A 270738-nucleotide genomic window follows, 5' to 3' on the forward strand; every position below is an offset into this window, starting at 1 on the left:
TCCAGAACTGGAAGTGGGGCTCCAGGTGGATCTCTCATAGCGGAACAGAGGGGCAGAATCCCCTCCCTCCCTGCTGGTCCCACTGCTCTGGATGCAGCCCAGGACACGGGTGGTTTCTGGGCTGGGAGCACACATTGTTGGCTCACGTTGAACTTCTCCCCCAGCAATCCAAGCCCTTCTCCTCGGGGCTGCTCCCAATCCATTCTCCTCTCAGCCTCTGTTTGTGCTTGGGAATGCCCCGACCCAGGTGCAGGACCTTGTGCTTGGCCTTGAACTTCATGAGGTTTGTACAGGCCCACTTGTCCAGCTGGTCCAGGTCCCTCTGGATGTCATCCCTTCCCTCCCTGATGAGGCACAGCAACACATGCCCCGGGCATCTGGCTTTGCATAGCTCCAACCACCACCTCCCACTGCCCACACCAGCTCCTGTGGACCTCCTAATGCATCACGTACCCCAGCATGGAGAACGTGGCAAGCCTGGCAGCTCCTGAGCTGCCTCCTTGGACGAAGCCCTGGCTCTCAGTCCTTGGAGGGCAAATGGGTGTGAAGGTGGGAGCTCTCACAGCTCTCCAAACTTCCTCCCATGAGTGCTGCCAAGTTCTGCAGAGGTAGAGCATTTGCCTCCCACCACTGCCAAGGTGCAAGGGAGCTTCCAAAGGGCTCCCAGCATGAGGTGATCAAGCAAATCTCAGCTCTGAAACCGTCTTCTTTAGGAGCGGGATTTGCAGAAGCTCGAGGAGTTCACCATGAGCCCTTGTGCCAGATGGTGAAACTCTGTGCAGTGGTGAAAGTCGCTGGGTGCTGTGGCGAAGAGGGCTTTTCCCACCAGGTACAGCAGTTTCCCTGCGTGCAGACACCCAGCGTGCTGGGGCAAAGATGCCATCTAAGAGCCCTTTGGAGCAGTCCCAGTGCAGCTTCTACAAGTAAAGGTTTTCCACGTGTAGCGCTGCAAGGACGTGTTTGCAGCCAACCTGTTCTTTCCTTCAGCTTCTTATCAGCACAAGGCGCTGTGATGGAGGCCAGGTCAGCTGGTGCAGCACCAGGCGCCTCTGACGCAGCCCCGAGCGGGCGACCTTGGTGTCATTCAACCAGTGGCATCCCAAGCTGGTCATTCCCTCAGCTGGTCCCAGTTCCACAAGCAGCACTGGGGTAGATGGAGATGGGTGAAGCCCCATCACAAGAGGGGCTACAAGTAAGCTGGGGAAGGGTTCTGTCAGAGAATATCAGGATACGATGAGGTAGAATGGATATAAGCTTAGATTTAGGTGAGATCTTAGAAAGAAATTCTTCACGATGAGGGCAGAGAGAGCCTGGCACGGGGTGCCCAGAGAAGTCATGGTTGCCCCATCTCTGGAGGTGTTCAAGACCAGGTTGGATGGGTCTTGGAGACCCTAATCCAGTAGGAGATGTCCCTGCCCATGGCAGGGACTTGCACTAGATGGTATCTAATGTGCCTTCCAAACCAAACCCTTCTAAGATCCGTGATTTTAAGCCAGATCCCAGCAGTGCCACCTCCACCATGCTCTGCCCAGGCTGACCCCAGGCTCCCGGAGTACGGCATGCTGGCTCCTACTCGGCTCATCCACAGTGGAGGACGGGGGCTTCCATCCTTGATGCTCCAGGGCAGGCGGACAGGGCCACGTGGTGTTGAACTCAGAGGAGCTGGCATCAGGAATGGAAAAAGCCGGTGACGAATGTCTGTGTTTGCCTGTTGGATGGAGGTGTGAAATTAAGCAAACTTACCCCGGCGTTGCCCCCGAGGCCCTGGCGCTGGCATTTGGTGGAGCCTCGTGTGCAAAGCCAGGCATGTGATGAAGCCGGGGCTCGACTGGGACCCATGGGTGGGCGCCCCTAGGCCACCCAGGTGGTGCTGCAGGAGAGTCACAACCCCTCCTAGAAACAGAGAATTACTTGGTTGGAAGAGAACTTTGAGATCATTAAGTCCAGCCATACCTGTCCACTACTAAAGCACATCCCTGAGCACCTCATCCACTCAGGTTTTGAACCCCTCCAGGGCTGAGGAATCCACCACCTCCCTGGGCAGACCAGGGGACGAAGGGAACCAAAGGACCAATGTTCCCATGCCAGCCGCACACCTCCATGCTGGCTCCACCCCGAGGAACCCTTGCAGGTAGGGATTCTGCTCTTCATAGGATGGTCCAAAGCAGCACCAGGACCCTACATACCACAGCTCCTTAGGGTTCCAACTGGAAAATCAGTGCCCATATCTACTGGTGCAGGATTTGGCTGTGTTTCCTTGGCCACGGTGTTGTTGTTGGCTTGTGTGACGCATGGGTAGTCAATGAGGGAAGGGACATGCCCATAAACAGCCTCAACAAGCCCCATGTTCCCCTTTTCCAACTTCCATTGCCTCCCCATCAGGATACAGACCAACTGGAGGATGCATCCCTACTTCCTGGCTGTGGTTGTTGACCCCAGTGAAGATGGAGAGGTCTCAGTTTGACATTCTCCTGCCGGTATCCCTTAAGGACATTGTGATAACTGCCCCTGGGTCGTTTGCTTTTCCTATCGGTGCCGCCAGCCAAACAACCACGGCTGGGATATAATGAGCTCGGCTGGAGCGGGTGACAGACTCAGTGTGCCACTGCACCTTGAGTGCTCAACTCCAAGCCACGATGAAGCTGCTCCTGCTTCTCAGCTTGGTAGCCCTGGCCCAGTGCCATGGCCCTAGGTAAGTTCTGGGCTCTTGGGGTGACCACCACAATCCTGAGGGCTCCCAGCAGGGATATGGGACAACCTGAACCCCTCGGTGGCCACGGCGAGGATGGGGCTGTGGGATGAGGTGGAGGTTGGAGGTCCCTGCGCAGATCTCACTGATGGGTGAGTTCCCGTCTCCCCGCATGCCAGGATCTCTCTGCGGCGAGGGAAGTCCATGCGGCAGGTCCTGGAGGAGAAGGGCTTGCTGGACCACTACCTGAAGGAGCACCCCTACAACCCGGCCGCCAAGTTCCTGGCCGCTGGCACCTCCACTGAGCCCCTGCAGAACTACCTGAATGTGAGCATGGCAGGCAAGCGGCTGACACCTGTGGGGCAGCCACGGGCCACTGAGCCAACCTGCTAGCCCCTTTCCCAGCCCACTAGCCCCTTTGCGATCTGGCTAGCCCCTTTCCCGACCTGCTAGCCCCTTACTCGTTCCCTTTACCCCTCACCTAACCCACTAGCCACTCACACATCCCCCTAGCCCCCAAGCTGACCTGCTAGCCTCTTACCCATCCCTGTAGCCCTTTACTTGACTCACTAGCCCCTTACCTCGCCCACTACCCCCTCACTCATTCCTGTAACTCATTATCCATCCTTCTAGTCCTTTATCCATGCCATTAGCCTCTTACTCATCCTACTAGCCCCTTACCCATACTATTAGCCCCATACCCATTCCTCTAACCCATTACCCATCCTGTTAGCCCCCTTACCTGACCCACTAAACCCTTACCTATCCTGCTAGCCCTTTATCCCTCCTGCTAGACACTTACCTGACCCACCAGCCCCTTACTTGTCCCCCTAGCCCCTTGCTCTTTCTTCTAACCTGTTACCCATCTCAGCAGACCCTTACCCATCCCGCTAACGCCTTACCCATCCCGCTAACCCCTTACCCATCCCGCTAACTCCTTACCCATCCCGCTATGACAGAATGAGTACTATGGCACCATCTCCATCGGTACCCCAGCCCAGGAATTTACCGTCATCTTCGACACCGGCTCCTCCAACCTGTGGGTGCCCTCCGTGTACTGCTCCAGCCAGGCTTGCAGTAGGTGTCCAGTAGCCATGTGGCAATGGGGGAAGGCAGGGGAAGCCCTGGGCTCATCCAAGCTGGCTCCAGGTGTACCTGTGGGAGTCTTAGAGACGAGGATGGCTCTGTCCTGTCTCTCCTGAGGGACATCAGGCAATCAGTACCACGTACTGGAGGGTCATCCTTGGTCCTTGAGGACAGGACAGACCGTGACCACTTCCCGTAGGCAACCACAACCGCTTCAACCCATCGGCTTCCTCCACCTACGTTGGCACCAATGAGACCGTTGAGATCGCCTATGGCACTGGCAGCATGACCGGCATCCTGGGCTATGACACCGTCGGCGTAAGATGGGGCACACCAACCTCCCCATCCCACGGGAACAGGGACACCGGGACACCACCTGCCCAAACCAACCTTCTTTCTCCATCTCCTCAACCAGGTTGCAGGCATCAACGTTGTCAACCAGATCTTCGGTCTGGCTGAGACCGAGCCAGGCGATTTCTTCTACTACAGCCCCTTCGATGGCATCCTGGGTCTGGCTTACCCAAGCATCTCCTCCTCTGGAGCCACTCCCGTCTTTGACAACATGATGTCAGAAGGTCTTGTGGCTGAGGACCTCTTCTCCGTCTACCTGAGCAAGTAAGCCCTGCCCAGAGCCACCCAGTCCTTGCTGGGGGTTCCCTCCTGTTTGCATCGCACGGGGGTTGGCTCCGGCACTGTTCCCCTGTGGTGTAATGTCCCATGGCTCCTGAGGGACATCTTTCACCACTGCCAGCATCGGAGGATGGCAGCAAGCACCCCTCAGTGCTATGGGTGCTATGGGGTGGTATGGGAAGGAACCTCAACTTAACGGACATCCCCTTGCAGCAACGACCAGAGCGGCAGCTTCGTCCTCTTTGGTGGCATCGATTCCGACTACACCACAAACGGCATCACCTGGATCCCCCTCTCTTCTGAATCCTACTGGCAGGTCACCATGGACAGGTAGTCCCTGAGCAGCCCACAGGCTTGGTGGCTCCCCTTGCCCCCTGGTAGGTGGTTGTTGGGGTGTGACTCCTCATCCCACACCCAAGAAGCTCACCCACACCCTTCTCCCTCAGCGTCACCGCCAGCGGCCAGGCAATCGCCTGTGCTTCCGGTTGCCAGGCCATCGTGGACACGGGCACCTCGCTCCTGGCTGTGCCCAACAACGCCCTGAACAACATCATCGCCAGCCTTGGTGCCAGCTCCAACGGCCAGGTGAGGCCCCAGGGGAGCAGTGGAGGGTCTGTGGGGTTCCCCATCGCTCCCCAGGCTGTGGGCTCCCTCTTGGGGTAGACACTGACCACCACCGTCCACGTGTCCCCTGCAGATCAGCTGTGATGCCATCAGCACATTGCCCACCATCTACTTCAACCTCAATGGCAACGGGTTCCCAGTGCCACCCAGTGCCTACGTGATAGAGGTGAGCATCCTGCCAGGAATGGGATTGGAAGCGGGAGAGGGATTGGAGTTGTAAATGGGATTGGAAGGGGTCCAGGACCTGGTAACCTCCATGTGTTTGGTTGCAGAGCGATGGATACTGCAGCCTCGCCTTCGAAGGCTTGGACATCCCCACCGAGTCTGGCGAGCTCTGGATCCTCGGAGACGTCTTCATCCGCGAGTACTATGTGATCTTCAACAGGGGCAACAACATGGTGGGACTGTCCCCGCTGTCCTAAGCGCTCCGCCATGCCGGGGACAGGCAGCGCATCCCACTGCCACTGCGTCCCCAGCTTGGTGGCTGGCCCTTGCCCAGCACTGCCTTCCCCTCCTGCCACAGCCACCGAGCACAATAAAGCCGTGGAGAAGCATCTCTGTGTTGTGCCTCTCTGGGAAGGGCTGGCTGGGTCGCTCTGGGGCAGAGAATCATGGAATGTCTCGGGCTGGAAAAGACCTCAAAGCCCATCTAGTTGGACCCCTTCCATGGGCAGGGACACCTGCGACAGGATCAGGGCCTCCAAGCCCCATCCAACATGGCCTTCAACACCTCCAGGGATGGAGCAGCCAACACTGCTCTGGGCAACCTGGGACAGGGTCTCCTCACCCTCACAGGAAAGCATTTCTGCCTAAGATCTCATCTCCATCTCCCCTCTTCCAGCTTCAACCCTTTCCCTCATCCTGTCCCTGCACCCCCCGATCCAGAGCCTCTCCTCAGCTCTCCTGGAGCCCTTTCAGTCCTGGAAGCTGCTCTAAGGTCTCCCCTCAGCTTTCTCTTCCCCAGGCTGAACAACCCCAACTCTCTCAGACTGGCCTTGGTCAAGAGGTGCTCCAGCCCTCGTAACATCTTTGTAGCCGCCTCTGCACTCGCTCCAACAGCTCCATGTCCTCCCTGATCTGAGGACTCCAGAACTGGATGCAGGCTCCAGGTTGGAATTTCAGAGAGTGGAGCAGAGGGTCATAATCCCCTCCCTCCCTGCTGGTCCCACTGCTCTGGATGCAGCCCAGGACGCAGGCGGTTTCTGGGCTGGGAGCAAACGTTGCCGGCTCATGTTGACCTTCTTGTCTCCCAGCACCCCAAGTCCTTCTCCTCGGGGCTGCTCCCACTCACAGCATCCCCCATCCTGGATTGAAGCCATAGACTGCCTCAACCAAGATGTAGAACTTTGCTCTTGGCCTTGTTGAACCTCATGGGTTCATGGGTTCAAGTTATAGAATCATAGAGTCATTAGGTTGGAAAAGATCTTTTGAGGTCATCAACCCCAACCGTAAATTTGGGGATGAACCATCCCTACCATCCATTCCCCAGTCCCACAGACACCCCACAGATACCCCACTGCTCACCTGGCAGGTACAGCGCGTGCAGGGCTGTCCCTCAGGGATGAAGGTCTGCCCGTTCACCACCTTCCTCCCCTGGTAGTTGCAGTCTATGCAAAGGAGCACGTGTTGAGGGGCTCAAGAGGTTCTAGGGGTCCCTTAATCCCCCTAAAACCTCATCTCCATCTCCTACCGTTACAGACGGGGCAGCACTCGCCCTCGGGGTGGAAGGGGTAGGTGCAGAAGATGGCACAGTCCACAGGCGAACAGGCCACCGAGCCCAGCTGCGAGAGACGGGAGAGACGCGCGAGGGCCGGGCGTTAGCGCCTGCCAGGATGGGCTGGGGAAAAAAAAGGGGGCAACCCTCAAACACCCAGGAGCTTTTTCCTTCAACGGTGGGAAAAACTGGGGCTCTGCTCTTGGGGTAGAAGCCGAAGGCATCTCGGGGTGCCCAGCGCAGCCCTCACCAAGCAGATGCAGCTGAGACAGGGGTCCAGGACAGAGGGGAAGGTCTCGTTGTTGTAGAAGATCCTTCCCATGTAGGTGCAGCCTACGAAGAGGAAGGAAAGGGGATCTTGGGGTCCTCGTGTGGCTCAAGAACCCCTTGGAGATCCCTCTGCTTAAGGCCAGGCTTCTTGGGTCTGGTCAGGGATGCAGTGGAACCATCGTCCATCACCTGCTGAGCAGTTGGGGCAGCACTGCCCGGGGATGAGGATGGGGAAGGGACAGGTCTTCACACAGTCCGTCCTCTTGCAGCTCAGCCGTCTGCCTGCAGAGGAGAAGACCTTGAGAGAGACCACAAGCTGCCCAAAACCACAGGGTTTAAAGCCAAGAGCTGCCAGGGACCATGGCCACGAGCAGCCCGGCATCCCGAGGGAAAGGGGGAGGAGGGCCAGGAGCCGTGCGCTGAGGCAGGGGCAGGGAGGAGACCTGAAGTTCCACTAGAACTCAGTGCTAGTTCCACTAGTCTTAGTTCCACTAGACTGGAGGCTGGCTGATTAGTGCCCATATACAAGAAGGGTTGCAGAGAGGATCCGGGGAACTACAGGCCTGTCAGTCTCACCTCAGTGCCAGGGAAAATCATGGAACAGGTAATCTTGAGTGCTATCCTGAAGCACATGCAAGAGAACCGGGTGATCAGGCCCAGTCAACATGGGTTTGCAAAAGGCAGATCTTGCCAAACTAACCTGATCACCTTCTATGACAAAATCACTCAACTACTGGATGGGGGAAAGGCTGTGGATGTAGTCTTCTTGGACTTCAGTAAAGCCTTTGACACAGTTTCTCACAGCATTCTGCTTATGAAACTGTCAGCCTCTGGCCTGGACAGGCGCACACTCTCCTGGGTTGAAAACTGGTTGGATGGCCGGGCCCAGAGAGTGGTGGTTAATGGAGTTCACTCCAGCTGGAGGCCAGTCACAAGTGGGGTTCCTCAGGGCTCGGTACTGGGTCCAGCCCTGTTCAATGTCTTTATCAATGACCTGGATGAAGGCATTGAGTGCACCCTCAGCAAGTTTGCAGATGACACTAAGCTGGGAGGAAGTGTTGATCTGCTGGAGGGTAGGGAGGCTCTGCAAAGGGATCTGAACAGGCTGGACCACTGGGCCGAGACCAATGGGATGAGGTTTAACAAGGCCAAATGCCGGGTCCTGCACTTGGGGCACAACAACCCTATGCAGCGCTACAGACTGGGGGAAGAGTGGCTGGAGAGCTGCACGGAAGAGAAGGACCTGGGGGTGTTGGTTGACAGCCGACTGAACATGAGCCAGCAGTGTGCCCAGGTGGCCAAGAAGGCCAACGGCATCTTGGCTTGTATCAGAAATGGGGTCACCAGCAGGTCCAGGGAGGTTATTCTCCCTCTGTACTCAGCACTGGTGAGACCGCACCTCGAATACTGTGTTCAGTTCTGGACCCCTCACCACAAGAAGGATGTTGAGGCTCTGGAGCGTGTCCAGAGAAGAGCAACAAAGCTGGTGAGGGGGCTGGAGAACAAGTCTTACGAGGAGCGGCTGAGAGAGCTGGGGTTGTTTAGCCTGGAGAAGAGGAGGCTGAGGGGAGACCTTATTGCTCTCTACAACTACCTGAAAGGAGGTTGTGGAGAGGAGGGAGCTGGCCTCTTCTCCCAAGTGACAGGGGACAGGACTAGAGGGAATGGCCTCAAGCTCCGTCAGGGGAGGTTCAGGTTGGATATCAGAAAAAAATTCTTCACAGTAAGAGTCATTGGGCAGTGGCAGAGGCTGCCCAGGGAGGTGGTGGAGTCGCCTTCCCTGGAGGTGTTTAAGGAACGGGTGGATGAAGTACTTAGGGACATGGTTTAGGGAGTGTTAGGAATGGTTGGACTCGATGATCCAATGGGTCCTTTCCAACCTTGTGATTCTGTGATTCTGTGATTCTGTGATTCTGTGATTCTGTGAAGCAGAGCAGGTTCTCATTCACCTGGCAGATGCATAACTCACAGGGATCACCTGGAGACCAGATCTGTCTGATGGGAAACTCCACGCTATTGTCATCCATGAAGCAACCTGGGGGATATGGGGTGGGGGGGAACAGGGGCACCCGGAGCCCATCACCCTCCTCTGTGCACAGCTGGACCTGGTTGTAGTTCCCATTCTGTGCTCTCTCTCTCCCTCAAATGCTGTGCAGCCCCCAGTGCCAGGCCAATCCCTAAACACCCCCACATCCTACTCTCCTCTTTCGCCTGCCCTCCCCATCCCAGGTGGCCCTGACATCCATCATCCTTGTCCCCTGCTGTCCCACAGATCCCACTCTCCTTGTGCCCAGGTATTCCCCACATCCAACCCCTCCGTCTCCAAAGGTCCCAAACATCCCACGCTGCCTATCGCAGATGTCCCCTACATCCTGTCCTTGTCCCCAGCACTTCCCCCCATCCCACTCTCCATCCTCCACATCCCACTCTCCCCAGCCCCAAGTGTCCCCACATCCCATCCTCCCTGTCCCCAGGTATCTTCCATATCCCAAGTGCCCCCACATCCTGTTCCCGCTCTCCCCTACATCCCACTCTCCCTATCCCAGCTGTCCCCGTCATCTCACTCTCCCCATATCCAAGTGTCCCCGGATCCCATCCTCCCTGTCTCCCCCATCCCACTCTCCCTGTCCCAAGCTGTCCCCCCCCCCATTTCAACCTCCCTGTCCACAAGTGTCCCTACAACCTGCCCCACTGTCCCCTACATCCTGCTCTCCATGTCCCCAGGCATCTCCCACATCCCGCTCTCCCTATCCCCTATATCCCAGTCTCCCTGTCCCCAACTGTCCTCCCCATCCCACCATACCCAACCCCAAGCATTTCCCACTCATTATCAGGATGAGCATCACTGGAGGACACCATGGAGGCAGCTCACCCTGAGGAGTTGTGTTCTGCTCAATCAGTGTGCCAGCTAACAACTTTCCCTTAAACAGACGGAAATCCACCCGGCATCGCCAGCACCTCCAAACCTGCCCTAGAAGAGAGGACACCGACCATTCCGCTCCCCTGCTGAATTGCTTCTCGTCCACAGCCACCAGTTGCCTCCCATTCCCTGCAGTGGGGCTGGACTATGGAACATTTCCACCTTCCAGTAGGACCTTCCACTCCATCATAGGCTTTCTGATCATAGAGTCATGGAATGATTTGGCTTAGAAGAGACCTCAAAGTCCATCCGGTTCCAACCCCACTTCCATGTCTGGGGAAACCTCCCACTGGATCAGGGTCCCCAATCCCCATCCAACCTGGCCTTCAACACCTCCAGGGATGCCCTCCTGGGCAACCTGGGCCAGGGCCTCCCCACGCTCACAGGAAAACAACTCTCCCTAAGATCTCATCTCAATCTCCCCTCTTGCAGGTTCAAACCCTTCCCCTTGTCCTGTCCCTGCACGCCATGATCAATAACTCCAATAGCTCCATGTCCTCCCTTTGCTGAGGACTCCAGAACTGGAAGTGGGGCTCCAGGTGGATCTCTCATAGCGGAACAGAGGGGCAGAATCCCCTCCCTCCCTGCTGGTCCCACTGCTCTGGATGCAGCCCAGGACACGGGTGGTTTCTGGGCTGGGAGCACACATTGTCGGCTCACGTTGAGCTTCTCCTCCCCCAGCACTCCAAGCCCTTCTCCTTGGGGCTGCTCCCAATCCATTCTCCTCTCAGCCTCTGTTTGTGCTTGGGAATGCCCCGACCCAGGTGCAGGACCTTGTGCTTGGCCTTGAACTTCATGAGGTTTGTACAGGCCCACTTGTCCAGCCGGTCCAGGTCCCTCTGGATGTCATCCCTTCCCTCCCTGATGAGGCACAGCAACACATGCCCCGGGCATCTGGCTTTGCATAGCTCCAACCACTACCTCCCACTGCCCACACCAGCTCCTGTGGACCTCCTACTGCATCACATAACCCAGCATGGAGAACATGGCAAGCCTGGCAACTCCTGAGCTGCCTCCTTGGACGAAGCCCTGGCTCTCAGTCCTTGGAGGGCAAATGGGTGTGAAGGTGGGAGCTCTCACAGCTCTCCAAACTTCCTCCCATGAGTGCTGCCATGTTCTGCAGAGGTAGAGCCTCCCACCACTGCCAAGGTGCAAGGGAGCTTCCAAAGGGCTCCCAGCATGAGGTGATCAAGCAAACCTCAGCTCTGAAACCGTCTTCTTTAGGAACGGGATTTGCAGAAGCTCGAGGAGTTCACCATGAGCCCTTGTGCCAGATGGTGAAACTCTGTGCAGTGGTGAAAGTCGCTGGGTGCTGTGGAGAAGAGGGCTTTTCCCACCAGGTACAGCATCTTCCCTGCGTGCAGACACCCAGCGTGCTGGGGCAAAGATGCCATCTAAGAGCCCTTTGGAGCAGTCCCAGTGCAGCTTCATAGAATGATAGAATAGTTTGGGTTGGAATGGACCTTAAAGATCATCTGAAGATCATCCAGTTTTCTTCCCAAGGGATGTGTCCTCAAGTGCTCTGCTCCGATAACCTTCTACAAGTAAAGGTTTTCCACGTGTAGCGCCGCAAGGACGTGTTTGCAGCCAACCTGATCTTTCCTTCAGCTTCTTATCAGCACAAGGCGCTGTGATGGAGGCCAGGTCAGCTGGTGCAGCACCAGGCGCCTCTGACGCAGCCCCGAGCGGGCGACCTTGGTATCATTCAACCAGTGGTATCCCAAGCTGGTCATTCCCTCAGCTGGTCCCAGTTCCACAAGCAGCGCTGGGGTAAATGGAGATGGGTGAAGCCCCATCACAAGAGGGGCTACAAGTAAGCTGGGGAAGGGTTCTGTCAGAGAATATCAGGATACGATGAGGGAGAATGGATATAAGCTTAGATTTAGTTGAGATCTTAGAAAGAAATTCTTCACGATGAGGGCAGAGAGAGCCTGGCACGGGGTGCCCATAGAAGTCATGGTTGCCCCATCTCTGGAGGTGTTCAAGACCAGGTTGGATGGGTCTTGGAGCCCCCTAATCCAGTAGGAGATGTCCCTGCCCATGGCAGGGACTTGCACTAGATGATATCTAATATGCCTTCCAAACCAAACCCTTCTAAGATCCGTGATCCTAAGCCGGATGCCAGCAGTGCCACCTCCACCATGCTCTGCCCAGGCTGACCCCAGGCTCCTGGAGTACGGCATGCTGGCTCCTGCTCGGCTCATCCACAGTGGAGGACGGGGGCTTCCAACCTTGGTGCTCCAGGGCAGGCGGACAGAGCCGCGTGGTGTTGAACTCAGAGGAGCTGGCATCAGGAATGGAAAAAGCCGGTGACGAATGTCTGTGTTTGCCTGTTGGATGGAGGTGTGAAATTAAGCAAACTTACCCCAGCGTTGCCCCCGAGCCCCTGGCGCTGGCGTTTGGTGGAGCCTCGTGTGCAAAGCCAGGCATGTGATGAAGCTGGGGCTCGGCTGGGACCCATGGGTGGGCGCCCCAAGGACACCCAGGTGGTGCTGCAGGAGAGTCACAACCCCTCCTAGAAACAGAGAATTACTTGGTTGGAAGAGAACTGCGAGAACATTAAGTCCAATCATACCTGTCCACTACTAAAGCAGATACCTGAGCACCTCATCCACTCAGGTTTTGAACCCCTCCAGGGCTGAGGAATCCACCACCTCCCTGGGCAGACCAGGGGACCAAGGGACCCCAAAGGACCAATGTTCCCATGCCAGCCGCACACCTCCATGCTGGCTCCACCCCGAGGAACCCTTGCAGGCAGGGATTCTGCTCTTCATAGGATGGTCCAGAGCAGTGCCAGGGCCCTCCATACCACAGCTCCTTAGGGTTCCAACTGGAAAATCAGTGCCCATATCTACTGGTGCAGGATTTGGCTGTGGTTCCTTGGCCACGGTGGTGTTGTTGGTTTGTGTGACACATGAGTAGTCAACGAGGGAAGGGACATGCCCAGAAACGGCCTCAACAAGCCCCACGTTCCCCTTGTCCAACTTCCAATGCCTCCCCATCAGGATACAGACCAACTGAAGGATGCATCCCTACGTCCTGGCTGTGGTTGTTGACCCCAGTGAAGATGGAGAGCTCTCAGTTTGACATTCTCCTGCCGGTATCCCCTAAGGACATTGCGATAACTGCCCCTGGGTCGTTTGCTTTTCCTATCGGTGCCGCCAGCCAAACAACCACGGTTGGGATATAAGGAGCTCGGCTGGAGCGGGTGACAGACTCAGTGTGCCACTGCACTTTGAGGCTCAACTCGAAGCCACCATGAAGCTGCTCCTGCTTCTCAGCTTGGTAGCCCTGGCCCAGTGCCATGGCCATAGGTAAGTTCTGGGCTCTTGGGGTGACCACCACAATCCTGAGGGCTCCCAGCAGGGATATGGGGACAGCCTGAACCCCTCGGTGGCCACGGCGAGGATGGGGCTGTGGGATGAGGTGGAGGGTGGAGGTCCCTGCACAGATCTCACTGATGGGTGAGTTCCCGTCTCCCCGCACGCCAGGATCTCTCTGCGGCGAGGGAAGTCCATGCGGCAGGTCCTGGAGGAGAAGGGCTTGCTGGACCACTACCTGAAGGAGCACCCCTACAACCCGGCCGCCAAGTTCCTGGCTGCTGGCACCTCCACTGAGCCCCTGCAGAACTACATGAATGTGAGCATGGCGGGCAAGTGGCTGACACCTGTGGGGCAGCCATGGGGCCACTGAGCGATCCTGCTAGCCCCTTTCCCAGCCCACTAGCCCCTTTGCGATCTGGCTAGCCCCTTTCCCGACCTGCTAGCCCCTTACTCGTTCCCTTTACCCCTCACCTAACCCACTAGCCACTCACACATCCCCCTAGCCCCCAAGCTGACCTGCTAGCCTCTTACCCATCCCTGTAGCCTCTCTCTTGACTCACTAGCTCCTTGCTAGCCCACTACCCCCTCATTCATTCCTGTAACTCATTATCCATCCTTCTAGCCCTTTATCCATGCCATTAGCCTCTTACTCATCCTACTAGACCCTTACCCATACTATTAGCCCCATACCCATTCCTCTAACCCATTACCCATCCTGTTAGCCCCCTTACCTGACCCACTAAACCCTTACCTATCCTGCTAGCCCTTTATCCCTCCTGCTAGACACTTACCTGACCCACCAGCCCCTTACTTGTCCCCCTAGCCCTTGCTCTTTCTTCTAACCTGTTACCCATCTCAGCAGACCCTTACCCATCCCGCTAACTCCTTACCCATCCCGCTAACCCCTTACCTGTCCCGCTAATCCCTTACCCATCCCGCTAACACCTTACCCATCCTGCTTTGACAGAATGAGTACTATGGCACCATCTCCATTGGTACCCCAGCCCAGGAATTCACCGTCCTCTTCGACACCGGCTCCTCCAACCTGTGGGTGCCCTCCGTGTACTGCTCCAGCCAGGCTTGCAGTAGGTGTCCGGTAGCCATGTGGCAATGGGGGAAGGCAGGGGAAGCCCTGGGCTCATCCAACCTGGTTCCAGGTGTACCTGTGGCAGTCTTAGAGACAAGGATGACTCTATCCTGTCTCTCCTGAGGGACATCAGGCAATCAGTACCACGTACTGGAGGGTCATCCTTGGTCCTTGAGGACAGGACAGACCGTGACCACTTCCCACAGGCAACCACAACCGCTTCAACCCATCGGCTTCCTCCACCTACGTTGGCACCAGTGAGACCGTTGAGATCGCCTACGGCACTGGCAGCATGACTGGCATCCTGGGCTACGACACCGTCGGCGTAAGATGGGGCACACCAACCTCCCCATCCCACAGGAACAGGGACACCGGGACACCACCTGCCCAAACCAACCTCCTTTCTCCATCTCCTCAACCAGGTTGCAGGCATCAACGTTGTCAACCAGATCTTTGGTCTGGCTGAGACTGAGCCAGGCGATTTCTTCTACTACACCCCCTTCGATGGCATCCTGGGTCTGGCTTACCCAAGCATCTCCTCCTCTGGAGCCACTCCCGTCTTTGACAACATGATGTCAGAAGGTCTTGTGACTGAGGACCTCTTCTCCGTCTACCTGAGCAAGTAAGCCCTGCCCAGAGCCACCCAGTCCTTGCTGAGGGTTCCCTCCTGTTTCCACCACACGGGGGTTGGCTCCGGCACTGTTCCCTTGTGGTGTAATGTCCCATGGCTCCTGAGGGACATCTTTCACCACTGCCAGCATTGGAGGATGGCAGCAAGCACCCCTCAGTGCTACGAGTTCTACAGGGTGGTATGGGAAGGGACCTCAACTTAATGGACGTCCCCTTGCAGCAACGAGCAGAGCGGCAGCTTCGTCCTCTTTGGTGGCATCGATTCCGACTACACCACCAATGGCATCACCTGGATCCCCCTCTCTTCTGAATCCTACTGGCAGGTCACCATGGACAGGTAGTCCCTGAGCAGCCCACAGGCTTGGTGGCTCCCCTTGCCCCCTGGTAGGTGGTTGTTGGGGTGCGACCCCTCATCCCACACCCAAGAAGCTCACCCACACCCTTCTCCCTCAGCGTCACCGCCAGCGGCCAGGCCATCGCCTGCGCTTCCGGTTGCCAGGCCATCGTGGACACGGGCACCTCGCTCCTGGCTGTGCCCAACAACGCCCTGAACAACATCATCGCCAGCCTTGGTGCCAGCTCCAACGGCCAGGTGAGGCCCCATGGGAGCAGCGGAGGGTCTGTGGGGTTCCCCATCGCTCCCCAGGCTGTGGGCTCCCTCTTGGGGTAGACACTGACCACCACCTTCCATGTGTCCCCTGCAGATCAGCTGTGATGACATCAGCACATTGCCCACCATCTACTTCAACCTCAATGGCAACGGGTTCCCAGTGCCACCCAGTGCCTACGTGATACAGGTGAGCATCCTGCCAGGAATGGGATTGGAAGCGGGATGGGGATTGGAGTTGTAATTGGGATTGGAAGGGGTCCAGGACCTGGTAACCTCCATGTGTTTGGTTGCAGAGCGATGGATACTGCAGCCTCGCCTTCGAAGGCTTGGACATCCCCACCGAGTCTGGCGAGCTCTGGATCCTCGGAGACGTCTTCATCCGCGAGTACTATGTGATCTTCAACAGGGGCAACAACATGGTGGGACTGTCCCCGCTGTCCTAAGCGCTCCGCCATGCCGGGGACAGGCAGCGCATCCCACTGCCACCGCGTGCCCAGCTTGGTGGCTGGCCCTTGACCAGCACTGCCTTCCCCTCCTGCCACAGCCACCGAGCACAATAAAGCCATGGAGAAGCATCTCTGTGTTGTGTCTCTCTGGGAAGGGCTGGCTGGGTCGCTCTGGGGCAGAGAATCATGGAATGTCTCGGGCTGGAAAAGACCTCAAAGCCCATCTAGTTAGACCCCTTCCATGGGCAGGGACACCTGCGACAGGATCAGGGCCTCCAAGCCCCATCCAAACTGGCCTTCAACACCTCCAGGGATGGAGCAGCCAACACTGCTCTGGGCAACCTGGGACAGGGTCTCCTCACCCTCACAGGAAAGCATTTCTGCCTAAGATCTCATCTCCATCTCCCCTCTTCCAGCTTCAACCCTTTCCCTCATCCTGTCCCTGCACCCCCCGATCCAGAGCCTCTCCTCAGCTCTCCTGGAGCCCTTTCAGTCCTGGAAGCTGCTCTAAGGTCTCCCCTCAGCTTTCTCTTCCCCAGGCTCAACAACCCCAACTCTCCCAGCCTGGCCTTGGTCAAGAGGTGCTCCAGCCCTCACATCATCTTTGTGGCCGCCTCTGCACTCGCTCCAACAGCTCCATGTAATCCCTGATCTGAGGACTCCAGAACTGGATGCAGGGCTCCAGGTGGGTCTCAGAGAGCGGAGTAGAGGGTCAGAATCCCCTCCCTCCCTGCTGGTCCCACTGCTCTGGATGCAGCCCAGGACGCAGGCGGTTTCTGGGCTGGGAGTGCACGTTGTCGGCTCATGTTGACCTTCTTGTCTCCCAGCACCCCAAGTCCTTCTCCTTGGGGCTGCTCCCACTCACAGCATCCCCCATTCTGGATTGAAGCCATAGACTGCCTCAACCAAGATGTAGAACTTTGCCCTTGGCCTTGTTGAACCTCATGGGCTCATGGGTTCAAGTTATAGAATCATAGAGTCATTAGGTTGGAAAAGATCTTTTGAGGTCATCAACCCCAACGTAAATTTGGGGATAAACCATCCCTACCACCCATTCCCCAGTCCCACAGACACCCCACAGATACCCCACTGCTCACCTGGCAGGTACAGTGCATGCAGGGCTGTCCCTCAGGGATGAAGGTCTGCCCGTTCACCACGTTCCTCCCCTGGTAGTTGCAGTCTATGCAAAGGAGCACGTGTTGAGGGGCTCAAGAGGTTCTAGGGGTCCCTTAATCCCCCTAAAACCTCATCTCCATCTCCTACTGTTGGGCAGCACTCACCCTCGGGGTGGAAGGGGTAGGTGCAGAAGATGGCACAGTCCACGGGCGAACAGGCCACCGAGCCCAGCTGCGAGAGACGGGAGAGACGCGCGAGGGCCGGGCGTTAGCGCCTGCCAGGATGGGCTGGGGAAAAAAAAGGGGGCAACCCTCAGACACCCAGGAGCTTTTTTCCTTCAACGGAGGAAAAACTGGGGCTCTGCTCTTGGGGTAGAAGCCAAAGGCATCTCGAGGTGCCCAGCGCAGCCCTCACCAAGCAGATGCAGCTGAGAGAGGGGTCCAGGACAGAGCGGAAGGTCTCACTGTTGTAGAAAATCCTTCCCATGTAGGTGCAGCCTACGAGGAGGAAGGAAAGGGGATCTTGGAGTCCTCGTGTGGCTCAAGAACCCCTTGGAGATCCCTCTGCTTAAGGCCAGGCTTCTTGGGTCTGGTCAGGGATGCAGTGGAACCATCGTCCATCACCTGCCGAGCAGTCGGGGCAGCAGTGCCCAGGGATGAGGATGGGGTAGGGACAGGTCTTCACGCAGTCCGTCCTCTTGCAGCTCACCGAGGGTTTAAAGCCAAGGAGCTGCCAGGGACCATGGCCACGAGCAGCCCGGCATCCCGAGGGAAAGGAGGAGGGGGCCAGGAGCTGTGCGCTGGGGCAGAGGCGGGGAGGAGAGCTGAAGCAGAGCAGGTTCTCATTCACCTGGCAGATGCATAACTCACAGGGATCACCTGGAGACCAGATCTGTTCGGTGGGAAACTCCACGCTGTTGTCATACATGAAGTAACCTGCAGGATACGGGGTGGAAGGGAACATGGGCACCCGGAGCACATCACCCTCCTCTGTGCACGGCTGGACGTGGGTGTAGTTCCCATTCTGTGCTCTCTCCACCTCAAATGCTGTGCATCCCCCCAGTGCCAGGCCAATCCCTCCACACCCCCACATCCTGCTCTCCTCTTTTCCCTGCCCTCCCTATCCCAGGTGGCCCTGACATCCATCATCCTTGTCCCCAGCTCTCCCACAGATCCCACCCTCCTTGTGCCCAGGTATTCCCCATTCACCCCTCCGTCTCCAAAGGTCCCAAACATCACACCCTGCCTATCGCAGATGTCCCCTACGTCTTGTCCTTGTCCCCAGCACTTCCCCCCATCCCACTCTCCATCCTCCACATCCCACTCTCCCCTGCCCCAAGTGTTCCCACATCCCATCATCCCTGCCCTCAGGTGTCTTCCATATCCCAAGTGCCCCCACATTCTGTTCCAACTGTTCCCTACATCCCACTCTCCCTATCCTAGCTGTCCCAGTCATCTCACTCTCCCTATATCCAAATGTCCCCGGATCCCATCCTTCCTGTCTCCCTCATCCCACTCTCCCTGTCCCAAGCTGTCCCACCCATTTCAACCTCCCTGTCCACAAGTGTCCCTACAACCTGCCCCACTGTCCCCTACATCCTGCTCTCCATGTCCCCAGGCATCTCCCACATCCCGCTCTCCCTATCCCCTATATCCCAGTCTCCCTGTCCCCAACTGTCCTCCCCATCCCACCATACCCAACCCCAAGCATTTCCCACTCATTATCAGGATGAGCATCACTGGAGGACACCATGGAGGCAGCTCACCCCGAGGAGTTGTGTTCTGCTCAATCAGTGTGCCAGCTAACAACTTTCCCTTAAACAGGCGGAAATCCACCCGGCATCGCCAGCACCTCCAAACCTGCCCTAGAAGAGAGGACACCGACCATTCCGCTCCCCTGCTGAATTGCTTCTCGTCCACAGCCACCAGTTGCCTCCCATTCCCTGCAGTGGGGCTGGACTATGGAACATTTCCACCTTCCAGTAGGACCTTCCACTCCATCATAGGCTTTCTGATCATAGAGTCATGGAATGATTTGGCTTAGAAGAGACCTCAAAGTCCATCCGGTTCCAACCCCACTTCCATGTCTGGGGAAATCTCCCACTGGATCCAGGTCTCCAAACCCCATCCAACCTGGCCTTCAACACCTCCAGGGATGCCCTCCTGGGCAACCTGGGCCAGGGCCTCCCCACGCTCACAGAAAAACAACTCTCCCTAAGATCTCATCTCCATCTCCCCTCTTGCAGGTTCAAACCCTTCCCCTTGTCCTGTCCCTGCACGCCATGATCAATAACTCCAATAGCTCCATGTCCTCCCTTTGCTGAGGACTCCAGAACTGGAAGTGGGGCTCCAGGTGGATCTCTCATAGCGGAACAGAGGGGCAGAATCCCCTCCCTCCCTGCTGGTCCCACTGCTCTGGATGCAGCCCAGGACACGGGTGGTTTCTGGGCTGGGAGCACACATTGCCGGCTCACGTTGAGCTTCTCCTCCCCCAGCACTCCAAGCCCTTCTCCTCGGGGCTGCTCCCAATCCGTTCTCCTCTCAGCCTCTGTTTGTGCTTGGGAATACCCCGACCCAGGTGCAGGACCTTGTGCTTGGCCTTGAACTTTGTGAGGTTTATACAGGCCCACTTCTCCAGCCGGTCCAGGTCCCTCTGGATGTCATCCCTTCCCTCCCTGATGAGGCACAGCAACACATGCCCCGGGCATCTGGCTTTGCATAGCTCCAACCACCACCTCCCACTGCCCACACCAGCTCCTGTGGACCTCCTATGCATCACGTACCCCAGCATGGAGAACATGGCAAGCCTGGCAGCTCCTGAGCTGCCTCCTTGGACGAAGCCCTGGCTCTCAGTCCTTGGAGGGCAAATGGGTGTGAAGGTGGGAGCTCTCACAGCTCTCCAAACTTCCTCCCATGAGTGCTGCCATGTTCTGCAGAGGTAGAGCCTCCCACCACTGCCAAGGTGCAAGGGAGCTTCCAAAGGGCTCCCAGCATGAGGTGATCAAGCAAACCTCAGCTCTGAAACCCTCTTCCTTAGGAGCGGGATTTGCAGAAGCTCGAGGAGTTCACCATGAGCCCTTGTGCCAGATGGTGAAACTCTGTGCAGTGGTGAAAGTCGCTGGGTGCTGTGGAGAAGAGGGCTTTTCCCACCAGGTACAGCAGTTTCCCTGCGTGCAGACACCCAGCGTGCTGGGGCAAAGATGCCATCTAAGAGCCCTTTGGAGCAGTCCCAGTGCAGCTTCATAGAATGATAGAATAGTTTGGGTTGGAATGGACCTTAAAGATCATCTGAAGATCATCCAGTTTTCTTCCCAAGGGATGTGTCCTCAAGTGCTCTGCTCCGATAACCTTCTACAAGTAAAGGTTTTCCACGTGTAGCGCCGCAAGGACGTGTTTGCAGCCAACCTGATCTTTCCTTCAGCTTCTTATCAGCACAAGGCGCTGTGATGGAGGCCAGGTCAGCTGGTGCAGCACCAGGCGCCTCTGACGCAGCCCCGAGCGGGCGACCTTGGTATCATTCAACCAGTGGTATCCCAAGCTGGTCATTCCCTCAGCTGGTCCCAGTTCCACAAGCAGCGCTGGGATAGGTGGAAATGGGTGAAGCCCCATCACAAGAGGGGCTACAAGTAAGCTGGGGAAGGGTTCTGTCAGTGAATATCGGGATACGATGAGGGAGAATGGGTTTAAGCTTAGATTTAGTTGAGATCTTAGAAAGAAACTCTTCATGATGAGGGCAGAGAGAGCCTGGCACGGGGGGCCAGAGAAGTGATGGTTGCCCCATCTCTGGAGGTGTTCAAGACCAGGTTGGATGGGTCTTGGAGACCCTAATCCAGTAGGAGATGTCCCTTCCCATGGCAGGGACTTGCACTAGATGATATCTAATATGCCTTCCAAACCAAATCCTTCTAAGATCCGTGATCCTAAGCCGGATGCCAGCAGTGCCACCTCCACCATGCTCTGCCCAGGCTGACCCCAGGCTCCCGGAGTACGGCATGCTGGCTCCTGCTCGGCTCATCCACAGTGGAGGACGGGGGCTTCCAACCTTGGTGCTTCAGGGCAGGCGGACAGAGCCGCGTGGTGTTGAACTCAGAGGAGCTGGCATCAGGAATGGAAAAAGCCGGTGACGAATGTCTGTGTTTGCCTGTTGGATGGAGGTGTGAAATTAAGCAAACTTACCCCGGCGTTGCCCCCGACCCCCTGGCGCTGGCGTTTGGTGGAGCCTCGTGTGCAAAGCCAGGCACGTGATGAAGCTGGGGCTCGGCTGCCACCCATGGGTGGGCGCCCCAAGGACACCCAGGTGGTGCTGCAGGAGGGGCACAAACCCTCCTAGAAACAGAGAATTGATTGGTTGGAAGAGAACCTTGAGAACACTAATTCCAACAGTAACTGTCCACTACTAAAGCAGGTCCCTGAGCATCTCCTCTACTCAGGTTTTGAACCCCTCCAGGGCTGAGGACTCCACCACCTCCCTGGGCAGACCAGGGGACCAAGGGACCCCAAAGGACCAATGTTCCCATGCCAGCCGCACACCTCCATGCTGGCTCCACCCCAAGGAACCCTTGCAGGCAGGGATTCTGCTCTTCATAGGATGGTCCAGAGCAGCGCCAGGACCCTCCATACCACAGCTCCTTAGAGTTCCAACTGGAAAATCAGTGCCCATATCTACTGGTGCAGGATTTGGCTGTGGTTCCTTGGCCACGGTGGTGTTGTTGGTTTGTGTGACGCATGAGTAGTCAATGAGGGAAGGGACATGCCCAGAAACGGCCTCAACAAGCCCCATGTTCCCCTTGTCCAACTTCCATTGCCTCCCCCTCAGGATACAGACCAACTGGAGGATGCATCCCTACGTCCTGGCTGTGGTTGTTGACCCCAGTGAAGATGGAGAGCTCTCAGTTTGACATTCTCCTGCCGGTATCCCCTAAGGACATTGCGATAACTGCCCCTGGGTCGTTTGCTTTTCCTATCGGTGCCGCCAGCCAAACAACCACGGCTGGGATATAAGGAGCTCGGCTGGAGCGGGTGACAGACTCAGTGTGCCACTGCACTTTGAGTGCTCAACTCGAAGCCACCATGAAGCTGCTCCTGCTTCTCAGCTTGGTAGCCCTGGCCCAGTGCCATGGCCATAGGTAAGTTCTGGGCTCTTGGGGTGACCACCACAATCCTGAGGGCTCCCAGCAGGGATATGGGGACAACCTGAACCCCTCGGTGGCCACAGCGAGGATGGGGTTGTGGGATGAGGTGGAGGGTGGAGGTCCCTGCGCAGATCTCGCTGATGGCTGGGTTCCCGTCTCCCCGCACGCCAGGATCTCTCTGCGGCGAGGGAAGTCCATGCGGCAGGTCCTGGAGGAGAAGGGCTTGCTGGACCACTACCTGAAGGAGCACCCCTACAACCCGGCCGCCAAGTTCCTGGCCGCTGGCACCTCCACTGAGCCCCTGCAGAACTACATGAATGTGAGCATGGCGGGCAAGCGGCTGACACCTGTGGGGCAGCCATGGGGCCACTGAGCCAACCTGCTAGCTGCTTTCCTAGCCCACTAGCCCCTTTGCTATCTGGCTAGCCTTTTTCCCGACCTGCTAGCCCCTTACTCGTTCCCCTTAGTGGGTTCACCTAACCCACTAGCCACTCACACATCCCCCTAGCCCCCAAGCTGACCTGCTAGCCTCTTACCCATCCCTGTAGCCCTTTACTTGACTCACTAGCCCCTTACCTCGCCCACTACCCCCTCACTCATTCCTGTAACTCGTTATCCATCCCTCTAGCCCTTTATCCATGCCATTAGCCTCTTACTCATCCTACTAGCCCCTTACCCATACTATTAGCCCCATACCCATTCCTCTAACCCATTACCCATCCTGTTAGCCCCCTTACCTGACCCACTAAACCCTTACCTATCCTGCTAGCCCTTTATCCCTCCTGCTAGACACTTACCTGACCCACCAGCCCCTTACTTGTCCCCCTAGCCCTTGCTCTTTCTTCTAACCTGTTACCCATCTCAGCAGACCCTTACCCATCCCGCTAACCCCTTACCCATCCCGCTAACCCCTTACCTGTCCCGCTAATCCCTTACCCATTCCGCTTTGACAGGTTGAGTACTTTGGCACCATCTCCATCGGTACCCCAGCCCAGGAATTCACCGTCCTCTTCGACACCGGCTCCTCCAACCTGTGGGTGCCCTCCGTGTACTGCTCCAGCCAGGCTTGCAGTAGGTGTCGGGAGACATGTGGCAATGGGGAAAGGCAGGGGAAGCCCTGGGCTCATCCAACCTGGCTCCAGGTGTCCCAGTGGCAGTCTTAGAGATGAGGATGGCTCTGTCCTGTCTCTCCCGAGGGACATCAGGCAGTCAGTACCAGGTACTGGAGGGTCATACTTGGTCCTTGAGGACAGAACAGACCGTGACCGCTTCCCACAGGCAACCACAACCGCTTCAACCCATCGGCTTCCTCCACCTACGTTGGCACCAATGAGACCGTTGAGATCGCCTACGGCACTGGCAGCATGACTGGCATCCTGGGCTACGACACCGTTGGTGTAAGATGGGGCACACCAACCTCCCCATCCCACGGGAACAGGGACACCGGGACACCACCTGCCCAAACCAACCTTCTTTCTCCATCTCCTTAACTAGGTTGCAGGCATCAACGTTGTCAACCAGATCTTTGGTCTGGCTGAGACCGAGCCAGGCGATTTCTTCTACTACACCCCCTTCGATGGCATCCTGGGTCTGGCTTACCCAAGCATCTCCTCCTCTGGAGCCACTCCCGTCTTTGACAACATGATGTCAGAAGGTCTTGTGACTGAGGACCTCTTCTCCGTCTACCTGAGCAAGTAAGCCCTGCCCAGAGCCACCCAGTCCTTGCTGAGGGTTCCCTCCTGTTTCCACCGCACGGGGGTTGGCTCTGGCACTGTTCCCTTGTGGTGTAATGTCCCATGGCTCCTGAGGGACATCTTTCACCACTGCCAGCATCGGAGGATGGCAGCAAGCACCCCTCAGTGCTATGGGTCCCACGGGGTGGTATGGGAAGGGACCTCAACTTAATGGACGTCCCCTTGCAGCAACGACCAGAGCGGCAGCTTCGTCCTCTTTGGTGGCATTGATTCCGACTACACCACAAACGGCATCACCTGGATCCCCCTCTCTTCTGAATCCTACTGGCAGGTCACCATGGACAGGTAGTCCCTGAGCAGCCCACAGGCTTGGTGGCTCCCCTTGCCCCCTGGTAGGTGGTTGTTGGGGTGTGACTCCTCATCCCACACCCAAGAAGCTCACCCACACCCTTCTCCCTCAGCGTCACCGCCAGCGGCCAGGCCATCGCCTGCGCTTCCGGTTGCCAGGCCATCGTGGACACGGGCACCTCGCTCCTGGCTGTGCCCAACAATGCCCTGAACAACATCATCTACAGCCTTGGTGCCAGCTCCAACGGTCAGGTGAGGCCCCATGGGAGCAGTGGGGGATCTGTGGGGTGCCCCATCGCTCCCCAGGCTGTGGGCTCCCTCCTGCGGTAGCCACTGACCGCCACCTTCCACGTGTCCCCTGCAGATCAGCTGTGATGCCATCAGCACATTGCCCACCATCTACTTCAACCTCAACGGCAACGGGTTCCCAGTGCCACCCAGTGCCTACGTGATAGAGGTGAGCATCCTGCCAGGAATGGGATTGGAAGTGGGATGGGGATTGGAGTTGGAATTGGGATTGGAAGGGGTTCAGGACCTGGTAACCTCCATGTGTTTGGTTGCAGAGCGATGGATACTGCAGCCTCGCCTTCGAAGGCTTGGACATCCCCACCGAGTCTGGCGAGCTCTGGATCCTCGGAGATGTCTTCATCCGCGAGTACTACGTGATCTTCAACAGGGGCAACAACATGGTGGGATTGTCCCCGCTGTCCTAAGTGCTCCGCCATGCCGGGGACAGGCAGCGCATCCCACTGCCACCGCGTGCCCAGCTTGGTGGCTGGCCCTTGCCCAGCACTGCCTTCCCCTCCTGCCACAGCCACCGAGCACAATAAAGCCGTGGAGAAGCATCTCTGTGTTGTGTCTCTCTGGGAAGGGCTGGCTGGGTCACTCTGGGGCAGAGAATCATGGAATGGCTCGGGCTGGAAGGGCCCTCAAAGCCCATCCAATTCCACTCCCTGCCATGGGCAGGGACACCTGCCACAGGACCAGGGGCCTCCAAGCCCCATCCAACCTGGCCTTCAACACCTCCAGGGATGGGGCAGCCACTGCTGCTCTGGGCAGCTGATCTCCAGGAGCCTCTTCACAAGGGCAACACCAAGCTCAGCACCTTGTGAATGCTTCCCAGGACAAGGAACTTTGCTCTGGTCAAGCCCTTGGAAAATTCTCCACTGGGACCAGCTGAAATCGGGTGTTGGCCCCCAGAAACCTTTTGTGCCCCACTCAGCTCCATTCCCTCAGGATCAACCAGCAGCCACGGGGACCATCCTGTCCCCAAACCATGCTTGGAGGGGCTGAGCACCTCCAGCACCGCCCTCCTCATCCCAGGGGAATCCCAAAGTTCCCCAAGGGCTGATCCTGCCCCCCAGTTCTGCCTTAGTGGGGCAGTGAGGGGTTGGAGGACCTCAGCACCCTGAGGTAGATGGGATCCACACAGCCTCTGCCTGAGAGAGGCAGTGCCCGAGCACCCATGGGAATGGGGATGGAGCCCTGGGAGTGGGGATGGAGACCTGGGAGTGGGGATGGAGTCTTGGGAGTCAGGATGCACCCATGGGAGTGGGGATGCACTCCAGGGAGTGAGGATGGACCCCTGGGAGTCAGGATACCCCCATGGGAGCTGGGTGGATGCATTGGAGTGGGGACACGACCTCTGTTCGCAGCTGTCGTCGTCGAGCTGGCAGCAACGGGGAGAGGTCATAGAATCATGGAATGGGTTGGGCAGGAAAGGAGATAAACCCATCCAGTTCCAACCCCAGGAACACCTGCCACTGGGTCAAGGGCTCCAAGCCCCATCCAACATGGCCTTCAACACCTCCAGGGATGGGGCAGCCACCACTGCTCTGGGTAACCTGGGACAGGGCCTCCCCACCCTCACAGCAAAGCATTTCTGCCTAAGATCTCATCGCCACCTCCCCTCTTCCAGCTTCAACCCTTTCCCTTGTCCTGTCCCTGCAACCCCCGATCCAGAGCTTCTCCTCAGCTCTCCTGGACCCCTTTCAGTCCTGGAAGCGGCTCTAAGGTCTCCCCTCAGCTTTCTCTTCCCCAGGCTCAACAACCCCAACTCTCCCAGCCTGGCCTCAGACAGGAGGTGCTCCAGCCCTCGCATCATCTTTGTGGCCGCCTCTGCACTCGCTCCAACAGCTCCATGTCCTCCCTGTGCTGAGGACTCCAGAACTGGATGCAGGCCTCCAGATGGGTCTCAGAGAGCGGAGCAGAGGGTCAGAATCCCCTCCCTCCCTGCTGGTCCCACTGCTCTGGATGCAGCCCAGGACATGGGTGGTTTCTGGGATGGCAGCACACGTTGCCAGCTCATGTTGAGCCTCTCCTCCCCCAGCACCCCAAGTCCTTCTCCTCGGGGCTGCTCCCACTCACAGCATCCCCCATCCTGGATTGAAGCCATAGACTGCCTCAACCAAGATGTAGAACTTTGCTCTTGGCCTTGTTGAACCTCATGGGTTCATGGGTTCAAGTTATAGAATCATAGAGTCATTAGGTTGGAAAAGATCTTTTGAGGTCATCAACCCCAACCGTAAAGTTGGGGGTGAACCATTCCCCAGTCCCACAGACACCCCACAGATACCCCACTGCTCACCTGGCAGGTACAGCGCGTGCAGGGCTGTCCCTCAGGGATGAAGGTCTGCCCGTTCACCACCTTCCTCCCCTGGTAGTTGCAGTCTATGCAAAGGAGCACATGTTGAGGGGCTCAAGAGGTTCTAGGGGTCCCTTAATCCCCCTAAAACCTCATCTCCGTCTCCTACCGTTACAGACGGGGCAGCACTCGTCCTCGGGGTGGAAGGGGTAGGTGCAGAAGATGGCACAGTCCACGGGCGAACAGGCCACCGAGCCCAGCTGCGAGAGACGGGAGAGACGCGCGAGGGCCGGGCGTTAGCGCCTGCCAGGATGGGCTGGGGAAAAAAAAGGGGGCAACCCTCAAACACCCAGGAGCGTTTTTCCTTCAACGGTGGGAAAAACTGGGGCTCTGCTCTTGGGGTAGAAGCCGAAGGCATCTCGGGGTGCCCAGCGCAGCCCTCACCAAGCAGATGCAGCTGAGACAGGGGTCCAGGACAGAGGGGAAGGTCTCGTTGTTGTAGAAGATCCTTCCCATGTAGTTGCAGCTTACGAGGAGGAAGGAAAGGGGATCTTGGGGTCCTCAGGTGACTCAAGAACCCCTTGGAGATCCCTCTGCTTAAGGCCAGGCTTCTTGGGTCTGGTCTGGGATGCAGTGGAACCATCGTCCATCACCTGCCGAGCAGTCGGGGCAGCACTGCCCAGGGATGAGGATGGGGTAGGGACAGGTCTTCACACAGTCCGTCCTCTTGCAGCTCAGCCATCTGCCTGCAGAGGAGAAGACCTTGAGAGAGACCACAAGCTGCCCAAAACCACAGGGTTTAAAGCCAAGGAGCTGCCAGGGACCATGGCTACGAGCAGCCCGGCATCCCGAGGGAAAGGAGGAGGGGGCCAGGGGCCGTGCGCTGGGGAAGGGGCGGGGAGGAGAGCTGAAGCAGAGCAGGTTCTCATTCACCTGGCAGATGCATAACTCACAGGGATCACCTGGAGACCAGATCTGTTCGGTGGGAAACTCCACGCTGTTGTCATACATGAAGTAACCTGCAGGATACGGGGTGGGGGGGAACAGGGACACCCGGAGCCCATCACCCTCCTCTGTGCACGGCTGGACGTGGGTGTAGTTCCCATTCTGTGCTCTCTCCACCTCAAATGCTGTGCAGTCCCCCAGTGCCAGGCCAATCCCTCCACACCCCCACATCCTGCTCCCCTCTTTCCCCTGCCCTCCCCATCCCAGGTGGCCCTGACATCCATCATCCTTGTCCCCTGCTGTCCCACAGATCCCACCCTCCTTGTGCCCAGGTATTCCCCATTCACCCCTCCGTCTCCAAAGCTCCCAAACATCACACCCTGCCTATCGCAGATGTCCCCTACGTCTTGTCCTTGTCCCCAGCACTTCCCCCCATCCCACTCTCCATCCTCCACATCCCACTCTCCCCAGCCCCAAGTGTCCCCACATCCCATCCTCCCTGTCCCCAGGTGTCTTCCCAAGTGCCCCCACATTCTGTTCCAACTGTTCCCTACATCCCACTCTCCCTATCCTAGCTGTCCCAGTCATCTCACTCTCCCTATATCCAAATGTCCCCGGATCCCATCCTTCCTGTCTCCCTCATCCCACTCTCCCTGTCCCAAGCTGTCCCACCCATTTCAACCTCCCTGTCCACAAGTGTCCCTACAACCTGCCCCACTGTCCCCTACATCCTGCTCTCCATGTCCCCAGGCATCTCCCACATCCCACTCTCCCTATCCCCTATATCCCAGTCTCCCTGTCCCCAACTGTCCTCCCCATCCCACCATACCCAACCCCAAGCATTTCCCACTCATTATCAGGATGAGCATCACTGGAGGACACCATGGAGGCAGCTCACCCCGAGGAGTTGTGTTCTGCTCAATCAGTGTGCCAGCTAACAACTTTCCCTTAAACAGGCGGAAATCCACCCGGCATCGCCAGCACCTCCAAACCTGCCCTAGAAGAGAGGACACCGACCATTCCGCTCCCCTGCTGAATTGCTTCTCGTCCACAGCCACCAGTTGCCTCCCATTCCCTGCAGTGGGGCTGGACTATGGAACATTTCCACCTTCCAGTAGGACCTTCCACTCCATCATAGGCTTTCTGATCATAGAGTCATGGAATGATTTGGCTTAGAAGAGACCTCAAAGTCCATCCGGTTCCAACCCCACTTCCATGTCTGGGGAAATCTCCCACTGGATCCAGGTCTCCAAACCCCATCCAACCTGGCCTTCAACACCTCCAGGGATGCCCTCCTGGGCAACCTGGGCCAGGGCCTCCCCACGCTCACAGAAAAACAACTCTCCCTAAGATCTCATCTCCATCTCCCCTCTTGCAGGTTCAAACCCTTCCCCTTGTCCTGTCCCTGCACGCCATGATCAATAACTCCAATAGCTCCATGTCCTCCCTTTGCTGAGGACTCCAGAACTGGAAGTGGGGCTCCAGGTGGATCTCTCATAGCGGAACAGAGGGGCAGAATCCCCTCCCTCCCTGCTGGTCCCACTGCTCTGGATGCAGCCCAGGACACGGGTGGTTTCTGGGCTGGGAGCACACATTGCCGGCTCACGTTGAGCTTCTCCTCCCCCAGCACTCCAAGCCCTTCTCCTCGGGGCTGCTCCCAATCCGTTCTCCTCTCAGCCTCTGTTTGTGCTTGGGAATACTCCGACCCAGGTGCAGGACCTTGTGCTTGGCCTTGAACTTTGTGAGGTTTATACAGGCCCACTTCTCCAGCCGGTCCAGGTCCCTCTGGATGTCATCCCTTCCCTCCCTGATGAGGCACAGCAACACACGCCCCAGGCATCTGGCTTTGCATAGCTCCAACCACCACCTCCCACTGCCCACACCAGCTCCTGTGGACCTCCTATGCATCACGTACCCCAGCATGGAGAACATGGCAAGCCTGGCAGCTCCTGAGCTGCCTCCTTGGACGAAGCCCTGGCTCTCAGTCCTTGGAGGGCAAATGGGTGTGAAGGTGGGAGCTCTCACAGCTCTCCAAACTTCCTCCCATGAGTGCTGCCAAGTTCTGCAGACGTAGAGCCTCCCACCACTGCCAAGGTGCAAGGGAGCTTCCAAAGGGCTCCCAGCATGAGGTGATCAAGCAAACCTCAGCTCTGAAACCCTCTTCTTTAGGAGCGGGATTTGCAGAAGCTCGAGGAGTTCACCATGAGCCCTTGTGCCAGATGGTGAAACTCTGTGCAGTGGTGAAAGTCGCTGGGTGCTGTGGAGAAGAGGGCTTTTCCCACCAGGTACAGCAGTTTCCCTGCGTGCAGACACCCAGCGTGCTGGGGCAAAGATGCCATCTAAGAGCCCTTTGGAGCAGTCCCAGTGCAGCTTCATAGAATGATAGAATAGTTTGGGTTGGAATGGACCTTAAAGATCATCTGAAGATCATCCAGTTTTCTTCCCAAGGGATGTGTCCTCAAGTGCTCTGCTCCGATAACCTTCTACAAGTAAAGGTTTTCCACGTGTAGCGCTGCAAGGACGTGTTTGCAGCCAACCTGATCTTTCCTTCAGCTTCTTATCAGCACAAGGCGCTGTGATGGAGGCCAGGTCAGCTGGTGCAGCACCAGGCGCCTCTGACGCAGCCCCGAGCGGGCGACCTTGGTATCATTCAACCAGTGGTATCCCAAGCTGGTCATTCCCTCAGCTGGTCCCAGTTCCACAAGCAGCGCTGGGGTAAATGGAGATGGGTGAAGCCCCATCACAAGAGGGGCTACAAGTAAGCTGGGGAAGGGTTCTGTCAGTGAATATCGGGATACGATGAGGGAGAATGGGTTTAAGCTTAGATTTAGTTGAGATCTTAGAAAGAAACTCTTCATGATGAGGGCAGAGAGAGCCTGACACGGGGGGCCAGAGAAGTGATGGTTGCCCCATCTCTGGAGGTGTTCAAGACCAGGTTGGATGGGTCTTGGAGACCCTAATCCAGTAGGAGATGTCCCTTCCCATGGCAGGGACTTGCACTAGATGATATCTAATATGCCTTCCAAACCAAATCCTTCTAAGATCCGTGATCCTAAGCCGGATGCCAGCAGTGCCACCTCCACCATGCTCTGCCCAGGCTGACCCCAGGCTCCCGGAGTACGGCATGCTGGCTCCTGCTCGGCTCATCCACAGTGGAGGACGGGGGCTTCCAACCTTGGTGCTTCAGGGCAGGCGGACAGAGCCGCGTGGTGTTGAACTCAGAGGAGCTGGCATCAGGAATGGAAAAAGCCGGTGACGAATGTCTGTGTTTGCCTGTTGGATGGAGGTGTGAAATTAAGCAAACTTACCCCGGCGTTGCCCCCGACCCCCTGGCGCTGGCGTTTGGTGGAGCCTCGTGTGCAAAGCCAGGCACGTGATGAAGCTGGGGCTCGGCTGCCACCCATGGGTGGGCGCCCCAAGGACACCCAGGTGGTGCTGCAGGAGAGTCACAACCCCTCCTAGAAACAGAGAATTACTTGGTTGGAAGAGAACTGCGAGAACATTAAGTCCAACCGTACCTGTCCACTAATAAAGCACATCCCTGAGCACCTCATCCACTCAGGTTTTGAACCCCTCCAGGGCTGAGGACTCCACCACCTCCCTGGGCAGACCAGGGGACCAAGGGACCCCAAAGGACCAATGTTGCCATGCCAGCCGCACACCTCCATGCTGGCTCCACCCCAAGGAACCCTTGCAGGCAGGGATTCTGCTCTTCATAGGATGGTCCAGAGCAGTGCCAGGGCCCTCCATACCACAGCTCCTTAGGGTTCCAACTGGAAAATCAGTGCCCATATCTACTGGTGCAGGATTTGGCTGTGGTTCCTTGGCCACGGTGGTGTTGTTGGCTTGTGTGACGCATAAGTAGTCAACGAGGGAAGGGACATGCCCAGAAACGGCCTCAACAAGCCCCACATTCCCCTTTTCCAACTTCCATTGCCTCCCCCTCAGGATACAGACCAACTGAAGGATGCATCCCTACGTCCTGGCCGTGGTTGTTGACCCCAGTGAAGATGGAGAGCTCTCAGTTTGACATTCTCCTGCCGGTATCCCCTAAGGACATTGCGATAACTGCCCCTGGGTCGTTTGCTTTTCCTATCGGTGCCGCCAGCCAAACAACCACGGTTGGGATATAAGGAGCTCGGCTGGAGCGGGTGACAGACTCAGTGTGCCACTGCACTTTGAGGCTCAACTCGAAGCCACCATGAAGCTGCTCCTGCTTCTCAGCTTGGTAGCCCTGGCCCAGTGCCATGGCCATAGGTAAGTTCTGGGCTCTTGGGGTGACCACCACAATCCTGAGGGCTCCCAGCAGGGATATGGGGACAGCCTGAACCCCTCGGTGGCCACAGCGAGGATGGGGTTGTGGGATGAGGTGGAGGGTGGAGGTCCCTGCGCAGATCTCACTGATGGCTGGGTTCCCGTCTCCCCGCACGCCAGGATCTCTCTGCGGCGAGGGAAGTCCATGCGGCAGGTCCTGGAGGAGAAGGGCTTGCTGGACCACTACCTGAAGGAGCACCCCTACAACCCGGCCGCCAAGTTCCTGGCCGCTGGCACCTCCACTGAGCCCCTGCAGAACTACATGAATGTGAGCATGGCGGGCAAGCGGCTGACACCTGTGGGGCAGCCATGGGGCCACTGAGCCAACCTGCTAGCCCCTTTCCCAGCCCACTAGCCCCCTTGCTATCTGGCTAGCCCCTTTCCCGACATGCTAGCCCCTTATTCGTTCCCCTTAGTGGGTTCACCTAACCCACTAGCCACTCACACATCCCCCTAGCCCCCAAGCTGACCTGCTAGCCTCTTACCCATCCCTGTAGCCCTTTACTTGACTCACTAGCCCCTTACCTCGCCCACTACCCCCTCACTCATTCCTGTAACTCGTTATCCATCCTTCTAGCCCTTTATCCATGCCATTAGCCTCTTACTCATCCTACTAGACCCTTACCCATACTATTAGCCCCATACCCATTCCTCTAACCCATTACCCATCCTGTTAGCCCCCTTACCTGACCCACTAAACCCTTACCTATCCTGCTAGCCCTTTATCCCTCCTGCTAGACACTTACCTGACCCACCAGCCCCTTACTTGTCCCCCTAGCCCTTGCTCTTTCTTCTAACCTGTTACCCATCTCAGCAGACCCTTACCCATCCCGCTAACCCCTTACCCATCCCGCTAACCCCTTACCTGTCCCGCTAATCCCTTACCCATTCCGCTTTGAAAGGTTGAGTACTTTGGCACCATCTCCATCGGTACCCCAGCCCAGGAATTCACCGTCCTCTTCGACACCGGCTCCTCCAACCTGTGGGTGCCCTCCGTGTACTGCTCCAGCCAGGCTTGCAGTAGGTGTCGGGAGACATGTGGCAATGGGGAAAGGCAGGGGAAGCCCTGGGCTCATCCAACCTGGCTCCAGGTGTACCTGTGGCAGTCTTAGAGATGAGGATGGCTCTGTCCTGTCTCTCCCGAGGGACATCAGGCAGTCAGTACCAGGTACTGGAGGGTCATACTTGGTCCTTGAGGACAGAACAGACCGTGACCGCTTCCCACAGGCAACCACAACCGCTTCAACCCATCGGCTTCCTCCACCTACGTTGGCACCAATGAGACCGTTGAGATCGCCTACGGCACTGGCAGCATGACCGGCATCCTGGGCTACGACACCGTTGGTGTAAGATGGGGCACACCAACCTCCCCATCCCACGGGAACAGGGACACCGGGACACCACCTGCCCAAACCAACCTTCTTTCTCCATCTCCTTAACTAGGTTGCAGGCATCAACGTTGTCAACCAGATCTTTGGTCTGGCTGAGACCGAGCCAGGCGATTTCTTCTACTACACCCCCTTCGATGGCATCCTGGGTCTGGCTTACCCAAGCATCTCCTCCTCTGGAGCCACTCCCGTCTTTGACAACATGATGTCAGAAGGTCTTGTGACTGAGGACCTCTTCTCCGTCTACCTGAGCAAGTAAGCCCTGCCCAGAGCCACCCAGTCCTTGCTGAGGGTTCCCTCCTGTTTCCACCGCACGGGGGTTGGCTCTGGCACTGTTCCCTTGTGGTGTAATGTCCCATGGCTCCTGAGGGACATCTTTCACCACTGCCAGCATCGGAGGATGGCAGCAAGCACCCCTCAGTGCTATGGGTCCCACGGGGTGGTATGGGAAGGGACCTCAACTTAATGGACGTCCCCTTGCAGCAACGACCAGAGCGGCAGCTTCGTCCTCTTTGGTGGCATTGATTCCGACTACACCACAAACGGCATCACCTGGATCCCCCTCTCTTCTGAATCCTACTGGCAGGTCAACATGGACAGGTAGTCCCTGAGCAGCCCACAGGCTTGGTGGCTCCCCTTGCCCCCTGGTAGGTGGTTGTTGGGGTGTGACTCCTCATCCCACACCCAAGAAGCTCACCCACACCCTTCTCCCTCAGCGTCACCGCCAGCGGCCAGGCCATCGCCTGCGCTTCCGGTTGCCAGGCCATCGTGGACACCGGCACCTCGCTCCTGGCTGTGCCCAACAATGCCCTGAACAACATCATCTACAGCCTTGGTGCCAGCTCCAACGGTCAGGTGAGGCCCCATGGGAGCAGTGGGGGATCTGTGGGGTGCCCCATCGCTCCCCAGGCTGTGGGCTCCCTCCTGCGGTAGCCACTGACCGCCACCTTCCACGTGTCCCCTGCAGATCAGCTGTGATGCCATCAGCACATTGCCCACCATCTACTTCAACCTCAACGGCAACGGGTTCCCAGTGCCACCCAGTGCCTACGTGATACAGGTGAGCATCCTGCCAGGAATGGGATTGGAATGGGGATGGGGATTGGAGTTGGAATTGGGATTGGAAGGGGTTCAGGACCTGGTAACCTCCATGTGTTTGGTTGCAGAGCGATGGATACTGCAGCCTCGCCTTCGAAGGCTTGGACATCCCCACCGAGTCTGGCGAGCTCTGGATCCTTGGAGATGTCTTCATCCGCGAGTACTACGTGATCTTCAACAGGGGCAACAACATGGTGGGATTGTCCCCGCTGTCCTAAGTGCTCCGCCATGCCGGGAACAGGCAGCGCATCCCACTGCCACCGCGTGCCCAGCTTGGAGGCTGGCCCTTGCCCAGCACTGCCTTCCCCTCCTGCCACAGCCACCGAGCACAATAAAGCCATGGAGAAGCATCTCTGTGTTGTGTCTCTCTGGGAAGGGCTGGCTGGGTCACTCTGGGCCAGAGAATCATGGAATGGCTCGGGCTGGAAGGGCCCTCAAAGCCCATCCAATTCCACTCCCTGCCATGGGCAGGGACACCTCCCACAGGACCAGGGGCTCCAAGCCCCATCCAACCTGGCCTTCAACACCTCCAGGGATGGGGCAGCCACTGCTGCTCTGGGCAGCTGATCTCCAGGAGCCTCTTCACAAGGGCAACACCAAGCTCAGCACCTTGTGAATGCTTCCCAGGACAAGGAACTTTGCTCTGGTCAAGCCCTTGGAAAATTCTCCACTGGGACCAGCTGAAATCGGGTGTTGGCCCCCAGAAACCTTTTGTGCCCCACTCAGCTCCATTCCCTCAGGATCAACCAGCAGCCACGGGGACCATCCTGTCCCCAAACCATGCTTGGAGGGGCTGAGCACCTCCAGCACCGCCCTCCTCATCCCAGGGGAACCCCAAAGTTCCCCAAGGGCTGATCCTGCCCCCCAGTTCTGCCTTAGTGGGGCAGTGAGGGGTTGGAGGACCTCAGCACCCTGAGGTAGATGGGATCCACACAGCCTCTGCCTGAGAGAGGCAGTGCCCGAGCACCCATGGGAATGGGGATGGAGCCCTGGGAGTGGGGATGGAGACCTGGGAGTGGGGATGGAGTCTTGGGAGTCAGGATGCACCCATGGGAGTGGGGATGCACTCCAGGGAGTGAGGATGGACCCCTGGGAGTCAGGATACCCCCATGGGAGCTGGGTGGATGCATTGGAGTGGGGACACGACCTCTGTTCGCAGCTGTCGTCGTCGAGCTGGCAGCAACGGGGAGAGGTCATAGAACCATGGAATGGGTTGGGCAGGAAAGGAGATAAACCCATCCAGTTCCAACCCCAGGAACACCTGCCACTGGGTCAAGGGCTCCAAGCCCCATCCAACATGGCCTTCAACACCTCCAGGGATGGGGCAGCCACCACTGCTCTGGGTAACCTGGGACAGGGCCTCCCCACCCTCACAGCAAAGCATTTCTGCCTAAGATCTCATCGCCACCTCCCCTCTTCCAGCTTCAACCCTTTCCCTTGTCCTGTCCCTGCAACCCCCGATCCAGAGCTTCTCCTCAGCTCTCCTGGACCCCTTTCAGTCCTGGAAGCGGCTCTAAGGTCTCCCCTCAGCTTTCTCTTCCCCAGGCTCAACAACCCCAACTCTCCCAGCCTGGCCTCAGACAGGAGGTGCTCCAGCCCTCGCATCATCTTTGTGGCCGCCTCTGCACTCGCTCCAACAGCTCCATGTCCTCCCTGTGCTGAGGACTCCAGAACTGGATGCAGGCCTCCAGATGGGTCTCAGAGAGCGGAGCAGAGGGTCAGAATCCCCTCCCTCCCTGCTGGTCCCACTGCTCTGGATGCAGCCCAGGACATGGGTGGTTTCTGGGATGGCAGCACACGTTGCCAGCTCATGTTGAGCCTCTCCTCCCCCAGCACCCCAAGTCCTTCTCCTCGGGGCTGCTCCCACTCACAGCATCCCCCATCCTGGATTGAAGCCATAGACTGCTTCAACCAAGATGTAGAACTTTGCTCTTGGCCTTGTTGAACCTCATGGGTTCATGGGTTCAAGTTATAGAATCATAGAGTCATTAGGTTGGAAAAGATCTTTTGAGGTCATCAACCCCAACCGTAAAGTTGGGGGTGAACCATTCCCCAGTCCCACAGACACCCCACAGATACCCCACTGCTCACCTGGCCGGTACAGCGCGTGCAGGGCTGTCCCTCAGGGATGAAGGTCTGCCCGTTCACCACCTTCCTCCCCTGGTAGTTGCAGTCTATGCAAAGGAGCACATGTTGAGGGGCTCAAGAGGTTCTAGGGGTCCCTTAATCCCCCTAAAACCTCATCTCCGTCTCCTACCGTTACAGACGGGGCAGCACTCGTCCTCGGGGTGGAAGGGGTAGGTGCAGAAGATGGCACAGTCCACGGGCGAACAGGCCACCGAGCCCAGCTGCGAGAGACGGGAGAGACGCGCGAGGGCCGGGCGTTAGCGCCTGCCAGGATGGGCTGGGGAAAAAAAAGGGGGCAACCCTCAAACACCCAGGAGCGTTTTTCCTTCAACGGTGGGAAAAACTGGGGCTCTGCTCTTGGGGTAGAAGCCGAAGGCATCTCGGGGTGCCCAGCGCAGCCCTCACCAAGCAGATGCAGCTGAGACAGGGGTCCAGGACAGAGGGGAAGGTCTCGTTGTTGTAGAAGATCCTTCCCATGTAGTTGCAGCTTACGAGGAGGAAGGAAAGGGGATCTTGGGGTCCTCAGGTGACTCAAGAACCCCTTGGAGATCCCTCTGCTTAAGGCCAGGCTTCTTGGGTCTGGTCTGGGATGCAGTGGAACCATCGTCCATCACCTGCCGAGCAGTCGGGGCAGCACTGCCCAGGGATGAGGATGGGGTAGGGACAGGTCTTCACACAGTCCGTCCTCTTGCAGCTCAGCCATCTGCCTGCAGAGGAGAAGACCTTGAGAGAGACCACAAGCTGCCCAAAACCACAGGGTTTAAAGCCAAGGAGCTGCCAGGGACCATGGCTACGAGCAGCCCGGCATCCCGAGGGAAAGGAGGAGGGGGCCAGGAGCCGTGCGCTGGGGCAGAGGCGGGGAGGAGAGCTGAAGCAGAGCAGGTTCTCATTCACCTGGCAGATGCATAACTCACAGGGATCACCTGGAGACCAGATCTGTTCGGTGGGAAACTCCACGCTGTTGTCATACATGAAGTAACCTGCAGGATACGGGGTGGGGGGGAACAGGGACACCCGGAGCCCATCACCCTCCTCTGTGCACGGCTGGACGTGGGTGTAGTTCCCATTCTGTGCTCTCTCCACCTCAAATGCTGTGCAGTCCCCCAGTGCCAGGCCAATCCCTCCACACCCCCACATGCTGCTCCCCTCTTTCCCCTGCCCTCCCCATCCCAGGTGGCCCTGACATCCATCATCCTTGTCCCCTGCTGTCCCACAGATCCCACCCTCCTTGTGCCCAGGTATTCCCCATTCACCCCTCCGTCTCCAAAGCTCCCAAACATCACACCCTGCCTATCGCAGATGTCCCCTACGTCTTGTCCTTGTCCCCAGCGCTTCCCCCCATCCCACTCTCCATCCTCCACATCCCACTCTCCCCAGCCCCAAGTGTCCCCACATCCCATCCTCCCTGTCCCCAGGTATCTTCCATATCCCAAGTGCCCCCACATCCTGTTCCCGCTGTCCCCTACATCCCACTCTCCCTATCCTAGCTGTCCCAGCCATCTCACTCTCCCCATATCCAAGTGTCCCCGGATCCCATCCTCCCTGTCTCCTCCATCCCACTCTCTCTGTCCCAAGCTGTCCCACCCATTTCAACCTCCCCGTCCACAAGTGTCCCTACAACCTGCCCCCCTGTCCCCTACATCCTGCTCTCCATGTCCCCAGGCATCTCCCACATCCCGCTCTCCCTATCCCCTATATCCCAGTCTCCCTGTCCCCAACTGTCCTCCCCATCCCACCATACCCAACCCCAAGCATTTCCCACTCATTATCAGGATGAGCATCACTGGAGGACACCATGGAGGCAGCTCACCCCGAGGAGTTGTGTTCTGCTCAATCAGTGTGCCAGCTAACAACTTTCCCTTAAACAGGCGGAAATCCACCCGGCATCGCCAGCACCTCCAAACCTGCCCTAGAAGAGAGGACACCGACCATTCCGCTCCCCTGCTGAATTGCTTCTCGTCCACAGCCACCAGTTGCCTCCCATTCCCTGCAGTGGGGCTGGACTATGGAACATTTCTACCTTCCAGTAGGACCTTCCACTCCATCATAGGCTTTCTGATCATAGAGTCATGGATTGATTTGGCTTAGAAGAGACCTCAAAGTCCATCCGGTTCCAACCCCACTTCCATGTCTGTGGAAACCTCCCACTGGATCAGGGTCCCCAATCCCCATCCAACCTGGCCTTCAACACCTCCAGGGATGCCCTCCTGGGCAACCTGGGCCAGGGCCTCCCCACGCTCACAGGAAAACAACTCTCCCTAAGATCTCATCTCAATCTCCCCTCTTGCAGGTTCAAACCCTTCCCCTTGTCCTGTCCCTGCACGCCATGATCAATAACTCCAATAGCTCCATGTCCTCCCTTTGCTGAGGACTCCAGAACTGGAAGTGGGGCTCCAGGTGGATCTCTCATAGCGGAACAGAGGGGCAGAATCCCCTCCCTCCCTGCTGGTCCCACTGCTCTGGATGCAGCCCAGGACACGGGTGGTTTCTGGGCTGGGAGCACACATTGTCGGCTCACGTTGAGCTTCTCCTCCCCCAGCACTCCAAGCCCTTCTCCTCGGGGCTGCTCCCAATCCATTCTCCTCTCAGCCTCTGTTTGTGCTTGGGAATGCCCCGACCCAGGTGCAGGACCTTGTGCTTGGCCTTGAACTTCATGAGGTTTGTACAGGCCCACTTGTCCAGCCGGTCCAGGTCCCTCTGGATGTCATCCCTTCCCTCCCTGATGAGGCACAGCAACACACGCCCCAGGCATCTGGCTTTGCATAGCTCCAACCACCACCTCCCACTGCCCACACCAGCTCCTGTGGACCTCCTATGCATCATGTACCCCAGCATGGAGAACGTGGCAAGCCTGGCAGCTCCTGAGCTGCCTCCTTGGACGAAGCCCTGGCTCTCAGTCCTTGGAGGGCAAATGGGTGTGAAGGTGGGAGCTCTCACAGCTCTCCAAACTTCCTCCCATGAGTGCTGCCAAGTTCTGCAGAGGTAGAGCCTCCCACCACTGCCAAGGTGCAAGGGAGCTTCCAAAGGGCTCCCAGCATGAGGTGATCAAGCAAACCTCAGCTCTGAAACCGTCTTCTTTAGGAACGGGATTTGCAGAAGCTCGAGGAGTTCACCATGAGCCCTTGTGCCAGATGGTGAAACTCTGTGCAGTGGTGAAAGTCGCTGGGTGCTGTGGAGAAGAGGGCTTTTCCCACCAGGTACAGCATCTTCCCTGCGTGCAGACACCCAGCGTGCTGGGGCAAAGATGCCATCTAAGAGCCCTTTGGAGCAGTCCCAGTGCAGCTTCATAGAATGATAGAATAGTTTGGGTTGGAATGGACCTTAAAGATCATCTGAAGATCATCCAGTTTTCTTGCCAAGGGATGTGTCCTCGAGTGCTCTGCTCCGATAACCTTCTACAAGTAAAGGTTTTCCACGTGTAGCGCCGCAAGGACGTGTTTGCAGCCAACCTGATCTTTCCTTCAGCTTCTTATCAGCACAAGGCGCTGTGATGGAGGCCAGGTCAGCTGGTGCAGCACCAGGTGCCTCTGACGCAGCCCCGAGCGGGCGACCTTGGTATCATTCAACCAGTGGCATCCCAAGCTGGTCATTCCCTCAGCTGGTCCCAGTTCCACAAGCAGCGCTGGGGTAAATGGAGATGGGTGAAGCCCCATCACAAGAGGGGCTACAAGTAAGCTGGGGAAGGGTTCTGTCAGGGAATATCAGGATACGATGAGGGAGAATGGATATAAGCTTAGATTTAGTTGAGATCTTAGAAAGAAACTCTTCACGATGAGGGCAGAGAGAGCCTGGCACGGGGTGCCCAGAGAAGTCATGGTTGCCCCATCTCTGGAGGTGTTCAAGACCAGGTTGGATGGGTCTTGGAGCCCCCTAATCCAGTAGGAGATGTCCCTTCCCATGGCAGGGGCTTGCACTAGATGATATCTAATGTGCCTTCCAAACCAAATCCTTCTAAGATCCGTGATCCTAAGCCGGATGCCAGCAGTGCCACCTCCACCATGCTCTGCCCAGGCTGACCCCAGGCTCCCGGAGTACGGCATGCTGGCTCCTGCTCGGCTCATCCACAGTGGAGGACGGGGGCTTCCAGCCTTGGTGCTTCAGGGCAGGCGGACAGAGCCGCGTGGTGTTGAACTCAGAGGAGCTGGCATCAGGAATGGAAAAAGCCGGTGACGAATGTCTGTGTTTGCCTGTTGGATGGAGGTGTGAAATTAAGCAAACTTACCCCGGCGTTGCCCCCGAGCCCCTGGCGCTGGCGTTTGGTGGAGCCTTGTGTGCAAAGCCAGGCATGTGATGAAGCCGGGGCTCGGCTGCCACCCATGGGTGGGCGCCCCAAGGACACCCAGGTGGTGCTGCAGGAGAGACACAACCCCTCCTAGAAACAGAGAATTACTTGGTTGGAAGAGAACTGCGAGAACATTAAGTCCAACCGTACCTGTCCACTACTAAAGCACATCCCTGAGCACCTCATCCACTCAGGTTTTGAACCCCTCCAGGGCTGAGGAATCCACCACCTCCCTGGGCAGACCAGGGGACCAAGGGACCCCAAAGGACCAATGTTGCCATGCCAGCCGCACACCTCCATGCTGGCTCCACCCCAAGGAACCCTTGCAGGCAGGGATTCTGCTCTTCATAGGATGGTCCAGAGCAGTGCCAGGGCCCTCCATACCACAGCTCCTTAGGGTTCCAACTGGAAAATCAGTGCCCATATCTACTGGTGCAGGATTTGGCTGTTGTTCCTTGGCCACGGTGGTGTTGTTGGTTTGTGTGACGCATAAGTAGTCAACGAGGGAAGGGACATGCCCAGAAATGGCCTCAACAAGCCCCACGTTCCCCTTTTCCAACTTCCATTGCCTCCCCCTCAGGATACAGACCAACTGAAGGATGCATCCCTACGTCCTGGCCGTGGTTGTTGACCTCAGTGAAGATGGAGAGCTCTCAGTTTGACATTCTCCTCCCGCATCCCCTAAGGACATTGCGATAACTGCCCCTGGGTCGTTTGCTTTTCCTATCGGTGCCGCCAGCCAAACAACCACGGTTGGGATATAAGGAGCTCGGCTGGAGCGGGTGACACACTCAGTGTGCCACTGCACTTTGAGGCTCAACTCGAAGCCACCATGAAGCTGCTCCTGCTTCTCAGCTTGGTAGCCCTGGCCCAGTGCCATGGCCATAGGTAAGTTCTGGGCTCTTGGGGTGACCACCACAATCCTGAGGGCTCCCAGCAGGGATATGGGGACAGCCTGAACCCCTCGGTGGCCACAGCGAGGATGGGGTTGTGGGATGAGGTGGAGGGTGGAGGTCCCTGCGCAGATCTCACTGATGGCTGGGTTCCCGTCTCCCCGCACGCCAGGATCTCTCTGCGGCGAGGGAAGTCCATGCGGCAGGTCCTGGAGGAGAAGGGCTTGCTGGACCACTACCTGAAGGAGCACCCCTACAACCCGGCCGCCAAGTTCCTGGCCGCTGGCACCTCCACTGAGCCCCTGCAGAACTACATGAATGTGAGCATGGCGGGCAAGCGGCTGACACCTGTGGGGCAGCCATGGGGCCACTGAGCCAACCTGCTAGCCCCTTTCCCAGCCCACTAGCCCCCTTGCTATCTGGCTAGCCCCTTTCCCGACATGCTAGCCCCTTACTTCGTTCCCCTTAGTGGGTTCACCTAACCCACTAGCCACTCACACATCCCCCTAGCCCCCAAGCTGACCTGCTAGCCTCTTACCCATCCCTGTAGCCCTTTACTTGACTCACTAGCCCCTTACCTCATCCCACAACCCCCTCACTCATTCCTGTAACTCGTTATCCATCCTTCTAGCCCTTTATCCATGCCATTAGCCTCTTACTCATCCTACTAGACCCTTACCCATACTATTAGCCCCATACCCATTCCTCTAACCCATTACCCATCCTGTTAGCCCCCTTACCTGACCCACTAAACCCTTACCTATCCTGCTAGCCCTTTATCCCTCCTGCTAGACACTTACCTGACCCACCAGCCCCTTACTTGTCCCCCTAGCCCCTTGCTCTTTCTTCTAACCTGTTACCCATCTCAGCAGACCCTTACCCATCCCGCTAACCCCTTACCCATCCCGCTAACCCCTTACCTGTCCCGCTAATCCCTTACCCATCTCGCTTTGAAAGGTTGAGTACTTTGGCACCATCTCCATCGGTACCCCAGCCCAGGAATTCACCGTCCTCTTCGACACCGGCTCCTCCAACCTGTGGGTGCCCTCCGTGTACTGCTCCAGCCAGGCTTGCAGTAGGTGTCGGGAGACATGTGGCAATGGGGAAAGGCAGGGGAAGCCCTGGGCTCATCCAACCTGGCTCCAGGTGTACCTGTGGCAGTCTTAGAGACAAGGATGGCTCTGTCCTGTCTCTCCTGAGGGACATCAGGCAATCAGTACCACGTACTGGAGGGTCATCCTTGGTCCTTGAGGACAGGACAGACCGTGACCACTTCCCGCAGGCAACCACAACCGCTTCAACCCATCGGCTTCCTCCACCTACGTTGGCACCAATGAGACCGTTGAGATCGCCTACGGCACTGGCAGCATGACTGGCATCCTGGGCTACGACACCGTCGGCGTAAGATGGGGCACACCAACCTCCCCATCCCACGGGAACAGGGACACCGGGACACCACCTGCCCAAACCAACCTCCTTTCTCCATCTCCTCAACCAGGTTGCAGGCATCAACGTTGTCAACCAGATCTTTGGTCTGGCTGAGACCGAGCCAGGCGATTTCTTCTACTACACCCCCTTCGATGGCATCCTGGGTCTGGCTTACCCAAGCATCTCCTCCTCTAATGCCACTCCCGTCTTTGACAACATGATGTCAGAAGGTCTTGTGACTGAGGACCTCTTCTCCGTCTACCTGAGCAAGTAAGCCCTGCCCAGAGCCACCCAGTCCTTGCTGAGGGTTCCCTCCTGTTTCCACCGCACGGGGGTTGGCTCTGGCACTGTTCCCTTGTGGTGTAACGTCCCATGGCTCCTGAGGGACATCTTTCACCACTGCCAGCATCGGAGGATGGCAGCAAGCACCCCTCAGTGCTATGGGTCCTACGGGGTGGTATGGGAAGGGACCTCAACTTAATGGACGTCCCCTTGCAGCAACGACCAGAGCGGCAGCTTCGTCCTCTTTGGTGGCATTGATTCCGACTACACCACAAACGGCATCACCTGGATCCCCCTCTCTTCTGAATCCTACTGGCAGGTCACCATGGACAGGTAGTCCCTGAGCAGCCCACAGGCTTGGTGGCTCCCCTTGCCCCCTGGTAGGTGGTTGTTGGGGTGTGACCGCTCATCCCACACCCAAGAAGCTCACCCACACCCTTCTCCCTCAGCGTCACCGCCAGCGGCCAGGCCATCGCCTGCGCTTCCGGTTGCCAGGCCATCGTGGACACCGGCACCTCGCTCCTGGCTGTGCCCAACAACGCCCTGAACAACATCATCGCCAGCCTTGGTGCCAACTCCAGTCAGGTGAGGCCCCATGGGAGCAGTGGGGGATCTGTGGGGTGCCCCATCGCTCCCCAGGCTGTGGGCTCCCTCCTGCGGTAGCCACTGACCGCCACCTTCCACGTGTCCCCTGCAGATCAGCTGTGATGCCATCAGCACATTGCCCACCATCTACTTCAACCTCAATGGCAACGGGTTCCCAGTGCCACCCAGTGCCTACGTGATACAGGTGAGCATCCTGCCAGGAATGGGATTGGAAGTGGGATGGGGATTGGAGTTGGAATTGGGATTGGAAGGGGTTCAGGACCTGGTAACCTCCATGTGTTTGGTTGCAGAGTGATGGATACTGCAGCCTCGCCTTCGAAGGCTTGGACATCCCCACCGAGTCTGGCGAGCTCTGGATCCTCGGAGACGTCTTCATCCGCGAGTACTACGTGATCTTCAACAGGGGCAACAACATGGTGGGACTGTCCCCGCTGTCCTAAGCGCTCCGCCATGCCGGGGACAGGCAGCGCATCCCACTGCCACCGCGTGCCCAGCTTGGTGGCTGGCCCTTGACCAGCACTGCCTTCCCCTCCTGCCACAGCCACCGAGCACAATAAAGCCGTGGAGAAGTATCTCTGTGTTGTGTCTCTCTGGGAAGGGCTGGCTGGGTCGCTCTGGGGCAGAGAATCATGGAATGTCTCGGGCTGGAAAAGACCTCAAAGCCCATCTAGTTGGACCCCTTCCATGGGCAGGGACACCTGCGACAGGATCAGGGCCTCCAAGCCCCATCCAAACTGGCCTTCAACACCTCCAGGGATGGAGCAGCCAACACTGCTCTGGGCAACCTGGGACAGGGTCTCCTCACCCTCACAGGAAAGCATTTCTGCCTAAGATCTCATCTCCATCTCCCCCCCTTCCAGCTTCAACCCTTTCCCTCGTCCTGTCCCTGCACCCCCCGATCCAGCCTTCTCTTCTCCAGGCTGAACAACCCCAACTCTCCCAGCCTGGCCTTGGTCAAGAGGTGCTCCAGCCCTCGCATCATCTTTGTGGCCGCCTCTGCACTCGCTCCAACAGCTCCATGTAATCCCTGTGCTGAGGACTCCAGAACTGGATGCAGGGCTCCAGGTGGGTCTCAGAGAGCGGAGCAGAGGGTCAGAATCCCCTCCCTCCCTGCTGGTCCCACTGCTCTGGATGCAGCCCAGGACGCAGGCGGTTTCTGGGATGGCAGCACACTTTGCCAGCTCATGTTGAGCCTCTCCTCCCCCAGCACCCCAAGTCCTTCTCCTCGGGGCTGCTCCCACTCACAGCATCCCCCATCCTGGATTGAAGCCACAGACTGCCTCAATCAAGATGTAGAACTTTGCCCTTGGCCTTGATGAACCTCATGGGTTCATGGGTTCAAGTTATAGAATCAGAGAGTCATTAGGTTGGAAAAGATCTTTTGAGGTCATCAACCCCAACCGTAAATTTGGGGATGAACCATCCCTACCATCCATTCCCCAGTCCCACAGACACCCCACAGATACCCCACTGCTCACCTGGCAGGTACAGCGCGTGCAGGGCTGTCCCTCAGGGATGAAGGTCTGCCCATTCACCACCTTCCTCCCCTGGTAGTTGCAGTCTATGCAAAGGAGCACGTGTTGAGGGGCTCAAGAGGTTCTAGGGGTCCCTTAATCCCCCTAAAACCTCATCTCCGTCTCCTACCGTTACAGACAGGGCAGCACTCGCCCTCGGGGTGGAAGGGGTAGGTGCAGAAGATGGCACAGTCCACGGGCGAACAGGCCACCGAGCCCAGCTGCGAGAGACGGGAGAGACGCGCGAGGGCCGGGCGTTAGCGCCTGCCAGGATGGGCTGGGGAAAAAAAAGGGGGCAACCCTCGGACACCCAGGAGCTTTTTTCCTTCAACGGAGGAAAAACTGGGACTCCACCCATGGAGCAGAAGCCAAAAGCATCTCGGGGTGCCCAGTGCAGCCCTCACCAAGCAGATGCAGCTGAGACAGGGGTCCAGGACAGAGGGGAAGGTCTCGTTGTTGTAGAAAATCCTTCCCACGTAGTTGCAGCCTGCGAGGAAGGGTAAGGAAAGGGGATCTTGGGGTCCTCAGGTGACTCAAGAACCCCTTGGAGATCCCTCTGCTTAAGGCCAGGCTTCTTGGGTCTGGTCTGGGATGCAGTGGAACCATCATCCATCACCTGCTGAGCAGTTGGGGCAGCACTGCCCAGGGATGAGGATGGGGTAGGGACAGGTCTTCACACAGTCCGTCCTCTTGCAGCTCAGCCGTCTGCCTGCAGAGGAGAAGACCTTGAGAGAGACCACAAGCTGCCCAAAACCACAGGGTTTAAAGCCAAGGAGCTGCCAGGGACCATGGCCACGAGCATCCCGGCATCCCAAGGGAAAGGAGGAGGGGGCCAGGAGCCGTGCGCTGGGGCAGAGGCGGGGAGGAGAGCTGAAGCAGAGCAGGTTCTCATTCACCTGGCAGATGCATAACTCACAGGGATCACCTGGAGACCAGATCTGTTCGGTGGGAAACTCCACGCTGTTGTCATACATGAAGTAACCTGCAGGATACGGGGTGGGGGGGAACAGGGGCACCCGGAGCCCATCACCCTCCTCTGTGCACGGCTGGACGTGGGTGTAGTTCCCATTCTGTGCTCTCTCCACCTCAAATGCTGTGCAGTCCCCCAGTGCCAGGCCAATCCCTCCACACCCCCACATGCTGCTCCCCTCTTTCCCCTGCCCTCCCCATCCCAGGTGGCCCTGACATCCATCATCCTTGTCCCCTGCTGTCCCACAGATCCCACCCTCCTTGTGCCCAGGTATTCCCCATTCACCCCTCCGTCTCCAAAGCTCCCAAACATCACACCCTGCCTATCGCAGATGTCCCCTACGTCTTGTCCTTGTCCCCAGCACTTCCCCCCATCCCACTCTCCATCCTCCACATCCCACTCTCCCCTGCCCCAAGTGTCCCCACATCCCATCCTCCCTGCCCCCAGGTATCTTCCATATCCCAAGTGCCCCCACATCCTGTTCCCGCTGTCCCCTACATCCCACTCTCCCTATCCTAGCTGTCCCAGTCATCTCACTCTCCCCATATCCAAGTGTCCCCGGATCCCATCCTCCCTGTCTCCCCCATCCCACTCTCTCTGTCCCAAGCTATCCCACCCATTTCAACCTCCCCGTCCACAAGTGTCCCTACAACCTGCCCCCCTGTCCCCTACATCCTGCTCTCCATGTCCCCAGGCATCTCCCACATCCCGCTCTCCCTATCCCCTATATCCCAGTCTCCCTGTCCCCAACTGTCCTCCCCATCCCACCATACCCAACCCCAAGCATTTCCCACTCATTATCAGGATGAGCATCACTGGAGGACACCATGGAGGCAGCTCACCCCGAGGAGTTGTGTTCTGCTCAATCAGTGTGCCAGCTAACAACTTTCCCTTAAACAGGCGGAAATCCACCCGGCATCGCCAGCACCTCCAAACCTGCCCTAGAAGAGAGGACACCGACCATTCCGCTCCCCTGCTGAATTGCTTCTCGTCCACAGCCACCAGTTGCCTCCCATTCCCTGCAGTGGGGCTGGACTATGGAACATTTCCACCTTCCAGTAGGACCTTCCACTCCATCATAGGCTTTCTGATCATAGAGTCATGGATTGATTTGGCTTAGAAGAGACCTCAAAGTCCATCCGGTTCCAACCCCACTTCCATGTCTGGGGAAACCTCCCACTGGATCAGGGTCCCCAATCCCCATCCAACCTGGCCTTCAACACCTCCAGGGATGCCCTCCTGGGCAACCTGGGCCAGGGCCTCCCCACGCTCACAGGAAAACAACTCTCCCTAAGATCTCATCTCAATCTCCCCTCTTGCAGGTTCAAACCCTTCCCCTTGTCCTGTCCCTGCACGCCATGATCAATAACTCCAATAGCTCCATGTCCTCCCTTTGCTGAGGACTCCAGAACTGGAAGTGGGGCTCCAGGTGGATCTCTCATAGCGGAACAGAGGGGCAGAATCCCCTCCCTCCCTGCTGGTCCCACTGCTCTGGATGCAGCCCAGGACACGGGTGGTTTCTGGGCTGGGAGCACACATTGTCGGCTCACGTTGAGCTTCTCCTCCCCCAGCACTCCAAGCCCTTCTCCTCGGGGCTGCTCCCAATCCATTCTCCTCTCAGCCTCTGTTTGTGCTTGGGAATGCCCCGACCCAGGTGCAGGACCTTGTGCTTGGCCTTGAACTTCATGAGGTTTGTACAGGCCCACTTGTCCAGCCGGTCCAGGTCCCTCTGGATGTCATCCCTTCCCTCCCTGATGAGGCACAGCAACACATGCCCCGGGCATCTGGCTTTGCATAGCTCCAACCACCACCTCCCACTGCCCACACCAGCTCCTGTGGACCTCCTATGCATCACGTACCCCAGCATGGAGAACGTGGCAAGCCTGGCAGCTCCTGAGCTGCCTCCTTGGACGAAGCCCTGGCTCTCAGTCCTTGGAGGGCAAATGGGTGTGAAGGTGGGAGCTCTCACAGCTCTCCAAACTTCCTCCCATGAGTGCTGCCAAGTTCTGCAGAGGTAGAGCCTCCCACCACTGCCAAGGTGCAAGGGAGCTTCCAAAGGGCTCCCAGCATGAGGTGATCAAGCAAACCTCAGCTCTGAAACCCTCTTCTTTAGGAACGGGATTTGCAGAAGCTCGAGGAGTTCACCATGAGCCCTTGTGCCAGATGGTGAAACTCTGTGCAGTGGTGAAAGTCGCTGGGTGCTGTGGAGAAGAGGGCTTTTCCCACCAGGTACAGCATCTTCCCTGCGTGCAGACACCCAGCGTGCTGGGGCAAAGATGCCATCTAAGAGCCCTTTGGAGCAGTCCCAGTGCAGCTTCATAGAATGATAGAATAGTTTGGGTTGGAATGGACCTTAAAGATCATCTGAAGATCATCCAGTTTTCTTGCCAAGGGATGTGTCCTCGAGTGCTCTGCTCCGATAACCTTCTACAAGTAAAGGTTTTCCACGTGTAGCGCCGCAAGGACGTGTTTGCAGCCAACCTGATCTTTCCTTCAGCTTCTTATCAGCACAAGGCGCTGTGATGGAGGCCAGGTCAGCTGGTGCAGCACCAGGCGCCTCTGACGCAGCCCCGAGCGGGCGACCTTGGTATCATTCAACCAGTGGCATCCCAAGCTGGTCATTCCCTCAGCTGGTCCCAGTTCCACAAGCAGCGCTGGGGTAAATGGAGATGGGTGAAGCCCCATCACAAGAGGGGCTACAAGTAAGCTGGGGAAGGGTTCTGTCAGGGAATATCAGGATACGATGAGGGAGAATGGATATAAGCTTAGATTTAGTTGAGATCTTAGAAAGAAACTCTTCACGATGAGGGCAGAGAGAGCCTGGCACGGGGTGCCCAGAGAAGTCATGGTTGCCCCATCTCTGGAGGTGTTCAAGACCAGGTTGGATGGGTCTTGGAGCCCCCTAATCCAGTAGGAGATGTCTCTGCCCATGGCAGGGACTTGCACTAGATGATATCTAATGTGCCTTCCAAACCAAACCCTTCTAAGATCCGTGATCCTAAGCCGGATGCCAGCAGTGCCACCTCCACCATGCTCTGCCCAGGCTGACCCCAGGCTCCCGGAGTACGGCATGCTGGCTCCTGCTCGGCTCATCCACAGTGGAGGACGGGGGCTTCCAGCCTTGGTGCTCCAGGGCAGGCGGACAGAGCCGCGTGGTGTTGAACTCAGAGGAGCTGGCATCAGGAATGGAAAAAGCCGGTGACGAATGTCTGTGTTTGCCTGTTGGATGGAGGTGTGAAATTAAGCAAACTTACCCCGGCGTTGCCCCCGAGCCCCTGGCGCTGGCGTTTGGTGGAGCCTCGTGTGCAAAGCCAGGCATGTGATGAAGCCGGGGCTCGGCTGCCACCCATGGGTGGGCGCCCCAAGGACACCCAGGTGGTGCTGCAGGAGAGACACAACCCCTCCTAGAAACAGAGAATTACTTGGTTGGAAGAGAACTGCCAGAACATTAAGTCCAACCGTACCTGTCCACTACTAAAGCACATCCCTGAGCACCTCATCCACTCAGGTTTTGAACCCCTCCAGGGCTGAGGAATCCACCACCTCCCTGGGCAGACCAGGGGACCAAGGGACCCCAAAGGACCAATGTTGCCATGCCAGCCGCACACCTCCATGCTGGCTCCACCCCAAGGAACCCTTGCAGGCAGGGATTCTGCTCTTCATAGGATGGTCCAGAGCAGTGCCAGGACCCTCCATACCACAGCTCCTTAGGGTTCCAACTGGAAAATCAGTGCCCATATCTACTGGTGCAGGATTTGGCTGTGGTTCCTTGGCCACGGTGGTGTTGTTGGCTTGTGTGACGCATAAGTAGTCAACGAGGGAAGGGACATGCCCAGAAATGGCCTCAACAAGCCCCATGTTCCCCTTTTCCAACTTCCATTGCCTCCCCCTCAGGATACAGACCAACTGAAGGATGCATCCCTACGTCCTGGCCGTGGTTGTTGACCTCAGTGAAGATGGAGAGCTCTCAGTTTGACATTCTCCTCCCACATCCCCTAAGGACATTGCGATAACTGCCCCTGGGTCGTTTGCTTTTCCTATCGGTGCCGCCAGCCAAACAACCACGGTTGGGATATAAGGAGCTCGGCTGGAGCGGGTGACAGACTCAGTGTGCCACTGCACTTTGAGGCTCAACTCGAAGCCACCATGAAGCTGCTCCTGCTTCTCAGCTTGGTAGCCCTGGCCCAGTGCCATGGCCATAGGTAAGTTCTGGGCTCTTGGGGTGACCACCACAATCCTGAGGGCTCCCAGCAGGGATATGGGGACAGCCTGAACCCCTCGGTGGCCACAGCGAGGATGGGGTTGTGGGATGAGGTGGAGGGTGGAGGTCCCTGCACAGATCTCACTGATGGGTGGGTTCCCGTCTCCCCGCACGCCAGGATCTCTCTGCGGCGAGGGAAGTCCATGCGGCAGGTCCTGGAGGAGAAGGGCTTGCTGGACCACTACCTGAAGGAGCACCCCTACAACCCGGCCGCCAAGTTCCTGGCCGCTGGCACCTCCACTGAGCCCCTGCAGAACTACATGAATGTGAGCATGGCGGGCAAGCGGCTGACACCTGTGGGGCAGCCATGGGGCCACTGAGCCAACCTGCTAGCCCCTTTCCCAGCCCACTAGCCCCCTTGCTATCTGGCTAGCCCCTTTCCCGACATGCTAGCCCCTTACTCGTTCCCCTTAGTGGGTTCACCTAACCCACTAGCCACTCACACATCCCCCTAGCCCCCAAGCTGACCTGCTAGCCTCTTACCCATCCCTGTAGCCCTTTACTTGACTCACTAGCCCCTTACCTCGCCCACTACCCCCTCACTCATTCCTGTAACTCGTTATCCATCCTTCTAGCCCTTTATCCATGCCATTAGCCTCTTACTCATCCTACTAGACCCTTACCCATACTATTAGCCCCATACCCATTCCTCTAACCCATTACCCATCCTGTTAGCCCCCTTACCTGACCCACTAAACCCTTACCTATCCTGCTAGCCCTTTATCCCTCCTGCTAGACACTTACCTGACCCACCAGCCCCTTACTTGTCCCCCTAGCCCCTTGCTCTTTCTTCTAACCTGTTACCCATCTCAGCAGACCCTTACCCATCCCGCTAACCCCTTACCCATCCCGCTAACCCCTTACCTGTCCCGCTAATCCCTTACCCATCTCGCTTTGAAAGGTTGAGTACTTTGGCACCATCTCCATCGGTACCCCAGCCCAGGAATTCACCGTCCTCTTCGACACCGGCTCCTCCAACCTGTGGGTGCCCTCCGTGTACTGCTCCAGCCAGGCTTGCAGTAGGTGTCGGGAGACATGTGGCAATGGGGAAAGGCAGGGGAAGCCCTGGGCTCATCCAACCTGGCTCCAGGTGTACCTGTGGCAGTCTTAGAGACAAGGATGGCTCTGTCCTGTCTCTCCTGAGGGACATCAGGCAATCAGTACCACGTACTGGAGGGTCATCCTTGGTCCTTGAGGACAGGACAGACCGTGACCACTTCCCGCAGGCAACCACAACCGCTTCAACCCATCGGCTTCCTCCACCTACGTTGGCACCAATGAGACCGTTGAGATCGCCTACGGCACTGGCAGCATGACTGGCATCCTGGGCTACGACACCGTCGGCGTAAGATGGGGCACACCAACCTCCCCATCCCACGGGAACAGGGACACCGGGACACCACCTGCCCAAACCAACCTCCTTTCTCCATCTCCTCAACCAGGTTGCAGGCATCAACGTTGTCAACCAGATCTTTGGTCTGGCTGAGACCGAGCCAGGCGATTTCTTCTACTACACCCCCTTCGATGGCATCCTGGGTCTGGCTTACCCAAGCATCTCCTCCTCTAATGCCACTCCCGTCTTTGACAACATGATGTCAGAAGGTCTTGTGACTGAGGACCTCTTCTCCGTCTACCTGAGCAAGTAAGCCCTGCCCAGAGCCACCCAGTCCTTGCTGAGGGTTCCCTCCTGTTTCCACCGCACGGGGGTTGGCTCTGGCACTGTTCCCTTGTGGTGTAACGTCCCATGGCTCCTGAGGGACATCTTTCACCACTGCCAGCATCGGAGGATGGCAGCAAGCACCCCTCAGTGCTATGGGTCCTACGGGGTGGTATGGGAAGGGACCTCAACTTAATGGACGTCCCCTTGCAGCAACGACCAGAGCGGCAGCTTCGTCCTCTTTGGTGGCATTGATTCCGACTACACCACAAACGGCATCACCTGGATCCCCCTCTCTTCTGAATCCTACTGGCAGGTCACCATGGACAGGTAGTCCCTGAGCAGCCCACAGGCTTGGTGGCTCCCCTTGCCCCCTGGTAGGTGGTTGTTGGGGTGTGACCGCTCATCCCACACCCAAGAAGCTCACCCACACCCTTCTCCCTCAGCGTCACCGCCAGCGGCCAGGCCATCGCCTGCTGCTTCCGGTTGCCAGGCCATCGTGGACACCGGCACCTCGCTCCTGGCTGTGCCCAACAACGCCCTGAACAACATCATCGCCAGCCTTGGTGCCAACTCCAGTCAGGTGAGGCCCCATGGGAGCAGTGGGGGATCTGTGGGGTGCCCCATCGCTCCCCAGGCTGTGGGCTCCCTCCTGCGGTAGCCACTGACCGCCACCTTCCACGTGTCCCCTGCAGATCAGCTGTGATGCCATCAGCACATTGCCCACCATCTACTTCAACCTCAATGGCAACGGGTTCCCAGTGCCACCCAGTGCCTACGTGATACAGGTGAGCATCCTGCCAGGAATGGGATTGGAAGTGGGATGGGGATTGGAGTTGGAATTGGGATTGGAAGGGGTTCAGGACCTGGTAACCTCCATGTGTTTGGTTGCAGAGCGATGGATACTGCAGCCTCGCCTTCGAAGGCTTGGACATCCCCACCGAGTCTGGCGAGCTCTGGATCCTCGGAGACGTCTTCATCCGCGAGTACTACGTGATCTTCAACAGGGGCAACAACATGGTGGGACTGTCCCCGCTGTCCTAAGTGCTCCGCCATGCCGGGGACAGGCAGCGCATCCCACTGCCACCGCGTCCCCAGCTTGGTGGCTGGCCCTTGCCCAGCACTGCCTTCCCCTCCTGCCACAGCCACCGAGCACAATAAAGCCGTGGAGAAGTATCTCTGTGTTGTGTCTCTCTGGGAAGGGCTGGCTGGGTCGCTCTGGGGCAGAGAATCATGGAATGTCTCGGGCTGGAAAAGACCTCAAAGCCCATCTAGTTGGACCCCTTCCATGGGCAGGGACACCTCCTATGGGATCAGGGGCTCCAAGCCCCATCCAACCTGGCCTTCTACACCTCCAGGGATGGGGCAGCCACCGCTGCTCTGCGCAACCTGGGCAGGGCCTCCCCAGCCTCATGGTGAAGAATTTCCTCCTGACGCGCGCAGGGTCACTGCTTTCCATACCCATGCCATGAGGTGGCTGTGGCTGTTGGTGGTTACGTGGGACGGAGGAGGTTAGAGGACTCACATCGGAGCAGGACAGGAGCACGTCTCTGCCCCTGCCAGCATCCCATGCCCGTGTTTGGGTCTGGAGGACCCAGAGCTGGGTCCCATCTTGGGGCTGTGGGTGCTTTTTGCTGCTCATCATCACCTCTCCTTGCTGGACACCACTTAGATAAAGCCCTAGGAAGCTCTTAGGGGCCATGGACGTGGCTCTTCACACCTCCCTGTGTAGAGCTGACCTCCGGGAGCCTCTTCACAAGGACAACACCAAGCTCAGCACCTCATGAACGCTTCCCAGGACCAGGAACTTTGCTCAGGTCAAGCCCTTGGAAAAGTCTCCACTGGGAGCAGCTGAAATCGGGTGTTGGCCCCCAGAAACCCTTTGTGCCCCACTCAGCTCCATTTTCTCAGGATCAACGAGCAGCCATGGGGACCATCCTGTCCCCAAACCATACTCGGGGGAACTGAGCACCTCCAGCACCACCCTCCTCATCCCAGGGGAAACCCAAAGGTCCTCCGAGTTGGGATCAGTGGGTTCAAGCAGGAACAGGACGGGGATAAATACCAGGGTGACTTTATTGGTGGCCAGGAGGGCACCTCGTCCCCTCCCCAGGGGTGCCTGCACAATGGGGGGCGGCTCAGGGCACCCCAGGAACATCTCCCAGCCCCACATCGTGCACCTGGAGAGCTGGGAAGGTGGTGATGGGGCTGATCCTGCCTCCCAGTCCTGCCTCAGTGGGGCGGTGAGGGGCTGGAGGACCTCAGAACCTTGAGGTAGATGGGATCCACACAGCCTCTGCCTGAGGGAGGCAGTGCCCGAGCACCCATGGGAGTGGGGATGGAGCCCTGGGAGTGGGGATGGACCCATGGGAGCGAGGATGCATCCCTGGGAGTAGGAATGAACCCCTGGGAGTCAGGATGCGCTTGTGGGAATGGGGATGGACCCCTGGGAGTCAGAATGCACCCATGGGAGCTGGGTGGACGCATTGGAGTGGGGACACGACCTCTGTTCACAGCTCACGTCCTCAAGCTGGCAGCGATGGGGAGAGGTCATAGAGTCAAGGAATGGGTTGGGTGGGAAAGGAGATAAACCCATCCAGTTCCAATACCAGGAATTCCTCCCACTGGATCAGGGGCTCCAAGCTCCATCCAACCTGGCCTTCAACACCTCCAAGGATGGGGCAGCCACCGCTGCTCTGGGCAACCTGGGACAGGGCCTCCCCACGCTCACAGCAAAGCGTGAAGATCTCATCTCCATCTCCCCTCTTCTAGCTACAAACCCTTCCACTTGTCCCTGCACTCCCTGATCCAGAGCATCTCCTCAGCTGTCCTGGAGCCCCTTTCAGTCCTGGAAGCTGCTCTAAGCTCTCCCTGCAGCCTTCTCTTCTCCAGGCTGAACAACCCCAACTCTCTCAGCCTGGCCTTGGACAGAAGGTACTCCAGCCCTCGCATCATCTCTGTGGGGATGGATCCATGGGAGCGGGGATGCACCCCTAGGAGTGGGGATGGATCCCTGGGAGAGGGGATGCACCCATGGGAGTTGGGATGGACCCCTGGGATTGGGGATGGATCCCTGGGAGCAGGGGTGGACCCATGGGAGAGGGGATGCACCCATGGGAGTTGGGATGGACCCGTTGGAGAGCAGATGGACCCCTGGAAGCGGGGATGGACTCCTGAGAGCTGGGATGCAGCAATGGGAGTGTGGATAGACCCCTGGGAGTGGGGATGCACCCCTGGGAATCAGGATGAACTTGTGAGAGTGAGGATGGACCCGTGGGAGTCAGGATGTACCCATGGGAACGGGGATGGACCCATGGGAGTAGGGATGCTGTTTGCCCACTGTGTCTTCTCATTGGCACCCCATCCCCAGCCACCCACCATCCCAAGGGCCTGGTGAGCCAGACCTGATGGTCCTGCACACCCCTCCTCCTCTCCTCCTCATCCCCATCCTCCTCTTCATTCCCCTCCTCCTCCTCCTCACTCCTCACCAGGCACACATGGCACCAGGGCCTTAGGGAACCATGTGCCCCCCGGGGCTCTCCCCACTGGCCGGTGGCATGGTGGAGGGATCCACATTCTCATGGGGGTCCTGAGCCTCAGGGCTCAAACTGGGGGGTACTGGTGGAACTGGGGGCTCTGGGGGCTCAGAGGTGGGATGACCAGCTGCCGATGGATGCCCGGAGGGGTTCTGTGTGCTCGGAGGGGGCTCCTCATCCTCTTTGCTACCCGGAGAGCGGTCAGGAGGGGCTGTTCTGGGGAGCAGGAGCTGGACCAGGCGGTGAAGAGGTGGACGGGTTGATCTTGGGGTGCTGGGATGCCAGGTGACAGCGAGTGAGTCCTCGTGGGGTGGGGACAGGGATGGGGACCGGTGGCTGATCTGCAGCAGGAGCTGAGCATCTGTGGCTGATGGAGAGATGCTCTGGGTCAGCACCCTGAGGACCCCTCACCCTGGCTGGGGGACACCCGATTGCCCAGGGGTGCTGCAGGGTATGGGGTCCCGGCTGCCCAGGCATCACCGTTACCTTGGCAGGGAGGGCAGCAGGCGGGGGGCAGCGCGGTGGGCTCTGCGCAGGAGTGGGGACACGACCTCTGCTCGCAGTTCACCTCCCCGAGCTGGCAGCAACGGGGACAGGTCATAGAATCATGGAATGGGTTGGGTGGGAAAGGAGATAAACGCATCCAGTTCCAATCCCAGGAACACCTCCCACTGGATCAGGGGCTCCGAGACCCATCCAACGTGGCCTTCAACACCTCCACGGATGGGGCAGCCAACACTGCTCTGGGCAACCTGGGACAGGGCCTCCCCAATTTCACAGAGAAACATTTCTCTCCAAGATGTCATCTCAATCTCCTCTCTTTGAGTTCCAAACCCTTCCCCTCGTCCTGTCCCTGCACCTCCTGGTCCAGAGCCTCTCCCCAGCTTTCCTGGAGCCCCTTTCAGTCCTGGAAGCTGCTCTAAGGTCTCCCCACAGCCTTCTCTTCTCCAGGCTCAACAATCCCAACTCTCCCAGCCTGGCCTCGGACAGGAGGTGCTCCAGCCCTCGCATCATCTCCGTGGCCTCCTCTGCACTCGCTCCAACAGCTCCATGTCCTCCCTGTGCTGAGGACTCCAGAACTGGATGCAGGGCTCCAGGTGGGTCTCAGAGAGCGGAGCAGAGGGTCAGAATCCCCTCCCTCCCTGCTGGTCCCACTGCTCTGGATGCAGCCCAGGACGCAGGCGGTTTCTGGGATGGCAGCACACTTTGCCAGCTCATGTTGAGCCTCTCCTCCCCCAGCACCCCAAGTCCTTCTCCTCGGGGCTGCTCCCACTCACAGCATCCCCCATCCTGGATTGAAGCCACAGACTGCCTCAATCAAGATGTAGAACTTTGCTCTTGGCCTTGATGAACCTCATGGGTTCATGGGTTCAAGTTATAGAATCAGAGAGTCATTAGGTTGGAAAAGATCTTTTGAGGTCATCAACCCCAACCGTAAATTTGGGGATGAACCATCCCTACCATCCATTCCCCAGTCCCACAGACACCCCACAGATACCCCACTGCTCACCTGGCAGGTACAGCGCGTGCAGGGCTGTCCCTCAGGGATGAAGGTCTGCCCGTTCACCACCTTCCTCCCCTGGTAGTTGCAGTCTATGCAAAGGAGCACGTGTTGAGGGGCTCAAGAGGTTCTAGGGGTCCCTTAATCTCCCTAAAACCTCATCTTCGTCTCCTACCGTTACAGACAGGGCAGCACTCGCCCTCGGGGTGGAAGGGGTAGGTGCAGAAGATGGCACAGTCCACGGGCGAACAGGCCACCGAGCCCAGCTGCGAGAGACGGGAGAGACGCGCGAGGGCCGGGCGTTAGCGCCTGCCAGGATGGGCTGGGGAAAAAAAAGGGGGCAACCCTCAAACACCCAGGAGGTTTTTTCCTTCAACGGAAGAAAAAACTGGGGCTCTGCTCTTGGGGTAGAAGCCGAAGGCATCTCGAGGTGCCCAGCGCAGCCCTCACCAAGCAGATGCAGCTGAGACAGGGGTCCAGGACAGAGGGGAAGGTCTCGTTGTTGTAGAAGATCCTTCCCATGTAGTTGCAGCCTGTGAGGAGGAAGGAAAGGGGATCTTGGGGTCCTCAGGTGACTCAAGAACCCCTTGGAGATCCCTCTGCTTAAGGCCAGGCTTCTTGGGTCTGGTCTGGGATGCAGTGGAACCATCGTCCATCACCTGCTGAGCAGTCGGGGCAGCACTGCCCAGGGATGAGGATGGGGTAGGGACAGGTCTCCACGCAGTCTGTCCGCTTGCAGCTCACCGAGCCGTCTGCCTGCAGAGGAGAAGACCTTGAGAGAGACCACAAGCTGCCCAAAACCACAGGGTTTAAAGCCAAGAGCTGCCAGGGACCATGGACACGAGCAGCCCGGCATCCCGAGGGAAAGGGGGAGGGGGGCAGGAGCCGTGCGCTGGGGCAGGGGCGGGGAGGAGAGCTGAAGCAGAGCAGGTTCTCATTCACCTGGCAGATGCATAACTCACAGGGATCACCTGGAGACCAGATCTGTCCGACCGGAAACTCCACACCATTGTCATCCATGAAGCAACCTGGGGGATACAGGGGAGGACAGGGGCACCCGGAGCCCATCACCCTCCTCTGTGCACATCTGGACATGGATGTAGCTCCCATTCTGTGCCCTCTCTCCACCTCCAAACGCTATGCAGCCCCCCAGTGCCTTGCCAATCCCTCTGCAGTCTCACATCCTGCTCCCGTCTTTCCCCTGCCCTTCCTATTCCAGGTGGCCGTAACATCCATCATCCTCGTCCCCAGCTCTCCCTCAGATCCCACCCTGTACATCCCCAAAGGTACCCCACATCCCACCCCACCTGTCCCCAAAGGTCCCAAACATCACACCCTGCCTATCGCAGATGTCCCCTACATCCTGTCCTTGTCCTCACCCTCCCCCCCCGACACCCTCCATCCTCCACATTCCACTCTCCCCAGCCCCAAATGCCCCCACATCCTGTTCCCGCTGTCCTCTACATCCCACTCTCCCTATCGCAGCCGTCCCACTCATCTCACTCTCCCCGTCTTCAAGTGTCCCCGGATCCCATCCTCCCTGTCTCCCCCATCCCACTCTCCCTGTCCCAAGCTGTGCCCCCTTATTTCAACCTTCCCGTGCACAAGTGTCCCTACATGCTGCCTCCGTCCCCAACATCCTGCTCTCTGTGTCCCCAGGCATCTCCCACATCCCACTCTCCCTGTCCCCTAAATCCCACTCTTCCTGTCCCCAGCTGTCTCCCCATTCCACTCTCCCCGTCCCTCCTGTCCCGCCATCCCACTATCCTGGTCCCCCCATCCCACTCTCCCTATCCCAACTGTCCCTCCATCCCATTCTCTCTATCCCAACTGTCTCCCCCATCCCACTCTCTCAACATACCACCATCCCCAACCCCAAGCATCTCCAACTTCCCACCCTCCCCATCCTCAAGTGTCCCCACATCCCATCCTCCTTGTCCACTACATCCCACCCTCCCTGTCCCCAGCTTCCCTCTCCCCTCCATCCCATCCCATTCCCCCCAGTCTGGACTCACCAGTCGGGGCTGGGGGCTCCCGGCAGGTGACGCAGCACTGCCCGGGGCTCAGGTGCCGCTGGTGCTGGGGGCAGTCGAGCACAGGGCAGGGGGCAAAGGAGCACTCCACCTCACCGCCCTGGGGACACAGGGACGTGTCACCCACTGTCCCTGCAGCCAGACCCAGTCCTGCACCCAGCAAATACTCGATCCCCCTCCAGTAGGATGGAGCAGGGAAGCCTTGGAGCATCCCAGCTCTTCTGGGCTCACCCTGCAGACACAGGTGGTGCAGTCGTCCCCATCCAGGCTGAAGCGGGCACCGTGCCCGTACGTGCGGCCCCGAAAACTGCACTTTGCTGGTGAGGAGAGAGGCAGTGGGGATGGGGATGGAGATGGAGATAGGGATGGGGAGCAAAATCCCATCCCAAGCCAAACCCTAGGCTCTCCCCACCTCATCGATGGGGTTCCTGGGGACCCACCTGGCTGGCAGGAGCAGCAATCGGGTGGTGAGGAGCTGGGGCAGGAGCCCAGGGGGCACTCGGGGGAGATGCAGGAGACGTTGCCGGACTGGGGAGGAGAGTGTGGGGCTGTCACAGGGCACCCAAAGGGGAATGAGCCCCTTCCTCATCACACAGCGGTGCTGGGATGTCATCCATCCCAGTGCATCCCCCTCCACCGAGCTGAGCAGGGATACAGGGGGATGCTCCCATCCCACCTAGGGATGCTCCCAGCCCAGGGATGCTCCCATCCTGCCCAGGGATGTTCCCACCCTCAAGGGATGCTGCCCCCTAGGGATACACCCATCCCGCCTAGGGATGCTCCCACCTCACCTAGGGATGCTCCCATCCCACTTAGGGATGCACCCATTGGCCTAAGGATGCACCCATCCCGCACAGGTATGCTCCCACCCCCCTAGGGATGCACCCATCCCGCTCAGGGATGCTCCCACCTAAGGATGTTCCCAGCCTAAAGATGCTCCCATCCTGCCTGGGGATGCTCCCATCCTGCCCAGGGATGCTCCCATACCACCCAAGGATGCTCCCAGCCTGCCCAGTGACGCTCCCACCCCAGGGATGTTCCCATCCCGCCCAGGGAGGTGTAGGCTCACCAGGCAGATGCAGACAGTGCAGTTCCCATCGGATGGAGAGAAGACGTCGCCCTCAGCCCGCGCCACCCCTTGGTGCAGGCAGCCTGCAAGGCAGAGGGCTCAAGGGAGGGCGGCCATGGGGCAGCGGGGCTGCGAGGGTCGGGGCTCACCTGTGCAGCTGGGGCAGCAGCCGCCGGCCGGGGCGGGCAGCGGGTGGGAGCAGGGCACCGAGCAGCTCACAGCCTCACACAGCACTTGTCCCCCCTGCCAGGGCGCACGCCAGCTCAGCCCAAGGTCACGCTGGGGTGGTGGGGAGGATGGGATGGGGTATTTGCTTACCTGGCAGGTACAATGCAGGCATCCCGGCTCCATCCAGAGAGTGCCAGGCTCTCGGGGGGCCCCTCGGTACCAGCAAGAAGGGGCTGATGGGGTGGAGGTACCAGGGGTTCCGACAGCTGTCGGGGACGGCTCGGTGGCCGGGGATGCCACGGCGGGAGGAGAAGAAGGGAGTTGGGTACCAGGAGCTGCAGCAGGGAACTGGGGCGAGGGGGAGCCCCTGGGGACCAGGAGGGGTCCCCCAGAGCCAGGAGGAAGCAGGACGAGGGTGGGTGGATGCTGCAGGGACTGCAGGATGGGCGATGGGGCCAGGATGGACTTGGGGTAACCTAGGAGAGAAGGAAGAGATGTCACTTAGAATCATGGAATGGGTTGGGCTGGGTTGGAAGGGGACCTCAAAGCCCAACCAGTTCCAACCCTAGGGACACCTTCCACTGGATCAGGGGCTCTAAACCCCATCTAAACCCCCATCAACCTGGTCTTGAACACCTCCAGGATGGGGCAGCCACCACTGCTCTGGGCAACCTGGGCCTCCCCACCCTCATTATGAAGAATTTCTTCCTAACGTCTCATCTAAACCTTCCGCCTCCCAATTTAAAGCCTTTTGGATCAGTCAGGGGGCTGAGGGCATTCTGCTCCATTCCCCTGGCCTTGGGAAGGAACTGGGTTACCTTCACAGGAGACCCTGTCACTGCTGAGCCGGTACCCAGGGCGGCAGGAGCAGAGGAAGCTGCCCGGCGTGTTGTGGCAGGTGTGCTGGCAGGCTCGGCGCTCTCCTGGCCACCGGCATTCGTTGACATCTGGGAGACAAAGGGATTTGTCACTGCCGGGACAGAAGGTCCTGCATCTCACAAAGCAGCTCAGCAGGAGCCTGGTGGACTAAGCCGTCCCCTCCAGCACAACCCATGCAAGGCTGAGGGCAAGGTGACAGCCATGGCCACTTCCATCCTGCAGGCTTTGTAGTGTGGGATCATAGAATCATAGAATGGTTTGGGTTAGAATGGACCACAGACCCCATCCAGTTCCAACCGCAGGCACACTTCCCACTGGATCAGGGGTTCCAAGCCCTATTCAACCTGTCCTTCGAGACTTCCAGGAGTGGGGCAGCCACCACTGCTCTGGGCAGCCTCATCATGAAGAATTTCTTCCTAATGTCTCATCTAAATCCTTCCCCCTACAATTCAAAGCCATTCCCCCTCGTCCTGTCCCTGCACTCCCCGATCAAGAGCCTCTCCTCAGCTTTCTTGGAGCCCCTTTCAGTCCTGGAAGCTGCTCTAAGGTCTCCCCGCAGCCTTCTCTTCTGCAGCCTGAAAAAACCCAACTCTCCCAGCCTGGCCTCAGACAGGAGGTGCTCCAGCCCTCGCATCATCTCCGTGGCCTCCTCTGCACTCACTCCAACAGCTCCATGTCCTCCCTGTGCTGAGGACTCCAGAACTGGACACAGGCTCCATGTGGGTCTCACAGAGCGGAGCAGAGAGTCAGAATCCCCTCTCTCCCTGCTGATCCCACTGCTCTGGATGCAGCCCAGGACACGGGTGGTTTCTGGGCTGTGAGCATACGTTCCCAGCTCACGTTGAGCTTCTCCTCCCCCAGCACCCCAAGTCCTTCTCCTCAGGGCTGCTCTCACTCGCAGCATCCCCCAGCCTGGATTGAAACCGTGGATGAAGGACAGGGAGGAGGGAGCCGTTGGGCAGCGCTCACCCACGCAGGAATGCCGGTTCCCGTGTAGGTGGTAGCCAGGCTGGCAGGAGCAGCGGTAGCTGCCGATGCTGTTCTTGCAGCGATGCTGGCACGGCGTGGCCAGGCACTCATCTGTATCTGGGAGGCAAAGGCTGAAGGTTGGTAGCCCTGGCTTAGATCCCGCTTGCCCCCTGCCAGCCCTCCTGGCCCCCCGCACCCTGGCAGCTGTGGCGGTCAGCGGAGAGCTGCATGCCGGGGCCGCACTCGCAGACGAAGCCGCCTTCAGTGTTGACGCAGAGACCTTCACAGGCAGCGCTCAGGCACTCGTCGATGTCTGAGGGTGAGAAGGGGGAGCTGGAGATGGAGAGCCAGCAGGATCCCTCCCCATCCCACTGAGGCCTCCCCAGCCCAGCTCACCGGTGCAGCGGATGCCATTGGCCGTCTCCACCATGGAGAAGCCGAGGGGGCAGACGCGAGCCACCTCCTGGCACCCACCATGGTTACAGGAGAGGTCACAGCCGTACTCCCCACATGTTCCTGCGGACTCTGAAAGGCAGACGGGGGGGGTCTGCGGTCACTGATATCACCCCAGCACCCACCTTCCCTTTCCTTCCCATCCCATGCCATTCCATGCCATCCCATCCCAGTTCTGCCCTGCAACCACCCCCTGGCTCTCCCAGTTCCTGCAGCCTCTACTGGGAGCGTCCCTACCCCTTCAGGGACCGGGATGCTGCAGGAAGAGGGTAAAGGGAGCCACGTATCCTGCCAGGAAAGCTTAGGGGACCTGGATTTTGGCACAACAGGGAGTGGGAGCGGGTGGGTACCTGGGCAGGTGATGCCTTGCTCTCCATCTGGGCACGAGCACAGGTTGGGAGCGATGCAGAAGCCACTGCCGCAGCCGAAGGAGCAGAGGGCTGTGAGGACGGGGGCTGTGAGGAGGACAGGGACCCCCATCCGTCCCCAAGCTCCCCAGGAGCCCTGTACTCACGCAGGGTGCACTGCCCACTGCCTGGGGACAGCATCCACCCGGGACAACATCCGCTGCCGAAGCCCGAGAAGCAGACGTGGGGCCCCACACGGCGCCTGTGACGGATGAGAGGATGAGGCCACCTTGTCCCAAGCCTCCAGGGCAGAGAGCAAAGGTCCTGAGGAGGCTCCTCAAGCCCGGGAACGCAAGGAGATACAGGACTGGTCGCGATGTGCCCATAGCCACCCCATCCCAGGTGGCAGAGCACAGGGTGAACCGGGGCACGGTGTGACCCCAAAACAAGGTGGGATAGAGAGAGAGGAGCATGGCCCAAGGAGCTTGGACCCCACAGCATGTGGAAACAAAGGAGGAACATCCCCCAGCAGGACATGGGGAAACAGGACAGGGATGGGGACTCCTGCAAGGGTCATGCTCCCCTGGTCCAAAGCAGGTCACAGGGAACAGGACAGGGATATGGGGAACAGGACAGGGATGCAGGGAGCAGGACAGGGATGGGGACTCCTGTTAGGGTCATGCTCCCTGGGTCTAAAGCAGGACATGAGGAGCAGGACAGGGATATGGGGAGCAGGACAGGGGTGCAGGGAGCAGGATAGGGATGGGGACTCCTGCAAGAGTCACTCTCCTCTGGTCCAAAGTAGGACATGGGGAGCAGGACCTGGATTTGGGGAGCAGGACAGGGATAGGGACTCCTGCAAAGGTCACACTCCCCTGGTCTCTGCCACCCTCGGATAGCCAGAGGGATGCACGGGGTGTCAGCCCCTCTGACTGGGATGGGAGACATGGCCGGAGCACCGAAGGCAGCCAAGCAGATGGACAACCGGAGCTCGGCACGGCACACCACCATCCCCAGGTGTAGCTGGGAAGAAGGAGAAGGAAAGAGGGGGAACCCGGCTACCTCTCTACAGCAAAGCTGGCCGGCTTCTTCCTCCCGGGATACACTCTGCCCTGGCAACTCGGGAAGAACAGGGACACACAGGCAGCTTGGAAGAGCAGCTCGACCAACATGACAGGCGGCTCCAGCCAGCGGGATGCTTCCCAGCGCCTGCCTTCCTGCCTGCCTTCCCGCCTGCCTCGCGGCACGGGGCGCCTACCGCATGCTGGCCCTTGGCCCTGCTCCTCCTCCCATCCGCAAGGGCTGGGAACAATGCGGGGGGTGGAGGGAGGCGAGAGCGGGGAGTGCTGTGGGGGGAAAAAAAAGCCATCGGCACCCAGCTCTCCACCCACTCCAGGATGGGGGGACGCGCTGGGTTGGGAATGCTCCAACCAAGGTTGGCTCGCTTGGCCAAAGTGACTCCATCATGGTCATGAGCGTGGCAGCTCTAGGACACGGATTGGGGTCGCCAAGGCAGTGGGAAGCAGCAGTGAAAGCGTCCCCCCTTCTCTCCTTTCCCACATCTGGGAAAGCTCCGGCGTGGCCTCTCCCCACCCCTCCTCCTCCTGGCACTGGGCCGCCTTCCCAGCCCTGCACGGGGACCCACCAAAGAGGAGCCGGCAGCAGAGAAAGGGGCCAAAGTGGAGCTGGGATGGTGGGGTGCACAGCAGGGCGAAGGGGGCGGGATGCTGCAGTGGCACCCTGCTCCGAGGCATGGAATCACCCCATTCCATGGCAGGGAATCATCACCCGCTCCATCCAACCTCCCTTTGGCCCCTCAGCCCTTCCCAGGCGGGGGGCTGAAGCCAAGGTCGCAGGCAGGTAAATGATTTATACCAGGGAGCAAAGGGCTGGCGCTGTGGCCCCCTGGTCAGCACAGAGCAGGGTCAAATCCTGCCTCCTCGCTCCAAGGAACCCACCCGCAGCTTTCCAGCTCCTCATCCAAAGCAGATTTCCCCCAAAACCACCATCAGAGTCACCCAGCACCAAGCTTTCCCCTGCAGCACCACCTGCTTGGAAATGAGTTGGGGTCCCACGGCAGCTCTAGGGGTGCAAGACAGTGAGGAAGGTCCTGCTCTAGGGGCAAGGATGTGACCCCAGGCATCAGATTCAGGGAATCGGCTGGAGCAAGGCTAGGGGCATGGGAGAAACAGCATTTCTAACCCACCGCGGGAGGCCATTGGCACAAAAAGAGAGGAGACTGCCAGCATTACGGCAGCATTGGCATCCTTGGTGTTGCCAAGGAAGCACCTTGCACACCATGCAACCTGATGCACACCACAAGGTGTCTTCCAGATTTCAGTGAGAAGCCAAGGAAGCAAGTGGCTCCAGGCAGGCAAACGCAGAGCCCAAACACACAAGGTAATAAAACCAGCATCTGCTTGCAGCTCACAGAGTCCAGGCTCACTGCAAAGGGTCACAGTCCACTTCCCTCAGTCCTGAACAGCCGCGCCAGGCAGACGTGTCCAAATATAGAGCTCCTCTGGGCCAGAGGAGGCCACAGAGATGATCTGAGGGCTGGAGAACCTCCCGTACAAGGACAGGCTGAGAGCTGGGGTTGTTCAGCCTGGAGAAGGCTGCGGGGAGACCTTAAAGCAGCTTCCAGGACTGAAAGGGGCTCCAGAAAAGCTGGGGAGGGGCTCTTGATCAGGGAGTGCAGGGACAGGATGAGGGGAATGGATTTCAGCTGAAAGAGGGGAGATGGAGATGAGATCTTAGAAAGAAATGTTTTGCTGTGAGGGTGGGGAGGCCCTGGCCCAGGTTGCCCAGAGCAGTGGTGGTTGCCCCACCCCTGGAGGTGTTGAAGGCCAGGTTGGATGGGGCTTGGAGCCCCTGATCCAGTGGGAGGTGTCCCTGCACATGGCAGGAGGTTGGAACTGGATAGGCTTTGAAGTTCCTTCCAATCCAAACCATTCCATGATTCTAGGAGATGTCAGCAGGGGTTTGAGGATGCTCGGCAGCACGAGCTTATCTTTGAGGACGCTGCCACCTCTCGCTGCTGCTGCAGGGAGGATGGATTTGAGGAAAACCTGCCCGAAGTGGGACTCACAAGCTCTTACTGTGATGGGTTACAGGTGAGATGCAGGCTGGCTTGGGTCAGGAGAGCAGACACGGGCACGGGGAGGCAGAAGAGGGCAGCACCAAGGGTGGCTCTCCCACCTTCACATGCATTTTGGCCATAAGTCACAGGGGCAGCCTGGGCAGCCGCAGACTGGGCCAATTTCCAGCATAATTAGACAAATGGAGACCAGAAGGATCATTACTTCTCTGTATGTGATGAACAGCAGGGAGTTGCTCCTCTGGGCACCCACGCTGCGCTCATGGTCTACAGAAAGCCAAGGTTCCCTCAATGGGATCCCCCACGCAGGAAGCAGCAACCCAGGCCCCCAACCTGCAAGTCACCAGCAGGAGAATCCAGCATAGTTCACACTAATCGACCCTTGAGGAGGACCAGCCTGAGACCCCACATCCAACATTTGCTTCTTAACAGTCATAGAATCATGGAATCATTGAGGTTGGAAAAGCCCTCTAAGCTCATCCAGTCCAACTGTCAGCCCAATCCCACCATGCTGACTAAACCATGTCCCCAAGTGCCCCATCTACAGTTTTTGAACCTTTCCAGGGATGGAGACTCCACCGCCACCCTGGGCAGCTTCTTCCAATGCTTCACCACTCTCGCAGTAAAGGAATTGTTCCTAAATCTCCAATCTAAACCTCCCCTGGTGCAACTTAAGGCCATTTCCTCTCATCCTATCACTTGTTGCTTGGGAGAAGAGCCCAGCACCTGCTTCACCAAAACCTCCTTTCAGCAGCTGCAGAGAGCAACGAGGTCTCTCCTCAGCCTCCTCTTCTCCAGGTGTCTCAGCCACTCCTAGAACCCCTGTTCTCCAGCCCTTTCCGAGCTCTGTTCCCTTCTCCGGATGTGCTCCAGCCCCTCAATGTCCTTCTTGGAGTGAGGGGCCCAAAACTGAACCCAGGATTCAAGGTGTGGCTCACCAACACCCAGTCCAGGGGCACAATCCCTGCCCTACTCCTGTTTGCCACACCACGGCTGATCCAAGCCAAGATGCTCTCGGCTTTCTTCGCCACGCTACTGGTCCCAGTGCAGGCAGAAGACCCTGCAGAGCTGCATCTGCAGGAACCTCCTGTGCTCAGCCCTCCACTAGGAGCCGCAGACCATGGTCTGGTCCTACTCTTCCCTACAGTGGAGAAGGTGGTGGAGCAGAGGATGCATCTCTCTGTCTCTCCCACAGCCCGGCTCAGCAAGAACACCAACAACAAGCAGGCAGAGCAGGACAATGCGGCGATAACATCAAGTCCTGATCCCCCAGCTCCACAGGGACCACTGCAGCGGAGCTGAAGCTCACAAGGAAAACCCAGGGCTGCTCAAGAAGAGCCTCTGGCTTCCTTCTGCTCCACTGCCAACATCAGCATGGCTACACTATCTCCTGTCCCACCACACAATCCAGGCCCAGGAACTGCAGAGAAGCAATGCAGGCAAGAGGCAAGCTGCTGAGATGTTTCTCCCAAAGCGATGTACAGGGTCCAGGTCTCCTCAAAAACCCCACAAAGGATGTGCCTCCACTCAGCAACCCCATCACCAACTTGTCTGAGTCAGGCGGGGAAACAAAGATCTCCTGAAGTCAAACATGTGCCATAAAAATGGATCTGGAAACCAGACGCACTCCCAGAAACTACAGCCTGATCCACTGAGCCTGTTCTCACTGCCACTGAGCATAGAACCACTTTTCAACACAGGGAATGCCTCCAGAAACCACCTTGGCTTGGGAAAGGGGTTCCTCCAGCCAAGGACATGGCTCTGCAGAGTGGGGAGTCACACTGCAGAGATCAGCACCAGGAGACAAACCCTTCCTCTTGGACTACTTTATTTGGTAAAACTCAGAAACCAACAACTGATGGAGCTTCCCAGAACTTCCCTCCCTGAGCGAGCCACAGAGCCTGTGGAGAGAGAGAGAGGAAGGTGCTGTCCTGCTCGGCTTTGTTACCCAGATGCGGAGGAATCCTCCCCCTTCACGCCCGTGTCCAACTCCTCCAACCCTCGCCTTAGAGGCAGCTTTGCTTCCTCTTCCAAAAACCACGAGGCAGAAAGAATTAAAAACAAAACCAAAAGCAAAAAAATAAAGATACTAAAGACAAGAGCAAGGGCGCCGCAGCCAAGCAGTTGGTGCCCAACGAGAGCAACTGGTGAAGCCCAGCTCCGGGTCAGCAGCCGAGTCTGCAGGATTTGTGAATCCAAGCAGGTGACAAGGCGACGCCTGACCAACAGCCCCCCCCAAATCCCTAGCAAGTTGGCTCCCCCACGGAGACTCCTTCCCCCATGTCCCCTGGGGCGAGGGCCATCGCTGCCGGTGCTGGGTCGCCAAGCTGCAGGTGGGAAAGAGATTCCCTTGCTGGTCGTGGAGGAAGGCGCTAGGGAATGGCCCCAAATCCTGCTAATGGATCCGGGTCAGCTCCTCCACGATCTTTATCAGGTCGTCCACGGTGGCTTCCCTCTTCATGCCGCTGCCATCATCGATCTGCAAGGAGAGAAAAAAGGCATCAGAGCATGGATCAAAGAACACTCCCAGATCAAAACTTGTAGGAATTCAAGCATTTAGGATTCCCTGATTCCCTGCAGCCTGGATTCCCAAGCAGGATCCCTGCTACCCATTTGGGAAGACTCAAGCTCGCATCACCCCGCCTCACCTGTAAGTTTGCCACCACCTCCTGCATCTTGGGCCTGCTGATGTCCAGGAAGCTTTCGATCAGGTCACCATCGATGAATCCTGTTGCTGGTTCTGTCTTGCGTTCAGTGTGAAAGGATCTCCAGGTGCTAGTGTTAAGGAGCTGAATCCATATGGAGCAACACCAGCCCCGGACTATGGGCACACAGAGCAGGTGCCCCAGACTGGCAATGTGGTGTCAGGAGGACCATGGGATTGGGGTTGCATTTTTAGGGCTACCACAAAGCCAGATTCACCCTCAAACCCTGCAGGATAACCACTATCTTCCCTATGGCACATGGCAAACACACTCCCACCAGAGTGTCCCAATGGAGATAAAGCTCCAGAATGGAGATAAACCAACAGCCACTCCACGCCTGGCTCAGGCCGAATTCCTAAGACAGCCCCTAGCAAGTGATGGGCAGAGGTTCCTGAATGAGCTCCAAAAGGATATAAGGAATGCTCGATCTTCCCCACGCTCTTGATGACTTTATTCAGCCTGTTCTGCACGTCCAGCAAGAGGTTGTACCAGCTCTCTGACAGTGAGGTCACCAGTCCTGCCAAGGGCAAAATGGAGACAAAGGTTCAGGACTCCCGCCAGGACATCCTGGCAGCTTCCAGCAGTGGCCCAGGTGGCCAACAGCATCCTGGCTTGGATCAGCCATAGTGTGGCAAACAGGAGCAGGGCAGGGATTGTGCCCCTGGACTGGGTGTTGGTGAGGCCACACCTTGAATCCTGGGTTCAGTTTTGGGCCCCTCACTTCAAGAAGGACATGGAGAACCTGGAGCGTGTCTGGAGATGGGAAGGGAGCTGGGGAAGGGGCCAGAGAACAGGGGTTCTGGGAGCGGCTGAGAGACCTGGGGCTGTTTAGCCTGAAGAGGAGGAGGCTGAGGGGAGACCTCATCACTCTCTGCAGCTTCTGGAAAGGAGGTTTTGGTGAGGTGGGTGCTTGGCTCTTCTCCCAAAGTAACAACTGATAAGATGAGAGGAAATGGCCTCAAGTTGTGCCAGGGGAGGTTTAGATTGGATATTAGGAACCATTTCTTTACTGAAAGAGTGAAGAAGCACTGGCAAGAGACTGCCCAGGGCAGTGGTGGAGTCTCCATCTCTGGAGGGGGTCAAAAGCTGTGTGGCTGTGGCACTTGGGGACATGGTTTAGCAGGCACAGTGGGGTTGGGCTGATGTTTGGACTGGATGAGCTTAGAGGGCTTCTCCAACCTCAGTGTTTTCATGATTCTATGAGTGGAGTTGCACTGGAAGCTGATGCCCAAGAGGGCTGAGACAAAGAAGGAGTTTGAAAGAAAGCCAGAGAACTTTCCCCTCCTAGAAGCAATCCAGAGAGAAAAGAAAGTTTCTGAGGGGAGGATGGCATCGAGCACCACTCAATGGGGGAACAGGAAAGAGAGACCTGAGGAGACCCCACTGGAAGCTCGGCAGCAAGGAAGAGGACCTGTTACTGGAAGCCCAGCCCTTACCGATCATGCCATTGACGGTGCCGAAGAGAACCGAGCCCTGTGTTGGTGTAGAGGTCTCACCCAGGTTCTGCATGACCAGAGACCCGTGGCAGAAGACGTTAACGAACTCTCCCAGGTGGGACAATCCCACCTCCTGCAAGTGCTGGCGCTCCTCGTCAGTAGTGGCCGCACTGAAATCCAAAGCACCTTGTTCACTCTGTGCTGGGGTCATAGGAAAGCCCCCCTGCTCCCACCTTGCTGCTCCTCAGAGCTGGACATGCTCCTGACACGCATGCTTCTGTAGCTGTAATGTGGAGGAGACCAGAAGGTCCCATCATCCTATACCTCCCCATCTGTCACGCACCGCCACGTTCCCCTTGCAACCAACTCACCTGTCCTTCTGGCACACAAACAAATTGAAAGCATTCTCTGCTCCCAGGAAGTTGTCATCGTCCAAGATCTCCACAGCACTCATCCAATTTGGATTGAAGTCTCGGGCAATCTGGAGGGGGCCAGGAGAAGACTCGGTGTGTCCAGATGGCCTGTCCTGTCACTCAGCATCTTCCTTCCACCCAACACCAACATCCAGGAGCAAGGTGGGATCCAGTCTGTCCCTCTCTTCTAAATGAAGCAGCTGGAGATGGCTCTGGCCGGAGCGGCACTTGGGACAATGCCAGGACACTCCACAAGACCAGCCTATGCCAAAGCCACTCCAATATTTTCAGTGCACAGACTGCCTCAGTGCCCAGTTAGTGCTCTGGCTACGCTGCATTTGTTGATATGAAACCATTCCAACTGGACAACAGGCAGCCCAGATGGCAGCTCCCCACCGTGGCAGGCGGCAAGAACGCACTCAGAGCCTGCTTCTTCTCAAGGCTGCCTACAGCAAAGCTGGGGAGGGCCTCTTGATCGGGGAGTGCAGGGACAGGACGAGGGGAAGGGATTTGGAGTTGAAAGAGGGGAGATTGAGATACAACATCAGGAGGAAATGTTCTGCTGCGGGGGGGGCAGGCCCTGGCCTAGGTTGCCCAGAGCAGTGGTGGCTGCCCCATCCCTGGAGGTGCTGAAGGCCAGGTTGGATGGGGCTTGGAGCAACCTGATCCAGTGGAAGGTGTCCCTGCCCACGGCAGCAGGTGGAACTGGGCGGGCTTTGAGGTCTCTTCCAACCCAACCATCCTATGATTCCTTTCCCAGTTCCCTAGAAGTCCAGAGATCCATCCCTCCTAAAACCACAGGGGTCCATCTAAAAGCACGTCCAGGAGACGCTGTTTTAATTGCACAGCCTTGTCTTCAAAGGGCTGGCAGGGTAAGGCAAGCCAAGCTCCTTCTTTTAGCACCTTCAACACTGTTTGCTGTGCCCGGACCCAACTGGAACAGGCATCACAGGCTCCCAACAACCCTTGAACCAAGACTATTCAACAACATTGATACCTCCTCAAAGTTTCCTTCCATGGGCTTGTACGCAAGGAGGAGGACAGACCGCATCAGATCTCCCACAAGGATGAAGTCTCCCTTTGTCTTCAAGTAGAGCGCCATGATGTTATTGTAATGGTTGCACTCCGTGCGCAGCTCCTTCTCTGCTGTCCACTCATACAGGCGCACCTGGAGGAAGGGACATGGCTCGGAGTCAACAAGGACACCCACCAGGACACGCTTCCCAAGGGAGACTGGTGACATGGCTGACGTCTGCACAGCTTCCAGATGTGAAACACGCTCCTCAAACAAGTCAGGGTGTTGTGAGAGCCCTACCGTGCTGTTGATGCTGGCTAACAGTTTCCCGTTGAACTCCACCATGGAATACACGGCCCCCTTAACTTCCTTCTCAGCCAGGCTCTGCAGCTTCCCTGGAATAAATCCATGCAACACCCGGTTATTTGCTCCCAAGGGAGCTGGTCTAAACAACATTGCTCTCCCTAAAAAACTATCTCAGAGGACCTGTGGGCAAGGAGCTCAAGCGGGATGTCACCACAGGGGCAGACAGAAAGCAAGTCCCAGAATCCAAATCTGGTGATGGATTCTTGGTCTTCACCAGGAGATGGAGGGAAAGAGAACACGCTGTGATAGCCTGTGGCAGAGTGACAGCACTTCCAGGTCCTGTCTGGGGGCAGCCAACAGGAAGACCCTCAGGAAAAACCTCTGTCTGCTACAACGTGGGCGTGAGGAGCTCATCTCTGATGTCCCTCAAGCAGCTGGATTTGGTGAGGTGAGAAGACCTTGCTCTTACCATCGGAGTAGTGGAAGACAACAATTCGGCCCTGTTTAGGCTCTGCCTCCTCAGGATAGACCATGGCAGTGCCCACGATGAAGTAGGTGTTGGGATCCTTGCCAAGCTTGCAGGAGACCAGGCTGAGGGCATACTCGTTTTGCAGAAACTGGTGAGCATGAAGCACTGTGCAGAGAGGGGAGAAGAAAAACAACTGGATCCTGGTAGGAAGCAGCTCCACGCGTGGGCAGAGCAGTTGAAAGCTTCAGATGTGTCCAAGGGGGGCTGCCTGGAGATCCCTTCTCCTATTCCTCACTACCACTTTGTCATCAGGAAAACACTCTGCCTTAAACCTACACTCTACGGGTGACACTCCCTTAGGAGAACACTTTGATGGCAGGAAACGTGCAAAAAGGAAGATCTTCAAGATCACAAGTCTCGGTTATGGGCTGATGGGCTTGTCCTGCAGGAGGAAATGGGACTGGGACATGACCAGCATTTGAACTAGTGTGGCTGGAAAGCTGCCCAACAGAAAAGTATCTGGGTTGGTGGTCAACAGTGGCTGAATGTGAGCCAGCAGTGGCTCAGGTGGCCAAGAACGCCACCAGCATCCTGGCTTGCATCAGCCATGGGGTGGCCAGCAGGAGCAGGGAAAGGATTGTCCCCTTGGACTCAGCACTGGTGAGGCCGCACCTCGAATCCTGGCTTCAGTTCTGGGTCCTTCACTCCAAGAAGGATGTGGAGAAGCTGGAGCACGTCCGGAGAAGGGAACAGAGCTGAGGAAGGGGCTGGAGAACAGTGGCTATGAGAGGTGGCTGAGGGACCTGGGGTTAGTCTGGAGAAGAGGAGGCTGAGGAGAGGCCTCATTGCTCTCTGCAGCTCCTGGAAAGGAGGTTGTGGTGAGGTGGGTGTTGGTATCTTCTTCCAATTAACAAGTGATAGGATGAGAAGAAATGGACTCAAGTTGTGCCAGGGGAGGGTTAGACTGGACATTTGGAACAATTTCTTTATGGAAAGGGTTGTCAAGCCCTGGCAGAGGCTGCCCAAGGCAGTGGTGGAATCCCTGTCCCTGAGGCGTACAAAAACCCGTGGCCACGGCACTTGGGGACAGGGCACGGTGGGGTTGGGCTGACAGTTGGACTGGATGTGCTTAGAGAGCTTTTCCAATCACAATGATTCCATGATTCTATGAGTGGTACCTTCAAAGGTGTGCTGATCTATGATGAGCAGGTTGTGCACCTCCACCTCCTCTCCAAAGGATGTCTCATGTGGCGCTGTGCTGCTGGAGAACAGCTTGCTGGTGCTCACACTGCTGGACAAGGCCTAGGGCACAGGAATATCAGTCACATATTTGTGCTCTGCATGTCCTCACATCGCTCCACACCAGCTGAGGTAACCGCAGACCAGAAGAGTGAATTGAAGAGAAGGTGAAACAAGATGCTCCCTGGACCTGAGTGAAGGGACACGCTCCCTGCACCAGCAGACCTGTGACACGTGTGTCCAAGGTCACGCTGCTGAGCAACAGCATTAATGGAGGAGCATATGCAGTGTTGTGGTTGCCACCAGAGCTACTTCCCACAGGGAACTTGTGCCCACATCCCTAGAAGGAAACCACTTGAGAGGGAACAGAAACCTCTATGGGAGACTGAAGGAGCAGCACCCAAACTCAAAGGTCATCTGATGGAACTGTGATTGTCACCAGGCTGCCAAGGAGCAGTGCTGAGAGTCCTTGTCACCACCATGGAGAAATCTTGGCACCCCATCTCCTCCCAGGCAGCCAAAGGGAGAGTTTGAACTCAGAACTTCAGAAGAGATGGTTCTCAAGGAAAATCTGCATGACGGTTTGGCCTGAGGAATTATGACACCCACAGCCCAGAGCTCCCAGACGATCGAGCAGCTGCCTCTCACCTGGGTGCTGGCACTGGGTCTGAGTGCCGTGGTGCCACCACTGGCATCCTGCACCTCGATACGACTCGAGAGCACGCCAAAACACTGTGATACCTCCTGGTAGCAGATCTTCCTGTGGGACAAACAGAGCTGTGTGGGCAGGAGAGCCAGAACAGGCCACACTAAGGAGAGCACAGAGGCTCTGAAAACAAAAGGAAGAGCTCCTCACTTGCTCTCAGCAAAGCCACCAGTTCAGTCTGTGTGCTGAACCCACCACAGGAAATCAGAGGTCTCCCCAAAACCTTGTCACATGCAGCAGAGCTTAGACCCTCAAGCCAGACTCCCTCCAGCTCACCTGGGTGATTCGTAGAGGGGAACTGTGCGGATGTGCAGCTTCTGGATCTCATCAATGGTGCCAATTGTCAAGGTGCTGTTATTGGCCAACGCCAAGCTGCATGGGGAGATAAAAAATCATGAGTAATGGCGCTTATAAGGTGGATGGCACAAGAACCTCCTTCTCCTCCATCAGTGATCCTGGGGATCCTGTTTGCTGATTCCAGGATCCCACTGCAGCATTCAAACCTCCTCCACCGCGTGTCACGCAAAGCAAGGTGCAGACTGACCTATCAGGATACCCATCTGAGTTGAGGGGACACATGTAGTTCACTTCCTTCAGGTTGACATTGGAGAAGACCAGCTTGTGGTTGCTGCTGTAGATGACAGTGGGGCGGTCAGAGCAGGCAAATACGTTGGTGGTGGACAGAGAGCGGAATGTCCTCAGGACGGTGGGCTGGGTGCCAAGGGTCACCTTCTTGCGGTCACTGAGCAGGCCTGCAGAAAAGGAGCACCAGTGTTGGGAGCTGCCACAACAGAGCTCGTAAGAGTAGGAGAGCAGAGTGCAACATCTACAACACCTTGAGAAGAAGGGAATGTGGGTAAAAGCATCCCACTGTCAGCAGAGGGTGGCAAAAGAAGGGATGTAAACATCTTCTCCAGTGGACTCTGGAGAAATCCACCAAATCCCAGTGCCCACAGCCAGTCCCACCTGAGCAGGACCTTGTCAATGTGAGAAAGCAAGGCATCATGGAATGGTTTGGGATGGATGGGACCTTACAATCCATCCAGTTCCAATTGGGAACCTTTTAGGGACACTTCCCACTGGATCAGGTTGCTCCAAGCCCCGTCCAACCTGGCCTTCAACACCTCCAGAGACAGAGCAGCCATGACTTCTCTGGACAACCTGGGCCAGGGCCTCTCCAACCTCACAGGAGAACATTTCTCCCTAAGATCTCATTTCAGTCTTCCCTTTTTCAGCTGAAAACCGTTCCCCTCATACTATCCCTGCACTCCATCTCTCCAAGAGGATGAAAAGTGTGTTAAGTATGAAGGCACAAGTCCAGCCACCCCACTTGATGGTCACGCTGTGGTCACCTGTCTCGAGGCTGAGCCCAAAGTAGAAGAGTGCTCCGTCCCCCAAGGCGCAGAGAAGGTAATGGCTGCTCTCAAAGGTTGTCATCAGGATGGAGCGAGGGATGATTTCTGCAGGGAGCACAAGAAGAAAAAGCTGATGTCACTCACGGCTCAACCAGGTTGGCAAGGGCTGCCCACCCCGAGCAGAGCTCTACCTCCTCCCAGCATCTCTTTGTGCAGCAGCTCGAAGGACGGCAGCTTTAGGATGCGGGCAGAGATGTCAGTCCAGAGCCCGATGGCACACAGCGGGGACATCCCATTCGTGTCCCCCAGAGGGGTGATGTCCAGGCAGGCAACTTCATGCTCCATCTCTGTGCAGCTGGCAGGAAAGAGAAAGCAGGCAGAGGTGTCAGGTTTGAGCCCAAAACACAGACAGCAAAGGTGGAGAGGCCTCAGGCCAAGAGATGCACACCCACCTGATCTGTCTGAGCTCCTGTGGTCGGATCTCCAGGTAGTACAGGGCCCGTCCCACAGCCACCACGACCTGGTTACTGTTACAGGAAGCCACGCTGATGTTCTTTCCGTTGGGCTCTTTCCACTCACTCACCAGGGCTTTGGGCTCCTGGCTCACCAGTCTCACAGAGGCAGAGGTGATCTGGAAAGAGAAGAACACCTCTTGCTCACAGCCAGAACATGACCTCCCTTCCAATATCAGCCTGGGGAAGCACTGCAAGCCCTGCTCCTGAGGAGCAGCATGGATCTAGGTCAGCTCCACAACCAATAAGGGCTGTACGGTGGTGACCCTACAGATTAGGATGACCCATAGACTTCTCGAGAAGAGTGGGATGACCCAATCTGTAGTGGTGACCCAGGAGAGACATATCTGCATTTCCCAAGCCCCAGCATTACCTGGATCAATTGCTGATGCGCCACATTGCCGCAGAAGAACGTCTGCTGATCATCCACAAACCCCGTGAGCTCCGTCTCTTCTACTTCTTCTCCATTTAACATCAGGACCCTGAGGAGGAAAGGAAGCTCCTGTTAAACCACGCTCCAACATGCAGCTGAGGGCTTGGCTCAGCATGAACACTGCTTTACCTGGTCTGGCCAACAAAAGACAACACCAACATATTGTCCGTCTCACGGTGAGAATCCGACCTCAGGGGCCACAATCCTGAAACAAAGACAGGCCATGTGAATATTCCAAGAGCTGGTGGGTGCAAGCCCCATGCTCCACACCCAACCTCAGCCTGCACACATGACGGGTCCCAACCAGGCCCTCTCAGGACCTGGGTTGTGTCTGACAGCACCAAACATCTCGCGTACCTTTGATCCCTGGCAGGTCAATGCTGGCATGCTCGTGAATCCCAATGCCATTCCGGATGATCCTCAGGGAACCCTCTTTGAATGCACCCGAGCATGTGACCAGCTGGAAGAAAAGCAGATGATCTTGATGAACGGCTGCCAGGAAGCTCGCCCACTTGTCCTCGTGGCGATGGGTTCAGGGGAAGTTCTGAGAGGAAGTTTTTTGGTAGCTGATCCTTCCGCACTGCATGAAGGCAATGCCTTCCTCACAAACAGGGGTATCCAAGGATTCACAGAATCATGGAATCATGAAGGATGAGAAAGACCTTTAAGCTCACCCTATCCAACTGTCAGCCTGTGCCTACTAAACCACGTCCCCAAGTGCCCTGGCCACATGTTTTTTTAACCCCTCCAGGGATGGAGACTCCACCACTGCCCTGGGCAGCCTCTTCCAATGCTTCACCACCGATTCAGTGAAGAAATTGCGCCTAATATCCAATCTAATCCTCTCCTGGCACAACTTGAGGCCATTCCTTCTCATCCTATCACTGTTACTTGGGAGAAGAGCCCAGCACCCACCTCACCACAACCTCCTTTCCAGGAGCTGCAGAGAGCAATGAGGTCTCCCCTCAGCCTCTTCTCCAGGCTAAACAGCCCCAGCTCCCTCAGCTGCTCCCAGAACCCCTGTTCTCCAGCCTCTTCCCAGCTCTGTCCCCTTCTCCAGACACACTCCAGCTCCTCAATGGCCTCCTTGGAGTGAGGGGCCCAAAACTGAACCCAGGATTCGAGGTGCAGCCTCACCAGCACCGAGTCCAGGGGCATAATCCCTGCCCTGCTCCTGCTGGCAACACCACAGATGATCCAAGCCAGGATGCTGTTGGCGTTCTTGGCCACCTGGGCCACTGCTGGCTCATGTTCAGCTGCTGTTGACCAACACTGCCCAGGTCCTTCCCTGCTGGGCAGATTTCCAGCCACTCTTCCCTATGCCTAACCCAAGTGCTGGCACTGGTAACCCCATGGGGCCCACGTCTGACCTCAAGTGACTGCTGGGTGGTCCCCAGAGAAGGTCTCTGACCTCAAGTAATCCTGAGTCTTGAGGAACCACATCCCATTGTCCTCAGCCCATGGATCCAGCCTGTCTACGTCCCTCTGCAGAGCTTCCTGCCCTTAAGCAGATCAACACTCCAACCCAACTTGGCGTCACCTACAAAGTGACTGAGAGAGCACTCAATCCCCAGATCATGGATAAAGAGACTAAACATGAGTAGCCTCAACAGGAAGCCCTGGGAACACTGCCTCCACTCCTCAGTGCAAGATCTCACCACCATCCCTGCACCTCCATAAGACTCTGAGATCCTCCAGGAAATGCTTTGCAGCCTTTTCCTTCCATGGACAACCTGGGCAGCCATCTGGACAGCCCAGACAACCCTAGCACCGAGAAAAGCAAACCAAGACCAGTGTTACCTGTCCTTGGCCTTGTCTTTCCAGGTCCACTACACACATGTCGACGATGGGACCGAGGTTGGTGAAGGTCTCCATAGCCACCACGTAGGAGCCCTGCTCGTTGCTGTCCACATTGAGCTAGGAATAAACACAACTATCAGCTTTCAACCAAGACCAAGCAAGTGGAAAGGGTGTAGGCAGGACAAAGAGAAGAACGTTTATCCACGCCCACCCCTCAAGGTCATGAGGAAATAAATGTGAACAAAATCCCACCAGAAAAGTTGCCACCTACCTTCACAAGCTGTGAATCTCCAAGACGAGAACCCACAAACACAACTCCATTGTCCAGGTAGGTCAAGCACTCTGCAATGGATGTCTGGGAATGAGAAGAAGCAGATGAATCATCATGAGCATGAAAAGCACCCTGAACCACACCAAAAGCACCACAACTTATCTGCAGCCCAATGGGAAGACCCTAGGCACAGGAAGGGAATTTGATCCCTTTATAGAATCACTAGAATCAACAAATCACTAGGCTGGAAAAGACCTTTCAGCTCATCAAGCCCAGCCGTAAATCCACAGAGTCCAAGCTTCTCCCTGGGACAGAGAACAAGCACCAGACAAAAGCACTGGAAAAAGGTGTGAGCTTCCCAGTGCCCAGACAGGGAATTTCATAAAATCATGGGCTGGTTTGGGATAGAAGGGACCTCAAAGCCCAGCCAGTTCCACCCCCTGCCAGGGGCAGGGACACCTCCCACTGGAACAGGGCCTCCAAGCCCCATCCAACCTGGCCTTCAACAACTCCAGGGATGGGGCAGCCACTACTGCTCTGGGCAACCTGGGACAGGGCCTCCCCACCCTCACAGCAAAATATTTCTCCCCAAGATCTCATCTCAGTCTCCCGTACTTCAGCTCCAAACCCTTCCCCTCATTTTGTCCTTGCACTCCCTGATCAAGAGCTCTTCCCCAGCTTTCCTGGAACCCCTTTCAGTCCTGGAAGCTGCTCTAAGGTCTCCCCGCAGCCTTCTCTTCTCCAGGCTGAACAATCCCAACTCTCCCAGCCTGGCCTTGGACAGGAGGTGCTCCAGCCCTCAGATCATCTCCGTGGCCTCCTCTACGCTCGCTCCAACAGCTCCATGTCCTCCCTGTGCTGAGGACTCCAGAGCTGGATGCAGGGCTCCAGGGGGGTCTCACAGAGCGGAGCAGAGGGTCAGAATCCCCTCCCTCCCTGCTGGTCCCACTGCTCTGGATGGAGCCCAGGACATGGAATTTCAGAGCTGTGTCTACTGTGAAACTTCACTCCATCCTGGGCTTGAAAAGAGACACCGTTCCTGCCACTGGGTCCTCAGCAGAGCATTCCAAGCGCTGTGGTGGGAAGTGACAGGGAGAGCTGAGCCCTACCTCGCCGAGCAGTTCCACGCGCAGGTCCTTCAGGGTGACAGTGCCATCCATCTGTTCCTCCTTCTCCAGTAGCAGCATGAAGAGGCGGCCTTCCATGTCCCCAAGCAAGTAACGGGACCCATTGGGATCCACGCGGTTGTGGCACACAATCGTACTTTGCTGCAGGGAGAGGAAGGAATTCTTAGGAACCCAAAAGGGCATCTAGAAAGGGACAGCTGCATCCAGAGAGCATGACCTGTAGCAGAATCCCACACTGGAGTCCAGCAGAGTCCATGCCACCCTAGCATAGTCCACGCTCCTCCTGTGCGGAAGGTGATTCGCCGTTCTATAAACTGCATCAGCAAAACCAACCAGAATCTGTGGTGAAATGGTCTCATCTTTCGGTCACTAGGGACCACCTCATGCTCCTAAATGAAACCCATTGCTCACTTGCTCACAACCCAGGACAGACGTCATTGGAAAGCCTGTTTTCCCAACACTGAGCTTCCATGGATGCTATTTGGGCACTGTGGAGCTCTGCGCCTGCTCTATCTCCGAGCGTTTTGCTTCGTGGGGCAGATGCTGCCTACCCTCCTGACAACATATCTGGTTTGGGCTTAAAAATCGAAGAATCATGGAATGGTTTGGGTTAGAAGGAACCTCAAAGCCCAGCCAGTTCCACCCTCTGCCACCCGCAGGGACACCTCCCACTGGATCAGGTTGCTCCAAGTCCCATCCAACCTGGCCTTGAACACCTCCAGGGATGGGGCAGCCACCACTGCTCTGGGCAACCTCTGGGCCTCCCCACCCTCACAGTGAAGAATTTCTTCTCAATGTCTCATCTAAATCTTCCCCCTTCCAATTTAAAGCCATTCTCCCTTGTCCTGTCACTTCAGGCCTTTGTAAAAAGTCCCTCCCCAGCTCTCCTGGAGCCCCTTTCAGTCCTAGAAGCTGCTCTAAGGTCTCCCCATAGCCTTCTCTTCTCTAGGCTGAGCAAGCCCAACTTTCTCAGCCTGTCCTCATAGCAGAGGTGCTCCAACCCTTCGATCGTCTCCATGGCCTCCTCTGGACCCATTCCAACAGTTCCATATTCTTCTTCTGTTGAGGACTCCAGAACTGGACACGGAACTCCAGGTGGGGTCTCACTACAGAGGAGCAGAATTCTCTCCCCCGCCCTGCTGGCCATGTTCTGATCTTGATCTTGCAGTTCATTATTGCATGCAAACGTATCACCAGCCTCGGGTACAGACGTGTCAGCGCTCTGCTTGCAGAATAAAACCCAGATCTGCCCACCAGCAGAGCACAGCCTCCATCCCAGAGCCCCAGCAGGGATCTGAGATCTTGCAGGCATTCAGGCAACGATATTGGTGTTTCTTTACTGAAGATTTATGGCTTTTTTCTAGCTCATCATTATTTCTAGCTTCAAAGGAGCTTTTGATCACAGCTCAAGCCCTCTTTCATTGCCATTTGTGCTTCCTGCACCATTTAAACATGGGAACCAGGACACTCCTCAGATAAAAACCACAAAAACTATTTGGTCACAAACTCCGTGAGTCTTTTTTCCTCTGAACAAGTGTCCCAATCACACAATGATGGCCCTGGATCTCCAAGGGGCTCATCCCTATCTTTTGGAGCTCCAGCCCGGAGTTATGCCCAAACTGTTCCTAATTAATCCTTTTCTCACGGATCAAACGAGATTTCAGCTTTACTGCCGTTTCCAAGCTCTCCACCAAGCAGAGTCACACGTTGCCACCAGTAAAAGGATCACGTACGTTCCTCAGTCCCCCAAAACAGAGACTGGGGAACGTACAGAACTTGCCCAACCACTGGAAGCAGTGGCCCTCTTAGACAACATCTGGAGACAAGTACAGTTTAAATTCCCAACTACAAGCAGCCCAAACCCCACCTTGCACTCTCAGAGATTCTTAGAAAGAGAAGAATTATATGGGATGCACTTCTAGATCTCAGCAGTTACTCACCTTGATGATAGGAGGAGCGATAGCCAAGTATTTATCTCCATTGTGATAGGTGATGGACTCCTGCCCGATGATGATGGCGCCTCCAAAAGGCTCTGGAACTGCACAGGGAGCAGACAATCATCTCGTTAGAGACCCCAAGCAGCACAACTGAGGCATCCGGCCTTGAGGAAGAAACAGGAGAGGAGATCTTTTCCCAAGAAGGACCAACCTGCGATGACCATGGAGGCTTCAGCCTCTACGTTCTCCTGTTTCCAAGGACCTTTGTTAAACTCCTTCTCGCGCAAGGACACCTCATAGGTCTTGACATGGCGACCCTGGGGGTCCTGAAAGAGAAGCCACAAATGATGCTGTAAAACAACAGCAGCCTCAGAGACAAGGAAACAGATACCAGACGCAGAGCTGCTAAGCAGGGAGATTCCACCTCGTCTCCTGCAAGAGCACAGACACTGGTACATCGCTGGGGCTTTCCTCCTGCTCACCTCCTCTCCAGCTCCCTCAAACTGCATCTGTCTCTGAATGTACAGGCAGTAATCATCCCCCTAATCTGTACGTAGAACCACCTTTCAATAAATCACAGAATCAGGGATTGGATTAGGATGGAAGGGAACTCAAAGCCCATCCAATTCCAACCCCTGCTATGGGCAGGGACACCTCCCACTGGGTCAGGAAAACACCACCTCACAGCAAAACATTTCTCCCCAAGATCTCATCTCACTCTACCTTCTTTCAGCTCCAAACCCTTCCCCTCATCCTGTCCCTGCACTCCCTGATCCAGAGCCCCTCCCCAGCTTTCCTGGAGCCCCTTTCAGTCCTGGAAGCTGCTCTAAGGTCTCCCCAAAGCCTTCTCTTCTCCAGGCTCAACAACCCCAACTCTCTCAGCCTGGCCTCGGACAGGAGGTGCTCTAGCCCTCGCATCATCTCCGTGGCCTCCTCTGCACTTGCTCCAACAGCTCCATGTCCTCTGCACTTGTCTCCAACAGCTCCAGGTGGGTCTCACAGAGCAGAGCAGAGGGGCAGCATCCCCTCCCTCCCTGCTGGTCCCACTGCTCTGGATAAATTCCGGGACATGGGTGGTTTCTGGGCTGCAAGTGCACATTGCCGGCTCCTGTTGAGCCTCTCCCCCGGCATTCCAAGTCCTTCTCAGCGCTGTTCCCAATGCATTCTCCTTCAGCTTGGATTTGTGCTTGCGATTGCCCTGATCCAGGTGCAGAACCTTGCCCTTGACTTTGTTGAACTTCACAAGGTTCACACATGCCCACATCTTAAGCACATAATCATAATGGTCCTAATCAAACCCATGAGGATGCTCGGCACTTCCCAGAGCAGCGTGGTGCCACTGCTGGGCTTCCCAGCTTTGGGGAAGTCACAAAGCAACAACTAAAAAGCAGAAATAAACAATCCACCAACCCTGACTGTTTTTTTCTAAGAGCTTCCCTTCCAACACCAGGTTTCAAGGCCGCATGGGGTAGAAACGTGGCCCTCACACGCTTCCCAGTCACGCAGAAAAGAGTCAGTTGCGTGTTGTGGAAGTGTGGGCAACACAGTCCTCAAGGCCCATCTCCTCTGTTGTACAATGGATCATAAAATCAATAATAGAATGATTTGGGTTGGAAGTGACCTTTACAGCTCATCCTGCAGAGGCAGGGACGTCTCTAACTGGAACAGCTTGATCAGAACCCCATCCATCCTGACCTTGAATGTTTCCAGTGACGGACCCTTCACTGCCTCCATGGACAACCTGAGCCAGTGTCTAACCACCCTTGCAGGAAAAGATTTTTTTTCTTTATATCCAATCTAAATCTCCCTTTCTTTACTTTAAAGCCATTACTCACAGCTCCCCTAAAGAGGAGGGGAACAGCAGCGCTGTTTGTAGTTAAACAGTGCTTGTTCCCGCACACTAGCCAGAGCTGGGAACTCATTGCTTTTTCAGGCGAAGCTTCTTAATCAGCCCCCTCTCTGCTTTCTGCTTGGTTTGTGCCCAGCATTAAATCATCACACAAGTGTCTGCAACACAGGATATGTGACTGCAGGAGATGCTTCCCAGCAATGCTCCCAGCAGTGGCCCTGGTGGCCAAGGGCACCTCGAGTCCTGGGTTCAGTTTTGAGCCGCTCACACCAAGAAGGACATAGAGGGGCTGGAGTGCATCTGGAGAGGGGAACACAGCTGGGAAGGGGCTGGAGAACAGAGGTTCTGGGAGCAGTTGAGGGACCTGAGGCTGTTTAGCCTAGAGAAAGGGAGGCTGAGGGGCCTCATTGCTCTCTGCAACTCCTGGAAAAGAGGTTGTGGTGAGGTAGGTGGTGGGCTCTTCTCCCAAGTAAGAAGGGATAGGATGAGAGAAAGCAGCCTCAAGTTGTGCCAGGAGAGGTTTAGATTGGATATTAGCAACAATTGCTTTACTGAGTGGTGAAGCATTGGAAAAAGCTGCCCAGAGCAGCGGTGGAGTCTCCATCCCTGGAGAGGTTAAAAAACTATGTAGATGTGGCACTTGGGGACATGGTTTAGTCAGCATGGGAGTGTTGGGCTGATGGCTGGACTGGATGAGCTTAGAGGGCTTTTCCAACCTCAACGATTCCATGATTTTATCAGCCACATGAGGCAGAGGACGGGCACTGTCCTGACAGAGGAGAACCCGGGCTGCTATCCCAAACCCTGAATTACCTGGAGACGAAGAGCATTCCCCCCCTGTGTCTTTATTCAGTAGCTGTCAAGGAGTTCAACAGCTTCCACCCCTCTGGAAAACAACAGTGATTTCTGCAAACAGATAGGGAACACCTAACGTGCTTAGGAGCTCTCACAGGACGAGTTCGTCACCAGGAACTATGCTGAAATTGATCTAAATTCACAGCAGATCCAATGCTGTCATCCCAGGAAGTTTTATCCAGTGCTAGGCTGGCTCCGACTTGGACAAAGGAAGGATAATCCCTTGCCCAGTCAGCACAGCAAAGACTTCACAACAAGAGAGGGGCCTGCAAACGCTGCCTTGGCAAGGATCCAGGTGACAGGAGAGGTTACGACCCCTCTTTCCATCCCTGGAGCAGCCTGCCATACACCAAATGGGACACGTTGCCATGTTTTCCATAGGAAGGCCCCAGTCTCCCAGCAGTGTTTGTAGGAAACAACCAACTCCGGCTCTAATCCACCTGCTTGGCGCTCGCAGGACAGCTCTGAGCTCCTCCTGAGCGTTTAACGAGGCCAACAGGTTGCTCTGAAGCATCAGCTCTGCCCTCCCCTGGGAAAGCATTGCTTCCTCACCCCCTCAAAAGCAAAAAGAGCAGTGCAGAGGAGCAGGGCCTTTCCTCGGCTGCACCCCAAGCCCGAGGGAGCCACAGCCAACCAAAGCGTCACTTTCCCTTGGCTCCAGAACACTGCTGCTGCTCCAAACCCTTTGGAAGAACTTTAGAGACTCTACAAGGTACCTGGTAGACGAAGCAGATGGTGGGAGCCTGGCAGCCGTAAAGGAACTTCACATCGATGACTTGGAGCTCTTCCAGGCGGATATTGAAAGCTTTTAACTCCTTGTTCTCCCGGTCCAATGGAATGACCTTGAAGAGGCCATCATAGAGCCGCAGGCCGATCATGCGGCACTCGGGGTCGATGATGCCAATGATGCCGGTCTCCGAGGGACGGCCGATGCGATCCTGAGTGAGAGATTCATGAGGACAGGACAACTAGGGACAGAAAAAGATCTCCACGTGGGATGTGGGAGCTCAGCTGAGGAAGGATGCCCTGCACACCTCCCAAAAGACTCTAAAACACTGACAGAAAAGCCAAAGGCAACCCAGGCACTTGGCCTTGTTGAACCTCATGAGGTTCACAAAGCCCCACTTCTCCACCCTGTCCAGGTCCCTCTGGAGGCCATCCCAGCCTTCTGGTGTGACAAGCACACCACTCAGCTTGGTCAGACTAATATTCACTTTACTATTCTGCAAACTACCCTGAGGACAAAGTTGTAGCCCTCTCCTCTGTTCCCGAGCCTGAAACTGTAGGCAAAACCCTCTGGAAATAGCAGTGGCAGGTGTTGAACTGTGCTGGAAGACAGTGGTAGGCAAAGAACCACCAAGACAAAGAAGAAACCCGTCATCTCTGCCTACCCTCAGCACTGCCAACCAGAAAAACCATCCCTAAGAACGGGAATTCACCCTTCCAGGGGCTGCAGCATCACTCACCTGCACGTTGCCATGAGCACGGGTTATGATATCAATGTTGTCTCCGTTCTGCTTGTACTCAAGGATGCAAGCGTTGTACTTGGCTGTCAGGATGAACAACAAATCCTTGCTCTCCCCCTGAAAAGCAGAGCGGCACCATGATGGAGAGCACGATCCCAGCATGCTGGTGCCCGCCCTTCTCAGCCTGCTCCTGGCAATGCACGCACCTTGGGGCGGAAGAGCTCCATGACAGCGGTTTTGCCGTACATCCCCACCTCCTTGACAGGTCGAAGCCCCTCGGCTGTCACCACGTAGATCTCTAGTCGTGTGTTCTTGGCAATCAGCAGGTTCAAATCTTCCGCTGAGGTGAAGTGGCCTGTGAAACAGAGAGGAGGAGACGCTGCTGAGCCACAACGAAGCAACAGGGTGGGACTTTGGGGTGCTCTCACTGAACAGCAGGGAGGAATCTGCTCTGCACCCCCACAGCAGAGTACAGATCGGGCCCCAGCCTCCCCGTGGCACCCTCAAATCCCTTTGTGATGGCCTTCCCTGAGCTCCTTCTCCAGGGCATCTAATTTCCAGAGGCCTTTTCCACCCCTTCCCCTCTCTAGAGTATAATGGGACGCCCCAAAATACCTTGCAATAACATAAGATGTGGAGAGAGATGTCACAACCACCTTGTCCGCAGTATGCCAACTTTCTGCTGTTTTGTAACCACCCAGCAACCCCCCGGCATCCCCACAACCCTCCTTGAGCTGTCAGAGACTACAAAACTGGCCCAGATGCCCCCAGAACCCCACATTTCATCTCCATAAACCTAAGTGTGCCCCCTGTGCCACTCAGATTCTCTGAGGAACTCAAAATCTCCCTCACATCTCATCCCCCCTGCTGCCCCCCAAGAACTCCAATGACCCTCCAGCCTTCCCCCTGCCCTCCAAGAACCTCAACATCCCTCCAGCCCCCCCCCAGGAACACCAATGACCCGTCAGCCTTTCTCCAGCCCCTTCTCTGTCACCTAGAATCCCCAATGTTCCTCCAGCCCCTGGTCTACCCCCCAGGATCCCAAATGTTCCTCCAGCCCCTGGTCTGCCTCCCAGGATCCACAATGTCTCTCCAGCCCCTGCTCTGCCCCCCAGGATCCACAATGTCCCTCCAGCCCCTGCTCTGCCCCCCAGGATCCACAACGCTCCTCCAGCCCCTACTCTGCCCCCCTGGAACTCCAACACCCCTCCATCCCCCTCCTCTATCCACAGAAACACCAACGCCCCTCCAGCCCCCAGGAACCCCAGCGCCCCTCCACCCCCCCGCTGCCCCTCCAGACCCCCGGTTCCCCGCTCCCGCCGCCTCCAGGCTCGCTCCCCCAGCCCCGCCTCCTCCTCCCGCCGGTACCGGTGACGCAGGCGTTCACGGCCGTCGGCTTCTGCGCCGTCACGACGTAGTTGTAGGACATGATGGCGGCGGCGGGCGGGGACTGGCAGGACCCGGTAGGAACGTACAAGGGCCGGGGAAAGAGCCGGGTTGGACGCGGCGCGCACGGGGAGCGCGGCCTCACCGCCCGCCGCCGCCACCGCACCTTCCTTCCGCCCGCCCGCACTGACGTCACCGGAAGTGGCCGCACGAGGCCTCTCTAGGCAGCTTGGAGGACCGCTCTAAGGCAGCTTGGAGAATCGCTGGGAGCAGACAAGGCGCGAGGTGGGGATGGGGGAGATGCTGGGGGTGGGCCCTGATGGGGGGAAAAAGAGGGGCCCATTCCGATTGAGGGTGCAAACCCTCGTCCCCCCCACCCTGGGGAATCCGCCACAGGGAGGGGGGGGAGGATCCCTCTCCCCCAAAAAGGGGTCCCTGCTGGGAGGAGGCATCCACCCCAGTCCCCTCTACCCCAAAATGAGTTTCCCCCTGAAAATAGGGTCCCTACTTGGGGTGCATCCACGTCTGTCACCCCCAACCCCCAAAAGGGGGGTCCTGATGGGGGGGGGGCACCCATCCTGGTTCCCCTCTCCCCCCCAAAAGGGGACTACCCCATCCCAAAAAGTGGTCCCTGATGAGGGAGTGTACCCGTAGTGGTCCTCCCACCCTAAAAGGAAATTGTCCCCCACCCAAAAAGTGGGGGGGGGGGGTCTCCCCAAAGGGTTCCCTGCTTGGGGATGCACTCACCCTGGTCTTCCCCCGACCTCAAAATGGGGTCTGACCCTGGTCCCCCTTCTCACAGCAAAAGGCGATTCTCCCCAAAAAAAGGGGGTCCCTGGAGGGTTGCACCCAACCGAGACCCCCGTCACCCCCAAAGGGGTCTCCCCTCTCCAAAAAGGAGTTCCAGATGGTGAGGGTGCACCCACCCTGCTCCCCCCACCCCAAAAGGGGGGTCTCCCCAAAGAGGGGATCCCTGCTGGGGGGTTCTCCCACCCCAGAAGGTGGTTCCCGTTTGGGCCAACCCTGAGCCCAGCTCCCCACACCCCAGACACCCTACTTCCTGCCCCGTCCCCCTCCTGCCGTCCCCGTGCCGGGCCAGGCCACCTGTGTGGACCTTGCCCTTGCCACCTCCCAGCAGAATTTGGCCTCAGAGCTGAAGGCTTTGTGGGATCCTCCACCATCTCCACCACACCGGCTGCATGGAGGTGAGCCCAGGGCGGTGAGGACCTCCCCAGATCCCCCCCAACCCTGTGCCCTCCCACCACCACCTGTCTGTGCTGCTAGGTCCCCAAGAAGCTGGTGAACTCGGTGACGGGCTGCGCTGATGATGCTCTGGCGGGGCTGGTGGCCTGCAACGCCAACCTCCGGCTCCTGCAGGGCCACCGGGTGGTCCTGCGTGCTGATCTGGTGGCCATCAAGGGCCGAGTGGCTTTGCTTTCCGGAGGGGGCTCCGGCCACGAGCCAGCGCATGCAGGTGAGACCCCACCTCCACAGGAGGACATGGAGCTGTTGGAGCTAGTGCAGAGGAGGCCACAGAGATGATGCGAGGGCTGGAGCACCTCCCATCTGAGGCCAGCTGGAAGAGTTGGGGTTGTTCAGCCTGGAGAAGAGAAGGCTGCGTGGAGACCTTAGAGCAGCTTCCAGGACTGAAAGGGGTTCCAGGAAAGCTGGGGAGGGGCTCTTGATCAGGGAGTGCAGGGACAGGATGAGGGGAAGGGTTTGGAGCTGAAGTACGGGAGACTGAGATGAGATCTTGGGGAGAAGTATTTTGCTGTGAAGGTGGGGAGGCCCTGGCCCAGGTTGCCCAGAGCAGTGGTGGCTGCCCCATTCCTGGAGGTGTTGAAGGCCAGGTTGGATGGGGCTTGGAGCCCCTGATCCAGTGGGAGGTGTCCCTGCCCATGGGACACTGGATGTTCCATGGTTGAAACTGGATGAGCTTTGAGGTCTCTTCCAACCCAAACCATTCTGTGACAAGAAGGTGAAGCTGGATGAGCTTTAAGGTCGCTTTAAACTGAAACCGTTCCATGATTCTATGATTCCATGACCTCTTGAGGCAGCTGCTCCCAGCACAGCCTCGAGCACCCCATCCTGTTCCTCAGGGTACATCGGGAAGGGGATGCTGACCGGTGTGGTGGCCGGTGCCGTCTTCACCTCTCCAGCCGTGGGCAGCATCTTGGCGGCCATCCGAGCAGTGACAGAGGCTGGCGCAGGTAGGGTGACACGGTGGTGTGTGGATTGGGGCGTCCCTTTCCTCCATGGCTTCATTCCCCACCAATCTTTCTGTCCCCCCACAGCTGGGACGCTCCTCATTGTGAAGAATTACACTGGAGATCGCCTCAACTTCGGGCTGGCGTTGGAGCGGGCACGGGCAGAGGGGGCCGACGTGCAGATGGTGGTGGTGGGGGATGACAGCGCCTTCACTGCGCCAAAGAAAGCTGGGCGGCGCGGGTTGTGTGGCACCATCCTCGTCCATAAGGTCCAAAACATGTCCAGGACCTGCAGGGGTGGAGGGATTTGGGGGAACAGAGATTTTGGAGAGATGGGATCTGGAGGTCCCTCACCCATTGATGTCTTTGCAGGTCGCTGGGGCTCTGGCTGAGAAGGGAGCAAGCTTGGATGAGATCGTGAAGAAGGTGTCAGCAGTCATCAAAGCCATGGGTGGGTGCATGGGTATTGGTGCTCCCGGGGACAACGTTGTGTCATGTCCCCTCTCCTCCCCATCCCTTCTGGCAGTTCACAGCCCCAGGGCAAGCGCAGGGTCCTGCACCTGGGTCGGGGCAAACCCAAGCACAGATCCAGGTTGAGTGGAGAATGGATTGGGAGCAGCCCTGAGGAGAAAGTCCTCAGGGTACCTGGGGGAGAAGCTCAACAGGAGCTGGCAACGTGTGCTCACAACCCAGAAACCACCCGTGTCGTGGGCTGCATCCAGAGCAGTGGGACCAGCAGGGAGGGAGGGGATTCTGACCCTCTGCTCCACTCTGTGAGACCCACCTGGAGCCCTGCGTCCAGTTCTAGAGTCTCAGCACAGGGAGGACATGGAGCTGTTGGAGCGAGTGCAGAGGAGGCCACGGAGATGATGCGAGGGCTGGAGCACCTCCTGCCCAAGGCCAGCCTGGGAGAGTTTGGGTTGTTGAGCCTGGAGAAGAGAAGGCTGAGGGGAGACATTAGAGCAGTTTCCAGGACTGAAAGGGGCTCCAGGAAAGCTGGGGAGGGGCTCTGGATCAGGGAGTGCACGGACAGGATGAGGGAAAGGGTTTGGAACTGGAAGGGGTGAGATTGAGATGAGATCTTGGGGAGAAATGTTTTGCTGTGAGGGTGGGGAGGCCCTGTCCCAGGTTGCCCAGAGCAGTGTTGGCTGCCCCATCCCTGGAGGTGTTGAAGGCCAGGTTGGATGGGTCTTGGAGCCCCTGATCCAGTGGGAGGTGTCCTTGCCCCTGGCAGGGGGTGGAACTGGCTGGGCTTTGAAGTCCCTTCCAACCCATTCCATGATTCCATGAAATCAGATCCCCTCCTGTGACACCACCCCGCCAAACTGCCCACCTTAACCCGGTCTCCCCTCCCCTTGCAGGTACCCTGGGTCTCAGCCTGTCACCCTGCAGCGTTCCAGGATCCAAGCCCACCTTCCAGCTGGCTGACGATGAGATGGAGCTGGGGCTGGGTGAGGAGCTGCCCCCTTGTATCTCCCCACTGGGGGCTCAGTGTCCCTTGTCCCCCCAGCGCAGCCCTTGCCCGGTGCAGGAGGTGCCCGTGGCGTGGGGTGATGCCTCCTCCTCTCCGCAGGGATCCATGGTGAGGCAGGCGTGCACAGGATGAAGGTGAGTGCTCCAACCTCTATCCTTGCTCCCCAAACTGCCCGGCTCCACCATCACGGCTGCCCTGTCCCCCCCAGCTGCTGCCAGCGGACGAGGCAGTAGAGACAATGCTGGCACACATGACGGACCCCTCCAACGTCTCCTGCCTCCCCGTGAGCTCCGGTGAGCCCCCTCACCCTCCGCCACTCCCCAAACCCTTGTGTGGGGGTCTCATCCTGCCCCTTCCCTCCAGGAGCCTCCGTGGTACTGGTGGTGAACAACCTGGGAGGGTTGTCCTGCCTGGAGCTGGGCATCGTGGCCGGCGCGGCCGTGCGCCGCTTGGGTGAGTGTAGGGGGGGATTTTGGGGTTCTATTTCCTGCCTCTGTCCCTTGTGCGCCTGGAGACCCTTCGTCTAGCCCCGTCCTCACTCCCGGACCTCCCCCACCTTGCCCGCAGAGAGCCGAGGTGTCCACATCGCCCGGGTCTTGGTGGGCTCCTTCATGACGGCGCTGGAGATGGCTGGGGTCTCCCTCACCCTCATGCTGGTGGATGAGGAACTCGTGGGGCTGCTTGGTGAGTGCCGGATGGCCAGAATGTGGCATGGGATGGGGACACGGACGTCCACAGCTGTTGGGTGATGGGATGGCGAGGTGTCCCAAGGTGTCCTGGACACACTGACAAAGATTCAGTGGAGTCTTGGAAGCCATGACTCGCCTTTCTCTCACCTCTGGCTCCTCCAGATGCCAAAACCACGGCCATGGCTTGGCCCAACCTCCCTGCGGCGCCTGCAGCGAGCAAGAGGCAGGAGATACCAGCACCAAAAGAGGGACCAAGGACCACACAGCAGGAGACCAGCACGGGTATGGGCCCCCCTGGGGAGCTGGAGTCCCCAAGGACATCACTGCCTCGTGCCTCAGTTTCCCCCTCCCTCACAGGGATGGACAGGGATGACATCTCTTCCCTGCAGGGCCCAGCGCAGCACGGGTGCAGCTGGTCCTGGAGCGGGTTTGCAGCACCTTGCTCGAGATGCAGGAGAAGCTCAATGAGCTGGACCGTGCGGCCGGTGATGGTGACTGTGGCCACACGCACGCTCGGGCTGCCCGAGGTGGGTGCTGGGGCGGAGCAGACAGGGATTTGTGGTGAGGGGGCACCCCACCAGGCCCTCCCAGGGGCGGGGTCTTCTCTGGGACCTCCCTCTGTGGGAAGTGGGGAACCCTCAGCTCTGCTCTCAACATGAGGAGCAGGATCTGCCCCCAAGCTGCCCCTTCCTGGGGGACAGGAGGACCCCCCGCAGGCCATAGCTTCCTGGGGACAGGATCCGCCCCCCATTATCCCTTCCTAGGGGACAGGGTCTCCCTCCAGCTGTCCCTTCCTGGGGAACAGGCTCCACCTAAACCATCCCCTCCTGGGAGACAGAATTCCTCCCAGCCATCCCTTCCTCGGAGACAGGGTCCCTCCCAGCCGTCCCTTCCTTGGGGACAGGGTCCCCCTCAGCTGTTCCACCCTGGCAGCCCCAGCCCTGAAATGCCTCTGCTCCCAGCAGCATGGGGCGATTTGTGGAAATCCCTGCTTGTCCCCAAGGGACGGGAATCCCCAGGTGTCCCTGGGACATTTAGGAGTCCCCAGCTGACCCCAGGGCTGAGGGAGGTCCCCAGGGCCCTGTGGGGCAGCCAAGGGCAGCGCCCCAGCCTCTTCTCGCCTCCGTCCCTGCAGCGATCCAGGAGTGGGTGCGCTCTGAGCCCCTGCCAGCAGCCCCGGCTCAGCTCCTCTCAGCCCTGGCTGATCTCCTGCTGGAGAAGATGGGGGGCTCCTCCGGCGTGGTGAGTGTGGGGCAAGCAGAGGGGCTGTGGGGCGAGCAGAGAGGATGTGGGGCTGAGTGTGGGACCCTGGCTGTGCCACAGCTCTACGGGCTGTTCCTGACGGCAGCCGCTCGGGCCCTGCTTGGCCGCAATGACCTCCCCGCGTGGGCTGACGCCATGGACGCCGGCACCGAAGCCATGGGGCGGTGAGTGCCGCTGGACCCCCATGATCCCAAATCCCGGTGCGGGACCCTGGCAACCCCCTGCATCCCATGCAGGTATGGTGGAGCCGCGCCGGGGGACAGGACGATGGTGAGTGCCGGCATTCTGAGGGATGTGGGGCAGAGCTGCCCCACTGACCACAAGCTCCGGGGGCTGCTGCAGCTCTGGTGCTCAGCCCCATTCCTGGTGTCTCCCAGCTGGATTCCATGTGTGCTGCGGCGCAGGCTCTGGCTGCCCTGCGCAGCCCCAGTGCAGAGCTGCTGCCGGTGCTCAGTGCCGCTGTGCAGGTATGGACACTGGAGATAGGGTGGGAATCGCTGCACTGGGCTGCCCCACAGATGTGCCGGCTGCCCTACATGTGTGCTGATCACCCTATATGTGTGCCGGCTGCCCCACGGATGCACCAGCTGTCCCACATGCATGCTGGCTGCCCCAGCTGCATCCCTTACACCCCCTGTTTTCCCTGGCAGAGCGCAGAGGCCGCAGCGGAGGCCACGAGGCACATGGAAGCTGGGGCGGGCAGGGCCAGCTACATCAGCTCAGCCGAGCTGCGGCAGCCAGATCCCGGCGCGGTGGCTGTGGCAGCCGTGCTGCGAGCTGTGCTGGAAGGGCTGCAGAGCTGAAGCATTCTCAGCCCTGTGCCACCTCTTCAGGGTGGACATCCTCAGGACGAGGACGTGTCAGCACACCCCATTTCTCCCAGTAAACCTTTGTGTTGATCCCATTAAACCTTTTTGGTCCCCACAGCCTGGCCCAGAGCATCCATCCCTGTGTCAGGGATGGGAAATTGGGGATTGGGGCTGGCAGGGACACAGCCAGCTCCTCCAGAACATTCCGACATGAAAGGGGACAGAGGCAGGGTTCCTGTGCGAGAGCGCCCGGGAGGAAGGAAGCCACTGCGCTGGCCACAAGCCCTCCCAGGGCTCACATGGCCCTAGGCACATGGCCTGGAGGAGGCTGTGGGCAAAGGACAAGGAAGAACTGTTGGCAGAGCCCACCTGGTCACATGGAGTGGCTCCAAAAATGGGAAAGGACCTGGAATGAGCAGGGGAAACAACCAGAATGAGCCCAGGTGCCAGGGAAGCCCTGCCTACCAGCAGCAGAAGGGAAAGTAGGAGGCAGCGAGGACAAGCAGGGCACCGGGATTCACTCCCTGGGCACCCACCTGTTCTATCCCAGCTTCTCAGGTTTCCCTTGTCCCCAGGGATGCAAGTGTGGGAACGCTGCAGGAGCCAGCAGTTTATTACATGTCCATGAAGGCTGCTCAGTTGGTCCTGAGGGAAAGGCATGGCCTGAGGGTCTCTTCCATCCTGGAATATCTGGCACAGGAGATGGTCCCAGGATTGGCAGTGCTGACAGGCACATGGATGCTGCTCCAGTGGCTTCTGACTTGATGAGGCTCTGAATGCTCCACTGAGGAATGGTCAGAGAGCAGCTAGTTCGGCACGGACCAAGGTCTAGGATGGCACTGTGGGGTCAGAGGGCTGGAGAGCAGCCAGTTCGGCGTGCATCGAGGTGTATGATGGCACTGTGGGGTCAGAGAGGGCTGGAGAGCAGCCACGTGGTCATAAATCAAGGTCCAGGCATGAGAGGCCAGCTTGACCCAGCAGGAACTGGCAAGCAGAAGCCCAAGGATGCAGGCAGGAGCATCCCGCTGCAGCTGCCGTCATCCCACAGCAGGCAGGAGGCCAATGCCAGGCCACAGAAGAGGTGGAGAGATGTCCTCACCGCAGCTGTACGGGAACTGAGCCCGTTCCTGGCAGACCAGGAGATCTGGTGAGGGCAAGCAATGCGCAGAGAGCAGGACCGGCAGAGCAGTGATGGCATTGGAGAGCTCAGGGCTGGTACCTCAGGAAGGCAGGGAGAGACCTCGGCAGGAATCAGCGCTCAGCGGTGAGCAGGGGCTGCGGGGAGAGCAGGAGTGAGCCAGGTGGTGGTGGGAAGCAGCTCTGCCAGCTCAGCTTCCCAAAGCCACCCTGCGATCCATCATGCTCCGAGTACGGAGCTGGTACCTGGCAAGAGTCGGGGGAATCGGCATCGGGGCGCTTCCAGCTTGGCTTGGCGAGGGCACCCACCACCAGCACCCCAAAAAGGATGATCAGGAGCCCCAGCGTGTTGGCAAATACAGCCTCGGCAGGCAAGTGCTTGTAGTCCATCGTCCCATTCTTCCTTGGGAGAAGAGAAGCCAAGAGCTTTCCTGGCTGATCCCAGCCTTCCCCTAAGCCCACGCAGCCCCGTTGCCACCCAGCAGCAGGGAGCTGTGCAGGTTAACCACACACCTGAGGGGGAAATCGCTCACTTCCCTTCACCACCCTGAGCTCAGTTTCACTACCAGTCACTTCTGGCCCCAACAACCCACTCAAATCCCCAACTCTGAGCCTTTTTTCCCTGCGAGGCCTCTCCCCGCGCCTGCTGTGATGCTTACAGGCTGAAGAAGAGCTTCTCGTTGATGCCCGACACGCACGAAGCCACAGAAAGCAGAAGGATGATGGAGCCAAAGAAGACGTGGACGGGTTTGTAGAGGGCACGGAGCCAGGCAGGAGCCCAGGGAAGCAGGAACGCGCTGAAACCAGCCAGCCACTGCGAAGAGAGGAGGAGAGGATGAGGGATAGGGGGCAAACAAGGATACTTGGAGCTAGGGGCAGCACCCACCTGGCAGGAGTAGAGCAGGACGGTGGCCAGTCCCAGCCAGCTGTGCAGCGAGTACATATTGGGCGTCCCTTGCTCATTGTGGAAGCGAAAGACAGCCGCCAGCCCCAAAACAGCCAGGATGAAAGCTGCCAACGCCAGGGCACCATGCAGAACCTTCCAGGGAAGCTTGGGGCCACTCCATGCCGGTGGCAAGCGGTAAACCAGAGCCGCTGTTGGATAAGAGGGGTTAGAAAAGAGCCGTGCCGCTGCTGCGCCACCCCGCATGCCCACTCACCTGCGCCGTACAGCACCACCATGCCCGTCACCATCAGCACCGGGTGCCAGTTGAATGTCTGGATGCTGCCATCCAAGGAGAAGCCGCCGCGCCAATGCTGGCACCAAGCACTCACGAAGGCCACGCAGATGAAGCCCAAGCCACCCAGGAAGGCACAAAAGGGTAGGAAAGGCAGATCCAACATCTCCGCAATGGGATGGCGGTGCCTGGGGAAGAAAGAGGAGAGCTCTCAGCTTCTCTGACGGTGCCGGCTGTTGTCTCTGAGCAGAAACCTCCAGGGAGGAACTAGAAAGGGGAACCAGGCGCCCCGAGGAGGGACAGCCCTGGCCCAGCTGCTGCCCGGCCGGGAAAGGATGCCAGGGATGAAGCCATCTAGGGTCAAAACACTCCCCTGCAGCGCCAGCTCCGTTGGGAGTACCCCAGCACTGGGCCCCACAGAGTGTCCAGGTGTCTCCTATAACCCGGCATTTCCCCCTCCCAGTGCCTTACATTGTCCCCAGAAACTCCCAATCCATCCCCCTTCCTCCCTCACACCCACAAATCCTCTTTCCACCCCCTCTCAGCACCCACAGCACAGGGTTCACCCCAGCTAGGTGCAAAGAGGCACAACTGTACTGCCCAACCCTGGCACCCCCGGCACCTCCGCTTGCCCCACTGGAATTTGGGGGGGACCCACTGGAAACAGCCCCACAGTCGCCCTTGAGCAGGAGTGGGGCTGTGCTCATTTGCCTGCTGATTTGCATCTGCCCCAGAAATAGCTATTTCTGTCTCCTCTAGGGAGGGGGACAGCCTCGTGCCCCCACCATCGCGTATCAGCTGCCCCACGGGACTACGAGGCACGAGGTGGGTGGGACATGACCTCCCTGAGGGACACGAGCTCAGCCACCCACTTGCTCTGAGGCTTTGCAACACTCTCTACAGTGATAAGTGGCCCCAAGGGTCCCCCAGGGCTCTGCCCCACAGCTTCCGAAAACCCTATGGACGTGGGGCCTGGTCCGATGGCTCCCCCAAATCCTATGGACATGGAGCCTGGCCCCATGGTGCCCCTAAAACCTGAGGACATGGGACTCAGTCCCACATCTCCCCTAAATCCTGGGGACGCAAGTCCCAGCCCCATAGCTCCCTAAAGCCCTATGGATGTGGCTATGGACGCAGGGCCCAGCCCCACAGCTTCCCCAGAGCCCAGGGACCTGGGGTCTTTTCCCCCAGACACTGCGGACGCGGGGTCAGGCCCCACGGCTCACTCAGAACCTGAGGATGCAGGGCCTGGCCGCACGGCCTCCCCTGACCTTGGGGACGTGGGGTCTGGCCCCACAGCTCCTCTAAAACCTGGGGACATGGGGCTCGGCCCCACAGCTCCCTCTGACCTTGGGGAAGTGGGGTCTGGCCCCACAGCTCACCTAAAACCTGAGAACATGGGGCTCCCCCAAACCTTGTGGGCATGGGATCTGGCCCCACAGCTCCCCTAGACCCTGGGAATACGGCTCTCCCAGGTCCCGGGCACACAAGGCCTTCCTCACGGCGCCCCCAGACGGTGAGGACGCGAGTCCCGGCCCCACGGCTCCCCGTGGCCGCCCCTCACCCCCGCCCGTCGGACTCCTCCGCCTCCCCCGCCTCGGCACCGCCGGGCGCCTCCATATTGGCCGGTGCCGCTCTGCCCGCTCGTCTCAATGGTGTCTCCCGCTCAACGCCTGAAGGGGCCCCAGTGACCAACGAGAGTGGCGGCTAGAGCGGACCCCCCCCCCCCCCGCCCGCCCGCGCAGAGTACTCCAACCGCTCGCTTCCGCTTCTGGCCCCGCCTGGCGGGCTACGGCGTTGCCTTGGGGACGGGTGATGGCGGCCGCGGGTCAGCGAGGGGCCAAGCCCGGGGGAAGGGGAGTCAGGGAGAATTTGCGGGACCCGTGGGAAAAGAGGGGCATAGAGGGGTCAGAGAGGTGTGAGGGCCCTGTGGGAAGGAGGGGGGGCAGGGAGAATTGGGGAGGGTGTGGGAAAGGGAGGACACAGGGAGAATTGGGGGGATCCATGTAAAGGGGGGATACAGGGAGAACTGGGGGGGCATGGGAGTTGGGGTCGGAGGATGTTTGAAAGGCGGGGCACGGGGAGGGGTTAGGGAGAACTGGGGGGGCGTCTTGTGGGGGGAGGCCATGTGAATGGGCGGTCAGAGACACTTACAGGGACCTGTGGGAAAGGGGGGGCACGGGGGGATCAGGGAGAATTGAGGGGGCCCTTGTGAATGGGGTGGGTCTGAGAGACTTGGGAGGATCTGTGTGAAGGGGGGGGACAGGGAGAATTGGGAGGGAGGTCAGGAGGGGCTATGGGAAGGAAGGGTGTGGGGAGGGGTCAGGGAGAACTAGGAGAATCTGGGGCGAGGGGCGTCATGGAGAATTGGGGGGGGGCTCTGTGAATGGGGGGGGTCAGAGAGACTTGCAGGGACCTGTGGGGAAGGGGGGCACAGGGGGGTCAGGGAAATAAGGGGGCAACCTTGGGCATGAGGGACACAGGGAGAATTGGGGGACCAGGATACGGGGGATCCCCCCTTTTCCTGTCCCCCAATCCCTCCAAGCCTCCCCTTACCTCCCTCTGCGTCCCTTCCTGGAGGAGCTACTGGCAGGGGAGACGCTGGCTCTGCCTGTCTGCTTCTCCCCAGCTCCCAAACTGCAGTGGCGTTCCCTCTCGGAGCAGCTGCTCCAGGCGGGATGCACGGGGCTGAGGTGGGGCAAAGGCGCAGGAGAGAATACAGCGTGTCCAAACCTGTGCCCGTAGCGTGGCCAGCTCAGCACTTTGGGGTTTGTCCAGCCAGAGAGGTAGCAAGGACCTGCCTGGATAATGATCCCAGGAATTGCGTGTCTCCCTTATCCTAAAATTCATTCCTGTTTGTTTCCTGAGGTCAGGGTGGGAGGGCAATGCCAAACCAGAGCCCGCTGCCTGGTGGGAAGAGTGGGGAGATAGCTCATTCCTGAGAGCCCGGGGTTGGAATTGGTGGGATTGGCTCTTGGATTCACCCTGCTTTGGATTTCCCATCGGAGAAGGTTTGCGAGGTGCAGGGGGTTCATCCCAAACCCAATCACTGCTCCCTTTCCAGGTCCTGACTGCAGGGAGAGGCGCCACTGAGCCCCTCTGGCTCCCACCATGAACTGGCTGCTCCATTCCTGGGGCTGCTGGAGCTGAGGGCTCCAAATCTCAGGACAAGAAGATGCTGCAGACCAGCAACTACAGCCTGGTGCTGTTCCTGCAGTTCCTCCTGCTTTTCTACGACCTCTTTGTCAATTCCTTCTCGGAGCTGCTCCGCACAGCCCCTGCCGTCCAGCTCGTCCTCTTCATGTGTGTGTGCCAGTGGGAGAGGTGAATGGTGCGGCGGAGCGGGAAAGCTGGGATTTCATTCCCTCTTTCCCTCTTTCTCTCCTCCCACAGCACCCAGGACATTGCCATTCTCTTCAACGTCATCATCATCTTCCTCATGTTCTTCAACACCTTCATCTTCCAGGCTGGGCTCATGAATCTTCTCTTCCACAAGTTTAAGGGAACGATCCTGCTCTCGGCGGCCTACCTGGGGCTTAGCATCTCCTTCCACGTCTGGATTATGGTAAGACTGCTGGATTCTCTTGAGGGAAGGCAGCAGAGGCAGAGCTTTGTTTCCCACAGCTACCTGCTCCCTCCCATCCTTCTCCTGGGAGAGGAAGGCTGTGATCCGCCACCGGATCGGTGTCCCCCTGCGATTCCCTCCCTGCAGACATCAGGCTGGCAGGGAGCTCCCCCATCCCAACCCCATCCCATCCCATTCCCTAAGGCAAAATTCCTCCCTGTAGGCTTGCAGGGAGCTTCCCAATCTCAACCCTTTTCCCTAAGGGAAAATCCCTCTGTGCAGGCATTGGGCTGGCAGGGAGCTCCCCCATCCCAGCTCTTTTTCCCTAAGGACCATGACCTGCTGGAAAATCCTCTTTCCCTGAGGAAGTCCAGCAGCTCCAGCTCAGTGCTGGCACAGGAGCTGGATAATCCCTGTGGAATTCTGTGACAGCAGCTGCTGCTTTTCCTGGGGTTAATCCCCGGCAAATGCCAGTGCTCCAAGCCTGAAGCAGTCCCTTTTCCCACTGGCACCGATGGCTGTTGGTGTCCTGGCTGGGTCCAGGCATCCCCTTCCCCTTCTCTCTGTGACTGAATTCCCTCCTGTTCCCAAAGGAGCAGCTCCTACGCCATTCCCAGCCCCTGGACACCCCATTCCATTGGGATTGGCCTCTGGCTGAGGGTTCTGAGCTGAGGCTCCAGATGCCCGCGCGATGCCCCCAGGGCACGGATTGACAGGGATTTGCAGGGATCAGGAGTCTGAAGCCGAAATAGGGCCCAGCTCGCTGCCTAAATCCCCTGAGCCGCTTAACCTTTGGGATGGGAGCTGCTCCGGAGCCAGCATTGTCATTCCAGGCCTCTGGAATTGCCGCAGGCTCATTCTCATCTCCTGTCTCTCCTAGAACCTGCGTTGGCGTGACTCCAGCCGCTTCGTCTGGACCGAAGGTCTGCAGACCCTCTTTGTTTTCCAGCGGCTGGGTAAGGACACATGATTCCCGGCATTCCCAGCTGGAATCCAGCTCCATGAGGGGAGCCAGGAGTAGCATGAGGGTCCCCCTCATCCCGTTCCCTCCGCAGTGGCCGTGCTCTACTGCTACTTCTACAAGCGGACAGCGGTGCACCTGGGAGACCCCCTCTTCTACCAGGACTCGCTCTGGCTCCGCAAGGAGTTTGCCCAGTTCCGTGGATGATAGCTCCTTGGGAGGAGCTCCCAAGGGAATCTGGAATCAGCACACGGAGTCACTGGGAAGTAGGCGGTGCGTTGGGATCGTCCATCCCAGCACCTGGTGGGACTCAAGTGGTTTTGTAAATAGGGAAGGAATAAAGTGGGTTTTCTAGCTGTTTCCTGGTGTCTGTGACCAGCCTGGCTCTTCCCTTGCCCCCAGCTCCCATCCTTATGGATTTATCCCAGCTCAGCAGCTGCCAAGCAGGGCACTTCCCACCTCGCAGCATGGGATGCTGCTGCGCCTGAGGAAGCAGAAGGGATGTGGGAAGAGCCGGGGGCAGCCAGGGCTCCACAAAACCGATGTCACCACAACCTGTGTCCCCAGAACCCTCACAACTGGCGTCCCTGAACCAGAGGACCCCACACAAACCAGGGGATGCCACAAGCCAGGGTTACCGACAACTGAGGTTCCCATAATCCAGAGGTCCCCACAACCTGGGGATCGCCCAAACCCAAGAGTTCCCACAACCAGGGGTCCCCTCAGCCTGAGGGTTGCTGTAACCTGGGGATCCTCACAATAGAGGTACCTGCAGCCTGGGGCTCCCCATAACCTGTGGTTCCCCACAACCTGTGGGAGCCCACAACTAGGGTTTCTTATAGCCCAGAGGTCCCCACAACCAGGCTCCTCATAACCTAAGTCCCCAGAACTGTGAGTCCCCACAACCTGTGGCCTCCCACAACCCGGAGGACCACACAACTGGGGCTTCAACCATCCCAGGGCTCCCTACAACCTTGTCAGCCCGCCGCGGGACTCGAACCTGCAGTTAGGCTCTTGCCCCCACCGCTGCCCTCCCCAGTCCTCCCAAACCATAGAGAGGGACGAAGAGAGCGGCAGCGGCGCCTTCCCATCCAGTGTTACCGGAAGTCGCGAGGTGGCGGCGGCGCTTTCACCATGGAGACGGAAGATGGCGCCTAGGGGTGGGCCCGGGGATGCGGCGGGGTCGTTGCGGCCGGGACCGAGGGGGCAGCGGGGCCGCGACTCGGGGAGGCGGCGAGGCGGGAGTGGGAGCGACGCGTGGCGCGGCGGGGCCGGGAACGGGGCTGGGACCGGTCCTCCCCTTCATGGCCGCCCCCGCCCCCAGGCCGCCCGCGGCCCTCGGCGCCGCTGCAGGTGCTGCTCTTCCTCAACGGCTGGTACAGCGCCACCTTCTTCTTCCTGGAGGCCTTCGTCTTCGTCTACAAGGGTGAGAAACCCCGGGGCCCGGGGCTGGGGGGCTGGCCCTGGGGCAGCCATGTGTGCAGATCCTCAGGTCCAGGGCACTGGCCGCAAGGCAGCTGCGGGTGCCAGCCCTGAGGTGCCTGTGGGTGCTGGCTGGACCCAGAGTGCCCATGGGTGGTGGCCCAGGGTAGCTGCGGGTGCAGGTCCTGAGGTCCAGGGTGGGTGCTGGTCCCGGGGTGCCGGCCTCGAGACCCAGCAGGACCTTGGGCGCTGCCCCAGTGACCCAGGGTGGATGCTGGACCCGAGGCCCAGGATGCCCATGGGTGCCAGCCTTGGGCCCCAGGGTGGGTGCTGGCCTCAGGTGGCAGTGGTGCCTGTGTCCGCAGCGCTGCTGCTGCCATACCCAGTCTCCAACCTGGCGCTGGACCTGCTCCTGCTCTTCCTCTACCTCGGCACCGAAGCCATCCGCATCTTCTTCGGTAAGGCCAAGCAAGGGGACACTGGGCTCCGAAGCCCCTCAGGAGGTGCTGGGATGGCAGCGGTACCGTTTTCCGTCTCCCTGCAGGCTCCAAGGGCAACCTGTGCCGGCGGAAGTTGCCGCTCTCCATCGGGCTGGCCCTCACTGTCCCGGCAGCTGTGATGGCAATTTATTACCTGCTGCTGCAGACGTATGCACTTCGCCTGGAAGCCATCCTCAGCGCCATCCTCCTCCTCTTCTACACCCTGGAGCTGCTCCTGGGCAGCCTGGCGCTGGTCTCCTTCTCCAGGTACTGCTTCCTGGGAAGCTGGGGAATGCTGGGGCACAGCTGGAGCCGGCACAGTGGAGCTGGAACCCATGCGTCATCCTCTTTCCTCCTTTGCAGCAGGAATTCTTACTGAGATCCTCTGCAGCACAGGAACGCGAGGAGACGGGGATCCAGGAGTGCCGGCCTGGAGTCCCATTCCAGATGGGAATCTTGTGCTAGGGTGGGGGTTCTCCACCAAGATGCAGCCCCCGGGGCTTGTGACATGCAGGTCAGTTTGAGGGACAGAAAATGATTTGGTTTTTTACTGCCTTCTTGGGATAATTCACTATTTTCTAATAAACATTTATTTTTATCCAGTGCCTGGGATTCCCCTGGGCAGGAAGCACTTGAGAGCTTCCAGTACCTTGGGAGCTTCCAGCACAACAGCTCCGAGCTGGCTTGGGGGGGACAGGAGCCCCTCAGAGGTGTTGGAGGGCAGCGAGGATCCCCTTGAATTGCCAACCCTCTGCTCCAAGCTGGCTCTGAGGGCACAGGAGCCCCTCAGAGGTGTCAGAAGGCAGCAAAGGGGACACAGAGGCACTCCAAGTCCCCTGGAATTCCCATCCTGCTGCTCAAAGCTGGTTCTGGGGACACAGAAACCCTCAGAGGTGTTGGAGGGTGGCAAGGGGCACCCAGAGGGCCCTGGAATTCCCATCCCACTGTTCCAAGCTGGCTCTGAGGGCACAGGAGCCCCTCATAGGTGTCATCAAAGGGGACATAGAGGCACTTAGAGGTGTCCTGGAATTTCCATCCTGCTGCTCCATGCTGGTTCTGGGGGCACAGAAACCCTCAGAGGTTTTGGAGGGCAACGAGGGGCACCCAGAGGGACCTGGAATTCCCATCCCACTGCTCTGAGCCAGCTTGGGGGGGGGGGCAGCAAAGGACACACAGGGGCTCCTTAAGTCCCCTGGAATTCCCATCTCACTGTTGTAAGCTGGATCTGGGGGCATAGGAGCCCCTCGGAGGTGTCGGAGGGCAGCAAAGGGGACACAGAGGTACTCAAAGTCCCCTGGAATTCCCATCCTGTTGCTCCAAGCTGGCTCAGGCAGCACAGGAGCCCCTCAGAGGTGGCAGAGGGCAGCAAGGGTCCCCCAGAGGCTGCCCCTCCCTCCCACACCGTGCCCTTAAACCACTCCCCGCTTCACTAAAAGCCTGACCCAGGATGGGAAGGCAACGGAAAAGCCCTCCAGCTCCATATAAAAGATTGACAGCGTCATCGTTTATTACACAATTTCCAACCTATCTGTAAGACAAACAAACCACCGGGAGCAGGAGGGGGCAGCGCCTCGCCGGGGGGGGCGGGAACGGGGCTTTGCCCCCCACTGTTTGGAAATGAAACTAAAAATTTTGTGTCGTTAAGTAAAAAAAACAGAACTCTCCTGCCCAGTGTTCCCCCCCAGCACTCACCCGCTGAGCTGGCGCCTCGGGATTTGTTACAAGACGGGGCAGGTTATTTCAACCTAAAAAGGCCTCCAGAGCCATTTTTTTTCCTGTTCAGCGGGTGATGCCGCTCAGCCAGGCTTTGGAAGTCACCTTGGGTCTTCTCAGCTCATCCTGACCCTTGCAGGCTTTCTTGCTGTGGCCAGAAGGACGCATGTGGGACACTGTGTGTCTCCTTGGCTCATCCCAACCCTCCCAGGCTCTCCCATTCCAGCCAGAGGGACGCATGTGGGACACCCTGTGTCCCCTTGGCTCATCCTGACCCTTCTGAGCTCTCCCACTACAACCCAAGGGATGCGTGTGGGACACCTTGTGTCTTCTTGGCTCATCCCAATACTCCTGGGTTCTCCTGCTTGACCCAGAGGGATGCGTGTGGGACACTCAGTCTCCTCAGCTCATCCCCACCGTCCTGGGTTCTCCCACTGCACCTGGAGGGATGCATGTGGGACGCTCTGGGTCTCCTCGACTCATCCCAACACTCCCAGGCTCTCCCGCTCCAGCCAGAGAGGTGCGTGTGGGACACCCTGTGGCTTCTTGGTTCATCCTGACCCTCGCGAGCTATCCCCGCTCCAGCCGGAGGGACGTGTATGGGACACCTTGTGTCTCCTCAGCTCATGCCAACTCTCCCAGGCTCTCCTGCTGCGGCTGGAAGGACGCATGAGGGACCTGGGAGAGGCACAGGGATGGGGAGCTCAATCCTGGCCTGCGTGACACAACCAGGCTTCCTCTAAAACAAGGAAAGCGCTGTGGGAGAGGCCGGCTCCATGCAGGGTCCTGCTGGCGCTTGGAAGTGGTTTGAGAAGTGGGAATGCCGGGGCGGAGAGAGGGGAGGACCCCCAGCCCAGCTCCAGGCCCCCTTTCCCAGCAGAGCCGCAGAGGGGACCAGATTGGGAAAACCAGGAGCTTGGCGCAGTATCCCACCAGACAGGGGTTACGGCGCTGGGGACAGGAGTGTCCCCAGAGCGTGGTACGTGGCAGAAGAGCGCATCCCGCTTCCAGCAAAGACAGGGCTGGGATTGGGAGCCATGCGCCGCCAGGGCCCGGTGCTCCACAGGGACGGCTCCATCCCCTCTGGAAAGGGCTCCCACCCTTCCCTCCATGGAATAAAAGCACCATTTCTCTTTGGGTCCGAGTGTCCACAGAGTGGAGCAGGGCGGCCAGGGCCTTCCCACCTCTCCCTGGGAAGCAACAGGAGCGGAGAGTGCGGGCGAGGGCCCCAAGGCCACGAGGTGTCGGTGGGAATCCCGCCGGGGCACAGCTTTCCTTGGGCACCCGGAGAGAGCTGGGAATGGCAGGGAAGGGGCAGGGGGGTGCGAAGCGGCCTCAGTCACGGAGTCCTGGTCGAGGTGAGGAGATACGAGTCCGTTAAAAACCACTTACTGCCAAATTCCTGCGGGGAGAGACGAGAGGAGCGGTTGGAGTGGTGTCAAACAGTCTTCCCACCCTCAACCCTGGTTCCTGGCAGGAGATCCCGACACCCTGCATGGTCTCACCTGTCTCAGTGGTGCCGGTCCCTCTCTCTGTCCCTGTCCCGATGTCGCTCGTGCTCCCGGTTCCGCTCCTGAAAATAGTCCTCGTGCCGATCCTCACTGTGGAGCAGGTCCCGGTGCCGCCGGCTGCTCTCACGGGACCGGCTGGGAGAACGTTCCCGAGACCGGTGTCTTTTCCTGGAGAAGAGAAGCTTTTGATCACCTCTGGTGGGGGTAATTCCAAGCTGGGATTGAGCCGGTGGGCAAAGGTCCCAAACGGGTGCAGGGAATCCCACCCGTATTCCATACCTGGAGGAGCTGCTGCTGCCGCCAGAGCTGTAGGACTTGGCTTCGATGCCATGCAGGCAGTCCTTGAGGGAGGAGAGGAGGACACGGCAGCGCTCGTCATTGGCAACACGGGATTGCTTGATGACGGCGATGGCTGTGAGAAGCGTCTCGATGGCGTCGCTGTAATCGCCTGTGGGGAGCAGAGGGAAGTGGTGAAAGAAGAGATCATAAGTTACTAACCTATTATAAGTTTAAACATAAGGAATTTTAACGGGGTGGTGACTGTATCTGGTTGAAGCCAGATAACAAGGACTGGTACAATGGTCAGAGGAAGGACCACCAGCTGGGCCAGATATGGTCCAAAGGCGGCCTAAGCTCTCCAAGAGCATGCGCAAGGAGGAAAGGTGAAAAGTTCATCTCGAGGAAGAGTGCCTGCTTTCATCCCCAAAGACCCTATTGACCATGAGAAAACGCACAAGCGCTATGTGCAGGAGTCCTGTGATAATGAGTTCTGGTAATTAATCTTACTATGATGATGAGTTCATGGGACTAATCTTACTAGCCCTACCCACTTCTCAGAACAGTCATGACTATGTATATTAACCCAATGCATATGTATAACATAGCACAATATAAATGTGTTGGCTTTGACGCTTGGCATGCAAGCTTGGAGGACAGATCCCCCTTGCACCCCAGGCACAGCCGCATACCTGCGCCTAACTCTGCGTTTGGTGTCGTTATTCCATGAGTCAGTGGAGCTGGCACCGGATGGGGCCACCAGAGGGACATGGGGACAGAGAACACGGATGGATGGAGGGACAGGAGAATGCACAGGGACACAGATAGACATGGAGTGACACATGAGACATGAACAGAGGGACAGACAGAGACATGGGTGGACAGAGACATAGGGACAGGGATGGACAGAGGGACACACAGGGACACAGAGGGATGCATGGACAGAAGGACACATAAGGACACAGAGGGGTGCATGGGGACAGGGACACGGATGCACAGGGACATGGACAGAGGGACACAGAGGGATGCATGGACTGAGAGAGGAACAGAGAGAGGGACACACAGGGACAGGGCAGAGAGGGACATGGGGACGCACAGGGACGGACAGAGAGACATGGATGGACACAGTCACCATTACCTGCACTGGCACCAGACACCGCCTTGGAGATGGCGCTGCTGGAGATGGCGCGGTTGCGGTTCATGATCTCCTCAAACTCCACCTCACTCACGGGTGGTGGCGGCGGGCCGAGCTCCCGGCTGCGCATGAGACACAAACGAAGCTGTCAGCATCATCTCCCAAATTCGGTCCCCCCCGCCTCCCCCTCGGCCCCACCTCACCTGCTATGGTTGTAGGGAGCCATGACTTTGCCGTAGGTGTCTGGTGGAGGGCCCAGAGCCGCGTTGGGAGGGGGGAAGAAGGCAGGGTTGAGGTGCAGGGCAGGGGGAACGGCCCCCGGGGGCGGCACAGTGAGGTGCGGCGGAAGTCGGGGCGGCGGGGGCATGAGGTGCTGGTAATGGATGCCAGGCGGAGGCGGGGGAACACCAAACGTGGAGGAGAGGGGTGGTGGGGGCGGCATGGGCGGTGGAGGGAGCCCCATGAGGGGCAGGGCGGCAGGGGGGCGGTTGAAAAAAGGCAGGACGGAAGGGGGTTTCTCCACGCGGGCGGGCGGCAAAGCGTTCTCCGTCGGCGTGGCACGGCCATCCACCAAGTCCATGGAATCCCGAGAGTGAGCTCTTGGCGGTACACCTGGAATGGGATAGGAAAGAGCCATGAGTTGCAGCCAGAGGGCCTCCAGGTCTTGGAGACCTCCTCCTCCTCTTTCTCTTGCCCCAAAGCGCAAGGACCTCCAGGTCTTGAAGACCTCCTCCTCTTCCTCCCCACCCACAGTGCAAGGACCTCCAGGTCTTGGAGACTTTTTCCTCCTCATCCTCCCCACCCACAGCACTAAGGACCATCCACTCCCACAGCCCCAGGAGAGCTCAAGATGCCCAGGGAAAGATTCAGCCAACCAAACATAGCCTTCACTTCCACGTGCCTCCAAGAGGGAACCAGCTCACACAGAGCCCCAGGAACACTTGCTCTCAGCCAGCATGGCTCTACAGAAGCTGCCAAGCAAGCAGCTTAGAGGGAGAGAAGTGAAAAGGCCCAAGAAATGGCAAGAGGTCCCCAGCAGAGAGGTCACCGAGACCCCGAAGATGTTAAATGACCCAGAGAGCCTGCAATCCACACGCAGACTCCAAAAGACCCGAGGAATATGAGGGGGCAGAACCCAAGTGTTAAGTGCAACAAAGCAGGAGGAAGGAAAATTCTACCCTCAAAGAGATAGACAAGAACCCCTGCTGCGTCCAAAGAGGCTTTGAGGATGAGAGAGGAGAGGTGGCACACAGGACACTGCCTTTTCGAGGGCTGTGGGGCAGCTATGGCTCCCCGACAGGCCCTGACACTCCAACAACCACCAAAAGGAGCACAGTGCTGACAGCAAGGCTCCATGTGAGAACCCCTTGGGAAGAAGCTGAAACTCAGCCTCTCCGTGCCCAGAAAGGCAAGGGGCAGAAGTGATCACGCCCTGCTCCACCGAAACACACGGGCAGGTCAGGACGCGATCTAACAGCGCACAGCGCCACCAAGAAGCGGATCACAGCGGATACGGGAGCTGAGGAGAGGGGGCAAAGGTCACAGCTACCCCTTCACAACTCGGCCAGGGTGCTTAAAAAGAAAGGTTTTTCCTTGCATGAAACGAGCCACAGGATCTACAATGACCACAGCTGGCCAAGATCACCTCCTCGTACATGCTCCTGCCGAGACAATCCCTTGTGGCTCCGCAAAGCATCTCGGCACGGGGCTGGGGAGTCACATCGCTGCGGAGTGAGGCGAGGACCACCTATTGCCATTGTAGAAAGCCCACGGCCAGGCCCCAGCTGGAATATTGAGTCCAGTGTTGGGCACCTTACCTCCGCAGGGATGGACAAATTCTGGAGGAGATCCAGAGAAGAGCTACTAATAGATATGGAGGGTCTTAGCTATGTTGATAGGCTGAAGAGCTTAAGCCCATTCAGTTTGGAGAGGAGGAGGAGGAGGCTACGAGGGATCTTCGCAGTGTGTGAGCACCTAAAAGGGGATCATAAAGACTCGGGTCAGGATCTAATCAGACTAAGCAGCAATAGGAAACAACCCCCAGGGAATTCCTGGCAGAGTTCCCTCCCCAAACCCCGAGGGTCTTGGCGAGTCCGGCCTGGGAATCTGCAGGGCCCGCGGGAGCTGTAGCGTGGCATGGAGATCCCCGCACCCGGCATGTGTCTTTGCCTCAACTCACGTTTGCGAGCCTGCGCCTCAAACTGTGACAGGTTCTGCCGGGTCGCCAGCCTCACCTCCACCTTGTCTCCGTTGAGGATTTTGCCTGGAAGGAGCTCCAGGAGTTTGTGGACTGAGTTTTCAGAGGCAACCACCACCTCTGCGTACCTGCGGGAAAGCCCAGTGGTGAGGCAAGGAGACATCACCCTCTGGAATGGGATAGGGACCCACAGGGCTCCATCAATCCTCGCTGGCACAGACCACCCAGCACCACCTCCTGCTGCCTTCCCTGGGGTTCCATGTGCCCTCCTCCCTTCCCCATGCTCTTTGGGAGTCTTCACTTTGCCATTCCAGCTCCAGGTGGGCTGCACATCACCTAGGCCAGCCCGAAAAAGTACCAGCTGCCCTCTCTACTGCCTACAATGCAGAGGAGGTGGCTTCGAGGGCCTGGTTCCCCGATTCCCGCTCAGCTCTCACCCTTTTGACTGGCCATTGGCTCTGTTCTCTGCAAATTTCAGCTCCACGACGTCATAGACACCAACTGAGCGGATGGTTTGGATGAGCTGCTGGTCAGTCGTCCACTGTGGAGGTGGGAAGAGAGCTTTCAGCTCACAGAGCGCTTTGTGGGCTCCGCTGTACCCCAGCTAACCTAGGCTCATAAATGCAGGCACCCTCAGAGCCCCTACAGGGCATTTAAAATCAGCATCGAGCCCTGGACATGGCTGCAAGAGGTCTCTACTCTCTGGACAAGACAAAGCCTTCTCAAAAGTGTCCCTGTATCCATCAACAGGAGGAGGGAACTCATCCGTGCAGCCCCAAGGAGGCACAGCCAGGCATGAGCAGCAGCCAGCACGAGGGAGGCACCACAGTCGCTGGTCCCTCGCCTCAGATTTGGCCTGAAGCCCCTCAAGGCTACGAATACCTTTTCCCCGAGGATCAGAAGGACCACAAAGTCCTGTCCTGGACTCCCTGAGGACCACAAGGTCCAGTCCAGCTCACAACCTGGCTCAGGACACTGGGTCAACATGGATTGAGGAAGAACAGCACCCCCAAAGAGTCCTGCATCCCCTCAGGGGTTTCCCTGTGGGACCAGGCACCACAAGAGACCCAAACTACCCAGGCGGGTGATCTGGAGATCCCTCAGCAGGGAAGCACAGCCAGGAAGCAATCCCACTCACCCAGGAGAAGCTGCCCACATAGACGGCAGCTCTCTTGTTGCGCAGTCCACTGTACGTGTACAGGATGGCAGGAGCTTTGTTGTTGGGCTTGGGGGAGGGCTCCTGGCGGATCTCTGGAGGAGGCTCTGAGCTGCTGGTGCGGCTTTCAGCGGGCTGCGAGCTGGCTGCTAACACGTCGTCGTACAGATCCATCTGATCGGCATTACTGAACTCCGAGTCCTGCCAGGGGAGACAGCATTAGCACCACTGGGGGTGAAACTGCACCTCAGAATGGGTGAGCTGTTCAGAGCCTCAACAGGGTGCTGGAAGAGAATCCCGGAGTCCTCCAACCACCCCTGTTACAAACCAACCACCACAGGAGATGTTTAAAAGTCACCTTGCAGTGTGGCTTTGCCACAGGTGTCCCACCATGCCAGGGACTGTGGATGAAAAACGCTGGAGACTAAGAAGTCTCTTTCCCAGTTCACAAACCAGTTGTCCCCATTCCCCAGGAGCTCTCTGGAGCCAAGCCGAGTCAAAAGTTTTTCATGGAATCATGGAATGATTTGGGTTGGAAGGGACCTCAAAGCCCAACCAGTTTCACCCCCCTGCCATGGGCAGGGACACCTCCCACTGGATAAGGGGCTCCAAGACCCATCCAACCCAGCCTTCAACACCTCCAGGGATGGGGCAGCCACCACTGCTCTGGGCAACCTTGGACAGGGACTCCCCACCCTCACAGCAAAACATTTCTGCCTAAGATCTCATCTCCATCTCCCCTCTTCTAGCTACAAACCCCTCCCCTTGTCCTGTCCCTGCATTCCCTGATCCAGAGCCCCTCCCCAGCTCTCCTGGAGCCTCTTTCAGTCCTGGAAGCTGCTCTAAGGTCTCCCCACAGCCTTCTCTCCTCCAGGCTGAACAACCCCAACTCTCCCAGGCTGGCCTCAGACAGGAGGTGCTCCAGCCCTCGCATCATTTCCATGCCCTCCTCTGCACTCGCTCAAACAGCTCTGTGTTCTCCCTGTGCTGAGACTCTAGAACTGGACGCAGGACTCCAGGTGGGTCTCGCAGAGCAGAGCAGAGCAGAGGGTCAGAATCCCCTCCCTCCCTGCTGGTCCCACTGCTCTGGACGCAGCCCAGGACATGGGTGGTTTCTGGGCTGGGAGCACACATTGTTGGCTCCTGTTGAGCTTCTCCTCCCCCAGGACACCAAGTCTTTCTCCTCAGGGCTGCTCCCAATCCATTCATCTCAGGTCTGTTTGCAACAAGGAGAAAGTGGTGAAGCACTGCCAGGAACGAAGCCATGGCAAACACATCCGGTGCCCATTATTTCCTAGGAGTCAGCTCCTCTCACCCAGATCCCTGTCCTCTCCCCTCAGTCTATGCCATCGTGCTGTGTCCTCTTTCAACACTTCATTTTTGCCTCCTCACGCTTCCCCCGAGCCCAGGAGCCCCCTTAGCACCGTGCTGCTCTTCCCCACTGCAAATCATGCCGTGCCATAGGCTCGCGACCACCCCTTGCTCCTGCGATCCACAGTGTCCTAGACAAGGCTGAAAACTCTCCTGCATGAATCCAGTCTCTCCAACCGGCCAAGCAGTCACACAAGTCCCAAAACAACAGGGCTGACGCCTCCTTCCCAAAAACAAGGATTACCAGTGCCATAAAGACAGGGTGATAGGCTCTGCTTTGCAATGACCAACATAACCCTGGAGCATTTTTCCACCTATGGAGATGGAAAAAGAGAGGAACACTCCAAGAAGCAGAGCCACAAGGTTTTATCCCACTGGCAACTGGTGCTGGATCAATTTTCCACTCCATGAGCTACAAACCTGTTGCTTTTCCGCCCCTGGAACTCTGACACACGCCTCAGGGAGCAGAGGACTGGCTCATCAGGATGTCAGCCACCCTGAGCAAAGGGACAAGACACAACTTGCTCCTTCAGGAAGAATCTCACCTTCTGTCAGTGTGCGAGGGTAAGAGTTCAGTAGCAGAAAACCACAAGAGAGCCTCTCACTCCTTGGTGGGCAAAGGATTTCAAACAAATCCAGCCTGGGGGCTGCACACCCACTCTCAAACCCTCAGTTTGGGGCCAGCAGAGCCTTCCTCAGCATAGGAGCGACACACGGCATCTCCTCTCGGCAGCAGAGCTTTGCACAGCACCAACCAGGCGCCGAGGAAGCTTGTGCACTGCGAACTCTAGTGTCCTAGATCTGCCTTCCAATTCCCACTCTGTTCCGAGCTATATTTAATTTGGAGTGTACAGTGAGTGCTGTGTTTACTACAGAGCTCCAGACTAATTGCTCAGCCGGATTCAGCGCGCGCTGAGCAGCTTTGCATGCTACAAATTACTACGTTGGTATCCATCCCACAGGAGCAACACAGAGGTCCTGTACAGCACAAAAAACAGAGGCTCTGCTCCCAGATTTTTAATTCCAGGACTTTAAAGGCATTTTGGACAACATCCTCTGCTAGAGATCACACAAGGTGGTTAAAACCCCTCTGCTGTGGCAGCCAGGGGAGTGCACACACGTGACATGGCTCTTTGTGGGCCCAAGGGAGTGATGGGGAAGGGCACGCAGCTTCCAAAGGGTCACAGAAACACAAAACTGAAACCATTTTTCCCCAGACGCTCTTCCCAATGGCAACGTTCATTCCTAAGGCAAGCTGTTAACTTTTACATCCAGCTATTTAAGCCACAAGAGCTGATAAAAAGGTTACAGGAATCTCAACAGGGAGCAGTATTTTTGTACTCATTCTCAAAACAGCTCTGCTGCTCCGTTAATCCACCTCCCACACTCCTACCCCTTCCAAGTGCCGCTGGACACGGCCCAAGGCTGGAAGATTTCTGTCTGGATGTTTCAGAGTGAAGAGAAATCACTCGGTAACCCTCAGTTACGCTCCTCAGGGGATGCTCCAGCTTGGGAGTTTTTAGGGATCCTCTGGGTCCATTCAATTTTTAGTGCTCTCCCTTAAAAACAAACCACCCGATGAGAAGAGGGTACAGTACTCACAGCCCCGGCGCTCCTGGTCCCCTCGCTGCTCTCTGCTCTCGCACTGAATTTGTGGATCGGAACACAGGAGCACGAGGCTGCTCGCATCACCCGCTGACTGCTCACACCCTCGCTGCTGTTCAAACCCCAACATGGCAACTGTGCCCCAAACCCATGTGAGGCACTTTGTGAAGATGCTGAGTGCTATCAGCCATTGTTTCCATGTCTGCTGCAAGATTTGGAACCACGCTGGTGCTCCTGGTGTTCTGCAGGGACTGCGGGGCAGCCAGGGCACCTTCCCACCATGCCCTGATCCCACATGTGGATTCACTCTGGGTTTCTTCCTGCCACCATGCAGCCCGAGGCAAGCGGGATGCTGGAGTTGGCATCCTCAATAATTGCTTCCAGCTTTACAAATCCTCCATCTTCTTCGCTGTGTGAAACATCTTCTGTGTCCTGACCCCAAGCGCTCCGGTTAAATCATCCCATACGTCTTCCCCACTGTGCAGCTGGGCCTGCTCCATCCTCCTGCCAACACTCCTTAACTTCTTTACTCCCAAAGACTTGACCGAGGCCAGATTTGACTCAGAGACCCTCTCAGCTCCCCAGCAGACATTCCTGCATCAACTCAAGCCATGCTTTCACCTTTCCTGCTCCAAGACTTGCAGGCACAAGCAGGACCACTCCGCAGATAGTCTGTAAAGTTCTTCACTTCTTTTACTCATCCCTTGCCCCCCAAGCCATTACAGACGGCACAGCTCTCCTATCCAGCCAGGAAACACTGCAGCTGCGTTCACTGCTTCCCTTCCACATCCAGAGTGAAGCTTCCTGCTTACTCTGTACGCTTCTAAACTCCAGCCCATGCATTTTCTTGCTCTGCACCTTATACCCTTATCCATCTCCAGCTCTTCCTTCTGCTCCTAATTCCAGATGCACCAATTTCCCCCACTCTGTTAAAAGTGAATTCCATGAACACACACATTGAAGACATTCCTCGACTGAGGCTGTTCCACTTAATCCCAGCACAGCACTGGATGGTTTAATACACAGGGAATCGGGTTTATTCCAGGAGCTTTCCAGAAAGGACCCAGGAAGCGGTGTTTCAGTCAGAGGGTGGAAAGCACCTTGCAGTCCTCAGCAGTTAACATGGTTTCTGCCAGGTTGCTTTTCCCCACATTGCGTTCCCACCTATCTCCTACTCCACAGGATCGATTGTTCCCAGCTTCTCCTCAGATTTTCGCAATCCCTGAACTCCCTAAAATCTGCTGCTCCAACAGCTACACCCCCCACTTCTCTCCCATTTCTCCCTGAGAGTCCCAGACAGCCTCAGGGTGGGAAAGGGGGACACCTTGGACCACAGTGATCCCCTGCTGCAGCTTCCCAGCCTTGATGATCCCATGGGATCAGAGCTCTGCGTCCCCTCACTGTGCAATTCGCTGGCAGCGCCTCTTCCAGGTTGGATTTCTCCAACTATAGGTTGCAACTATCCCCTTCAACCCCTGCTCCCCACTGCCCTAGCAAACATTCGGATGCAAAGCCTGCCTCCTTTGGATGTTTTGGGACAATCTGCACGTTGAACTTCTGGAGGAACCCACAGATGGATGTGTTATTCCCAGCTCGGCACGGCAGCCACTGGGATCTGGGAATAGCCCCTGCCCTCTCTTTCCCACAAGGATGCAGAACCACCTTTTCCTGGGAACACCAGGTGCATCCTCTGCCTCTGCTCAGCATGCATGCTGCTACGTCCACACTAACGACTCCTAACGTGCTGGCCGACACTGGTAAAGATGCTCTCTCCCAGAAAATGGGATCTGTCCCCCCACAGAAAAGGGAGAGATCTGCCCCACCCAGAAAATGGGATCTGTTCCCCTAGAAAAGGGGAGATCGGTACTCCCCTAGAAAAGGAGGGATCTATTCTCCACAAGAAAGAGGGGGATCTGTCCCACTCCCCCTAAATAAAGAGGAATCTGCTCCCCCAAGAAAGAGAGGGAAGATCTGCTCCTGAAGAAAGAGGGGTGATCTGTCTCCCATCCTCCTCCCACCTGAAAAAGAGGAATCTGCTCTCCCAGAAAAGGAGGAGGATCTGCTCCTCCAGAAAAGCAGGGGATTGGCTCCCCCCAGCCCAGTGTGCAGACGTGCTCCTCACCTGGTTGAACTCCTCGTCTGCGTAGATATCGATCAGATCCACTCCCTCGGACATATTTCCAGAGACGGGAGCAGGAGCCCGGGCTGGAACCGGGGCGAAGCAGGAAGACGGAAGGGCCTCTGTGGCAGGGTGAGGGTGAGAGGGAGAAGGAGGTCAGTGGAGCTCAAGGGGCCCCTCCTTCCCCGCAGGCACCCCCTGAGCACCAGGAAAATCCCACCCGACCCATCCCATGCTAAGGCCACCTGGAGAGAAACAGGGCTCCATTTCCCCCAGTCTCTGCCAACTTCTGGGGGCAACAACCCCCTCTCAGAAGGGCAAAAATGCTTTCTCGCGAGGGCAACCGCTCTCCCTTCTCACTGGGGAGGGGGCAATCCCCCCCTCTCAGGGAGGTAATTAAGCCTCTCTCTTGTGGGGGGGCAACAACCACCTCCGAGGGCAACCACCCCTCTCTCAGGGGGCAATTAACCCTCTCAGGGGGGGCAACCAACCTCCCTCTTATAGGGGCAACTAACACTCTCAGGGGGGCAAGCAGCCCACTCTCAGGGGAGCAATTAACTCACTCTCTCTCATGGGGGCAAGTAGCCCTCTTGGGAGGGGAGCATTTGATCCTCTCAGGGGGGCAACCACCCCATTCTCTCATGGGGACAAACAACTCTCCTGGGAGAGGGGGGCAATTAACCCTCTCAGGGGGGCTACCACCCCACTCTCGGTGGGGCAACCAACCTCCCTTTCAGGGGTGCAATTAACTCTCTCAGGGGGGCAACTAACCCACTCTCTTGAGGGGGAGTAAAGCTCTTGGAGGGGCAACCACCCCACTCTCAGGGGAGCATTAACCATCTCGGGATGAGGGGCAACTAACCCACTCTCCCGAGGTGGGGGGGCATCAACCCTCTTGGGTGGGCACCTGCCTCACTCTCAGGGGAGCACTTAACTCTCCGTCTCTGGGGGGCAACCACAATTTATCCCTCCCCATCCCACGCCAAGAGCCCTCCCTAACCCAAACCTAAGGGCCATAGGTCCCCCCACGCCCCTGCATCGGCCCCCCCTCCCCGAGATGGGAGGCCCCAGGGGGGACCCTACGGCCCCCGCCCCGCGCTCCCCGTGGCGGCAACGTAGCCACCTCCCCCCAAGCCTGAGCCCCCGCTACGGCCCCGTCTCGGGAGTGTGAGGGGAGGGGGTTACGGTTCTCGCCCCACCCCGGCCCAGCCCGTTACCGCCAGGCAGGCCCCAAGCGCGCCACCCGCCCTAACCGCCAGCGCCTCCAACCGCCGCCGCCGCGCCTCTTCCGGTTCGGGACACGCCCCTTCCGGCCCGCCCTGCGCTGTACCATAGAGTCGGGCCGCCCAGTCTCATAGAGCGGCCCGGAGCGGGGTCAGAGGCTGGGGGATAGTATGGCGGCGGCTAGGGTGAGGGGCTATGGGGTTACTGGGAGAGATGGGTGCGGAGTCAAAGGGAGACGGGAGGGAGGAGGCGGGGCCTGGGAAGGGCAGGGAGAACAGCGGGGTCTGGAGGGGCTGTGGAGTGGGAATAGAGTGGGATAGGGGTTATGGGATGGGGGCCTGGGGGGGCAGAAAGGTCTAGGGGGGCTGTGGGATGGGGATTGGGGGTTATGAGCACCGAAGGGGCTGTGGGATCGGGGGCAGAAAGGTCTGGGGGGGCTGTGGGATGGGAACAGCGTGGGGTGAGGGTCTGAGGGGGCTATGGGATGAGGATTAGTGTTATAGGAACTAAGGGAACTGTGGGATGGAGATCAGAGGCATTGGGGTCTGGGGGGGCTGTGGGATGGAGGTGGGGGGCAGCAGAGTCTGTGGGGGCTGTGGGGTGAGGGGCATCAGGGTCTGTGTGTGTGTGTGTGCTGGGGATCTCCCTGTCCCCATTGTGCTGGGACCACTGGGTCTGATGTCCCCTGCCCTATCCATATACTGTTCACAGCTCCGCTCCTTGCCCAGGCTGGCTCTGGGCCGCCACATGGTGGGGCCAGCATGCCTGCAGCGTGGCTACCGTGGGGCCTCCCCACCGGACTCAGGCAAGGACATGCTGGAGATCCCCTTGCCCCCCTGGCAGGAGCGGCCGGACGAGCCACTGGAGACCAAGAGAGCCCGGCTGCTCTATGAGAGCCGGAAGCGGGGGATGCTGGAGAACTGCATCCTGCTCAGGTGAGGTGCTGAGTGACTATTCTCCCGACTTCTCAGCCACTTCCAGCTGTTCCTCCACTGTGTCCTCAATCCCGGGCTGCTCTCTCCTTCCTGACAGTGTAATCTGGGGGCAAGGATGTCAGATGCTTTGCAGGAGGGATAATATCAGTCCTGGGGAGCTGACGGAGAGAGTCTGGGCGAAGTGAGGGTGTAGTTCAGTTCCTTAAACGTGTTCCAGGTTTTTAATTAATAGGGAAGAGCCCCAAGCACTGCAGCAAAGCGTTTAGTGAGGTAGTGCACCCCATAATCCAAACCCAAAGGAGATGTGACCAGAGGAAATGTAACCAGCACGGTGAGGGAGGGGATTCTGACCCTCTGCTCCTCTCTGGTGAGACCCACCTGGAGCCCTGCATCCAGTTCTGGAGTCCTCAGCACAAGGGAGGACATGGAGCTCTTGGAGTGAGTGCAGAGGAGGCCACGGAGATGATGCAAGGGCTGGAGAACCTCCTGTCCGAGGCCAGGCTGAGAGAGTTGGGGTTGTTCAGCCTGGAGAAGAGAAGGCTGTGGGGAGACCTTAGAGGAGCTTCCAGGACTGAAAGGGGCTCCAGGAGAGCTGAGGAGGGGCAGGGATCAGGATGAGGGGAACGGTTTGGAGCTGCAAGAGGGGAGATGGATGTGAGATCTTAGGGAGAAATGTTTTGCTGTGAGGGTGGGGAAGCCCTGGCCCAGGCTGCCCAGAGCAGTGATGGCTGCCCCGTTCCTGGAGGTGTTAAAGGCCAGGTTGGATGGGTCTTGGAGCCCCTGATCTGGTGGGTGGTGTCCCTGCCTCTGGCAGGGGTTGGAACTGGGTGGGCTTTGAGATCCCTTCCAACCCACCCCATTCCATGAGTCTATGATTCTTTGTGATGTTGCTTGGAGGACAGAAGGCTGAGCTGTTGGATCAGTCACCACAGGAACTTTACTCCCATTGGAAGCTGTTGCCAGGCAGGGTGGAGCAGATCCAGAGGCATGCGGGAGCTCTGGAGGAAGCTCTAGTCCTTTGGGAAGGCTGTATGCAGTTTCTGGGATGTCCGGAGGAGACAAGACCAGTTGGGTTTCAGGACTGAAGTCACGGTTAATGGAGAGCAGGCTGGGGCTGAAGGCAGGAGCCAAGTCGCTTTGGTTCTGGGTCTTCTGGCATCCATGGTCAGGAGTGGCCTGGTTCTTCCTCCACCCACCCCTCCTCATCCTCGTCTGCCCTTTTTCCAGCCTCTTTGCAAAGGAGAACCTGAACCGCATGAGCGAGCAGCAGCTGAACCTCTACGACCGGCTCATCAACGAACCCAGCAACGACTGGGACATCTACTACTGGGCCACAGGTACAGCACAGCCACCTGTTGTCCTGCCCGCTCCGACGCCGGGGCTCTGGCCGAGGCAGCACTATCGTTCCAAGCTGTGGGAGCTGGGCCGGATGGGATGAGCGTGAGCTTTGGGACAAGATGAAGTTGTTCTTTTGCTGTTTCTACCTCAGAAGCCAAGCCACCGCCGGCCGAGTTTGAGAATGACGTGATGGCCATGCTGCAGGAGTTTGCCAAGAACAAGAAGAAGGAGCAGAGGCTGCGGCAGCCAGACCTGGAATATCTTTTTGAGCCACCCCACTGATGGAGAGGCCCCCAACTCCTTTCCCAGCCCCTGGAGCAGGGAAGGGACACTGTGGAAACACTGCTGCTGTCCTCTCTGTCCTCTCCTCCAGCAGCAGCTCGTGTGGACTCAGGATGAATAAAGCCATGGCTGCTACCGGTGCTGCTCCAGCTGCGTTGTGGGTGCAGGGCTTTGGTTTTTGGTGTTCCTCATGAAGGTAGCAGTGATCCAAGCTCACTCTGGCACCTGCTAGCTCACCGCCGTCTCCAGCGCCTACCCGTCCCTTTGAAACCCTATTCTGGGGACCCCAGGGAGGTGGCTCCATGCCCAAGGAGCCGTGGGCTCCTCCGTAGGAGGTTGGAGTGGGGCATCCCATCCATTTGATACAAATGGTCGGATTTGATGATCAAAGAGGTCTTTTCCAACCTAGTGATTCTGTGATTCTCTGATCCTGCTCTCTCGTGCCCTCCACAGGGTATCCCAGACGCACCCGTGGTCCCCAGGCAGTGGTTTGAGTCCCTTGGTGGCCAAGGTATCACGGCACCAGTTACCAGGAGACACCATCACCATCCCAACGGAGACATTCCACAGCCACCCCTGGCTCGGGGCAGGCAGAAGCTACTGTGGGGCAGCCCCACCGCAGCATCTGCCTTTCCGTTTGTCCATCCCTCCCTGCAGGACGTGGGGCTGGGCACGGCAGGGAGAGCACACACCAGCATGAACTTGTACACCACAAACTATGCAGTGGCTAATGGTAGGGGGTCCTAAAGGCCACCCCAAAATGGTGGGGGGCTCATTCCCAGGGCTGAAGCTCCTTTTCTTGCTGCCACCCAGGCCAGCAGCATTTACATCCCCACATCAGCCACCCCACCGAGAGCGGCTTTGTGACCAACAACCTCTCAGCCGTCTTCAACCTTCTCTGCCCACCCAGCAGAGCGGAGGGGTAGGTGACTCCACTGTTGAGGGACAGGGGATGAATTTCAGGGCACCACCATCACAACCATGTTGGCCTCCTGCCATAGCTACTGCCTCCACACTGCTGTGTCCACCACCACTGAGCACTTCCAGCCCCTCTGTTTCCCCGAAGACCGGAGCCTCCTGGCCCAGTGCAACTACCAGCCACAGAAGAGCTGCTATTCTCACCTCCACACTGGAGTGGAAGGTCCTCAGGACATGGGGCAATGCAGCAAGAACAACTGCACCGGTCCTACCTGTCCAGGTATGGGCTTGGGGGGGTGGAACCATGGCCATCTCCAACTTTAGGGAATATTGGGGTGTTGGCCCCAATATTGGGGTATTGACTCTCTAGGAGGGTCTGGGGTTCTTGGTGGTCCGGGGCCAGCTTCATCCCTAGGAGGGTTTGGGGTGTTGGTGGTCCAGGGCCAGCTCTATCCCTAGGAGGGTCTGAGGGTCTTGGTGGTCCAGGGACGGCTCTGTCCCCAGGAAGGTTTGGGGGTGTTGGTGGTCAGTTCCATCCAGCCAATGCCATAGGGACAGAGCTGGGGACAATGGGATCTGCTCCCCACAGATGTTCTCCAGAAGATGACCATTGGTGCCAAAGAGCCACCAGGCTTCTCCGTGGCCACCTGGAGGAGTGACGGCATTCTGCCACCCGTGAGCCCCAGCCCCCTGGATCTCCTGTCCCCCACTACTCTCCCATTCCCGCTGCACCCCATGAAATGCATTTCCCAGTGTAGGGCAGAGGACATGCATGTCCCAGCCATCCCATCCATCTGCCAGGGTGGTGAGAAGATCCTAGTGCTGCCGACGATCTCCAAAAGAGGCAGTGCGTTCATCTGGGAGGTGCCAGGCTGCCAGGGCATGGAGATAAGAAGGACCTCATCCCACTGCCTGGGCGCAGAGGTGAGGAGGAACCCATCCTGCTGCCTAGGCATGGAGATGAGGAGGAACCCATCCTGCTCCCATCCTCATGTTCCCTCATCCTCCCTTGCTGTCCCCCACACAGGGCTTGCCCAAGGTGGGTCACCCCATCCCACTCATGTCCCAAGGGCTGCAGGTGCCACGAGTGATCCGGGCCAGCTTGCCAGGACAATACCGTGCTGTCAGGAAGGTGGGTGCAGGCATGGCCCTATTCCAATTCCTGTCCCCATTGGACCATGCATCCAACCCACCTTCATCCCGCAGGAGCCGTTGGGGTTTACCACCAAGAATGGCCAGTACCCGGCCCTGCCTCTCGCTGTGCCAGGTGAGTTTGGGGGGACCCTGGAGTGGAGAGCTTGTGGCTCCAGTTCCAACCTCACCGCCCCATCCCTCTTGGATTTTCCAGCTTGGTGTTGGTGGGGTCCAACTTGGATGGGGAGACCCATGGCGAGCATCCAGCCCCCGCACCCGAGTGGCTTCACCACCAACAATGACCCCACCAAGATCTGAGGTGACACTGAGGTCCTCCTTGGGGGCTGGATCTCAGGAGTCTCAGGACCTCCCCATTCCCTGGGAGCACACGGAGAAATAAAGTCTGGACAGAGTCTTCTTGAGTGTCCTTGTCACTCCCGGACCCTGGTGAGGGGCTGTGGTTGCCCACCCCGTTTTGAGGGCTCCTCCACCCTGGGGATCCTGGGCATCCCCAATTCCCTGGAATCACATGGAGGAATAAAGCCTGGAAGGAGCCTTCCTGGGCACGTTGTCCTTGTCACCCCTGTTCCTCCAGGACGCCAGGGAGGAGCTGTGGTTGCCCATGCCGTTTTCGGGGCTTGTCCACCCTGAGGATCTTGGGAACCCCCCCATTCCCTGGAAGCACATGGAGGAGTAAAGTCCTCCTGGCACAGTGTCCTTGTCACCCCTGGTCCCCCAACAACTGGAGGAGGGGCTGTGGTCCCCCGAAAGCAGCCAGGAGGATGTGGGGGGGATTGTGGGGTGCTGCCTGGCCAGCAGCCACTGGAGGGCTGTACGATCCCAGTTTTCCAGCTCGGGAACGGATGACACAGCTCCTTTGCTGCAGGGAAGAAGCAAGGAGGGGGGAAAGCGAGGAGGAGAGGAAGGGGAGGCCCGAGGGGAACAGGTCCCAGCGCTGCAGGCATGGGGGAGTCTGGGGGTCCCGATGGATGCGGGCAGAGCTGAGCCCCCCAAACCAGGGGAGGGGGCGTGGCCAATCGAAGAGTGAGGGGACCCGGGGGCGAGGCCACGGGGGGCCGTGACTATCGTACGGGGCAGCATCCCAGTGGGCGTCAACACGGGGTGGGCGTGGCTAACGAGTGGGCGTGGCAAACAAATTGGGCAGCAGCACGGGGGCGTGGCCAATAATCACAGAATCACCAGGTTGGAAAGGACCCACTGGATCATCGAGTCCAACCATTCCTAACACTCCCTAAACCATGTCCCTAAGCACTTCATCCACCCGTTCCTTAAACACCTCCAGGGAAGGTGACTCGACCCCCTCCCTGGGCAGCCTCTGCCACTGTCCAATGACTCTTACTGTGAAGAATTTTTTTCTGATATCCACCCTTAACCTCCCCTGGTGCAGCTTGAGGCCATTCCCCCTTGTCCTGTCCCCTGACACTTGGGAGAAGAGGCCAGCTCCCTCCTCTCCACAACCTCCTTTCAGGTAGTTGTAGAGAGCAATAAGGTCTCCCCTCAGCCTCCTCTTCTGCAGGCTGAACAACCCCAGCTCTCTCAGCCGCTCCTCCTAAGACTTGTTCTCCAGCCCCCTCACCAGCTTCGTTGCTCAATCGGGGCAGCATCTCGGTGGGCGTGGCCATGTGATGGGCGTGGCTGAGAGGAGCAGCAGCCGTGAGGAGAGCTTGGCCGTGGGGTGGGCGTGGCTAACGAGTGGGACAACACCCCAGTGGGCATGGCCATGTGATGGACGTGGCTAATGTGTAGGCGTGGCCACGAGTGGGAGTGGCTACACGAGGGCAGCGGGTTAGTGGGCGTGACCTCTGAGTGGGAGTGGCTAACTAGTGGGATAGCATCCCAGTGGGCGTGGCCATGGAGTGGGCGTGGCTACACTGGGACACTGGCCCGGAAGCTTGGCCACTGGATGGGCGTGGCTACCCATCGGGACACCATCCCAGTGGGCGTGGTCATTGAATGGGGGTGGCCAATGAAAGGGGCGATGGTCTGGTGGGCGTGGTCACTGGGTGGAAGTGGTCACAGGGTGGAGCATCAGATTGATGGGTGTGGCCAAATGACTGGGGCCTGTAGCCTAACCGGTGTGCTGACACAGTGGGCGTGGCTAGATTGTGGACTTGGCTATGCAGCAGGTGTGGCCATAGGGGGTGTGTGTCAACACAGGGGGCGTGGCTACTGACTGGGGCAGAGGCCCAATGGGCGTGGTGATGGGGTAGACGTGGCCACCAAGTGGGGCAGCAAAGTGGGCGTGGCAGTAGGCAGAGCCAATCAGGGGGCACCTCTGCCGGCCAGATACCCAGTCAGCAGGATGATGGGCGTGGCCTCCTCAGTACGGCAGAAAGGGAGGCGTGGTAGTCGGGGGCGTGGTCTCACCAGCAGGAGGTGGGATCAAGTGGTGGGCGGAGCTAATCACATATAACCAGTAGGCATGGCCTCACGGTGGGTGGGGTAACATCAGCGTTGTGTGGGTGGAGCCAAGCGAGGTGCAGTGGGCGTGGCCTGTGGATGGGCGGGGCTAAAGAGTGGGACAGCATCCCTGTGGGCGGAGTCCAGAGGTGCAGGGTGGGCGTGGCTCGGCTGAGGTGGAACCGCCTCATTGTCCTGTGAGCAGAGCCAAACAAGGGGATGGGGGGAGACAAGGGCGTTCCGCTATGTGATGTATGGGCGTGGCCTCGCCGTGGGCGGAGCTAAACGCGCCCCCTCCGGGTCCCGCGGTGGGCGAGGCCTCGGCCCCCCCGCCTCCCCCCCGGCCGCAGCGTTGCCATGGCAGCAGAGGATGCAGAGCGGCCGGGATGGGGAGCGGCGGCTCCTCGGGGCGCGGGGCGCGTTTGGCGGTGGCCGAAGGGCCCGAGGGCACGGAGCAGCGGCTGGAGCTGCGGGGCAGGCAGCTGCCGGAGGAGCTGTGGGCGCAGCGGGGGCTGCGGAAGCTCTACCTGAGCGGGGCGGGGCTGCGGGAGCTGCCGGCCGAGCTGGAGTCCCTGGAGCACCTCCGCACGCTCGCCCTGGACGGTAACGAGCTGCTGGAGGTGCCCGAGGCTCTGTGCTACCTGCCCCGCTTGGTGCATCTTTACCTGGGTCGCAACGGGCTGCAGGGGCTGCCGCCCGCCTTCGCCCGCCTGCAGAACCTGCGCTGTCTCTGGCTGGAGGGCAACTTCCTCGCCCGCTTCCCCCTCGCCCTCCTTCACCTGCCCGAGCTCCGCAGCCTCCAGCTCGGGGACAACCGTCTGAGCCGCCTGCCCGCGGGGCTGCCGCGCATGGCCGGCCTGCGAGGCCTCTGGCTCTACGGGAACCGCTTCGAGGAGTTTCCCCCTGTGCTCTTGCGCATGGTTCGCCTCCGCGTCCTCGACCTGGATCGCAACAACATCTCCCGCTTCCCTGACTTGGTTTGCCTTGCCGACCTCTGCCTCCTCTCTTACGACCACAATCCCGTCCGGCAGCCGCCCAGCGTTGGCGATTCTGTCCAGCTGGTGGGCGATGGGGCACAGGAGTTCATGGAAGCACGGCAAGAACGCCTGCAGAGCCTTCAGCAGCAAGAAGAGGAGGAGGAGGAAGGCACTGAGGTCTCCCCTACAGCCCCCAGGGTTGACTCCCCACTCCTGGAAAATGGGGACGGCAGCTTTGCAGCTCTGCCAGGCTCCCAAGAGGAAACATGAGCCACCACGCTGCAGCCGGACACCCACAGGGGGATGGGGAGCCTCCACTGGGCTCCCAAGGACCAGCTTCCTCGGGCTGGAGAAGAAGGAAGCCTCTACATGAAGGGAAACAGAGTCTGAGACAAGCATCTCTCAGCCAGGACAGCAAAGGGCTGCCACTTGGATTCACAGGGCTCATGGGTCACCGTTGGGATCAACGAGCCCACCTTAAAGCATCCCATGTAACCACAGGGTGCCTTGGATGGGGAAAAACGGCCCTCTGCACTGTTGGGGGGGCCCCACAGACCCCCTCTGCCTGCTGGACAGGCCCTAGTGGGCTCAACGGTGCTGCTGGTGTCCCCACGATCATGGGGACCTTCCTCCCCTTTGCTCCTGCCTCCATAGGGCAGGACAGGCAAGAGCAATGCTATTTGCATCCCGTTCCCCACGGACCCCATCACCCTAAAGAGCATTGAGGTTCAAGAGCAAATGCACAAACCCCTTCTCACCCCTATTCTGCTGCTGGAATTGGGCTGGAGGAGAGAAAGGAGTCTCTGCCGCGCTCCTCCCAGCCATCAGGTTTGGGAAGGAGCTGATGGAAACCTCAACCCAGGCACAAGTGCTGCCCATCTCAAGCCTGGCAAGGGGTTTGCCTCTGTCTGAGAAGAGGAGCCCCAGCTCCAGCTATGTCTGCCCCAAAATGGGCACCAAAGCTGGAGCTGTTGCCTTGTTCTTCCTCTTCCCTGAGCTCCATTTGCCCCAAATTCAAGCAATAAAAAAGCACAAACCCAAGACAACCCAGTGTGAGAGAAAGGTGATGGCGTCTGTTCTCCAGAGGGGCTGGGGAAGGGGCTGTTTGGGAGCTGCTCAAAACGCATCCTGGTGCAAGACCATCTCTTACTTTTAACATTCCAGGGATTCCTGCTTCCCTCTGCATTTCCAAGCCGTGCTCCCGGTCTCCACTGAGCCATCCCAGTGTGGCAGGGCATCTCGGCCACACCAGCATCGAACGCTTCTTTTGAGGGCTGGGGCTTGCTGGAGGTTTCAAACCGTGCATCCGCTTTTAATTGCGCTGAGGTTTGGGGTTGGAGGCTGGGAGGCAGCCAGCGCTGCTGCCACATCCTCTTCCGAGCTCCCAGCGTGGATACTGCCCGGATTTTTGCCTCCTCTCCTCACTCTGCAGTGGGAACGGCAGTTATTTTAGACCTGGTGGAGCACCCACAGCTGTGGGTGCGCAGGACCTGTCGGTGTTAGTTCTTCCAGCAGCAGAGGCTGATGAAACCCTCACCTTGCCAGTAGAAACAAAGCTCCATTCCCATTCCCAACTGGATGGTGGATTTGGGGCTAGGCAGGAGCTCAGGTCCCTCTTTGCCCTTGGCTTTGGGTCTGCTCGTGGGGGTCAGGTACAAGGTTTATAGCGAGCAGAGCACCCTGGCATTGGGGGTGTGGGACCCCAGGGTGCTGAGCAGAGCAGCGAGTGGCTCCCAGTCCCCAAGGATGCGCTGAAGTCATGCCATCGATCCGGGGTGAGGTGCTGCTGCTTTGCCTGGGGAGACACTGCTGCTAATTAGTGGGTAATTATCCATCGCCCTAGCAGAGACCCACAGGATGCCAAGCCCCAGCTATAAGCAAGATAATTTTCTGCCTGGCACAACCCATCTGCTGGAACCAGCTCTGTGCAGACCATGCCAGGCCATCAGTGCTCAGAGGGCGAGCGGGGCAGGTGGCCCTGGGTGCCACCAGCCTGTCCCCATAGCAGGAACCAGATCCTGACACCTGAGGAGGGGGGGTTCCTTCCTTCCTTCCTTCCTTCCTTCCTTCCTTCCTTCCTTCCTTCCTTCCTTCCTTCCTTCCTTCCTTCCTTCCTTCCTTCCTTCCTTCCTTCCTTCCTTCCTTCCTTCCTTCCTTCCTTCCTTTTCCCACTAGTTTACAGTCTCTGGCTGGGGAAGGAGCTGGCTTGGGCTGCAGGCATTGGTGGCAATCAGTGTGGTGACACGAGGAGCTGCCCCAGTCAGTGGAGACCTCATAGCTTTCTGCTACGCACAAGGATTTTTGGGCTGTTGGCACCACCGAGGCGTGTGCTCAGTGCATCATCCATACGTCTGTCTCTATATATATCCCTGCCTACTCGCCCAGTCCCCGTGTACGACGGTTTGTGGCCTCGCCGCAACTGGGATCACGCTGCTATTTCCATCTGCTCCCGCTGGCTGCAAACACAAAGGAAGGGGCTTGGGAATTGCTGTGGCTCAGACCTGTTCTGGGCAACAGGAGCGGCGAGATTGCTGCACGGCGCCAAGAGTGTTTGCTTTTTAGTATGTTCACTTTTTAGTATGTTCAAAGATGCAGAGGGATAAAAGAAACCCAGCTCTGGTGTAACGCAGCGCAGAGAGCGGCTGGGCTCAGTGGCATCGGTGCAATCAGTGGCTCGTAGCTGCCAAAGCCTCCCCAGTCCAGGCTCAACCAGGACCAGAACGGGTCCAAGAAGCAGCAGCCTCCATCCTCAGGGACAGAGGAGCCAGCCAGGGGACAGCTCTGTCCCCTCTTATTCCCTCAGCCACCTCTTCCACCGCATCCCAATGCCTGAATGGTGGATTTGGAGGGATGCTGTGCTGAGCACAGGGAACACAGCTCTCCTCTCATCCCCACGTTTGGAGTTTCTTTTACTTATTCAAGACCAGTGCTTGGTGAATTATTTAACAGAGCCTTTGCGATGGCAGCCAGTGCCTGGGCTCGCAGACAGCTGCTGTGTCCCCCAACTCACTCACATCTGCCCAGGACACGGTCCACTGCCTTTGTTTCCCCTCCCAAAGCCATATTCCAGTCCCACTCCCCCACCCCCCTATCCTGCCAAGGGCCTCACCGGTTGTGTCACCCACCTCAGCACTGGCTGGAGGTGTCAGCACTGTCCCCGAAGGCTGAGGGGACCCCAAAGCCCCCATGCAGACTGTCACGCTGAGCCACCTCCCAGCACAAGCACCACTTGCAGCCACCTTCTAGATGCAAGAGCTTCTTGCTAGGGCTGCTCCTAATGAACCCACATTAATTACCCTCGTTAACAGGCCCAGGTGGGCCAGGTGGCTTGCTTTGTCCCCTGCCTTTGCAGGGAACCTTCAGAGGGTCCCCCCTCTTCTGCTGGGGGGTGGGTCTGACTGGCTAGAGCGATGCTTAGAGCTGGGGGGAGGCTCAGTGCTGGGGGGGGGATGTTCAAAGCTGGGGGAGATGCTGAGGGAGATGCTCATTGCTGGGGGAGGATGCTCAAAGCTGGGGGAGATGCTGGGGGAGATGCTCAGTGCTGGGGGAGGATGCTCAAAGCTAGGGAGGATGCTGGGGGGGGATGGTCAGTGTTGGGGGGGATGGTCAGTGCAGGAAGGGGATACTAAGTGCTGGGGGAGGTACTGAGGGAGGATGCTCAAAGCTCTGGGAGATGGTGGGGGGATGCTCAGTGCTGGGAGTGAATTCTTAGTGCTGGGGACACACACTCGGTGCTGGGGGGGATGATCAGTGCTGGAAGAGATGCTCAGTGCATTGTGGATGCTCAGTGCAGGGGGGGATGCTCAATGCAGGAGGGGATGCTTGGGGCTGGGGGAGGTACTGGGGGGGATGCTCAAAGGTGGGGGAGATGTTGGGGGGTACGCTCAGTGCTGGGGAAGATGCTGGGGAGGATGCTCGATGCTGGGGGGATGCTCGATGCTGGGGGGACTCTCAGTTCTGGGGGGACGCTTGGTGCTGGAGGTGGATCCTCAGTGCTGGGGGGACACTCAGTGCTGTTGGGGGGATGCTCATGCTGGGGGTGCCCAACCAGGTGCAGGTGACCCCGTGCCCCCCTCTCCCCTCCAACCAGTGCTCAGTGCAGGCGCAGCTGCTGGGGGACCACAGGAGCCACCCCCCAAAACCCAGACACGAACCATGCTGGCAGTTACTGACTGTCCTTTATTACTGAGAACAGGGGCTGCCTCCAGAAAACGAGGGGCCCTGCTCCCCAAAAATAGGATTCTGCAAAGCAGGCGCCTCGATCCGCGCCGTGCCAACCCTGGCCTCCGCTGCCAGAAAAGGGGGGGACAGTGCCCCACCGGCAGCGGGGTGGCATCGCCAGCCGGGCATCCCTTTGCTGAGCTTTTGTCTCTGGTTTTGTGGTTTTTCCATTTTTTTTCGTTTTTGTATTTTTTTTTTTTTTTACTTTTTTCCTGTTTTTTTCCTGTGTTTTTTTTTACTTTTTTTCCTGTTTTTTTTTTGTCTTTTTTTTTTCCTGTTTGCTGTCTTTTTTTTTCCTGTTTGCTGTCTTTTTTGTCCTGTTTTTCATCTTTTTTTTTGTCCTGTTTTTGCTGTATTTGACACACCAGTTGGATGTTACCGTCACATGAAGAAGAGAGATACCTGAACAAGATAACGGCTAAGAGCTCTAGAGTTAAAAATGAACACACAAGCCCCAGGAAGCCGATTGTGGACAAGAAAGCCTTCCCGGAAGAGCAGGAGATGCCCCAGGGGTGATGGGTGGGCACCCAGCTTGGCATCCATCCATGGGGGGCGCCAAGATGCCCAGCCTTGGGGTGCCCTGACCCTGCTGCCCCTTGGTTCCGGTGTGTAAATCTCTTCTTTTATGGTAAAAAAGGAGAGAATATGATAAAAATACAAATGTCCCTAAAAGCATTATTATTACTGTGGTAGCAGTTTTATGACTTCACTCCAGATTGTCCAAAATCATCTCATAGAGGAACCGCGGGTGCTGCCGAACCCTTCCCGGCTGCAGCCACCGTGTCCCAAGGTGGCACCACCAGAGGTGTCCCGGGTGTCCTCCTCGGCAGGAGGAGGAATGAGCAGCCTGGGCATCTCAAGGACTTTAGGGGGTGCGGTGGAGGAGCCCCATGGAGCACCTCAAGGGGTGCTTCCCACCCCAGCACCCTGTGCCCGCTGGGGTGGCATTAACGCCAGTGGAGATGTGCCGGGTGCTGGCACACGCCATGGCCCAGGGATGATGGTGACGAGGTGAAACACGCTCCGTCACAGCTCCCGGCTGGATGCAGCTCCCCCCAGGGGACAGCCAGGGGTTGGGGGGCTCGGTGACACCCTGCCATGGGGTGCAGGAGGGGCAAAGGGCAACGGCTGCCATGGGGGAATAGGAAGACTGAGAATGGGGACCCTTGGCCAGGTGAGGTGGCTCCCTTGGGGGGCAACTGATTGCCTTTGGGCTTGCTCTGGGTGCCCCTGGGTGGCCATGTCCTACCTGAGATGGCTGCGGAGGTGGCAGCACCCACCTGTCCTCTCCTCTGGGAGAGCTCGGACCCCAAAGCCCCCATTGGGACCCCAAGCCTGGAGGGGCTCCATGTCCCCAACACAGGGCTGTTGAGGCATCTCAGGGCCCACAGGAGGCCCCCAGATGCTGGCTACCGCATCCTCACCTTGTGCCAGTCCGGAGGAGCAGCGGGACAGCGAGAGGCAACGGTATCACCTTCCGGAGACAGAGATGGGTGGGGATGTGTCTCATCCCACCCAACACTGCTGTGGTCCTGCCGGGACGCACGTCCAGGACGCCACCAGCGCCGGGTGGTGGGGAGGACCTGCAGATCCCATCTGTCACCCCCCAGGAGCTGCTCCAAGCCCCATGGACAGTCTCCAGTGGGTTTGTCCTTGCTTTGGGGAGCCCTTGTTTTGGGAGTGGGAGTGGGCAGGGGTCCGGCACACATATCCCAGCAGAGCCAACTGGAGATACAGGCACCACGGAGACGCTGCTGGCCCCGGAGATGCCACCTGCCCAGGTTGGGGACAACGAACGGTGCTTGCTCCATCCTTTATCCTCAAGGACCCCAGTGGTTAGCACAGGGTTCATGGGGATCCTGGAGCATCCCAGGTGCCTGGGTCAGCCCAGCTGGAAGAGGATGGGATGCTGTGGGGCTCAGCGTCCCCTTGGGGTGTTCCCAGCTCTATGTGGACATGGCGTTGACAGCTGGGGTCCCCATGCAGGGGGTTTGAGCTCCAGGATGGGCTTCTCAACCTCACACCAAGCCTGGAGACAGAGGTAAAGCATCAAACCCGGCTGAAGGCAGTGCACAAACGAGCCTGCTTTGGCTAACGAACTGTGACATGGCTTCCGATCCCAGGAGCCTGTGCCCTGCGGCCTGGGGGGCTCGAGGAGGGCGGTGGGGATGAGATAGGGCATGGGGGGGCTCCACAGCCCCGCTCGGGCAACGCTGACGGCTCGGAGAGGTTTTATTGAGCTGAAAGGGGAGGGGAAGTGGGGACCCCCTCTTGCACCCACAGCCTGGCCCCCTGAAACGGGGGGCAAGGCCAGGGAGGGGCTGAGGGGCTCCCAGGAACCAGGGCTGGAAGTACTTGCAGAAGTCCTGCCTGGTGATGGGGGTGGGGACAGGGAGGTCACTGCTTCTGGCACCCTTTTTGGCCAGGGGTCCCAGGCGGCTGCGTGCCCTCCATGCCCAAAAGATGAGATCGAGGGGCTTGGGGGCTCCGTCCCCCTCCTACCACAGGGTCCCTGCGAGCCGGGATGCTGTCCCATCAGTCCCCTCGCCGGGATGAAGGGTGATGGGGACTGGGAAGGGGGACCCCCAGCCCCGCAGTCCTGGGGCGCTCAGGCCTTCAGCTGGTGCCACTGTGCCACCGCCTGCCGGGGACGGGCGATCATGTCCTTCCAGTGCTTCACCTCCCCGGGGCCGCTCTTCCAGGACAGGTAGATCTGTGGGAACACAAACTCCTTGGCCCCACAGCTCTGCTCCCAGCCCTTCCATACAAGTCTTACGAGGAGCAGCTGAGGGATGTGGGGTACTTTAGCCCACAAGAAGAGGAGGAAGAGGAGGCTGAGGGGAGACTTCATCGCTCTCTACAACTGCCTGAAAGGAGGTTGTGGTGAGGTGGGTGTTGGTCTCTTCCCCCAGCTGATAGGATGAGAGGGAATGGCCTCAAGTTGCACAAAGAGAAGCTCAGATTGGACATTAGGACAATATCTTCACCTAAAGGGTTATCAAGCACTGGAACAGCTGCCAAGTGAGGTGGTGGAGCCCTGATCCAGAGATGTTCAAAAGACGGGTAGATGAGGTGCTCAGGGATCTAGTTTAGTAGTGGATAGGGATAGTTTGGCTTAATGACCTCAAAAGTCTTTTCCAACCAAGTGGTTCTATGATTCTATATCTATCCTGCTCCCCAGTGCCGCTTCCTTCACCTCCAACCTCTTCTTTCTCAACCCCCCAGCGTCTGCCTCCAGCAGCGGGCACCAGCCCTGGGTGGAAACTATATTTATCCATCGATTTTCCATACGGTGATGCAGAAAACTGCGTGTGCCAGCCTTCTCCGCAGCTGACAGCTCGGGGAGCCCATGCCGCTGCTCTGGGTAAGCAGATTGCAGCGCCGGAGTGGGGCTCACTGCTAATTATGCCATCAAAAGTGATCAGTGTGCTGCTGGCCACGGCGGGGCGGCCGGGGTGTGAAGGGCACGCTCCTCTGCTCCGGCAGTTCCACTTTGCTCTCACCCCTCAGCCCTTCCAGCAGCTTTAATGCAAAGTGGAGACATAGAATAGTGGAATTGGTTGGGTTGGAAGGGAACTCAAAGCCCATCCAGTCCCACCCCCTGCCATAAGCAGGGACACCTCCCACTGGATCAGGGGCTCCAAGTCCTGTCCAGCCTGGCCTTCAACACCTCCAGGGATGGGGCAGCCACCACTGCTCTGGGCAACCTGGGACAGGGCCTCACCCTCATAGCAAAACATCTCTCCCTAAGATCTCATCTCCATCTCCCCTCTTCCAGCTCCAAACACTTTCCCTCATCCTGTCCGTGCACTCCCTGATCCAGAGACCCTCCCCAGCTTTCCTGGAGCCCCTTTCAGTCCTGGAAGCTGCTCTAAGCTCTCCCCACAGCCTTCTCTTCTCCAGGATGAACAACCCCAACTCTCCCAGCCTGGCCTTGAACAGGAGGTGCTCCAGCCCCCAGATCATCTCCGTGGCCTCCTCTGCACCCGCTCCAACAGCTCCATGTCCCCCCTGTGCTGAGGACTCCAGAACTGGACACAGGCTCCAGGTGGGTCCCTCAGAGCAGAGCAGAGGGTCAGAATCCCCTCCCTCCCTGCTGGTCCCACTGCTCTGGATGCAGCCCAGGACACGGGTGGTTTCTGGGCTGCGAGGGCACATTGCCAGCTCATGTTGAGCTTCTCATCCCCCAGCACCCCAAATCCTTCTCCTCAGGGCTGCTTCCAATCCATTCTCTACCAAGCCTGGATTTGTGCTTGGGATTGCCCTGACCCAGGTGCAGGACCTTGCATTTGGCCGTGTTGAACCTGCTGGTGTTTGCACAGGCTCACCTCTCCAGCCTGTCCATGTCCCTCAACATTATGGACATTGTCCATCTGTCCATCCATCCAGCCTGTTGGTCAGCGATAGGCTCTGGGTGCAGCAGTGCCTATGCCACCAGTAATGTTCCCAAAATGGCGACACCAGCACCTCTGTCCCTCTCTGTTGGCCCATGATCTAAGTCACCACAGCCACCTCTTCCCAGCTTTATCCCAATCTACATCTTTGCTTGATTATACAGCGCTGTGTTTGAGGATCATTGACTCTCTGCAGTGAGCAGTAATAATGGAGATTACCCTGCTCATTTGTCATCGTTACCCTAACAAGCGGAGAGCTGGATGGAGTTAAGGTAAATCAAATTGAGAAGGGATGAATTCCTCCATTCCTCTCATGTGGTGGGCAATCCCGGCTAGGGTCCATCAGATGGTGGATGCAGACCCCACAGACCCCTGGCCAAGACCCACGCTGCATCCCTGCTCTCTCGAAGCTGGGGATGGTGCCACCACAAGGGGACTCTAGCTCTACCTGGTGTCGCGGCTCATAGGAGCCGTCAAGGACTTTGACTTTTGCCTCACCATAAATAGGCCTTGGGAAGGTTGGCACTCACACCAGCACATGCTGTGACACAGCACTGCATGGTGGCATCGCCAAGCTGGATGCGGCCACCACATCATCTCCCCACTTGTGCTGGTTGAGTCCTTGCTGCCACTCACCACAGCCAGGACCGGAGATTGACAGGGAAAGCCAGCAATCCCCAACACTCTCCACCCTCTCCAGCTTGAGATGGCACTGGTCACCGTCAGCCAGGGCCCCCAGAGTCCCCCAGCTGCCATCCCTCAGCAGGACACATTGCTAGAGCCCCTCCACCGCATGCCGATGCCACAGGACCCACCTTGCCAATGACATCGTTGCGGCTCAGCCTGTCCTTGTCCATGACGGTGATGACGATGGTCGTCTCGCGCAGCCGCTCTGTGGGGATGTCGAAGGCAAAGGACTCATTGAAGACGGGGTTCAGGCACCGCTTCATGACCACTGTCTTCTTCTTCTCCACCCGCTTGTCCTTGTACATCAGCCACACCTTCACGTAAGGGTCTGGGGAGAGGAGCAGCTCTCAGTTCTGGTTGCGTGTTGGGCAGCGATGCCCAGAGTGGCAGGAGCCTGAGGAGCTCGTACCTGATGTGCCTCCGATGTCCATGGCTTTGAGGTTCCGTGCTTTGATGATGTTCACCACGATGGAGTTGGCAGAGGGATTGTAGCACAGTGAGAGCAGCAGCTCCCCACGGCTTCCCTGTGGGATACATGGAAGGTGTTGGGTGGGCACCTCAAAAACACCCACCCCTTGCCACGGCACCCAGACCAAGCTGTGATGGGGCACTCAAGCCCCCATGTCCTGCTGCAGGAGCAGAGTGCTGGGTTGGGTGGACAAGCTGTCCCAAGGGTAGACTTTAGGGCTGCATGGAGAACCAAAGCAGGAGGAAATGGGGACATCCCCAGCAGGACTTTTTCTGGTCTTGGTGGAGCACGATGAAAAGGAAACTTTCATTTTAGGTCTCCAAGAAACAGCTCTTTCTGACTTAAAATGGGTTAGGGTAACTTAGTGCTTTAATACGGAGATTTGGGAAGAGAAACCTCTCCATTGGACGTGGAACCTTCCTGACAAGCAGAAAACATCCCTGTTGGGACCTATGGGACAGGGGGTGGCATCCCCTCAAGGACTGTCCCCAGGGAGCAGGAGCGGGACCAGGGCCTTACACTGCCATCACTGCACGGCTTCAGGTCCTTCCAGAAGGTCTGCATCTGGGTGAGGTCCACCTTGTTGAGGGGGATGGACACCTCCCCGATAGGATCATTGCGGCTGAAGCGGTCGTAGTCCAGAACCTGGAGGTACAGCACCCGCTGCACCACCTTCTCATAGGGGAACCCTGTGCCAGAGACGAACACCATGAGGAGCCATCATGACCATGCCAAGCAGCACCCGGTGCTGGTGCCAGTGCCACCCTGCCTTGTCCATGCTGATAGGGTGATGTCGGCACCAGGCAGTGGATGGGGAGCAAAAGACAGCACCTCTCTTGGCTTTGGACCACCACAAGGGCTGGTAGAAGATATATTACCCTGTGTGCACCCACCCATGCATGCCTGCTGGGAGGGGAAGGAGACTCCCCCCATGTTCCCTTTATGGGATGCAGAGCAAACACCTCCAACCTGGCCTTGATGGCTTGGCCAACCCATCTCATCACTGATGGCCACCATGCTGGCAGCTTGGGCTGAGCTGATCCAGCCCAGCAAGAAGGACAGAGGGTCCTGCAAACGCTCTGCTCCCACCTCAGTCCATCCCAGTCCAACCCAGCCCCCTACCTTCAAAGAGGAAGGTCTCATTCCAGTGTGGGTTGAGGTTCTTCCGCTTCACCTTGGTCTCCAGCTTGTGCTTCTTGTCAGGGAGCAGGTAGATCTTGACAAAAGGGTCGCTGGTGCCGCTGAAATCCTTGGCTGGCAGCTCCTGCGCCTTCATGATCTTGACAGTCAGGGTGGACTCTTGGAAGTTGTAGCCGACGCTGAACTGGATGCGTCCCAGGTTCTCCCGGCTGACGCCCTCGTGGCCCTCATCATCCTCAGAACCTGGGGAGAGCTGTAGCATGGGGAGAAGGGTGGTGAGCACTGGGTGACCACCAACAGGGTCTGCGCAGCCCCATTCCCCCATTTCAGCACCCAAACTGGGTTCACACCAGCATCCAACCCAAGCCCTGCGAGCTGTCAGAGTGCATCAACCTCTTCCCAGATCCCTGCCTCCCCCCATTGCCTCAGATGACTCCTGGCTCTGCGCCATGCATCCCAGGGACGGGGAGTGCCAATTAGCCAAATTCTTCTTGACAGCCTGTCCCTCACGTCTCCGGCACCGCTCCCTCATGCCAACCCAGAGGGGAAATGGCTGCATCGCCTCTGCTGAGCAGGGGCTGTGCTGGCCGTGGCGTCCATCCGTGACGGGGACTTGGCAGAGCGTGCTGGGACGTGCCAGGGTGCTTGTGGCACAGGGCGGGCGCTGGGAAGAACTTGGGGAGCACGAGGAGATGCCTGGAAGGTGCCCAAGGTGGGATGCTATCACTGAGGAGCCCATTCCCAGTGCAGCCCACCCACCCACCATGAGCATCTCGCTGGTCAGGGAGTTGACCAGGTCAGAGACAGAGGAACGCGGTTCCGTCTTGCGGTCGGACTCATCCTGCGGTGGCTGTCCGGGCACTGGCGCTGTGTTCACCGCTTTGCCACCGGCTGGCAACCTGGGGAAAGAGAGGCAGTGCCTTAGAGGAGGAGAGCTGAGAGCCAAGGGCGAGAGAGCGAGGGGCTCCCAAGGATCTCCACACCCCATGGATGCTTCACCTGGGCTGTGCCAGCCCCTCACCGACCTGCCGGCTGGGCTGCGGGCAGAGCTGGGCTGCAGGGCTGTGGCACCGGTGGCTGCGTGCCACCCAGCATTCTCCTGGCCCAGCAAGGTGGTGTAGGCAACCAGTTCTGCCCACACGGCCACCAGGCAGGGTTGAGTGCCATCTGGTGCCCTGGGCTGTGTGACATTCCATTTGGGAGCGTGGTGGCAGGTCCCATGCTGCCCATGTGCCCCCAGCAGCCGCAGAACCTACAGTGATGCCACCAGCAGCTACCAGGTCCCCACCAGCAGCCACGGCTCCGGCTGTGCCTCACCCATGCATGCGCCCCAGTGCAGCGCTGGGTGCATAGCGACCCGTGGGTGCTTCGTGCCGCGGCGTGGGCGCAGTGCCGGTGCTCCTCAACCCCTGTCCCTCTGCCACCAAGCCCTCCCCAGTGCCCCACAGCCAGGACTGCTGCCCTGGTTGTCTCCATATCCCCCCAGCTGGAGTAGCCAGGTCTAGGGGGGGCTGTGCCAGCAGCTCCCAGTTGGCTACGGGATGGTGGGCACGGTGCTGGTGGAAGGGTGGGCAACCGGGAGCTGCGGAGGGCACACAGACAGCGCAGCAATGGAGGCAGGCGGGCACACACCGAGGCCACGCTGCCACGATGCACAGGGACAACAGGGGGCACAGGCATATAGTGGCAGGGAAAGGGTGGCCCTGGGTGGCTTGATCCAAGAGGGAGGGGATGTGCAGACAGACAGGCACTCCACAATGCACCCCACACTCCCACCGCTGACATCAAACCAACAGAAAGACCATCAGGACACAGATCACGGCGGGCAGCACGCTGCCGGCACAGCCTCAGCGGGCAAAGCCACAACGCATGCCACGAGACACCCACCGCCACGTCAAGCCCACGCGGACACACACCGAGGGAGACGCAGGAAGGGGACCTGGGGGGGATGGGGATGGAACACACGCAGCGCCACAGGGCAGCCGCCCTCTCGCACACCCACATCCACACGGCTCGTCCGCCTCAGTGGGACAGCAACCAGGCAGGACCGGAGAACCCGAGGCAGCTGGGGAGGCAAAATCAGGTTAAAAACAGAGCGAAAATGAAGGCGGAGGAGCCGGCAGTGGGGATCGCCGGGTGAGGAGGTGCTGGTGGAGCTGTGGGAGCCGGAGGTCGCAGACAGCAAGAGAGAGAGAGCAGGAAAGAGCAAGAGAGAGGAGGAAGAGTATCATCCACCACTGGCCTGCAGGGAAGGAGAGAGGAGTGGGATGGATGGACAGACGGAGTTAGTTGCTGGGCTAGGAGACATGCCGAGGCATCGAGGCATCGGGTTGGAGCTGCTGAGGACGGGCTGGAAGGAAGAAGCTGAGAAACAGGGATGGAGGAGCCGTTTTGAGGCAGGAGAGTGGGCAGTCGGCAGCGCCGGGTGAGCAGGCGAGAGCGGAGGGTGCCGGAGCCAATTCCCTCTCCTGGTTGAAACTTGTGTCCCGCAGGGTCCAAAGGGATGGGGAGCAGGGGGAGATGGAGGTGGGGAGGCCATGCGTGCGCCAGGATGGGTCTTTGGCACCAGCGAGCTGGGGGGAAGCAGGGAGCAGGGTCTTGCTGCGGCACAGCCACCCACCCCCCTTGCCTGGCACCCCGTGTCCCCCATCCCCTCGGCCGGTACAGTGGCCCCACGGCTCGGCATGGCGGCCGGTGCTCCCGGCTGCGCAGTGCGACGCCAGGGAGGGAAGTGCTAAAAGATGGAGCGAAACCAAGCTGAGCAGGGTAAAAATAGCCAGTGGGTGAGAACGGTGCCAGTTCATTAACACGCCGAGCACGCGGGGAGGCAGTGCCCGCCGGCTTCACACCTCCTCCGGGCTCTGGAGGGGATTAACACCCTCTCCAGGCAGTGCAGAGCCCCTCTGCTCCTGCCAGCCCTTGCCGGTGGCTGCAGCTGGGCTCAGGTGCCCGTGCCGGATGCGGTGCTGAGCATTTGGCATCCCAGGAAGGCTGGGAGAAGCCGGAGGCGAGGGTCTGTGCCACACTGTCTTGCTTGGAGGAGAAAGGGGGGCAACACATTCCCCCCCAGGCGGTGGCACTTGCTCAGCCTTGGCGCTCAATCAAGGGCTGAGCAGATGCCACCACAGCGATGTCCTCGTGTCCCCAGGGGTGCTGCCCACAGCAGGCTGCGAGGGGCACAGACATGCACTGGGATGGCTGCAGCGTGTCAGGTACCCCCAATACAGCAGTGTTGGGAGGTCCCTGTGAGCCCGGCCCCCCCTGCACCCCATTCTCCTCCCGGCACTAGGGCTCTCCCATTTGCTCCCCAGCATGCAGCCAAGGCAAGGGGCCGGCGGTCGGGGATGGCAGGGAGGGAGGAGGAAAGGATGGGGATCCTCGGTGCCGATGCTCCAGAGGCAGGATTGCGGGTGCTGGCAGGGGGGGAGAGCTGCAGACGCCACCGTGCCCGCTTGCCCGCTAGGCCACCCTGTGCTGCTCCAACCTTCACGCTCCACGAGGCCAGCCTCCTCCTCCTCCTCCTCCTCCACCCTGGATGAAGCCCTCGTCTCCTCCTCCTCCTGCGGGACTGCCCTTGTCCTCGCTCATACCTCTTGTCCCCCTGAGCGTTCGGCTGGTTCGGCTGCGTCCCAGCGGGTTGCAGGTCAGGGATATTGGCAAAGTCATCTTGCTCTGAGAGTCCCAAAACCAGAGATAACACCACCATCCGGCCTTCCCTGCCCAGGATCCCGCAGGCAGCGGGAGAGAGAGAAAGAGAGAGAGGAGAACACAGCATCAGGCAGGGAACCAGCCGGAGCAGTGGCACCTCGCGGTCCCCTGATAGTGAGGGGACCCCGGCTCTGCCCGCCGACCCCTGCGCAGAAGACGATGTCTGGGATGGGCGCAAAGGGCTGCAGGGAGAAAGGTGCCAGCTCCGGCCAGCCTGGCACGCTGCCCCGCTGTGGGGATTGCCGCCACTGGTCCAGGCAGGGAGGATGCCAAGGTCCTGCCGAGGGATGAAATGGTACCCAGAGGGGCTGGGGACGAGGGACAGCACGAAGGGAGTGAGGTCCCAGCATCTTTCCCTGGAGGAGGAGATGGCGGTGCCACGGCTGAGGCTCTTTGCCCAGTTCTGGTGCTACTGGCACAGCCTCCTTGGGCCCCGTAACCACATTTACGCCGCAGTGCTGGGTAGGCAGGCAGGAGGGTAAATAGAATCAAGACCAAAAGCAAAGTTAATGGCTTTGGAAAGCGTTAGTGGTAAATGGCAGCGGCTTCTCCACGGGGAAACAGCGTGCTGGCTTGGCATGTCTCGGCTCTGCAGCTGCTCCCACCCCGCCAACTATGGCTGGAACCAGCACTGGGGCTGGGTAAACAGGGAGGAACGTGGCCCGTGGGGTGGCTAATGAGCTGCATCTCAGCATGGGGAAGGCGGCAAATGGAGCTGGCGAGGAAGATCTCAGTGGGAGAGGGCAGAGCCGAGAGGGGCACCAAGGCAGGAGGTCCCAGCTGGTGCCAAGGCCAACCTCAGGGTGTCTCTGCCTGCCCCAAGGAAGGTTCAACCCTCTCTCCAGGGCTGCCTGCGGCCGAATTTGTGTCTCCCAGGTTCCTTCCCACCTAACCCTGATGCAGAAGGTGCTGTGCTGACTCTCACAGGGGCAGGACCAGGCCTGTCTCCCCCCATCGCAAGCATCACCAGCCTGGGGGAAGCGCAGCCAGGACCTGAGCATCCCCTCTCCCAGGGCAAACCGAGGCCAGGAGGGAGCGGAAGGACCCTGGGGAGGATGGAGGCAAGTGACCAGCTCTGCAGATGAGCGACAATGTCATGTGCTGAGATACGGTGCCAGCGCAGGACTCGGATTAGCCCTCGGCGTTTGAGGTTTGAAAGCCAGCGCTGATACAAGAGATGGGGTTAAGCCCGATTAAAGATCACAGGGCTCCAGCAGCTCCCAGCCCGGGCGGAAAGCAGCCTGACAGGCAGCGATATCGGAGCGGAACAGACGGTCACCCCTACACGAGGGCCACCCCCCTCCTCCTTGGGGCAATGTCACTCCCTGGGGACAATGCTGGTGGCCACCCCGCGGGCTGGAGCATCCCTGCATTCCCTGGGGACCAAAGGGGACGGGAGCACCAACATCATCCAGTGATGTGGCAGGTGATCTGCAGAAAAACCATGGGCAGAGCAATTTAGGGAGAGCACAGGAGACCCTGCTCTGAGCCCCCAGGCTGGGCGAGCTGGCCTTGCCCTTGGGGATGGGGCTGGAGGGGATCCTGCTCTTCCTCCTGGCTGGGGAAGCATTTCCCCAAAGTGGGACCAGCAGAGCAGCCACGTCGGGGTGAGGAGGTGACAAAGCACTGGGGAGAGTGATGGAGAGAGCAGAGGAGAGAGCGATGGAGAGATTAGAGGAGAGAGTGACGGACAGAGCAATGGAGAGAATGATGGAGAGAGCAGAGGAGAGAGCAATGGAGAGAGTGACGGGGAGAGCAGAGGAGAGATTGATTGATTGATAGAGTAGAGGAGAGAATGATGGAGAGAGTGATGGGGAGAGCAGAGGAGAAAGTAAGAGAAAGTGATAGAGCAAGTGATGAAGAGGGTGACAGAGAGAATGAGAGAATGAGAGGGTGACAGAGAATGAGAGAATGAGAGGGTGACAGAGAGCAATGGAGAATGGTGGAGAGAGGGATGGAGCAAGTGATAAAGAAAGCGACGAGGAGAGGAGAGGAGAGGAGAGGAGAGGAGAGGAGAGGAGAGGAGAGGAGAGGAGAGGAGAGGAGAGGAGAGAAAATGGAGAAAGTGATGAAGAGTGACAGAGAGAGCAGAGGAAAGAGTGAAGGAGAGAGCAGAGTGATGGAAAGAGGAGAGAGTGACAGAGAGAGGAGAGAGGAGAGAGAGATAGAGAGATGGAGAGAGGAGAAGAGAAAGTGATGGAGAGAACAGAGGAGTAAGTGCAGGAGAGAGCATGGGAGTGAGCAGAGGCGAACACACAGGAAAGGGCAATGGAAAAAACAGAGGAGTGAGCAGCAGAGAGAGCGATGTCAAGAACAGAGGAGTGAGCAGCGGAGAGCGCACACTTACAGGAAGGACTTCATGTCCAAGCCGCGGTTGCGGATTTGCCCCACCACGTGGTCCCAGCTGCCGGGATTGGAGCGGCTCCGGCCACCAGCCGTCCGATGCTTGGAGCCGGCAGCGATGCCCTGGCGCGCCTGGCCACCGCGGGAGCCCCGGGGGTTGCCGGCGCCGGCGGAGGAGCCGCTGTGGGCCTGGAGGTGGCCCAGGCTCTGGCTGGTGGTGGGCTGGCTGTGGTTGGCGCGTTGGTGCTGGCTGAGGGGCTGCTGCAGACTTTGTTGGCGCATGAGCGTGCGGGGCCTCTGGCATTTGGGGTCGCCTGCTGAGGTGGGGATATACTCAAGGGTAGTGGCTGTGGACAAGGTGGAGTCCTCGAAACTTAGGGAGAGGAAGGGCAGAGGAGAGGAGAGAAAGGAGAAGAAGGTGAAGGGGCAAAATTGGAGGAAGGAAAAGAAGAGAGTTAGAGAGAAGATGCCCCAGCACAAGGAGCGCTCCGGCAGGGGCCAGCGGGTGCAGCGACCGGTTCCTCTGCCTCTTAGCCCCAGCTTGGCAGTACGGGGCTCTCGCGCCGCTGCCATCTCGGCCGGGTGCCGTGCCGGGCTGCCGGAGGGCTCAGCCGCGGCACGGCAATGCCCAGCCGGTTGGGTGCCCTCCCGCTCCTTCGGCTGCCGCGCAGCTGGCGCCTTCCCAGCACGCCGGCCGACCTCGTCTGCGAGCTAATTAGGCTGCTGCGTGAAGGTGAATCCCGCGGCACCCACTCACGTGCTGCCAGCCAGCCCGCCCCATCCCTGTCCCTCCCAGCCCAGCACCCAGCCACCAGCACCGTCACCGCTGGGGCTCAGCGTCCCCTGGCTGGAGGGATCGTGCGGGCTGGGGGCTCCTAGAGCGATGGAAGGGTCAAGACCCCCACGGCCATGGCATGTGAGCAAGCCAGGCATCCCCAGGGCCAAGCCAGGCTGCCAGCGGAAAGGGATCCCACCGGGCTGGGAGTCCAGATGCACTCCCAACCCCCTAATCCCTAATGGGATGGGAGGCAATGGGGACACAGCCCCGGTGGGATAGAGAGCATGGAGAAGCCCAGCCCTGGGCCAACAGGCTTTGTCTGACTGGTGGAGAGGAAAAAGCAGGCGAGAGGCCAGTGGGGAAGCAGCAGTGCCTGTCACTGGCCATGCAGCCAGCCCGTCACCGAGGCGGCAGCACATGCGTGGCACGGCCCATGCAGCCAGGTAGGAGCCCCAGGCATGGTGCTGATGCCCAGGGCAGCCTGCAAAGCTCATGGCTGCAAGACCAAGAGGTCCAACGAGCCTGGTAAAAGCCCTCAGGGTTCCTTGATGCGTGGCAGCAGGGACCATCACCCCACTGGGCACCCAGGAGTTGCCTTCAGGACCTTACCCCAGTCCCTGTGCCACGTGGGGATGGCTGAAACTGCATTGGCGAAGCTATGCCATTGTGCATTGCCAGCAGCAGGGGAAAGAGAGGGAAGGGGGAAGGGGAAAGAGCTTAAAAAAAGAAATAAAGGGGTGAAGAAAGAGCGAAAGGTGAGAGAAAGAGAGAGGGGAAGGAGGGAAGTTGAGAGGATTGGAGAGGTGGGGTGGATTTGGACCCATGGCCAAGGTTGAAGGCACACAGGGTGCTGCCCGGGCACTGTGCCACTCCCCCACCCCCCATTCCCGCGCCTGCTACCGACCTCCTTTTGCTTTCCTATTGAATCCTAAATTAGTTCAATTTACAACCTCTCAGTCACAGGAAACTAAATCTGGCTCCTCTCGGCCCAATGCCAGCTGGAGGCGCGAGCTCCTGCCAGCACCGTGCCAGGCGGCAGAGCCCGCGTCCGTCTGGACGCTCCCAGTACCAGAGAGCACTCAGATCCCCACCACAACCCCTATGAACACCCCTAAATTCAAAGCCTCTGCACAAAAAGAGATGCTGAAAGGCAGGATGCTTCACCGGCTGCTTCGTCATCCCCTTCCCTCTGCCCTTGCTGTCTGCACCAGCCCAGGATGGATGCTTGTCCATCCGTCTGTCCGGCTTCCCAGCCTCTCCAGGCTCTGGAGCTCTCAGTAGAGCCCAGCAGTGCCCCAGACATCGCGGCACAGTCACCGGCACAGCCCGGCTGTGAGTCAGCGGGAGCGGAGGTGCCGAGCGGCGCACAGCTCTCGGCACACCAAGCTGTGTGATGCCTTTTCTTAGCCGGCCTTCGCACATCGCACTGGAGGAGCGCAGGCTCCCAGCAGGTTTCACTTCTCTGTCGAGACTGGGTATGGCTGAAGGCTGCACAGCTCCCCTTCTTCCTCACCTCTCCCTGCACTCAAGCTGGAGAGCACAGCACTGCGCCAAACGGGCGGCTCCAAACGAGGGCGACACCAATCTTTGGGGTTCGAGAAGGCATTTGGGATCTATCCAAGGCAGCAGGAGTGGCCATTCTCTTTGGAAAAGGTTTTCTCCCTGCCAACGAGGCTGGAAGAAGCAGCAGGGACAAGGCACACCAGCCCTGGGAAGCGCCTGTGCCATCACCACCAGCCTCTCTGAAGGCACCAGGGCCACTGCTGGGATCAGCACAATTGGAGGCTGCTGCGTCTCAGCGCGGGGAACCAAAGCAGAGACCAGAAATGTAGGATGGAGCCCACAGCCAGATGATTCGCCCCCTTCTCCTTTGGCAGAGCTATGGTCACTGCCAGCAGCAGGGGGTCTCACTCAAACCCCAACAGCCTGCCCGGACCACGAGCCCTGTGTGCCAAAGCTCTGCTTTTCCCCTAAATCTGAAAAACCACCAATTCCCCAACTCTCTCCTGGCATTGAGTGGTGGAGCTGCAAGCAAGGTGCCGGTGCTGGGTCTCGTGAGTCAGGGAAGCGCCAGGGAGGGAAGAGGCTGACGATGCCAAGCACCATCCCTGATGGCTGCATCCCAGGGCTGGGGACATGGGAGAGGAGCTCTTGCCTTGGGGACATCACCAAATGGTGTCCCTTGCCGTGGTGAGCCCAGCTGGGGATCCCAGGAGCTGCTTCCCACCAGCATTGGGCAAAGACACCCTTGGTGCTGGACGTATTGAGGACAGCACCCAATGGTGCTCCTCCTGCCCCATCCTCTGCTCGCCCTCAGCCAAAATGCTGCCAAATGCTGCCAAGGTCTCCCCTTGGCACCGTGGGCTGGAGGACTTGGTGGACATAGCCCACAGAGGGAAGCCCGGGCACGCTGTTATGGTGTTGGTGAGTCGGTGCCGGACCGTGCGTGCTCACTCACTTGGACAGGCTGAGCTTCCCTGCGGCCAAGTGGCTCTGCACTGTGTGCCAGCGGCCTCGTGCCGCCTTCCCCGCTCCGGGCTCGCTGTGGGCAGAGACGCTGCTCCTCATGCCGTCCTCGCCAGGTCGCTGCTTCTCCCCGGCGTGGCCGTCGCGGTCACCCGCCAACCCCGCGGCAGCCGACGCCGTCAGCTTGGCCCCTGATAACAAAGAGCCACTGGGCCACGCCAGCGGCCGGACCCCCCCAAGACAGACATGAAGGGAGCCGGACGGACAGACGGACGGATGGACGGGGAGCCGATTGATAGGATTGTGGGGTATGAGGGGAGTGGGACAGAGCCAGAGGGGGACGGACAGACAAGAGACGGACAGACAGACAGAGAGAAGAGAGAAAGACATCAGCACTGCAAAAGAAAAGGTGGTCCTGGCCAGGGGGGTGCGCAGGGGCCTCGGCAAAATAAAGAAGAGGAGGAGGAGGGTCAGGGGAGGGGGTCCCGCTCGCCGGCAGCCCAGCCCCGGGGGGGACCCATCCCCGCGCCGAGGGGGTGCCCTCAACGCGCAACCCCATCCTGCAATGCCGGGGGGACCCGTCCTTGGGGCAGCGGGGAGGAGGGGTTGCTCGTCTCCATGGGACTGCCCATGGGGTGGCGTGCAGGGAGCCCAGGAGGAGGAGGAAGAGGAGGAGGAGGAAGGCAAGTGGGTGCTGCCCATATACTCACTACAAGGAGCAAAACCGGTAAGGAGAGACTCACTTGAGGGAAAGCCGCGGGTCACCATACGGGGCGTAAGGTGAAATGTTTAGTATAAACTCCTTGGGAGGGTAGGAGCTCCATTTCTGCTGCACTGTGTTGTCATTGTTATTCCAAAAGTCTCTGTCTAGATCACTACAGCGGCCGGAGACCAGGGGAGAAAGAAAAGGGAAATACAAGAGAGAGAAGCTGAATTCCTGGGAGAAGGGAAAAAAAGCAGCCCTCCGTCCTTGGAGTGCTGGGATCCTGCGGAAAGAGCTGGGGCGCGTGGCCGCCCCCCCTCAGACACCAACACACACACAAACACACCCACATGGACAGACGGACGGATGGACGGAGCAGGGCAGAGCTGCGGAGAGACAGGAGCAGGCGGCTGGGAAGGAGAGAAGGAGATGGAGTGGGGTTAGAGAGGTGTTGGTGAGCACAGTGCTGGCATGGCATCCCCGGCATGAGTGTCCATGTGTCCTCGTCACGCGTGTCTGTGCATCCCTGCCACGCACATCTGTGCATCCCAGCCATGCATATCTGTGTGTATCGTGCATGCCTGGGTGCCCTCGCCACACATCTATGCATCCCTGCCACGCGCATCTGCACATCCTCATCCCAAGTGTCTGTGCATCCTCGCCATGCATATTTGTGCATCCTTGCCATGCGTGTCCATGTATCCTCATCCCATGTGTCTGTGCATCCCTGTCACACGTGTCTGTGCATCCTCGCCACGCGTGTCTCTGCACCCTTGTCACACGCGTCTGTGCCTCCTCAACACGAGTGTCTGTGCATCCTCGCCTCCTCAGCAGCCCAGTCCTGGAAGCGCAGGCTGCCTGGTTAACCATGACGCTGCTGCATCTTGGAGACCCCTCTGGGTCCCCTCCTGCCAAACCAGCCCGCTGCCACCATGGAGCCTGAACCTCCTGACCCCATCAAGCTGCCCGCAGACCCCACTGAGCCTGAGCTGTGTGCCGGGTGCTTTGAAGACAAGCACTCAGGCCAGCCAAGGGAGGAGGTTTCATAGAATCATGGAATGGTTTGGCTTGAGATGGACCTCAAAGCCCATCCAGTTCCACCCCCTGCCATGGGCAGGGACACCTCCCACTGGATCAGGGGCTCCAAGCCCCATCCAGTCTGGCCTTCAACATCTCCAGGGATGGGGCAACCACGAAATCCCTGGGTAACCCAGGCCAGAGCCTCCTCACCCTCACAGCAAAACATTTCTTCCTAACACCTCATGTCAATCTCCCCTCTTTCAGTTTAAGAGGTCTGCAATAGCCTTACTCCAGGCAGGAGCTGTTTCCCTCCTGGTGGTCCAACCCTGGCACTTCCCAAGAGCCCTGTGGGGTTCCATGAGGTGAGGGGAGCAGTGCTGGAGCTGGGATGCCCAGGAGAGGCTCCCACAGCTGCCATCCCTCCACCTCCCTTCCTACCCAGCGCCATGAGATGCCCCATCTCAGCTCTCCTTTCCTATCGCATCCCTGTTGCCTGTGCTCTGTAGATCCATGCATGCAGTGGGGCCAGGGAGGGCTCCATCAGTGGGACAGCGCTTGGGCTCTGCATGCCCAGACCTGGAGCATCCCTGGGGAGAACCACGTTGAGGTCCCCACAGCTCCATGTGGTCACGCTTGCAGCTCAGTGGGCAACCCAGGAGGGGTACCCAAAGGTGCTGGGGAGCCACACCAGCCCTCCTGTCTCCTGGAGCCCCTCTCGCACCAGGGCTGGAGGACCTAGGGACACCTCGTCCTCGCCCTGAGGACCATCCCATCCTGCAAGTGGCTGCAGGAGGAGCGGGGATCAGTGATTCTTTGGCACAATGGTGGGGACCACCCATTGCTTGGTCTCCCCGGTGCCCCTGGGACAGAGCCGGGCAAGCGGCTGCTGCCAATCCATTCTGCCAAGGCTGGGCAAGGACCCTCCTTGTTGGGAGCAATGGGACGGCCAGCTCTGTCGCCAAGGAGGGACCTCCCTACTGCCACCAAGGATGGCACCAATCCAGCACGTGTCTCCAACAGGCCACCCACAGCTGTGGACGATGTGTGGTGTAGGGCAGGGCGCTGAGCGGGCTGCAGCTGTGCCAGACCCATGGGCAGAGAGGTTCCCGGCTCCGCAGCCCCTGCCCCTCTCCCCCTTGCCCTGGCACCTACTTGATGGTTTTCTTTTCACTGCGGCCTCGGCTGGAGTCTGGAGTTCCCACAGTTTCCAGGGAAGTCTTGTAACGCTTACCCTGCGGAGAGAAGAAAGGGTCAGGGGGTGGCAGGAGACCCCACCGCACCACGGAGCATCGCAGCAGAGGATGGGGGTGGGAGCTGCTGGGGCTGCACCTCCATCAGCTGCAGGGTTTGACCTGGATTTTGCCCTTTTTCTTTACATTTTCCCAGTCGCTGGGCTCCAACCCACTGAGCCGAGTAGAAAAGTTCCAGATAGCTTCATCTCTTGGCCCTTAGGAACCAGTAAAGGCACTGGGGAGACGCTGGTCCAGCTGCCCTGGCTCCTCAGCATTGTCTCCAAGGGGCTGGAGGGCAGTGGGTGGCTCATGCCCCACGTTACCCCAAGGACAGAGCAGCAGCCGCCACCTGTGGACCCTTCCACAGCCTCACTGGGGGAGAAGCAGGTAATTTTAGGATTAATTGAACCTGAATTAATTGAGTTCACCTTCCCCACTGAAAGGAAAGACCTGCCATATGATAATGAAGCAGGAGCTCGCTCCTAACTGGGACTTGTAATCAGGGCACCTCACTGTGATTTCCGACTCCAGGTTCGGCGTGCTGCTCCGATCCAGGGCGGACAAGAGTGCAATTAATGCCAATTAGTGAACAATTAGAAGTGCAGACTGATCTGTGCAGGTGCAGAGAGGCTGAGGTGGGATGGGGCAGCTGCCGGATCAAGCTGGGGTTGCAGAGCAGCTCTCCAACCACGGTGGCCCTGGACCTGTGAGCATCCCTCCTGCAGGAGCCAGCCCTGCATGCAGCCTGACCATGAAATGGAGAGTGTTTTGTCCTTTGCGTTCTTCCCGGCATCACCACCTCTGCACGGAGGCATCTCCTTGGCAGTGCTGCATCAAAGGACTCCCTGAATCCTTAGCACGGATGTCCTTGGACAGCCACAGGCCTGTCCTGCCAGGAGCTGCAGGGATGCCAGATCTCCTTCGATGACCATGAGCTAATCCTGCTAGGAGCGGCAAGGATGCCCAACCTCCTTGGATGCCCATGGCCTGATCCTGCCAGGGACCTCTAGGGATGCCCAACCTCCTTAGATGCCCATAGAGTAATCCTGCCAGGAGCTGCAGGGTTGCTGAACCTCCTTGGATGCTCAAGGGCTAATCCTGCTGAGAGGCAAATGGATGTCCAACCTCCTCGGATGCCCATGGGCTAATCCTGCCAGGGACTTGTAGGGATACCCAATGTCCTTGGATGCCCATGGGCTAATCCTGCTGGGAGCTGCAAGGATGCCCAGCTTCCTTGGATACCCATGGGCTAATACTACCAGGATCTGCAGGGATGCCCAACCTCTTTGGATGCCCACAGCCTGATCCTTTCAGGAGCTGCAGGGATGCCCAACCTTCTTGGACACCCATGGGCTATCCTGGAGGGAGCCAGCCCTGTGCTCAGCAGTGTCCCCAGCCACGGCCATGGCTGCTGGCCCATGCTCTCCCAGCACTAGCCAACCTAGGGCTGTCGTGTGGGCACAGACCGAGGCCAGCCCGGCAGTCGCTCAGCGTGTTTGGCCGTGGTTCCCATATAGCCGTTCCAGCTCCGTGCGCTGTCAAGGGCCAGCCAGGATGCGCCTTTCCATTCCCAGCCTGAATGCCTTCCCAGCCAATTTATACTTGTTTGTTCCTCTGCCAGCTTAGTCCTTCAGCACAACTGGCCCTTCTCCTGCCCAGTGCTTAACCCTCTGCCACATCCCTTTCCATCCTTCCCCTTCCTGGTGCATAAAACTCTACTACCTCCCTCTCCATCATTCCGCTTCCTGGTGCATAATCCTCCACCACCTCCTTCTCCCACCTTTCCTGGGCACCAGCTGGGCTTGGAAGCCCCTTCCCAGCTACCTCCTGACATGCCACAGCCTCTTCCACCACTTCCATGCCGCCTATCATAGAATCACAGAATGGTTTGGGCTGGAAGGGAACTCAAAGCCCATCCAGTTCCACCCCCTGCCATGGGCAGGGACATCCCACTAGATCAGGGGCTCCAATCCTCATCCAAGCTGGCCTTGAACACCTCCAGGGATGGTGCAGCCACCACTGCTCTGGGCAACCTGGGCCAGTGCCTCACCATTCTCATGGTGAAGAAATTCTTCCTTATATGAAGCTTAACTCTGCCCCTCTCCAGTTTATACCTGTTCCCCCTCGTCCTATCAATCCAGGCCTTTGTGAACAGTCCCTCCCCAGCTTTCTTGTAGCCCTTTCAGGTACTGGATCCCCGGCTTGATCACCTCTCCCTTTCCCAGTGGATCGTTGCCATCCCACGGCTCCAGAGGAGCCACCGGCACCACTGGGACAGGCACCTCCTGCGTGGGAAGAGACGCCACCGTCGGAGCACTTGACCCAGATTTGAATCTGATGGTGATGATGGAAATGCAGCTGAGCACGCGGTCGCATCCTGGTGCTGGGCTGCTCCAGGAAGAGGAGGAGGAAGGATGTAGGGCAGGAGGAAGCGCTCTCCAAAGCCAAGACCACAGTGGAGCTCAGAGAGGGAAGCCGGGTGCCTGGGGGTGCTGGGCTGGGGGGCACAGCAGGCGGCGAAGCTGGCTCACGGCACTCAATGCTGCTGGGGACAGGCTGGCCGCCTTCCCGTGGGGCTCTTCCAGGCAGGAGCGAGCCCAGCAGGCCAGGGGCCAGATTGTTACGGCTCATGGCAAATATATATATATGTATTTGGAAACTTCCCTTTGTGCTGCACAAACAGTTTTGCCCAAACATTTAATTATCCCATCTCCTAAAAAGAAAAAGAAAAGCTGCAGCCGGCACCCATTGCAAACGGCTCTCGGCAACTGCCTCTGCTTGCCGGCAGCCTCCCTGCCCAGCCACAACCCCCACCATCGCTCCCCATCCATTGGGACCCCAAGCCATCACCCAGGGGCATGGAGTGGCCAGAACCTGCATCCCAGTGCATCCCAGGCAGGGAGGGTGCCCAGGGCCCGCTCCCCACTCCTGGCACCCATCCGGCACGAGGCCACTTACCAGTTTGCGTTGGCACCACTGGCAGATCCCGCAGAGGACGATGGTGACGCTAAGGCTGACGGTGATGATGGCTGAGACGAGGAGGACGTCGCGGGAGGGAGACCCTGTGGAGGAGAAGAGCAGAGCTGTCACTCAGCAAACAGACAGGGAGGGGGGCCAGTCCTGTGCCCGGGGGTGTCCCTGGCGTGGGCACAACTACAGCACCCAGGCAAGAACAGGGAGAGCAAACAGGAGGAACGTGGTCCAGCTAGGAGGCTCCAACCTCATAATACAGAACATCACGCTGTGGTGGGCCCCCCCTACCAGCCCCTTCTGCAGGCTCTGGGCTCCTGGCAGGATGCTGCGGCCCCAGCACTCCCTGGGAGCTCAGGTTGGAGCAGAGCAAAGGCTTTAATCGCTGCCGGCACCCTGGGAGCGCTGGCATGTCCGGCAAAGGTCACAGCATCACCACCTGCCTCCTGCAGCTCCCACCATGCCAGTGGCATCTGGCTGTTGTTCTCTGTTGTCTCCCCTTCACCTTCTTCATTGACATCCCTTCCTCATCCCTTCCTCTTCTCTTTTCTTCTTTGCCTTCCTCATGCCCATCCCTTCCCCTTCATTCTTTCCCTTCCCCTTCCCCATACCCATTGTTCTCCATCCCTATCCCTTTCCCCACCCCTTCCCCTTCTCTTTTCCTCTTCCTCTCCCCCTTTCTCATTCCCTTCCCCTTGCCTCTTTCCCTTCCTCTTTGCTTTCCTAATGCTCATTCCTTCCCCATCCCTATTCCTTCCCCTTCTCTTTTCCTCTTCCTGTTCCTCATGCCCATCCCTTCGGCTCACCCATCCTTTCCTCTTTCCCTTCCCCTTTGCCTTCCACATGTCCATCCCTTCCCCCTTCCCCCTTTCCTCTTTCCTTTCTTGTCTTCCTAGTGCCCATCCCCATCCCTTCTTTTCCTTTTCTCCTTCACCTTTCTCATGCCCATCCCTTCCCCATCCTCATTCCCTCCTGTTTGCTGTTTGCCTTCCTCATCCCCATGCCCATTCCTATCCCTTCCCCTTTCTTCTTTCCTTTCCTCTTTGCCTTCCTCATGCCTATCCTTCCCCATCCCCTTTCCTTCCCCATCTCCTCTCCTCTCCTCTCCTCTCCTCTCCTCTCCTCTCCTCTCCTCTCCTCTCCTCTCCTCTCCTCTCCTCTCCTCTCCTCTCCTCTCCTCTCCTCCCCTCCCCTCCCCTCCCCTCCCCTCCCCTCCCCTCCCCTCCCTTCCTTTCCTTTCCTTTCCTTTCCTTTCCTTTCCTTTCCTTTCCTTTCCTTTCCTTTCCTTTCCTTTCCTTTCCTTTCCTTTCCTTTCCTTTCCTTTCCTTTCCTTTCCTTTCCTTTCCTTTCCTTTCCTTTCCTTTCCTTTCCTTTCCTTTCCTTTCCTTTCCTTTCCTTTCCTTTCCTTTCCTCATGCCCATCCCTTCCCCACCCTTTCCCTTTCTCCATCCTCTTTCCCTTCTCCATCTCTTTCCCTTTTCCCACGCCCTTTCCGTTGGTGTCTGCCACCCCACAGTGGGGTCTCCCTCTTTGGATCAGCCAAACCCACACGGATCCACCTCGACCAGCAGCTCAGGCACTTTCAGGAGCTGCTGGGGAGGGGTCAGGCATTGGGTTCCTCTGCTCTTCCCCAGCCTGGCCATGGGGACCACCTTGAGGACTCCAAACGTTGGGTGGACCGCTCTGCTGCTCCAGCATCCCCCGCCATGGGCACTGGGCATGGTGATGGAGCCAGACAGGCATCTCCCACCCACCCTGCTCCCATCAGGAACTCAACCAGCCCTGTGGGCAGGAAAACCCTTGAGGGATCTGCCCCCCATCCAGGGGTGTCCCCAACGTCCAACAGCCCAGGCACAACCACCGAGCTCACAGCTGAGCTGCCAGCAAGCAGGATGGTCCTGGCACCACAGGAGGAGGAATATGGACACAAGGTGGCTTGGGGGGGCTCCGATGGGACCCCTAGCCTTGCTCAGCCTCATCCCTTGGCAGAACGTCTCCAGTGGGAATCCCACAGCCAGCTCTGCACTCTGGGATTGGGACAGATTGGAGCCCCAGCCGGCGGTGGGAAGCGGCGAGGTCAGAGCAGTCCGCCTGTAGCTATACTGCAGTATAAATATTAAACAATAATCGTTAATAATTAATTTGCCCGCAGACCTTGTTATTGTAATGAAATTTGCCAGCGGCTCAGGGGCTGGGATGACTCAGAGTGGCCTGGGCAGCTGGATCGGGGCTCGGGTGTCCCCACGGTGGGGTCCCTGGGGCCACCAGCATCGCCCTTGTGCCTCGGTACTGAAGAGGCCACAGCCTCGCAGCCGCAGGATGAAGAACAAGGGGCAGCAAAAGCGATGGTGGCAATAAAGAGGAGGTGAATAAAAGCCCTTTCAGCAGCTGCACGGCTGGCGTTGAAGCCCCCTGGGGGGGTGGGAGGGTGGTGAAGGGGTTTGGGGCGACAAGGTTGAGGGGTCCCAGCTCCTTGGCCATGGCCAGTGCCCTGTGAGTGGCACAGCCAGCCGGCACACGTGCTCCTTCCACCCAAACGCAGCGAGGGGGGCCTCTCCATCGCTCTTCAGTCACGAGGAGCCTGTGTATAAAACTCACTTAGCAACTGTTGCCTAGGAGGGAATTTGGGACCAGCCCTTAATTTCAAACATTTATAAACCCCAGCTAGATAAGCTGCCGGGGGGATGTAAAGCAGCCACGCTATCCCCCTTGGAATGCTCTCCACGGTGCAGGACCCTGAACTGTTCCAGTGCAGCGTGTGGGCTAACTGGGCAGACTGGAACAGGAGTGAGCCGTCCTTTGCTCCCTCAAAACACCAGCTCAGCCCATCCTAGCGCTCCCTGCAGCCCTGATCCCTCCTTCGGGACACGGGGACATGCCAAAAGAGGGGTGCCTCGCCTCGCCACCACAAAAGAGACACCCTAATGAGAGAGTGAACCCTGCCATAAGCCATCCAGGCTTAGCCCAGAGCTTCAAGAGATGCTTCATTTCTTGTGGGGTCAAGTTCATCCTCAACGTAATCCAGCAAGAGGGAAATCAAAGAGGAGAAGGCGAGAGGAAGGGATGCGCGTGGTGCTGGCACAGCACAAGGGAGGGATTTACAGCTTAGGAAGGAGAAATCCAGCATGGTGACCAGACACAGATACCAAAGGGGTTGGAGAGAGATGGAGGGATGTTGGTTTACACCAGTTGCCAAGCACAGGACCTGCCACCCCAAGCTTGGCATCACCCTGGTGGTGACACCGGCAGGGACCTCCACACCACGATGCTGGGGGCTTCCCCAGGGCGTGGGGAGTTCTGCTGGACCCCAGGCAGCTGCTGCCCTCAGCATGATTTAAATGACTCATTTTCTGCGCAATTAGCACTGGTTAATTAGAGAAGCAGTGGAGTGGAGCTCCTGGCTTGTCCCCAACCCTGGGTTCCTGCCCCTGGGGTGATGCATGAGGTCCCTGTGCCAGAGCTGGGATGCCTGGCATGTGGATGCTGTGGGGTTGGTGACCCTGGGCACATGGACACCGAGAGGCTGGAGGGGACATTGAGGAGCTGCATGGCCACAGCTCCAAGAGCAGGTGACAAACACAGTGCTTGTTTACCACCACCTTTGCCCTCTCCTTCCCACCGCTCACCATAAATCTCTCAGCTCTGACAGCGTGGATGCAGCCAGGAGCATGCGAGGTGGCAGCACTGGGACCTCAGCCCCGTGCATTAGGGGTTCTGCATCCCATGCCTCCCACAAATCACATCTGACCTTCACTGGTTCTACCTGGAGCCAAGAGCACAGCGAGGGGCTACTCTATGTGCTGGAGACCCCTACAGAAGGACAGAAAGAACTTGAAGAGATGTGGGGCACCAGGGCTGGGGTTTCCCTCCCCTCAGACCCACTGACGGAGCAGGGGATGGTCACAGAGGTGGAGAGGGGGTGGCACAGCCCTGTAGCTCTGTCATCACTATTCAATGCTGCTTGATGTGATAGAATTCCACTTTTACAGTGGTTTTCGATGAGGGGATTACCTGTTTTGTTAGCGCTGCAGGTCTTCAGCATGGGATGTGCGTGGCACTGTGTGAGCAGCACTGGTTGCATGGGGAGAGAGGGTCCCTGTGCTTAGGAGAGGGTTCTCATGCCAGAGGGAGAAGATCACTGCATGCAAGGAGAGGGTTCATGTGCTGGGGAGAGGGTCCCTGTGCTTTGGAAGACATCCCTATGATGGGGAGAGGGTCCCTGCATGCAGGGAGAGGGTTCTCGTGACATGGGGAGAAGATCCCTACATGCAAGGAGAGGGTTCATGTGCTGGGGAGATGGTCCCTGTGCCATTCGCCCTCCTCTGACCGTATGCCTTGGCATTAAGGACCCATGAGCCTGGCCAAGGTGGGACCCCCCCGCACCTTTCAGAGCCCCCTGCACATTTTGCAGCCCCCCATCGTCTTGGGGAGCAAGGCCAGCACTGATGGCATTATGCCACCCCACGTTCATCTCCTCCAAGCCAGCGCAGGATTAGCTGCCTCCGGAGCACAAGCGAGCTCCGGCCTTTGTGGCCGCAGAGAAAACACTTCAAAACCCAAGCTGAGCACAAGTGAGAGGCACAGAAATCCGGGAGGGATTATTCCTCACTAAGCAGCGTGTAAGCTGGAGATCCTATAAATTCAGCCTGGCGAAGGTGAGAATGGCAGATGCTGATGGATTAAGCACACGGCTGTGCCCATCCCAGCATTCTGACTCAACCAACAGCTCTTCCATCACCCCACACGGAAACCCCCAGCCCTGAAGAATCAATTCCTACCCCAGAATGTGGAAGTGCCGGGGAGGGCAAAGCATCTGTGAGGCCACCCAAACGAGAGTTTCAGCTCCTGAGCAAGACAGTCTGGAAATCTCTTCCATGGAGCGGCAAGGGGCCAAGGGCTTTGGGCGAGCGGTGGGCAGCATCTGCCAATACCATGGCAGGCACTGAGGACTTCACGTCCCACTGAGGATGGTCCTGGATGAGCTCTCTGGGCCATATTTTTGGGTGCAGAGCCCAAACTACCCAGCTCAGGGTGTGCATGGCATCTCCCCTACCACCGCTCGGTATTCCAACCCCATCACTGCCTGATCTTTAAGGTTCCTCCCAACCCAAACCATTCCGTGATCTCCTGGAGCATCCTCCCACCGCCCTGGCCCAGCGGTGAGACTCGTTGATGTGATGCCCTCCGAGGGAGAAATCAAAGCTGAGCAGAGCCCCATGTGCAGCCCCACCGCCCGCTGCACTCTCTGCAAGTGGCGATCAAAGCCTCTCCCTGCAGCTCCATGCAGAGCGACTTCTCCGCGTGCCAAACCGCCTGCCACCGCCAAGCGAGCACCCAATGCGCCAGCCCGTGCTGCTCGCCGCCTCACCAAACCGGCAGCGGAAACGCGTGCACACCCAGGGAAGGGGGAGCAGGAGAAGGTGCCAAGCGAGCCACGCTTTCCCCCCGCACCACCACATTTTGCTGTGAGCCATCACCGTGAGCCGGCGGAGCTGGGGTGGGATGTGATGCTGAGCCCCAAAGGGGATGACGGTGCTGAGGAAGCGATGGGGCAAAGCTGCAGAAAAGATGATGGGAGAGGGCCTGATCCTGCCCCTTATGGCATCGGCGCATCCTCTTGTGCCACGGGAGGTGGCCAGGGAGTGCAGTGGCCGCGTTGCCACGCCGGGGCTTCCCAGATGCTGTTTGCCTGGTGCCAGGCTGTTAATTCCTCCTCTTCTCATCCTCCCACTCATTTGCTAGATATTTCCCAAACCTCTTATTTTTAGGTTGCAGCTGAAAAGCTGTGAATTTGCAGCTTTCGCTCCTGTGCAGGATCCCAGGTACCGTGCGGCTGGGAGCAGGGCAGAACCACGGCGGGGCTGCCCAGCGGGCAAAATCCATGCCCTCAGCGCAGGGAAGAGAGAAAGGCTGGATATGACGGGGGTTCCAGGATGCAAAACCTCCAAGCGGGGATGAGGCCTTGCTGCCATCCCTAGAAACAATCTGATAGGTGTTTTGGGGCTGCTTTGAGCCACGCTTGGCATGCCATGGCGCAGAGCTGGGTAGCCACTGGGCACAGCCAGGTGGCCACTGAGCTGGCAAGCTGGAGGGCTGAGACAGCTGGGTCCAGCAGTGTCCTCCACCCTGTGGGGACACAAGCTGCTGGTGGGACATTTGGAGCTCCACAGCCATCAAGCTATCCTGGCGTGGTCCTGGCTACCATCCCACCGTTGGATGGGCCTCAGGGGGAGGATCAGTGCAGCGCCACAGCTCAGCACCTCAGGCATGCTCGGGGAGAGAGGGAAGGGAACGGGCGTCTGTTCTCCATCTGTGCATCTGTCTGTCTATCCGTGCGTCCTCCTCTCCAACACATCCATCAATCTCTCCAGCCAGCCATCCCTCATACACATCTGCTTCTCCATCCAGCCATCTGTCCATCCCCCGGAGCTGTCAATCCGTTCATCTCTGCCTTCCCCACGCCGAGCTGCCTGCCTGCCCCAGGAGTTTTAGCCCCCAACAGTCGCAGACCCCCATCAGCACGGGGCCACCTCCTCTGCTGGGGATCCAGCGGGATGAGATGGTTCCAGGCATCCAAGGAGCAGCACCCCAGCACCTCTCCCCCAGCACCCACGTGCCCAGTGCTGTGGCCATGCCAAGACCGCCCAGCCTGGCAGAAAGCACTGCACTGAGGATGGGCACCAGGGGAGGAGGAGATCCTCCCAAAACACCCCAAAACACTTGTAGGTGCTGCCAGATATCCCTATCCCAGTCTGCTCCCATGCATGGATGTGTCCTGATGCCACGGGGAGGGGCAGAGTAAGAAACCTGTGTAATGGAGAAAAGGATGAGTGTTTTGCCGTTAAAGCCATCCGGTCCTTAATACACCCATGTTTCATTTCAAGCTGCCTTCATGGAGCAAGTTCTTGGTTTGGGTATGGCACCACAGTGGTCACACAGCCCTAACTGAGGCTGGTGGGCACCGCAGCAGGCGGTGAAGCCACCAGAATGGGTTCAGCCCATGATTTCCCAAGGAAAGGCGAACCAGCCCCCCTGGTACCCTGTGGCTGCTCTCAAATCAGCCTGCGCACGGGGAGAGGATGCTCGGGGTACCCAGCGCCTTGTCAAGCCCCCAGCCAGGAATTGCTGCCTGCTGGCATCCCCCCTGCCTGCGTTCTTCCAGCACACCGGCAGTAGCCGGCGCGTCACAGACATGCCTCTGCCCTGCTCCAGTATGCGGCCGGCGTGCAGGATGCATGCACAAGATGCTCACGTGCCGCTCAGCGAAGCCGCAAGGCGTGCAATGCAGCCACCACCAGCCCCACAGCAGCACAGACCCCACAGCACCCGCGGGCGAGCTCCCAGCACCATCGGGGCTGCCACTCATCCCCTCTCCAGGGCAGCCGCAAGCCGGAACTCGCGGTGGAAGGAGAATTTGGCAAGCGAAGGCGCTCCTTCCCTTGGTGCTGGGCTATTTTTGGCCAAGGATTTCCGGAGAGGCGTGTGATTTCTCTGCCTAGTGGTCCCCACCACATCTGTCCTTCCGAGGAGCCCCTGAGGATTTTGTGTCCCCATGCCTGCACTCCGGGGTTTCCACTCCGATGCCCAAATCTCATCCGTCCCCATTTCAAACCAAGCTCCCAACAGCCTCCTGATGCCCCTCATCCCTCTGCTCAGCCCCTGCTCCATGTAATCTCTGCCCCAAACCACAAGCCTTGCGGTCCTGGCCGTGCCCGTCCCCCCACCTCACCCCCCATCCCAAAGGCCACCCCAGCCCCATCTCACCCGGGCGCAGGAGCCTCTCCCTGCAGCGGTGAGAGGCACGGAGGAGAGGGCTTGGGCTCTCGAGGCGAGCAGCACTGCCAGATCTCGCTCCACCACACCGCCACCACCACTTAGCCTCTCGCCCCAGGGCCCTCCATCATTCCCGGGCACTTCGGGTGACAGCCAGAGAGGAGGCAGAGAGCCAGAAGCTCCCAAGAGATGAGAGCAAGCAGGCTCCACGTGCCGTGCCCAGCCCCGTGTCCCCCACTTGCTTCCCCACCTCCCTGACCCCCTCCAGGCTGTGCCCCACAGCCACCACCAGCCGGAACCCACACCAACACCAAGCTTTGCAGACAGCAAAGCCACTCTGGGGACAGGAAAGCCACCCTTGGGACAGGAGCCTGGCGGAGAGCTCAGTGCTGGGGGGATGCTCAGCATCAGCCTCAGCCCCAAACCAAGGGGCTTGGCAGCGCCGGGGGAGGAAGAGGAGGGTTGGAGGAAAGCGTATGTGAAGATGGAGAAACACAGCTTTGGGGGGAAGGAGAGAAGAAGGAAATAAAGAGCCGAGGAAGGATCCAGATGAAGGATCAGGGACACAGAAGTGTGGGCAGGTGCCTGGGGGGTGTGGGGCTGGTGGAAATCCTTTAGAACCTGGTAGCTGAGGTGCTTCCTCCAGCGACACACGCTGAGACCCTGAAGGAGGGGGGGATGGCCACCCATGGAGGAGCAGAGACAGTCACCCACTAGCTTCCCGCAGACCCAGCTAGAGGGAAAGGACTGCACACACCTCATTTCAGGGGTGCCTGGAGCCCCCCAAAATGCAGCCTCAAGGCTGTCCCCACAACTAGGGAGGGCAGGGAGAAGGGCTTCTCTGAGCTGTGCCATCCCTCCAGCTCCGTCTCCGTCAGCGTGATCAGCCGCTTCCCTTTCAAACCTCATTAACTCCCCCCAAGGTGACTCTCTCCCTCCTGTAGCCATGAGCGGTGCTGTCTGGGGACACCAGGAGGGGATGGGGTGCACGCAGGGCACCCCGAGCTCACAGGTGGGTGACGAGCACCCCATACCACAACCAAACTGGCAACAACAGGACCTGATGCTTGGCGTAGCCTGACCCACCACCCCCTGAGCCCACCCTAGACCCACACACACGCCTCGTCCCCCCAAGTCGTAGCCTGGGGAGCTCGGCCTCCGCTTGACGCTTTGGCAGCCGCTCTGCTTTTGCACACAGTCCCTGCGCGTCAGCCCCGCCGGCGGCTCTTCGAAAGCCCTTCCCTTGCTGAATCCATCCATAATAGATATTGTAGCTGAGCCCCCAGGGGCCCGGGGGGTGGCAGCGATATTATCTGCATCTGTCTTCATTCCCAGCTCCCCCGCCCTTCGCCGGCAGGCTGAAAAGCCGCGAGATCAGGCGGTGGAAAGCCGCCTCCAGCTCCTTTCCTGCTCCTTGGAGTGGGGAGGATCAAGCAAACCTCACAGATGCATCCTCTGCGGTCCCCAGCCTTGTCCTTGCTGCCCCCCAGCCCTGTGCGCACTCCTGGGACATGCGTGTCATACATCAGTCTCTTTGGACCCTTGGAGGTGGTGGAGAGAGATCAAAAGCAGGCAGATCCTTGGGAAGGAGGAGATCCCGGGGGGCTCAGCATCTGCATGGACACCCCCTTGTCACAGGCAACAGATAGAGCCACTGCAAGGGGACAAAGGGACGAGGTCAGGATGCTCCGAGGGGCAGGCAGAAGCATCCCCTGGGCTTCAGTCCCTTCCCAGTGCAGCAGAAGGGCTGGGGACCAGCAGGGAAGCGAACCCCAACCCTGAGTGGGCTTGGGGTGCTGACGGGGGGCTGAAGCCACCAGTGCTGTGCGGGACGCATGGCTGCAGCAGGTGCCTGGCTCCCAGTGATGCTTTCCAGCCTGCGTGCTGCCAGCCGCCCGCCAGTCCACCGCTCTTTGTCTGCCTTCCCCGGCTGTCGCGCATCCCCGACACCCTCCCAGCCGCTCCCCATGCACCCAAATCCCCCAGCTTTGGTCCTCGGGGTATTTCAGCTCATTTTGAACCCGGCTCTTGGATTCTGTCCCAGCCTCTGGGATCTGCTCCCATGGCCCCCGGCGCTCACCGCGCCAGCACGCAGACCTCTCCATCGCCCGCTCCGAGACAGCACGGGGGGAAAACAAGCAGCCGCCTGGTTATTGATTCACCACCTCCATTGGGGCCACCGCGGCGTGGCTCTGCTCGCCAGAATGGAGCCCCAGGAGGATGGGGATGTGGGGCCTGGGGCCCCCCAGCACCTGCTTGATGCACTGAGAAGATGAAGATGTTGGGGGGCAACCAGCTCCCTGGAGAGGGGACAACTGATGCTGGCAGCGAGGACAGGGATGGAGAGGGGCTCTCACATCACAGTGAAGAGGAAGGAGCAGCCCGGAGCCAGCGTGGGTGGCACTGGGGACATCCGTCCCTGTGGCACAGAGGGCACCTTTGTCTTCAAACCCAATCTCTGCTTCATAATTGGCCGCGTCTCTCCCGATACCATGGAACACAGGGAGTGCAGGCAACGGCCCTGCCGGCAGCACAGCCCTTCACAACCCCCCAGCAGAGCCACTCCGCTGGAGGGAGCTGCTTTGGGAAGCATCTCAGCTCCATCTCCCCTCAAACACCTCTTACCAGCTGAGACAAGGCTCCCTCGGGCATCTCCCACCCCAGAAACAGCTCTCCCATTGCCAGCATCACCTCCAAGCTCCCCTTTGCACCCCCCCCCCCAATCCTTCTTTCCCTGCTTTGCACAGTGCAGATGGCAGCAAAGTTGCCCAAATTTCCCCATGTGGCATCTTCTCCCCACATAAAACACAGCCAATGCTGGGGGCCGGGGCTTCTGTCCCCCCCACAGTGACACAGAGCAGAGAACGAGGCTGGGGCCACCTCCAGATGAAGGGTGTTGTGGAGGCATGGACATTGCTTCACCCATGGCCACAGTGTGGCAAAGCCCTGGTCCTTGCCAAACCCAGTAGGGACTTGAGCCACCAGTACCCTCCCAGCCTCCATGCGTGAGGGACAGACCCGGCAACCGTATGGCACCACAGCTGAGCCGCAGCACAGGAGGAAAAGCAGAGAAAGGGGAGAAACAGTGAATTTAGCAGATGATGCCCCAGCATCAGTCGAGAGCTGCCGGCACGGGTGTGGGTGCCCCGAACACACCATGGCACCTGGCACAGTCATGGCCGGTGACGTGGGCAAACGCCATGAGATGAGAGACCCAGCAGCCAGGGACCACAGCGTTTGGGGAGCAGAGAGAGGGGTGTGCCCCCCTGAACCCCCGCAGCTCTGCCTTTTAGCCTTGCAGCCTGCACAGGAGCAGCACAGGCAGCCGTCACAGCCACCAGGCGTCAAGGGGAGCAGATGGACGGGAAATAACGTGGGTGCAAACCTCAGGCAGCAGGAGAGAAGGGCAGCCCTGCCGTGCTGCTCCCGGTGGGGACAGGCTGGCATCCCGGCTCTGCCACCGACCCGCCAGGTGACCTTGGGCCAAGCAGCTGGCAGCGCTGTGCCACACTCCTCTGCCTGCAGGGCATTCCCGTAGGCTGACAGGGATGGGGTGGCACAGCATCAAGTGCTCCACGGGGCATCCCCGTGGGGTGACAGGGATGGGGTGGCACAGGATCAAGCTGTCCTCTGCCTGCAGGGCATCCCCGTGGGGTGACGGGGATGGAGTGGCACGGGAACAAGCTGCTCCTGGACCACAGTGTGAGGCAGCGTTCAGCCGCCGGGCAGGTGGCAACTTTACCTTGAGGGCAGCTTGTCGGGAGCTGCCAACTCGCGGGCAGCACTGATGCTGTCACCTGCAGCAGGTGACAGTCCCCAACCTGCCAGCTCTGGCAGGCCTGGCTGTGCCGAGCACCTGCAGCTCACCCCAGCGACATGCACCAGCAGTGCCCGCTCTCCCCGCGTCCCCGCCAGCACGTCCCCACGCCACCGCAGGACACGCTGTCCTTCTGCCCGCTGGCGGCTGCTCCCCAGGCCCTGGGATATCACAGGTGAGGGCTTCCAGGCCCCAGTGAGCTGCGTTGCACTGGTAGCATTCCTACCCCTCCACACGGGCTGCTTGGGCAACCCTCCCCAGCTGGCTGCACCCCTGAAACGTCCCTTGCAGCGCCCCAGATTCCCTCTGGTACGGAGCCGATCGATGCCTTCGGAGCATGAGCTCAGCAAAACCTCAACAGTGAAAGCCCCTTCCCCAGTTGCCCACCAAGCAGGCAGCGGAGGGGACCTGGGCTGGGGACTCCCAGAAGGATGGAGGGGCAGGAGGAGGAGGGGAGAGAGATGAGGAGGGGGGAGACGAGGAAGAAGGGGGGAGACAGGAGAGAGACAATGAAGACTGGGGAGACGAGGAAGCGAGGAGACGGGAAGCAGGGAGACAAGGAAGTGGGGATGATGAAGAAGGGGGGGATGGGGTGGGGGGGATGAGGGGAGAACAAAGAGGGGGGAATGATGAGGAGGGGGGATGATGAGGAGGGGAGAATGAAGAAGATGGGGGATGAAGAAGATCGAGGAGATGAGGAGGAGGGTGGTGGTGCTTTGCCCACTGGATGCTCGTCTGAATGTCAGCACCCAGAGGGGCTGGGGGCTCACCCCGAGGGCTGGAGCTTGCCCACATCCAGCTGTTCCTCCAGGATAGATGGCAGGTGCTGCCCCTGGGGCGGGGGTCCAGGGGCTACAGGATCTCCAGCATCACTGCCGAGTGGGGGTGCGGGGCTATCGGATCTCCAGCATCTCTGCAGGATGAGGGTCAGGGGTGTGGGGTTGGGGGACCAGGGCTACCAGGGCTCCAGTATCTCTGCTGGGTGGGGGCCTGGGGCTACCGGATTTCCAGCATCTCTGCTGGGTGGGGGTCCAGGGCTACCAGGGCTCCGGCATCTCTGCAGGATGAGGGTCCAGAGAGCAGGGTGAAGGTCCAGGGCTACCGGGGCTACTGGATCTCTGCAGGATGAGGGTCTGGGGCTACAGAGGATGCAGCATCCCTGCAGGATGAGGGGGTCTGGGGCTACCGGAGCTCAAGCATCCCTGCAGGATGAGGGTCGGGGGCTACCAGGGCTCCAGCATTTCTGCAGGATGAGGGTCCAGGGTTACCAGGGCTCCAGCATCCCTGCAGGATGAGGGTCGGGGGCTACCAGGGCTCCAGCATTTCTGCAGGATGAGGGTCTGGGGTTACCGGAGCTCCAGGATCTCTGCAGGATGAGGGTCCAGGGCTACCGGAGCTCCAGCATCCCTGCAGGATGAGGGTCCGGGCTACCGGGGTTACAGCATCTCCGCAAGGCGGTGACTCATTTGAAACCGACTTTCTCCCCAAACTACCGGTAAGTCCCGACCGGTCACTCGAGGCTGGAGGGATTGGGGGCGGGAGGGAGGATGACCGGACGGGTCCCCCCGGTGGTATCGGGTACTGGCACGGTCTGCTATGCCGGCCCCCCCCGTCCCGGTGCTGGGTCCCCCCCGCCCCGGTGCCCCCGGTGCGGGGCTCTCACCTGCGCTGGCAGCCTCCGGGTGCAGGTACATGGCTGTGGGCGGCGGGGCGGCTGCTGCTGCCCGGTTCGACGGGGCTGCGGGGCATCAGACGGCGAGGGGAGACGGTGGGGGACCCGCATAGGGCGGAGGAGGGAGGGAAGGAGAGGTAGGGGGGGTCGGCAGCCCCGCGGAGCCCGTGCTGCCCGCCCGCTGCCTGCTTCGTCTCGGATCGCGCATCCACTTGCTGCTCGCTGCTGGCGGGAGAGGAAACTGCAGCCTCGGGGAGGGGGAAAAGAGGGAAGGGGCGTCGGGGATGCGCAGGGGGTGTGTTTGGTTTGGGGGAGGGGGGCACGGCCAGAGATGGGGGGGGGGGGGGGGCACATGCGTGGGATGCTACACTCCGCAGTCCTGCACGCAAATGGGGATAACAAGGAGGTGGGGCAGCATGCAAGCACCCACGCAGCCCACCCGCGTGGGGAAAAAGGGCGGGGGGGGGGGCGAGGACAGACAGCACGCAGGCACCCACGCCCCCTACCCGCGTGGGGAAAGAGAGGGACACCCTCCCCCGTGCACACGGATGGCGAAAGTGCTTGCACACAGGTGGCCCAGGGGGCTGCACAGGTGTGTACACACACACATTCCCTAGGGAAGCCCAAGTACACACACACACGCGCGCGCGGTCGCCCCCCCCCGCCGTCCACGCCCCTATCCAGACTCCGTTGCACCGCTCCTAGAAAATCTGGTCCGTGTTTTGGCGGTGCCGGGGCGCGGTGGCCGCTGTCCGGACACTGCGGGCACGGCGGGAGCCGCGGGCGGCGGAAAACCCGGTGTGGAATACGGAGCGGGTGCCAGCCGTGCAACTCCTGTTCTCTCCCCTGGCAAAGGCAATTTCTGTCCCGGCATTTGTTGCTTGTTTAAGGTTTGCTGCGGAGATGCAGGTGAAGCGAGCTGCTCTGTGGAGCCCTCAGGGGTGTGGAAACAGTAGGGCTTGCCTGGAAACTCTACCTCCAGTCATGTTCCCGGGGTGCTGGTCTGGGGGTCGTAAAATCATAGAATCACTTGGTTGGAAAAGACCTTTGAGATCACCAAGTCCAACCATACCTGTCCACTACTAAATCCTGGGTCCCCGGGGTGGGAGGGAGAGGGAACAAAGAGGATTCCCCACAACCTGGTGGAGGAAGTGCCTCCAGGTGGAGGCAATGGGAAGATGACAAGATGACTGCAGCTGGGAGACTTGCTCCCAGGATTAAGGGCTGTGCCAGCTTCCCTCTTCTGCTGGTGTGAGGGTGTCAGAGATCCACCCCAGCACAGGGCAACAGAGATGAGACATTTGTTTGGATGGTCCAGGACTTGTGGGAACCTGGCCTTGCTAGATGGAGACGTACTGGGCTGGGAAGATCCAGAAAACCACTGCTGTGCTGGTTCAGAAGCTCTTGGGAGGGACAGACATCTACCCCAGCAGCGAGTGATGGAATTGGGACACTTGTCCGGATGGTTCAGGGCCTCAACCTGGCCTTGCAGGATGGAGGAAATCGGGTGGAAGCTCTGGAGTCATATTGGGCTGTGAAGAGCCAGAAAATCACTGCTGTGACGGTTCAGAAGGTCTTGGGACCAAACCTTGATATTCCTTGCCCCCAGGCTGGGTTTCGAGCAGGGAAAGAAGCAGGAAACAGCTCCTTATAACAATATTTAATGCAGAAAAGCTGATAGGGACTGGATTTGGGGATGTGGCTGAGCCCAAGCGTGACCCCAGCGCTGTGTTCCGGTGAGGCCGTGTGGGTGATAAGGGACCCGGTCTCATGCGCCTGACTCACACCACAGCCTCCTCACAGCCCATCTTGGCACGCTGTCAGCCACAGCTCTTGCATGGTGGCCAAGGGGGGCTTCTCGCAGCCCCTCAGAGCTCAGCCAGCAAGAGCCCAGCCTGGGCTGGGCTCCAGGAAAGCCGGTGCCCGAGCGCAGGCAGCAGCTGGTGCCGCTCACTCGGGAGCCACGTGCCAAGCAAACTTGGGCACAGACACCCAGGAGAAGCTCTTCCAGCAAGGAGGATGGGTGCCAGCTGGGTGCCAGCCCTCCAGGACCTCGAGCAAGCTGGGAAGAGGGAGCAACCCTCTGCTTTAGGGCCAGCAAAGCCTCCTCACGGTGCTGTGCAGATTTATGTTGATTTTTTTTTCGCCTCTTGGTGGGAACCTTCTCATTAAACCCTTGGCACAAACCCTTGCTTTCACTCTGCTTTCCTCCGCTCGCTTCCCACACACTCTTTCAGTGAGCTCTAAAATCCCCATCCCCGCACGCACAGACATCCCGGCAGCACCGTAACCTCCCGCACCCACACAGCCACTCGCCGCCGCTGCCCGCCGTCACTTCCACCGGGGCCAAGTGGGTGTAAAACGATGCTGACTCACGGCAGAGCCAAGCCCAGCGCCTCACTGAGCACCACACGTGAGATTCCACCAGCATCCGGGCTCCTGCCATGGGACCAGCAGCTGGCTGGGTGCTGAGCAGCACCCAGGGACGCTTTTCCCTGCCTGTAAGGCCACTACGGAGGGAGAAAGTTGGCCAAAACCACAGCTTGCCCAAGGTTGAGGAGGTGGCTGTGTGGTGTAATGAAGTCCAATTCACACTAGTCCTGCACTCTCATTGCTCCTGCATTCCCATGGCAGAGATATGAGCCGCTCTCAGCCGTGTCCTCTCCAACTGTTCTCCCAACACGCAACCTTGCATGTCTCTGCAAACCCCAGGGTAATCCAAGCCCCTGATACCCCAAAACTCTGGGAAACATGAGCCTCTGCCATCCCAAAGCCCTGGACACCCCAGATCCCTGGATATCTGGAGTCCCTGCAACTCCAAAGCCCCTGGACACCCCAAATCCCTGGGTATCTGGAGCCCCTGCCGTCTCAGAGCCCCTGAAGACCCCAAGCCCAGTCCAGTGTGCCCAATGCTCCTGTGTCTCTGGCACAGTGCTGGGTTGTACCAGGGCAGCACCATGGGGACCATGTGTGTCCCTGGGATTGTCACCTTCCTGCCCACTGCCCAGAGCTCTCTTTGAGGTGCAGAGCAGCCTGGATGCTGTGGAGACCATCTTCAGCTTCCAACACTTGCTTCGAACCTCACTAGCATCTTCGGGGAAACCACAGCTCTTCCTCCAGCCCCAAGCACCCTCATCCTGCCCCATGGCCAGGCTGGTGCAGGGACCTCCCAGCTCCAAAGCCACAGCTCCTGCATGTCCACAACTCCACCAACTCAACCCAAAGTTGGTGTTCGGCGAAGGTGGGCACTGCCACTGCCAAATTGCAGTTTTCAGTTCCCAGCCGCTTTGCCTTTCCCGCTGTTCAGCCAAGCCTCATTACGCTCCTTTCTTTCCCCTTTCCCTTTTGTTTTACTGATGGGGAGAAAATGGATATTTCTTCTCCCTTCCCACCCAACGGTGAGAACCTTTTCTTTTGTCTTTTTTTTATCCCCTTCACTCAAGCCTTTTGTACAAATTAAATCCTTGGGCTGAGGCCAAGCCTGGGGAAATTTCATCTGAAACGATGAAATTTTCAGAGCCTAAAGGGAATAATTACAGGGGGTTAGAAAGCAAACTGTTTTGCAACTTTAACAAGAGTAGGCTGTGACCCGGCACTTGTTACAGCTAATAAAAATGTTAATGAAGCAGCAGCAGCAACCGGGCTCTCCCATCGCTCCTTCTTCCTTCTCTTGGTCTTCATCCTCCAGCCAGGGTGGAAGAAGAGCCCAGTGATGTTGCACAGTGTTTGCTTTTCCGTGCAAACGCCACGCGGGGTAGAACCGGTCAGGCAGCTGAGGAGGTCCAGGGGCTGCCCGGCTCCCCACGAGGCTCTCGGTGTGGGGGTGTGGGTCCCAGGGGAGCATGAGCTGGGCATGGATGGGAAGGCAAGCAGCAGCAATTTGCTCCGGGGTACTCATCCCTTCAATAAGTTATTCCAGTGTGTAACTAAAGGACATGGATCTGCCAGAGTGAATCCAGAGGAGTGAATCCTGTGTCCTGGGCTGCATCCAGAGCAGTGGGACCAGCAGGGAGGGAGGGGATTCTGCCCCTCTGCTTTGCTCTGTGAGACCCCCCTGGAGCCCTGCATCCAGCTCTGGAGTCCTCAGCACAGGGAGGACATGGAGCTGTTGGAGCGAGTGCAGAGGCGGCCACAGAGATGATCTGAGGGCTGGAGCACCTCCTGTCCAAGGCCAGGCTGAGAGAGTTGGGACTGTTCACCCTGGAGAAGAAAAGGCTGTGGGGAGACCTTAGAGCAGCTTCCAGGACTGAAAGGGGCTCCAGGAAAGTTGTGGAGGGGCTCTGGATCAGGGAGTGTGGGGACAGGACAAGGAGGAATGTGTTTGAGCTGGAAGAGGGGAGATGGAGATGAGATCTCAGGCATAAAAGTTTTGCTGTGAGGGTGGGGAGGCCCTGTCCCAGGTTGCCCAGAGCAGTGGTGGCTGCCCCATCCCTGGAGGTGTTGAAAGCCACGTTGGATAGAGCTTGGAACCCCTGATCCTGTGGGAGGTGTCCCTGCCCATGGCAGGGGGTGGAACTCGATGGGCTTTGAGATTGCTTCCAACCCAACCCGTTCCATTCCATGAGTCTATGATTCTATTCTATGATAAATGATGCTGATTGAGAAGCTCAGCAGCCCGTGTAGGAGCAGAGCAGCTGAAACAGGGGTTGTGGGCCCCAGGGTGGGCAGATCATCTGGAAACCCACCCACAGGAGCCAGTGAAAAGCTGAAGCTCCAGCAGATCCACTTTGCTTTGGGGGACACTGGCCAGTCTCCCATTCGGTGAGAGGCTGACTGACATGTTGAACAATTGGCCCTGTGGCGACCGAATGCCCTGGCATATATTTTAATTACCGAGAGAGCATCCATCATGAGCCGCTCCCGCAGCGCAGCTGCACGGCACCATATTTGCTGTGGGCTCAGAGGGAGTTTTCCATCGTGGCCAGCACTGTTTGCCGTGGGCACAGCCTTTCTGTTTGCTTTGCGTGGCTCACTCCGCCAGTCCAACACTTTGGGCCGCGACGCTGCCGGACGCGAGGCTTCCACACCGTGCCACACCAGCCACACCAGTGCAAACAGACGATGTGTCTCTGGGCATGGGCCAGCGCAGGCGGTGGGGACACTTTGATAGCCAGGGTGTGGTTGCTCTCCAAGAAGGCGTGTGGGTGATTTCAGGACTGAAGTCATCAGGGTGCTGGACAGTGAGTTGGGAGGCTCCAGCACGGAGCCGGGATGCTGCTCATGCAGCCCAGAGCTGTTGTCTCCATCAGAGGAATTCCTTACTGCTCCTTTCTCAGGCAGCAAACTTCATTAAAAGAACAGAAGAAAAGCAAGCAGAAACATGAATTGTAATTAACGTGCAATGCTGGAGACGGTGGCATGGCTGGAGAGACGCAAGCAGGGGTGGCTACAGCACCGTTCCCTGCAGCCCTGTGTCAGCCTCGCTGACCCTGAGATGTTCTCCAGCTCCCAGTGACCTCGCCAACCCAGACCGTACCCCGTATTTGTGTCCCAACATCTCTCCAGCCCCCAATCCAGACTGTACCCCATATTCATACCCCAATGCCTCTCCAGTCCCCAATGACACCCTCCCAACTCAGACTGTACCCCATACTCATGCCCCAGTGCCTCTCCAGCCCCCAGTGATGCCCCCCAACCCAGGCCATGCCCCATATTCATACCCCGATGTCTTCTTGCCCCCAGGTAGGTAAAAAGGGTGCAAGGGAGGATGAGCAAGAGAGAGAAGCAGTTGCATACAGAGGCTTCTAAACTTCCACTGACCTCCCTGGCCTCATCCTGGGCATTTCTCAGTACTGGACTCTGCCAGTTGCCTTCTTGGGGAGGGGTTTTCATGTGCTGCCTGGGGAATCCTGCATTTCCCCTCTCCTCCTGCCACCCTGCACCTCCTCAGGTGCTTGTATACCTTGGCTTCCCACCTACCCAAATCTTCTTGTCTCTTGGAAGAAATTTTGGCTATGAATATTTCTAGTGAAGATCTCCCAGGAATGGCTCTGTTGGGATTGAAACACGAAGCTGCCTCTCGTGTCATGTTGGTGCATCTGCCTTTCTGGGAGGGTGCAGCTCCTGTACACAGATGTTTGGTGCTGTGGAGATGGCCAGCCTGGATGCTGGTGGTGCAGGCATCACCAGGGAGGTTGTGAAGCACTAAGGAAGGCAGGGAAAGGCAGCAGGTGGAGGCTGAAGGTCGCAGCTTGGACTTCGCCCTTGGCACTGCCAGGAGCAGCTGCTCAGCAGGTGAGACAGGTACCAAGCCTGCACCACAAGGCTGGGTTCCACCCCACCAGCCCCAAGTGTGCAGCAGCCATGGGATGCAGGGAGTTTCTATGGATGCTGCAGTAACCCAGGAACCTCTGTTGTGGGTTTTGACCATGGCTGTGTGGTTCCTGCCTTCCAAAACCCCATGGATGAGATTGGCAACTTGGGGCAGCTGCTTCAAGTTCACACTTGTCCTATCTGGTAGCATGGAGCCAAAAGGTGGGCTGTGCCAGGGTCTTTCTCTGCAGTTGGACCTTTTTCTCTCTTTCTCAGTCACGGCTGCCCCATCCCTGGAGGTGTTGAAGGCCAGGCTGGATGGGGTTTGGAGCCCCTGATCCAGTGGAAGGTGTCCCTGCCCATGGCAGGGGCTTGGAACTGCATGAGCTTTGAGGTCCCGTCCAACCCAAACCATTCCATCATTCTATGATTCTCCTTGCACCCCACTCATGTCGGGCAGTGTCTCCTCTCATCTGAGATGTCATTAAATAAAGAGATAGATGATTGCTCCAGCACTCAGCCTGAAATGAAGGATGTGTGTCCCCTCTCAGCCCTGCACCAGGGAGCTGAGACTGCTGTAAAATCCTGGCCAATGCCTGCAGCCACCTTGGGTCCCCAGGACAGGCAATGTGATGCTGCAGCCACCCAGCAGCCCTCGCCTGACGAGGACTTTCATCTTCTTGGCCCTGGGTTTGGAGTCAGGTTTCGATCGATGAAGAAGCGCTCGCTCCAGCCCCATTGCCCTGACTCAGCAGGTCCTCGCATCCCGGCCAGCCGGCAAAGCTGGGCACCACGGTTGTGGTCGGGTGCCGGTGGCTCCCAGGGTCCCCAAGGATGGATGTTGTGCCTTCAGGTCCTTGCTGGGAGGGCTGGCATTGGCTGGTCCCAGCAAGGGGCTTGGGGGTGATGTGTGCTCCCAGTGCCTGGGATGCTGCCCCCAGGGGAGCTGGGAATGGTGGCAGTGAAGCCCCAGGAGCCCCATGTCCCCTCTCTACCTGCCTGGTGCTGCTCCCAGGGACAAGTGGTGCTGGGCAAAGGACACAACTTGGGAGAAGTTTGCAGCAGCATCAGGCCCCGCCATTCCTTTTGGCCCCTACCCAAAGCCTGTTGAACCCCCATCCTCTCTCCTGCTGCTTTCAGAGCCCTTCAGGGCTGGCTTCGGGTCATCTTTTTTTCATGAGCATTGGAAGGCATTGGCGGTCGATGGCTGGAAAAGGCAGAGCTGGAAGAAGATGCTGCCCTTGGGCAGGCTGGCCGGGGGCAGAGCCGCGCTGCTCCACAACCGCTGCCCTTCCTGCCTGCCCCAAAGTGCTCCTGCGATGCCAACGTGGGCCTGAGAGCTTGCGCTGAGTCCGAAACAATAGCTCTCTGCGTCCTGATGTTCGTCTAATTTGCGGTACATGGCTCCGTAATGAACGGTGACCTCTATTAGGCATGCTATTAGTCTCATCAGGAGTTCCTAAAGTACATCGCTGGGGTTTTTTTGGTGGGTAGAAAGGCAGTCAGGTTCTGCCGAGTAACTGTACAATTAGGAATAAATCATCCCTGCGACTGCAGTCACTGATGGATCAGAGCCGATGGGGATGGCTGGGAGTGATGGGCAATTTCTCTTCCCCCGGTTGCTCAGCTGCAAGGGCAGGAGTGAGGTCGCGTGGGCTCTGCCGGAAAAAATCTGATCGAGATAGAAAATGAAAGATCTGCCTGAATAGCAGGGAGACATGCAAAAGAGATCGAGAGGGAAATTGCTATTGCACTCATCACCCTGACTAGCAGCAGCTCCTCGACTCTCTCCCATGTCCGAGCATCCCTGTGCAGCCAGCTCAGACTTGTCAACTTCCTTCCTCCTCCAAAGCTTCATGAGATGCTCCAGCAGCACCAATGAACCCTCGTTTTGCCCTGGCATTCAAGAAACTTCTTCTCAAGGCAGCAGAGTGGGCAGAAGTAGCCTGGAGAAGACAGAGCTGCGGAGAAGACCATGTCTGGAAAGAATCCCAGAGGAGGGACAGCTTGGTTTGCAGTCCCTGTGCAGGATCAGGGACTGATCACGAGGGCTTGAGCACCAAATCTCCCTGTAGGCGTTACCAAAACCTGCTGCTCCAGAGAAATGCTGACAGCTGGGGCTGCAGATCCCAAAGGGCTGAGCCCAGGGTGCCAGCTCCGGTGCTCCGGCCAGCTGCAAAAAGCACTCAAGGAAAGCTGTGAATCAAGGACACGTGTGGGGAGAACATGTGGGAAATTCATGCCAAGGCAGCGCCAGAGGAAGGCGACAGCACAGGGCAGGGGTGATGATGCGTGGCTGAATGCTGCCACATCCGCTTGTAAACCAAACATCTCTGTTTTGCTGCAGGTGTCGGAGCAAAGTCCAAGCCAGCCGGTGTCTCTGCGAGGGCTGGAAGAGATCTGGCAGGAAAACTCTCCAGGTTCTGCCTGTGATGGATATGGAAAGGCAGGGAGAAGAGAGGAACAGGGAGGACAAACAGGAGGGACCCCTATCCCAGCTATGGGAAGAGCAAAGGTGGAAAATCATCTTGATATCCCACCCCGGCAACAAAAAAGCCATCAGCGGAGGAATGTACTCACTAATGCAAACGCTTAGGAGAAACGTTCCTAATAGCTGGGGAGCGAGGAGGGTTTATCAAGAACATGTTGTGCCAAAGCCCTCTAATAGCATCCTTAAATGTAATCAGGGTAGAAGGAGGCAGGGGAGAACAGGGCAAAGCAGCCCTGGACCTTCCAGCCAGGCAGTTGCTCCAGGGCCGAGGTGCTCGCATTAAGAACCGGCCCCTTCCAAGCAGCTGAAGATGCCACCATGTGTGTCAACCAGGAGCAGTCATGGTGGGACCCCTTTGCCCAGGAGATGGCACAGGCAAGGGTGCTCAGGGGCTCTAGGGATGCCAGCAGCTCCGGTGGGATTTGGCAGCACTGAGATTTGGCAGCGGAATCCAAACCAGCTGCAGGGAGCAAGAGGAGGTGGAGAGCGGGCAGCATAAGGGCATCTCATGGTTTGGAGGGGACAGAGTGGATGGTCATGCTGGGGCAGAGGAGCTGATGGACTCATGTCTCCATGAAGTGGATGAAGGTGCTGGAAGAGGCAACCATCATCACGCCAGGCTGGAACTGCTCTCTGCCAGCAGCCTCTGGGGGAGAGAAGAGGAGACGACCGTGGCTTTGCACCTCAGCTGAGCAGCCAGTGAGCAGAGATAACCATTAATGGAGGGATTAGCAGTTATTAAATGGTAATGACCATTCTCAGAGTGATCACAGGGAAGCGGACGCTTTAGGGCTTGTTAATAACCTCTTGTCGCTGGCTGCATTGCTGCCTGGGCAGTGGGCTGGTAGGGATGGCATCCAGGCAAGGAGCTGGTGGGACCATGTCAGCCAGGGGTTCTTCATGACCTGGGATCCCATGGGAGGCCTCACACTGCCTGGCAGCCTCATCATCCCCTGTGCCACCCAGCCAGCCATCAGTCCTGCAGCCCTGATCTGGGATGGATGCACTTAGTACTGGTCCAGGATGGATGCATTCAGTCATGGTCCGGGATGGATGCACTCTGTTCCACCTGGATGCACTCTGTTCTCCCTGCAACAGGCCCCAGACAGGATTTTTCTAGTGTCCCCCAGCCCCCAGGGTCTCCTGATCCCCATCCTTGACCGATGCTCTCCATCCTTGGCTGTTCCCTCAAACGGGAACAGAGGCTTCACCCTCTCCTCTCTGCACAGGGAACAGCATCAGAGAGCAAGACAGCAGCCCCTATCCCATCTGGCTTCTCCCCAAGACCATCGTTAGGACCTTTGGCACCCAGTTTTGTGGAGGGAGAGGATTTGTGTTGTGCAGCTGGGGAGGGGAACGCTGGAGAAGGCTCCTCGAGACAGGCTGGCTCTGCTCCACATCTGCTCAGCCCTCCTCCGAACAAAGCAGCTGCCCCACGAACGCGACCTGTTGGGCAGGGAAAGCTCTCAACAGCTCCTGTACCATCCCAGCAGCTGAGCCGCTTGCTGGCAGATGTTTGGGCTGTTAACGCCCTGCATGGTTTCAGCAGCCTGCGGGTTCCAGTCTCACGCATCACTGCCCAATGCCGGTCCTCTCCTGCCCCCGTGGTCCCCGAGGCTGGCAGCAGATGTCCGGCATGGTGCCCCTTCGGCATGTACCACACATTCCCTCGCCCTGCGGCTCAACCAGCATGGAAAGCACCAGATGGGCCACCAGCAAGCGGCCTCGATGCTCCAGCGCAGAGCAGCAAAACAATTCCCGGCACGGCGGGAAGCACCAGGCAGATGAACCCACTGATGGCACCTCCAGCTTCAGCAAGGCTGACCGAGCCCGTTATCCCTGGGTGGATGGTGTGGGACCTGTTCCATGGCGCAGCAGGCTGCTTGAATCCCCCGAGAGGCTTTAAAAGGCAGCATTCGCTGCCAGCGCTGCTGAGCACCAGCTGCCCTTGCCTGGATGTGTGAGCCTTCAGCATATTTTGAGGACGGGCCATTTCGTTGCCTAAATGTGGATTTACAGGGCTTGAACAGCACCTGCTGCTCTCTCTAGGACCCCTCCAAGAGCTGGGAAGGAGCAGGGGGTCCCAGCATCCCACCAGGACTGTATTCACATGTGGCTGGGAGGATGCAACCCTTGCAGTTAGGGGTTTGTATCATGAAGCAGAAATATGAGCTGGAGGAGGGCACAGGATGGATTAGAGCAGCGTGAGGGTTTGCCATTTCCTGATTTCTGGACTCTCGACTCCATGCACGGAAGGCACTTCAGGCTCAGATGTGCATGAGTTGGGACGGCGCCAGGACTTAATTGAGCTCTGTTGGGTCTTGCTTTCATTAGTGGCAGATCATCCTCAACAGAAAGGGAGGGTTCTCCCTCCTTGGGTAGGGTTCGCCTTGGGGTTGGTATCTCCAGCTGTCCATCCTGGCACACAGGGGATGGGATTAGGTAAGGGATGGGATAGAATAGCAAAAATGCCTCTCTAATCATAGAATCATAGAATCATAGAATCATGGAATGGTTTGGGATAGAAGGGACCTCAAACACCTCCCACTGGATTTGGTTTCTCCAAGCCCCATCCAACCTGGCTTTGAACACCTCTGGGGATGGGGCATCCACCACTGCTCTGGGCAACCTGGGCCAGGGCCTCCCCACCCTCATCGTGAAGAATCTCTTCCTAATGTCTCTTTGAGGAGCATCCAAGCATGTTGTCTCCATCCCTTACTGAAGTTTTGGGGATCCAGGCATGGGTGAGCCCCTGCTCACTCATGGTCAGCCGAAACCCATTCCATGGCAGGTTATTCCCAACATGTGGTGCAGGTTCCCCATCCAGCCATGGAGGCAGGAGGGGCTGGGTGGCTCGCACTGGCCCAGCCTGGTGGCTCCTATACCAGAACTGGGATCTGGCAAAGGGCTGTGTGTGAGGAGCACCACAAAGGGCTCCTCTCTCACTTCTTCCATCCTCTCACCATCTATAAGGCTGGAATGGTGGGTCTCCCACCCCTCAGGGGCTGCCATGGGCCCCAGGACACCTCGGAGAAGTCCTCCTCATGTGGCTCAATCACTGCTGCTTCTCCTGATGGAGTCTCCCTCCGCGGCTGAGTGGCACCCGCTGACGCAAATCCTCCCACCCCACAATGCCGGGTGCTGGATTTAGAAAGGTTTTATCAGTGGTGTCAGGGAGGAATCAGACACCACCAGCACAGGGGCTGCCGTCGTGCTCACTGCTGCTGGCGCTGGAGGAGATGGGCAGCTTCTGTGTGTGGGGTGCCATGGGGAGGAGACCCCCAGCTGTGGCACAGTGGGGACTGCAGGGGATGTGATGGGGTGTCCCGTCCTCTTCTGACCTCCTCACTGGGCAGAACACATAGTTTCAGAGGCCATGCAGAGCTGCTGCGGGGATGCAGGGGATTACGGTGAGAAGAAGGAGAAGTCAACACCACACCTAACTCCAAAACCTGCCCACAGCCCTTTGCCAGCAGCACAACATCCAGCTTCAATTCCCCTGTGCACAGCAGGACCAGTATGGACTGGATGTATGGATGAAGGTTGGACTGGATGACCTTAGAATCACAGAATCATAGAATGGTTTGGGTTGGAAGGGACCATAAAGATCATCCGGTTCCAACCCCCTGCCATGGGCAGGGATATGTCCCACTAGATCAGGCTGTTCAAGTCCCCAAAAGATCTTAGAGGTTGTCTCCAACATCTTCTATGATGGTGGGGCTGGACAGAAGCATGGATGCCGGTGCCCACCTTGGAGCTGCTCCCACAACCCTCATGCTTGCCCCCTCCACAGTGATGTCCCATGTGTTGCCTTCATCCCACCAGGCAGGAGCCAGCCATAGTGGAACCCCATGTCAGTGATGCCCAACAGGAGCCTGAGAAGCTCCTGGAAGGCTCTGGTAAAGCCCCAGACTGAATCCAGCTCTTCCTGAGTGGCTTCCTGCAGGATGGAAGGAAGGAGATGTGGAGTCTGGAGGGGGGAGAGCAGGGATGCGGACAGAGCTTGGCTCCTGCCAATCCTGGGGTGCTGCAGCATGGACCCCTTCCAGCACCCCTGGGGATGAACGTGAAAGGACAAGGTGAACCAGGAGCATTGAGAGCAGTGGGATGTGGTAGGAGCATGGGGAACCCCAGCATGAACTGGGAGCAACTGGAATCCCAGGATGCAGTGGGACCATTTGGGTCCATGGGAGCACAGGAATGCTTCAGGAGCACCAAAAGCCCTGAGAACAACAGGAGTACTGGGATGCATTGAAGCACTGGGATGTGATGGAAGCACAAGGAACCACAGGATGCTTTGGAAGCAACAGAAGTACCAGGATGCACTGGGAATAGAGGGAGCACTGGGATGCACTGGGAGTACTGGGATATGAGGGGAACAGAAGGAACCTCAGGATGCACTGGGATGCACTGGGAGCATCGGGAGCCCTGGGAACAGAGTGAGTGAGCACTGGGATGCACTGGGAACACCAAGAGGTGATGGAAGCATCATGAACCCCAGGATGTGCTGGGAGCAACAGGAGCATTTGCATGTACTGGGAAAAGAGAGAGCACTGTGATGCATTGGGAGCACCAGGATGTGGTGGGAGCACGAGGATCCTCAGGATGCACTGGAAAAAAAATGGATGCGCTGGGAGCATCGGGATCCCTGGGAGCACAGGAATGCTGCAGGAGCACAGGGATGCTCCGGGAGCACCAGGAGCCCTAGGAGCAGAAGGAGCCCTGGGCTGCACCAAGAGCTCCAGGATGTGCCGGGAGCACCGGGCGGTCTGAAAGCTCCTCCTCGTGGCTCCCGTGGAGAATTACGGGGCACAGACAGCGGCCACAGAGAGAGCCCCGGGGCACGGGCCAGGGTGAAGGACCATGGCTCAGTGCATCCCTCCCACCCACAGGCATGGAGAACCATGGCTCTGTGCACCCCTCCCACCCAGAGGGATGTAGGACCATGGCTCCATACATCCCTCCTGCCCCACAGGGATGTAGGACCATGGCTCCATGTATCCCTCCTGCCCCACAGGGATGTAGGACCATGGGTCTGTGCATCCTTCCTGCCCCACAGGCTCGCAGCCACTGTCCTGGGAAACATAGGGTGATGGAGACACCAGGATGGGACTGGGATGGGACAGTGGCCCCATCCTGACTCACTTCCCAGTAGGATCTCACCAGCATGGGCTACTCTCTGCACAAAGCCACCAGCCACCCCAAACGAGCCCAAGGTGGGGTTTCTGCCAGCTTTCAGAAAGGCATTAAGTGAATGCATGAAACATGATTTCAGACCCCGGTCCCTGCCTGGGTACGAGCATGGGGAGCAAAGCAGGAGCACTGCGAGTGGAAAATCACTTCTGCTGCGAGCAGCAATTTCTTTTTTTTCCCCTTGCTGGCAAAGGTGTTTGGAATAAGAGGGGAAGAGGAGGAAAGGGAACAACTTGGCTGCTTGCAGGTGCATTTGCAGAGCACCGTGCCCCTCTCCCTGCACTGTGGGGATGCCGGAGTGGGCTGTACCAAGCACATTGGGCCCTCATCCCAGTAGGTTGTGCCCCTGAAGTGCAAATTCCCAGCTCCAGCTGCAGGAATCCCTCTCTGGAAGAGGGACCAGGGTCTGGCAGTGTCCCAGGGAGCAAGAGGAGAGGTGTAGAGAGGGGCTAGGGTCATTTTGGGTGCTGGGACACCTCTGCTCATCATCCTTTCCAGGTGATAAAAGCGAGATGTGCTGCTGCTGCTGGGATCGCACCCGGCTCTGTTGCCCCACTTGCATGGGAAGGAGTGGCTGGTTCCTGCACAGGCAGAGCCGCTCCCCACAATCTGTACCCTCCAGCTAGAGATACACAAGGAAAAATCAATACCTGGCTGCAAAAAAAAAAAAAAAAAAAGGCAGCTGTGAGTCGCTTTTTATAGCAAGCTGTCCCATTTGCATCCTTCCTCAGCCCTGACCCAGGGAGACCGACCTCTGGCTAAATTAGCTGTGTCGTCCCGAGGGAAACAGGCTTTAAAAAGCATCAGCCAAAGATGAGGAGGTGAGGCTGGCTGTGCTGGAATATTCCACCGCAGCCACCCCTTCCCGTGCTCCTTACTGCCCCACGTTCTTCGCAGGGAGGTCAGGCAGGTCCGCAATAGCCTTTTCTCCATCTGCAAGCAGAATTGGGGGATGGGATGGGATGGGATGGGATGGAGTGGGATGAGATGGGATGGAGTGGGATGGGATGGTTGCAAGCAGCCCTGGCTCTTCTTTTCCCCGGTATCATTTCTCAGATGGAAGGAGGGGTGTGGGCAGGAGCAGAGCCTGGATAATCCTTCCCTGTGGCTGCTGTGGGGTGACAGCACCACGCTGCATCCCCAGTGCTGTGGATTTAGGGAGGGCTGCCAAGCAGGGTCCACCAGAGGGAGAAGGAACAGCCCCTCAGAAAACTGGAATAAGGATGGGGGACACTGCAGGTGCAGCTCAGGGACTGAGAAGCGCTGACCCTTTCCACCCCACAGAAACCCTGCTTGTGCCCCCCCAGATTACAGAGGCACTGAGCAGAGAGACTGCATATCTAGGTCAGTAATGTGAGCAGCTAAATGAGCTCCCTCATTAAGTGTCTCTGCCTCCGCATCACACCTACGCGGGGCCGGAGTGTGCAAGTTGGCCTCCACCCTGATGAGGAGGGGATTTGGAAATCCCTGAGTGGGAGGGAAAGAAAGCTGGGTCCTTTATCCTAATAGGATTGGACCAGGATGAAAGATGAGGAGCTGATGTTGGGGTGGTGAGGTGGAGGCGGGGGGAAGGCACGGCATTGTCAGGAGTGGGGGGATGGACAGGGAGCAGCAAGGAGGACCACACGTGTGCCAGCATCCTCAAATTGCACTTGGATTTGGGCTTCCCTGCCATAAGAAAGCTTTTTGTGTGCTGAAAGCAGGGCTGAGCCCCAGGTGCCTTCACCAGTTACCCAGGTGCTGTATGTCACCTTCCACCTGGAGCAGCTGAGTGCTGGGGTGGGGCCGTCCTGATAAAAGAGCAGTCAGGGCAGGTAGAAGCTCTTTAGGAAGCCTAGTTTAGTCTCTGGTTTCTTGCCCTTTGCAGGAATGGCTGCAGCCTGGGGCTCTGCATCACTGGAGCTACTGGTGGTGCACAGGAAAAGGTGAGTTGCCTCCTGAAGCCTGGCTGGAGCACACAGCCCTGTGGATGAACCATGGGTTTTCCTCCACCCTCCCCTCAAAGAACTGTTTCCCGTTTGGCATTGTCTGGTTGTGACTTGCCCTGCATGGGTGCCAATACTGCCTTGTGTCCTTTCTGGCTGAGCTGCTCATGACCTGTTTGCTGGATGTTAAATCCAGTTGTGTGGCCACAAAAACCTTTTCTTAGAATAGAATCATGGAATGGTTTGAGTTGGAAGGGACCTCAAAGACCACCCATGGGGGCTTCCAACCCCTGCACGGACACCTCCCACTGGATCAGGAGCTCCAAGCCCCACCCAACCTGGTCTTGGGCACCTCAGGGATGGGGCAGCCACCACTGCTCTGGACAACTTGGCCCAGAGCCTTCCCACCCTCACAGCAAAGTGTTTCTTCCTAAAACTCTCAGCCCAGTCTCCTCTGTTTGGGCTTCAAATCCTTCCCCTCATCCTATCCCTGCACTCTCTGATCAAGAGCCACTCCCCAGCTTTCCTGGAGCCTCTTTTAGCAGTGGAAGCTGCTCTAAGGTCTCCCCAGAGCCTTCCCTTCTCTAGGCTGAACAACCCCCAGCTCTCTCAGCCTATCCTCTTGCTCTCATTTGATCACAGAATCATGGAATGGTTTGGGCTGGAAGGAACCTTAAAGGTGATCTTGATGCTGCTTTATGTGGCTGAACCCCAAACTGTGGTCCTGGGCTGACTTGAGCTCTCCTGTAATGTCACCATGATGCTCAAGTTGTGTCCCTCCTATCAGAAAATGGCTTTCCAGTTGCTGGCAATGCTCTGGATGCTTATGACTGTGAGGATACTGCTGGTGGCCACACCAGGAGAAGCAGCTGGCTGGCAGATGCAGGGATGCTATACCATGGCCTGGGAGAGTGCAGCAGGGAGGAAGGAAGGAGGTACGTGGGGGATTGCTGGCTGATCTGATCTGGAGTGCAGCAGGAGCACGCCTGCAGATGAGTCAGTGTCACTGATAACCAGGCTGGTGACCGGGAAAAATACATTTCAAGGAGAAACTCTGCTTTGCAAGCAGGGCTGTGTTGGTGGTGTGATCTCCAGGAGCTGCCTGCCCCAGTCCCTCTCAGTTAGGTGACTGCTCTGGGATGCTGACCTCAGAAGGGCTCACATCTGAATTGGAGAATCATTAGGTTGAGAAAGACCTTTGAGATCATCAAGCCCAACAGTACCTGTCCAGTTCTAAATCATATCCCTGAGCACCTCATCTACCTGTCTTTTAAACCCTTCCAGGGATGGTGAATCCACGACCTCCCTGGGCAGCCTCTGTCAGGATTTTAGTGCCCTTTTGGTGAAGATATTTTTCCTAATGTCCAATCTGAACCTGCCCTGGTGCACCTTGAGGCCATTTCCTCTTGTCCTATCACCTGGCAGAAGAGACCAACACCCATCTCTCCCCACAACCTCCTTTCAGTGATGAGGTCTCCCCTCAGCCTCCTTTTCTCCAGGCTAAACAACCCCTGGTCCTTCAGCTGCTTCTCATAAGACTTGTTCTCCAGTCCCTTCACCAGCTTCATTGCTCTTCTCTGGACCTCAATGTCTCAACGAAGTGTGTCCACATCACGATGTGGCTGTCCCAGCTGCAGTGAGGGCAACTTTTTGTGGTGTCCCTTATGCTGAGCCCCAAGCTGGTGGCATTTAGGCTCTTCTGAAAGGACCCTGGGAGCTGGACCGCTGGAGGCCAGTGGTGCTGTGTGCCATCCCTCCTGAGCAGCTGTAGAACCAGCATACTCTGGTGACCAGGCAGCAACTGTGCGGTGCTGAGTTTGTAATTGGTGTCACTGCGAGCAGCTGAGGCCAGTGCTTTTAGGATGAGTAATTACATCAGGCTAATTTTGAAAATCAGGCTCTTAATGTCTTGCCAAGCTCATTTGCAGGACAACCCTGTCACAGTTGGAGTTGCTGGGCCAATAGCCAGGCAGCTGGCAGCCAGGATGCCCCCACGTCCCCGGCTCTGCAGCCACCAGAGGTGAACAAAGCACAACTGCCTGTCCCTCTGCTGCAAAAGAGGGGGGGGTTGCTGTCTGCCGCAGTGCCCTGAGCAGGAGGAGAAGGGGAACGTGTCCCCCACTTTAGCACCTGGGCAGCTGGTGGGGCTGAGCTTGAGGCAGTAGGGATAGAGGACACTGAAGTCCTTGTGGATGCAGAGGGGTCCTGGAGGGCATGAGCAGAGGAAAGCAAAAGACTTGGGAAAGCATCCTTACTATTTTAGCCTCTGTATTTATCTTTGTTCCTGCTCTTGGTGTCTTGGTGGTTGTTGGGTGAGGAGAGAGGCTTCAGAGAAAACACTTGAGACTTCATGTGCTTGAGTGAGGAGCAGGTGAGGGGCCTGGAGAAGAGGAGGCAGTGGGGGTCTTCATCACTCTCTGCAGCTCTTGGAAAGGAGGTTGTGGTGAGGTGGGTCCTGAGGTCTTATCCTAAGTGACAGGATGAGAGGGAATGGCCTCAAGTTGTGCCAGGGGAGGTTTAGGTTGGATATTAGGGAATATAACTTCCCTGAAAGAGTTGTCAAACATGAGAAGAGGCTGCACAGAGCAGTGGTGGAGTCTCCTTCCCTGAAGGGATTTAAGACGTGGATGAGGGGCTTGGAGACAGTTTGGTGGTGGACTTGGTGGTGTTGGCCTCAATGACCTTAAAGGTCCTTTCCAACCTAAATTGTTCTGATTCTATGAACAACCAGCCACCTACTCGCAGCTCTCCCAGAGACTTCTGGAACACTTTCTTGCTTTTAAGGATGGTTTCTGCCAGTGAGAGGTGCTGTGCTAGCATCTTGGGGTGAGAATGGTTCCGAGCTGTGGCCTTCAGTGACAGTGTGTCACACCAGCTAGGGGGCTGCTTTGGTCTCTAAACTTTGTGTCCTCCTTGGAAGTAGCCAGTAAATCAGCTCTGGCCTCACTGCAATCAGTGCATCTTGCTGATTCAGTGGTGATGGGGCAAGATTGTGTACACAGAGGCTTATTCCCCTGGCTCTGGAGCAGAGGAAAGCTTCAATCCCCCTGGCTGGGTTGCAGATGTTCCTCTCTGAGCTCTACCACCCAACAGGCAGGCATTCCTGCTCACTGCTGCATGCCTGAACTTGAATTTGAGCTGCTGTCACTCAGACAGAAAAGGGTCTGGCAAGAAAGCTGGAGGGAGGGGGGGGTGGTGTCTGTGTGTTCCTGGCAACCCCTCTGATGTACAGGGACGAGATGTGCTGATGACTTCTCCTCCCAGACAGGACCACCAGGAGAGGACAAGCTGGAGAGCAGCCAGCCCGTGGCATGTGAGAGGAGCTGATATAATATCTCTTCTTGGCTTGTCTAAGCATCTGTTTGTTTGTGTGGGTTTATCTCAACAGCAGCCGTGGCAGTTTGGCACACAACGTGGTAGTTGCTGCTCTGTGCAGCTTCTTTGAACGTAGCTCCACGATGGAGCTGCCTACACAGCCAGCTGAACGAGCTGGGTGAGTGGCTGCGAGCTGGCTCTCACATCTCTCCACATCATCTCTCCCCTCCCTGCTTCTGGCCCTGGTAATCTGTGGTGGCCCAAAGCTATCTTGCAGCAAAACCAGAGAACGATGGTGGCGTGTCCTGCCCTGCCAGTGTTGTCCTCAATGTGAGCATCAGCTGCTTTGAAGTACCCAAGGATGTTTGCTGTTGCTTCTGGTGTGCTCACGCGCCTCCTGGTCCATGCAGCCGGGCTGCGGAGGTGCTCCATGGCTGGAGCTGTGTGGTGCCGAGGCGGCCAAAGCAAATTCTTCCTCCTCTGCTTGGCAGCAGGAGAGAAGCAATCCTGTGAAGTGGCTGATCTTGTCTCTGCTGCTCAAGACTCCCCCAGAGCTTGTGTGGTTTTGTGCCCATGTGTGGGCTCACTGGAAACAAGTGCCTGGACCCATGTGGGTACCTACTCACTTAATTGTTGAGATCTGCAGCTCTTCATGGACCCTCTGAGATGATTTGAAGTCCAAGAGGTGCTTCTGACAATAGTTTACATGGCAGAGTCATGATTGCTGCCCCCAGAGCCTTCCTTTGCTTCAAAAGTCCCTTGTTTTACACCCTGGGGCTGCTGTGGGCATGAGAGCTGCAGGAGAGGCGATGATGGGAGGCAACCTGGTGGAATCTGAGGGGAGCAGAGGTTCTCCAAGCCCACAGCTCTGCCTGTTAGACCTTGCACCCCTCAAATCCCAGCGCAGAGCTGCTCTGGTTGGCACCACGCAGTGATGCGTGTCTCAGTTAGTGAGCTTTGCTGCCAAGGTTTTTTTTTCCTCTTTCTAGCTCTTTCCTTCAGAGATTTGTTTATGACTGTCAGGATTTGACAGACTCTTGGCACCTCTCCCACCCCCTGCAAATGACATGGTAGCAGAAACCTTTCTTTCCTGCTTCCCCTTGCCCTGCCACTGCGGTTTGAGACCTGTTGGAAAGGATTGTCTTTGCGGGGAAATGAAGTTGAAGACTTTTTGGAGCCAGAAAAGACCTGGCACTGGGATGACAGCAGCAGAAGCCAAAAGGCTCAGATGGTTTTAAATGTCAGAGAGAGGTGTAACTGTATCTCAGAGACAGCATGTCCAGGAGCTATGGTATTTTACAAGCAGCTTTATCTCCAGAGCCAGCATTCCCTTGGCTGTCCCCTCTCCTGGAGCTGTGACTTTGTCCAGCTGGGTGGCAGGGCTGTGTCTTGCCCACGGCATATCCAGCCCTGTTGTCTGTGGCCTCTGGTGAAGAGGAGCGAGTTGGAGGGATGGTGGAGGGAGAAGAGCTCTTGACGAGCAGAAGTGCGAGTGCATCTTGTCTCCTGCTGCTTGGGTGACCTTTTTCATTCTGAGATGATCCACTCTGACAATTGAAGGCAGAGAGAAAGGAGGAAGTGGCCATCTTCCCACTTTGCTTCTGTGGATTTGTCTGTTCTCAAATGTAACCCTCTGCAAAAAAAGGAGTTTTAAGTCTCTAAGAGTCAGCAAGTTCTCTGTGCCAGCCATCTGTCTCATTTCCCTTAGCAACCATTTGTCCTTTTCTCCTTCATTAGGTATCTGAAGCAGATCCTGACTGTCAGACCCTCTCTGGTTTCCCTTTCTGCCTCCATTTGGCTCTCTGGATCATCCCTTTTGCTCGTCACTGTGGGACAAGCTCCTTGCCTAGGAACGTGATGCCTTCCCATGCAGAGGACTTGTCTGTGTTCACGTTTTGACAAGCTGTGTTTGCTCATGTCTGGGCAGGCTCTGATTTCCGCGCCTACCTGCTGGCTATTCCTTTTGAGCCTGATCTTTTTCAGTTCTCTCTCCTTCACCCTCATCCTGATGCACGTGCTGCCTCCTCAGCCTGCATCGTGGTTTTGGGGCTGTGCAGGGAGCAGGGATTGGCACTATTTATGGCTCCAATCTGCTGGGCTGACTGCTGCAGGGTAAAGATTAAATAGTAATTTTTGGGGAAGAGGCTTTGGAGATTTGGATCTGGAGCTGTGGCATCTGTTACTTTGCTGGCTGCTGTTTTGGTTGATGATGTGGGCATTGAACTAGTGACTTACAGAATAAAATAGCTTAAATTAGAGCAGCCGAGGGGACTGTGCACAGCTGGGTCTCAGGGGGTCCCATCTCCCAACACTTGTGCATCCTTCATCTCTGGCACGGCCAACACAGCCGAGAAACTGCACTTCCAGCACTGCTTGTTCAGAATCCCCCTTCCTTGTGCTGCTTCTGCTCCCTGGCAGGAGCCTGCAGAGGAATCCAGCACTCCTGGAGATGCAGCGCATCTGCTTAACAGCCCTGCTGTTTCACCCTTGCTGCTTATGGTTTGTTACTGCTGTTTCCCTATGCTATGGTTCAACCCAAAGGCACAGCGGGAAGGATCAGCCTGGGTTTTGCAGCTTTTCCCCAACAGAAATGGGTTCTGGGTGGTGAGAGCTGAATGCAATACCTCAGCTGGGCTGGTTTGTGGTTCTGGAGCAAGGATGAGGCTCTTGGTGCATCATAAAACCAAAACCTGTCATGCATCCCTCAGTGTGGCACAGCAGGGCTCTGCCAGAGAGGTCCTGGAAGAGAGACCTGCTGGGATGTAGGCTGCCCTCGGCAAAACCAGGACCATCTTGGAGAGCTGAGGCACAGCAGTGACATCTCAGTTGCTGCTGTAAGTACTGAACAAGCTGTATTTTGGGGAAGGGGGATGTGATGCTCCATTTCATGGGCTTGTACTAAAGGGAGATGCTAAAGGGAAAACTGGAAATATCTCTGCAGGATAATCATTCTAGGATATCGGTCTTTATAGCAACCTCTGGCTTGTTCTTACACCCCTCTCCAATCTGCCTGATGGGCTGTGACCCCAACACCTCCGTGCACTGCTTTGTGGAGGAGCTGTGCTTGAAGTAGTGCTGTGAGGAGGATTAGGATCTCAATGGGAAGCAGAGCCTCCAGGCAAGAGCACAGACTTTCCCTCTGGCAGTTCAGAGCTGGGCTAAAGCCAAGTGGGTTAGAAAGGACTTTGAGGCTCTAGAGAACTGAGGGATGGCTCTGCAGCCTGGTGTGAGGAGTGGGAAAGGATCCAGAAGCAGAGCCAGAGAGAAATCCTTAATGCGAAGCCTGGTTTGGTACAATCGCCTCAGCCCTGCTAATGATCGCCTCCAGAAGTGAGCGCAGGTTCCGGAGCAAGCAGGGAAGGAAGTGCATTTGGCCTAATGAAATTATCCAAGTGCCCTGGCTCCAGATGCTGCTCCTTAATTGCATCTGACTGACGTCCAAAGATGTGGCAAACAAGGAAGGGTGCCATCCTCTGTGGAGCATCTGCATCCTCTGTGCAGTGGCCACATCTGATGGCACCATTTGCAGTCCCTCTCACTTCCTGGAGAGCCTGGGAGGCTGCAGGTGCTGCTCGGTGAGGAAGAAGCAGACTTGATGCTCTTAGCACTGCTTCTCTCTAGCACTGACAGGCACAACACAGCTGAACCATAAACTTCTCTCCCCTGTTGCAGTGACTCCTGTCACAGGAGGTTAGCAACTGGGAGGCAGCTCATTCTTGGACAGCCCGTGGGGTAAATTCTCATGGTTTGATCTCTCCTCTGCAGGGAAGCTGTTTTAATGCCACCTGACAGAACCCTGGGAAAGGGCCAGCTCTCCTGCTTGTGGGGGTAAACGCATTCCACATCCCTAAAGCTCCTGTTAAAAATCCTGATTCATTTCTGGGCTTAAAGCTTTCCTTCCAAAAGAGGTTTTAGCCAGGAGGATGGAGCCAAGGGCATTTGAGAGGTGGGTGGTGAGGAGAAATAAGAGCATGTAGGAATTTGGGGGGGTGGGTCAAGCAGATGGAGAAAATGAGATGTTATTGCCCCAGAATTAAGCAGTGGTGGGATGAAGCTGTGGCCTCTGCTGGGCTGCCAGCACTGCAAACACATCATGAGTCAGGTCCACAGAATAAAGAGCTTGTGGGGTTGCATTTTTCTGCCCTCTAAGCCTTTAGGGTTCATTTCCATGCTTTCTTTTTCTTTGCTTTACAAAAAACCAGCAAATTTCAGCGCAAGGATAAGGGGGTTGGCCAAGAGGGGAGCGTACAACAGAGCTGGAGCATGATGGCAAATGTACCGAGAGCCCAGAGCGCTGCTTTAGCCACTCACCCATGTGTCACTGCTGCTGGAGAGGCCACCTGCAGCTGCTGGGCAGGAAAAGGCCCTGAGCTTTACTAAGCAGCTTCAGCAGCAGTGGGAGAACTCCAGCGAAAGGTTATTTAATGTTCCTCTTCAGTGGAGATGGCCATTTACCAGTGAGAAATTTCTGGGCTGGAGAGTCACAGCTTGGGTAATGCTGGATAATGTCCTTGGGAGGGGGGGGCGGGAAAAAGCACTGGTGAGATTTATAACAAGTCTTTGAGGCTTGGATTCCATAGTTAGATCTGGCAGAGCTTTAGAAAAGCAGCTGGAGGATGAGTTTGTGCTTGGAATCATTAGCAGCAGGGGCTGTGCTGAATTACCAAATGCAACCTGGAGGAGAAATAACTTCTATGCTTTCTGTCAAGGCAGGTGAAATAAATGTGTGCACAGGTGTGTATTTAGAATCATAGAATTGTCTGGGTGGGAAGGGACCTTAAAGATCATCCAGTTCCAGCCCCTGCCATGGGTGGGCACACCTTCCACTAGATCAGGGGCTCCAAGCCCCATTCAACCTGGTCTCGAACACCTCCAGGGATGGGACAGCCACAACTTCCCTGGGCAACCTGAGTCAGGGCCTCACCACTCATTGTGAAGAAATTCCTCCTTGTCTAGTCTAAATCTGCCACTCTCCAGTTTATACCTGTTCCCCCTCATCCTGTCACTTCAGGCCTTTGTAAACAGTCCCTCTCCAGCTTTCTTGTAGTTCCCTTCAGGTACTGGAAGGTTGCTATAAGGTCTTCTTGGAGCCAAAAGTGAATCCATAGTGTTGTAAAGGCATGGAGAGCTCTGGCTCCCTGTGTGGGAGAGAGCTTGCAGAAGGCAGGGATCCTGCAAAGCAGCTCTGTGGCTGGAAAAGGTGGTCTCACCTGCAGAGGTAGAGCCTAGAAACCTCACAGTTAGGGAAAAGGGGGAGCTCACCGGCGCGCTGGTGGGGAAGGAAAGAGCTGTGCACAAGAGACAGAGCTGCCAAGCTGGCTAGGAATGCTCTGCCCTGCTTACCTGCAATGGGGACCAGGGGCTGCCCCACATCTCGGTAAAATCATAGGATCATTAAGGTTGGAAAAGATCTTTAAGCTCATCCAGTCTAACCATCAGCCCAATTTCTCTGTGCTGACAAAACCATTTTCTAAAGCACAGTGTCTACAGGTTTTTCGAACCCCTCCAAATGATAACAGTCTGTCTCCTCACATGCATGGCAGATGTTTGCCACCCCTGTGAGTAAAGAATTCCTACCTGCCTTTGGGAGGGAATCATAGAATCCCTAGGTTGGAAAAGATCAAGATCATCAAGTCCAACCACCTCCCAGAGCAGTCTGTGAAGCCCAATGTGTCAGTCTGAGCTGGTTTTGTGCTTTCAGCTTGTCTCCAGAGCCTATGTCCCCAGGTGAGACTGGCTGAGGCTGGAGAGGTCTTGTTTCTGGAATGAGCCTTAGCTTACAAGTAGAAACGAACTTGTTTAGACCTTCAGGCACATGGGTTGGACCAGGAATGAATTCAGCCACACAGGCTGCTCTGTGTTGGACCAGCCTCTTGCCATCTCTGGATGTGCTCCCAGGACCTCAACGTCTTTCTTGTAATGAGGGGCTCAAATCTGAACCCAAGGTTCGAGATGCAGCCTCGCCAGTGCCAAGTCCAGGGGAGCAATCTCTTCCCTGCTCCTGCTGGTCACACTGTTTCTGATACAGACCAAGATGCTCTTGGCTGCCTTGGCCACAACCATGCCTAGAGCAGCCTGGACGTCTCTCCTGGAGAGCAGGTATTGATTCCAAGGCTGTGGTGCCAGACCTGTCTGTGTGGTTGAAGTACAACCCACTCCAGCCTAAAGTACGCAGAGAATGCCCCCTGCCTTTGTGTTCCCAGGTTATTCTTCAGCCAAGCTTCATTGCATGAACAGCACAGAACAGCCCGAGGGTGAGCACGGATGGTGAAGATCAGCAATTCATTAAACCGGTGTTACTGCTGAAGGTTTTACTGCGAAACCGATGGTGCTGTGACAGCAGAGGCGATGAGGCAATAAAGCAGGCTGTGTAAGTGCACCCTAATGGTCATGTATCCGAGCTGTCCACTGTGATAACCCAGCTGATTTATCTGTCTTTGGTGCTGTAACTTTGCTTTCCTGCATCCCTCCTACGATGCAGGACTTGTCATCAATGCAGGTACTTCTCCACATCACTGCCTGGACACTCAACTCCAAACACTTTTGTTTACCCCAGGTTGGGAAACTTTTAACTTAAATATTCGTGTTACAGAGGATGTTGTTGGGGACCAGCTTCAGCAGGGCTAAAGTGACTCTCTGGGTCCTGGTGAACATCTTATCTCTCTTGTGATACTCCCATTAATACCTTAACTGCAGGCAGTGATAGATGGCAATGTCCTTCTTGTGTGGGTGGAGGTGAGGATTGCTGAGATGTTTTAAGTCCTTCCCTTAATGCTTCAGGGAGTGTTAAGGAAACTGGCTTGCACAAAACAGCTGGTGAGTGAGAAGCTCAACATGAGCCGGCAACATGTGCTTGCAGCCCAGAAACCACCCGTGTCCTGGGCTGCATCCAGAGCAGTGGGACCAGCAGGGAGGGAGGGGATTCTGCCCCTCTGCTCTGTGAGCCCTGCATCCAGTTCTGGAGTCCTCAGCACAAGGAGGACATGGAGCTGTTGGAGCGAGTGCAAAGGAGGTCATGGAGATGATGCGAGGACTGGAGAACCTCCTGCGCGAGGCCAGGCTGGGAGAGTTGGGGTTGTTCAGGCAGGAGAGGAGAAGGCTGTGGGGAGACCTTAGAGCAGCTTCCAGGACTGAAAGAAGATCCAGGAAAGCTGGGGAGGGTCTCTGGATCAGGGAGTGCAGGGACAGGATGAGGGTAAGGGTTTGGAGCTGAAAGAGGGGAGATGGAGGTGAGATCTTAGGGAGGAATGTTTTACTGTGAGGGTGGGGAGGCTCTGGCCCAGGTTGCCCAGAGCAGTGGTGGCTGCCCCATCCCTGGAGGTGTTGAAGGCCAGGTTGGATGGGGCTTGGAGCCCCTGATCCGGTGGGAGGTGTCCCTGCCCATGGTAGGGGATGGAACTGGATGGGCTTTGAGGTCCCTTCCAACACAAACCGTTCTGTGGTTCTAAAACCACGTCCAAATTAGTTTGTGGATTGTGTCACTGCCATAGAAGTCTGGAAGGAAAGAACTGCCAATAGCTGCGCTCTGTGGCTGGGCTGTGCTATAAACATGGGCTGGCCCAAGCTGACCAGGAGATTTTCGTGGAGCAGAGGTGACTATGGAGAGCTGGAGCTGCTCACAAGCAGAAAACCATATGAGACCAATTGCCTGTGATGACCTATGCGCATTAACTGGCAGGATCTGGGCTGCTGTGTGCTCTGTGCCACCACTTGAAAGTCTTGAGCAGCTACTGATTGTATTTTCCTTAATGAAATAGTCACTTATATTTTCCCTGAGATTCTCACTTCTGTCTTCTCCAGGTTTCAGCGCTTCCAGGAGTGTCTGCCCACTGGCTTGGCTCTGCTCTGCCGAGAACGGCTTGTGCTGAAGGAAGCCCTTGGAAGTGCCACACGCAGGACAAAATGATTTGTCGAAATACTATATTTGGCACCAGCTTTTCATCTAAACTAGAGCCACTTTACACCTGTCTGGCAAGATAAAGGGACTTTAAAATGAGCGTGAGGGTGATTTTATGCCTGAGCGCGATACAAAGACCTCAGCATAAATGAATACCGGTGCTTCAAAGCTCTCACTGGATGTTTTTCTACCACCTATAGCACTGCTAGGCTGTTTTATTTTCAAGGTATGGTGATATCACTGAGCAGAGCATTTGAAGGCTGCTCTACTTGCTTTAAGGAGAGATGGACAGACAGATATGTGCTTCTATCCCCTGCTGGATGAGCTTCACTGTTTTCTGGGACAGGTATTCCTACCCACAGGAGGCTTTTTGCTGCTTTGTTGGTCTTTTGCATGAAGAGCATCTAAATTACATCCTTGCCTAATGCTTTGGTCCTTGCCCTGTTGAGGCAGCTTCTGCGTCCATCCTGGACCACTGCCGTCCTTCCTCCAACTCACAAGCCATAAATAGGGGAAGGCTGTTATGTCATGTCCATCCTTACAAGGATTTTGTTGGTAAGTGTTTCTGTGAGCACTTGGATTGCCTGAGCAAAACCTCAAGAGCAAAATCTCATTTCTGGCACAGGTTGTCCAGAGAAATCATACATGTCCCATCCCTGGAGGTGTTGAAGGCCAAGTTGCATGGGGCTTGGAGCCCCTGATCCAATGGGGAGGTGTCCCTGCCCATGGGAGTTAGAACTGGATGGGCTTTAAGGTCCCTGCCAATCCAAACCATCTATGATTTCCATTTCAGTCACGTTTATGGAAGCCTTTTGATCAAGAAGTGATTACATCTCAAGCCAGATTACTGTAAAGTGATGTTATCCATGGATTGGAAGAGGTGTGCCAAGCGTGCATGCAGCCAGACCTGCCTGGAGAGGGAGTGGCAGAGTGGGATCTTGGCCTGGGGAGGGTTCTGGAGGGAGGTGTCCACATTGGGCTGGGGGCTCTTCCAAGGTAAGAGAAGTTGGGAGAACTGGGTATGGTTAGCTTGGTGATGAAAAAGCTGTTGTCAGAGCGGTAGATGGCATTGGTGGGAGAATAAAGCTGCTCTTCCATTTGAAAGGCAGTACCAGGGCTGTCCTGAGAACAGCGGATGGCATTTTGGGGGGAATAAAGCTGGTTTTCCCTTTGGAAGAGTTGTTCTGAGAGCAGTGGATGGCATTTGTGGGAAAACAAAGATGATCTTCCAACTGGAAGACAGTTCCAGGGCTGTCCTGAGAGCAGTGGATGTCATTTTTGGGGAAATAAAGTTGGTTTCCTCCCTGAAAGAGATGTCCTGAGAGTGGTGGATGATATTTGTGGGCAAACAAAGATGCTCTTCCCTTCAAAAGGCAGTGCCAGGTCTATCCTGAGAGCGGTGGATGGCATTTTGGGAGGAATAAAGCTGGTTTTCCCTTTGGAAGGGCTGTCCTGAGAGCAGTGGGTGACAGTTTTGGGGGAATAAAACTGGTTTTCCCTCTGGAGAAGGGCTGTCCTGAGAGTAGCGGATGACAATTTTGGATGGAATAAAGCTAGTTTTTCCTTGGAAAGAGCTGTCCCGAGAGCGGTGGATGGCATTTTGGGGGAATAAAGCTGGTTTTCCCTTTGAAAAGGCTGCCTTGAGAGCAGTGAATTACTATTTTGGGGAGAGTAAAGCTGGTTTTCCCTCTGAAAGGGCTGTCCTGAGTGTGGTGGATGACATTTTGGGGGGAATAAAGCTGGTTTTCCCTCTGAAAGAGCTGTCCTGATAGCAGTGGATGGCATTTGTGGGCAAACAAAGATGCTCTTCCCTTCCAAAGGCAGTGCCAGGACTGTCCTGAGAGCAGTGGATAACAATTTTGGGGGAATAAAACCGGTTTTCCTTCTGAAATGGCTGTCCTGAGAGTAGTGTACGGCGTTTGTGGGGGAATACAGCTGGTTTTCCGTCTGGAAGGGCTGAGGGTAGCTGCTCCGGCGGTGGCGCCGCACGGCCGGCAGGGGGCGCCGCCGCCCCCCGGTCCAGCCCCTCGGTCTCCATGGCGACCGCTGGGTGCGTAGCGGTCCTTACGCCGCTGACGCAGTGGGCGGGGGCGGAGAGGGGCGGGGGGCGGGGGGGGCGCCGGGCATGGAGGAGGAGGAGGCGGCCGAGAGGTGAGCGGGAGAAGGAGGGGATGCTGCGGTCAGGGAGACCCCTGGCCGTGCTGGGGGCTCCCTTGCGGCGGGAGGGAGGGGTTGCGAGGGGCCGGGGGAGAGCTGGTGGGAGAAGGGGGGGCTTGGTGCTGCCCCGCCCCACCCCCATTAATGCCTTATCCCATCCTAGCAAGACATATCTAGCACCCCAGCAGCGCATTATCTTGCCCCATCCCACCCAGAGCGTCTTATCCTTCCCCCCTCAGTCACCCCAGCGGCGTCTTATTCTGCCCATCCTACCCTTGAAGTACCTTATCCTGCCCTATCCTGCCCCTTCCCACCCCAGCAGCGCTGTATCCTGCCCACCATCACCCTACAAGTTCCTTATCCTGTCCCCCATCATCCCAGCACTGCCTTATCCTGGCCTCCATTCCACCTCAGCAGCCCCGTTTCCTGCCCCCATCACCCCAGCAGTGCCTTATCCCGCCCCATCCCACGCTAGAAGTGCTTTTTCCTGCCCACCATTGCCCCAGCAGCACTGTATCCTGCCCAATCCCACCCTAGCAGCACTGTATCCTGTCTCCCATCACCCCAGAAGTGCCTTATCCTGCCCCATTCCATGCTAGAAGTGTCTTATTCTGCCCCCCATCACGCTAGAAGTGCCTTATCCTGTCCTATTAGTGGCTTAACCTGCACCTTCCCACCCCAACAGCACCGTATCCTGCTCTATCCCACCCCAGCAATGCCTCATCCTGCCCCATCCCACCGGGAATGCAGCTGGTGGAGCCCTTCCCAGTGAGAGCCGTGACTACTGCAAGCACCAGGCATTGTCTCTTTCCAACGTAGCCTTCACCCAGAGGAATGAATGACCCCATCCCTTCCCTCCAGACAGTGGGAACTGGGATGCAGGATCCCAATCTAAGCTGACATCGTTTCCCAAGTGCTATCCTGGTATGGGAGATGGGATAGCTGCTGCTGGGCAGAGGGTGGGTGTGACACATGGATCCTTGCTCTTCAGAATGGATTATCCATGCTCTCACATGGATTATTGCTTCCCCGCAGGGAATGGTATCCTGAAAATTGGCACTAAAAGTATCTCAGCAGTGTGGATCTGGCTGTAAAAATCCCAGGTTAGGGTCATGGGGAGCTGCATGCTCCTAAAGTAAGGGAGCTATCACTGAGATGTTGCCAGAGAACTCGGCCAGAATTCATGCTGTGCCCGTTTCTGGGAATTTGGTCCCTGCCTGTGTGGTTGGGCCAGGCTTGAGTTATCACTTGGAATCTAGGACTGGTGTTTGAGTCTGCAGGTCCTGACACGCAGGGTGGGAATTGGAGCCAAAGATGCAGCTCCTGGGATGCTGGAGTGTTTAAGTGTTGTGCCCCGATAGCAGCAAATCCCTGGTCAACGGATCCATGTGAAAGGAGATGGTTCTGAGTGATCTGCCAAGGTGGGAAGGAGGTTTTTCACCCACCGGCATGAAACCTTGCATTACTTGGGGCTGCAACATTCACTGTCAGGCGTTTTCTGGTTGAGCAGGGAGAAGCAGTTGGGTTTGTATGGTCAGGCAGAGCGGTTTAAAACAGTCGTGGTTGGGAGATAATGAAATCACAGGAAGTGGCTTTTGTAAAGGCTGAGTCTTTAATCTTTTGAATTTTACGACCTTGGCTTCGGTACAGTGTGTGTCTGGTCGGGAAGCGTCTCCACTCATTGTGGTTGGGAAGGAAGGAATATCTAATGGGCACCAGGGGAAGAATTTTAAAATAGAAAATGTTATCTGGGCAAAGTTATTCCTCATCCTAGATGTTGGCTTTCTGTGTCGTAAAAGTTATGTAGGGTACTTACCGCTGCCAGTTCAATCGCTGCTCAGCCCAGTGACCAGGTGGCAGGTGGTGGTGGGCTCTTTGGGAGGAGAAGGGCAAAGGTTCCTCTTTATTCCATGTTTAAATAAAGTTATAGAATCACAGAATTGTTTGGGTTGGAAGGGACCTTAAAGATCACCCAGTTCCAACTCCCCTGTGTTGGGCAGGGACACCTCCCACTGGATTAGACTGCCCCAAGGTCCCACCTAGCCTGGCCTTGAACACTTCCAGGGATGAGGCAGCCACCACTGCTCAGGGCAACCTGTTCCAGAGCCTCCCCACTCTCATCGTGAAGAAATTCCTCCTTACATCCAGTCTAAATCTGCTCCTCTCCAGTTTACACCCATTGCCCCTAGTCCTATCACTACAAGCCTTTCTAAACAGCTTGCTTCTAGCCCCTTTCAGTCCTGGAAGCTGCTCTGAAGTCTCCTCGCAGCCTTCTCTTCTCCAGGCTGAATAACCCCAACTCTTTCAGCCCGGCCTCGTATGGGAGGTGCTCCAGGTTTGGGAGTTGCTATCTTTGCTGTTTTACAATAATTTTGCTCCCTGTAATGTACTAAAGAGTCAAAATATGAGGAGGCTATGATCTTCGTACGTGCTGGAACAGATTTTGATAGGTTTGGTCAGAATTCCACTTTAACTTAAGGCACTGGTTTAGAACTTTGTGATTGCCTTGAGAAAAATCGAATCAGAAGTTGTGGAAACGGGGATTACTGTAAGTCCTCAGCAGCTTAATCCTCGCTGGGAAGTGGGCAGTAAGAAAGGCAAAGTTGGGTGTGCTTCGTCCACCCGTTCCTCTTCTGGAGTCCTAGGAGGGAACGGTTGTGCAGCGGCGTGATATGGGTGGTTTAAAGTGAGAAATGTGGTTCTCCAGGAAGAAAAGATGAAAATACTCCATCTGATGAGAAAGTTATGTTAATACAGAAATGGGAGAGGAAAAATAGGGAAAATCAAAGTACCCGTCCATCTGTTTAATTAAGAAATGAGTGAATGTAGATGTTTAGAAGTGTTGAAGACTTGGCTTCAGCAGCTACTTAGTGTGTTTGCATGGTCAAAAATTCTCATAAACAAATAGTTAATGACAAAACCCCCTGCTTTGTACATAAGTGCCTTTGGATCTCGGGTGGGAATATAAGTTCTTCATGCTGTCTCCCTCTGTCGCTTCTAAGACAGAAGAGATTTTAATATATCCTCTGAACCCATCTAACCAAAAACTGGAGAGGTGAATGTGCCAGCTCTCCTGCTGCCCTTTGTAGACCCACTCCTCTTGCATGGTTTTATCTTCTTTTCCCTCTGTAAAAGTTCAGCCTTCTCTGTGGGATCTGAGCGTTGTGAGTCGCAGTGTAACCTGTGTGCAGTTCAGGTTGTTTCTGTTTGTGATGCCACTTTTAATCTGATGTGGAATGGGGTTTTGCAGTGCCAAGGGTAAAAAGGAGCAGAGAGGGCTCCCCATGCAGCCTCCTCTTAGAAGCGAATTAATGTTGAGTTGCTTCATCAAACCCAAGTCACTTTGGTTTCTGAGTCACAGTAGAACGGGATGGATTCACAAACAAGATTGATATACTTCTTCCAAGCCTTTGTGACTTGGAAAACACTCCTTAAACAACATAAATACCAATCCTCTTGGGTTTGTGGGTCCTTCCAGGCAAGGAGTGGCAAGATGGAGACCTGTAGAAGAGAGGAGGGTGGGCACTTGGGCTATAAACCCCAGCCTGCTTGGTGCCCAATGCTGGTAACATCTGGGAGGCTTTGAGTCCTTTACAGGCCTGCCTACAACTTATTAAACTACTTGGCATTAAAGCAGCAGGGATTCTGTTGCGTCTTAGGTAAGGGAAGGATGTTTGAGATTGTCTCCTTGGGTAGCAAAGTTTTATATCTACTGCCTTTGATTTTGGGGAGTCTGCATGCACCCAGCTTTTCCTCCTCTGTCCCCTTCTCAGCTTGCACTCGGGCAACAATAAATAATACTTATTAAAGCCAGCAGCCTCTGATCCTGACAATGATCCAGCAGATGAATAACTACATCCTGAGCTGGATTCGGCACTGCCAATTGAGGAAGTTGCATTTAAAGAGACAGCAGTTGAGATGCTTGGAAGAGTCAGAGCTATTTTCATTTGCTTTTAGAGAGCTGCAGGGCTGGAGTTTTTAAAGAGCTGGGGGAAAGAAGTTTATGAAAGTGCCCTTTGTGCTCTCAGGAGCGTGACAAATGGAGTCCTGGGATCTGTGGAGAGCTTTGGGATGTGTATTCTTGCTGGAATAGATTCTTAGAGTAGAAAACTTTTAACCTGAAGCTTGTTTGTGCTGATATACTCTTTATTCTGCACATACATACATGATACCATTCATTAAGCGTGTGTCTGCCAGAACAGGGATGCGTAGCACATCTTTCATGGTAGTGGGAATTGTTGTGATGCTTCTAGTTAATGCCATATTCCTTTGCTTTCCAGCTAATGCTTTGTTTTGTGTATTTTTAAAGAGAAATCACAGGAAAAGCCTGGAAGTTTTGCCAGGTGCAGCATCTGTCCAGCTTTAGAATCATAGAATAGTTTGGGTTGGAAGGGACCTCAAAGATCACCCAGTTCCAGCCCCCTGCCATGGGTAGGGACACCTTCCACTGGATCAGGCTGCCCAAGGCCCCATCCAACCTGGCCTTGAACACCTCCAGGGATGGGGCAGCCACAACTTCCCTGGGCAACCTGGGCCAGTGTCTCACCATGCTCATAGTGAAGAAATTCCTCCTTATGTCTAGTCTAAATCTGCCCCTCTCCAGTTTATATGCATTGCCCCTCGTCCTATCACTCCAAGCCTTTGTGAACAGTCCCTCCCCAGCTTTCTTGGAGCCCCTTCAGGTACTGGAAGGTCGCTATAAGGTCTCCTAGGAGCCTTCTCTTCTCCAGGCTGAACAAGCCCAACTCTTTCAGCCTGTCCTCCTATGGGAGGTGCTCCAGCCCTCTGATCATCTTTGTAGCCTCCTCTGGACCTGTTCCAACAGTTCCATCTCCTTCTTATGTTGAGGATGCCAGAACTGGACACAGTACTCCAGATGAGGTCTCAACCTTTGAACTCTTAAGACAGAAGAAACAGGAATTTTTTTTTTCTGATTTTGATAAGAAATGGAAAACTAAACTCAAATTGTATAGCTGGGAGCTGCTAGTCTGCCCCCAGGACACAGACTCTGGGGTTTGCTCACTTGTCGATGCTGCTTACTGAACCTCTCTGCTTTCCAACCACATAGTATGTTTTATCTTCTGTAGCAGTAATTGCTCTGCACATGATGCTGTAGACGCAAGATGCTGAGTGCCCTTATTCTGCTGGTTTGAGTGTGTCTGTTTAAGTCATGGTGCCTCATGCCTTGCTCCTAAACTCACTGTGATATTAAATGTATAAAAGAATATACCCGTAAAGGATCTGTTAAACATGCCACAGTGTTTTAGAGTTGGGGGGGTTCTTAGTTAACTATTTGGAGCATCATTTAAAGAATGCTAACGATACACGAGAGAGAGTTGGGGTTGTTCAGCCTGGAGAAGAGAAGGCTGTGAGGAGAACTTTCAGTGCTGAAAGGGGCTCCAGGAAAGCTGGGGAGGGTTTTTTTACATGGGCCTGGAGTGATAGGATGAGGGGAATGGCTTTAAATTGGGAGGGGGAAGGTTTAAATGAGACATTAGGGAGAAGATCTTCACTATGAGGGGGGGAGGTACTGGCTCAGGTTGCTCGGGATGAGGGAATGGTTTGCAGCTGAAAGACAGGAGATGGAGATGAGATCTTGGGGAGAAATGTTTTGCTGTGAAGGTGGGGAGGCGCTGGCCCAGGCTGCCCAGAGCAGTGGTGGCTGCCCCATCCTTGGAGGTGTTGAAGGCCAGGTTGGATGGGGCTTGGAGCCCCTGACCCAGTGGGAGGTGTCCCTGCCATAGCTGGGGGTAGGACTGGATGGTCCATTCCAACTCAACCAATTCCATGATTCCATCATTCTGTGTTTTAGAAGCAACATACAGTAAAGTGGAATATCCTAATATAAAATGCATATAAAATTGGGGTTTAAATGCAGAGCACAATGCACCTTGCAAGGAGTTTAAATAAAAGGTAGTGTTCCTACTGAGCTTTAGGAAAAATGTGCTTTGTGTTTTCAGTCAGTTATTTTCTGTTTTATCCTTTTTTCCCCGTTCTCCTTCCAGTGAAAGGAGTCAGGTCCTTTACCTCATACCCTGGATTTGTTTGAAAAGATGTCAGGCTAAAAGATGAACTAAAAAGAGTTGCTGATTAATTTTCTCCTCCTTGCAGCAAGAGCAGAAAATCTGCATGGCAAGCAGAGACTGCTTCACTAACAAGGAGTTTTCTTGTGGGCTTCTTAACCCCCAGGCTTCCAGTTTGCTTTTACGTGATGCTGCTTTAACTCGACTCTATTCCTGCAGGCTCTGCAGACCCCTGGCAATCCTTCTCCCCCTCCGCTGGCTTTTCTGTCCCTCTTTGAGGAGGCCTGGCCCCGTGGTCTCCTTCAGGGTGACTACAAACATCTGGAATAGCGTGAGAATTGGTGGCTTTTTGTTCCAATCAAGCGATTCAATCAGGACTCAGCCTGCTTTTGCTTCTCGCCAGCTCCCTTTGTGTGAAATTCAGTCTACAAGTGGATTCCTCTGTGATGTCTTTGACCTTAATAAGAATTTCTCCCTGAGAACAGGATACAAGATGCTATTCCAAGTCTTTAGAACTGTAATTTTGCTTGTTCTGCGCTTGCCATTTTAGCAGGCAAAGGTGCTGCTCAGCAAGCAACGTTAAACCCCAGCACAGCTACCTTCTAATAAGCTAATAATGTGATAAATTGTCTAAACTGATCCCATTTCCATAACCTTATGCCCAGATCTACATTGCAGGGATGGAAACCCTCTTCTCGTACATGTCTGTGGAGGTTATGGTGGGAATCTTTTAGGGAGAAATGTTTTGTTGTGAGGGTGGGAAGGCCCTGGCCCAGGTTGCCCAGATCGGTGGTGGCTGCCCCATCCCTGGAGGTGTTGAAGGCCAAGTTGGATGGGGCTTGGAGCCCCTGATCCAGTGGGAGGTGTCCCTGCCCAAGGCAGGGTGTGCATTGAGTTCCTTTCCAACCCAAGCTATTCCATAACTCTATATCAGAACCCCTTAAGTGTCCATCACTACTCGACCTCATGATAATAACTTCTCTCAAACACTTGGCTTGTCTTTGCTGATGTCCAAACTGTCTGACCTTTCCTTTTTGAAACACAACATGGATTTGAAAACATTTTCAAACATGTTTTGAAAATTCAGATGTGAGAAGTAGTAAATTAACTCAGTGCAGCTCTCAGTCACTAAATGGTTTTTGAACAGTAACTGGACCACTTTGTTGTTGAACTTGGAGCAAGATATTTTGGAAGAGCACCCACCAGGCTTCAACAACATCAGCCTTAGACCCTATCGAAATAGAATCATAGAATCCCTAGGTTGGAAAAGAGCTTTGAGATCATCAAGTCCAACCGTACCTGTCCACTACTAAATCAAATCCCAAAGCACTTCATCTACCTGTCTTTTGAACTCCTCCACGTATGGGGACTCCACCACCTCCATGGGCGACCTCTGCCAGTGCCTGAGAACCCTTTTGGTGAAGAAGTTTTTCTTAATGTCCCATCTGAACCTCCCCTGGTGCAGCTTTTGGCCGTTCCCTCTCATCCTATCACTTAGGCTAAGAGACCAACACCCACCTCTCTACAACCTCCTTTCAGGCAGTTGTAAACCGAGATAAGGTCTCCCTTTAGCCTCCTCTTCTCTAGGCTAAACAATTCCAGTTGGCATTGCTTTTCAGCCCAGTGGTCTGCCTCTCCTTCCAGGAAATCCCTGCCCAGATGATGTGTTCTTCCATTTGGAAGGTCATTGCCTCTCAGCCAGATTTCACCTTTTGAACTCCAATACTCCTTTTGTGACTGTTCCGTCTGATTCAGATGTTTGTCACCATCTCCATGGTATCCGAGCATCTGCTAATCACAACTGCTTTGCTAAATGAGAGCATTCAGATAGGAACCTCTGCTTTTTTGCTTGGGGGGGAAACTTGTGCTGGTGATCCCCTCTCAGAGGAAGTAAAACCAGTTTCCATTTTCTGTTGAACTGTGGGTGAGTTACATCCTTAAAAGAAAATGAAGAAGCAGAACTTTGTGACTCCTCTCAAGTTCCTTGTTTAGTGGATGCTCTTTCTTCCCTGAATAGAATGCAGAACAGCGACAGTTTTCTTTGAGAGATTCTTTCTCTGTGGCTGTGCTGGGATGGCTCTTCCTGTCACCTTTGTCATTTTCATTTGTTTTCTAGCTGAGAAGAAGGCTGCTCTTTCTCTTCAGGTCTTTCTTCCAAGGTTAATGTTGGGCTAAAACTGTTTCGTGTGTGAATCATGAAGTGCATAGGAAGCAAGATGCCTTTCCTGAGATGTTGCGTTCGTGTTCTAACCCGTGAAAGAATGGAGCTTTCCTCAAACTTCAGTGACTTGAGGAGTGCAGGAGAAAATGCCTTTGTGTAATTGTGGTGGTAAAACTTCATCCTATGGGAAGCCATGGGCTGCTTTCTCCAGAAGCCCTTTCCTCTCTAAATTCCATGGCTGTTCCTGGTTCAATAATTTGCTCTTGGAAAATGGTCTTTTGTCCTTACTCTTTTAAAGAAGAAAAGGAACACATTTTCTTCCAGATCTGAGGGCAAACTCTTTTGAATACCTCAGGGGCCATAACTGAATTGAACTCGCTAGGAAATGGGGACATCCACAATTGCAGTGTTGTCCTCAGTGCTGTCCCTTCAGGGCTGAAAGGGGCTCCAGGAAAGCTGGAGAGGGGCTTGTGATCAGGGAGGGCAGGGATAGGAATGGTTTTCAGCTGAAAGAGGGGAAATTGAGATGAGATCTTAGGCAGAAATGTTTTGCTATGAGGATGGGAAGGCCCTGGCCCAAGTTACCCGGAGAAGCGGTGGCCGCCCCATTCCTGGAGATGTTGAAGGCCAGGTTGGATGGGGCTTGGAGTCCCTGATCCAGTGGGAGGTGTCCCTGCCCATGGCAGGAAGTGGAACTGGTTGGGCTTTGAGGTTCCTTCCAACCCAAACCATTACATCATTCTATGATTTTCTCCATTGGAGCATGGTGCTCAAAGAGCACATTACTCCTTTTCCTTGCTTGATAGGATTCCAGCTTTCTGGTGAGGAAGAGAATTTATCCCTTCTCTGAGGCTTTGTCTTTCTCTTGGATGAGCGTGGAGGAATCAGTACAGGCGGCTTTGGAGGTGGGAACCACGTAGGATGCTGCAGTAAATGCTCACTCTTCAGTGAAGGGGTGGCTGAGTAAGTGTGGTGCTGGCATCCAAAGTGCCTCATGGGAGCTGGCTGGTAATAGTTATGGCGTTTGTGAACTTGGAGTATGCGGTGTCTGAGCTTACACACAAGCCTGGGAAGTGTCAAATAGTTTAACTTGCCCCAGGAAAGGGGGGTGGGCAGAAAGCCTGAGAGCTCACTGTGAGGTGGGTAGGAGGTATCTGTGGAGAAGGCCTGAACAGGGCAGTGTCTTTAATCAAGTGTGCAGGTTTGCAGGATGTTGTTTGTGCAGGACCCTCTGCTTCTGAGTGGTTGGACCTTTGCTGAGGAAATGAATAACTCTACTCATGCCCTTCATAGTGTAAGGAACTTGTATTTTGTGTCCCTGCTTCTACTGGCTCCTCACATTCATAGAATCACGGAATCATGGAATGGTTTGGGTTGGAAGGAACCTCAAACCCATCCAGTTCCATCCCCTGCCATGGGCAGGGACACCTCCCACTGGATCAGAGGCTCCAAGCCCCATCTAACCTGGCCTTCAACACCTCCAGGGATGGGGCAGCCACCACTGCTCTGGGCAACCTGGGCCAGGGCCTCCCCACCCTCACAGCAAAACATTTCTCCCTAAGATCTTACCTCCATGTCCCCTCTTTCAGCTGAAAACCGTTCCTCTCATCCTGTCCCTGCACTCCTTGATCAAGAGTCTCTCCCCAGCTTTCCTGGAGCCCCTTTCAGTCCTGGAAGCTGCTCTAAGGTCTCCCCGCAGCCTTCTCCAGGCTGAACAACCCCAACTCTCCCAGCCTGGCCTCGTACAGGAGGTGCTCCAGCCCTCGGGTCATCTCTGTGGCCTTTTCTGCACTCGCTCCAATAGCTCCATGTCCACCCTGTGCTGAGGACTCTAGAGCTGGACACAGGCTCCAGGTGGAGTCTCACCAGAGTGGAGCAGAGGGTCAGAATCCCCTCCCTCCCTGCTGGTCCCACTGTTCTGGATGCAGCCCAGGACACAGGTGGTTTCTGGGCTGGGAGCGCACATTTCCAGCTCCTTTTAATCTCTCTGAACTCTCAAAGATATTTCTTGGGTCAAGGGAGTGGAAGGCGAGTCGCTTTGTTTGCTCTCTGCAGTGAGCATGCATGCGAGGTTGAAGTGTTAGATCACTCCTTACAGTTATGTTGCAGCCACTGGTGGGGGCACAAGGAGCTTTTGTTGGCTCCTCTGAGTTAAGTTGCCTTTAGTGGGCTGAGGAAGAGGATGGAGTCACCCAAGGGAACATGGAATTCGCTCCAACACTGAGTATCCTGGCCTGTCTTTCTCTGAGCTAATGATTCTCTTAAAACATTGTGCAATGGACAAGTCCATGTCCTTTCTGTCCCCAGCTGCTGTTGTGTTTATCCTATGGAGAACTGGGCTTCCAGCTCCTCTGTTTCCAGAAAAGTCTTTTAATTTGTTAAAAAGAAAAAGACTCAAATGCAACATAATGGGGTTTTAATTGAAAAGAGGACAGCAAGGGACAGAAAGCTCCAGTCTTGCTTCCCAATTAAATGTGTTCCTCAGGGTGAAGGTCTTTCACGGGTCTGATCCCAGCACTAGACAAAGAAGCATGGTTGATGGAAGAGTTAAACTGGAAGGGGAGAAGCTGCTGGCAGGTATTTGCATTTTGTGTCACTGGTCTGCTGTTGTGGCGGAGGGAAAGCTTTTTGAGTGCAAAAGCATTGAATGGGTGCGGTTAAAGCAATCAGGAACCTTTTCACTTCAAATTACCTGATTGATGACATGAAAATCTCCGTGCTAACATAGATTTGTTTTGCAAACCGTTGGACTGTGAGTTACCTGGTGTTATGCCAGAACACTCCCTCTGGAGTGGCATGGGAAAATGCAGCTCAGAGCCTCTGGTTGGGACCACGAGGGCCAAAAGCTCCTGAAGAAAGAGGGAGTGGAACTTTCAGCTCTTTCTGCAGGTGCTCTTGCAGCGATTGCCTTCATTAAGGTCATATTTGAGGAAGCCTTTTGGGTGGGGAATGTGAGGAACCCCCTCATGTAGTACCTCTGCTATGAGGCCAGGCTGAGAGAGTTGGGGTTGTTGGAGAAGAGAAGGCTGTGGGGAGACCTTAGAGCAGCTTCCAGGACTGAAAGGGGCTCCAGGAAAGCTGGTGAGGGGCTCTTGATCAGGGAGGGCAGGGATAGGACAAGGAGGAATGCCTTTAAATCGGAAGGGGGGAGATTTAGATGAGACATTAGGAAGAAATTCTTCATTTTGAGGGGTTTGCCCAGAGCAGTGACAGTTGCCCCATCCCTGCAGGTGTTCAAAGCTGAGTTGGATGTGGCTTGGAGCAACCTGATGCAGTGAGAGGTGTCCCTGCCCATGGCATGGGGTTGGAACTCGACAGGCTTTGAGGTCCTTTCTAACTCAAACCATTCAGTGATTCTCCTCCTGTTCTCTTCTGGATTTCTTTCATCCTTCCAGTCTGCCTGGGTTTGCAGCTTTTGTGGCAACGGTGTGAAGTGCAAGTTGGTCTTCTGCCTTTGCATCTGGAGGCACAAGGCTCTCACCATGGAGAAGGTGCTGTGCCAGAGGGTGAGATAGGGAACCTCCTGGTTGTCCAAGTGTGGAGAAGCAGAAGATACACGTGGTTTCCAGAAAATGCATCTGTTTCCTTGAACTTTAGATGAATAAGCTGGTGTTTGCTCAACCTGCCTGCTGCCTCCACGCAGGAGTTTGCATTTCATAATGAAGATTTTCTTTAAACTCTTGCTTTTTGAAGAGGAAAAAGTGACTGATGCCAGTTAGGAGAGAGGAAAAGGGGGAAGATATGATTATCCAAGGCTCGGTGACCCTCAGGACTGTGACTGCTGCTCTTTTTTTGTAGGGAGCAGGAGTAGAATAGGTGAGAAAAGTGTTATCTGTCTCTTCTTCAGATATGTTCGGTGTTTGTGCTGCAGAGGAGCAGGGCTGCCGAGCCCTCGTTGGATATTTCTGGTCTTGGAAAAGGAGATGAGGGTGGAAGCAGTTCCTATGGGAACAGATAGGAGATGCAAGGGCTTGAATTCTCAACTATAAGGGGATTTGTCAAGAAAAGTGGCAAAATGATTTAATTTCTGGTTTGAGTGGGAAACCAATATTCATTCTCTCTCCAATGGGCTCCTGACTGCGAGTTTTGCCTCTGCTGAAGAGGAGACAGGATTTTGTGCAGCATCTTCAAGGCTGCTTCACTGTTGCATGGCCACGGAGTTAATTACAAGTTGGACAATGAGATGGATGAGTCCACCCTGCTTGCTGTTTTAGCAGTTCAGCAGTTGTGTGTTGGTTTTGTCTGCAAGGGGGCAGCGAAAAGACACATGGCTGGTGGGTAAGAATGCCAACCCATCTCTGTTCCACACAGCCATGATGCTCTTAGTAACGCGGTCGGAATGACTGCTCCAGACTAAACTGTTTCTGAATCTGCTTTTCCCACCTCATTTAATGTAGATAAGATGCTCCGGGTAGGGACATCCAGTTTTGTTTTCACTGCATCAAGCTGCAGCCTCTTGATGAAGCAGCTCCTAGCAAATGAAGGGGTTTGCCCAGTCCTGTCTAGCTCACCTCTCTTCTCTTCCTGGAGGGATCAGCCAGCACGCTGCAAGTAGATTCTTCCTCTTTAGAAAAGTTGGGTGGTGTGAAATCCATGTAGTGTCAAGGAAAACAGCTGCACTAAAAGGAAAACTGGAAAGGAAAATAGGAAAGACATGGATCTGTTGGAGTGAATCCAGAGGAAGCTACAGAGATGATCCAAGGGCTGGAGCACCTCCCATCTGAGGCCAGGCTGAGAGAGGTGGGATTGTCCAGCCTGGAGGAGAGAAGGCTGTGGGGAGACCTTAGAGCAGCTTCCAGGACTGTAAGGGGCACAGGGAAGCTGGAGAGGGGCTCTGGATCAGGGGTTGCAGGGATAGGTGAGGAGAACAGTTTTCAGCTGGAAGGGGAGAGATGAGGTGCCATCTTAGGAAGAAATTCTTCGTGGTGAGGGTAGGGAGGCCCTGGCCCAGGCTGCCCAGAGCAGTGGTGGCTGCCCCATCCCTGAAGGTTTTCAGAGCCGGGTTAAATGGGGCTTGAAGCATCTTGATCCAGTGGGAGGTGTCCTTGCCGACCCAAACCATTCTATGATTTTGTGACCTAAGAGGGACCGAAGTCCTGGAGATAGGTTGCTCTGTCTGAAAATTGAAATGTCAAAAAAGAAAGGAGTTTGGTTAATAACGAGATCTGGGTTTCTAACAAGAAATGTCTTGTTTCCAGCTAAATTCCTTGGAAAGCAGGCACCAGCCTAGGGGTGGTGCCTTCCTGGCTCTGGGATGGGTGCATTTCCTGGTCACCAGCTGCACCTTTTTATTAAGACATCCTGATAGCTTTGCCAGTTTGTTTTCAGGGAAGGAAAGGGGTTTGATCTTAAGACAGACCTTGTCAGGTGAGTAAACCCCATCATTTCACACTTAGCTCTTGGAAAACATCCCATTTAATGTTCCTGTCAACGTCCTGGTTCTTCAGCTGGTACAAAGTCAGCACAATATGGGCAGCAAGCAAAACTGAGGCTGTGGCTCAGCCCTGCTGATCTCAGGAGCAATAGCTGTGGAGTTTGAGACTGTGCAGGGATGCTTTGTTCACTGGGGCAGTGGTGAAGAGAGGTGCTGGAGTCCTGCCTGGGGCAGTTGTGCTTGGTGGAGCTTCCAGGGCCACTTCTGCTGGGTTATGATGAGGAAGCTCCTGCCTATGGGTTGCTATCTTATGTTTTGTTATAAGGAGAAGAGCTCCCAGCTCTTCCCTGCCCTCAAAACCGTGAGTCTTCAATTGGAGTAGGTAACTGGTCATTAAATGCGATACCTGCTTGGTAGTGAAGGCATGGAACTATTTAGAGAAGATGATTTCAGCTCCCTTGTGGAGGGGAGAAAGCCCACCCTGGGAATGTCGAGGGTTTGAGCTTCTGACTGGAAGAATCACAAATCTTTGTCTCAGCTTTCCTTAGAATTGGAATGTCAAAGTTGTAGGGACATGAAGGAAAACTGACTATGAATTGCGTGCTGCTGGTGCAGGGCTCTGGTGTTCCCTGGAGATGGAGAGCACAAAGGTCACTGCAGCCCTCCCTGGCAGCCTGGAGCGGGAATGTGATGCCTGGCTCTGCTGTCGGCTGAGGGAGGGCTGTTAAAGCGGCAGGTGCTCACTGTGCTCCTTCAAGGTCTTTAACATCTTCTCTCCTGGCCTTCTAGGACTTTTGGATTATTTGACTCCCATCCTGATAATGCTTTGATTTTCTAAGTCCTTTGCAAATGGACTGGGTTAAAAAAGTAAGTTATAGTTGTGTGGTTTGTTAGGGGTTTCCAGGTCCTCCAAATGGAGGTGAGACCGTGGCCCAGATCCAGCCAAAACTGACCTTGAGTGTGTAAATCCTGGTGGGACCCCACATACATAGACAACACAGACATGATATGTGATATGTGTTGTGACAGCCCTGAGAGGAGCCAGGGCAGCAGAGCTGGGCAAGGGTCACTACAAGAAGGGCTCCTCACTACAAGAAGGACACTGAGGGGCTGGACTGTCTGGAGAAGGGGAATGGAGCTGAGGAAAGGTCAGTTTGGGTCTCCTTGCTATAAGAAGGACATTGAGGGGCTGGAGCATGTCTGGAGAACGGGAATGGGGCTGGAGAAGGGGCTGGAGAACAGGGGTTTTGGGGGCAGCTGAGGGACCTGAGGCTGTTTTGTCTGGAGAAGAGGAGGCTGAGGGGAGACCTCCTCGATCTCTGCAGCTCCCAGAGAGAAGGTTGTGGTGAGGTGGGTGTTGGTCTCTTCTCCCAAGTGACAGGTGATGAGAGGAAATGGCCTCAAGTTATGCCAGGGGAGGTTTACATTGGACATTAGGAAAAATGTCTTTACTGAATGAGTGGTGAAGCATTGGAAGAGGCTGTCCAGGGCAGTGGTGGAGTCTCCATCCCTGGAGAGCTTCAAAAACCATGTGGCCGTGGCACTATGGGACAGGGTTCATTTGGTAGGCATGGTGGTGTTGGACTGATGGTTGGACTGGATGAGCTTAGAGATCTTTTCCGGCCTCAATGGTTCTGTGATTCTCTGCTTTGTCCAGGTTAATGCTATGGTGCCTCTGCACCCATGGAGAAAGGCCTTTGATGGAACAATGTCTCCTGTGGCCTGGGGGAGCCAGATGAGGGCTTTAGTTGGGTTCCCCCACTTGCCTTCGTGCCTCTGTGTGTGTAGATGAGGTTTTATCCTATAACCTAACATGTTTTGGAGAGCAGATTGCCTCTGTCCCTCCCTATTCCACATACAGCCCATCATCGGTGGAGGGCTACAAAGGTGATCCGAGGGCTGGAGCACCACTGCTATGAGGACAGGCTCTGAGAGTTGGGGTTGTTCAGCCTGGGTAGACCTTAGAGCAGCTTCCAGGACTGAAAGGGGCTCTGGGAAAGCTGGGGGTGGGGCATTTTACAAGGCACTGGAGTGATAGGACAAGGGGAATGGCTTTAAATTGGAAGGGGGAAGATTTGAATTAGACATTAGGAAGAAATTCTTCACGATGAGGGTGGAGAGGCCCTGGCCCAGGCTGCCCAGAGCAGTAGTGGCTGCCCCATCCCTGGAGGTGTTGAAGGCCAGGTTGGATGGGGCTTGGAGCAACCTGATCCAAGGGAAGGTGTCCCTGTGCATAGCAGGGAGATTGGAAGTGGACCATCTTTAAGGTCCCTTGCAACCCAAACCATACTATAATTCTATGAAATACGGAATTTTTCCATTTTGCCGTGTTTTTCTCCTTGACGGTGTATTAGGGTGCAGCATAGGGAGAGGAGGAGGGAGAGGGGGAAGAAGACGCACGTAGGCTGCTGGTGTTGCAATTTAAAACCTACTCATGGAAAGAGAGTGGGGTCGTTCTCGTGCCTCTCGTATAATTGTCTCCTTTTCCAGATTTTGGTCTGGCAGCTGGAACACCTTTTAAGGTTTCAGTGGTGCCAGGAGACATCGTTGAACCAGCTATGAATTATTCATAGCATCATCCCACCCGTAGCCGTCTTTCCTTACTCCAGAGCGATCGGTTTGATCTGTTGGTATCAGTTGTTCGACTCAAGTGTACACGTCTGCGTGCTCTTCTGCAGGACACGTATCTCAGCTGTGCCGAGTGCAGTGGAAGAAGCCTGTGGATGTTCATTTTTTCCAGTTTAAAGAATGCTTGAATTCATCATAGTTTGGGCAAACTGAATAGTTGCTCCAAACTGAATGCTGTTACAAACTGTCCTCCCTGGGTCTGTTTGCTCTGCTGTTTTCCTCTTTGCAGTGAAAATAAGATCATAAATGATCTATGCAGCTATTGGCCATGATATAGTGGGTGCTGTGCACCCAAAGATTAGTTGGTGATGTAATATTGGGACTAATAAGTGTCAGGAATAGCAGGGATAGGACAAGGGGGAACAGTTTCGCGCTGAAAGAGGTGAGATTGAGATGAGAACTTGGGAAGAAATGTTTCACTGTGAGGGTGGGGAGGCCCTGGCCCAGGTTGCCCAGAGCAGTGGTGGCTGCCCCATCCCTGGAGGTGTTGAAGGCCAGGGTGGATCAGGCTTGGAGCCCCTGATCCAGTGAAGGGTGTCCCTGGGGTTGGAACTGGATGGGCTTTCAGGTCCCTTCCAACCCGAACCATTCCGTGGTTCTGTGTATAAATAAGAGTTCTTCCTGATTTTGCACCCAACAGTAACCTCATCACTAACCCATTCTGATAGCGAATTCCCTGCAGTGAAAACACTGCTGTGTTTTCATCAGGCACCTTTTGTCCAGCACCTCTTGGCACATATCACACTGGTCCAAGTTTTAAGGAAGGAATGCTGCAAAGTGAGCTGCCTGATGGACAATTGCACAGGGAAAGGCTGGAGAGAGGCGAGTGCTCTGTGCTTCCAGTTTTGGTTTTAGACAAGAATTGGAGCCACCTGAGCAGGCTCTTCCATAGCTTTTGTCCTTGCAAACTGTTTTACAGGGCTCAGACTGTGATTTGCAGGTAAATGTGCTGGTCCTGTAGACTACACTTGGTGGTCTCCAGGGTCCATGTGGAGCTGAAGGCGAACAAAACGTTTCTGCAAGAATGCAGGCATAATTCCTGTAATTCCTTTTCCAAAGGACTGGGAACATTGCCCCACATCACCCAGAAAAGAACTGTAGGGAATCTCAGCTGGAATGTTTTTGCCTGCTTTCAGAATTGAAGTGATTGTGGGAAGAAATTGAGGGGGGGAGGTAGCACAGGATTATGATGCCGAGGAGCTCAGACCTGGGCTAAGCTTGTGGCTGATGCTTGGCTGCTTGATTATGCCTTAATCAGCTGGGTTAATTGCAGTATAATATCGCTCTGAGGCCTTTGAGCTGTAATCAAGGATGAGGATCAGGATGTGTAAAGTGAAAAAAGATGAAATAAAGATCTATTTGCAGGCTTTGAAAGTTCACTGGCAACAACAGTAAATGAATCGGTTACCAAACCATGGATCTTGTGCTCCTGATCTCTTCCAAGGTAATTATAGCGTTCTCACCAAGGGCTGTTTGGGGCATTCTTTTCTGCAGCCTGATTGAAAAGCTTTCAATGAATGGGCATTGTGTGATTAATTGTAATATAATTAAAGGAGAGGGGAAAAAAGTCCACACCTAGATAAATCCTGAAAAAGGCACTGCCACAAAGGCTCTAAATTTAATTACAAGGATAATGATGCACTGCCTACAGCACAAGAGGAAAAAGTGCTTTCTCTTCTAATAGCTTAAAACTGGGTCAGTTAGAAGTCAGTCACTTGTCCTGGAGTAGGCCTGAATAAACAGCTTTTTTCCTTATAATCCTGTTTGGATTATAAGTTCAAGTGTGAAGACTCGTTTAGCGTTTGCAATTCTTATCTGCCAGCCTAGAGGAAAGGTGGCTTCTTGTATAGAAATCAAAGCATCCTTTCCCAAACAGCAGTCGGAGCGGTGATGCTTTCCATTTCTGCGGGGGAGCCAGACACGATTGGGACGCTCTGGATAAGATTTGGGGTCAACTTCTGCTCTTAATCTTTCTCACTGATGGAAAAAGTGAAATTGCTTTCCTTTGTGTTACCAAAACCGCTAAGTTATTGATGTCTTAATCTTCCAACAGAAGTTAGTTCGGTAGAGAGAGAGAGAGATTTGAACTGGGAGCTGGCTTTGGTCCAGGCCATTCAGCAGCCAGGTCCCAGAGGATTCATCCTCACAGCGCTCGTGTTTGTACCTGGGAGCAGATAACAAGGCCGGGCACAGCTCTGAAGATGACCCTGGTGATTTCTGCAGGAAAGGTGCCATTTTTCTTGTTCAATTCAGACCGGTGTGGACTTCAGGGGTGGTTTTAGACAGTGCATTGTGCTAGTCTGCCTTCTTTTGAAAAGAGAGTAGCACAACCAAGTTACCTTTAAATGCAGGATGCTTTTTTGTTCTGGAGGGTCTGTAGCTGGGTACCAGGTGAGGTTTTGTCTAGCAGATTTCTCAATGTGTTATGTACTCTCGGGGAACATGGCCAGTCCCGTTTCTCTTTCCTTTGCACTTCCTTTTCAGCAAGAAGAAGAGACTTAGCTCCTTTCCCAGTCTGTCTTCTGTGATCTCTGATCACTTTCATCTGATTTTTGTGATTCTCTTCTCTGTATTTTAGTAACCATGGTTTTGATTTATGTTCTGAACGATCTACTGCTGCTTTTTTGTACCTCCTACCACAGTCCTCGCCGGCTGCAGCGCCGAAGTTGGACTCCTGTGTGTGGATAGTCCGTATTCCCTGCACTCCGTCAGCTTGGGGAAGAATCCTTCTTGATTTTCTTTGAGTATAACCAGTTGTTACCCACAGAAACAGACAGTTCCAATCTGTGCTTCATGTCTGCACAGCTGCTCAAAGCCAAGGAATGCTTTTTCAGGGTATTTTCTGCTGCTGCAGCTCTTGTCTTGTGACATGGGAGGTCTGATTCTGCCTCACCTCCTTTCCCCTCACTTCTGTCCATCCTTGCTAAAATCATTCTTGGTAGGGAGCTGGATGGCTGAGAGGGCAGTGATGCTGTCCCTGGAGTTACAGGCTATCCTAGCTCCTGCCGGCATGTGCTTAGCAGCTTCTCTAGCAGCTGCTAAGGAGAGAAAGCAAGGAGTATATGGAAGCAAGGAGGATGATGGCAAAAAGGGAGAAAGACAGGCTGAGAGTTTGGGTTGTTCAGGCTGGAGAAAAGAGGGCTGTGGGGAGATCTTAGAGCAGCTTCCAGGACTGAAAGGGGCTCCAGGAGAGCTGGGGAGGGGCTCTTGATCAGGGAGTGCAAGAACAGAACGAGGAGAAACGGTTTGAAGCTGAAAAAGGGTAGATTGAGGTGAGATCTTGGGGAGAAATGTTTTGCTGTGAGAGTGGGGAGGCCCTGGCCCAGGTTGCCCAGAGCAGTGGTGGCTGCCCCATCCCTGGAGGTGTTGAAGGCCAGGTTGGATGGGGCTTGGAGCCTCTGATCCAGTGGGAGGTGTCCCTGCCCATGGCAGGGGGTGGGACTGGATGGGCTTTGAAGTCCCTTCCAACCCAAACCATTCTATGATTCTAAAAATATGACATGAAAACGTCAAGGCAGTGCTTGCGACAGGGTAGAAGCACTTTGCTTAGGTTGAGATCTTGCACAGTTATCTATGAACTCCGCATGCATGTGTTTATATGAAGGAGGATACAGTAATCCCCACAGTCTCCTTCTGTAGCCCCTTCAGGTAACCTTCTTTCAGAGCCAGAATAATGGAATGAGCAGTAAATGGCTTGATTTATGATGTTCCTGTTAGAGGCCGAAGGGAAATCATCTGGAAAGCATCCTGCAACGAGGATTTGGGGAGAGCTGTAAGGTAGAGTAGAAAGGTAGAGATGGAGACACTTGAAGAAATTGGAGGGGTGCTAATTTAGGAGATAGGTGTGAACACCTGTGCATGCTGTGAGGAGGAGATCCCGTCTGAAGGCAGAAACATGGCCATGCTGCCTGTAGGACTGCATTTATCAGACATGGGGAGCAGAGGATGAGGTGGGAATTCACTGTTCGAGCTTCAGGGTCTGTAGCGATGAACTCAAAGTGAGAAACAAGCAGGGGCAATGGTTTTAAGCTGAAAGAGGGGAGATTGAGATGAGATCTTAGGAAGAAATATTTTCCTCTGAGGGTGGAGAGGCCCTGGCATAGGTTATCGAGAGAAGTGGTGGCTGCCCCATCCCTGGAGGTGTTCCAGGCTATGCAAGCTCCAGGACAGGGAAAACGTTGGAGTAAATAGGGATAAGAGAATTTGCAGGACTCATAGCTGGAAAAACAGAGGACTACAGAACTTAAGTAGGAGATCTTCTAAAATGGAGTGGCCTAATTAAATGATTACTGAGCCAGAAACGGGATTCTCTGCTCATCTCCCTGGGGAGAGTCGTGCTGGTGAAGGGTGGCTTGAGGTGCACGCGCTGGAGCCGTCAGGCAAGGCGCAGCCACTGAGGGCCTGGGGGTTGCGTAGATGAGCTCCGCATGCAGATGACACGGCGTATGTGTGTGCAGAAGGTGCTGCGCGTGGGTGTTGCGGAGGAGGGATGTGTCTGCTGATGGGGAGAAGTGTAGCTAATGCAGGCTCTGTCTGAAAAGAAGGGCTTTTTAGCTCTGGGTTATGGAAAGATATATATATATATATATATAAGGCTTAAATATGACACAAGATCAGAGAAACCTGGGCTTGATTCATCCTTGCTTACATAAGCAAAATGAAAATAGGATTCCTGCCTCCTATGACACGCATCCAAAGCTGAGATTCAGGAAGAGTCTTGCTGCTTCAGCTTGGCAGGATTCAGCCTGGGAGTTTGGGTTTGATCTCGCTGTGTCATTAGAGAAGCACTGGCCTCGCATGAGTTTCGAGGAAGAGGTTTGATTGCTGGTCCTGACAGTCAGTGGTAGGTAGAGGTGTGGGACCTGGGTTGTTGTTTGCTGTGTTGTGCCTTTTGCAGCAGTCCTGCACGTGTGTGGTTACGGCATCTTTATCTGAAGCAACTGGATGGAGAAAGCGGGGAGAAGGAAAGCACGGGGAACTGCCTGGATTTGATGTCAACTGGCTCTGAATTTGGGACGTAATTTCCTAAACCAGGAGGGAGTTTGAGCTGCGTGCACTGAGCAGTTGGTGACTTTACCTCTTGTAGGCACGCTCTTCCTCAGGGACCTCCAGCTTCCTAACGGATAATGCTTTTGGGCTAGAGAACAGCTGGCAGCAGCTGGCAGGAGGAGCTCTGCTTGGTTTGAGGGCAACAAAACATGGAGAAATAAATGGAGAGCTGCAAAGGGAAGCCACAGGGAATGTGGAGACTGCAAAAGAAACGGGAGTAAGAGAATGACTGAGTAATGCAGGAGTGGGTTGCCAGAGGAGAGAGAAGATGCATAAAATCTAAAGGATTGGGTGAAAAGACAAGGGAGGCTTTTGGAAAGCAGTGTCCGTGTGTGAGAACAGGACCTCTCAGACCACAGGAAGGTGCCGTTACGGGCAGGTCTGGGACCTGACATGAGAGAAGCTGTTGGTGTGTGCCTAAGTGGAAGGAGGCTGCTCTTCAAGCTTCTGTGTGTACAAAGCAGCTCAGGCTTCCGAGGGGCTGCGAGGTGGCTGGGATTGGGTTCCTGCCGCGCTGAGCCCTGGAGGGGGTTATTTATAGCAGCAACCACTGAGGCAGGAAAAGTTTGCTCAAGCTGTCATTTGTGCGAGCTGGAGTCAAGCTCTCCTTCCCTCCTGCTCTTGCTTTCTTCAGATTCTGACTGTAATTAGCAGGCTTTGCATCAGCCGGGTCAGAGCTGGCAGCTTTCTTTAGAAGACTCTGTTCTTCAGGCAGAAATAAGGAAAGCTTTTTCTTCTGGGAATACTCAGCCTGGTCGTTTGTTTTATTTCAAGGGCTGTTCTCGTGCACTGAGGTGGAAGCCACGAGATGGGAGGGGCAGAACTGAAGTTGCAACCGCATCTGAAAGTTCAGAGTCAGGCTTTAAATGTTTCCTTTGAGCTGAGGAGCAATGGAAGAACCTTTTTAAGAGTCTAATCTATACTGATTTGAGCTGGTTTTGGATGAAAAATGCTTATTAGTCAATACAAAGCTGTTCTGCTTTCATTTACCTTGAAAGCCTTGCCTTTAAAAACTGCAAAACTTCCTTGTGAGCACCTGGAGTGACGGATTGAGCACAGCGGAGCGTTGAGGTACGGATACGGGCAGCTGATATCTGTGTTTCTCTGACAGACAGTGGCAACGCTTCGTTGTTGGGTGCTGTAAGTCCTCTCAGTGCATATATGTAAGTGACATTATCCGAGTCAAGGCCATTTCCAAGCTAACATTCTCAATACTCTGCTATAGTATTTTAGTGATTTAGCCAAGACGATGTGTTTACGCTGCATTGAAGGTGATCGCTGCTGTGCTGACATTCGGGGTGGTAAAAATGCCTGCCTGTGCCTGAGCAACACACAACGCCCTTTGCCAGAGAGAGCTCATTACTTGGGTGTTTGATCTTTGCTTTGTGGACGCCCTGGGGTAAACATTCAAGTGCAAGTGGATATGCTCTGTGATCCAGGCACGTGGTCTGGATTCGTGCCCTCCTCTGGAAAGAAGCCACCCTCTGGATATTAGGAGGTTATTGGGCTTCACGCAATCTTGTTGGAAAACATGGATTTGAGGGGTTTTTTTGACTTCTGTGAAGGCAGAATTACACCAAGGAGGGGGAATGATCCCCAGATAGAGATGGGTTTCTAAAGAGGACGCCATAAATATCACTTTAGTTTCAGTTTTATTAAATGTGCTTGCAAGATTAACTGCTGCTCCTTGCAGTCTTATCCTGATGTTGGATCTGTTCTCAGTGAAGTGTCTAAGGAATCCAGAACTGGGGGCAAGAAATACAAGAGATGCTGCTTTATAAGATGCAAGGGTGATGCTCTTGGGAGGAATAAGCTATTGGAAAGTGTGATGGTTTGGGGAGTAATGGGAGAAGGTGAATGTGCATTTGCAATGAAATACAGACATGGTGTTTTCTGTGTCTTCTGTGATTCCCTCTGTGGAATCATAGAATCGCTTGAAAAGACCTTTGAGATCATTGAGTCCAACCATATCTGTCCACTACTAAACCGGATCCCTGAGCATCTCATCTAATGAGATGGGCTCCTGGATACTGTGGTGGTGGTTGATTACTGGGCGTTTCATCTGAATATTGGAAGAAGGCAGATTGGGGATTGCTGTGGACTAGCAGGAGAGGTGGACTTCTGGGACGTCATGGTTTCAAGTGATCTGTTTAAAGATGGTTGTGAAATGGGTTAAGTGCTTTCGTGGGGCTGGTTATGGGAATGGAGATGTGATGGGAAAATGTTTAGGAAAAGGTGTATTTGTTGTGAGTTGTAAGGAGCAATCCTTGGTGGTGAATGACATGGAAAAGCAGCGAGAATTTAACCATTCAGCCTGGAGAAGAGAAGGCTCTGGGGAGATCTCTAAAGTCTGAACAACCACAGCTGTCTCAGCGTGGCCTCATACAGGAGGTGCTCCAGCCCTCACATCATCTCCATGGCCTCCTCTGCACTCACTCCAACGGTTCTGTGTCTTTCTTTTGTTGGGGATCCCGGAACTGGACGCAGGCTTCAGGTGGGTCTCACAGAGCGGAGCAGAGGGGCAGAATCCCCTCCCTAGCCCTGCTGGCCACATTTTTTTGGATGCAGCCGAGGACACGGTTGATTTCTGGGCTGTGAGTGCACGTTGCCAGCTCCTGGTGACCTTCTCCTCCCCCAGCACCCTAAATCCTTCTCCTCAGGGCCACTCTGCCATTGCTTATGGAAGAAACCACTGCAGAGCAATTCTCTTTGCTTCAGATCCCGGTGCTGCCTCTCAGCTGCTTCTGCTCGCCGACACTCTTTTTGGGGAGGGGAGCCGGGAAAGATTGCCAAGGAACGGTGTTGACCGCACAGTTTTCCTGAGTTTGGCACTGATCGTGTGTTCTCCCACTTCTTTCGCTCTTCTCATATTGGCAGCGGTGGTCGCGCAGCTCCTGTAGAATGACTGGTGGCTTTCCCTCTATGTGACTCATCCTCTAGGGAATTCCTGAAGCAGTGAGTCAAGTTATTGGGAAAACTGTTTGCCCACTAGCGTAAACTAGGAAGCCAGGGAGCCTGCGATGGGAGAGGCAATGATTTTTGAGTGTGGCTTGCATTGTCCTCTCTCTTCCTAAAGGCAGGTCACTTACAGAGTGGCTGTAGCAAGGATACAATGCTGAGTATATTCTTTTTCACCTTAAAATATGCTCCTCCTGATTTTTTCTCCTTTTATTTTAAGGTGGCCGATACGATAAGTGTTCCAGGGTGGAGTAAACCAGACAGAATTGAATTTGCCGGTATTGTAGTGAAAACAGCTCGCCTAAAGAAATGAGGCTGTTGGATTGGCACCGGTCAGCTACGTCTGAAATACGCCTTTCGTAAGTACCGTCTACCACCTCATTCTGCCCTTGTTGACTTAATCCAGCCCTTAATCTAATCTGTGCCTACAGGAAAGCTGGGGAGGGGCTCTTGATCAGGGAGTGCAGAGGCAGGATGAGGGGAACAGTTTGGAGCTGAAAGAGACGAGATTGAGATGATATCTTAGGGAGAAATGTTCTCCTGTGAGATTGGGGAGTCCCTGGCCCAGGTTGCCCAGAGCAGTGGTGACTGCCCTGTCCATGGAGGTGTTGAAGGCCAGTTTGGACAGGACTTGGAGCCCCGATCCAGTGGGAGATGTCCCTGCCATGGCAGGGGTTGGAACTGGATGGGCTTTAAGATCCCTTCCAATCCAACCCATTCCCTGATTCTATGAAATCCCCTTTCTTTTGGGCTTCCTGTATCTCTGAGCAGTGAAGCTGAAGATCTAATTGCTGGGCTTTAAACAATTATTGTTTGGAGGTGGAGCATAGTGTAGGACTTCAAGGTCCCTTCCAAACCCAAACCATTCCATGATTTACAATTTCGTTCTGCCCTGGCTGACTTAATCCAGCCCTCATCAGTTTGAGTACAAACAAATTAATGGTTGTGTGGTTTATAACCATGAATTAACAAATTTTGAATGGGATATTACAACAAAAACAAAGAACTTTAATCCCCAATAATCATGTCCAGAGAAAATTGATGGTTGTACCTCCTAAGTGAGTGTGGCTTGGCCAGGGCTGTGTGTGTTGCCTTCTGCTGCAGGTCAGATTCGAGGTGCCCAGCTGCTCAGTGTTTTTGAAAGTGAGGTGCTTGCTGTGTCTGCAGGCTTAGGTCAACTCATCCCAACATTTTCTTTCCACATCTTTTTCCCTGCCCCATTCAAGCCAAGCTTCTCTTGTTGCGTTAGCAGATTTTATTACCCTGTGGAACACCAAGTTCTATTTAAAATACAAAATTAGTTTCACTTTTTAATACATTTTTTCCCCTAGCAACTTGGACATTATTTTTGCTCAAGCTCGGAGTCGTCAGAAAGCTCAGATTGTGGGCTTCGCTAGCACAAAATGTAGGTGGTTGCAGATATGTCGGCATCGATACAACGATTGGGTGTTGTTTTTAACTAAATTAGTGTCAGCAGACTGGGATTGTGCTCCTTCCCCACTTCTAGGTTTTCACTAGTGGCTCATTTTAAGGTAAGCTTATCTGTCGACTCCTGTATCTTGACGAGTTAGTCATGAAGGCTTTGAATTTTCTGTAGCCAGACAGGAATGAAGCTTGAAGTTCAGCTGTGCTTCTGCTGAGGTCAAGTGCTGGCCACCTTGGCACTGTAGGGTGAGGCTCTTTTCAGCTCTCTCAATGTTAGTGTCTCACAGTGATCCCTGTCTTTATGTACTGAGTTGAAAGTGCTTTTCAGAGGAGGATCGTGTTTTTCCCTACAAACTTCTTCCTTGTTTGCCCACAGACAAAACCTCGCCTGTCAGGTATCCCAGCTGGAAAAAAAAGGGGGGGGAGACTTCAGATCCCACTAGTTAGAGGTTTTTTTTCCTTATTTACACACACATGCTGGAGGCCAACGCACGGATTAAGCGGAAATGTGTGCTCTGCTCACAGAGGGTGCTGAGGGCTGACAGGACAGCGGTGCTCAGCTCGTGTATCATGAAAAAGGATGGTGTGGAGATGGCAGAGATGCCTGGGAATCATCCTCCTGGCAAGAATCCTTGTCTCATCGCTTTGTAGGACCGTCATCCCTGCAATACCAGGCTCTGAACCTGGGACCAGTTGCTTTGAGGAGGCGTGTTCCAACACAGAGAATTTCTCTTTAACTCAGTGGATCCTTTGTCCTGCTTTTAACTGGTGCTTATGACATTGTGCACAGCCGTGTTTTGGTGTCATTTGACTCTGCTCAGGATCTTTCTGTGCACTTGCACTAAAAACAATGAGATTTGCAAGGTGGGTTTTTTCCCCTAAACACACCACTGTTGTTCTGGTTTCTCTATAATAAAAGGGAATCATACAGAAAACGTATTCAGCTTTGCAAAGAACAGCTTTATTCCTACAGGCAGCAGTCGGGGGGGGGCTGGCCAGGCCTCCAAAAGCACATGAGGAACTGTCATGGGCTGCAGGTGAGGTTTGGGGTTGTTCAGCCTGGAGAGGAGAAGGCCTTAGAGCATCTTCCAGAACTGAAAGGGGCTCCAGGAAAGCTGTGGAGGAGCTCTTGATCAGGGACTGCATGAAGAGGATGAGGGGAACGATTTGAAGCTGAAAAAGGGGATGTGGAGATAAGATCTTGGGGAGAAATGTTTTGCTGTGAGGGTGGGGAGGCCCTGGCCCAGGTTGCCCAGAGCAGTGGTGGCTGCTCCATCCCTGGAGGTGTTGAAGGCCAGGTTGGATGGGGCTTGGAGCCCCTGATCCAGTGGGAGGTGTCCCTGCCCATGGCAGGGGCTAGAACTGGGTGGGCTTTAAGGTCCCTTCCAACCCAAACCATTCCATGATTCAATCATTCTACCTGGTTTGCCTAAGCACAGTCCATGTGTATGACTCCACTGAGTGGAAGCAAACGGATGTTGCCAACTTGCAGTGTAAATGTTGTAGTTTTCCTTAAACGATTGCTTCCCTGTCATTTAGTTACACAGGCAGAAGTTATAGCCCTTGCCATGCAGAAAAATGCTTGAAAACTTGAACCCTTTGTGTGCAGAGCTCCAAAATCAAACTTAAATATTTTAATCACAGAATGGTTTGAGTTGGAAGGGACCTCAAAGCCCACCCCCTCCTATGGGCTGAGAAACATCCCACTGGATCAAGTTGCTCCAAGCCCCATCCAACCTGGCCTTGAACAACTTCCAGGGATGGGGCATCAACCACTGCTCTGGGCAACCTTTCTACCTCCACAGGAAAACATTTCTTCCCAAGATCTCATCTCAGTCACCCCTCTTTCAGCTTCCAACTGTTCCGTTTCGCCATATTCTTGCTCTCCCTGGTAATGAGCCATTGCTCATCAGCGTTGGACCCTTTGCAGTGTGTTGTGCACAGCATTGTTCTATGGGAAGACAACCAGTTTGGAGTGAATAGCGAATGTGATTCTGAATCTTCTGCGTTAGGAGTAAGGATTTAGAGCCGATGTTTTTTTTCTCTTGAGAGAAGAGGGAGCATTTAAGAAAAACTAATAAGAGGCTTTTGAAATTCGAGGGTATAAATTGTAAGGCTCCAAGGTTCAAGAAGGCAACAGGGAGGAGATGTTGTCTGTGTTTGAAGATTTACGGACTCATGATTGCTATTTCTATGCAAGGTGAGAGGTGTTTGGAGGAAGGGACAAAGGGGATGGATTTAAGCTAGGAGCACATGCACATAGGAGATACCTCAATGTGCTGCCTGGGGGAAAGGGGCTTTGTGAAAAAATATTAGGGAGCAATAAGCTAACAGAGGATTCCCAGAGTTGGGCCAAGAGGCCAAGCTGTTCCTGTTTCCACTACTACATCCTTGAGACTGTCACCACTGGACTTCCAGCAGCCTATTTATGTCAGCATTTAGGATTTCAGCCGGTGGGACATACAGGTAACTTCTCATCCCCTGGGTTTTGAAGGTCAGTTTATACTCCAGGATGTATTTTGGGTATTTGTGTCAGTGGGCAGCGTTGCAGCACCAGAGCCAACCTAATCCCATTAGTTCTGTAACGATGACCTTGTAGCGAGATGATTGTGGTGCTGAGCCCTTCTCCTGGGGGAGACACATCTGAAATGTGCCAAGCCACAAGAGGCTTTGAACCTTTCCTTTCTCAGACCTGATGGCTCAGTCTCTTGGCTCTGGCATGGGCTCGTTTTATCTCCTTCTGCTTGGAAAATGGGAGACTACAAAGGAGAATCTTAAAAGACAGGGTGAAGTTGGTACTCTTGAATTAAAGACCCTGCTCATTTTCACCATCATTCCCTGCCTGTGCTGTGGCCTGGTTGTAAATGGAGGTGCTCAAGGCTGGGTTGGATAGGGCTTTCTGAGCCCCCTGATCCAGTGTGAGATGTCCCTGCCCACGGCAGGGGGTGGAACTGGATGGGCTTTGAGGTCCCTTCCAACCCAAACCATGCCATTATTCTATAAATACCACTCATAGATCTTACTTTAATATTATTTAAAGTACAGATCTGTTCTCTTAATCATATTCAGTCACGCTAGAAGTCTTCTCACAACCTTCTGGCAGCTGCTGTACCATCTCCATTCCCCAGGGAAGGAGCTTTCCTTGCAGTTCCTGCAGACATCACATGCAATGGGTATCTCCTGCCACCTGTAAAAGGCAGCCCCATCTTGGAAGGTCTCATCTTTGGGGCTGGGTCATCTGTCCCCACCTTGCATTATGAGCTCCTGTTCCATGTGGTGTATTGAACAGAGGAGATATTCCTCCCTTTTATAAGATACTCTGAGATACTCCCACCCTGGAAAGGCACTTTTCAGAGGTCTGGATATTTTTTCAGCCATCCCACCACTTTTTTTCTGCTGTTTCTTGCTAATGGTTCTTATGGATAAATTGTACAGGGAAAAACACAGAACAGATCTCAGTCTTGTTCATGCTGGATCCTGTGAGTGGTGCTGGAAGAGAGATGTGTTGGTATGTGTGCTGGCACAGGCCAGCAAGTGCCTCCTAGCTGGCTTCAGGACATTTTGTATGGATGAAACCACATCCCTGCTTCTCCCTACAAGGGGACAACAGGGTGGTGTGGCATTGGCACAAGAGAAGTCGTGGCTGCCCCATCCCTGGAGGAGTTCAAGGCCAGGTTGGATGGGGCTTGGGCAGCCTGACCTAGTGGGAGGTGTCCCTGCTCATGGCAGGGGGTGGGCTTTGAGGTCCCTTCCAACCCAAACCATTCCATGACTCTATGAACAATTCCCAGATTGTGAGGAACCAGGCTCAGAAACAGAAAAAAGCTCAGTTTAAGGCCCTTATAAATAGCTGGGTGAGGACTGATGAAGTTTGATTTTGGGGTTGTCCTGTTCAGGGACAGGAGTTGGACTCGATAGTCCTTGTGGGTCCCTTCTGACTCAGGACTCTCTATGATTCTATGAAGCTATGATCAAAGTTCTAATTGATGATATCCAACAAGTAAATGCTTATAGAAACCCATGCTTAATGGACCAGGAGGTTTCTGTCAGCTGCCAGGGTCATGACCCAACCTGGAGTAGCAAGCCTGTGTCCCGTGTGGGATGTCCTTAGGAGAAAAGCAAGGATGTGAGGTTCAGGTAGGGGTGACTTGATGGGGCCGGAACCCTGTGTGTCAAGTGCTATTCCAGGGGAAGGGATTGTATTTGATGAACCAGCAGATGTTTCAGGGGGCAGGAGCTGTGTGGTTGAGCAAGCTGAATGTAATTTTTGGTCAGCCAGATTTGACGAACGCGGTTACCTTAAAATGCCATAGCTTTTTTAGTTCACTTCAGCATAAAACCACTTTGGCAAGAAGTCCAGAGAGCTTCAGTAGCTCTAAGAAATAACTACAGAAAGAAGAAATACAGGTAGAGCAGCAGGGACACAGTTCTGTCAGCAGAAGGAGGCGAGGAAGGTTGTGCAGCATTGTGAGGAGGCAGAGGGACAGTTCCAGAGGACCAAATCAGATGGAGTTAATCTGGGATGCTCAAATGCTGTTCTGTGCCTGCCTGGGCTGCTCGGTGACTCTCAGACCTTACTTTGGAGGTGTCCCTCTTATCCCCTTGGAGCTTTCCAGACAGGCTGCTATGCCCTCAGGGCAAACGTCTCCAGGTGCCTGGGTAGGGTGACCTGTGGTGTTGTCTGGGGAAGGGACACTGATGCACCCATAAGCACCTCTGGGAGCACAGAGAAGCAGAGGAACCGAGAACCGTCAGGCAAACGCTGCTGCTTGAGCTGCCGTGGCACAAAGCTGCTTTTGTTTCAGTTTTCCAGATGGATTCCCCTCAGCAGCTCTTGCAGAGGATCCGTGTGAGCTGGCAGTCCTGGGCAATGACTTCTTAGTGGGTCGGGGTTGGGATGTTCCATGGGAACATGGTGGCATTTCATCCAGTACAGGTGCGTGTCACTGGGAGCGTCAGCCGACCAGTACACAGTGCTGGTTCTCTGTGGAATAGCAAAGGGCTTTGTCCTCTAGTGACTCCTGCAACCATGTCCAGCACTAAGACCTGAAGGAGGGGAGATTGAGATAAGATCTTAGGAAGAAATGTTTTGCAGTGAAGATGGGGAGGCCCTGGCCCAGGTTGCCCAGAGCAGTGATGGCTGCGCCATCCCTGGAGGTGTTGAAGGCCAGGTTGGATGGGGCTTGAAGCCTCTGATCCAATGGGCTTTGAGGTCCCTTCCAACCCAACCCATTTTATGATTCTATGAAATCCACTTTCTTTTGGGCTTCCTATAGCCCTGAGTGGTAAAGATGAAGATCTGGCTGCTGGACAGTTATTATTTTGAGGTGGATCACACTGTAGGACTCTGGAATTGAGGCAGAATTTGAGGAGATCAGCTGAAAGAGAGTGCTGATAGATAGGAAATAGGGGCAAGATGGGATTGCTTTGTAATACCTGTGTCATGTGAAGTTCCAGGCAGGTCACTAATGACCTTTAAGGTCCCTTTCAACCCAAACCATTTGTTGAAAGTGGATGATGAGTGCGTTGGGCCGGCAGGTCTTCCTCCTGTGAATGCAGGCATGACCAGTGGGCTGTCAGAGTGAGAAGAAGCTATGGGCACTGGAGGATTTAATTTCCACGTTGTGGAAATCAAATTTCCTCTCATTTTCTGCTAAACAGGAATAGCAAGTGATGGTCTGAACAGCAGGAGATTGAGGAGGGACTGGGAGCTTCTTGGGTGATGGAGGTGGATGTTGAGCGAATCTGCAGGTCTGGATCCAGTGATCAGGAGTTTTGGGGAGGGTTTGTGTTGGGCCGTGAGGGTGCAGATGACCCTTGGGTGTTGGTGCGATGCTGTGAGCCTGAAGCGAATCCTGCTGTGGGTTTGGGTGGTGGGGAGAAGCCGATTCTTTCCTGGGGTGGTGGCGTGGTGTGGGTGGTCTTCTACTGTACCAGATAGACACACAGCTCCTTTCCTTCAGCCATGGCTGCATTCAGCTCGTATTTACATGTATACCTTCTTCCAAGGGTAGTGTTAGCTCTGATGGGATGTTGGATTAGGCTAAATCTCCTCAGTTTAGCTGGAGCGTTGTCTCGCTGGAGCATTTTTCTCCCTTGCTCTTTTCTCTAAGCCTTCCACTACAGACAGCTAATTCTCCCTTCCCCCACATCCTGTCATACCCCAGAGCATGTCACAAGGAATTAACGGCTGAAAAGGCCTGGGAAGAGGCAGCTCCTCGGGAACAGGCTCTCCTTTCTGTCACCAGGGTGGCCCCCTCTTCTGTGCCCCTTTTGTGTCCCATCCAATTCCCACCCCCTGCCCATTCACTTCATGCCAGAGGAGAAGCCGGTGGCCCTCAGCCTTTCCCAGCCCTGCTCCAAGAGCGATGCCCAATGCCATCTCCTGCAGCCCAGGGGCTTCCCGTGCATTCCCGGTCCTGCCAGCTTCTTGGCAGCGAGAGAGAGGTTTGTGATGCTGTGCTGGCTGCCGGAGGGCTTTCCCTCTCTCGTGTCTCTGCATCTCTGACAGTATCACCCGCTCTCGCTCCTTCCCACAATTCACATACAATCTCCTCAGAATAGGGATGATGTCACTTCCTTCCAGAGGGTGCCGGGGGTGTGGAAAGGGGGAGTCACGACCCCTGGCTCGGTGGCTTTCGGCGATGAATATATGAGGTGGCTGTCTCAAAGGGAGGGAGTTGCTCTGAAGATGATGCCCGGCTCTGTCGGCGGGCAGTCACCACGCTGTCCTTCCCTTTGCTGGGTGGGATTTTCAATGGCTGCAAGCAGAGTTTGCTGTTTCCTCCTTCACGGATGATGCCTCTCTCCGGGGATATGCACTCTTCCCGAGATACCTTCACGGGAGAGAAGAATGTGCAGCAGCTGGACCACAAACCATGTAAGATTTCTGCTTCCATGGACCTTTCTGTTATCCGAGGGTCAGGGGCTCTGGACTCCTTGCACACAAATCTTGTGCCTGCATGTGCTTCTCTCATCTCAGTGTTGGGAGCTTGGGGCTTCGCCTACTGGGGTTCAGGTTTTAAGGTGCTGGGAATTTTTCAGTCTTTGCAGCTGTGTAAGGGATTCTTGCTGTTGCAGACTTGGGGTCAGTGGTCTCAGGGGCTGGTTGCACTCTGACCTTCCACTCTCTTCCCAAGATCGTATCTTCATCATCTTAAAATGCAACTCCTGGGATCTACCCTGGGATGAAGCCAAAGAGTCCTCATACTGAGAGTTTTACTTTTTTATTCTTGTGGGCTTTCCAGTCACCAGCCTCCCATCATCTCCCTTCTGCAGGGCTGGAGCACCTCCCATACGAGGGCAAGCTGAGAGAGTTGGGGTTGTTCAGCCTGGAGAAGAGAAGGCTCCAAGGAGACCTTATAGCGATCTTCCAGTACCTGAAGGGGCTCCAAGAAAGCTGGGGAGGGACTGTTTACAAAGGCTTGTGGTGATAGGATGAGGGACAATGGGTATTAACTGGAGAGGGGCAGATTTAGACTAGACATAAGGAGGAATTTCTTCACCGTAAGAGTGTTGAGGCCCTGGCACAGGTTGCCCAGGGAAGCTGTGGCTGCCCCATCCCCGGAGGTGTTCAAGGCCAGGTTGGATGGGGCCTTGGGCAGCCTGATCCAGTGGGAAGTGTCCCTGCCTGTGGCAGGGAGGTTGGAACTGGGTGATCTTTGAGGTCCCTTCCAACCCAAATGATTCTATGATTCTTTCCAAATGGGGGGCAAGGCCCCAGACTTGAATATCAATTGGGACTCTTCCCGTGATGGTCCAGGAGCCTGGGAAGCCTACAGCTTGGAGTGATAGTCCCACAATGAGCATTCTCACATGTGATGGGAAGTGACAAGCTGCTTTGCTCCATGCCTGTCTGTTGGATAAGGAGTTCACGTTCCATGGTTGCTGCTCTTGCCGATTCCACGCCCCTTAGACCAGCAGTGGAAGCAGGTATAGCTCAACCGCTTGTGTCTGGGGAGGTGGAAGAATTGTGGAAAGTGCGTTGGTGAGATGCAGCCAAGGGATGCTGGAAACTGAGGTTGGAGCTTTGGCTGGGAAATGCTGTGGTGGCCAGAAGCAGAGTGAGTGACCCTGCTGGAAAGGGTATCCACATATACTGAGTGAGATTAGTGATATTGGGGTATAACTGCTCCATACGGACAATGCAGGCAAGGAGAAGTTACTGGATGGCCAGAGGAGTGAGCAGTTTGAAGGCAGAGCTGCCATGTACCGAGCACTCCGATTCTTATGTGCTTAGGAAGTGTGAATCCAAATGGTGGTGGAATTCCACACTTGTTCTGTTTGTGGAATGGAATGTTTCCTTCATCCAAGTGAGTAACGCACTGGAAGCGTCCAGAGACCGTGAAGGCTTTGTGTAGGCTTTCAATATGTGGAACTAGAATGGGTAGGAAGGTCCGGTCTGGTGGCCATGTGTGTTGGTGCAGGAGGGGAGACTCCTCTGCTTTGGGATGTTTGTCACAGTAGATAAGAAAGATGGGATAACTATGCCTGACCAGAGGCCGTGGCAGCATCTGGTGTTGGGATGCAGTCTGTGGTCTGTCACAAAACCAACACATGGGTTGCTTTGAAGGTTCAAATTAGTTTCAATGTGGTCATGTTGCATGAAAGGGACAGGAAAAGGAAGGAATGCTATCCAGATGGATGGAATGCCATCCAGAGGGACCTGGACAGGCTAGAGAGATGGGCCCATGTGAACCTCATGAAGTGCAACAAGGCCAAGTGCAAGGTGTTAGGGGAGGAGCTCAACATGAGCCGGCAACATACGCTCACAGCCAGAAACCACCCGTGTCCTGGGCTGTATCCAGAGCAGGGGGACCACCAGGGAGGGGACCACCCTGTGTCCAGTTCTGGAGCCCTCTGCACAGGGAGGACATGGAGCCGTTGGAGTGAGCGCAGAGATGATGCGAGGGCTGGAGCACCTCCTGTCCGAGGCCAGGCTGAGAGAGTTGGGATTGTTCAGCCTGGAGGAGAGAAGCTGTGGGGAAAACGTAGAGCAGCTTCTGGGATTGAAAGGGGCTGCAGGAAACAGGCCAACATGTGGTGTCTTCCAGGCTGTGGTAGTGCAGAGGGTGGAGGTGGGAAGTGTGTTAGGGTTTGTGGCACAGAAGAGAGGGACAGGAGTGACTGGTGCAGCCAGGAGATGATCGCTGACTGCAGGCAGAGCACATAGACATGATCTCAGAAACCATAGGTTGGCAAAACCAAGCAGGAGTCATGGTTTGGGGTCGCAGTTGAGTTGTATTGCACAAGAAATGCAGAAGAGAGGGAGGGAGGGAGGGAGGGTGTACTGTCGGAATGGACCAAGTGGCTCTGGTGCGGTGGACTTGGACTGGAGCAGGCTGGAGTGTGTGGAGCAGAACTGAAATGGTGTGGGAGAGCTGTGCTGGGAGGAGGTGTCTGGACAGCCCTGCGGAGTCTCGTGATGTATACCAGTGCTGTTTCTTTTTATAAAGGATTTGTGAAGCTTTAAAAATAGGAATACAAACAAAATGTGAGGAGAAACAGCCAGCTCCTCAATCTTCGACCTTTTAAGTGTTGGTGCCTGGCAGGGCCAGCGTGAACACAAAGTAGGTGTGGAGCTGGCGGGGTGCTTCTGTGGGAGTGATGGTGGAGTGAGAGCTCTCCTCCGAGCGTGTTCCCTCGGCTCTAAGTGCTGGCTGTTGGAGCCAGTCGATAGCTTTCCCAAATGCTCCTGCTAGCTGCTAATGGGTATTTTGGCTTGCTGAGCCAAGGGCAGGAGGGAAGCGTTGGACAACAAGGAAAGAGGCAGGCAGCAGGTGAAGAACATCGTGATAGGACCAGTGTAACCTGTCCAGAACACCCCAGAGCGACGGCTTACCACCATGCAGCCCTAACAGGATTCCAAGTAATCTCGTGAAGTGAAGCTGGGTGAGTGGTGATTACCTTCAGCGAGTTACACACCTGCAACACCTAATACTTCACACTCTTTAAACTGTGCATTCCTGCTTCTTCTCAAGTGTGCCGTGCCCCCTGGTGCTGGAAGGAAGAAGCTCTGCCATCTTCAGCGCAAAACAGGAGAGCTCTGCGGTGCAGTCCTTGTGTGGAGCTCTCTTGAGGGTCTTGGAGAGGGTCAGCAGCATCTTTGCTTCTCTTCTTTTCCAGGAGGTGAGTGTTGTGCCTGCTGAACTTCCTCAGACCCACTAGCCATGCCAGGGATTGTCGTATTCCGCCGTCGCTGGTCTGTAGGCAGCGATGACCTGGTTTTGCCAGCAGTCTTCCTCTTCCTCCTGCATACCACCTGGTAAGTGGGAAAGGGAGAATGGTGGTTGGAATTCTCCCATGAATTCTTTCTGCTCCTCCTGTTCCTCACAGCTGTAATTCTTCCTGCTCTTGTGAACGCGGCTGGAAGGTTTGTTTGGGGCATTTCTGACAGACACCAATGTATTTGTACTGCTACTACTTCTAACAGACACCAATGTCCCTGCCCATGGCAGGGAGGTTGGAACTGCATAATCTTTAAGGTCCCTTCCAGCCCAAACCATTCTATGGTTCTAATTCCAGCTCCTGGTTCTTTGGATAAGTTCCAAGTTTTGGTTGTAGTTCCAAATAAAGGAGCCTGACCAGAGCTCCCTGCATCCTCCTGTGCTACGTGAGGTTGTCCACTGGAGTTTGGGGCTGTGTTTCTGTACAGGGGCTCAGGAGAAATAATTGGAGTGGCAGATCCCATGCCATAGATCATATTGTTCTGACCTGGGCAGCAGGACCGCTGGATGGCTTGTGGGGAGGAGATTTCCAGCCCAAATTTAATGTTAATGCTAAGTAGCTGTGGGACACAGTCCCAGTTCCTGAAGGGGCTACAAGAAAGCTGGGAGGGACTTTTTACAAAGGTTTGTAGTGATAGAACGAGGAGCAATGGGTATAAACTGGAGAGGAGGTTTAGATCTCAGATATAGAGATCTAAAGATTAGATTTAGACTAGACATAAGAGGAATGTCTTCACGATGAGGGTGGTGAGGCAGTAGCACAGGTTGCCGAGACCAGTGGTGGCTGCCCCATCCCTGGAGGTGTTCAAGGCCAGGTTGGATGGGGCTTGGAGCAACCTGATCTGCAGTGGGAGATGTCCCTGCCCATGGCAGGGAGGTTGGAACTGGATGATCTTTAAGGTCACTTCCAACCCAAACTATTCTATGATTCTATGATACAGAGGATCCTCGGTAGCTTTGTGAGGAGAGCAGGTGTGGGCTATCGCGTACAGCTTTTTGTGGCTTTCCTGCTGGTAACGAGCTGGTTTGTGACTGGCAGGTTTGTGATCCTCTCTGTGGTGCTCTTTGGGCTGGTGTACAACCCCAACGAGACCTGCTCGCTTAACCTGGTGGACCACGGCAGAGGCTACCTGGGCATCCTGCTCAGTTGTATGATCGCAGAGGTGGCAATCATCTGGCTCAGCATGCGAGGCAGCATCCTGTACACAGAGCCCCGGGACTCGATGCAGTATGTGCTCTATGTCAGACTGGGTAAGAGGCAGCGGCCTGAGGCCTCCTAATGACTCAGCCTCCACACTGCCATCTGCTAGTGCAGAAGACTTCTCTCCCCACACCCTGACAAACACACAGCTTCTGAAAGACATCCAGATGGCCACTTGTATGTGATACGTATCCAAATCCATCACACGTACTGCACCCTGTCAGTGCTGTAAGACTCTCATGAGATGCCCCAAATATCTTTCTAGCAAACCTTTCCCTTGCCATCCTCATTGCCATGCAGGTACATCCTTTTCCTCTAACAAAATATGCTCCCCTTCTGTCTCGCGACACAGATCTGCCACAGTGAGATGCATCTACACCTCTCCCCCACCTTCTTTTCCCCACATTTCCCTCTGATACAGGAATACGTGTGTCAATCGTGGTAGTTCTGACCCCGAGGCGTGTGCGTGTCCTTGCCTGTCATACAGACACTTAAATCTCCACCCACCTGCCTTGAGACGCACGCTGGACCTCTTAGCTCCCACATGATGCATCTCTCCATCCTGCACCCTGCACTTTGACACTCCACCTCCAGGCACCAGGAGATAAATCGGCTTCCCACCTGTTCACTGGATGCATCCCCTTTCTTAGCGTTCATATTTCCTTCCAAAACACATTTCCTGTCTCACCCACCAAGAATTAGATCAGAAAAGAGCTTTTGCCTTGGTTTCTCATTTGGGGCTTCCCTTTTAGCTTGTCTTTCCTCCTCTGTTCTGTTGTCTTCCGAGCACAGAAACTTGGTCAAATTTTTCTGTGCTGGGTGAAGATTTTAAGAGAAAAATCTTTTGGAGATGCCGAGTTGAGCCCATTCCATACAAAGGATCTCATGTTTTTGCATCTCTGGTTTTGCTGGATCATTTTAATTCGCTAAAGTACGGGTAACCTTGCTCCTAAGCTCTGTCTGGGAGACGCTTCCACCTTTGAGCGCTAAGTGCAAATCATTAACGTGAATAGCAAACAAATCCCTCTCTCCAGTTTCCCAGACACACCGCAGCCTCCCTAGGGAAGCATGTAGAGCCTGACAGTTTGAGGAACACAGTGTTAAAACCAGACTAAATGGGGCAAGGGAGGTAGGAAGAATCCAAAGAGCCATTTTCCTACCAAAGAATTATCCCCTTTTCTTCCTTGCCTGCCTTAAACTGATATTTGTGTTCAGGATCTGTATTTATCCTGCATCTTGGGTCTTATGTGTTCTTGTTTCATGGGGCTTTTTACTCTTCATCAGTTCTGATGATAGAAATAAGAGTGTTACCATTGTGTGGGCAAGGTCCATGTGACCATCCCTTTTTAAGCACTTGCTGTTTAGCTCATATGAATCTAGGGAATGAATATGAAGCCAGGAAAGTCTCAGTCACGCTGCTGCTGCTCCTGTCCTGCAGCCGCTAATCCCAGAGGGGAGAGAAGTCAAGGGAGGCAGAGTTTAGCTCAGGCTGTGCTGACTGGAGCCAGGTCTAGCCCTCGTTCCTTGGCCTTGGAACTGGTCTGTCTGGGATAATGAAAGTTTGTAGCAAGGCATTAAAGATACCATGCTAACACGTAGATAAGGAGAGTGGATGGTTAGGGTTGGCTAGGCTGGAGTGAGGTTTCACTCTCTGCACCACCAAAGGCTTGCAGGAAGCTGTTTAGCCTCTCTGTATCTGTTCTTACCTCTCCATACTTGTCCTGTCAGTCCTTTGGGATTGTAATGTGTAGAGAAGATTAGAGGATGAGCACCTCAGAGCAGCTTTTCCTGACTCTTTTGTTTCAGGGAGCCACTGTTGGTCCCCCGTTTCTTGTTCATTACCATAGTAACTCGCAAAACTGAGGAGCCAGTAAAAGGTTCCTAGAGGTCCATGTCCTGGGATCTGTTACTGGAAGGACTAGAAAGAGCAGAAGCAGGATTAATCCTGGCTACAGGCTACTATTTATTTTGTGTCTTTGACTCAGGCCAGCTGTCCAAGGTGGTTACAACCCAGGAACTGTTACACGGTGGTTCCTGTTATCTAAGGGAGTCTTTCCACCTTTGTGAGTGGAGGGTACAGCTGGTTGATTCCCAGCTCTGACCCAGCCAAGGGCACTCACATCTCCATGTCACTTAGGAGTAGTTAGGGCTAAGGACACATCACATATTGATTTATTTTCTTGACTATCACCTTCCAAAACACTGGGGCTCAGTCCTGCCATCATTTCTGTTAAAGAACCTGTCTTTGGGTTTCCTCTCCAGAAGTTGGGGAGAGGCAGTTGTTAACCACCACAGAGGTGCTGCCACTATCCACTGTTTTCCTTGTGTTCCAGCTATCCTGGTGATCGAGTTTGTGTATGCTATCGTGGGCATCGTTTGGCTAACGCAGTACTACAGCTCCTGCAATGATATCACGGCAAAGAGTGTCACTCTGGGTATGTATTTGGCGTGTGGTCGGTGGTCATTCCGGTGTACACACACAAACATCCTCTCGCCTTGGAGAGCTAATTCATTCCTGCATGTGGGGACTGACTGTTGGAAGTGGATTGTAGCTCTAAATGCGGTGCTTGTTTCCCTGGGACGTTATTGCTCGGAACAGTTGCTCTATTCATTTGTTTGTGCTGTCTGCACTGAGGCAAGTATTCGTGTTCCTGGGAAAGGGGCTGGCTGGGGACTCTGAGACCTCATTCTCCTTCTTCAGTTCAAAATGACTTTACTGTTTTTCTGGAACTCCTTTTCTCTCTCAGCCCGTCTCCTGGCAAGAGTGACGCTAATGTTGCAGTCCCCTAGATAGGGAATATTTAACAGCCTAATGCATGGGCAACCTCCAAAACCAGCTGGCAAACTTTGCTGGACTTTGGAAGTCTTGCCAGAGGATTTCCTCCTCCTGCAGCTGGCTGTGAGAGTATTTGGGTTTTATCAGCCCTGTGGCAACAGAGAGGTGGGTCCGATACACGAGGCAAAAAGTAAGAAGCGATGCTGCCCAGATGTACCTGCAAAGCACCAGGCTCCTCTTCTTGGAGAACAAGTCTAACCAGGAGCAGCTGAGGGACCTGGGGTTGTTTAGCCTAGAGAAGAGGAGGCTGAGGGGAGACCTCCTCACTGTCTACAACTACCTGAAAACAGGTTGTGGTCAGGTGGGTGCTGGGCTTTTCACCCAAGTGATAGGATGAGAGGAAAAGGCCTCCAGTTGCACCAGGGCAGGTTCAGATTGGACATCAGGAAAAACTTCTTCACTGAAAGGGTTCTCAGGCACTGGCAGAGGCTGCTCAGGGAGGTGTTTAAAAGACAGGTAGATGAACTGCTTAGGGATGTGATTTAGTAGTGGACAGGTACGGTTGGACTTGATGATCTCAAAGGTCTTTTCCAACCTAGGAATTCTATGATTCTTTCTTTGCAGGGATGGTGGTTTGCAACTGGGTCGTCATCCTCAGTGTCTGTATCACCGTCCTGTGTGTCTTCGACCCGACAGGCCGCACTTTTGTTAAACTACGCGCCACGAAGCGGAGACAGCGCAACCTGAGGACGTACAACCTGCGGTAAAGCAGCATTGCTGGAATGGCACCCTGCTTTTTGTGGTCCTTGATGTTCTCCTTGCCTCGCCGCTGGGAGCGTTCAGCTCCAAGTGTTGCTTCCCTTTGCTGCTGAGGGTGATTTGGGAAATCAGACGATCAGGTGCTGTGTGGGGGCATCTGCATCCAAAGGAGGTGAAGTGACTTGGCTGGACTGTGCAATAGTCACTAGATTTGTGAATCCTTACAAGCCCCTGGAGCCACAGTGCTGACCACAACAGCTTGTTTGTCCATCCAGTAGCAGTGTTTGTCTGCTAACAGTGAGGCAGTGCTTAGGTTTTGCTTAGGTTGGGGCAGAATCTTCTTCCAAAGCCCATTTCCTCCTTTACTTTTGCCTTCACAATCCGACCTTTTGGCCTGTGAGGTTTCTTGTCTCCTTGGTCTTTGGCCAAGAAGTGATTTTTTTTTTTGTATTGACAGTCAGGTCTTTTAATTAAGAATTGATTGCCTCTTTGAGCTACACGGGTGAGGATTTCATTGCTTTTTTTTTTCACCAAGCAAGGCATTTTTCAGGCATGGCTTTCCAGTAGCAGGACAACACAAACAGGCTTTGTTTCCTTACGCAGACTTGACATCTGTAACTGCCAGCGAGGAATGTGGCTTTGTAGGGCTTGAGGGCGTTGGGGTTTGAATGCTAAAAAATAAGGCTTTTAAAAAATACTTCACAAATTTAGCATTTCTCATTGGGAATGTGCATTCGAGAGGGTGTTTCGAGTGTGTGCTCTTCCCAGTGCCTGGAAATAAGATCGTTGTTAAGTTAAAAAGCACAATTACAGGCTGAGTGGAGAATAGATTGGAAGCAGCCCTAAGGAGGAGGGCTTGGGGTGCTGGGGGAGGAGAAGCTCAACGTGAGCCAGCAACGTGCGCTCGCAGCCCAGAAACCACCCATGTCCTGGGCTGCATCCAGAGCAGTGGGACCAGCAGGGAGGGAGGGGATTCTGCCCCTCTGTTCCGCTCTGTGAGACCCACCTGCACCCCTGTGCCCAGTTCTGGAGTCCTCAGCGCAAGGAGGACATGGAGCTGTTGGAGCTAGTACAGAGGAGGCCACGGAGATGATGCGAGGGCTGGAGCACCTCCTGTCCGAGGCCAGGCTGAGAGGGTTGGGGTTGTTGAGCCTGGAGAAGAGAAGGCTGCGTGGAGACCGTAGAGAAGCTTCCAGGACTGAAAGGGGCTCCAGGAAAGCTGAAGGGCCTCTTGATCAAGGAGGGCAGGGAGAGAATGAGGGGGGACAGTTTTGAGCTGAAAGAGGTGAGATTGAGATGAGATCTTGGGGAGAAATGTTTTGCTGTGAGGGTGGGGAGGCCCTGTCCCAGGTTGCCCAGAGCAGTGGTGGCTGCCCCATCCCTGGAGGTGTTGAAGGCCAGGTTGGATGGGGCTTGGAGGCCCTGATCCCATGGGGGGTGTCCTTAGAGATGGAGCTGGATGGGCTTTGAGGTCCCTTCCCACCCAGACCATTCGGTGATTCTGTGAATATTCAGAGTTAGTTCCCCGTTAACCCAACATATGCGATCGCTGTGTTGCGATCAGGACATTCCCAGGGTGGTCGGGATGGAAAGCTCTGTCAGTGCTGTGGATCTCATACCCCCCACTGCACCAAAGCTGTTTGGCTCAATCGGTTGGTTTTAGTCCCACAGATTGTGACCTTTTTTTGCTAAAGAACTTAAAAGTAAGTCAAAACAAACCTCAAAGTGATCTCCCCTGTGAGAAGTTTGCAGGTCCTGAACAGCTGAATGAAGGTTTTTATCCCTTGAGCCATGGCCACATTTGTTCTTCTGGGTCTGTAAGATTTTTGGAGAGCTCGTGCCTGCTGTTTGCAGAATTCCACTGCAAACGGGAGTGTTAACAGATGTTAACAAGCAAAATGCTGTGGGCTATGATATGAAAGGGAAACATGAAATGTCACGGTGTATTCACTACCAAAACAGTTGTTTTCAAAGTACATGGCTTTGAAATTACCACTAGCTTAAAGCAATCCTTTCCAGAGGATACGTTATGAAATCCTCTGCCTGTTTCTGGACTGGGATCCTGTAGGATGCTGCGAGCCGGTCATTTGTGTTGAAACCCCTCGTTCTACAGTGATAAATCATAGAACGGCAATGTTTCCTACGAGCTGTAAAGGAAGTTTCTTAGAAAAGCCTCAGTGCAATTAGCTGAGCCTTTTGTTGTGTTGGTTTATTTTCTTAGTTCTGCACGAACATAAAAGCCCCCGCACGTCACGATGCCACTGGTAAAAGAAAACCACGGTGTAAGGGAATCTGACAGCTACAGCGGAGAATAAGGAGGCCGAGTTAGCGGTCTCCGTGATGTGCCAAACCAATCAAGTTGTTTCATGAGTTAAGACAGAGGAAATACAGCTCAGGTTAAGCGGAACACAAAGGTCGAGTTGCTGCTGTGTATCAGAAGGGGCTATTGATATGAGCTGGCAGCATACGCTCGCATCCCAGAAACGAACTGTGTCCTGGGCTGCATCCAGAGCAGTGGGACCAGCAGGGAGGGAGGGGATTCTGCCTCTTGGCTCCGCTCTGTGAGACCCACCTGGAGCCTGTGTCCAGCTCTGGAGTCCTCAGCACAGGGAGGATGTGGAGCTGTTGGAGTGAGTGCAGAGGAGGCCACGGAGATAGATGATCCAAGGGCTGGAGCACCTCCTATCTGAGACCAGGCTGAAACAGTTGGGATTGTTCAGCCTGGAGAAGAGAAGGCTGCAGGGAGACCTTAGAGCAGCTTCCAGGACTGAAAAGGGCTCCAGGAAAGCTGGGGAGGGATTTTTTTCAAGAGCCTGGAGTGATACAATGAGGCATAATGGCTTTAAATTGGAAGGGGGAAGATTTAAATTAGACATTAGGAAGAAATTCGTCACGATAAGGGTGGGGAGGCCCTGGACAAGGTTGCCCAGGGAAGTGGTGGCTGCCCCATCCCAGAGGTGTTGAAGACCAGGTTGGATGGGGCTTGGAGCCCCTGATCCAGTGGGAGGTGTCCCTGCCCATGGCAGGGGGTGGGACTGGATGGGCTTTGAGGTCCCTTCTGAACCAAACCATGCTCTGTTTCTTTCCTTTCTTTCATTCATTACACCCAACACTTGAATATAAGTGTTCATGGTGTTTCAGTTCAGAGTCTGTATTATGTTTAATTAATGTATTTTTCCAAATAAGCCATTTATTGGTAAAGACTGCGCACCTCCTCCTGTACTGAGAGCTCAGGGTCTTTTGTACTATTCCCTAGCCCTCGCCTGGAGTCATAATTTTCCTTCTGAGTGGTAGCACATCCTAACGTGTGATCCAGCTGCTGAGTTGCCATCCTTCCATCTGGTCTTCTTGAACCTCTTGCTTCCAGCAGATACATAGAATAGCAGGTTCTTTATGGTGATCCATTGGGTTCTGTAGGAAAGATGGGTCAGACTTTTTGGCAGGGCCTGTTGTGACAGGACAATGAACTAATGGAGGGGAGATTTAGACTGGATATAAGGAGGAAATTTGTTATGCTGAGGGTGTTGAGGCAGTGGCACAAGTTGGCCAGGGGGAAAGAGAAGGTCCCATCCCTGGAAACATATAAGGTCAGGTTGGATGGAGCTCTGAGCAATCTGATCTGGTTAAAGTTGTCCCTATTGCAGGGCATTTCGACCAGATGACCTGGTTTGGGTTCCCTTCGAACTCAAACCATTCTATGATGATTCCATTTCAGCAGGTCACCATGTGTGTAAATAGAGGCTCAATCCTGGCCAAAACAACTGGGTAATTTACCTTCCTATCCTATAAACTGAGATGTCGTGTTCCTTGTCTTTACTGGAGCAGGTAAACATAAGAACATGGTTTAGCTTGCATTTTAGCAGGAATAGTGTGGGCTGCGTGGCTTTGATTGGATCCTGGTAATTGTAGTCGTGTTTTCCTGCCTGTCCTCACACACGTACTTGACCTTTTATTTACAGACACCGCCTGGAAGAGGGGCAAGCCAGCAGCTGGACACGCCGACTTAAAGTTTTCCTTTGCTGCACACGGACAAAAGACTCACAGTCGGTAGGTATCAAATGTCTCCTGTCGGAGACCAAGCATCCGTGTTAAGATGGACAATAGGTGGGACTTGGTAGAGTGTAGCATGTGGGGTTCCTGCTGCCAGCCCTGGGCAATGCCTGCCTCTTTTCACTGAGGATTCTTTGAGATTCCTTCTTTATGGAGACCTTATCACTGTCTTCAACTCCCTGAAAGGAGGTTATGGTGAGGTGGGTGTTGGTCTCTTCTCTGAAGTAACAGGCAATAGGATGAGAGGAAATGGCCTCAAGTTGCACCTGGGGAGGTTTAGATTGAATATAAGGAACAATTTCTTCATGGGAAAGGTTCTCGGGCACTGGCAGAGGCTGCACAGGGCAGTGGTGGAGTCCCTGTCCCTGGAAGTGTTTGGAGGACTTGTAGATGAGGTGCTCAGGGATCTGGTTTAGTAGTGAATAGGTATGGCTGGACTGGATGATCTCCAAGGTCTTTTCCAATCAAGCAATTCTATGATTTGAGAACTCTGGGAGGACCAAGCAGAACCAGGGAATTGCTTCAAAGACAGAAGAAAGTCATGAAGAAAGATGAGGTGGCGCATGTAAAGAAATAATTTAAATTTCTTGCATACACTGGGCTCTGAATTAGTTACAACCTTGCAGTAGAAGAGCTGGTGGTTATCAAGGACACTTCAACAAAGACATCAGAGCGCAGCAGAGGTTAAAAATGTTTAGTTTCAGTAGAAGGGCAGAAAAAATGACAGAGAAAACACTAAGGGATCAGCCACAGCAGTGGTGTCCTCACTAAATATAGCCTGGTGTTTGATGTCCTAAATGATGCACCAGGAAAAGGAGCTTATTGGAGGGGAGGTGAACTTGGAGAGGAAGAGAAATGGGAGTGGGGCGTAATGTAATAAGATGAAAAGCAGCGTAAGAATAATGGAAAGCCTGGTGAAGGCTACCTGAACAGTTGTTCCTCACAGATGGGAACCAGTATGGATTAGATCATAGAATCATGGAATAGTTTGGGTTGGAAGGGACCTCAAAGATCATCTAGTTACAAGCCCCTGCCATGGGCAAGGACACCTTCCACCAGACCAGGCTGCCCAAGGCCCCATCCAACCTGGCCTTGAACCCCTCCAGTGATGCGGCAGCCACCACTTCCCTGGGCAACTTGTGAAGAAATTCTTCCTCGTGTCAAGCCTAAATCTGCCCTGCTCCAGTTTATACCCATTGCCCTTCATCCTGTCGCTACAAGCCTTTGTAAACAGTCCCTCTCCAGCTTTCTTGGAGCCCCTTCAGGTACTGGAAGATTGCTATAAGATCTACTCAGAGCCTTCTCTTCTCCAGGCTGAACAAGCCCAACTCTTTCAGCCTGTCCTCGGATGGGAGGTGCTCCAGCCCTCTGAAATGGAAAAGGTTTGTTGGGAGATGCTGTGTCATTGTCTGCAGGGTGCAGTTTCCACAGCGTGGACAGCTGCAGGAGTTGTCCTAGCAAATCTAGCCCCATGTCCTGGCAGGCAGATCCTCCCCGTGGCTCTAGCAGCACTGGATGAAATGCCACCATGTTCCCAGGGAACGTCCCAACCCGCTGAGAAGTCATCGCCCAGGACTGCCAACTCGCACGGATCCTCTGCAAGAGCTGCTGAGGGGAATCCATCTGGAAAACTGAAACAAAAGAAGCTCTGTGCCATGGCAGCTCAAACAGCCGCATTTCCTTGGGGCTTATTTTTGGCTTGGGGCTTATTTTCCGCTCCCAGAGGCGCTTACGGGTGCATCAGCATCCTTTCTTCGGACAGGACCACCAGGTCACCCTGCCCAGGCACCCTGAGGGCAGAGCAGCCAGACTGGACAACCCTGATGGCATCCAAACACCTTGGTTTCTGAACAATTCTGTTTTATTCAGGAATGCAAAATATTTCACTTTATGTGAAGCTTTTTTAACCATCTTCTCATTCTACAGCGACTGCCTGGGTTCAGTTGTGGTTTTTTGAGTTTGGGATAAGAGCAGAAGCCGGAATCTTCAAATTCCTCCTGCTATTGAATTGCCATTTTCCATTCAACATGATCAGTTTGCAGGCTGTCTTCTTTACAGAAACAAGCTCGGACTTCACGTGTCCTGGTGTAACGGCATGCAGAATGAATGCATATGTGATGGATCAGAAATGAGGCCATTGCTGTCTTTCCTGGTCTTTATGGAAGAAAAACATTCTAGCTGAAGATTGTCCTCTAGGCTGGAAAATAGTTCTGCATCGGGGCAACAATCTGTTCTGATGGGTCTGAAGTGCAAAGTCTCCACCGGTTCTGCCAACCCCACAGTCTACAGAGTTTGTAGCAGAATCCCACAGTGCAATATGAGGTACTCCAGCAAAAACTCTTCCTTCAGAGCAGAACATGTTGAACTTCCATTGCAGCCATGGAGATGACCCAAAGGGCTGGAGCACCTCCTGTACAAGGCCAGGCTGAGAGAGTTGGGGTTGTTCAGCCTGGAGTAGAGAAGGCTGTAGGGAGACCTTAGAGTGACTTCCAGGACTGAAAGGGGCTCCAGGGAAGCTGGGGAGGGACTTTTTTCAAGGGCCTCGAGTGACAGAAGGAGAAGGATTTGCTTTAAATTGGAAGAGGGAAGATTTAGATTAGTCATTAGGAAGAAATGCTTCACAATGAGGGTGGGGAGGCCCAGGTTGCCCAGAGCAAAGGTGGCTGCCCCATCCCCAGAGAAGTTGAAGGCCAGGTTGGATGGGGCTTGGAGCCCCTGATCCAGTGGGAGGTGTCCCTGCCCAGGGCAGAGCATGGAACTGGATGAGCTTTGAGATCTCTTTCAACCCAAACTATTCCATGATTCTGTGATTCTTTTCCTTTGTTCAAAGTATTAAGAGGTGTTGCTGGCACTTTGGGTTAATGAGTTGTCCTATTTTACTTCGAGACTGTTTGCATTTCTTGTGTGCCTGTAGGAACTGTGTTGAGATGTATGGGGTCAGCACTTCAAGGATACTGCAGTTGTAGTGTTGGAGAGGTTAATGCTGGTCCATTTGCTTTTCAAAGGCACAGCTGGCTTGGAAACCTGCACTGTTGGCACCTGAAGCCCCATCCTTAATGGTGATTTAACTCGGTTTTGTAGGCAAGTGAAAAATGATAGAAAGTAATCTTGCACTCCAGGAGTTCCTTGAAGAGAATGTAGGTCATTGACTGCCAGGAAGAGGTTTGCTTCCTTGCCTTTCCAAGAGGAGAGATGGAGGGATCTTATCCTGAAGACCAGCCTTTCTTCAAGTGCGCAGCTCAGGCTTCCTACAAACAAGACTGCAGTCACGTGGCTTTGGATGCTGAGTAAAGGACACTATGAAAACATGGGCAAAAAGGTCTGGATAAGGCTGTGACAGACTTTGGTGGGAAAGGTATAGCAGTGGCAGGAGTCAAAATGCTGACCTCGAGTGCTCTACGGCGATCACTCAGTCCCATACTTTGTTGGTCCAGTCTCTGGGTCACCCTTGTCTTTAAGTCTGCTGGTCTGAGCGATGGCCAGATGAGCATTGTCTCACAGTCCAGCCCATCTCCAACCTCGCAAACCATCCCAAACCAAGTTGGATGAGTCTTTGAGCAGCCTGGTCTAGTGGGAGGTGTCCCTGCCCATGGCAGGGGTGTTGGAACTGGGTGATATTTAAGATCCCTTCCAACCCAAACTGTTCCATGATTCTCTCTTAACATCTTGTGGGGTTTCTTTGGCACAGAGCAAAAGGGAAAATAACATTTGTCCTCAAAATATCCATGTTGCTCTTCTTCGGAGCCTTGTCTTGACCTTCTCAGATCACTTCCACTTCTGTCCCTCCTATGATGTCTTCCTTTTGGAGGTTTGGTCACCTTCTCTTCTGAGAACTCTGCATTTAATGACTCAGATCTTTTTGCAGGGTTTCCCTTTCAGGCCCATTTGCACGAGTGTGGTCCAAGATAAACCTGGAAAAGCCTGGTAACTTGGTCAGCTCCTCTGGGACCAAGAGCTGCTGTGTGTTACACCTGCTTGTTGTAATTTACTCCTTGAAATCATGTAGGAAAGAGCGTGGTGGTGAACAGAGAGCAGCTACCGAGGCTGTTGAGTGGCAGGATTGAAAAGCTGTTGCTTTGTGATCTGTCTGGGATGGTGAGGTCTGGGTTAAACGATCCCAGGGCAGAGTTACAGGTCCCAGAGCAGAGTTCCAGGGTTGAAGAGGCTGTTCAACGGGACAAAATCGGCAATTTTTTTCCCCCAAATAGACTTTGTCCAAATTAAATGAGGTTTAACAAGGCCAAATGCTGGGTCCTGCACTTGAGACACAACAACCCTGTGCAGTGCTACAGGCTTGCGGAAGAGTGGCTGGAAAGGTGCCTGGAGGAGAAGGACCTGGGGGTGTTGGTTGGCAGAGGCTGGACGTGAGCCAGCACAGTGCCCAGGTGGCCAAGAAGGCAAATGGGCTGTATCAGAAACAGTGTGGCCAGCAGGTCCAGGGAGGTGATTCTGCTCCTGTACTCGGCACTGATGAGGCCACACTTCAAATATTGTGTTCAATTCTGGGCCCCTCACTACAAGAAGGATGTTGAGGCTCTGGAGCGTGTCCAGAGAAGAGCAACGAAGCTGGTGAAGGGACTGGAGAACAAAGGTTATGAGGAGCAGCTGAAGGACCTGGGGCTGTTTAGCCTGGAGAAGAGGAGGCTGAGGGGAGACCTCATCACTGTCTACAACTGCCTGGAAGGAGGTTGTAGAGAGGTGGGTGCTGGGCTCTTCTCCCTAAGTGGCAGGTGATAGGACAAGGGGGAATGGCCTCAAGCTGTGCCAGGGCAGGTTCAGATTGGACATTAGGAAGAAATATTTCACCCAAAGGGCTGTCAGGCCCTGGCAGAGGCTGCCGAGGGAGTTGGTGGATTCACCATCCCTGGAGGTGTTTAAAAGACGGGTAGATGCGTTACTTAAGGATATGCTTTAGTGGCAGATAGGAATGGTTGGACTCAAACTCAGAGGTCTTTTCCAACCTTCTGATTCTATGCTTCTATGATTCTATGATAAATTGCTTTTTAGGAGAAAGGATGACTCTGAGAATGACACCAGAATAGGATTTACTTGGTTCCCATCTTTCTTCCTCTGCCTGATTTACAAAATCGAGATGAAAATATTTCCTTGCCCTCCCTTCGTGCCTGCCTTGGCTGTTTTGATGTTGAGGTGCTCTGCTTGCCCACACACAAGCACCCAACATAGTACAAATCCAGCCTCAGCTGAGGCCTCTGGGTGTGACTATGTAAAATAAATAGGAGTTATTAATATGATTAGACCAGATATGGTGTTCCCTGAAGGAATCTCGTAGCTGGTTTGGAGAGAGAGCTGCAGAAATGAGGCCATTGCTGCTGCATTGGTTCTCATTCTGTGTCCTGTTTTGAGGCTCCCCGCACCCAAACTCTTCTCTCCCTGGATTTTACAGGACGCCTACTCTGAAATCGCCTACCTTTTTGCTGAGTTTTTCCGAGACCTTGACATCGTCCCATCTGACATCATTGCAGGCCTGGTTCTTCTGCGCCAACGGCAGCGGGCAAAGCGCAATGCCGTGCTGGATGAGGTGGGTGGAGGGCATGGAGGCTGTGGGCATCTCCCTTGGCTTCTGACTTACCTGCTGGTCTTGTGACTCATTGTGTGAGAAGGCATGACTCTGCCCACCTTGTTCCTGTTGTTGATGGGCAATTGCTAGTCATTGAGCTGTAAAATAAAAATACCAGCTTCTTAGCAGCTTTTTTCGATGCTCTCAAAGGGCCCAGCTGACATTGAGTGAAGCTGGTGAAACCCATCATCTTTTCTAGGCAGGTGGTACACACAGATTTATCTTGACCCCAAATCTCCCTGGATGTGTTCAAGGCCAGGTTGGATGAGGCTTGAAGCAACCTGATCTGGTGGAAGGTGTTCCTGCCTGTGGCAGGAGCTTTGAACTGGATGGGCTCTAAGGTCCCTTCCAACCCAAACAGTTCCATGATTCCATGAAATGGCCTTGAAAGGAGTTGGACAGACACTTGAAAGTCAATGAAGAGACTCCTCCTCCCATACAGTGATGTGGAGAAAACTCCAGCTTCTGGCTTAAAGAGGAGGAACTTAAGGGAAAAAAATCCTAAATTCCCAAGCCATTATTGATGTTGAGATTTGTGGATTGCCAGCCTCATAGAAAATTGGTTGATGGTTTTTCCCCCTGGAGATAGGGTTCAGACAGCAGCAATCACATTGGGCAAGAATAAGAACAGCAGAACTGGAGCTGGAGAAGAGTGGGTGGGATCTTGACCGCAGTTACATAGCGCTTTGTTTGACAAGTGTAGATTTTGTCTTGGTGTCACAAAGAATAATTTTTCTGTATATTTGTGACTTACAGGCAAACAATGACATTTTAGCCTTTCTGTCTGGGATGCCGGTGACCAGGAACACCAAGTATCTGGATCTGAAGAATGCGGTAAGTCGCTCAGCTGTGACCTTGCAGACTCACCGTGCTTCCCTGGGTAGCCTGCTTGGGTTTTTTTCTCAGTGTTTTCTCTTCTGCCTTTGTGCCCCTCTCTGGAATAATAAAAAATATTAAAGATTAGTACAACAGAACATAATTAACGCAACACGACTTGAGAAGGCTCCAGGGAAATATTAGAGCAGCCTGAAAGGGGTTCCAGGAAAGCTGGAGAGGGTCTCTTGATCAGGGAGTGCAGGGACAGGGGAAGGGGAAGGGTTTGGAGCTGCAAGAGGAGATTGACATGAGATCTTAGGGAGAAATGTTTTGCTGTTAGGGTGGGGAGGCCCTGGCCCAGGTTGCCCAGAGCAGTCATCCCTGGAGGTGTTGAAGGCCAGGTTGGATGGGGCTTGGAGCCCCTGATCCAGTGGGAGATGTCTCTGCCCATGGCAGGGGGTGGAACTGGATGATCTTTAAGGTCCCTTCCAAACCAACCCATCCCATGATTCTACCACCACTTGCTGTCTGGAGGAATTTTGTTTTCAGATCACTTTTAAAGTATTCTCTGTCTCCATCCTCCACTATGTGAGTAGTGATAGTGTTTCCACTCAGCTGGGGGAAGACAATGTGAGATTTCTCCAAAGCCAGAGGTATCCAGCAGTGTTGTGCCAAGCTGAGCTCTTTATGGAAGCGGGATGGAGCCTCCCTTCCCGGAGCCGATTGTCAGCAGTTCTGAGGGTGGAAATAGCTGCAGTCTGTTCTGGGTGAATTCAGCTTGGCTTTTCTCTTGGCGCACTGCTTTTGCAAACTCTCCTTGTTGAGGTGATATTGCCATAAGAGAGGTAAGACCAACCCAGTCCCAGCATCTCTGACAAAGCAATTCCGTGAGGAACCCGAGTTGTGTTTGATACTGATGTCCTGCTCATGTTCACTTTCTCTCTCCTCCCAGATAGGTGTGTGGGGTGAGATCAGAAGAGCTTAGAGAAGGCACCACCAAGCCATGTGGCCCCAGTTTGGCTTTTTATGGTCCTCTCTGGGCATCCTTTTACTGCCTGTGACTATGGAAAGGAGTAAATTTAGAGAGCTTATCTTCTTGAGACGTAAACTACTTTATCTCCTCCTCAGTGAGGATAAACTGGGGCAAAACTGGTGGAGGATGGGCTTCTTTTGCAGCAGGGTGTTTGATACATGGAACTAGTTCTATAGAAGCAACTTCTAGTCCTCATAGCCAGCCAGCAGGGCCCCTCTGCTCAGGGAATTGGCATGGCTATGCTGAGCTGCTCTTGGGAGAGGGAGGATCTTGCCCAGCATCACCAGCTTGCTCTCCTGCATCACCTGGAAACACTGACAGCGCTGTTCTGGTGGTGCTGAGAGAAGGCTGGTGCTCAGAAAGAAGGGGGTGTTTGTCTAACTGTGATGAGAAAAGGCAAACAGTAGAAACAGCTTGCTTTCTTAATGAGAATGGGGCCTTCAGCGAGTCTCTTGTCTCTTCCAGCAAGAGATGCAGCGGTACAAGGAGGTCTGTTACTACATGCTCTTTGCCCTGGCTGCCTACGGCTGGCCCATCTACCTGATGAGGAAGCCCACATGTGGACTCTGTCGCCTGGCCAGATCCTGCTCGTGAGTGGCCGTCCTGCCTTTTCTTCTTCCCTTTTCCTTTCTGTTTTCCTTAGATTTAGAATCACCCTTCCTTTCACCAGTTCACTCTCTCCATCACTGCTCTCTTTCTTCCTCCTTCTTGTCCCTTCTACTTTTTTCACCCCTTGTGATGGTTGTTCTTTCCATCTCAGTAACCGTGCCTTCATACTCCGATGTCTCTCTCCGCAGTCTTTTCCTTATGGTTGCTTATCTGCTTACCTTATGAACTAAACCAGACTGTCCCTGCTTTGTTGCCTCTGCACTTCGGATCAGGATGGTCCTATGAGTCTGAACTCATCTGGCATGAGACTGCTCTCACCCTGAGTCAAAATAGCTGTCACGGTGTTCAGAAATCAGATTTATCAGCAAGCCCAGAGATGGAGGGAGTTAACATTTGGGTCTTCATCAAAGCATCGGCAAGATTTGGCCACTTTGTGTCTGTTCTCTCTGACTGCGTGCTTTTCTGCCATGCTGTGTGATGCTCACCTTACGGAAGGAACGCTGCAGTTCAGTTCAGGACTGCATTGTTTGGTTGCTTCCAGCTGCCATAACGTTGTCATCAGATTCTCTTTGGGCCTGAGCTTTTTTCACTTACACAGGCATTTATCTGTTGATAAGTGAATGTATTAGGAGGATTCTCCTTCCTTTTGAGTATTTTTATTTGTGAAGCACCTCATAGAGAAGGAAAAGAAATCTGTGCCACTATTTTTATTCTGGAAGGATTCTAGACCTGCTTTCTTTTTTTGTTGTAAACAGATGTAGGTGTCAGTAAATGCTGCTTTGTGTTGGAGCAATGTAGGAATGCGCTATGAACCGTTGGATCCTTTGAGATCCCAGCCCCACCATGCGTTTATTCTTTGGGAACTGGTTGCACTGTAGCTCTCTCTGGTGCTCAGAAGGAAAATTACACCTGATTCTGGTGTCCCTTTTTGGTACTGGAACTTGACTTGCGTGCTGGTTTGTGCAAGAGCTCCTACATGTGAAAGAAATCAAAGCCATTGAGATGAGGCCAGCGTGGCAAGCAGGGTCTGCCTTTCCCTTACCCCTAGGCATTCCATTCTAAAGCAATTTTTTTCCTCATTCCTCGTTTCCTCAAAGCTGTCTTTCCTTCTGCAGGTGTTGCTGTCTCTGTCCTTCACGTCCCCGCTATGCACCTAGTGTCACCATCGAGGAGGACAATTGCTGTGGCTGCAATGCCATTGCCATCCGGCGCCACTTTTTGGATGAGAACATGACCTCAGTGGACATTGTCTACACTTCTTGCCACGATGCAGTAAGGAGAATCTGCAACCGCCTTCATATTTGGGGCATGCTCCTAAGGCTCTTCCTAATGGGATTTATGTGCTTCATAGAATCAGGAAATGGTTTGGGTTGGAAGGGACCTCAAAGCCCATCCAGCTCCACCCCCTGCCATGGGCAGGGACACCTCCCACTGGATCAGGGGCTCCAAGCCCCATCCAACCTGGCCTTGAACACCTCCAGGGATGGGGAAGCCACCACTGCTCTGGGCAACCTGGGCCGGGGCTTCCCCATCCTTATTGTGAAGAATTTCTTCCTAATGTCTCATCTAAATCTTCCCTCTTCTAATTTAAAGACATTCCTCCTCATCCCATCACTTCATGCCATTGTAAAAAGCCCCTCCTCAGCTTTCCTGGAGCCCCTTTCAGTCCTGGAAGTGGCTCTAAGGTTTCCCCACAGCCTTCTCTTCTCCAGGCTGAATAACTCCAACTCTCTCAGCCTGGCCTCGTACAGGAGGTGCTTCAGCCCTCTGATCATCTCTGTGGCCTCTTGGACCCATTCCAACAGCTCCATAGCCTTCTTGTGTTGGGGATTCCAGAACTGGACACAGGGCTCCAGGTGGGATCTCATGAGAGCAGAGTAGAAGGGAAGGTGTAGTACAAAGAAAGAAACGTAAGCCTTTTTCTGACCCTGGAGTTCCCCATCCCATCTCCCTATCAGGAAATACTGGCACTTGGACAGAGATATTTGCCACTGCCAAAAATCAGAGGAGCACTGACTCCAAGGCATGACCTGTCAGGCTGCTCTGTTTCCTTTACCTTGAGCAGAAAAATCATGAAACAGGAATGCCTCACCTGATGGTTACAGTGGTGGATCTTTTCCAGGTTTATGAAACACCGTTCTATGTGGCCGTGGACCATGATAAGAAGAAGGTGGTCATTAGTATCCGAGGGACTCTGTCTCCAAAAGTAAGTGCACTGTAAAGTAGCCTCACATTCCCTTGGCCACCCTTTCAGGAGAGTCCAAAACTTCCTTGACTCATGCTTGGTGTTTGATTTCCTGAAACACGGTGACTGCTTTTCTTCCAGGATGCCCTGACTGACCTAACGGGGGATGCAGAGCGCCTTCCAGTCGAGGGTCACCACGGCACGTGGTTGGGACACAAGGTGGGTAAAAGAAAAGAAACCAAACCCAACACAAACCAAAAACTTCACTTGTTTTTCTAAAGCTTAGACTTTATGCTTATAGGCAAAAGAAAAGTGGTGTTTGGGGTGCTTTTAGGCAGGGTATTCCATCAGTGCACTGAAATGACTTTGAGATGTTAAAATCCTTAGCTGTAATGGTTAAAATCACTCTGTAATTAAACATTGGGTACCATTAGTAGGACATAAAACATAAAGGCATCTGTGGAGACCTTGAACAAAGTTGTTGGAGTCATTCAAATCACTTTTTCTTCCAACGGCCTCTCCAGAATTTGCAGTCAAACACTGGGAATGTGTTTAAAATCCTGTTGCAAAGGGTGAGGCATTGATGCTCCAAACAGGACACTGGTAGGGCTTGTGTCTGTGTGATTAAACGGACACCATGTGTCCGTGATAGTGATGAGGATGGGGCTGACTCAGTCGATTCCCTGTAGAGCTCCCCTCTGCCCCAAGCCGGCAAATTAATGGCACACATCCTGACTTTTAAGATTATCGGGAACTTGGCAGCCTCTCAAGGCATGGTGCCAGGTTGGGAAAGGAAAACACAAACTGGAGGTTGTGTGTGTTGGAAGGAACGTAGCGGCTGCTGGAAAGGCTGCTGCTCAGTGGGAGATGTTGCTGATCATCTGGTCAGCGTCACCTTAGAGCAGGACATTGAGCTCATAATTCCTTGGAAGCCATGAGCTGGAGCTCCTGCTTCATTCCTTGTTGTTCAAAACCTCTTCTCTGTGCGTTGGTGCTTGTCTTGAGGCAGTGCAGCATTGGTGGGTGGTAGATATCTGTGTACTCAGATGCTGACCAGGTATGGATCTGATAATGAAGGGTTTGCAAAAGAAAGCAGTAACTGAAGGTGATTCTGCCCCTCTGCTCCCTCTGGTGAGACCCCACCTGGAGTCTTGTGTCCAGTTCTGGAGTCCTCAGCACAGGGTGGACATGGAGCTGTTGGAGCGAGTGCAGAGGAGGTCACAGGGATGATCCACTGGCTGGAGCACCTCCTGTCCGAGGCCAGGCTGGGAGAATTGAGGTTGTTCAGCGTGGAGAAGAGAAGTCTGCAGGGGGACCTTAGAGCGGCTTCCAGGACTGAAAGGGCCTCCAGGAAAGCTGGGGAGGGACTCTTGATCAGGGAGTGCAAGGACAAGACAAGGGGAACAGTTTTGAGCTGAAAGAAGGGAAACTGAGATGAGATGTTATGAAGAAATGCTTTGTTGTGAGGCTGGGGAGGCCCTGGCCCAGGTTGCCCAGAGCAGTGGTGGCTGCCCCATCCCTGGAGGTGTTCAAGGCCAGGTTGGATGGGGCTTGAAGCCCCTGCTCCAGTAGGAGGTGTCCCTGCCCATGGCAGGAGGTGAAACTGGATGGGCTTTGAGGTCCCTTCCAACCTAACTCATTTCCTGATTCTATGAACGAGACTTTTACACTCAGACTTTCCATTAAGTGGCTGCTGTTTCATAAGTTTCTAAGGAATAGAATCACAGAATCATAGAATAGTTCATGTTCGAAGGGACCTTAAAGATCATCTAATTAAATAAATAATAATAAATAAAACCATCTGGCTTTGATTTTCAAGTCTCACAGGTAAATAACCAAACAGATTGCAAATGTAAGAAAAGTAACATGGAAATATTCGTATTGCTTTGCAGTTCAACCAAATTAAGTGTGGATTCATGTCCTTAACTTGTGATTAATTTAAATCATCTTCTGCCATAAAATCAGATTTTATTCCAAATAGAATCATAGAATGGGTTGGGTTAGAAAAGACCTCAAAGCCCATCCAGCTCCACCACCTGCCATGGGCAGGGACACCTCCCACTGGATCAGGCTGCCCAAGGCCCCATCCAGCCTGGCCTAGAACACTTCCAGGGATGGGGCAGTCACAACCTCCCTGGGCAGCCTGGGCCAGGGCCTCCCCACCCTCATGGTGAAGAAATTTCTCCTTATGTGTAGCCTGAGTTAATTGTCACAATCCCTTTTTTTTTTTTTTTTGAGATGCTAACTCATAGATCTTAGTTACAGCTATGATTTTTCCCCAAAAGAGCTCCAAGACCTCATATATATTTTAATGGTGGCTTTCAGAGCAACGCATGCAATCAAGGCAGCTCATGTAAACATCAAGAGGTTTTGTTTGTAGCATGGCTGATGGCCACTGCATGAGGCACAGCGACGGGCGGGCTCTGTGGATGGAGATGAGAGGCCATACCAGCCTGTAGGAGAGAATCAGCAAGAAGAGATATCAAACAACTTACAGAAAACTCCTAAACAGCAATGTGCTTTCCTCCAAATTAAATGCGTTAGCAAGACACTTCATTTATTCTTGTATTTAAGTTGACTGCCGAACATTAAAAATGCATTAGGAGAGACATCTTAAAGTTCTGTTCCCTCTATTAGGCTTCCTCGGGAATCAGGAGTACGTTATTATTTGAAGATTAATAGTGATAATACCAAGATAAAGCTTTATTTCTGGACTAGCGACAATCCAAAAGGAAATAACACAAAGGCCAAATAAAAACCTCAATGTAGAGCAAAGGGATTAATCTGATCATGACTTGTGCATGTCACAGAGTCATAGAATAGTTTGGGTTGGAAGATCATCCAGCTGCACCCACTGTGATGGACAGGGACACTTCCCACTAGATCAGGCTGCCCAAGGCCCCATCCAGCCTGGCCTTCAACACCTCCAGGTATGGCGCAGCCACCACTGCTCTGGACAGCCTGGGCCAGGGTCTCCCCACCCTCATAGCAAAACATTTCTTCATAACATCTCATCTCAATCTCCCTTCTTTCAGCTCAAAACCATTCCCCTCGTCCTGTCCCTGCACTCCCTGATTCAGAGCCCCTCCCCAGCTTTCCTGGAGCCCCTTTCAGTCCTGGAAGCTGCTCTAAGGTCTCCCCACAGCCTTCTCTTCTCCAGCCTGAACCACCGCAACTCTCTCAGCCTGGCCTCGGACAGGAGGTGCTCCAGCCCTCGCATTATCTCTGTGGCCTGCTCTGGACCCATTCCAACAGCTCCATGTCCTTCTTATGTTAGGGATTCCAGAACTGCACTCAAGACTCCAATGCTTCCGTGATATTAAAATCTGGCTATATTAGAATATACTTGAATTATCAAAAGTACAGTTCTAGGGCTGCCTAACGACCTGTTGGTGCCATCACTATGGATTTAGGTCATGCGTTTCAAAAACAGAACCCCAGATTCATGTTAGAAATTTATGGAAGTTGTCTGCTGCTTCCTTGTCATTAGAGTTGGGAATGGAGGTTCTTCTGAACGTCAGCATGGAACGTCACAGCATCTACTTTCTGATCCTGGTGGTAGCGTTACCAATGTCCTATTTACAGGCTCAGCAGAAACTCTGTGTTCTGCTCCTCCCCTTCAGCAGTCAGACCGGTTCTGATGGGGTGTTTGATATTGAGGACTTAAAATCCACATTTGCATGCTTTTTTTGAGAGGGCCATGAATTCTTTTATGTTGCTGAGATCAAGAAGTGCTCAATAATGTTTGTTTTGTACTTAAAACTGGTTTCAGGTAGAGATGTGGTGGAAAATAGCAAAAGAGAGCATCTTCCTTGGACTTTGGCCAGCCCAGGCAGTGTGAATTATTTGAGGTCTATAATTAGAAGCAGCCGATTACTGTTTACCCACTTTCACCCTGGACAACACCTCTGGCTTTTGGGCTTGCTTACCACCAAATTAAAATGTAATAAAGGCGTAAACCAAGAGTTTAAGCCACAGACCAGAGTCTGGTTGTGGATTCAAATGCATGTGTAATTCTTACACAGAGGGAGAAATGCTCTCCAGCAGAGAGGATGAAAGCTCAGAACCAGCCTCTCAAGTTGATTCTCATCTTCCAGCTCAGCTTCTAGTGAAGAAAACCCTGTAATAATTTGGGACTCACGTCCTTTAACAGCTCAATCCCCTCAACAGCGCTGAACACAAAAGTTGTTTCTCCGTCCTACCACAGGTCTCGGTATCTGCCGCTGGTGGTTTGGAACCAGGTTGGTTTGTGGTGGTGGGGTTTTATTCCCTGGATTTCATGCCATGAGTGCAGGAATAGGACCTTTGGGGATTAATTTAAGAGTTGTCATTATTTCTAAACAGTTGGTGGTGTAATCAGTGAGCCAAGACTTGTGCCTAATGGAGTCTCTTCATAGACATGAAGTGGAGTCAACATTGTCTCCCCACACTGACACAAGCTGTGCGGACTCCTGAATGCTGTGTTAGCTCCAATGTGCTGTCTGCTCCATGCTTGGATGAGGGCTGATCTGCAACCCTATGCATCCTGTTCTGTCTATCTTTCCCTCAGGGAATGGTGCTGTCTGCTGAGTACATCAAGAAGAAGTTGGAGCAAGAAATGGTGCTTTCTCAAGCTTTTGGACGAGACTTGGTGAGTATTTGTTTTCTTCTATCTTTGCAGGCTATACAGAAGGTGAGAATTCCCTAAAACACTCCACATCCTCAAATCTGTTGTACTAATTTCTCCAGTCTTAGAATTGTGGAATGGTTTGGGTTTGAAGGGACCTTAAAGCTCATCCAGCTCCAACCCCTGCCATGGGCAGGGACACCTCCCACTGGATCAGGGGCTCCAAGCCCCATCCAACCTGGCCTTGAACACCTCCAGGGATGGGGCAGCCACCACTGTTCTGGGCAACCTGGACCAGGGCCTCCTCACCCTCATCATGAAGAATTTTGTCCTAAAATCTCATCTAAATATTCCCCCTTCCAATTTAAAGCTATTCCCCCTTGTCCTGTCGCTCCATACCCTTGGAAAAATCCCCTCCCCAGCTTTCCTGGAGCTCCTTTCAGTCCTGGAAGCTGCTCTAAGGTCTCCCTGGAGCCTTCTCTTCTCCAGGCTGAACAACTCCAACTCTCTCAGCCTGGCCTCATAATCTTCCTTCAATTCCTGTCCTTCTGGATTGCCAGACAGCCAAATAGTTGCCTCGGGGCTTTTTTGTTTTGAAACCACGAGTGCTGCAGAGCTCCCGATTTCTTCGTTTTTCCTCCAGCAGAGTGAGGCGAGAAGTCCCATTTGGTGACAACGCAGGTAGGGAACACTGAAAGCAAATCAACAGGAACTAAAATCCCATCTGTATGGAGATTCTCTTTAGAGACAGTCATGGGATGCCTGCCTGACTGACTGCCTTTGTGTGCACATTCCTTGTGGTAGAGAGCTATTGGAGAGCCCAGGAGAGGTGTTATGGAGCAGCCTGCTTTAGTTAATCTGTCAGGAAAGCACGGTCTATGTCCCACTTGGGAAGGAGCTTGTGAAGTGCCTGGTTCCCTGCTGTCACCCAGCACTATAAGACCAGGATAATGAGTGAGGTCTATAAGGTCTTAATTCTCCACCAGCATTCACCTCACTGGCTTTAACGATGGATGGTGGCCTAGAGGTGGTGGTAAGAAGGAAAACAACATAAAGATCTCTCGTTCTTGTGGCCTGGCCTTACCTTCTGTGTGTATTATCTCGTCTTCTTCAGAAAACCAAGTCCAGGGGTGACCTGGGGCCATCTGGATTCTCTCCTTGTTTAAAGCCCACAGGATGCTGACAGAGCTCTGCAGGAAAACAAGACTGAAACTTTGAGGCTTTCAAATGTTGTCTCAGTGAACTTCTAGGTTATCAGCCGTACCGAGCGCTCCAGCCTGAAGAACAAGACCAGCACAAAACATTAGAGACTAGTTTTGTTTCTGGATTACTTGAGCAGTTGCCAGCCTGTTGAGAACATCTCAACTTAAACTGTTCCAACTCCTAGTGAGGATTTCTGGTATTCAACCTGAAATAAGCAGTGGAATTCATGAAAGGAAAGGATTTCTAGAACCAAGGAGACCTCAGCTGTGTGAGTCTGGACTTGGATGTTATCAGAAGGCTCTCAGGAGGGGCAAAAAGCTCATGTGAAATCCTGACTAAGTCAAACAGCTTGAGTGTATGTTTCCTTTTTCTTCCTACTTTCTTCCTTAAGGGAAGACCCAATAGGTCTGATGGAGATGGAGGAGGAAATATCAGAAGGGTGTGAATTCTGGCAGCCCTTTGGAATGAGCAGCGTTTTGGGGCAGGAATGTGCTGGGACCACCACTGTGACTGAGTCAAAACAGTAAATCAGAGCTCTGCTTCCATTTCTAACCCACCCTGACCAGTTCCCGTGGGTCGAGGCGCTGATTAGCAGGAATCCAGAGTGCTCATGCATAGGAAAAACTCACAGCTGGGGAAAGGAGCAGATTTGGGGGGGTTGTGGACTTGTCTGACCTCAATTTCTTTTATTTTTCATTTTCAGGGGAGAGGAACAAAGCACTATGGCCTGATTGTGGTTGGCCATTCCCTCGGGGCTGGCACAGCTGCCATCCTATCCTTCCTTTTGCGTCCACAATACCCATCGCTGAAGTGCTTTGCCTATTCTCCCCCTGGTGGGCTGCTCAGGTGGGTGTTTGGGAAGGAGGACCCACGAGAGAGAAGTGGGGGGAGGGGGGATAGTTGTAGCTGGATCAGAACCTATTTGTGATGCTCTGAGGAGCAGGAGAAGACAAATCTCTGCCCTGAGAAGCATGCAGAAAAAGGGGAGGGGCAGTTTATAGGAGCTGAGGTTGTTGACGGTCTTTACTCTGTGTTATAGGTTGGAGTTAAGGTTATGATGGCAGATGATCTCTCTCCGAAATATCATAGAATCATGGAATGGGTTGTGCTGAAGGGACCTCAAAGCCCATCCAGTTCCACACCCTGCCATGGGCAGGGACACCTCCCACTGGATCAGGGGCTCCAAGCCCCATCCAACCTGGCCTTCAACACCTCCAGGGATGGGGCAGCCACCACTGCTCTGGGCAACCTGGGCCAGGGCCTCCCCACCCTCACAGCAAAACGTTTCTCCTGAAGATCTCATCTCAATCTCCCCTCTTTCAGCTCCAAACCGTTCCCCTCCTCCTGTCCCTGCACTCGCTGATCAAGAGCTTTCCTGTAGGCGTGTTTTATTCTGATTTCTGATTTAGTTCTCTGTGGCGGTAGCTCTGATTTCACCCAGACTGGTGGAAAATGCCAGTAGAGTGGACAGGATGCAATTTCCTTCCTCTCTGTGCAGTGCCAGTGTGTCCTCTCCCCATCTGCTGTGCATGGATGTAATCTAAGGGAGCTATTTGACCCAATATATGTCTGCGAGAGTTGATCTGGTTGTCTGGGCTCCTTTTGCAGCCAACAAAGCAATTGGCACTTCTGGGGAGTGATTTCTGTCGTTGTAAAGCAAGTATCTAAAATAGGTCAGAGGGCTTGTGCTTCTTGGGTGCCTGTTTCTGTCCCTTGGCTCTAGGAGGAATCTAGGGGAGCTGCTCAGATGTCTGAAAGTGAATTCCTCCCACTGTAAATTGGCACGGACCTGCTGGTCATGTTATTTATGTGGCAGCCAAACAAAACCATCACATCTAACTGCAGTGAAGTGAGATGAGGTCTTTCTGGTCATGACAGACACCATGGAGGGACTTGAAAGTGACTCTGGACTATCAGAAGCTTCTAGTGATTGTTACCACGTCATATTCCAAGAGCAGTCCCAGGTTGTAAACCATGCTGCTAACGAACTTGGACATTAGCATGCCTTGTTATGACAGTAATCCCTGGTCTTGTGTAGCCATGGATTAATTGCTCTGCAGAATGTTTCATGAGAGTGTTCTAGCTTTCTGCTCTGAGCCTCCACTCCTGAGATCCCTTGATCGCTTGGGCCATGCTGCACTGTGACACCTCACCTAGCTCAGGTCAAGGAGATGCCTTCAACTTCCGCTCCACATGGTGTGCCCAGGATCATCTCTGGATCAACCATGTGGTCTATGTGGTGACTGGTCCAGAAGATGATCTTGAGGAGGTTGATTGCAGAACCAGAGTGGAAGCCTTAATTCCGTCTTATCTTGGTGCTCAGCTTACTGCAGAAGGTGGCCATCTTGGTTCTACACTGTCTTTTTAGAGCAGTCTCAGGAGCAGGGATTATCTTCTCCTTCCTTTCTGCTATCCTGGCCATTCCCAAACCCTAGGAAACCACCTGTGAGGCACCAAGTTTTAGTGCTTCCTTTTCCAAGTGTATTTATTCCGAGCCATATGCAGGTAAGGACGGAGGAGCTGAGTTTGTATGAGCTATACCGTTACAGAATAACATTGTTTGGGACACAGGATGTGAATATCAGGCTGTTCTTTAGGGTGTAAGTCCCAAAAGCCTTGAGCAGCTTAGGTTGTGGGTTTTTATGACCCTGGCTCACTGTTTTGTAACCTCTCTGACACCAGCGGCAAACTGGGAACGAAGGGCAATTTGCTGCTGGTGAAACACTGTTTGCTTCTTCTCAGTCCTGTTTCTCTTCTAGTGAGGATGCCATGGAGTATTCAAAAGAGTTTGTGACTGCGGTTGTGCTTGGCAAAGATCTAGTGCCCAGGCAAGTTGAGAAGCATCTGCATTTCTCATTGAGTGTCTGCTGTTCTCTACCAAAGTCCCCTGTTCCCTATCAGAAACACCTGGATCGCATCTGTGTCTGGTTTCCTCATTAACCTGTCCTTGTGTGCTCCTTACTCGTCTTCCTCATTACCTGTGTCTTCTACCCGGACACCTCTACTGGTGTTCCACCTTTTCATAGGCAGATCCCACCCTGTCTCTCAGCTGCCTGTTTGAAAGCACAGGGTGAACCTCCCATCTCTGTAATTGAGGTAGCTGATGTGTCAATGATGTCTTCGTAGTTGCCTGTGCCCTCTCAGACCTCTTTACACTCTGCTATCATCTCATCTTGTATTGTCTGTTCCTGAGTACCTCTTCCATTTCATCTCATATCTCTGAACCAGCTCCCTCATTTCCTGTGTCTTGGCTTTTCTCACCTCTCCTCATCTTCTGGGATGTGTTCTGCTGACCAGGGCATTGGACTGAGAGCCAGGCAACCTGGGCTTTGCTTTTGCTTCTTCCCTGTAGCGTGTCCTCACATAAACAGTGACATTTCTGTCTGTACAGTTTAAAACATATAATTCAGGTGACTGAAAGTACTAAAAGGCGTGGAATATGCCTTTTGGGAACCTGTATGGCAAAATCTTGTCCATTCTGCGTTTCCACCTTCGGTGGTGTCATAGCTCTGTGCCACCATTCCAATTTATCTGTTCTGTGTCATCCTATACATGTTCCTTGCTCACTTGTTCCTGTGATTGCATCATCTCCCTCCTTATCTGTTCATTGACCTCTCATATTTGTGTTCACCGATCCAATTCTGCTACGACATTTCATACTTGTTTATTGTTTCCTGTGGCCTCTTCACCCTTGTTACTGGTCCTGGGTGGTGCAACAACCCGTCTCTGAAATGATCCTCACTGTGGCGTTGTTATGTTCTGGTAGCATCTTCTCTTGATCGTCTGTGCTCTATGTCCCTCCTGTCGTGTTCCCTGCCTGCTGTTGTTAACACAGCTTCCACTCTTCCAGGATTGGCCTCTCTCAGCTGGAGGGATTTCGCCGGCAGCTTCTGGATGTTCTTCAACGAAGTAACAAACCAAAGGTGAGAGAAAGGATTGACCCGAAGAGGAGTCTCTGAGCAGTGATGGTAAACTTTTAGTGTCATGTGAGAATTGTCCCAGGCACAAATCCAGGCTTGGTGGAGAACAGATGGGAGCAGCCCTGAGGAGAAGGGCCTGGGGTGCTGGGGAAGGGAGAAGCTCAATGTGAGCCAGCAAGGTGTGCTCCCAGCCCAGAAACCACCTGTGTCCTGGGCTGTATCCAGAGCAGTGGGACCAGCAGGGAGGGAGGGGATTCTGCCCCTCTGCTCCGCTCTGTGAGCCACCTGGAGCCCTGCGTCCAGTTCTGGAGTCCTCAGCACAGGGAGGACATGGAAATCTACAGAAATCTCCAGCAAGAAAAAAAGGAAGGATAAGATGTTGCTACTTCGAAGGTTAAAATTGGGAAAGGAAGAAATGGCTTTTCCTTGCAGGGTTATCTCAAGGTCTATCAATTAAGCAATCAAGGCATAAGGCCTATTTTTCTCTTTTCTGCTATTAGAAATTCAGTTTAAACCTACCAATAGCATCTTGTGAGACTCCTCTGCTTTTCTTTGTTCTTTTTCTCTTCTCAATGTTCTCTCTTCTTTCTCTTTTGTTGCCCAGTGGCGAATCATTGTGGGTGCTACCAAGTGCATACCCAAGTCAGAGCTCCCTGAAGAGACGGAAGAAAACTCCGTAACGAGTAATCGCCTCTGGACTCATCCCAGCGACCTGACCATCGCCCTGTCTGCGAGCACACCGCTCTACCCACCAGGCCGCATCATCCATGTGGTGCACAACCATCCTGCAGAGCAGTGCTGGTGAGTGTGTGGAGAGCTGCAAAGCCAGCCACGGAGAGAGGGGGATAATTCTCTTTTGGAAAAGACTCCACAAGATAGGAACCCATCTGTGAAGGAGGGGTTCAGTCCTGGAGTCCTCAGCTTAGGAAAGGCATGGAGCTGTTGGAGTGAGTGCAGAGGAGGCCACGGAGATGATCCGAGGGCTGGAGCACCTGCCATCCAAGGCCAGGCTGAGAAAGTTGGGGTTGTTCAGCCTGGAGAAGAGAAGGTTGCGGGGAGACCTTAAAGCAGCTTCCAGGACTGAAAGGGGCTCCAGGAAAGCTGGGGAGGGGCTCTTGATCAGGAAGTGCAGGAATAGGACAAGGCGGAATGGTTTTCAGCTGAAAGAGGGGAGATTGAGATGAGATCTTGGGGAGAAATGTTTTGCTGTGAGGGTGGGGAGGCCCTGGCCCAGGTTGCCCAGAGCAGTGGTGGCTGCCCCATCCCTGGTGGTGTTGAAGGCCAGGTTGGATGGGACTTGGAGCCCCTGGTCCAGTGGGATGTGTCCCTGCCCACAGCAGAGGGTCGAACTGGATGGGCTTTGAGGTCCCTTCCAACTCAAACCATTCTGTGTTTCTATGATTTGGTGGTGGATGGGAATGAATGACAAAGGTCTTCTCTGGTAAAACCTTTCCTGATGTAAAACAGTGAAGCCATGAGCTTAAGAGAAGAGGAATAGTGGTTTCTCTTCTATTGTTTGGCTTGGCCAGCACCAGCCAAGCCAAACCATGCCATGATTCTATGATATATCTTTTTCTGCTGTCTTATGGTGACAGCAATGGTGTCTGTGCTGTCAGGATAAAAAGACAGTCATGTCCCTGCTGGCTTTTGGAGTGATGGCAGTAACATGCATACTTCTATATCTTCTTTCTCTGTTTTTCCTTCCGTTGCTTTTCTTATCTCTGCGACTTGTTTCTTACTTTTGCATGCCGAAATATTGGCCTGCTCTTTCATCCCCTGTTCCCTGTTTTCCCCTCTGTTTGGATCCCACCTACTCTTCCAGCTGCTGCGAGCAAGAGGACCCCACTTACTTTGCTATCTGGGGGGACAATAAGGCGTTTAATGAAGTGATCATCTCACCGGCCATGTTGCACGAACACCTCCCGTACGTGGTCATGGAAGGGCTCAACAAGGTAAGGTGGAGAATTAAGATCAAAGAGCAATTAGGTGTCCTAGTATAAACAAGTCACACGCCTTTATGTTCCCAGGGCAGGTATTCCTTGCCTAGGAGAGCTGGCTGTTTGAATAAACAAGACTGCTTGTCTTCTACTCCCTTCTACTTTGGAAGGGAGGAGAGAAGACGACTGTGCCCTGGGCCAGTGACACACAAGCTATCAGAGTTGAATGTTGAGGTCTGGAAATAGGATGTAGATCTCTGTCCCAATACAGAGTCCCAGACTGGGTCTTCTTTCTAAATTTAATGTAATAATGTGAGGTTGGGTGGCGTTCGGTTCCTTCTCTCGGAAGCTGCCCATTGCAGGCTGCAGGTCAGGTGAGATCCAAGATACGACAGAAGTCCTCCACCTGCAGCCCCTGTGTTAGTCTGAAGGGTGGTTGAGCTCACGTGGAATGGTTGTAGAACAAGTCTCTGCCACTAAGCTACTGTTCCAAGCCATGCAGCTCTGCCATGGAGATTGACCAAGTCTCCTCTGCCCTTCTGCTCTGAAGGCAGCTCCTACCAGCTTCCTTCCAGTCTCCTTCCCAGCCCTGGATTCCCAGTAGGGCATTCTGACAGGGCAGAGAGTGTCAAAGTTCATTGATACAATACCTTATCCCAACAACTTGTGCTGTGCTTGTGGAAGCCGTTGGTAAGAAAAAGGCAAATTATAATTACAGGCTGGTTGGAGAATGGATTGGGAGCAGCCCTGAGGAGAAGGACTTGGGATGCTGGGGGAGGAGAAGCTCAACAGGAGCAGGCAACATGTGCTCCCAGCCCAGAAACCACCCGTGTCCCCAGAGCAGTGGGACCAGCAGGGAGGGAGGGGGTTCTGCCCCTCTGCTCCACTCTGTGAGACCCACCTGGAGCCCTGCGTCCAGTTCTGGAGTCCTCAGCACAGGGAGGACATGGAGCTGTTGGAGCGAGTGCAGAGGAGGCCACAAAGATGATGCGAGGGCTGAAGCACCTTCTGTCCGAGGCCAGGCTGAGAGAATTGGGGTTGTTGAGCCCGGAGAAGAGAAGGCTGTGGGGATACCTTAGAGCAGCTTTCAGACTGAAAGGGGCTCCAGGAAAGCTGGGGAGGGACTCTTGATGAGGGAGGCAGGGACAGGACGAGGGGAACAGTTTTGAGCTGAAAGAGGGGAGTTTGAGATGAGACATTAGGGAGAAATGTTTTTCTATGAGGGTGGGGAGGCCCTGGCCCAGGTTGCCCAGAGCAGTGGTGGCTGCCCCGTCCCTGGAGGTGTTGAAGGCCAGGTTAGATGGGGCTTGGAGCCCCTGATCCAGTGGGAGTTGTCCCTGCCCATGGTATGGAGTAGAACTGGATGGGCTTTGAGGTCCCTTCCAATCCAAACCATTCCATGATTAAATCCAGCTGTTTGAGAGCTCTGAGCTGAGGGTGGCAAGGCTGCTGTCTCTCTCCAGTAAAGCATGACTGTTCCTCTGCTTGCCTTCCGTAGGTCTTGGAGAATTACAACAAGGGGAAAACAGCTTTACTTTCTGCAGCCAAAGTGATGGTGAGTCCTACAGAAGTGGATCTCACCCCAGAGTTGATCTTCCAGAATCAGCCCTTACCTAGCGGACCCTCAGTGCAGATCGGAACTGGAGCCGTAACAGCGGACAGAAGGAACAGCAGTACCAAGTAAGGATACGTCTTTGATTCCTTTGAAGGATTGTTGGTTCCACATGTGGATCCTCTTTCTCTTGGGGTATTTGTGTGGAGGATGGATCCAAGGGTTCCCTTTGTTGGACTTTGTGTGTCCAACCAAGTGATTCTATAATTCCAACAGCCTCCCTATGGTTTTGGTAGGAAGGGAGGGATTGCCAGCATGGAGAAAGAGGGCAAGGCGTGACACTGGAGTGGTTCTGAGTGTGAGAAGAAGGAAAATAGTAGGTTAACTATCCTTGAACTTTTCTTGCCTCTATCTTCTCTAATGCAGAGGTGTTGGGTGAGAGAGGGGTTTGGCTGCACGTGGGGAGGCTGCTCCATGATTTTGGGTGCTTCAGTTAGAAACTCTTCATGTTTCACTGGAAGCAGAACCATGGTCCTAGGTAAAAATTGTGCTTGAGGAGGAAAACAATTAGCGAGGAGAAATGGGAGAAAGGCAAGAACCTGAGTTTGCAGAGGGAAGAAACCGTACCTAATATTGTCACTTGGGAGGACAGAGAGGTAAGAGGATTGTGGGTGGCTCTGGTTAGAGCAACAACGTGTGCCCTTAGTGTCTATGAGGAATTCTGTGCCCGAGATGTGGTTCCTCTGGCGTTCTTGGGAGTGATGCAGCCTCACGTGTTCCGTTTCTCATTGCAGGAGCAAATCCCATTCTGAAATCAGCTTGGAGGGGTTTTATGAGACAAAGCCACTTTCTCCTGTGCAGAAAGACCCTGTGGAGCTGCTTCTCTTGGATACAAAAGAACGTCTGTCTGTGGAGCTGCAGGACCGTCGTGCCCCTCTTGCCACCATGGAGAGCCTCTCGGACAATGAATCCATCTACAGCTTTGATTCAAGGCGCTCCTCTGGGTTTCGGAGCATCCGGGGTTCCCCCAGCCTCCATGCTGTTATGGAGAAGGATGAGACGCACTGCTTTTATATTGACCCCGTTATCCCTGAGGAGAACCCTTCCCTCAGCTCGCGGACAGAGCTGCTGGCTGCTGACAGCCTCTCCAAGCACTCCCAGGAGACTCAGCCCCCTGACAATGCGCTCAACAGTGGCGCCACTACTCCCCAGCGCCGCTGCAGTGAGGAAGGGGCCAGCAGCGAAGGAGACCGCGTCTCCTTAGCTCCTCGGGAAGAACTGTCCCTCCAGAACGGACGCCTCACTGATGTTCCCAGTCCCCAAGTGCTGGAGTTTGCGGAGTTCATAGACAGCCTCTTTAATTTGGACAGTAAAAGCAGCTCCTTCCAGGACATCTACTGCATGATGGTGTCAGACAGCTCCAGTGACTTTGCAGAGATGCCCAAGTCCGTCAGTGATCAGGAGATCCTATTGAGGGCACAATACGAACCCAACTTAGTCCCAAAGCCCCCGAGGTTGTTTGCAGGCTCAACAGATCCTTCGTCGGGCATCTCAGTGTCTCCCTCTTTCCCCCTTAGTTCATCTGGAGAACTCATGGACGTCACTCCAACGGGCGTGAGCAGCCAGGAGTGCCTGGCCACTGACAAAATCCGGACTTCTACCCCCTCTGGGCACGTAACCAGCCCTGCCAAGCAGGACGACCTCATGATTTCAGCCCTCTAGTGCAGGGTAAAGGGGTGCGGCTCTGAGAGCTGATCCATTAGGCTGAGTGCTGGGATAACGCTTGGAGGAGGTGGTCATTGGGCAATTCAGAGCAGAGGAGACAGCTGGAGACATTCCTTCTGGGGTGACACAGTGTTGGCACGCTGGAGGATGGATTGAGTTTGAGTCCCGTGCTTGCAGCTGGGAGAAGAGGGTCTGAGTCCCTAAAGGTAGATGCAAGTTCCCTACCTCAGCCTGTCTCGTTTCATTGTGGAGGCACATTCCTTGCCGCAGGGCACCTGCTGAGTTTAGGAGGAAGATACCCTGCTCCAGGGAATCCTCCGGGGTGAAGGGGGTGGATTCTCAGAAGCTCGGGGGTCAGACAGACGTAGGCAGAAATGAGGGGGGCCAAGGCCACATCTCCCTCTTGGTACTGTGTCAGTGGTCCTGGAAGTGAGCAGATTGAGACTTTGGGCCCTATTGCACTACCATGTCGGATCTGGCCCAAGCTTCAATTTGTCCTACTTCCACGGGGATTGCTTTTGTAGGCCACTCTCCTGTTTTAAAGCCATTGTGGGGCTGTATTCTCCCCAAACACACTCTTCCCTCCCTGGCCGGGCGCAGCAGGAGTGGGGCTGGCACTGTGTTTTCTCCCCTGAGTACTTCTGTGTTCAGTGACCACCAGGCTGCTGCTGAGAGGGAAGGACACTGTTCTGAAGAGCCAAAGCCCTCTGCCTCATTCCTCCTTTGCCAGAAAGAGTTCTCCTGGATGTCACCATCACCTCTTCTCACTTTCCTGGACCACTCTGAGCTGGTGACATTCCTGCAGGACTGACAGCGTTCTCAGCTCAGAGCTGCATGGATGGATCAACTGAAGTATTTAACAGGCATCTCAACACCCAGTGTTAATGTCCAAGCCCCTGCGGAGTCTGGGAGCCTCTCCTGGACTCTGCTGGGTCCTCACACCACCCACAGGCAGTAATCGCAGATCATCAGTGCCAACCAGTGTCATTGGGAGTTCAGGGAAAAAATGAACTTTCACTGAGTATTGAAATCTCTTGTATGTTTACAGAGCTGCTAAGCTTTTGGAAGGTATTTATTAAGCAAACAGGGAGGCTTTCCCTAAGCAAAAAGCATGCTCATGCTCTCCTTCCTGGGCTGTTCCCTCTGGGAACCTGAGGAGAGAGAGGATGGACAGCTAAGATCGCAAATTCCCTGCTTTTAAAGCGGATCGGAGTCTGAGGGAAGCTGCGTGCATCCCTCACCCACCTCGTCCACCTCTCAGTTGCACAACGCCACGTCGCAAAGCTTGACCAAGCCGTGAGTAAAACTACCTGAGCACTGCTGTGCAGAGCCTTGGTGCCCGGAGGAGCCTGCTCGACCCATCTCAGCAGGTGCTTTCTGGTGATGGGAGCGGGCGAGAAACTACCTGTGTAGAACGTTAAATGTACTGTGACCTGGAGAAGGCCTTTAATTGGCAAAACACCTTCCTATCAGTGCTCAGTGGGGTTACCAATCAGGCTCACTGGAGTGCTGTCCTTCCTCACTGGGAAAGCAAGTCCTATTTTGGCTTTCTTCTGCCCTCAAAGGTGTTATTGCCCTCCTTTCCTTTCCTTAGCCATGCTGTTTCCATTGTAGGAGGATGCTGTGCTTCCCTGGAGCTCAGCACATGACAAATCCCCAGCTCCTGTTAGCCCTCACTTTTCAAACCGAGTGCAACTGGGATTCAAACCAGAGCAGGAGCACTTTATAGCCAGGGTGCATTGATGTAAACGGCTTCAGGTGCACAGAAATGAGCTGTGTGGCTGAGTGCCAATCTCCAGCTCAACAATTCAGTGTGGGATACTCTGTCCCCTGCTCCTTAGGAATTACAGAGTCTTTAGAAGTGCAGGGACTTTGTTAAATGGGCACTAAAATATTGTCCCTGGGGTTTAGGTTCCAAAGGTGACCTTTTCTAGACTGTCTTGAATTGGAGGGAAGAAACCTCTCTGAATTCAAAGTTAATCTGTAAAAGCAAAATGCTTTGATTCTGAGCGACAAGAAGTTACTTTTTCCTTTGTAGCTCCTTCAGTTTTGTTCCCCTCGCTGAGAGCTTGTGTGGTTCAGGTTCGTGTAGAGCAGTTGTGTGAACTCCAGCAGATCATCCACGATTGCAGACCACAGGGTAGGGCTGGAGTGCTGCACACAGCCAAGAAACACTAATAAAAGGTGTCCAGGAATACGCACATTAAACAGGGTAGTTCTGAAGGGAAAAGGGAGCTGAAGTGGAGGGAGGCTGGAGCTAGCAGGCTAGCTCGCCTCCCGACACAGCCTGCTGACACGTGGTGATCAAGCAGGGAAAAGGGGTGCATTTCTGCCTCTCATCCTCGGCACATGGGTAGTAATAACACTTAGCACTTAGGCAGAGCTTTATCTGCAAAGCACTTTACAAACATTAAAAGAAGAATCATCCCTGTCCCTGGCAAGTGGCCGTCTCAGTAGGTAGAAACTACTGGTGCCCTGCCTGAGGCTGCAGGGGAGGTGGCTCGAGGTGGAAAAGGTGGATTCCTTCCCTCTTAGGAAAGAAGTTTCTCCCTAGTGATCTGATGGTGTTTAATGGGTCGCAATATTGCACTAGAGAGTCACTTCTGGGCATAGCTCTGCTGCGTCCTGGAAGGCGCAGTTGTTGTGCGTGACTGTTTCCTTCTCTGTGCCACTGGAACTGTGTCCCGGGGGAACGGGGTGACCTTGCCCTGGCCAGCTGTAGCAGGAGACAGCCTGGCATGCTGCATTTCTATTGCTTTGTTTGTGCTCTGTGCTTATTAGGCTTCTAAAAAGCCTGGAAATACCTAATCCTTGTGCCCTGCGCTTGCCACCAATCAAGGCAGTAAAGGTGCGGAAGAGCCCTTTTAGTTAAGGTTCTTGTTGCGTCACTTTATGGGTAATCCCTGTTTTCTGTTGTTCTCTCTTGACAAACAGATCTGTTCCCAGTCCTCACAAAGTAAATCCATGTTCTTTGTGTTATTTCTGCTTTAAATGTCTCCATGTCTTGGTCCTCATCACTCCTTTGCTAAAAGAGCGTTTGGATGTCCTGTATCATCCTGGAAGGATGGAGGATGTTGCTAAGCCTGTAGCTACCTCCATCATTCATGCTGCATGCTGCTCCCTACTTTCTCTTCGCTCTGACATGCAGATGAAAACAAAAAAGCATTGTCACATCTCTTAATCTCTTGGTTTCTGATTCCTGCTCAAGCTTTGTGCCTTCTAATCTTTATCTACTTCAATGGGATGTCCCACCAGACGTGGAGGCAGTGCTGGAAGTGCCTGACGCCCTAGCCCCCAGCTAAGCAGCCGGCAGCTTGCCCACTTTCACAGCGCATCCTTAAAATCTCCTCTAAAAGCTTTTTTTGGTGGATGCTGGAGAGCAGAGAACAATCTTAGTGCACCTTAATGTTACAGCATGGTGAGTGAAATCACTTTCAGCTTTGCCAAAGAGCCTGGATGGGTTCTCTGCCCCCTCCATGATCCCCCAGGGTGGCAAATTCCACCTGACTGCAGAACTGGTGGTTGTTGTTGTGTGCTTGTTCGGGATATTCCTAGCAGACTGTTGTGGAATGCAATCCTGAGGGCTTGAAACCTTGAAAGGCACCATGAGAGACCCTTCGCTAGGTGCGAGTTGAACTCCATCCAGCAGCTGAGTTCAGACCAACCCCAACCCTGCTGCAAATGCTCACAGGGCAGGAAGGGGTTGGTACCGCTATTTATTTTTTGCAGCTCTGACCCTTTGAGATGTGTCCAAAGGGAATAAAATATTCCCATGATAATCTATAGCATCCCATTCGTTCCTTTCAGCTCAGACAACTGAAGTCTGAGATGGCTTTTGCTGACAATCGTTTCACGCTGCTGTTTGTTTGTCATCCCTTCTGTTTAAACTCGCCCCACTGAAGCTGGATTTTTGTTGGGAGCTGTGACTTCATTTTTCTGATGCCAACAGAGTCTCATGGAGTTTCCCTGCACTTTAGGAAGTATTTAGACAATCTCCAAGATCCTAGTTGGAAAAGCATAGGGTGAGTTGGTATTTGTTGGCCAGGTGCTCCCTTGTTCTGTAGCAGCAAAAGAAATGAGTCAAGAAAGATAGGGAAATAAAAGGGAAATGGGTCAAATAGCAAATGCACTGAACCTGAAAGCCTGCTGTAAAAACTGAGACAAATTTAACACGTGGTGGTTGTTTCTTGGCTGTGAAATATCAGCTTCTTTCCTGCTTCAGGTGTACCCAGTGCCTCCTTCACCTGCTGAAGGGCAGGGAGGGTTGGGAATGCAGCAGGGGTTTTGCACAGCCTGCTCTGATGCTCGATATGAAGGAATGTATGGCTCTGAAGCCTTGGAAAGCACTGGCTGAGTTGGGCCTGTTGTGCCTTCTTCTCCGAGCCTGTGGAGCACTGAACTGGGTTTAGGGACGAGTGGCATCTCTTGCGCCAAAGCTCCCTCTCATGGTGCTCTTGTGGTGCTCCAGGTGGAGCAGATCCTGCTGGAAGCAAACCCTGCCTGTTCTTGGCAGCTGTGGAAAGAGTGAGAGAAAGGGAGGTTGCAGCTGGGAGGTGGGACTTGATCTGGGAGCTCCTTGCTCTCCAGTCAGATGGTCCTACTGGTGATATGGGTCAAGTGGAGGCGTAAGTCTTTGTCATCATTTAGTGGTGTCCTTCTCCCATTGCAGGCTCCAGAGCTGTGTGTCTGCTCTGTCCCCTTCAAGGGAGGAGCCACTGCGCCTTCCAGGGGGATCAGGCAAGTTGGATGGCAGCGATGAGCCTGGGAAGCTGTGCTTTGTTTGCTTTGGAGTTTACATTCCAGCTCAGAGAGTCGAGACCTTCTCTGCCGAGATGGGTGGCAGTTAGAGCCCAAACCCTCAACCCTGTTAATTTCTAAACACTCATTAGAGTGGAGGAAGACTTTTGGCAGGAGATCTTTCACAGTAACTGCCTGCTGTGCCGAGGGCAGCGCGTTCTGCAGAGCAGCAAGGCTGTTGGCTCCCGTGGGTGGCAGGAGCACTGTGAACTGCCAAACATCGCTTTTCCCTCCCTGTCTCCTGGCTGCATCCATGCCTGGGGCTTCCCTGGGAGCTGTTGCGCTCTGTGCAGGAAGATGGTGAGCCTTGCAGCCTGGAATTTCCAAACAACTGAGGAGCGAGCTATTTCTTGCTTTGTCATAGGGACTTGCGATCCTAGAAAGCATCAGCTCTCTCCAAGCACATTGCTGTCTCTGTTACTGTTGTCTTTTTTTGCTTCTTGAATTCATGCCTGTTGTGCCTTTGTTTTCCATTGGTTTGAAGCCCAAGCCTCCTGCTTGGAACCAGCCAACTTCCTTCCCCATTTCTGCACATCTTTTCTTCTCTGGGTGTGTGAAAGGCAATGCGTTCTGGCCAAGGACTGACTTGGAGTTGCCCTTTCTGCCAGGATCTCTCTGCCCTGGCTGAGTGTTGCCCAATTTCCCTTCTCCCTGCTGCCTCGGGGTTGTATCCAAGTGTCAACAGCAAAGTTGGTTCCTCCTACCCACACTGGTTCCCCTGCCAGCCTCCTCCAGTCTGGGACCTCATCTTGTGCAAAGTCTGTTCTGTGTGGTACGAAGGGAAGTCATTTCTTCCCTGTGGTCTGCATGACCTCAGGCAGTGTTTAATGGGCCTGTCCACCAGTAAAACTTCCTCTCAGGTCTATTTGTGAGTAAAACTCTTCCTACTCTTCAAGATCTGACTCTGGTTTTGCAAGAACTTAAGCTGACTTAACGTATTTCAAACTGTCCACTGCGGTTTTGGCTTACAACCATCTTCCAAAGGAAAGCTCTCTTTTCTGAGAGGTGGATGTTCCTGCTGTGTTTGAGACCTCACCATGTCATCCTGTGCTCTTGTTTTTCATTCTCTGACATTTCCTACCTGCCCAGCGCATCTGTGTGGCGAGGGAACCTCTGTCTGGCTACTCCTTTATGTCTGCAAAGTCATTAAACACAGAGCAGCAGAGGAATAAGCCTTCCTTTTGTATTTTATTGGGGTTCCACTGCTCTGCTTTCCATCATGGGGTTTTGTGCAGTTCTGATGGCTCAGAGTTGGAGGAACCTGGTGCGCGTGGCAGTACTAAGACGAGGGAACAGCCTGGCTCAGCACTCTGTGCTGGTGAGGTCTGTCCTGCCTCGATGTGCTTCTTTGGGAATGCGTGTCCGAAATGATCCCATCCTGCTGTGTTTGTGCTACATCCACAGTGCTCACTGGTGGCAAAGGGGCATCACCTGCAGCTATGGAGGCTACAGCTTCCCAGCTTTCCCTCCACCAATACTGCAGCCGATGGATGAGGTGATGGCCAGGGAATAGCCTCGAGCTCCTGTCCTACTAATAAACTTAATTACTAATGTCAACATGGGGATTATTGGTGATGGGTTGCTCCTCCCTGCCTGCGTGCATGGGGCAGCAGGAGAGGAGCGCTCTGCCCTTTAAGACCTTTTCCAGCTCAGCCGTCTGTTCCGCTCTCCTGCAGTGACAGCCACCACTCCAGCCTGTCCTCCCTCATGGCTGTGAACGAGCAGAGACAGCAAGACCAGAGAAACTGGTGGAAACTCTTTCCTTTCTCATCTTTTTGGGCTTCTTAGTGCCAGCTGTGTTGGGTGGAGCCCAGCAGGATGGTCTCCACGTGACAGGAGCTGCAGGAATGGCATACAAGAACTCCCTTGCCTCCCACTTCTCTCTCCATCCGCAGATAGCAAAGCCTCTGTGGAAAAGCCCTTCTGCTTGTTTCTGTGTCCTATCTCACATCCTGTGCTGGGGCAGCTCAGAATAGGGTAGTTATGAATTAACTCTTTGACCCCAATTGCCTCTTTATTGCTAAAGCCT

General features: G+C 55.4%; 17 protein-coding genes and 1 pseudogene across 47 annotated transcripts in view; 12 read left to right on the forward strand and 6 right to left on the reverse strand.

Annotated features, from left to right (window-relative positions):
* The first annotated feature begins 2606 nt into the window (after positions 1–2606).
* LOC128852282 (pepsin A-like) lies at positions 2607–5567 on the forward strand. The gene is made up of 9 exons (XM_054067982.1): positions 2607–2692; positions 2869–3016; positions 3649–3766; positions 3975–4093; positions 4191–4390; positions 4619–4735; positions 4852–4990; positions 5103–5195; positions 5302–5567. Exons 1-9 carry the CDS (start codon positions 2637–2639, stop codon positions 5449–5451), a joined length of 1140 nt encoding a protein of 379 aa, XP_053923957.1. The 5' UTR covers positions 2607–2636; the 3' UTR covers positions 5452–5567.
* Positions 5568–12220: 6653 nt separating this feature from the next.
* On the forward strand, positions 12221–16142 carry LOC128852280 (pepsin A-like). The gene is made up of 9 exons (XM_054067964.1): positions 12221–13247; positions 13425–13572; positions 14224–14341; positions 14550–14668; positions 14766–14965; positions 15194–15310; positions 15427–15565; positions 15678–15770; positions 15877–16142. The coding sequence occupies exons 1-9, from the start codon at positions 13192–13194 to the stop codon at positions 16024–16026; spliced, it is 1140 nt and encodes a 379-aa protein (XP_053923939.1). The 5' UTR covers positions 12221–13191; the 3' UTR covers positions 16027–16142.
* Positions 16143–22188: 6046 nt separating this feature from the next.
* PGA4 (pepsinogen A4) lies at positions 22189–25120 on the forward strand. Its single transcript, XM_054067988.1, has 9 exons — positions 22189–22270; positions 22448–22595; positions 23230–23347; positions 23555–23673; positions 23771–23970; positions 24199–24315; positions 24432–24570; positions 24683–24775; positions 24882–25120. The coding sequence occupies exons 1-9, from the start codon at positions 22215–22217 to the stop codon at positions 25029–25031; spliced, it is 1140 nt and encodes a 379-aa protein (XP_053923963.1). The 5' UTR covers positions 22189–22214; the 3' UTR covers positions 25032–25120.
* A 6660-nt stretch (positions 25121–31780) lies between these two features.
* Positions 31781–45049, forward strand: LOC128852378 (pepsin A-like). 3 transcript variants are annotated; one of them, XM_054068826.1, is made up of 9 exons: positions 31782–32104; positions 32282–32429; positions 33064–33181; positions 33389–33507; positions 33605–33804; positions 34033–34149; positions 34266–34404; positions 34517–34609; positions 34716–34958. In XM_054068826.1, exons 1-9 carry the CDS (start codon positions 32049–32051, stop codon positions 34863–34865), a joined length of 1140 nt encoding a protein of 379 aa, XP_053924801.1. In that variant the 5' UTR covers positions 31782–32048; the 3' UTR covers positions 34866–34958. The 3 variants fall into 3 exon arrangements, with proteins under 3 accessions (XP_053924803.1, XP_053924801.1, XP_053924802.1); XM_054068827.1 differs by lacking the exons at positions 31782–32104; positions 32282–32429; positions 33064–33181; ... (4 more) ...; positions 34517–34609; positions 34716–34958 and adding exons at positions 41865–41944; positions 42122–42269; positions 42907–43024; ... (4 more) ...; positions 44357–44449; positions 44556–45049; XM_054068828.1 differs by lacking the exons at positions 34517–34609; positions 34716–34958 and adding an exon at positions 44357–44682 and having other exon boundaries at positions 31781–32104.
* Positions 43099–50184, reverse strand: LOC128852379 (von Willebrand factor C and EGF domain-containing protein-like). Of its 4 annotated transcripts, XM_054068831.1 has the most exons (9): positions 48609–50184; positions 47592–47690; positions 46696–46761; positions 46396–46488; positions 46184–46266; positions 45910–46000; positions 45744–45826; positions 44528–44659; positions 43099–43144 (listed from the first exon to the last, which is right to left on the reverse strand). In XM_054068831.1, the coding sequence occupies exons 3-8, from the start codon at positions 46751–46753 to the stop codon at positions 44651–44653; spliced, it is 417 nt and encodes a 138-aa protein (XP_053924806.1). In that variant the 5' UTR covers positions 46754–46761; positions 47592–47690; positions 48609–50184; the 3' UTR covers positions 43099–43144; positions 44528–44650. The 4 variants fall into 4 exon arrangements, with proteins under 4 accessions (XP_053924806.1, XP_053924804.1, XP_053924805.1 ...); XM_054068829.1 differs by lacking the exons at positions 43099–43144; positions 44528–44659 and having other exon boundaries at positions 45057–45826; XM_054068830.1 differs by lacking the exons at positions 43099–43144; positions 44528–44659 and having other exon boundaries at positions 45057–45826; positions 46676–46761.
* A 609-nt stretch (positions 50185–50793) lies between these two features.
* On the forward strand, positions 50794–53832 carry LOC128852376 (pepsin A-like; annotated as a pseudogene).
* A 347-nt stretch (positions 53833–54179) lies between these two features.
* LOC104064454 (von Willebrand factor C and EGF domain-containing protein) lies at positions 54180–65104 on the reverse strand. Of its 3 annotated transcripts, XM_054068817.1 has the most exons (21): positions 65054–65104; positions 64685–64968; positions 63790–63884; positions 63626–63715; positions 63219–63347; positions 63019–63135; positions 62823–62939; positions 61793–61921; positions 61125–61450; positions 60956–61049; positions 60807–60889; positions 60178–60265; positions 59969–60054; positions 59720–59837; positions 58647–58732; positions 58364–58460; positions 58155–58237; positions 57880–57970; positions 57714–57796; positions 56690–56780; positions 54181–56570 (listed from the first exon to the last, which is right to left on the reverse strand). In XM_054068817.1, exons 1-21 carry the CDS (start codon positions 65093–65095, stop codon positions 56179–56181), a joined length of 2721 nt encoding a protein of 906 aa, XP_053924792.1. In that variant the 5' UTR covers positions 65096–65104; the 3' UTR covers positions 54181–56178. The 3 variants fall into 3 exon arrangements, 2 of the variants coding, with proteins under 2 accessions (XP_053924793.1, XP_053924792.1); XM_054068818.1 differs by lacking the exon at positions 62823–62939 and having other exon boundaries at positions 54180–56570; XR_008450185.1 differs by lacking the exon at positions 54181–56570 and having other exon boundaries at positions 57880–58026.
* Positions 65105–67012: 1908 nt separating this feature from the next.
* DDB1 (damage specific DNA binding protein 1) lies at positions 67013–88117 on the reverse strand. 2 transcript variants are annotated; one of them, XM_054067507.1, is made up of 27 exons: positions 87982–88117; positions 86820–86968; positions 86614–86730; positions 85864–86085; positions 82655–82769; positions 82447–82544; positions 80489–80647; positions 79380–79463; positions 79109–79225; positions 77666–77768; positions 77438–77513; positions 77249–77357; positions 76816–76994; positions 76555–76718; positions 76361–76468; positions 75553–75760; positions 75285–75380; positions 74951–75062; positions 74242–74365; positions 73064–73228; positions 72589–72683; positions 72271–72441; positions 71232–71341; positions 70861–71030; positions 69839–69941; positions 69368–69491; positions 67013–69198 (listed from the first exon to the last, which is right to left on the reverse strand). In XM_054067507.1, exons 1-27 carry the CDS (start codon positions 88040–88042, stop codon positions 69115–69117), a joined length of 3423 nt encoding a protein of 1140 aa, XP_053923482.1. In that variant the 5' UTR covers positions 88043–88117; the 3' UTR covers positions 67013–69114. The 2 variants fall into 2 exon arrangements, with proteins under 2 accessions (XP_053923482.1, XP_053923483.1); XM_054067508.1 differs by lacking the exon at positions 87982–88117 and adding an exon at positions 87229–87368.
* A 36-nt stretch (positions 88118–88153) lies between these two features.
* Positions 88154–94581, forward strand: TKFC (triokinase and FMN cyclase). The gene is made up of 18 exons (XM_054067513.1): positions 88154–88284; positions 89138–89204; positions 89284–89473; positions 90099–90209; positions 90294–90475; positions 90579–90657; positions 91568–91657; positions 91780–91814; positions 91889–91973; positions 92044–92133; positions 92248–92364; positions 92532–92651; positions 92759–92896; positions 93505–93611; positions 93693–93796; positions 93869–93902; positions 94010–94099; positions 94283–94581. Exons 2-18 carry the CDS (start codon positions 89199–89201, stop codon positions 94433–94435), a joined length of 1731 nt encoding a protein of 576 aa, XP_053923488.1. The 5' UTR covers positions 88154–88284; positions 89138–89198; the 3' UTR covers positions 94436–94581.
* Positions 94582–94732: 151 nt separating this feature from the next.
* LOC104064411 (lysosomal membrane ascorbate-dependent ferrireductase CYB561A3) lies at positions 94733–99428 on the reverse strand. 3 transcript variants are annotated; one of them, XR_008449990.1, is made up of 6 exons: positions 98321–98464; positions 96739–96944; positions 96465–96673; positions 96238–96392; positions 95825–95977; positions 94733–95716 (listed from the first exon to the last, which is right to left on the reverse strand). XR_008449990.1 is itself a non-coding variant. In XM_054067510.1 (6 exons), exons 1-6 carry the CDS (start codon positions 98374–98376, stop codon positions 95693–95695), a joined length of 807 nt encoding a protein of 268 aa, XP_053923485.1. In that variant the 5' UTR covers positions 98377–98464; the 3' UTR covers positions 94741–95692. The 3 variants fall into 3 exon arrangements, 2 of the variants coding, with proteins under 2 accessions (XP_053923485.1, XP_053923486.1); XM_054067510.1 differs by having other exon boundaries at positions 94741–95716; positions 95825–95981; XM_054067511.1 differs by lacking the exon at positions 98321–98464 and adding an exon at positions 99313–99428 and having other exon boundaries at positions 94742–95716; positions 95825–95981.
* Positions 98492–101636, forward strand: TMEM138 (transmembrane protein 138). Of its 2 annotated transcripts, XM_054067512.1 has the most exons (5): positions 98492–98584; positions 99821–100059; positions 100150–100321; positions 101202–101277; positions 101377–101636. In XM_054067512.1, exons 2-5 carry the CDS (start codon positions 99932–99934, stop codon positions 101487–101489), a joined length of 489 nt encoding a protein of 162 aa, XP_053923487.1. In that variant the 5' UTR covers positions 98492–98584; positions 99821–99931; the 3' UTR covers positions 101490–101636. The 2 variants fall into 2 exon arrangements, with proteins under 2 accessions (XP_053923487.1, XP_009565040.1); XM_009566745.2 differs by lacking the exon at positions 98492–98584 and having other exon boundaries at positions 99438–100059.
* Positions 101637–102343: 707 nt separating this feature from the next.
* On the forward strand, positions 102344–103682 carry TMEM216 (transmembrane protein 216). Of its 2 annotated transcripts, none has more exons than XM_054067954.1 (5): positions 102344–102442; positions 102607–102708; positions 103070–103162; positions 103249–103450; positions 103550–103682. In XM_054067954.1, the coding sequence occupies exons 1-5, from the start codon at positions 102430–102432 to the stop codon at positions 103560–103562; spliced, it is 423 nt and encodes a 140-aa protein (XP_053923929.1). In that variant the 5' UTR covers positions 102344–102429; the 3' UTR covers positions 103563–103682. The 2 variants fall into 2 exon arrangements, with proteins under 2 accessions (XP_053923929.1, XP_053923928.1); XM_054067953.1 differs by having other exon boundaries at positions 102345–102442; positions 103547–103682.
* An 87-nt stretch (positions 103683–103769) lies between these two features.
* CPSF7 (cleavage and polyadenylation specific factor 7) lies at positions 103770–117564 on the reverse strand. Of its 3 annotated transcripts, XM_054067947.1 has the most exons (10): positions 117484–117564; positions 116270–116388; positions 111154–111372; positions 110453–110556; positions 109998–110143; positions 108022–108430; positions 107822–107940; positions 106687–106855; positions 106402–106575; positions 103770–106298 (listed from the first exon to the last, which is right to left on the reverse strand). In XM_054067947.1, exons 2-9 carry the CDS (start codon positions 116321–116323, stop codon positions 106407–106409), a joined length of 1389 nt encoding a protein of 462 aa, XP_053923922.1. In that variant the 5' UTR covers positions 116324–116388; positions 117484–117564; the 3' UTR covers positions 103770–106298; positions 106402–106406. The 3 variants fall into 3 exon arrangements, with proteins under 3 accessions (XP_053923922.1, XP_053923920.1, XP_053923921.1); XM_054067945.1 differs by having other exon boundaries at positions 106402–106855; XM_054067946.1 differs by having other exon boundaries at positions 106402–106855; positions 117520–117555.
* A 3-nt stretch (positions 117565–117567) lies between these two features.
* Positions 117568–120182, forward strand: SDHAF2 (succinate dehydrogenase complex assembly factor 2). Of its 2 annotated transcripts, XM_054067952.1 has the most exons (4): positions 117568–117675; positions 118202–118425; positions 119653–119762; positions 119915–120182. In XM_054067952.1, the coding sequence occupies exons 1-4, from the start codon at positions 117661–117663 to the stop codon at positions 120043–120045; spliced, it is 480 nt and encodes a 159-aa protein (XP_053923927.1). In that variant the 5' UTR covers positions 117568–117660; the 3' UTR covers positions 120046–120182. The 2 variants fall into 2 exon arrangements, with proteins under 2 accessions (XP_053923927.1, XP_009565100.1); XM_009566805.2 differs by lacking the exon at positions 117568–117675 and having other exon boundaries at positions 118169–118425.
* On the forward strand, positions 120102–122481 carry LOC128852278 (uncharacterized). 4 transcript variants are annotated; one of them, XM_054067950.1, is made up of 9 exons: positions 120102–120241; positions 120499–120778; positions 120859–120967; positions 121047–121243; positions 121553–121638; positions 121717–121887; positions 121991–122095; positions 122170–122230; positions 122312–122481. In XM_054067950.1, the coding sequence occupies exons 1-9, from the start codon at positions 120236–120238 to the stop codon at positions 122413–122415; spliced, it is 1119 nt and encodes a 372-aa protein (XP_053923925.1). In that variant the 5' UTR covers positions 120102–120235; the 3' UTR covers positions 122416–122481. The 4 variants fall into 4 exon arrangements, 3 of the variants coding, with proteins under 3 accessions (XP_053923925.1, XP_053923926.1, XP_053923924.1); XM_054067951.1 differs by having other exon boundaries at positions 121765–121887; XR_008450025.1 differs by having other exon boundaries at positions 121553–121887; positions 122034–122095; positions 122312–122388.
* Positions 122482–124775: 2294 nt separating this feature from the next.
* LRRC10B (leucine rich repeat containing 10B) lies at positions 124776–126519 on the forward strand. The gene has a single exon (XM_009566806.2). The coding sequence runs from the start codon at positions 124905–124907 to the stop codon at positions 125763–125765; it is 861 nt and encodes a 286-aa protein (XP_009565101.2). The 5' UTR covers positions 124776–124904; the 3' UTR covers positions 125766–126519.
* Positions 126520–129931: 3412 nt separating this feature from the next.
* Positions 129932–165137, reverse strand: SYT7 (synaptotagmin 7). Of its 4 annotated transcripts, XM_054068517.1 has the most exons (13): positions 164880–165137; positions 151615–151718; positions 148577–148656; positions 146445–146576; positions 145694–145909; positions 142462–142830; positions 139997–140122; positions 137170–137305; positions 136389–136659; positions 135786–135955; positions 135207–135321; positions 134926–135125; positions 129933–132429 (listed from the first exon to the last, which is right to left on the reverse strand). In XM_054068517.1, exons 1-13 carry the CDS (start codon positions 164908–164910, stop codon positions 132325–132327), a joined length of 2055 nt encoding a protein of 684 aa, XP_053924492.1. In that variant the 5' UTR covers positions 164911–165137; the 3' UTR covers positions 129933–132324. The 4 variants fall into 4 exon arrangements, with proteins under 4 accessions (XP_053924493.1, XP_053924492.1, XP_053924494.1 ...); XM_054068518.1 differs by lacking the exons at positions 145694–145909; positions 146445–146576 and having other exon boundaries at positions 129932–132429; XM_054068519.1 differs by lacking the exons at positions 139997–140122; positions 142462–142830.
* Positions 165138–194070: 28933 nt separating this feature from the next.
* DAGLA (diacylglycerol lipase alpha) overlaps positions 194071–270738 on the forward strand; it is a 77064-nt gene continuing 396 nt past the window's right edge. Inside the window, exons 1-21 of one of the 10 annotated variants that reach the window (XM_054068030.1) lie at positions 194071–194112; positions 218532–218670; positions 229862–230000; positions 231002–231213; positions 233497–233598; positions 234564–234702; positions 238658–238745; positions 244153–244287; positions 245083–245160; positions 246641–246765; positions 247900–248056; positions 248907–248990; positions 249111–249188; positions 253519–253599; positions 255482–255624; positions 257538–257606; positions 258629–258701; positions 259303–259499; positions 260521–260650; positions 262134–262315; positions 262982–270738. The exon at positions 262982–270738 is cut by the window's right edge and continues 396 nt beyond it. In XM_054068030.1, the coding sequence (XP_053924005.1) occupies positions 229906–230000; positions 231002–231213; positions 233497–233598; positions 234564–234702; positions 238658–238745; positions 244153–244287; positions 245083–245160; positions 246641–246765; positions 247900–248056; positions 248907–248990; positions 249111–249188; positions 253519–253599; positions 255482–255624; positions 257538–257606; positions 258629–258701; positions 259303–259499; positions 260521–260650; positions 262134–262315; positions 262982–263909 (3096 nt within the window). In that variant the 5' untranslated portion in view covers positions 194071–194112; positions 218532–218670; positions 229862–229905 and the 3' untranslated portion in view covers positions 263910–270738. Of the gene's footprint in view, positions 194113–194897; positions 195043–204860; positions 204880–211729; positions 211749–212357; positions 212533–215046; positions 215148–215957; positions 216425–218531; positions 218671–226354; positions 226617–229861; positions 230001–231001; positions 231214–233496; positions 233599–234563; positions 234703–238657; positions 238746–244152; positions 244288–245082; positions 245161–246640; positions 246766–247899; positions 248057–248906; positions 248991–249110; positions 249189–253518; positions 253600–255481; positions 255625–257537; positions 257607–258628; positions 258702–259302; positions 259500–260520; positions 260651–262133; positions 262316–262981 lie in introns of those variants that run through there. The other 9 variants (XM_054068032.1, XM_054068036.1, XM_054068035.1 and 6 more) reach the window with 9 other exon arrangements.

This window comes from Cuculus canorus, chromosome 5 (genome assembly GCF_017976375.1).
Source record: "Cuculus canorus isolate bCucCan1 chromosome 5, bCucCan1.pri, whole genome shotgun sequence".
In the NCBI taxonomy this organism is placed as follows: domain Eukaryota; kingdom Metazoa; phylum Chordata; class Aves; order Cuculiformes; family Cuculidae; genus Cuculus; species Cuculus canorus.

What these genes read in the sequence shown, in the direction of transcription:
- LOC128852282 (XM_054067982.1), top strand. Translation starts at nt 2,637, where the DNA reads ATGAAGCTGCTCCTGCTTCTCAGCTTGGTAGCCCTGGCCCAGTGCCAT. An exon ending in TGGCAGGTCACCATGGACAG is followed by an intron (nt 4,736 to 4,851) that starts GTAGTCCCTGAG and finishes CTTCTCCCTCAG; the next exon opens with CGTCACCGCCAGCGGCCAGG. An exon ending in GTGCCAGCTCCAACGGCCAG is followed by an intron (nt 4,991 to 5,102) that starts GTGAGGCCCCAG and finishes TGTCCCCTGCAG; the next exon opens with ATCAGCTGTGATGCCATCAG.
- LOC128852280 (XM_054067964.1), top strand. Translation starts at nt 13,192, where the DNA reads ATGAAGCTGCTCCTGCTTCTCAGCTTGGTAGCCCTGGCCCAGTGCCAT. An exon ending in GCCCAGTGCCATGGCCATAG is followed by an intron (nt 13,248 to 13,424) that starts GTAAGTTCTGGG and finishes CCCGCACGCCAG; the next exon opens with GATCTCTCTGCGGCGAGGGA. An exon ending in TGGGCTACGACACCGTCGGC is followed by an intron (nt 14,669 to 14,765) that starts GTAAGATGGGGC and finishes CTCCTCAACCAG; the next exon opens with GTTGCAGGCATCAACGTTGT.
- PGA4 (XM_054067988.1), top strand. Translation starts at nt 22,215, where the DNA reads ATGAAGCTGCTCCTGCTTCTCAGCTTGGTAGCCCTGGCCCAGTGCCAT. An exon ending in CCCTGCAGAACTACATGAAT is followed by an intron (nt 22,596 to 23,229) that starts GTGAGCATGGCG and finishes CCGCTTTGACAG; the next exon opens with GTTGAGTACTTTGGCACCAT. An exon ending in TTCTCCGTCTACCTGAGCAA is followed by an intron (nt 23,971 to 24,198) that starts GTAAGCCCTGCC and finishes GTCCCCTTGCAG; the next exon opens with CAACGACCAGAGCGGCAGCT.
- LOC128852378 (XM_054068826.1), top strand. Translation starts at nt 32,049, where the DNA reads ATGAAGCTGCTCCTGCTTCTCAGCTTGGTAGCCCTGGCCCAGTGCCAT. An exon ending in TGGGCTACGACACCGTTGGT is followed by an intron (nt 33,508 to 33,604) that starts GTAAGATGGGGC and finishes CTCCTTAACTAG; the next exon opens with GTTGCAGGCATCAACGTTGT. An exon ending in TGGCAGGTCAACATGGACAG is followed by an intron (nt 34,150 to 34,265) that starts GTAGTCCCTGAG and finishes CTTCTCCCTCAG; the next exon opens with CGTCACCGCCAGCGGCCAGG.
- LOC128852379 (XM_054068829.1), bottom strand. Translation starts at nt 46,753, where the DNA reads ATGTATGACAACAGCGTGGAGTTTCCCACCGAACAGATCTGGTCTCCA. An exon ending in CTGGTCTCCAGGTGATCCCT is followed by an intron (nt 46,489 to 46,695) that starts GTGAGTTATGCA and finishes TCTCCTCTGCAG; the next exon opens with GCAGACGGCTGAGCTGCAAG. An exon ending in CTGCCCCAACTGCTCAGCAG is followed by an intron (nt 46,267 to 46,395) that starts GTGATGGATGAT and finishes CCTTCCTCGCAG; the next exon opens with GCTGCAACTACGTGGGAAGG.
- LOC104064454 (XM_054068817.1), bottom strand. Translation starts at nt 65,095, where the DNA reads ATGACCATGATGGAGTCACTTTGGCCAAGCGAGCCAACCTTG. An exon ending in TGACCGCCACAGCTGCCAGG is followed by an intron (nt 62,940 to 63,018) that starts GTGCGGGGGGCC and finishes TTTGCCTCCCAG; the next exon opens with ATACAGATGAGTGCCTGGCC. An exon ending in TTGCTGCTCCTGCCAGCCAG is followed by an intron (nt 60,055 to 60,177) that starts GTGGGTCCCCAG and finishes TCTCCTCACCAG; the next exon opens with CAAAGTGCAGTTTTCGGGGC.
- DDB1 (XM_054067507.1), bottom strand. Translation starts at nt 88,042, where the DNA reads ATGTCCTACAACTACGTCGTGACGGCGCAGAAGCCGACGGCCGTGAAC. An exon ending in TGGAGCTCTTCCGCCCCAAG is followed by an intron (nt 86,731 to 86,819) that starts GTGCGTGCATTG and finishes TCTGCTTTTCAG; the next exon opens with GGGGAGAGCAAGGATTTGTT. An exon ending in AGCCTCCATGGTCATCGCAG is followed by an intron (nt 82,545 to 82,654) that starts GTTGGTCCTTCT and finishes CTCCCTGTGCAG; the next exon opens with TTCCAGAGCCTTTTGGAGGC.
- TKFC (XM_054067513.1), top strand. An exon ending in CAGGCGTGCACAGGATGAAG is followed by an intron (nt 91,815 to 91,888) that starts GTGAGTGCTCCA and finishes TGTCCCCCCCAG; the next exon opens with CTGCTGCCAGCGGACGAGGC. An exon ending in TGGGGGGCTCCTCCGGCGTG is followed by an intron (nt 93,612 to 93,692) that starts GTGAGTGTGGGG and finishes GCTGTGCCACAG; the next exon opens with CTCTACGGGCTGTTCCTGAC.
- LOC104064411 (XM_054067510.1), bottom strand. Translation starts at nt 98,376, where the DNA reads ATGGAGGCGCCCGGCGGTGCCGAGGCGGGGGAGGCGGAGGAGTCCGAC. An exon ending in GAGGAGTCCGACGGGCGGGG is followed by an intron (nt 96,945 to 98,320) that starts GTGAGGGGCGGC and finishes TTTCTTCCCCAG; the next exon opens with GCACCGCCATCCCATTGCGG. An exon ending in GGTGGTGCTGTACGGCGCAG is followed by an intron (nt 96,674 to 96,738) that starts GTGAGTGGGCAT and finishes CTTATCCAACAG; the next exon opens with CGGCTCTGGTTTACCGCTTG.
- TMEM138 (XM_054067512.1), top strand. Translation starts at nt 99,932, where the DNA reads ATGCTGCAGACCAGCAACTACAGCCTGGTGCTGTTCCTGCAGTTCCTC. An exon ending in GTCCAGCTCGTCCTCTTCAT is followed by an intron (nt 100,060 to 100,149) that starts GTGTGTGTGCCA and finishes CTCCTCCCACAG; the next exon opens with CACCCAGGACATTGCCATTC. An exon ending in CCTTCCACGTCTGGATTATG is followed by an intron (nt 100,322 to 101,201) that starts GTAAGACTGCTG and finishes TGTCTCTCCTAG; the next exon opens with AACCTGCGTTGGCGTGACTC.
- TMEM216 (XM_054067953.1), top strand. An exon ending in CTTCGTCTTCGTCTACAAGG is followed by an intron (nt 102,709 to 103,069) that starts GTGAGAAACCCC and finishes CTGTGTCCGCAG; the next exon opens with CGCTGCTGCTGCCATACCCA. An exon ending in AGCCATCCGCATCTTCTTCG is followed by an intron (nt 103,163 to 103,248) that starts GTAAGGCCAAGC and finishes GTCTCCCTGCAG; the next exon opens with GCTCCAAGGGCAACCTGTGC.
- CPSF7 (XM_054067945.1), bottom strand. Translation starts at nt 116,323, where the DNA reads ATGTCCGAGGGAGTGGATCTGATCGATATCTACGCAGACGAGGAGTTC. An exon ending in GCCAATGGCCAGTCAAAAGG is followed by an intron (nt 110,144 to 110,452) that starts GTGAGAGCTGAG and finishes GCTTTCCCGCAG; the next exon opens with GTACGCAGAGGTGGTGGTTG. An exon ending in GCTCCCTACAACCATAGCAG is followed by an intron (nt 107,941 to 108,021) that starts GTGAGGTGGGGC and finishes TCTCATGCGCAG; the next exon opens with CCGGGAGCTCGGCCCGCCGC.
- SDHAF2 (XM_009566805.2), top strand. Translation starts at nt 118,169, where the DNA reads ATGTCCCCTGCCCTATCCATATACTGTTCACAGCTCCGCTCCTTGCCC. An exon ending in GAGAACTGCATCCTGCTCAG is followed by an intron (nt 118,426 to 119,652) that starts GTGAGGTGCTGA and finishes CCCTTTTTCCAG; the next exon opens with CCTCTTTGCAAAGGAGAACC. An exon ending in CATCTACTACTGGGCCACAG is followed by an intron (nt 119,763 to 119,914) that starts GTACAGCACAGC and finishes TTTCTACCTCAG; the next exon opens with AAGCCAAGCCACCGCCGGCC.
- LOC128852278 (XM_054067949.1), top strand. An exon ending in CCCACTGCCTGGGCGCAGAG is followed by an intron (nt 121,888 to 121,990) that starts GTGAGGAGGAAC and finishes TCCCCCACACAG; the next exon opens with GGCTTGCCCAAGGTGGGTCA. An exon ending in AATACCGTGCTGTCAGGAAG is followed by an intron (nt 122,096 to 122,169) that starts GTGGGTGCAGGC and finishes TTCATCCCGCAG; the next exon opens with GAGCCGTTGGGGTTTACCAC.
- LRRC10B (XM_009566806.2), top strand. Translation starts at nt 124,905, where the DNA reads ATGGGGAGCGGCGGCTCCTCGGGGCGCGGGGCGCGTTTGGCGGTGGCC.
- SYT7 (XM_054068517.1), bottom strand. Translation starts at nt 164,910, where the DNA reads ATGTACCTGCACCCGGAGGCTGCCAGCGCAG. An exon ending in GACCCGCGGCTTTCCCTCAA is followed by an intron (nt 145,910 to 146,444) that starts GTGAGTCTCTCC and finishes GGCGTGGCCCAG; the next exon opens with TGGCTCTTTGTTATCAGGGG. An exon ending in TTGGACATGAAGTCCTTCCT is followed by an intron (nt 140,123 to 142,461) that starts GTAAGTGTGCGC and finishes GATCCTGGGCAG; the next exon opens with GGAAGGCCGGATGGTGGTGT.